Raw genomic sequence first — 280,935 nt, forward strand, 5'->3', positions numbered from 1 at the left:
GATGTAGCCCGTTTTAACGGGCTTAACGGCTTGTGTTTTCATAAAAGAAGATTAAATCCCCGCCATGCAATTTTTTAACCATTGGTCTCTCCAAAACTGCAAATGTAAAATTTGCAAAAGTGTGCGGGAAATTGAAACAGTGCTCTAGCAAAGGAGCCATCGTGTCTTTGATGAGAAATAGAACTCTGATGCTCAATGAGCTCTGAGTGATCTCTTCGTCTTACCAATATATATTTAATTACATACACACACCACAATGGGCCTGATTTTAAAAAGTATTTACTCGAGTAACAACAAGAAAATTGTCCCCCATTACTCTCAAATGTATCACGAGAATTAGAAACTTCAACATATTCAGAGTGGACTAGCTAATCTTGAATATGATGCCCCTGGAGTAAAGCAAAAATCACGGAATCCTGAAAAACATGATGAAATTATAAAATGTGCTAATATCTCCATGTGCTTTTTTGAACCTGAAAATTTGTGAGGAAAAAGGCAAAACACAGATGAGTCGAGACTGTACATCAGGTTTACGAGGCTGCAACAGCACCATGCTCACCATACTCTCTTCTAGAAGTAGAGTCCAGGTGGTTTAATTGTTTTTACTATTTTTTTCCCTCACTTTTTTCCAAGGGATGTAAATATCATAGATCTCCTTTTAGGACTGATTCCGCAGTGGGACCTTAATTTGCTCACAGAGCATTAGTGGGTTTTGCTGTATGAGCCTCTTGATAGTATTTTTCCCCTAAAGGAATTATTGTTGTAGTTGGCTTTTTTTTTCTAATGGCCATTTGTTCAATTACAACTATTTCTAAATTACAAGCCTGGTCTTGTTCTGTCTCCTCCTTTTCACCTAATCTGGTTTCTGTGTGCCACTTAAATCAGGCACTTTCTCTAATGGTGTTATTGAAAGGGGAGTGTCATAGAAAAGAGGAGGTCACTCCAGTCCAGTGTATGTCCATCAAATTTTTCTTAGGCTCTTAAAGTCACAATTCCTTTTTTCTTGGGAATGTGAGATTGCTTTTTTTTTTTGCAGAATCTCCTAGAGGCAATGAGGCTTCCAAAGCCTCTTTAGCTAGGTGAATCAAAAAAGCACTTGCTTCAGCCTCTGGAAGTTCTTCGGGCACATTCAGCCAAATTCTGTTGGTGGAGTCTTCTGCTCTTGTCCTGGAGAATATTGTTGTTTGCTCTTCCTTACAGTTTTTCACTAGACATTTCAGTCTGGGTATTTATGCAGGCCCATAAGCCTAGGTATTAGAAGCCAATAAATGCAAGGAGGGTGTGGCCTTTGGCTGCAGTTCTCAAGTCAGCCCAACTTTTTCCCTCCCATATTACATGGATTTGGGGTACTTCCCATGCATCAGGATTGGTGTAGCAGGATGAAAGGGAAGCACAAATGTAACTTACCAGCTAATTTCTTTTCTTTGAATCCTGCTACACCAGTCCATTACTCTTCCGGGATGTTGGACCTGTATATTCTTTGAAGCAGTATTTCTTGAGGTTCAGAGATTTTATGTTCTCCTTTAAAGGCCAACTGGAGGTTCACATGTTCTTCTCGCTTCATGTCTTGTTTTCCTATTTACCCTAAAAAATGTTAGAGGGGTAGTTTGAGGAAGACATCTTTATTCATGTTGTTAAAGAATTTGAGTCAGTTGCTATTTTTTCATACCTTCCATGACTTTGACGTAATATTGGCTTTTTGCTGAAACTGCCACCATGGTAACTACCAGTGATGATGTCACAGAAAAAGGTATGTCCTCTGTCTCCCTCTGCTGGTAGGAGGACAAAACCGATGCATTTGGACTGGTGTAGCAGGATTCAAGGAAATTAAGTTATAAGGTAAGTTACATTTCTCCATGAAGACTATAAGGTTCAAGTAACATAAATATGACTTTGCTGGAACACAAGGTACCTAAAGAAAAACCTGCAAAGGCACATGTGACAAGACCTCCAGATTGAGTATATATCTTTGAGTAAAGACTAGAGAAGTGGGGGAGCCCTAAGGTTGGCTCTGGAAAAGGTTAAAATGTTGTATGTGCAGTACCAGTTAATCGCCATCAGATGGCAAAATAGATGGTAACTGAATAGGTTTTATACTGAGTAATGGAATAAGGTTCTGGATAAAGATGTTAATAGTTTGGGATTCTCTGGGGGTAAGTAATCTGAGTGCAAGGTTTGGTGGGAGGAGATTCCAGGTTACCCCACCATAGAAATGGGAAGACGTGGCCAGTTAGGGCTGGTGGGCTCTGCAAGGGCTCTTCCTGTCAAGGGGAGAGGCCCGAGGCTGACGAGTGATCCTTTCCATGAAAGATTATCCCAGGGAACGGGAGAAGCAACCCAGCAGGAGGTGGCCCTGTTCCAGAAGAGGAGCTCATAAGGAGGAGTGTGCCAAAAACACCAGGGAAGCCCATGAGCACTGCTGGGGACAGAAGAGCTACCCCTAGGAAAGGGGGTATCAGATGGAGGTGACATGTGTAAAGAGAGGTGGTAAATCACCCTGTGGAAAGTAGGGTGAGCTATTGTTTATACGGTAGTAGGCAATCTGACAAAAATGTGAGGAACATATTTCTAAATGAGTTTGGAGAAGGGGGCGAGGTAAAGTGCTGGGAAGGAATTGGAAAACTTCTTTGAAATTTGTATAATCAAATTTGGTGAACATGTATCTTGGCTGTGAAGTCTGTGATTAATTCAGCTATAGTTTAATACTCGCTTTGAAATGTTTGTAAAGAGTTGCTGTGCTGGAGGCAGAGTAATAAACCTTTAAAGTTTTTTGGAAGAAGACCTTATGTGGTGTTTGATTAGGAGGGGGCCTCACCCCTTAACTGCCAGTAACCACCAACCAGGAGAGATATTGGGGTTAACAAAGGGGAGTCTGGGGTGAGAGGCCTCCCTCTCTAGCTCAAGGGAAAAACACATCCCTGTCTGCCTCCAGCCTAGGTCCACACAGTTGAGCCCTAAAGGCTGAGTGACTGGACCTAGGGCTGCTTCTGGGATTGGGGCCTCTCAATATTTGTGGGCAATTATAGCAAAATGGGGCACAGACCACCCAGCTAGATTGCACCAAATTCCTTCAGTGTACATCCAGACTAGTAATAGTTCATATATACTTGCTCTAATCCATGAGAGCTGTCTCCTAGGAAGAGGCGGGAGGGTCAAGAACCACGGTTGCAAGGGAAGTTGATATAGTGTTTCTGATCCCTTTCTAGTTTCATGGCAGAGCAACCCCAGGCAGTTAGGAGTAGGTTGGTGGCCTTTTTTCTCCTTCTGAATCTACACCTGCACTCTGTCTCTTACACCTGTGGTCAGGCTTTAATGGAACACCCCTCATACCTTTTGTAAAGCCATGGTGCATAGGTGGCTGTCCCAAATATCAGAAAAGGGTCGATTCCGGTTATAAGTTGCCATTCGGAGAAGACCCAAAGGCTGGCGCGATGCGTGGGGGTGAATTGAAACTACAATTTGCTAGTAGAGTAATAACGGTGACATCTAAAATAAGAAGATGAGTAAATAATGCCTGGAAGGAAGAGGATTGTGTATGCTACTAAAATAATATGAATCTTGAATGCACTGGGATAGTTTTTCACCAATTAGCACCGTCAGTTTCTATTAGGATGATGCAGTGGACTGTGAGTAATGGAATACATGCTAAGTTTTAGTTAGCAGTACATCTACTTATGTAATACAAGATATAGCAAGCATTACACATTTTCTTCCATTTCATGATGGCAAAACATCCCATCCGTCTCAGCAAATGACTCGGAACCATTCACTTGTGCAGATCCTGCCTTGTACAATTTATTTCCCAAAGATCTTTTCCTGTGCTTTGTCTAGACAGTCTATACCAAGGAAATAAGATGTATTGTACCTGTTAGACATGAAATTTAAAAAAAAACAAACACATAGCTGAGGTGCAATCACCATTAAGAGCAAAATAAATCAACATATTTTATAGCTGTAGCATTTTATTACAGGAATTTACATATGAATTTATACAATACAATAAGTTATATATACAGAATTAAACAGGTCTAATATTTAAAATTTGTTTTTGGGGGTGAGGTATGCAAAAATGTCTTGCTATAGCTATTCTTTTAGAATAAAGGACTAGTATAGCCCAGCTCAGTGTACATATTATTTATACGAGTTGGCGTGATGCCGTAATCTTTGACAGAGGCCTAATTTACTAAGGCTTCTCTCCCTTTCTGTGACTCTGGGAGAAATATGTAGTAAATGAGGCCCTAGATTATCTGTTCTCACCTAAAGAAGTAGCGCACTAGATCTGCTGGAAAAGATTAGTCCCATGGTTCAAACAAGATGACAACTCCAGATTTAGCTGATGGGCTTCTCATGCATGGAGACTGCACCCCCTTGGTAATAAACGACATTAAAGCAAAACCATGCGGTACCCACATCTGCTTCCAGATCATTTATTTTACTGGTGTCTGTCTGGAAAATAAACTGCATTACCTTAAAGGCCCCCCCCCTCATGTCTTGTGGCAGCACCCATTCTGTGCCAGCGGTAGCAGATCAGTGGGTGAGGTCAGCATGTGTAACCTCACTTTCCAGACTGTCCTGGCACCCAATGAGTGCTGCTACGTTAAGCCATTTCAGTACCCACTTGAGTCTTAGGCTCATGCCCAACCCAGATGGGCACTTTCACCGGGCTGGACAACTCGTGGCCTTGAATTTTGAGTAGGAAAGTTCTTCCTTGAAGCAAACTGAGCAGCTACAGTACACTAGTTTGTGACAATTAAGCAGCAACCACAGAGCAATATCCCAAAAGTTTAATTCCAGCAACGTGGCCCCTGTACTTACAAAGGGGTTATAATACCATCCCCTTTCATTGTGACCATTCCCCATAAACATTAGCATGGATTTTCTTCTATCACTGTAGGTAGCCCTAATCCTTTACATTTTCTTCATTGGACAATGTTTTAACACAACATTGGCAAAAGAAAATTGACTTCTTTTGACCTGCCTAATATGTTATAACCATTGTACATTAACAAGGATGGCACAAGTTGGATGCCAGATTTAAAAACAACTATTTGCTCATGCCTCCTTTCAGCTTGCTTCTCCTTAATGAGTGCCCAGTTATGCTCCTTACGAGGCAGGGATAAATAATAATTGCCTTTCAGCAATATGAGTATTCTTTACTAATTTTTTTTCCATAGACATGAAGAAGTTAACACGTTTGGGTGGTTAAGTTTTAAATAACCAAAAATGAAAAGCAGTCTATTAGCTACAGTCATTTGCTCTCCTGCCTTAGAAAAAACATTAGTTTTTGTGTATAACAGGCCATGGGCTGTACCCCTCCCTGTTATCATGCCAATGTACAGGCATTGAATTTCTTAATGCTACTAACTGCCTGCTGCATAAACCATGGGAACAAGCTGCTGCTTCAGTGAGGCCTTCAGTTCTATCAGAGCAAAGCTTGCATCCTACAGCTTTGTAATAAATAGATGTGGACAGTTTAATTTGCCCTGGTGGCGTCAGCCCTCCTAAAACTGAAAGCCATGGATTGCCTATCCTACTGCTTTGACGGCGATGTGTTTAAGAAAGCAGCTGACCTTGTCAGGTGACAAGTCTTCCGTTTAATATATTGTGTCAAATCCACTATTTCCTACTCAAAATATATTGACAATATTATCATATCAGTCTGTACGGACAGTGGGTTTTATCAATTCATGCTGTTACGTTTTGTCATCCATTGCAAATTTAAGGCAATGACCTAGCTCAAATCTACTTTTTCCTATAGCGATTGGCACTACACGTCCATAGATGCAAAGCCACAAAATCAGAAGTGGATCTGCCAGTGGAATTGACCTGCATCAGATGGCTGTCGTAAATGCCACAACATGGTACTGATACAGATGGAAAAACTGCAAAGAGAGATCTGCCCATGAAAACACATTTTACGGTTGCCATCCACCGTGTGTTATAGCAGAGAACAGGCTTACCTCTACCCTTTCTCTGCTATAACACACAGTGGGGTACAGCTGCAATAACAGCATTATAATGGTTTTGGAACTTATCAAGAAAGATACAGGGAGGACGGACCAAGCTGAAATAATGAGGGGTTCATGTCCAATCAGCTTTATACATCACGGTTTGGCAAGGGTTAGTGTGGTGACCCCCACAGCCAGTCTGGTTTTCAGGATATTCCTAATGAATATGCATGAGAAATCTGCATATGATGGTTAGCCAGCATATCAAGAGTGGCTAACTTTGGTCCTCAAGAGCCATAAACGGGCCTCGTTTTCAGGAATCCATAGTGAATATGCATGCTACATGTATAGAGATTTGCATTTAATGAAGGCAGTGCATTCAAATCTAACTCATGCATATTCATTGTAGATATCCTGAAAACCAGATCTGTTTGTGGTTCTTGAGGACCAGAGTAGGTCACTCCTGCAGAAAATCCTAAACTTATCTCAAGTATATGTACCACAGATATCCTGACCTGCTGTGAGAGGTTTGGGAAGCCCTGTTATATTCTCTGTTTGAACGTAGTTCTGTAAAAGATAACAGACAGATTTTCAGGAGAGGGAAGCAAAAGAAATCAGACAACATGTTTTCTGACCAGCATTTCAATATCTTCAAACATTTTAGTATGTTTCCACAACTGGACCCCATTTTTTGCCTTTAAAAGACAGTAGAGGAGAGCTAACACACTCGGAAAAGGCAATTTAAAAATGGTCTCGCTTGGCCCTGTGTAGTTAGTTGACCCCTGCAGCCCCCTGGTCATTAGAGGAAGCCCCACCCCCCTCATCCTTGTCTTGGCAAGGAGGCCTTCCTAGGCCCAAGTCATCATTGCTCCACTACTGGCGCTGAGGAAAAAGTAAGTCTTACTGTTAGGTAGAATTTTAGGAAATAATGAAAACAAGTTAAAATTAAGCAGCAAAAAGGGGATACTAATTAAAGCGGGAAAAAAAAGAGAGAACTATTCAAGATACTACCCATAGAAAACCATACAATTCCCTCTCGTATAGAATGTACAACAAAAGCAAAAATATCGAAGGTGATCCTCGTACATTCAGATGTAACGTGTCAATCGTAAAGTGTCAGAGAGCACTCAGGCGTGGACAAGGACCCTCATTTCATTTCAATCAGAGGTCACCCATGTTTTTTTTCACAATTGATGCACAGGCATACAATGGCTGCTTCAATTTCTGCATCGTACACACCATGCAGAACTCCAGGTTTTGAAACATAGGACCAGTGTTGGGTCAGCAGGTCTCGTTTTTGCTCCACAAGTTTAAGTTTTTTTATGTGCATTATATAAATTGTTGAAAAATTTGGGTGACCTATGATTGAAACGAACAGACGATGGTTGTCCATTACTGAATGGTCTTTTTTTTCCTTGTAATGTTATGGCATGTTATGTCTGAATGTATGAGGATCACCTTAGACATTTATTTGCTTTTGTTGTGCATTCTATATGCGAAGGAGTTGGTTTGTTTTCTATTAACTTCTCTCTCCCGTCTTTGGGTTCCTTTTCCCTATTCTAGAATGCAGAGTCACTGCAGCTAATGACAAACCAAACTATCCCTTCTTCCTACATCACCAACAGTACCACCAACACTAAGTAAAAGATAATTTTATTTCTACTTTGTTCAAGTCTGATTCTGGCTTTTAGCAAAGACTAGCAAAAATATGTTTTAATCATTGAGCTAAGCTATTACATGAGACACCAGATATCGTTAATATAGATGTCTCAAGTTTAACAAAATTACTTTTGTTAGTAAATAGACATAGGGAGAACAAATTTTCAGCGCCGTTTACGTGGGTAGATAGGTATTGATGAGGGTAGAATGGCTATAAAGATACGCATCCTTTTATCCACCTTCAGCAGAGATGCTCCTGGGGGTATGTTAGTGTTAGGGGAGTAAGCAGTGTAAATACATTTGCATTTTCAAGTTTAGATTCTCCATTTTATCCCCGATCCAGACCCCATGGAAGGAGCCCTTGCAAATGCACATTTCCACACCCATGTACTTGGCAGGCAATTTCCAAAGGCAAAATTAAGTAGGTGGTCCGAGTGTACATTGCAGTGCCATGGGCTACTCAAAATTGGCCCCTTTAAGTAACATGGCATAGTCTAAAACCTGCCTCAAACACTTTTGGGGCAGCCCTTCAAAAATGCAAGTGGTTATGGTGCCTCCTTTCCCCCACTTATGGATCCCCAATTCAGTTCCCAGTAAAATCACGAGACTCCTTAGCAGCGCCTTCAGAATTCACTTTGAGCTAGAAAGCCAAATTAACAGAAGGTCTAATTCTTGGCCCGGAGCATGGCAGAGCAGTGCTCCGCTTTGAAAACAGTTACCACAGCAGCAGAGTCCTAGCGCTAGGCTTCCTCAATCCCATATCCTTTGCACTATACGTTTTCCTGCCGTTACACAGGTGTGAGAGAGAGAGAACCAACTACTTTAGCTCTTACAAATAGTCAGTGTTGTGGTTGCATTTTAGTCCACGGGAATGCATCGAAATAAAGGTCAACAACTGAGCTGTAGATATCCTTTTACTTGACTAACTCAATACTGCTGTGACTAGCGTTTGAGGGGTGACGGCAGACTATTTAAGACGAAGTCGGCACCAAAGTATTATGACGCTCTCCTTCCATGAGAGAGCCAGCTTTATCCCCCCTATCCTATGGGGAGCATAGCAAACCAATCCCAGCCAGAGCCTAGCCTGGCCTAAAATGGATCCGTTTGAAGGGGGTAGGTAAGGAGATAAAGAGGGGAATGAAGGGAGCCTGAGCTCTCGAAAGCTAGTTATATACACAGTGAGTTAGTTCAATTGAAAGGTATCACCTATAACGTGTTTAACTCTCATTTCTAATAATAGTGAGATTTGCCTGAGGCAGGGATGATACTGAAACCCATAGCAGTGCTTGCGGAGAAAAAAATATTCCGAAGGTGGTCGCCTACAATGCCGAGACGTTCGGGGCAGCAAACTCTCCCGCCAGCACAAGGTGAAAGGGGCGTTGTAGCAGAGCCAATGCTGCCTTGGAGCCGCTGCCAGGGGTAGGAGGGAGCGCGATGCTGGAGCTGCTGAGGGGGGGGGGGCGGGGAATGAATGACTGAAGGGTGCCAAATAGGCATGCACCAGAAGCCCAAGTGAGGGAAGGTCTAGAAAAACAACCAAGATCTAACTCGGCAGCTGTATGCATGGCAAAACCGGTCTACACTAAACTGCACAACAACAAAAAAAAGAGATGGAAAACAAAAATTGTAAACTAGATTGCAGCATGTTGCGACAGTAGGACACTGATACCTATTACTCATAAAAGTCAAGTCCCAATTTAGTAATGATTCTTAAACCTTTTAGTAAACCGTCCTTGATGAAGTAAGTAATGCCAGACTCTGTGCCTGTGTCAGTCTAGGAAGAGAAAATGAGCAAATCATCATCACAGGCCACTTTGTCAACATTAAGGAAAACATATTTTTTTTCCAAAATCAGAGTCTAATAAAGGAATACAAGGTCTCTCATAAGTTACATAGACTAGGCATAAAAAAAAAACAGCAGCTGCAAACATCAACAAAATGGTGGTGCTCTGTAGAAAACATTTTCTGCCCCTAATTATAAATCTGTTGTATGTATGATGGTATTTTCCATATCTTGTCCAGTAAAACATTTGGTTTTCTACTTCAAAGAAATGGTAAATTTTTTTAAATTTAGCGCTGCTGTCTGAAATCCCGCTGTGCGGGGTACGGCTTCACACCAGGACAGTATTAAGCCCAAGCCAGCCGATGACATGGAAGCTCAGTACATGCACGCTTTAATACGCATAGGGCTAAATAACCTGGGCTGTCTACGAGTGTGGTTAATGTGAATTGTCCTCAGCTGGCTCTTCCTCTGCCAGTGGAGACCAGCTGCAATTTACCGAGTCTGAACTTCATTTCTGGAGCAGGTGGGCCTTGCAACGTGGCCACCTGGCATCATCAGAAGCAGCCACTCGGCCTTTGCTTTAGTACAATCCAAGTAAGCAAAAAAAAAAAAAACAACACAACAAACTTCATGTATTAAAAGGAATAAAAAAAAAAATCCCTTCAGAGTAACAAATCAATTATACATATAAATGCTACCGTAAAAGATCTGTTCTCATTCAAATACTTTGGTCGCTTTCACATACAGTACCAATAAACCCAGCAGAAATGAACCGGACCTGATTTTTACAGAGCTGTCGAGTCCTTTTGAACAAAAAGTCTTGGCAGACATTAAATGGACAGGCCTGCTAAACAGTCTCTCACCTGCACTGTTATAAGTGACTGGCGGGTCTGTTCATTATCCGTTATAGTGGAGCTCAAGCATTCCCTCGGCTGTCATTTTTTTAAAGAAATAGTTTTTGCTGGTTGATAGGAGTTTTCAATTTGTTTTCTTTAATATCCTTTTTTTTTTTTTTGCTTTAGCTTATTGCTGTCCATTTTGGCAGCACACGCTATTTCAGTCACAGTATGCCTTCCAACTTATCTGGACCTGGTGAGGGACACGCTGGCTCTTTTCCGTCTGCTACCTTCCATGTCTCCAGGATTCTCAGCTACTGTAAGGGGGGATCCACGCAGACCGGTTCGCTCTTCACTCAAAGGCAAAATAAAATGGGGAAAGATCAGAGTGTGCCCAAGGAGGTGTCGCCAATCACAAGTCTTCGCTGCTGGTCGGGGTTGCTGGGCTGGGCGTAGGCTGCGCCCACTCTAAAATATCTGCGCACAGGGACTCCACGGCGTCAAGCCGCTCTATCTGCACGAGTCTGGTGAGCAAGTCCGGGATGCTGTAGCCAGCCGTGCTTATACGGTCAAAGAGCTGCAACCCGTCCGTCATGCCACCTATTTCATCTCTCTTCAACCCAAAGCTCTCGGCAAGGTGGCGCCACGTCTTCACGATGGCTTTCTCGGTGTTGTACGTCGCACTGAGCATCCTGCTGGTCTTCTCCAAGCAGTCAAACGGCAGCTCTGTAGGACTGAGACCTGCAAGTATACATGTTAAAAGGTGAGACCCAAGAGATGTTCGAAGAACGTTTAACGGAAGGCCCCGTTAGCAAGAACGAGGCAGCACTGTGCTGCAGGGGGTGCTTTTTTTCTTTAACAGTGTGAATAGGATGGAATATCTTGTGTGCCTGAGCATTTGTTTTTCAATATCGTGTGGATGCAAAAACATATGCGTGTAACTTTCAGCTTAAGCCCTTAGCTTCGAGACTTAGGCTCCTACCGTTGAGCATTGGTCATGGACATAGGTTGAAAGTCAAGCTTGTAACTTTTCGGGGTGTGCATGGGTTTGTGTTTGATTTCTTTTCATTATCAGGGGCACCCCCCTAGCTGATGAAACGTGCTGCTATTTTAAAAATCCCAAGTCACCTGATTTTTTAAAAAGTCCCTCCCCCCTCCCCTAGTGGCACAGAGGCAGTGTGGAGGGAAGGAGATGAGGGCAGTTGGGAGGAAGAGGGAAGGATACCGTGACTGTGGGGGGAGAGGGAAAGGGAGGTGTTGATGCCAGAGGGAAGGAAGAGAAGGGAAACCAATGATGATAGGGATGAGGGGAGAGAATGAATGTTGGGGTGAGTAAAAGGGGCGGAAAGGTGATGGAGTGCTGAGTGTGCTGTGACATGAAAAAGATTGGAAGCCACGCATTTAAATCCTCCTGGACGACAAGGAACAAAAAGCATGGCATGAGCATTGCAGGTGAAAATTTGGTTCGCCATACAGAAAAGAAGGTAAAGACATTTGTAAATGCCGAAAAAAAATAAATACATCTATAAACCAGAGGTATAAAGCCCAGGAATGTAGTAGATCCATAATTAAACTCTGGTTTGGGCTAATATATTAATTTTCCTGCAATAAATCATTCTATTTGAGCCAAAGTTAATGGCATGTGCTGCAGTTTTGCTTGGTATGTTCCGTTGGCTCGGGTCCTTGCAAAGAGGAGGATTGGAGCCTATTGCCAGGGTCTGTTCATGTTTCGTGTATAACACAGCGCTATTGCTATTAATCAAGGCCTGGTTAGCATAGCTGTCCATGCCATCTTAGAAGTGATCTGGCCTGATGACCTGCTTCCCCCTGCGCTCACCTTCTGCCATGCCACACACATTAGCGTACAAATCGAGTATCTTTTTCCTTCGGCTTTGAATCTGAAAGGAACAAAAGAAACAGATGTTGTCTTCTATTTGAATAACAATTCGGTGTGCACTACAGTGCATTAATGCTATCGCAAGTATTAACGGGTTCAAAGCAGCGTTAGCACGTGCAAGCTCGGCTCGTGGGCTTTAACGGGGTAATTTTATGACTGCCGGCGTAAGGTTCAAGTGTGCGCATACATGCAGACTAGCCCGAGTTTTCAGAATGGACTTACATGCTAATCCAAGATCAGTGCGTGGCAGATATGCGTACACATTCAGACCTGCTAGGGAGTAGGCGTAGATGGGTGCGGGTACATTTCCGTGCCTTACTTTTGAAAATTGAAAGCATGCGGGTGAATGCTATCCCTGCTCCAGCTCCACCCCGCTGGAATACCCCTTTGTGGTGCAACTTAACAGTGTGCACGGAATCCCTTCTATCTGTACTTTTATATGCACAAAACCTCTGGACAATTTTTCAAAAGTCAATTTACGCACAGAAATCAGAGTTTCATCCACATAGATGCTGTTGAAAGTTCAGCTCTAAACGGCCCTTTTCACAAGTGTAACTTAGCTTGCAGTAGTTCTAATGTGAAATGTTTGCTAATGATTTGATGAGATGCAAAATCTATGCAAAATAGCTCATTATTTAAAAGCTCAATGAAAAAGTATGTGCGCAGATTGCTTCACAGAGGCATTTAACAACAACAAATGCAACTACATCTTCGGGATATGTAAAGATTTTCTGATATCATCCATAGGTAAAATACACACATACTTTACTGTCTGGCTCATTAGCACTTCATTAACCGTTCATTCGTACACACGTTGATCACTCCTTTTACCCTTGTTAATAGCTACTATTAGCATATTTTTGTACATCAGTCCCTCGAGCTAATAAATACATCCATTGCCTTCTCCGCCCTGCCTCTGCCTCTTATCCCCTTCCCTCCAATACAGAGCTCCCCACATTTCTACTTATACCTGACGATAAACAATAGAGCGTGATGAAGGATAAGTGACAAATAAACAGTAACAAGCGCATTTTAAAAGGTGCGCGCATGTATTGGACATGCGAGCCAAACTATGCTCAGTTTTATATTGTGCATGCAAATACACACATAGCATTTAAAATATCCCCACCTCACGTATGTGTTGGAGGCTTTACACGCATACTCACAAGTTACTGGCTGGGGGTTGGAGGGCCAATCTGACACTCTAGATATCTCCCGTTGTAAGGGGATCACTTTCAGCTCAGGGTGGGGGGAGGGGCGGTGTTACAAGAGTCTACAGTGGTTTATATATATGGCTGGATTTAAAAAACTTACACGCGTGGCCGGGCATTACGCACGCCGGGCCAATTTTCAAAAGAGCCTTGTGTAAGTCCCGGGGCTAGCAAAAGGGGCGGTCTTGGGGGGCAGGGCAGAACTAGAGGCGCCCGGCACAGCAGCCATTTGCCGCTGTGCCGGTGCACGCAACTTCAAAGGGGCGTGAGATAAATACTGTGGATCCATAAAGTCTAGAGGACGTGAATAAAGAGTGGGTGGCTCGCGGGAATGATGGCTAGTGCCTGGAGATAATACCCTTATTCAATAAACATACACATGGTTAATGCGACTCCAACATTGCTCTACGACGGCAAGAGGAAATATGGAAAAAAGGATTTGCATTCACAAAAAAGCAGGGAGTAGCTTGCTTGATACGGCGGTTACTACCCCAAACCAAATAAGCCTGATACTTCACTTTCAATGCATATCCAGCATAGCTCACTGCTTCAACGGCAGGGGAGAAAGACTGATACTGCATGCATATTCAGCATAGCTCTCTGCTTCAACGGCAGGGGAGAAAGTCTGATACTTCACTTTCAATGCATATCCAGCATAACTCTCTGCTTAAACGGCAAGGGGAATGAAGAAAAGTGGATCTATATACAGACAACAACCAACAAGGACTGAATTACATAGTCTGGGTAAACAAATAAGCATGGGTGTAGCTTGCTTATTGCGGCGGTTACTACCCCTAACTAATTAAGCTAGATATTTCACTTAGATGCAGTTTCAACACTGCTCTCTACATTAATGGTGAGGGTGGAAGGGAAATAGAACCAAAAGGTTACTAAGAGCCATGAGTAACAGATAAGTATGAGAAAAAAAAAAAAGTGCGAAACTTGCTGGGCAGACTGGATGGGCCGTTTGGTCTTCTTCTGCCATCATTTCTGTTTCTAAAATACTCCCTTTTGGACTCTCCTCTACCCAGAGAGTCTTCAAGAAATTTCTTGCTGTTGTTGTGGCACACTTGCACAAAAAGGGAATACAAATTTTTCTGTACCTAGATGATTGACTAATCGTCTCCTCGAACGCTCAAGCCCTCGTCTCATTTGGAGGAAATGATCCTCTGTCTAGAGAATCTCGGTTGGATCATAAATTACGAAAAGTCGTTACTTCATCCCTCTCAGGATCTTCAATTTATCAGAGCAAGAATTTAGACTCCCATTTCCAGAGGTTTTCTCCCACTAGACAAACTCTGAGATACCTATGTCTATCTCTCCACCGTCAAAGTTGTGCTACCGTACGCCAAGTAGTGGTTCTGTTAGGTCACATGGTCGCAGTCATTCATGTAGTCCAGAAAACACAATTACACATGAGGCATCTCCAGTGGGGTCTAAAGACCCAATGGAACCAAAGTCCCAAAGAATTCAGATTTCCAGGTCCATGAAAAGGGACATTCTCTGGTGGCTCGGTCCTTCAGCATTAACTGAAGGCTCACTAAGGCAGCCTCCTCATCAACTCATCATAATGATGGATGCATCAACAAAGGGATGAGGAGTCCATCTCTTCCACTTAGAAACACAAGGAGTATGGTCCCCAAACGAACAATGTCTTCAAATAAACCTGCTGGAACTCAGAGCAATAAAGAACTTACTACTTAAGTTCCAGTCATGGATATGGAACAAATCCGTGATGATTCACATGGACAACCAAGTAGCAATGTTCTACATAAACAAGCAAGGAGGATCAGGATCCTTGACTCTTTGCAAGGAAGCAATTCAGATATTAGATTGGATGGAGGACAATGGAGTTTTCCTTCAGGCTTCCTATCTTACAAGCCTTATGAACATGAAAGTGGACAAACTCAGCAAAATTTTCCAACCAAACGAATGGTCGCTAAAACAGTCAGAAGTGAACAAGATCTTCGCTCACTGGTGTATTCCAAAGATGGACTTTTTTGCATCAGAAAGCAACAGGAAAGTCAAGAAGTTTTGCTCACTTCTCCCCAGCATATACATGTCATCTCAGGATGCTTTCCTGATACCTTGGACAAATGGTCTCCTGTATGCTTTTCCACCAATCCCGTTAATCTCATGCACGATCCAGAACTGTATAACGGACACAGTGAATTTGATTCTCATTGCACCTGCTTGGCTGAGACAACCATAGTATGCTTATCTTCTTCATCTGCCAATCACAATGACCCCTTCCTACTTTCACAGAGTGAGGGGAATCTCATACATCCCATGCACTCATCTCTTCACTTGACAGCATGGAGATTGAATGGGAGATATTGAATGAATTAAATCTCCCTTCCAATATCACAGATATTTTGCTAGCAGCCAGAAAGCCTTCTACTAGAAGAAATTACACTTTCAAATGGAGGAGGTATTCTGCTTGGTGTAACCAACAAAGAGTAAACCCTTTGAATGCCATCCGCAAACACTAGTGTCTTACCTACATACCTTATCTCTCTTCAGTCTAGCAGTTACATCTATCTGTGTACACCTAAGTGTGATAGTGGCTTACCACTCAACGAGAAACAGATCATCCATTTCTTCTCACCCTCTGATCTCAAAATTCATGAAGGGTTTAAATCACATACATCCACCTATTCAGAAACCTCCAGTTCCCTGGGACGTAAATCTGGTCCTCGAAGCTCTGATGGAAGCTCCATTCGAACCCCTGTCATCCTCATCCTTAAAATATCTAACTTGGAAAATTCTCTTCTTGGTAGCCATCACCTCGGCAAGGCAAGTAAGTGAGCTCCAAGCATTGGTGTTCAACTTCCCTTATCTACAATTCCGCCATGACAAGGTCTTATTACGAACTCACCCTTCCTTCCTACTGAAAATAGTCTCGTCTTTTCACTTAAATGAATCAATCTCCTTACCAGTCTTTTTCCCCAAAACCACACTCTGATGACAGTCAGAAATCTCTTCATACACTAGACTTTAAGAGAGCTTTGGCTTATTACAAAAACAGGACTCAATCAGACATACATCTCAGTTATTTGTCTCTTAACCCAAATAACCCAGGTAAACCAGTTTCTAGGAGAACTCTTTTGAATTGGTTTACTGCTTGCATTCAGTTCTGTTACTCGCAAAGATCTATGTCTCTGTCAAATCCAATTAAAGCTCATCAGATAAGAGCCACAGCCACTTCCATAGTGCATATCCAGGGCGTATCCATTCAAGACATCTGTAAAGCAGCGACTTGGTCTTCCATACACACTTTCACTTCACATTACTGCCTAGACCAGCAATCTGCGGCAGACAGTGCGCTAGGATCGGCAATTCTACATAACTTCAAAAATTCCTAATGGCTGTCCACAATGCACAGGGTGCTATTCACCATATCAAGAACTTACACAGAAAGCAACCTATGTGCTTGGGATTCCCACACTGCATGGCTAAATGACCTGCTTATCGGCGGAAAAAAAGCAAACTTGCTTACCGTAAACGATGTTTTCCGTAGATAGCAGAGAATTTAGCCGTGCAATCCCCCCTCCCCCCAGCCATTTCTTTCAACGCCTAAACCCACAACTAGCTTCAAAACCAACTGAGGAGATGGCTCGAGGAGCGCGGGAATGCTGGCACAGGTGTACTGCAAAGCTCTTTGAGCTGAGAGAGTAAGCTCTGCCTCGTGACATCGCGGAGGACGTCACCCACACTGCTTGGCTAAATTCCCTACTATCTACGGAAAACACCGTTTACGGAAGGCAAACTTGCTTTTTCCCCCTGTGTGGGAACTCCGTGAGGTTATGGAGCCTTGCATGGTCCATAGCCCCCGTGTCCGAAATGGGTCAATGGATATGAATGTTTCTACAAAATGCACACTTCTCTTCTCAGGGTGTTTCTACAAAGATACAATGGAGACCTATAGACAAATAATGAATAGAGTGCCATATGGTTGCTTTGCTTTCACTGTACAGACACTTTGATTGGGGTCTTTTGATATAATTGCATACTGCTACAGCATGACATTTATTTTTATCATTTATTTCTTGCCTTTCTGAAAATTTTGCCCAAGGCAGAGTACAGCAAAATCAAAAGCACATAATAATAAAACGAAAAACAAGGAGGTCAGCCGCTGTGGCTAATTAGCTGGATAACCTTATCTCAGTACCTAGCAGTGTATGTTCAGTGGCAAGGTTGCACCGCTGAATACACCTGGCTATCTTAAAGAGAGCTGGATAGGTTTATCCAGAACAGAGTTTGCAGGATAAGTTACCTGGTTCTTGCTGAATATGCTGGTTTTGCCGTTTAGATGGATACCTGTACTGAACATAGCTCAATGCTAAAGGAATTGCTACAACTCATATAGAAAAACAATTTTTTTTTCTATTGCTCTGCATGTGTGTGTGTGTGTGTGTGTGTGTAAGGACAGTTATGGTGGTGATGGGAAAGTTCTAGAAGAGGAAATGAGTATTGTGATGAGTGTCGGATGGTGAAATTATTGCTTGATTATTCTGGAGTTGAGGGAGTTATTTGTCCCTATGATTTTAATATTAAATACATATCAACAAAATTATCAGAACGTACTGTACATCATGCAGCCCACAAAAATTTGAGGAGTTACCTCTCTCTTTTTATTTTTTTTTCTCCAATGAAGGAGAGTAGAGCTGTGTATCATTGGCTATGGGAGGTTGCTAAAGCAGCCACAATAATGTGGCGTACTGGGGGGCGAAAATGAAGGATGGGCTGGGAGAGTGAGAAAGGAAGAGCAGGCAAATGGCATGAGACTGGCAGCCTAGGAAACGTCTCCCTTTACTATAAGTCCCATATGTCTACTGTACAGCTGCAGCCAGCCAATCAAATAATGACATGAAATTCAGGCCCATCTTCCTTGAGCCAGATTACATGACCCGTGCAAAAATAGTTCCGATGTTAGAAGAGATGCTTTCATAAAGCTGATGCATGACTGAAGATGCAAGCTTATGGGACTGCAGGGCTCTCCTACCTCAGTTCCCCCTCCTCATCCTGCTTGATGAAAGAAGGTCTTATAATGACAATGTTGTATTCAGTTTGTACAGAAGGAACAGATTGTTCAAAGCACGGTATTTTGGAATTTCTTCTTTTAGCCATCATCTGCTGGAGACTCTCCATGCACGCTGCATGTGCAGACTGGAGTGGCTCGGTCAAATAAATACCTAACATTTTATTTTCATTTTCCCGGCATAAAACACCAAGAGGTGTCCAAATGGATGTTCTCAAGGTTTTCTTCATATCTGGGACTGCTTGCGATCCAGCAGGTATTTACAAAAAGACAATTGTTCTCAGGTAGTAGCTATTTCCTGCACTAACACCTGAGAATCGAAGCCCAGCTATTAAAAAGGCGAAATTTGGAAAGACAACTGTGCATCGAGGCTGCTGCTAGCCAAACAGAAGCAATGGCATCGTCAACAATGCAATAGCTAGTGGGGGTCCATTAAGTAACCAGCTGCTTCTAGAGCCAGCCAAAACCACAAAGAAGCAAAGAGAGGACAATTGGCAGTCTGCACACCAGTAGCTCCATTGCTAACAGCCCAACCACAAACTCCACCATGACTTTACGCCTCAGGTGCTCCATTCTACAGGATCACACAGGAGGAGCAGAACCGAGCCAAGTACGAATTCGCCCGAGGACACTCGGCTTTCTCTGTGCCTAGTCAACCCTCCCATGACAACTCTTCTCAACTGGATCCCCTGCATTTTCTCCTTTCCAGATGGGGCATAAATGTCTCAACAGATAGAACAGGTCTGAAATGCCACACTTATGGGAAAAATGTATGTATGAAAAAGTTATGGGTAGGAAAACCAGCTTTTTAAAAAAAAAAAAAAAAAAAAGGTGCATTTCTCCTATGTAATCTGTAAATGTTTGTTTGGATTCCTATAATTCTTCTGGGTACTCTTGAAGAATTACACTTTATCCAGAACACTAAATCTTTTTCTTTGCATAAAGTGCAGTGGATAATAAATATATATCCATCACCTAGCCAACATCACTGTTTTTTACTATCTATCTAATTAAAGTGCTTTCATTTTCACATTTTAGGCCAAGTAACTATAAACGCTGCAACATCATTGTGCCTTTAAGCACCAAGCTTTACTCTTAAAGTCTGAAGTACATATTGTAAGCACTCTAGAAATGCATAGTTTTATGAAAACCTTAAAACGTGAGGGGTAAAGGAAACAGAAAAAGGAGTAGAGGTGAAAAACAGTTAGCCTAGATTCCATGTTGTTGAGAGCATTGCAAACCTCAGTCAGAATTTACATACAGGTAGGTAGTGATTTGCACAAGAAGGGCCTAGCATTAAATGCAAACAGGTCATGGAACCTCTCACTCTAGAGGTTACCTAACCAATGCTCCCGCCAAGGAGTGACTAGGTGCGCGCACATTTCTTTTTCGTGTAAGCAACAATTTTTGGGCGCCAGTATTAGCGTTGCATTTCAGTATATAGCACAAGGAAACATTTATCACATAATTGATTCAGTGTATTGTATATTTAATGTTAAGAATCCAAAAGCAAAGCACAGCACAGGTCGGACTCTGCCTCAGACCGGAAGCGACAAATAAGCATGCGAGCTACCACGTAAAACCTGAGAGCGATGCTCCGAAACGCACGCGCGATCACTCTCGTGCTCAGCTTAGAGGGAACTCTGCACCTAACCGGTCAGATCTTCAGGATAACCATAATGAATATGCAGGATGTCGATTTGCATGCACTGGGGCTCGACGTATGCACATCTAGCTTGTGCATATTCATTGTGGCAATCCTGAACACCCGACTAGGTAGGTGGGCCTGAAGGAGAGGGTGCTCTAAGGCATGAGTAGCCAACTCCGGTCCTCAGGATCCACAGACAGCTCTGGCTTTCAGGCTATCCACAATGCGTATGCATAGAATATATTTGCAGACACTGGAGACAGTGCATGCAGATCTCTCTCATGCACATTGATTAGGGATATCCTGAAAACCAGAGCTGTCTGTGGATCCTGAGGACCGGAGTTGGCCACCCCTGCTCTTAAGGATCTGCTTGAACTTATGAAGTGGCCTCAAATTCCTTTTTTTTTTTTTTTTTTTTAGTTGTTTTTAAGTGACTTTTAGGAATAAAGTGACTGGGGTATGCTCATACAGTACACAGGGATATTTCACATGGCTCTCTGCCAAGGTTTAACCCAAAACCTCACATAGTGCATTCTGTCATGCTGTGGGGCCTCTTGCTGCCTAAAACAACAGGCAAAAAATGTAGTTATTCTTTCAGTGCAAGCAGCATATTTTACAGCCTGTGATTAACCAAGGAAACGTTCCTCTCATTTTGTGTCAGAGAGAAAAGGAACTGTGCACAATTTTTAGAGCAGTGGTTCTCAACCTTTTTTCTATCAGGACACACCTAAGACATGACACATGCGGGACTCACTGAACACATGACCATCATGGGCCTAAATATAAACACATACTCTGCATCCCCAGGAGTCCCCCCTGCTTCCTAACAATGGGTGCAGAGCAGAACTAAGACATTTCCCTGTACACAAAAGATATTCTGATTCCGGTGTCTTCTCAATAACAGCACCACAGACTCCCTCTGCTACCCGGTGCATTGTAAAATAAAACAAACCCCACTCTGCACGAGTCTATCAAACCTGCCACACCTGAGCAGCACTAACTCCAAGAACTGAAACAGCAATAGGCCTGCCCATGAAAAGACAGCAGCTCAGCCCCAGTGCAAGATCATATTGAAAAAATACAGCAAATAAGAGTGAATCTAATCCCTACACGCTAGTAAGGTACCTCATCTCAGTCACATACACGCAGAGCACAGACAGACAGACAGACCTGCCTTCACCTAATATGGAACAAAATACCGCAAACTACAAATGCAGAAACAAAACCTGGAATAGAAACCCCAAGAGCACCTTCTGCATGCAGTGCAAAACTGGAGAACTAGGAAGAGAAATATTCTTCCTCCTACACTAAGCAATGTTCAAAGAGAGAAGGAAATGCATATTCTCAAACCTGACATAGTATGGCCCTCGTACCCCGTCACTCCCCTCCATCACCCCTCACTTCTCCCAACTACTCAATCGTCCCTTCACCTGCTCATATCCCTGTCCAACATTTCCCACACCCCCCACTCCTGCATCCTCTTCCCTGTGCCGCCTCTCACCCCTGCTCAACCCTCCCTGCCTGTCCCTCTCCCTCTCCCCTTCCTCATCCAACATACCCCCAACCACCTCTTTCCCACCCCTTCCTGCTCAGCATCCCCTGACCGCCCCTCTCTCCCAACCCAGCAGGCCCCACACCTCCATCTCCCTCTCCACTTCCATCTCTCCTCCCTACCCAGCAACTCTATCCTCCTTTCCCCCATCTCTTCCTACCCAGCCTACTCCCTATCTCCCAAGGCCTTCCTGCCCAGCATCCCCTGACCTCCCCTCTGTACCAACCCAGCAGGCCCCATACCTCCATCTCCACTTCCATCTTTCCTCCCTGCCCAACAGCCCCAGCCCCCTCCTTCCTCCACCTCTCCCTACCCAGCAACCCCAACCTCCTTTCCCCCACCCTGTCCTACTCAGCAAACTCCCTATCTCCCATTTCCTTCCTGCCCAGCACATTTTCCCCTCCTCCTGACTCCCAGCCAGCATAAGCCTTCAGTCCAATCCAGAGTCTCCCTCCTGCTTTACCGGCAGCAGATGAGGGCAAGAAGCATTGAGGAGAGGAAGAAGATGAGGCAGCAGCAGTGGATCTATAGAGCAGGCACCTCTCCCCCTCATCTCCTGCTTTCACGTCCAGGCCCCATGGGGTGAAGAGAGCATCAGCAGCCTCACTGCCAGGCCAGGCAGAGGAAGATAAAGTTGGTGTCCTGTCAGGCCCATATGAACAGGAGCTGGAGAAATCTCGCTCTGATCTCAATGAAAGAGAAGGGAATAACCTCCCACTGGGCCAGGAAGCAAGAGCAGCTTCCTCTCATACCCAATAAAGGAGAAATCAGCCACCTCCTGTCCAGACGGATGAGGAGAGAGCAGCTCTGTGACCCACCCTCAGTCACCTCGCGACTCACTAGTGCGTCCCTACACACCACTGCTTTAGAGCATCAAGTTCTTGGCTCTATAAGGAACCTTACCCCGGTCAATTTGTTATTTGTAGAAGATTTATCCCTGGTCAAATGAACCAAAGATAAGAGACACAACTCCGTGGTCTCTTGCTTGTCGACAGCGGCTTCTTCATCACTGTCTATGCTGCGACTTAAAAGCCTCTCATTCTCCGAGGATGCATCATTTTCACTGCAAAAGAAAGGCAACATTTTTAATTTGTAGAAATAAACAAGAAGGACACGTTCCAGCTCATTCATCGGGTGCCAGTTACCATCCACCTACACGCTGAGTACGTGAAAATGAAACAAACGGTAAGGTCCTGATTTATAAAAGTGCAAAATGAGAGAAACCCTTTTATACCTCAAGCCCTTCTTTTGACAAGTTGACAAAATTGCTTCCTTACGATAGCTTGGAAATAGAAAGGGTGAGACCCACAATTTGTCTATGTACCCACAGACGTAGGCTTTTTCCTCCCTAGTAAAAGTGGAGCGGTCTTGGATCATGGTGCTAGACTATTAATGTACGTGTTGTGTTTGCTGATATGTTTTATATTTAAGGAATGCATAACTGTATTGTATTTATGTACTGAATTGTTATGATGTATCGTTTTGCTATCAGTTTGAGTACGAGTGTACCCTTAGAAAGCAAGGAACCAAATTTAGATTAGGTAAGACAATTAGCCAGATTTGATCCTTCTTTATAATCAAGAGCATTCATGGAAGTGGATATCCTAATTTAAAGTTAAACGGAAAGACACAGCTGAAAGCAGCGGAATTGTTTTAGTTTGAAATGCTCTGTTTCCTGAGGATGAAACGATATGTTTCCACCTCGGGACGCTATCCAGTTAGAACCCAATCCAGGCAAAAGTCCAGCTAAGTGCTTTTAACAAGTGGACGTCCAGATGTCTGAGTCTAGGTGCAGAACTTGTTTCTGGTTGTGCCATTCCCTTCGTTATGTACGTTTTGTTGCTGCTTGGAAGCCCCGTGCTGTGTTTTTTGCCCTCCCACGTTGCTTTATGTTGGCTTGATCCCTTCACAACCTCTTAGATAGCAGTGGAACGCCTGTGAAGTCAGCGGCGTCTGGGAAGATAAATCACAAACCGCGCTGAGGAATGAGTTCAATCTTTTGTAGATCAGCCATACATGTGGGCAAGGGTGAAAGGGAAGGGGAACCTCTCGCAAGACAGCTTTTAGATATGGTTATTCTTGACCAAGGCTTTAAGACTCAACTCCTGACAGCAGAGCAGTATCATCTTCCTTAGGCAAAATAATCACGTCTAAACTTTTAATGTTAAAGCAGGAGGGCTTTTCAAGTTACTTCGTGCATCAAAAAAACAATACTTGAAGGAACTGGGCATGTCTGTGGGGTAAGGGAAAATGCAGCGTCTGATTGGCATCAGTCTTCAAGTGAGTGATAAAAGCGAGGCTCTCAAGTCCTATGGTGATCCTGTAGAGCAGTGGTCCCCAACCCTGTCCTGGGGGCCCACCAGCCAGTCAGGGTTTTCAAGATATCCACAATGAATATGCATGAGAGAAAATGTGCATGCACTGCATGCAATTTGCAAATATGCAAATTTCCTCTCATGCATATTCATTGGATATCCAGAAAACCCAACTGGCTAGTGGGCCCCCAGGACAGGGTTGGGGACCACTGCTGTAGAGAATAGGATTTTTCGACACTTGTGGAAAAACCTTTATAGAACCAGAGACCATGATATGCAAAAGATGTTGGGACTAAATGAAGTCCTTACTTCAAAATGTGACATCTGAAGAAAAAAAAAAGGAATGCACCTATTTTATAACACATGCACGTCGATGCGCGCACGTTATAAAATCCGATACCCGCCGCACTTGCGCGCCTGATTTTATAGTGACGCGCTCAAGGGGGTTATTTTGTAATAAGTGCGCAGCGACGTGATCGGGCCATCCCCAGTTCCCTAACGCCCTACCTATCTCCTTCCTCCCTTTTCCCCCTCTGCTCCCCGACCCCCAGTCCCCACCTGAATTTTATTTGTTTCTGAACTCACCTGCTCTCCTGAGCGGGAGTAAGTTCCGCGTGCCGGCATCTGGCTGGCGTGCGCTTTCCCCGGGACAGCGCCCTGCCCAGAACCCAGCCCCCAGCCCACCTGGTAACTTCCTCCACAGCGGCAAACATGCGCGTGGCCGGGCTGCCTGGAAAAATGCGCGTGGGCCAGCTACACGCATACCTCCCGGGATTTGCACCCGCCGGGCTCTTAAAATCCCACCGATAATTTTTTAAAACACAATTCAGCGCACGACTGGATAATTCCTACGTGGGTCCAATAAAAGGAATCCCAGTCTGCAGGGAATGAAGTCAGAATGACGACAAGGTGCAAGAGCTCGATTCTTTTAAAATGTGTTCAGATTTGTTATCTAAAGTGTGTTTTATACACCAGCAGCACTAACTGTCTTAGAGACCATTTGTAAAATATAGAATCAAATCTCAACTTGTCGCCTTGCAGTTTACGAAGAACTGAGGCCACAGTGATAGTAAAATATACAGAGCTGATCTCGTCAGCTATCCCATCATGTTTTCTACTGCTGCTGTATTGAAACGCGAGCTTCCCACAGGGATTTTTTTTTTTTTTATTATTATTTCATCCATAATTACAGGCTAGTATACAAACGAACAGGCTAGTATATAAAAAACGAACAATAACACCCTTGCAAATTCCAAACAAATTGCACAGAACATTCCAGATAGTGAAACGCCTTGGATTCCAATGTTCCTCTTGGCTGGAGATGGAAAGAAGAGATAAACATAAGGTAACTGAGTTACAGTGAAAAAAAAACCACAGCTAAAACAGCCGCAGAAGCAGAGCAATAAAATAAGAATATGTTACCAGTGCTAAATACCTCAAAAAACAAAACAGAATGCGGAGCATGAATACTGTGTTAGCTCACCAAAAGTACGAGTTAAAAGAAAGTCAACAGGGGTGGCAAGGGATGTGTGCTGCCATGCAGAAGATTTAGGTTCAGTTTCCGGGCTCAGCTTCTGCTCTCCAGCCTGGGCACGATTCAGAGGGAGGCAGTGCAAGCTCTTGTACAATGGCAACACCTAGTGGCCAGACTTAGTGCTCACATTAAGAGGCTCCTAGCCAAGGACTGTCACTGCAGTGAACGAGCTAAGATTAGGAGAATAAACCGTGCATGGTTGCTAATTAAGGCTCATGGCACTGGTTCTAACTGAGTGGGAAGTCCAAAAGAGCCAAAAGAAACTGCCGGATCAAAAAAAATTTTGAAAGACCCCACACTTCCCCCCAAACTAACAAAGCAAGTAAAAGCTTTTTATTTTAAGCAGGCATTTAACATCAATATTTCTTACAGCCTATGATATAATATCAAATACTCATTGCTCAGCAATAATTAACCTCATTTGTATTTGCATTTTTAATTTAATTTTTTTAATTTTTAATTTAAATTTTAGTATATTATTGTTTAGTGTTTAGTCTGTTTTGTTGCTGTTTTATTTTATGTATGATTTTATATATTTACTGAAACCTGCCAAAATGTGGGATTGTGCAGGCCAGAAATTAGTTCAATAAATAAATAAAATGGTGGATAGACAATGATACTTTTTTTTGAGGCTAAAGGATGATGCAGAGTTTTTGGCCCCGCTAAGATGACTTTTTCTTGACTTTTTGATAGACAAAGATTGATTCTCTGTATTTGCTGGGGACTCCAGTGCTAAAGAAAGGAAGAGCTATTAAGCAGACCAGGATTCCCCCACCTCAACAACTTCCTTAAACCCTTTTGAACAAGACAAACCTGTGGAGGACATTTAAAGACGAAGGCTTTGGTGCGTGGATGGTAACGTGGCACTTCCATTATATAATGGAAGGCAATCTCTCTGCTAACATTGCACCGTATCAAAATCACGTTATTGGCTCTTTAGCTTCCTCTGTGCTGGAATGTGCACTCGTATCATTAAATGCATGCCTGTTGGACCCAAAGTGTGAAGGAAGATACGAGTTGACAAAAAGAAAAACAACCAAACGATACCTCAATTCATAATATCAGTCAAAATTGAAAAGGAAACGGAACCCTGTTACCCACCGTAGCCTAAAAATGGCCACAATTGACATCAGTGGCTTGGACTCATGAAAATATTTGCAGATTTGTGTTAACTTGAAGATTCTGCATAATTCTGAATACCTCACTATGTACAGGTAAATCTGTAAATACTCTCATCTGAACTCCATTTTGCAGTAAAGGCCCTTCCTGGTTTGGATACATGCATCATTTCCGAAAACCATATAATTTGATAACTAAGTAGATTATTAACTTTCACTTGCTGTAAATGTTTTTCGCTTCCACCACATAGGTGCATTAGGTTGATTATCAAGTTTTCCTACCCGCTGGAAGCCTGACGCTCACCTTTTTTCAGTATTAGCTGGAGGTACCGTCAGTTTTTCAAATTCCTCTTTCTCCGTAAAAATTACAACATTTTCTGTGAATACAAAATAAAGTAGGTCACATAGGCTAAAGGGTAGTATTAACCAGAGAGGTCCAAGACCCACATCATTGAGCACCAGTTCCATTTCTCACCAGAGACGAGAAGGCTCCCTTGGTAGAGCACTGCTTGGTTATGCATTTCAACATTGTAAGGGCCTAATTCATCAATGTCTTTTCCCATAGACAAAGAAAGATTTTTTTTTCTTTTCTTTGCCCTGGGCAAACAACAATGCTGAGTCATCGAATATGTTCCGTAAGATATAATTTTATAAGGGGCCACCTAAATTCTGCTCCAAATATGTGCATAAGTTACACCAATTTTCAGGGTGGACTTGGGCACTGAAAATTATCCCACCAGATTTACCTGACAACCAAGGATACATTGCTGCTGTGTGCGTGGAAAATCTTTTGAGGAAATGTACAGGCCTGCTTTGGAAAATACAAAGGCCTTTGTGCGCAAATCCAACCTGCGCTCTCCGTCGTTCTTCTTTGCTCAGTCTGGGTAACCTTACGTGCGAGCAGGCAGCAGGCGTGCAAATTTACCGGCGTATCGGGTGGGCGGTTCTGTAGAACAGGCCACTTCCGTTTACCCGTGGAAATGCCTTTGAAAATTGCCCTCTTACCGCATTAAAGGAATTTAAACTCTGCATTTCTACCAACCTGGTACTTCTTTTTTCTCTTCCTGATTATTAACCTGGGCTTCGACGGTCTTCACGGCGTGAGTCGGGCAGCATGCTAGAAGATGAACAAGACAAGGAACAGTAAAGGGTCCCCACTAGTGAGCAGGTCAAACGACTCGTTTTGGTGACCGGAACGTTCCCTGCGCTGCAGTTACCTTGTGCGGAGGGCTTTGTTTTCACGATGTAGAACATGATGATCAGGACAATAGCAATAGCCATGATAAATATAGTAGACATGGCTATGATCAGAGCGGTGGCCAGGTGCCCTTGTCCAGGAAGCTCTGCTGAGAAAAAGAAGAGAATACAAGCGGGAGACATTACTGAGAGCCGAGACGGCTGCCATGCTTTTGAAAGACATTTGTAAACCTTCTGCCCTAAGAATCAGAAGCCTTTGGATCCTAGAGGTCAGCGAAGACGGGGGTTCACAATCCCGAGCGGGCGTGGGGGCGTTCAGGAGAGCGGCGTGGCCATTGCTTAAGGGCGACACCTAGTGGCCGGATTCAGGGTCTGGGCTTGCAGGGTTCCGGGTGGAGCCTGGGTGCATGGTCCCCTGGGTCCAACGACTCTGGCTGCAAGAGCCAGAATATGCCTTTTAGACAGAAGCCAGGAAATTCAGCTGCCACTTGTTGGGTGGCAGAGGATTTCTGCTTGGCCTCCCTTTGACCTTTGCACCTTTCTGGCCCAGGCCGAGCCTGCTTCGGTCCACTCTGCACTATTTTTCACTGGGAGGAGGTGAACAGCTGAAGGGTGATGGGGCTTTTGTTCTTGCTTTTCTTTTTCTCACAGGTCCCATATCCCCGCCTCCTCTGCTTTTAAACATTTTTCATTTGATAAGACACAAAGCTTGACTAGGAGCTTCTTGTGTTCATTCCTTGCTTCATTTCCGTTTTATTGTTCGCTTTACGTTGAAGCAAGCCGCTTTGATGTGCCAGGAAAAACGGGGCATTAAGCAGCGCAGACTTCCTGCAGCTGACAGTACCTGGGGCGACTCTGCAGTGCCGGAGCTCAGGACGTGGCTGCCCGAGCTCAGGACGTGGCTGTATTGCCGCAGCTGCAGGACGTCAGCGCTGCCCACAACTCAGAGCTAATGTCAGGCAGATTTTGCGCCTTGCCGAAAAATCAGAAAATGTTTCTCCCCAAGTCTGATTAGTGAGGGGAGGACTAAGTTTTCAGCACATGATACATTTTGCAGGAATTTAAAGTAAAAGGCAATGATCTATTATTAAGTCTCTAATTCAGACAGGCCTGGAAATGCTAATAAACATACAAGGCTGCAGGGCCACAGATATCTGGGGGCAGCAAAGTTTTTTAAAGATTTATTGCCTCCCAGCTATGATGAAATTTACTCAGCAGAGAACAGCCCTCTGCTTCCTTCCCCAGCCCCTCCCCTCCCAGGCAGCATGCAGGGAACGAGATGGGAGGGGGTGAGACTGGAGGGGACAGATTAGAGCTGAGCAGAGCCTCTCTCCTCCTGCCCTATTTAGGGAATAGAAGAGGAGAATGGGAGGCTGGAGCAGACAGTACAGAGCCCTCTGCTTCCTTCCCCAGCCCCTCCCCTCCCAGGCAGCATGCAGGGAACGAGATGGGAGGGGATGAGACTGGAGGGGACAGATTAGAGCTGAGCAGAGCCTCTCTCCTCCTGCCCTATTTAGGGAATACAAGAGGAGAATGGGAGGCTGGAGCAGACAGTACAGAGCCCTCTGCTTCCTACCCCAGCCCCTCCCCTCCCAGGCAGCATGCAGGGAACGAGATGGGAGGGGGTGAGACTGGAGGGGACAGATTAGAGCTGAGCAGAGCCTCTCTCCTCCTGCCCTATTTAGGGAATACAAGAGGAGAATGGGAGGCTGGAGCAGACAGTACAGAGCCCTCTGCTTCCTACCCCAGCCCCTCCCCTCCCAGGCAGCATGCAGGGAATGAGATGGGAGGGGGTGAGACTGGAGGGGACAGATTAGAGCTGAGCAGAGCCTCTCTCCTCCTGCCCTATTTAGGGAATAGAAGAGGAGAATGGGAGGCTGGAGCAGACAGTACAGAGCCCTCTGCTTCCTTCCCCAGCCCCTCCCCTCCCAGGCAGCATGCAGGGAACGAGATGGGAGGGGATGAGACTGGAGGGGACAGATTAGAGCTGAGCAGAGCCTCTCTCCTCCTGCCCTATTTAGGGAATACAAGAGGAGAATGGGAGGCTGGAGCAGACAGTACAGAGCCCTCTGCTTCCTACCCCAGCCCCTCCCCTCCCAGGCAGCATGCAGGGAACGAGATGGGAGGGGGTGAGACTGGAGGGGACAGATTAGAGCTGAGCAGAGCCTCTCTCCTCCTGCCCTATTTAGGGAATACAAGAGGAGAATGGGAGGCTGGAGCAGACAGTACAGAGCCCTCTGCTTCCTACCCCCTCCCCTCCCCTCCCAGGCAGCATGCAGGGAACGAGATGGGAGGGGGTGAGACTGGAGGGGACAGATTAGAGCTGAGCAGAGCCTCTCTCCTCCTGCCCTATTTAGGGAATAGAAGAGGAGAATGGGAGGCTGGAGCAGACAGTACAGAGCCCTCTGCTTCCTACCCCAGCCCCTCCCCTCCCAGGCAGCATGCAGGGAACGAGATGGGAGGGGGTGAGACTGGAGGGGACAGATTAGAGCTGAGCAGAGCCTCTCTCCTCCTGCCCTATTTAGGGAATACAAGAGGAGAATGGGAGGCTGGAGCAGACAGTACAGAGCCCTCTGCTTCCTACCCCAGCCCCTCCCCTCCCAGGCAGCATGCAGGGAATGAGATGGGAGGAGGTGAGACTGGAGGGGACAGATTAGAGCTGAGCAGAGCCTCTCTCCTCCTGCCCTATTTAGGGAATAGAAGAGGAGAATGGGAGGCTGGAGCAGACAGTACAGAGCCCTCTGCTTCCTACCCCCTCCCCTCCCAGGCAGCATGCAGGGAACGAGATGGGAGGGGGTGAGACTGGAGGGGACAGATTAGAGCTGAGCAGAGCCTCTCTCCTCCTGCCCTATTTAGGGAATAGGAGAGGAGAATGGGAGGCTGGAGCAGACAGTACAGAGCCCTCTGCTCCCTAATCCAAGCACAGGAGAGAAAGGGTGAGCCTAGAACAGACAGAGCAAGGATGAGCTACTCTTTTTCCTAATCCAGGGTTGGAGGGGGACTGACTGGGCGGGGGGTGTCTGTGTGTGTGTCTGTGTGTGTGTCTGTCAGTCTGTGTGTCTGTCTGCCAGCCAGCCAGACTGGGTGGGAGGGTACAGAAGGCATAGAGATGTAAGAGGGAGCAGGAACAGAGCCTCCACCTCCCTCCTTTTATCTTGGATTCTCTTAGGGATCTGCTGTCATTTGTTTCCTTTTATTTCATTTTGTGCCCACAGATTTGTTTAGCTTGCCCTAAATGAAATAGGCATGTATGGGATCAATTGGGCTCATACGAAATGAAATGTACACGTAATCATCCATTTAGTATGCACTAAATAATTTAAAAAGTTTAGTGTGCACTCAAGCAAAGGGACATAAAATGAAACAAAAATCAAATGAAAACTTTTGGCTTCCCAGATCTCGAGATTCTATTCCCAATCCTGGATTGTCCCTTCCTACCTCTCCCCCTTCCCACCCCTGATGCCAGATCCTCCCTCCTCTGATTCCCCTCTTCCTCAGTCCCACATTTACTCTCTTCTCCATCCCAGATTCCTTGTATTCACCCCCCCCCCCCAATCCTACCCAGCCCTGATCCTCTCTCCCTCTTCCTAGACCTCTCACCTTCTCCTCACCACATTCGTGGTCCTCACTCCCTTCTTCCCATCCTTGGTCTTCTAGGATCCCTCTCTCCATCCCTGAGATCTGCTTCCTGTGCTGATACTTCGGATCCCTTTTCCTCACCAATAAGAGCAAAATAAATTGTGCAGACACAGTTGGACAATTGTTTTGCAATATAAACAATGGGAATGTTTGCCAGCAAGCTTCAGAATTTTCTATCCACAGAATCTACCACAGGAAACAATGGGGCTGTGTCTTAGATCTTCTACTCCCTGTTGTCCAAACCTCTGGGGAAAGGGATGGGGGAGAGAGCAGCAGCAGTGCCTAGGTGCATTAGAAACCTAAATCCATCACTGAATTCGGAGGTTCACAGCTGGTGCGTTGCACCACACACCAGTGTGCCACGGAGGAACCTCAGGCGTGCCACAAAATTTTGGTTTCCTGTAGAGGGAAAACAGGAGTGGATCACAGCCGCCTCCACTGCTACCAGCAGCAAGGTGATGAACCCGGAGAAGAAAAAAAGGGAAGTGATGATGCCAGAATGTGGCAAATCCGTCCATCTCTCTGTTTTTCCCCCATTCACTCATCAAATGGAAATTAATTGGAGTCAATAGCAGTGCAACAGGTCCTCCTGCTTTAAACGTATGAAATTGCTACAATGCCTGCTCAACCTCTAAAAGTTCCTAATTTGTTAGCTGGAGGGGAAGTGTGAACTCTTGATACAACAGTATCTTATTACCTTTTCCCAATAACTACGCAATGCATAGTAAGACCAACGCTATATGATGTCGCTAAACTACTGTCAGGGTATCATAGCATAGACCTTCCCATACAGGGAGTGAAAACATCCAATTCTCATGGTACGTGAGCTGGGAGAGGAAGGAAGAAGCTTCATAGCTTGAAAAATGGCTTTCCTGATGATCCGACAAAGTAATGAGCAGCTTGTCAAAACTCTGCGTTGGTTTTTTTGGTACTGAATCGCTGGGTGTGTAGAAGGGACTTGTGACACATGAAATGCAGCCGAATCGGTCTAGTAATTCTGACTGTAACTGTCTTATTGCATGTGGTACAAATGATGGGCAGAGAGAGAGAGAGAGGACAGGTGCCATAGATTGATACTGTAACTATGTACCGTAAATAAATAGCGCTGATTAAAGCCGTCAAGTAGCGTAGACAGATACTGCTAAATAAAGCGACGAGACGGATCCGTCAGATGGGCAAACAAATAATGCTCCATAGATTCAATCCATTCTGTCTGACTGATCTTACACACCATTGGGCCGATGAAATATCGTGCACGCAGCCGAACGCATGGCTTTATAGATGCTTGGACGCGCGTGTTGGACGTACGTTCAGAGCCCCTCGTGCAAGGAGGGGATTAGCGCATCCAAACAAGCGCGAAGCTAAAATGTTGATGAGGCTATTAGCTATTACCCCCCCCCCCCCCCCATGCAAAAAAAAAAAAAAAGTGCTCCAGATGCACACACTTTTACCCTCGAAAATTAGCACGTGCCCCCAGAGCTGGCGTTCATTCTTGTGGAGCCCCAAAAGTTTACAGAAGAGAAATTAATACTGTGACCATACTAAGTCTGAGGAACCGAAAAAAGGAGAACTGAATGAAAAAGGTGCCGTTGGAGGTCAGGTTAGGAAAATGGCCGCTCATAAAATCGAGCGTCCGCTTTCCTAACCCGCTGACGGTCCCCCCCCCCCCCCCCTTCTCCTGGGAGTCCGCTGCCATGGAGGCGCTGGAGATGCAAAATTTCCCCTAGCACCTCCTTTCTACTGTGGCAGCCGATTTAGATATTAAATAGGGCGCCTGGGAGGGGTGACTCAGCGCACGCTAAGAGTGTGGGGCTCAATCTCGAGCGTCCATTTAATGAGCGCCAGTACCGTACTTATAATCAGTTTGTAATCAATGCTGAGCCGCACTGGTGAAGTGCGGACTATCAAAGAGCCACCGTGAAATTGTAAGTGGATTTTATTGCCATGTACGCAAACGTATCTACTTTTATCACTAAAAAAAAAAACCTTAAAAATCTCTTACACTTCTCTTTTAACCTTAAAACACAGGTTTTTATGTCCATCCCAAGTCTTTTAAATTTGGCAGTACCCTGTGGAACTGAACGACCGCATGTAGTTCTCGGGTCCCAGGCTGAGTATCAGTGTTGTGCGTACTCAAGTTACCCGTTGATGGCCTTCAAACATTAACCTACTCTCTAAGGGTGGTTTTTAAGAAGGGGGTCTGTGAGTCATAAGATTTTAGAACTAAGGACCATGGATTTCTCAGTTTGATGTGTGTGTGTGTTCTTCAGCAAGCCTTTGTGTCTCATTGACAATTGGGAAACGATCATGTTCTGACTGCCAAGAGCTTATTTCATATAAGAAGCAACTCCGCAGATACTTGTTATTATAAAGGCTGAATCTCGTGCTTCTTGAAGGAGGTGGTTGGAATGCTAGCTGTAATGCACAGTAGTTCACCAGAACACCCAGAATATCACTAATTCTTTTTAACTTTCCAACTAGATAGGCAACCACAATAAATACACTATCTACACATAATGCTACCTTTTGTTCTTCCCTTCCCACCCATGCTCCTTTGATATTTTAATGAGGGTAAATAATAATGTTGGTTTCCCAACACTCAAAACATTTTCCAACAGAGGCAGATGCACAGATACAAATTAGCAATAAGCCCCAGAGCCTGAGGGCTCCCGGAATTTGTATCTGGCTGATGAAATCCTGTCTTTGAAGAGGCAACAAATTCTCTCTCTCTCTTTCTCCAACCCTGTTTTCTTGTGCCTCGATGGAACCACAGGAGAGCTCTACTTCTCATCCACCGACTTCCCTCCCCCTTCTGCCCCCAAGGTCGGTTCTCTCGTGCCACCTTGTGTGCACCAGCTTCCAATAAATGAAAACCTGAGTAGGGTTTTCTTCTGTCACCCATAAGCATTCTTACATTTCTAACCGCAAGGCAACAAAACACCCAGACAAGTTTGCCTTTTCTTGGGCAAACAGTACTAGACAGATTCCTTAGAATATCAACCTGCCTATTTCTTGGATCTGCTGCTGCCTCCTTTGGGTCTTATTCTTAGGTCTCTTTTTTTTTTTGTACTAAAGTGTTTTTTCTTTACAGTTTAACACACGTAGAGGATAATTTCCTAAATCTGTGCTTTACCCGTGGAATGGCTCGTTATAAAATTGTCCATCCAATATGCAGGTAAACTTAAGCATGTTACATCCTGTGTGTGCGTAAGTTTATCCAGACTGGGTGGGGACGTACCCAGGAGTGAAGGTGGAGAGGGGTTGGGACTTGCATGTCTACCTTTGGATTTTCAAAAGTATGCATGTACAATTTCCGGGTACTACTGATAAGGTGCAATTCTGTGCAGGTACTTTTGGTGGGATAGTTTTCATAGTGAACATACGGTGTGAAAGTTTGCTTTGAAAATTGGTGTAACTTGTGTGCATTTCTGCTGACTTTCTTAGGCAGGCTGTTACAAAATTACTCCCAATGGGGGGATAAAAAGGGTTCATTTATTATTCCACTTTCCAGCATAAGAAAAGTCCTTGCATGTGTGTTACTTTTCCTTCCCCTAAACTAAACATGCCTGCTGGAATGCCTTCATTAAGGGGTAGATTTCATAAATTTGCGCAAACGCATTCTTTTGTTCGCGCACCAGGCGTGAACAAGAGTATGCAGGATTTCAATAGATACGCGCGTATCCATTAAAATCCGGGGTCGGCGCGTGCACAGGCTGCCCAAAATCAGCAGCCTGTGCACGCCGAGCCGCACAGCCTGCCTCCGTTCCCTCCCTTCCCCTCCCTTCCCCATCCCCCCGGCCCTATCTAAACCCCCCCCACCTCTGTCGCGAAAGTTACGCCTGCCGCGTGCCATGGTCCGGTCCGGGGGCTGGTCCGGAGGCCGCGGCCACGCCCCCAGAACGCCCCCGGGCCGAAACCACACCCGCGGTGCCGCCCCCGGATGATGCGCCGGCTGCGTCACGCCCTCCCGACACGCCCCCCCCAGGAAAGCCCCGGGACTTACGCGCCTCACGGGGCTTTGCGCGCGCCGGAAGCCTATGCAGCATAGGCTTCCGGCGCGCGGAGGGGGTATCTTACGCGCGGACCCTTCGAAAAACTGGCCCTTAATACGGCAAAACGTGCACGCGCTACAGCAGCCGCGGGTACTTTTAGCTGAATTTTGAAGAGGGCGGTTTTCAAATCTGGCCATTTTACCCAGGCAAATATCTTAAAAATTGCCTTCCCCGTGTTCGGATTCCAAAGGGGAATCTTCTTCATGGCTGAATCTGGAATTAGTGTGCAGTATGAAACTGAACCATTAATACGTTGCACTAATGCAATATCTTTGTATTTATTACGTAAGCACAGTTTCACTGTACAAGTTCAGCATTTCTCAGCATTACGTACCTTGTCTCTAAATATAGCGCTGACTCTGAGTGCCGTGTTTTCCGTAGCGGTTATGTCTGTCTTTTTATTTTGGACACAGACCTTGTATGTAGAACTATCCTTCTCTCCAAATCACTCTTCAGGGGTTCATTCTTTCTTTATGCTTTCGACGTGTTAGTGTGATGCTTAGAGGGGCAGTGACCTAATTCACTAACTGGCTACAGTTCAAAAACGTTAGGTGTCTCGTCGCCTTAGAATAAAAATAAAAAGCATCCTAATCTTTTTTTTTTAATTGCCACATGAATTATCTAAAAAAAACGTCGGCAGTGCTGAAATTCTAAAACAAGTGGTTTCAAAGCAATCCTCCGGACCTGCCCAACTGGTTTGGTTTTCGGGATTTCTACAATGAACATGCATATTCACTATGGATACCCTATAAAGCGGAACAGCCAGAGGGTACCTACAGGACTGGGTTGAAAATTACTGCTCTAAGTGAAATAATTTCCACCCAAGCAGTCCCTGCAATCTGGGAGGTCTCAAGCAGGAAGGGACCTGGTGATACTGGAACAGCTGATGGGGGCAAGGGAGCATCTTCAGCCAGTGGGCAGCAAGAGGAGGAGAAATCAGCTGCATTCACAGGCCCTACAATGCTAGCCCCTCTTCTCCCACAGGGCTTCCTGTTGTAAGATTCCAGAGCAGAGTCATAAAGGTTTGGCGTTTGGAGCTGAACAGGCAAAAAAACCTATCTGCTGTCTTCAAGCAGCAGTGGGAAGCAGGTGGCCTCACAGGACTTCCTCTGGGGTGATATACCGGGAAGCCCAAACAGATCGAGATGATTTATTGTGGTGCGATTTGGAAGAGGTGAGGGAGTGGATTGTTCAGCTAGCCCAGCAGATACCCCAAAGGTATGAATCTGGTGTCAGAAATTGGAGTCGAGAAAAGCTACCCAAACAGGAGACGAGAAGAGCTAGCCGTCTGGTATTTGGCTGAGGAGAAAGGAGAATACAACCAAGATCAAGCACTGGAACCAAAGGCACAACAGAGTGTCCCAGGAAGAGGGAACCCACCTCTAATCCAAAAAAACAGACCTACCTTATCCAAGAGATCAACATATATGAGTATATAAGTCAAGGGCAGTTTTTGGCCCAAAAATTAAGAAATTTGCTATGATGGAGAAGTTGAGGCTATGCCCAGTCATTACTTCTTCCTCCCTTCCCCAAGGCTATTCACGTTTGTTCCCTCCTTCCCTCTCTCTCCCTCCCCTAAGGGTATTCAGTCCGTTCGCTCCTTTCCTCCTCCCCAACATGGCTACCCTCAGTCCATTCACCCGTGGGCTGAAGACATAACCGAAGCAGCTAGAAAGAGGCAGGTGGAAGTAGGACAGCTTCTCCCTTGCACCCCCTTCCGATCCCTAAACTAGCAAGACAACGATGGGCGTTGTGGTTACTTGGGTGTATCCTCCCTGCTCCCCTCTCGGGGTCCCAGTGTCGTGTTTGAACCACGTGGTTCTAAGCATGCCAATCAGGTCCTGGTAAGGGAGGAAGGAGGAGGACATGCCTGAGCAACTGCAATTCCCGACGTCATCCTGCTAGCAGCGGGCGAGTTAAAGGATCAGGAGGGGGCTGCAAGGGAGAAGCTGTCCGACTTCCACCTGCCTCTTTCTAGCTGCTTCGGTTATGTCTTCAGCCCACGGGTGAATGGACTGGGGATAGCCATGGAGGGGGGAAAGGGAAGAGTGAATGGGCCATTGACCTGTGGATAAGGCAACCCTGTTTTCCCAAGATGAATGTTGAGACTTACATACGAGTATATATGGGAATTTCCAGCAGGGAGGAGAGGAGACCTCAGGAGGGTGGCAGAATCAGAAACCCCAGGTTTGATTTTGATTGAATATTATGAATGTAACAAGGAGAAACTTTACCATGTGTCAGATTATTTGTATTGAAGAAGTTTTTCTGTAGAAGTTTGTTTAGGGACATCATAAATATGTAGAGACTCTTTTTTTTCAAGTTCAGAAAACCTATTTAGCACCTAGTGCCCTGAATGTGGATCTTTCCCCTCATCAGATAAACCCACTGTCACTGACAGAGGAGTCCTGACTCATGGTATTAAATTGCACCCCTAGTGCAGAGGATTAATGGGGGGGGGGGGGGGGGATGTTACATTCTAACCAATCAAACCCATGTGAGGGGCGGGGCTACCTCAGAGCTGTGCCCTGGCTCACAAGCTCTATGCTAATTTTTCCTCCTCATGCTGCTGTTCCCTAAGACCAGTCAAATACCCGAGCCAAGGGAAGGGAAGAGCTGCAGATAGTGGGGGGGAAGGACCTAGGAAAGGGGTGGGGGGAGAGTAAATAGGAAGAGGAGGAGTAAGATCCAGGAAGGTTAAATTGAATACAGATAAACTGTTCACTAATGTCTCTTTTGTTTTGCATTTATTGGTTTTAATTTCATTTGGGGTTTGTTTTTTTTTATCTCATTTTAGTTCATTTTATGACCATATTTTATTTTATGTGTTCATTTAATCAAATGCTGTTTTGTTAGTTATTATTTCATTATTTTATATATTTGTGCTGTTTTGTGTTGTCAGCTGATACATTGTTACTCTATACATTGCTTTGATTCATCAATATGAGAAAAGTAATTATGAAAAATAAAACTAAACATGTGGGGGGAGGGTAGAAGGGAGATGACCCAGAAAGGGGTCATGGTGGGACAGGAGAGGAAGACGAGGAGGAGGAGAAGGAACAGAGCCCACACAAAGGAGCCATGGGGGACAGAAGGGCATCGCCAAGCACTGGCGCACAAATTTCACTGTCCATGTACCAGCCTGGCAGCCCCTGTGCCTTTAAGTGGGTTGGATGGACTATGTCTGCTCTTAAAGGCATAGGGGCTTGCGGGCTGACTTTGAAGGTGGTAGGAGAAGAATTGGATCACCGGATAAGAACCCCCTGCAGGGATGACCTTAGGAGGTGCAGAGCCCAGGATGAATCAGCGGTCCTGGAAAGCTGATGACAGGAAATTATAGTGTTGGGGATAGGGCTACCACAGTGGTGCAGGCCTGACAGCAGTTGCCTCTGTTTACCCCCCCCCCCTCCAAGGACAGCCCTGCCCCCCTCCCCTGCTCTCGCTGCTTTAGAGGGAGACTCCCCTCATCTCTGCTCCAACATTGTTGTTTGGGGGTACCTGGAATTTGAACTTATGCCACTGACTGCTTTCTCACATACATAGTGCACTGATTATATGTTGCACACTATTACTCATTTGTACACTGAAATACTTTCTATTATATTCATTCCTCAGCAATTGCCTTACCTTTGTGTGCGTGCTGGAATGGAGAAGTTGTGCTTGAGCCAGAGTTACTTGTAAGGCCGGCTGAAACAACTGATGTAACTCCAATACCTAGAACACAAACAAAGCACAATAGTTTCACCAGGTGAAAATATGTTTCCACGAAGTTGTAGAAACAATGTAGAAAATAATTCCAGGAGAGACAAAATATCCCCTACCCAAATTTAAGGTCAGTAGAATAATAGATAATGTGAATCTATTATTTTAATTCAGGAGTTCTAGTTCTTGTCTATTTATTGCATAAGAACATAAGAAGTTGCCATACTGGGTCAGACCAAGGGTCCATCAAGCCCAGCATCCTGTTTCCAAGTCATAAGTACCCGGCAAGTACCCAAACACCAAGTAGATCCCATGCTACTAATGCCAACCTGAAACCAAAACAATTCCTCAAAAATCTATGAAAATTCAACCATCTTAAACTCAATAAAATAAAAAGCCTAAAAAGTGGAGACATCTTTATCCATTGAAAAAATACAAAACAAAAGAAATAGCAGATACCTAATGAAAAAACAAAAAAAATCAGAAGAAATTGTTGTTACACTTTGCATACAGTAATCTCACTGAAAACCTCGCATTCCTTATACTGATATTTCTACTAATAAATGTTCAGTCCCTAGCAAAACATATACCACTTATAAATGACATAATAGAAGATCTAAATCCCTCCATATTCTGCATAACATGGCTAAAAGACTCTGACAATGTTCTTCTAAACCAAATTGAATGTCCAAACCACGAAATGTTCCATTTTCCCAGGACCTAAAAGAAAAGGAGGGGGCCTCCTAATAATCTGGAAAAAAGAACTTAAACTCAAACCATACAAAATTGAGATAAATCCGCCACATGAAGTGGTAATACTTAAATCACAAAAAATAAATATTGGTCTAATATACAACCCACCAGGAACACTCCTAAAAGATTGTTCACCTTTAATTGAAATTTTCACAAAATCATTCCCAAACCCAGAAACAACCATAATTGTAGGAGACTTCAACCTACATATAGATAGCATACCTAAATCCAACTCATGTAAAATATTCGTAGACATAATGATAGCCATGGGATGGACCCAATTTGTAACTAAACCAACACACAAAGCAGGCCATATCCTTGACCTTATTTTTGCTAATCAAAATAACTGCCAAATCAATCTATCCCAAAAAATTGCTCCATGGTCAGACTATCAACTAATCAAAGCGAATATTACACTCCAAACCTCACAGAAAATAAAAACTAAATATAATTAAACTATCAAATATAGAAAAAAAATAGAACCTGAAATTCTAGAAGAACATATCAAACATAAATTTCTGGATTCAGATATAAACAATATTTCATGACCTTTTGATCTCTGGCAAAAAAAGACATCAACGAAATAGATGACAATCTATGTCCTGAACAAAAAAAAACCATCCACAAAAAAGAAAAATTATTCAAAACAAAAGAAACCATGATACAACGAAGACTTACAATGTACCAAACAAACCCTAAGAAAATATGAGAAGAAATGTAGAAAAAAAAACAATCAACAGGAAACCTTGCAAAATACAAATTACAACTATCTAAATATTGAAAACTAATAAATAAAACAAAAAAACAATACTATGCTAATCAAATTCATGGAGTAATCTTCAGCTCTAAACTTCTCTATGAAACAGTAAGAAACCTTATCAAAGATCCAACATCCTCTACTTCAAATAACTATGACTTTACAAAAACCTCATGCAATGACTATGCAAACTATCTTCTACCTAAAATAAATACCCTCGTCACAATTCTCCAACGACCATCAGGCAGATATCTCAGAAACTCACCCTACCAAACCAAAATGGACTTCTTTCAACACAGTATCAAAACTAGAAGTGAATCAGATAATCAATATAATGAAACCTGCGTCCCACCCACTAGATCCCTTAAAAAAGCATACACCGTAATCACACCAATAATCAACCACTCTCTATTACAAGGAATAGTCCCCAAGATGGCAAAACAAGCTATTGTGAAAGCAAGTTTCTAAAGTCCATGTACGTGCAATAAAGCCTTTTTGGAAATGATCTCCATAGGCCATATTGTGCGTACTAGGCTGGTTTCAGATGACATTAGTGCAAAAGAAAAGTCATACACACATGTAAGTGAAGGAATGCCAGATTCAAAGTAGACTTCAGCAAATGAGCAGAAATAACATGGTGTTCTCCTCTGCACCTGCTTAACATCCATAATCAGAGCAGGTAAGACATTTTGAGCCCAAACACACACACACACACACTATGGAAAAGGGCTTAGCTAGCAGAAAGCACTGGGGCTTACACATGGAGCCAATGTACAAAACATGACACTGTAAAAAGGTTTACCCAGAGTCTCATGAGCTACATAACATATCTTCCCAAACTTTGAAAAATAAACTTTGAAACTTTGAAAAATAAAACTGGAAAATTAGATGACTGGGACAACTATAGACCAATCTCAAACTTAACTTTCATCTCAAAAGCATTAGAAAAAGCAGTTTTATCTCAATTAGAAAATCACCTGGATGACAACAATATTCTATTCCCAAACCAATTTGGATTTAGAAAAAACGTTCAACTGAAACTCTATTCATATCCCTAAAAAACAACATACTAAAATGACGATCATAATGAATCATATTTACTAGTTCTTCTAGACTTAAAAGCAGCATTTGATACTGTAGACCATCATCTACTCTGCCAACAACTAAAAAAAAATTGGAATTGATGGAAACATTCACAAATTGTTCTCCTTCTTTTGTAAGAATAGAACTTTTCAAGTAAAATTAAATAACCAATTATTAGACACATTTACAATAGACACAGGAGTTCCACAAGGCTCATCACTCTCGACAACCCTATTCTACATCTACCTCCTACCAATATGCACGCTCTTAGGAAATCTGATCATGAAATTTTTCATATATGCCGATGATATTCAATTTTACTTTCCATTTGATAAAACCTTTGAAAAAAACTATAGCAACCTTAACAACATACATGAGATCAATCCAACAAGAACTTTCTCTTCTAAAACTTACACTTAACTCCAATAAAACTGAAATAATATGGCTAAGAAGAGACAACAAAAATCTCAAACAACCCACCTTGGAATAGCCAACATTACACCTTCAGTTGGTCTGTGATCTTGGAATACAGATAGATGAAAATATCAGCATGAAAAAACATAAGTAAAATAATGAAATCTGGGAATTCCAAACTCAGAATCTTACACCATCTAAAACCATTACTTACCTTCCAAGATTTCCGCACAGTCCTACAAACATTAATATTTTCGAACATGGACTATTGCAACTCACTTCTTTTGGGCCTTCCCGCAAGCACAATTAAACCACTACAACTTCTCCAAAATGCTTCAGCAAGACTCCTTATCATCATATTATCCCTTCTCTAATCAACCTTCACCGGCTTCCAATAAAGTTCAGAATCCATTAGAAATATTATCCCTCACTTTTAATTTTATAAACTATGATCCATCTCCTCCAGGAATAACAATAAAAAGCTATAGCCCGCAAAGAGATCTCGGATCTCAAAACAAAAATCTTCATACGAATGTTCACCATAGCAGAACCCAAACTATGGAAAAATCTACCCGGATCAATAAGACTGTTAACGGGGAAAAAAACCAATTCAAACAAGAACTTAAAACCTGGCTCTTCAGAAAAGCCTATGAACTAATGTAAAGAAATATCAAGCAAGCCACTTAACCTTTTAGGTACCAACATTCCACAAGTGGAACATTTTTTCATGTACTTTTAATTACTTGCAATTTTTTTTATACCATATTTATACCATATTTGGGTCTAGTTAACTAACATATGTAAAAACAGGCATCAGGAAATAATTCCTTCAATGAGCAGGATCTAAAAGGTTTAATGAACGTTATTTTTCCAGAAATATGACTTCTTCTCAGCACAGCAAATAGTTTGATTAAAATCTATTCAAAACTGAAACGGTAAATATCAATATTAGATTGTTAACTCTGAATGTTTTGATTATTCAATAGTATTAAAATAGATACAATTACTTTAAAATAAGAACCTGTTAATACAATATTATACAATTTAATCGAATGCAATTTATGTGAACGGTTGTGATCTTCTGTTGGAGCGACGGTATATAAAAAGCTTAAATAAAATAAATAATAAATAATAGCAGTGGCTATTCCCTAAGGGGTAGATTTTAATACACACGCGCGCACTTCCCGGCGCACACACATGGACGCGCCTCATACATTTGGCAGCGATTTCAACAATTCTATGGGGAGTTATATGACAATAACGCCTCCATTAGTGAAGAGCAAATTGAAGCCTATTTGCATAATTTAGCTTTACCCCAACTTACTGAGAAAGAACGTGAGTACCTAGAGCGGGAGATTTCACAGGATGAAATTGATGAGGCTATCAAAGGCCATAAGCCCAATAAAGCACCAGGACTCAACGGCTACACTTCAGTATTTTATAAAAAAAAAAAAACTAGCTCCGGTTCTAAGGGCACCGCTGCAGAATTATTTTAATTATTTGAGAGCAGGGAATCCTCTGGGAGTGGGAAACAATACGGCCGGTATCACCATCATAGGCAAACCGGGAAGGGATTTATCAAATTGTGGGTCCTAAAGACCAATCTCCCTCACTAATGTCGAGCTAAAGTTAATGGCTAAAATTCTGACGACGGGCCTTATTCATTATTATGGCTCGACTAGTACACACACAGGTCAAGCGGGCTTTATTCCTGGCAGGATGGCTGCCGACAACATTCGGAAGATCGTAGACTTGATTTGGTGGGCACGAGAGCGGGGCATCCCGATCAGGGTCTGTTTTGTGTATCTCTGTACAGTGCTGCATACACACAGGGCCAGCGGGACCCAATAAGGTGAACTAGGTGGGTGCTTGGGGCGCAAAGAGCAGTCACGTGGGGGCTTGCGGGCAGAGCCCCAACCCACTCACAGCCGAGAGGAGCAGAGACTCGGCGGGCCGTGAGCAGCGCCCATCCTCCTCGCGGCCGAGAGAAGCATAGTCTCGACGGGCCACCAGCCGTGCGTGTGCATGTGAGTGAGAGGGATTTTGTGTGTGTACAAGAGAGCAAAGGGGTCAGTGAGAGAGAGAGGGAAGGAGCCTGTGTAAGGGTGCGTGTTTGAATGAGACGAGGAACCTAAGTGTGTGTAAGAGAGGAGGCCTGTCTGAGTGAATGAGGTAGGGGGCCAGAGCTGGGGCCTGGACCGGGGATGGGCACAAAGCAGAAGGCTTGCCTACAGCGCCTAATACCTTTAAACTGGCCCTTTGCTTGCATCTATTAGTATTTTAAAATTAAGTAGCTGTTAATTTATTAAAAAAAAAAAAATAAAGGTATAAACCGTACCCATGTTGTTGGCTAGATACTTTTAATCTTAACCAGAACACAACTAGGCTACTCCTCCATGGAGTGGAGGAGTAGCCTAGTGGGTAGAGCAGCAGGCTATGAGCCACCAAAAACAGTGTTCAAATACCATTGTCATTTCTTGTGACGTTGGGAAAGTTACTTTATAATAGACTTAGTTTTTGGGTACTTGCCAGGTTCTTATGGCCTGGATTGGATACTGTTGGAAACAGGATGCTGGGCTTGATGGACCCTTGGTCTGACCCAGTATGGCATTTTCTTATGTTCTTATTATATAACGTTTGTAAAATGTTTATAGAGCCACCACTATAAAATACTTGAGCAGGTTCTATCTTAACATTTACGGACCTCTGCTTTAAAGCTTAGCGTGCGTAGCATATTATATTCTAGGGCCTCTCCTGAAGGCACACTTGCAGGCCTTCAGGGAATCCATAATGAATATGCATGAGATAGATCTGAATGCTTTGCAGAGCAAGAGTATGCAAATCTATTTCATTCATATTTATTGTGGCAATCCTGACTGGATAGGTGGTGGGAAACCGTGTATTAAAGGAGTGAATTCGGCAAGGAGTTACGCGTGTAAAAGCAGCATGTATTGTCTTAGCATATTTTCAAATCCCATTTATGTGCATAAAGTCTTTTGAAAATGCAGCCTTAAGGAATGAATTTTCAAAGGAGTTGTGCAAGTAAGAATAGCAAGTTTCTAAAGCCCATGTACGTGCAATAAAGCCTTTTTGGAAATGATCTCCATAGGCCATATTGTGCGTACTAGGCTGGTTTCAGATGACATTAGTGCAAAAGAAAAGTCATACACACCCATGTAAGTGAAGGAATGCCAGATTCAAAGTAGACTTCAGCAAATGAGCAGAAATAGCAGGGTGTGTTCTCCTCTGCACCTGCTTAACATCCATAATCAGAGCAGGTACGACATTTTGAGCCCAAACTCACACACATACAAACACTATTGAAAAGGGCTTAGCTAGCAGAAAGCACTGGGGCCTACACATGGAGCCGATGTACAAAACATGACACTGTAAAAAAAAGTTTACCCAGAGTCTCATGAGCTACATAACATATCTTCCCAAACTTCTATTTGAAAAAGAACAATAAAAACGCCCACACAAAACCCACATTTATTGAGACCATGAAAATGTCTTTGAAACCAATGGTTAAAATATGACAGCTAGTGTCCAAGCATTGTTATAATACGCGCCATATTATAACGTTGTAGAAGGAGCAAACTGTTCTATGTCTCTAATAAAGGGTCACCCCACATGAGAATGGCAGGATTGTAATGATTATTGTTATAGATGTGGTTATTAGTCGGCCAAAGATCACCGCAGGGATTCTGGAGCTTAACCCAGAAAAGCAAATCAGGGAAACTATATCCGAGCTGATGTCCCTAAACCTTCTGAAGGACTGGCCTAGACGGTTTCCATCCTATACTCCCCTTCATTCCCTCTGCTGACCTCCTTTCCCTCAGTCTCCAGATCACCCACACCGGGGCAGGCCTTGGCTCTAACAGTGCAGGATTCTTAAGGGCGGATTGTCAGATGCTATTAACATTTGCGTGACAATTTATTTGGGAATTTTGAAACTACAACAGGGTATGAATTTCACGTTTTTTTTCAACACTCCTTGAATATGCTGAAATATCACTTGAAAATTCCGTTTTCTATTTAATTTGTTTTTTTGTACACAGGATTTGCATACATTTGTAATGATTATGTTATTTGTTTTTTGTACTGTACTGTGTGTGTCAAATTTATTTAATTAAATTTTCTTTGTGTAATGTGAAGATTTGTATTTGAATGTTTCCACTTGTTTTTGACTTTTGTAGAATTTGTAGTATCATGACATTAGCCAATTTTTTTTGTCCATATTATACTTATATACCAACTCAAACAAAAGTTCAATCCAAATCAATTTGTTCAATGGCAACTTTAGCATGAGCATGAACAGCTGACTGGGCATATGTGGCTTCTTTCAGCTCACCTATTCTTTCCACTTTTTTCTTTTAAATGCAGAGCTTTTCTTATACCTTTAAGGCTCTCTCAGATTGAAGCATCATGGCATTGCTGTCCCAATACTTCAGAGTGCTAATAGAGGTAGGATGGTTGAATGACGTTTTTGAAGGAGTTAATAAACATGTGGATAAAGATGAACCGGTAGATGTAGTATACTTGGATTTTCAGAAGGCGTTTGACAAAGTTCCTCATGAGAGGCTTCTAGGAAAAGTAAAAAGTCATGGGATAGGTGGCGATGTCCTTTCGTGGATTGCAAACTGGCTAAAAGACAGGAAACAGAGAGTAGGATTAAATGGACAATTTTCTCAGTGGAAGAGAGTGGACAGTGGAGTGCCTCAGGGATCTGTATTGGGACCCTTACTTTTCAATATATTTATAAATGATCTGGAAAGAAATATGACGAGTGAGATAATAAAATTTGCAGATGACACAAAATTGTTCAGAGTAGTTAAATCACAAGGAGATTGTGATAAATTGCAGGAAGACCTTGTGAGACTGGAAAATTGGGCATCCAAATGGCAGATGAAATTTAATGTGGATAAGTGCAAGGTGATGCATATAGGGAAAAATAACCCATGCTATAATTACACAATGTTGGGTTCCACATTAGGTGCTACAACCCAAGAAAGAGATCTAGGCGTCATAGTGGATAACACATTGAAATCGTCGGCACAGGGTGCTGCGGCAGTCAAAAAAGCAAACAGAATGTTGGGAATTATTAGAAAGGGAATGGTGAATAAAACGGAAAATGTCATAATGCCTCTGTATCGCTCCATGGTGAGACCGCACCTTGAATACTGTGTACAATTCTGGTCGCCGCATCTCAAAAAAGATATAATTGCGATGGAGAAGGTACAGAGAAGGGCTACCAAAATGATAAGGGGAATGGAACAGCTCCCCTATGAGGAAAGACTAAAGAGTTTAGGACTTTTCAGCTTGGAGAAGAGACGGCTGAGGGGGGATATGATAGAGTTGTTTAAAATTATGAGAGGTCTAGAACGGGTAGATGTGAATCGGTTATTTACTCTTTCGGATAGTAGAAAGACTAGGGGGCACTCCATGAAGTTAGCCTGGGGCACATTTAAAACTAATCGAAGAAACTTCTTTTTTACTCAACGCACAATTAAACTCTGGAATTTGTTGCCAGAGAATGTGGTTAGTGCAGTTAGTGTAGCTGGGTTTAAAAAAGGATTGGATAAGTTCTTGGAGGAGAAGTCCATTACCTGCTATTAAGTTCACTTAGAGAATAGCCACTGCCATTAGTAATGGTAACATGGAATAGACTTAGTTTTTGGGTACTTGCCAGGTTCTTATGGCCTGGATTGGCCACTGTTGGAAACAGGATGCTGGGCTTGATGGACCCTTGGTCTGACCCAGTATGGCATTTTCTTATGTTCTTATGTTCTAATCTCCCAAGTCACGGCTGTCAGATTCTTTCCTGGCATCAAAGAGATTAATTTGCTGGAACTGGCCGAGGCATCATCTGAGGTCAAACACCCTTCTGGATGGAATTTGTATTACAGATCAGTTATCCATGGTATAGGAGGGCACAGCCTCCTGGGTAATGCCAGCACCAGGGCTGGAGGGTCCCAATAGGCGAACTAGGTGGTCGGCCAGGGCGCCAGCCATTAGGGGGCTGCAAAGAGCAGCCATGTGGGGTTGCAAGCAGAGCCCATTCCACTCATGGTCAAGAGGAGTAGAGACTCGGCAGGCCATGAGCGGCACCTCCTATTGTGTGTGTGTGTGTGTGTGTGTGTGTGTAAGTGAAAGGGATTGTATATGTACAAGAGAGCAATAGTGTTAGAGAGAGAGGGAGGGAGGGAGCCTGTGTGTGTGTGTGAATGAGACAAGGAACCTAAGTGTGTGTAAGAGAGGGTGCCTGTCTGAGTTAATGAGGTCAAGGCCAGTGCTGGGGCCTTGACCGGGGGGGGGGGGGGGGGGGGGTGTGTGAGGCATGGGCACCTAATACCCTTGCACCGGCTCTGGCCAGCACCTGCCTGCTCTGATTCCTGTCATTCCTCCACCAGCATGGATTTTGGTGAATCAGGAAGTTTGTGATGCTTTTAGTAAACCTGTTGGACCTGAACTAGATACAGAGATGAATGAATTGCATTATTGGAGCCCATGCATCCCTTTGTTTCCACCAGAGAAGTGAGGCTCATCTACAGTCAGGCATCTATCTACAGTGCAGCTCCCCCGTCCTGAAATCTGTTAGTGCCTTGTCAAGTCCTCAACCTTCCAAAAAGATCCAGCCCCAGGTTTCTCCCATTCCTTCCCAAATGATCCCATACCCCCCATATATCTGTAACCTCTTACAGGCTCGACAGGCAGATGAGTGCCTAGAAAACAACCCTGCAAAGGGAGATTCGTGGACCCTTGATGTTTGCTCCTAATTTGGGTTCATATCATGCGGGTAACTCACCTCAGACATAATGGAGATGCTATATCCATGAACTCTGGGAGTCCGGTAATGACATATGGACCCAACAGTTTCATAAGGTACCACTCCTGCGCTGTGAAGCAGAAGGGACAGACATGGCCGTCTCCTGTCTTCTTCTGATAGGCACAGATCTTGGCGCTCTTTTCTTGAATGCCCTATTTAATGTCCTGATAATGCTACTTAATTTGTTTTATTAACCTGGGAGCAACTCCAGGATTGCTGACCCTCCAACTGCTATTTGTTTCCAAATGCACTGCTTCGCTGCCAGGGATCTCCTTGTGGAGTCTCTAGGACCGGCGAAGGCAGGTGATTGTCAGTGAAGCTGTGGCCCTCCTGCTAGAGTGGGTGGTTCAGCCTCCATCTTCTCATTCTCTTGCATCTCCTCCTCCTCCTTCTCTGTGATGCCCTCCACCTCCGGGACCAACACAGGAGGCGAGTGCTTTAGGGAGTCCCTGCCTCTTTTACATCTCCTCCCTGGTCCCTCCTCCCATCCTTCCCCCCCCCCCCCCCGTGCTAATGCTGTCTTTTTCATCTGATGCCAAATGGATCTGACCTAAGCAATGCTGGGTCTCTCTCGTGCCCCTGTTGTCTGACTGCTTTGCCACTATCTCCTCTTCCCTCTATGCTGCTCCATTTTCCTCCTGACATGATCGCCCCTTCTCACGCTCCTGCCTACCTACACGTCTACCTTTCATACACGCTCCATGCCCACACGCAGTGACTCACCCCTCTCTTCCCAACCATTGCCTCTCACACCACTCTTTTGATAACCTATACTCACACAGAAGACTGACAAACAGAAACACAAACTCAACTCCTTCACCCCTCCCCTCACCCCCAGATTGGGAGCAATGGACAAAAGGAAGGCAAAAGACAAAGGAGTACAAGAGAGAACACAAGCAACAAATATGTCTATTTTGTCTTCTCCTCAAACCCGAATGCCTGTGGTTCAGTTCCTCTCTTGCTTCTCCCCACAGCACCGTCAGATGAGTGTTTCCCAACCTCTCCTGAAGGCGCACCTAACCAGTTGGGTTTTCAGGATATCCATAATGAATATGCATGAGATAGATTTGCATACGTTGGATACCTATCTCATGCATATTCATTATGGATATCCTGAAAACCCAATTGGTTAGGTGCACTTCCAGGAGAGGGTTGGGAAACACAGAGCCAGGTCAATTTGCTGGGCATTAGTTTGTACAGTTTTGGGGTTTTTTTTCAGCAAGGAAGTGGAGGCATAAGGAAGTGGAGGACTAAGCATGCTCTATTTAGCACGTGTGTGCTATTTAATGTGGTGCTGAAATGCCATTGGCACGTAGACGCTCTGCGTTTCTGAGTTAGCATGAATGCTAATAGCAGCATATGTGCACTATAGTGGTTATTTTTTGGCATGGTGTTTTCAATGTGCATGCTAACGTTTTTAACAAGTGTATCCAAAAAAACATTAGCACAGGTTTTAGAGCACAGGCCTCTATATCTAGCTAATCGTCTTTGAATTCTCAGTCTACACTGTTGGCTCTCATTTGCTTTTTTCTGTAGCTTTAAAAACTTGGCAATAGCTGTTATTTCATTTTTAATCATAGCTCTTGCATTTAAATCCTGGTGCGCTCAGTAGGTTTTCATATGTATTCTGTGACATCTTGACACGGTTCTTCTCATTATTTGCAGGCATATCTATTGTCTACTACCCCATACCTTTACAAACTCCTCATTCACGGTATGAATATTCTCATTATAATCTGTCTATCTGGGAGAATTTGAGAGCTAAGGATGGGTGAGAATGTTGACAAGATATGATCTTGGAATGGGCTTAGGCCTCCCATTTTACATTTCACTATAAATCTGACAAGCTTTGGCAAACCCTTCCACACAGTCAGATTAAAAATTACTCTGGTGCGAAAACAACCACTGCAGGCTGCAGCAAGTCGACAATAGCTTTTCCATGGCACGCTCTTAATTAACAGGCACAAACGAAGCGGCAATTTGCCTACCTCTAGACCAACCAACAAGCCATGGCTCGTTTCAGCTCTGTCGAAGCCATGCCATGCGTCTCTTTGGCGTTCATTTTTTTTCTTTCCATGTAATAATTAAACTGTTTCTGCTCTGCCTGTTTCATCTTCCCACCACTTTTGTAATAGTAGCACACCTCATTTGTTCATTGATCCGTGGGATCTGAACAATGATGTTTTTGACGCTGAGGAATGCCGGGGCTGAGTAGCCAGCACGTGCCAATTCCCTGTCACCCCCCTTCCCCCCCTCGTCCTTTTGAGATTCAGAGCACGACAAAAAGCTTTTTTTCTCTCAGACCGACAATAAGAAGCCCCGGCTGAGGAAAGCAGATGTTTTGTCTGAGTTAGACTGGAAAGATTGCTTTGTATATACGGAGGCAATCTGGGCTGCTCTCGTTTTTGGTTTTTTTTTCCTTTTAATAAATTCTTCCATGCATTTCTGTTTTGAATGATGCTATCGATCAATGGGCACTTTAGACTCACTTCGTTCATAATTCAGTGGAAGCAGTCTGTTGCTGCGAGGCGGTAAGGGAAAACTATTTCTTTGAGGACTGCTCGGTGGCTCGAGCTTGATGGATGTCCTCGGAGGCTCGAACACGTGCTATGAACCGGGCGTCATGAGGCCCCACCCGATGTCATTATCGGTGAACTCATGGTAACACTGAAGTGAAATCGCATGGTTTTGGTTAAAGAAGGAAGACAAACCTCAGGGGATCGGGGGAGGGAGATAAAATTTGTTAAAGGAAATATGAAATTAAGGTCGTGACGTACGAAATTAGGGAAACAGCCTTTTACATGTTTTGCTCACCAGCTCTTCTGTGCACCAGGGCAAATATTAAACTCGATGGATTGTTCCTTGAGTACCGTTGGCCGTGTGTAGACCACATTATAGCATCGCGCACCCGTCTCCCGGGCCGTCCTCCTGCCCAGTAACAGGTTTTCAAGTTTAAAATGCGTTCTGGCTTTTCACATAGCGGACGGACTTTAGAAAAGTCGATCAAAATCAGGAGACCGATCCTACTGTTATCTGACCTACTGGCCTTACGCCTTGTCTTTCCAGTCAAAGCGGACTGCCCAGCGCGGCTTACAATACGTCCAAAGAGTTTTCAACATGCACATTCAATGCATTCTTGCACATTATATTTGGTTAAGGTACTCGGCACGAATGTGAGCGCTTAATGAGCAGGGAATTCTAAGAATTCCTGCAGCTTTGGCTTCTGCCATCACTTACGTGCACGTTTATGGTTTCTGAAGGTAAGCGTCGATAAATGAGCTCCTTTCATGCTTAACCACAATCTCTGGAAATAGCAACAGGACTGGGGCGGGGGGAATTGCATTTTCTGTTGCTTGCTCTTTCCTTTTAAATAAATTAGATTTTTAAAATTTGCTGCCAATAATAATAATAAAGCTAAATTAGAACTTTTAGGAACTCATTCTGCACCAATGCGGGAAGCCACTCTCAAGTTGATATGTGTTTGGAATAAAAAAAGAGAGACAAACTAGTTATTTCAGGAGAGGTATCAGAGAACTGCTTTTCCATAGAGATACGGCCCGTGGCAGTAGATAAGGTCCATGGGACGAATGCAATAAAACCCATGCCAGAGGTGTTGCTAGAAAGATCCGGCACCTGGGTCCATAAGCCCCTCCCCCCGCCCCAATTCTGATAATTAACTCAACAAACACAGCAGCTTCCCCCACCAAGAGCAATCCTGGAAGTTGGCCAGCTCTCTTCACATGATCTCTGTCTTACATCCCCATGCAGGATGTGTGTGAATGTGTGTGTGTGTGTGTGTGTGTGCGTGTGTGTGCGCGCGCGCGTGTGTGTGTGGAGGGGAAGGAAACTGTTCTGTTAGCTTCCTCCCAGAGAGGTTGACATGGATTCCTCCACACCTGCCTCTCCCCGAGCTCTGTCCAGGCAGAGCGAACACCCCCTGTTCTGCTGCTGCTGCTGCAGTGCATCCCTTCTTTGTTATTTTAAAAATAATTTAAAAATAATAAAAATTTAAAAAAAATCAGGGTGAACTGCAGCAAATGTTTTTGCGTCGTTGTCAGTGGGTGCTGGGTGTGCAGGTCGGTGGTGCCTCTAGCCAGAAGGGCCTTCTCAGCAACTAAGAAATCCAGGCCAGTTTAAACCACCCGGGAGAACTATCGTTAAAATAATTCAGTAACCGGGCAGCCCGCCCCGTTTATCTTTGACGTGTGCACCGGTATATATGTGCGCGTACTTTGCTGCCTTTTAAAATACGCGTTACTCACGCACGACACACGTGGGTGGGTTATTTTTGCGCAAGGAATGCTTTTAAAATCAACCCGAATGTTTTTTATAACATGTATGTTTTATTGTAAACTGTTTTGGTCTGATACAGAAAGACGCTATATAAATAACATGTAAATAAGTAAAATAACTCTCTCATCTGTGTCACAGGCAGACCCTCACCAAACAAGTGATACAAATTAGAAGTGAACAGAGAAAACTTGAAATGGAGAAGCCCACACACTGCCAGACTCTGCATGCAATGATACACTGGAGAAGTAGAAATAAAAATATAAAGCTAACATATTCCAGTCCCTAAACTAAAAATAAAATGCTTTCCTATTCCTTCCTTGTCTGGACATTTTAATTCTCTGATCATGTTCGTCCCAGTTTTATTTCCTCTGTCTTCTTCCAACTCCTTTCCCAGTGTCTCCTGTCCATTTGTATTTTTCTCTCTCCTTTAATTTCTCTCTTGCATCTGGTCTGACACCGAGCTTTCCCGTTTGACCTCTTTTCTCGGTTTCTTTTTCTGCCTCGTTTGTCCACTTCTAATGAAATTTCACCCGTCCCCTTTCCTCCTCTCATTCATCAGTTTTCAATCTCCCTCTTTTCACCTCTCACCCCCTTCCCAGCTCATCTCCTGGGCTCATGAGGGGGAGAGGTGCCTGCTCTATAGATCCACTGCTGCTGCTGCCTCATCTTCTTCCTCTCCTCAGTGCTTCTTGTCCTCATCTGCTGCCGGTAAAGCGGGAGGGAGACTCTGGATTGGACTGAAGGCTTTTATGCTGGCTGGGAGTCAGGAGGAGCGTGAAATGTGCTGGGCAGGAAGGAAATGGGAGATAGGGAGTCAGGAGTCTGCTGGGTAGGGTGGGGGAAAGGAGGGGTGGAGGAAGGAGGGGCGGTCAGGGGATGCTGAGCAGGAAGGGGTGGGAAAGAGGTGGTTGGGGGTATGTTGGATGGGGACGGGGAAGGGGACAGGCAGGGAGGGTTGAGCAGGGGAGAGAGGCGGCACAGGGAAGAGGATGCAGGAGTGGGGGGTGTGGGAAATGTTGGACAGGGATATGAGCAGGTGAAGGGACGATTGAGTAGTTGGGAGAAGTGAGGGGTGATGGAGGGGAGTGACGGGGTCCGAGGGCCATACTATGTCAGGTTTGAGAATATGCATTTCCTTCTCTCTTTGAACGTTGCTTAGTCACCGGTAGCCCCTGTGGCATAGTGAGGGCAAAGGCTATCGGTGTCATTTTGAATACTGGCAGCCGACGGCCCGGGTGCAGGATATGGCTCCAGGAGGGTGGGGGGTGGGGTGTTGTAGTTAATTAAATTTAAAGGGTTAGGATGGGGGGGTTTTTTTGGGAAACGAATACATACATAACTAATGAACGGATCGGGGTCCCCCGAGAACAGATGCAACGGATTTGGCTCCCCCAGGAATACGAATAGTGAATGGGACGAATCCGTCCCTGCTGCACATCCCTAATATCAGTCATATTCTAAGGTGTGTGTATTTATTTATTTATTTATTTAGATACTTTCTTCTCAGAGGGCTTTTGGTGTAGACCCCACACCAATTTGATAGCTTTTCTTTGTACTGCCTCCGTCATGCAGGGGCGACTCAAGGTGATCTGCTGCCTGTCAGGGAGGTCGGAGAGGTCAGGGTTCTCAGGGAAGCGGCAGATAAGAGCGTCAGGGATAAAATTCCTAGGAAGCTGACCACCCCGTCGGACTCCGAGAAACCCAACCACCTGCCCCGGGGATGGGTGAATGGTGGGGGGAGGGTCTGTGGGCGGTGTTTTCTCTCTCAGGTCAGTGCAAGGGTATCAGGTGCCTAAGGCGCATATACTCTACAGTCTTCACCTCCACCCCCTGCCCACCCCCACACACAATTAAATATTATGCATTAAAATCTCATATCAACCACTTCCCTGACCCAGAAAGGGAGATGTTACGTGAAAAAAAAAGACACTCAAAATGTAGTCTTCTGAGTTAAAAACATCATTTACCACAACACATATATTATATTTACATGCCCTGCTGTGGTGCCAATCAGAAAACCCTGCAAAAAAGAAAAAGAGATCTGATCCGTATGATATCAGGCCTATTGTACAGCATAATAGATGTAGGCTTGGCCAGAAAGCCATGAGTAAAGTGAGTTATAATCTAGTGATCCTCCAATGCCAAAACAGCAGGAATTATCAGCACTCAAAACAGTAACAACCCTATCTGTTACAAGGCAACACTGCAAATATTACACCAGGCCCTAAAATATCAATACACGTCTTAGCAGGAAAACAGAACAAGCTAGGCTGCTATAGATCCCTACACAGAAACCTCAAGCCAACAGAATACCTCACCTCGGTCATATATGCAGAGCACACAGAGCCTCACCAAATACAGAATAAAGATACTGTAAAACAAGGGTGGCCAAATCCAGTCCTCAAGAGCCACAAACAGTCCTGGTTTTCAGGATATCCACAATGAATATGCATGAGGTACATTTGCATATAAGGGAGACAATGCATTCAAATGTACCTGATGCACATTCACTGTGGAAATCCTGAAAAACCAATCCTGTTTGTGACTCTTGGGGACTAGAGTTGGCCATAAAGTATAAATAGAAACATGCAGACAAAAGCTGAACTGGAAACCACAAACCAGACTCTGTATGCAGCAGAACAATGGAAAAACAAAAACATAAACATTCCTCATAAAACAAAATCAAGAAATATAAAACATCAATCATAATAGTAAACCATACTAATAAAAAGAATATTTCAAAACAGCTGACAAACAGAATAATATGCGATAATTAAATTAAAACATTTGTAAAAATGTCCCAAAAACCAATAAAATATTTCAAAACAGCAGACACATTAAGTAACACTCAATAATCAAATTAAGGATAACAAAAAAAATATTTCCTACTCTCAATACCTGGGAATTACCGATTTCCAGTCACTCTGAGCTTGTAATAGATTAGTGGGTGATGGAAGGGGAGCACAAACTTTCTTCTCTCTCGCACATACACACACATGCTCTCACATACATACAAACACTAATGCTCACACTCTCTCACACAGTACTCTTTCATTCAGACACCTACCTCTCCCCTTCATTTTTCACTTACTGCTTCCCTTTCCTTCTCTCCGTTCATACCCCTTCCTTTCCCTCTAAGACACTCATTCCCTTTGCTTCTCACTCACCTCCCCTTTCCTTTCCACTCATTCACTCTCCTTCTTTACCTCCTTACTCACCTCCCTTCAACCTCTCCCCTGGTAGGTCACAATTAGGAGCAGCCATGCAGTCTTCTTGCTGGCAGGGAGTGGGAACCCTGTCCCAGGGTCTTCTTGCTGGCAGGGAGTGGGAAGCCCGCCAGCGTCATTCCGTTGTGGGCTCTGCAGGCTGGCGGGAACTGGGACTTCCTCGCTGGCATTAGTGACTACAGGGGATTTTGTGGGGGTAAACCTTCTGCTGCTCCCAACATTTTTCCGCCTGAAGCAACTGCCTCACCCTGCCTCATTATAGAGCCATCTCTGACCATTTTTATATGCTTTCAGAAGTATGAACTTCTCCTCTGGACACTAGTGTTCAGTTCTGATCTCACCAGCAATCTGTAAGGAGGCATTATCAATTTTTTTTTATACTGGTTATCTCCTTCCTATGCACCCTAGCAACTCTTTGTCTCTGGCCACTGCCTTATCACACTGTTTCACTACCTTGTGGTCATCAGATGCAGTAACCTCAAAGTCTCTTTCCTAGTTCGTGAACATCAGTATCTCGCTTCCATTATGCATTAGTCCTTTGGATTTCTGAATTTTTTCTCATTGAGCTTTCTTAGATCACATCTCCTTCTACCGTAGGGGTGGGCAAACTTGGGCTAGGGCCTTATTTGGAACTAGCCCAGATCTCCAGGGCATTCCAGTAATCACCCTTCTTTCCTCAGAATGAATTCCATTTATCACCACCCTTAGGTGTCTATCACTCCGTTTCTAATCCAGTCCACCAACTTGGGGCCCCATCTCCGGGATGCTCAGTTTATTTACGAACTTCCTGGGCAGAACAGTATGAAAAACGTTGCTGAAATCCAAGTACCCCCACATTCAGTGCAACCTCTGATCCGAGTCTCTGGACACCCAATGAGATTTGTCTGATGCAATCTCCCTTTCCCACGTTGGTAAAGGGACCATGTGACATGTCAGATTCCCAATACTTCTCTAAGTCCTTTATTACAGTCTCTATTAATATACTCATCACCAGGGCCGGATTTAATATTTTGGCGCCCACTGGCAGAGGGCTACAATGGCTATGGCACAACACAAGAGTGGTCAAGGCTTTTCTCAGTGCTTTAAATCATCAATATTCACAGAGTAATTCATCAACATAACACATTGAACACATCTTACTTTGCAGGGGCTTCCTCCCCTCTCTACTCACGGTCATTATCTTCTTCTGGAGTTCCTGGGCCTCTTCTGAGCCTACGTTATATCGTGCTCTGAGAGCCACCTGGTACCCACAATGCCCTGTCTTAAGGTGGACTGGGTCCAGATAGCTGGGAGCAGTCCTTTACGAGGCTTTTGATTTTATGCTACTTCACAATGGCCCTATAGCAAGCAGAAGCAGATTCTTCTTTGGTCTAAATATTTGGCACCTTCCAAATTTGATGCCCTAGGCGGTTGCTTATGCCTAAATCCAGGCCTGCTCATCACCGAGGTGAGACTAATTGGCCTGCAATTTCCCAATTCCTCGCTATTACCTCTCTTATGAAGACAGACAATATATCCTCTTCTGCAGACCCATCTCCAGATATCACTTGAACAGATTCATCAGCAGACCGGCCAGAACTTCTCTGAGCTCCCTTAATAACATAGGGTACGTTTTCTGTGGCTCAGTGGCAATGCTGCCCTTTGTCCTATAGGGGGACGGGACGGGACCTGGATTTGATTCCCAGCTCAGTCTTCTTCTTCTAGGATAGGGCTGGGCATCCTGAGGAGGCAGCATTCACAATCCCCCTGGGGGAGGAGTCATAGTCATCGCACAACGGTGACACCTAGTGGCCTGTGTTTGCAGGTTTCCCCGAAGGCACCGTAGTGCATTGTCCCCATTCTCCCTCACCCACCCACCTCCCTCTCTACCACCCACATCTACCCAGAATTCATTCCCTTCTTTCTTGTGGGGCTGTGCCTTGATAGTAGGTAGGTGGCACCTGGAGGTTTTTGCTGTCCTCCCAAAATATTGCCCCCCCACCCCCCAGGCGACCATCTAGCTTGCCTAAAGGAAGTATCTGACCTTTGCGTGTCCCCTCTTGGCCCTAACTCTAATATTAAACCATTTCAGAAATAATATCAGGAGGATGGGACTGCCAAGTACTGCGTCACATCTAAGGTCGAGAACCGCATGCCCTAAAGCCTCGAATTCACTGACCCCACTCCCCTTCCCCTCGCATTTACTCATGAATACATTTTCAAAGGCAGAAAAATACCTATACGCGTGTAACTGGCATATATTCACACATATGCTAAATTTATAAAACATCAAACGTGCGTGCATATATTTGGTTTCATGCGCACGTTTTACTGGCACAAAAAAAAAAAAAAAAAGGTGGTCCAGGACATTTTGGAGTCGGATCAAGAAGTAGGCAATTTTACAGCTGCTCACTGACTCACGCAAGTGAAACCGGAATTTTCTGTTATTGGCAATTTTTGGGTGAGAGGCCTGGGTGAACTGGTGAAGGTTCCGTGTGAAGTGCTAGAGCGTTGAAGGTGAACTGAAGGCGGATTGGGTGAACCGGGGAAGATTTTGGTGATTTTAAGCACCCATGCAAATAAGTATTTTCAAAGTAGTATGCATGCATTCTTTATAAAATATTTGCCTCTCCATATAAATCAGAATTATTGCATGTCATTTTTTTGCATGCCTAAAATACAGGCATGCATGCATTTAAAATAGGTAGAAAGAGAGAGAGTAAGCGTCAATGGAAATATCCACATGTGCTGAAACATAGGTGCAAATCTTCACAGCAAAACTACACGGTATTTTATAAACTGTGCTGCTCCCACCACACAGCTCATACAATACTAGAATAAATCTCCGCATGTCCAACTAGCGCAGTACCGCAAAAAGGTTTGAAAGTTAGGCTCATAAGGGGGGTCAATAGTCAGGGGCATTTAGCAGGATAACTCACGTTAGCCAGCTAAATGCCAAAGTTTCAATATTCCCCCAACTTATCCAGCTAAAATGTAGCCAAATAACTCATTATCTGGCTATTTATTTATTTACTATTTTTTTTATACCGCCTATATGAACATAAAATTTAGCTGAATTATGTAGGGCCATTCCAGGGGCTTTCTGGAGCAAAGTTAAGACAAGACGACCGGGAGTAATTTATGGAATTGCCAACATGAGAGAAATATTACATATTACATTCTTCGATGTTAAGTAGTTGACTGTGGGTTCTTATTGAATTTGCAGAAGCCAGATTACGGGACACGGCAAGCGATATAGCATCTTAGCCTCTATCTTGTGTTTGAGAAGCAGATGGATATATGGGCTCCTGAAACACCGGCCGCTGTCGAGCCATTGTTTAAAGGATAGCTGTTGCTAGATGTTTTTTTGGGTTTTTTTTTTGCTAAAGTCGGAATTCAAGTAATTACTTTCTAACATCTTTAAAGTGAAACCGCCAATGATTGAGTAGTCCCGGAAGACCTTGTCGGGAGACGAGGTACTTCGTCTGGCCTGCTGATGCGGTCTCATTTATATGCATAGATAATTTGATTGGTAACAATTACAAAATATATAAAATAAAAATAGAAAATGATGATTAAAAATTAAAAAAAACAACACATTTTCTAGTGAGTGGTGGGAAAGAATAAATGTATTTTGATGTTCCCCTTTTTTGTTTCATTTAGTTGTATCTGGGGACTTTAGTGTGTTTTTTTGATTTGGTGAAGCCAGATAAGTTATCTGGATGACTTATCTAGCTAACTCTAGTTGTGCCATAGAGTAGTTCTAAAGACAGCTGGATAGACTTATCTATCTTTAAGCTAGCTGGCTATATTCAATAGTGCGGCTGCACCACTGCATATCCCTCCAAAGTTAGCTGGATAAGTTTATCTGCAATCCGTACAGTAACTGAATATTATCCTCATAGTGTACTGTAGCTGCTAAGGTTACTTTAATATTCTGGACTAGTAACCATGCATAATCTTAACATACACTTGTAATTCTAGGATTGGTTTGCTCTAATTCAAGGATTTGCTCATTAAAAACAAATTTTAAAAAATCCAAGTTTTGACCCTGGGATGCGGTTTTGCGGATCCTGCCAATTAATGCACCTGCACAATGAGGTTACCAGACAGAAGCTGGCTTCTGAAGATCTTTTGTTAAAAGCTCTGCATGCTTCAGGTGAAAAAAAAAAATATATATATATATAATTAAAAGGATACGAGAACAAACTCAAAAAGCATTGCTAAGTCTATTCCTGTCCTCTCAAACAATGGGTGCCTTCAACTTAAAAAAAAAACCCCAAAACAAAACAAAACTCCAGGTTACGCCTATGTGAATTCCAAACCACATGTCTTAACTAATTACTGCCTGAAAAAATTCTGTGGGTGCAGAACATGTTTTGCCGATGAGGATTTAGGAAGACTGAAGACAAATGAGAACATACTGTGCAGGGGAAATACTCCTTTTTTTTGTTTTTGGCCCCACAGAGAAAGAAAGAACGGCATTCAGTGCTCTGCATCCCAGACTGTTCAGCCTGCATTCCACAGCCTTCTGAGATCCTACTGAATGTCTGGACGCGCTGCGGTTTATTTTCACGTGTATGTGGCTCTCCCCTTATAACTTAGGGATGGCTAGGCCAGGCCTAGCTGTACAAAATGACCCATCTGACAAAGCTTTGACAGGTGTGAGTGCAAGAGTTGACTCGCGGGGGCGCAGGAGGAGGACAAAGGTGGCACTTTTGCCGTAGGAAACGCACGAGGGTCGATTCAAGGCTAGTTAGAATGTCACAGCTTCTACAGGTTTTATTTTTGCTCTTTGCCACAGACTGCGTATTGTGATATGAATATATCACAGCTACACTTTTTCTGGTTTTTTTTCACGTTGCCCCCATGTACCTTTTCTTCGGTATTGCTTGACTGTGTTGGTCAAGTTTAACAAAAAACAGGACAGACCTGCATAGGTGCTTCCATTATAATTAACAACTAGGTAGAAAAGCTTGTTCAAGGATGGCTGGAAGTTGCCTACGTTTCTGACTGAACAAGACTATACAATACGAGGTGGATTTTAAAAGCCTGGTGCACGCATTCATTAGGGGATGCACTAATAAGTCGGGCTTGTGCGTGCTGAGCAGATTTTGAAAGCCGCCGAGATATCCACGTTATCTCCTGCAGCACGCACATCTCGATATTTTTTTTTTTTTTTTTTTTTTAAAGGGGACGTGGCGTGGGCATGGTCTGGGTGGGGCATGGGCATTTCAGGGTGTGAACCTGAGATGTGCGTGTAAATACTTACGCAACTTGGCATGCGCAGAGGTCCCCTACCGTGTAAATTTACTTCTGCCATGGCGGGAGTGCTGGAGTCATTTTTTTTCTTACGTTTGCTGAGGATGTACATAGAGGTTAGGCCGTATGGATTCAGTTTTCACCCAGACACAAACTAGTTTGAAGGCCACAGGGCAATCTCTGAGTGAACTCCTGTTTATTGCCTTACACTGTGAAATGTTTATGAACAGGTAAGAGTCTGTTTATGAGAAAACTAGCAATTAAGTTATACTAAACCTGAGAGAGAGAATGAAGGCCACACAGCGGTGTCTGAAAAGAACTCAGAGGGAGGGAATGCCGTTGCTTTCATAAGCGTTTTGTAGTATATAAGGGGGCGACACTGAGAAAGAGAGGGGAGAGAGAGCCCTGGGCGTGATGGTAGGGCTGATCCTTTGGAAATGTAAGCTTTTTATATCTATGTAGCAATTGTTATTATCTATTACTTCTTCTATATGATCTGACTTTATTTGTTCTATCCTCCTATTGCTCAAATAAACTTATACCTGGAACCGAGATGTACTGAATCCAAAACTCTGTGTGGCTCTCTGAGTAAGGGATAAGCTCCTGGGTTCAAGCCCCCAAGTATAATCCCAGTAATTGCGTCTATATGTTATATGACATTAGCCCCCCAGGTCAGAGCCCCTGGGCAGGATACCAGTGTGCACGGTCTGAACCCATAACACAGAGGTGGAAATTCTAAAATACAGAAAACTAGGAAGACCTACAGAGTTTTAAGGGTTCGGGGGTTAACTGGGGAGAGTGAAGGATATTAAATTGGGGGGGGGGGGGGTGTTGGAGGACCTCTCTATTAACTGGGTGAACTGGGGAACGAGCTGGTAAAACTGGGAATGGCGTCGGTGCTCGCTCCTTTTAAAATCCCCTGACTTACGTGGTAGAAGCAGGATTTGCCCGCATATGTGTGTGTCCCCTTCAAATTTGGTGCACGCGCGCGCACAACCAGGCTATTTTGTAACATGCGCACGTATATTATAAAATGCCCGCATCCCTGGGCGTGGGCTGCCATATGTGCTGAAGCGCGCCGGATTTGAAAGTCATCATTCCTGTAGATACATTTTCAAAGGCTTAATCAGGATCTTCTACATGAGTAAAAACATGGGTTAGATTGAGAACGTTGGTTGAATCTTCCTAAAGGCATTTTAAGCCACCTAAAAGCGAATCAATAAATGTTTTATGTTAATCCAGTATAAAAGTATTTTTTTTTTTTGTGTTGACCTTTATATCCAGGCATTCACATGGACTAACATTTATTATTTATTTCCATCTTGATTTTATAAACTGCCAGTTCCATAAGTTGCTTGCAGCACTTGCATGATATAATTCTACAAATAAATATTATATATGGGCATAACATTGCAGTCACACTATTGTTTCTAAGGTTTCCATGCTGTTCTGCATCGAAGGCTCATAAATAAACTGAGTGGCCTGGAGACTTGGTGGACTGAATATGAAACTGGTTGAGTAATAGACAACAGATGATGGTGGTGTGTGGAAGTCACACTAAGGGAAAAATGAGCTGAGCAGCGGAGTGATCTCAGGGATGCATCCTGAGGCCAGTTCTGTTGAATATTTTAGCGAGTGATGTTATAAAGGGGTCAGTAGAAAAATAATTGCCCTTTTTTTGCTGATGACATTAAGATCTGCAATAGAGTGGACATCTCTGAGGAAGCAGCAGAACGATATGCGATATAAAAAAGCTTCAATAGTGGTCAGGTGATTGGCAATTAAAACACAATGCAAAAGCACACGCTTAGAGTGCAAAAAGTCCGAGTGAGCAATACATGATGGAGGAAGTGGGGGTGGGGATGAGAGTGAATCACTGACATGCACTAACCAAGAGAGAGACCTTGGATTGATCGCATCTGATGATCTAAAGGTAGCAAAATCTTTGTGAAACGACACTGGCCAGAGCCAGGGGAATGCTAGGTGCATAGCGAGAGAAAAAAAAAACAAAAACAGGAGGTGATAATGTCCCTGTACAGGTCATTGGTGAGACCACACCTACAATACTGTGTCCATGAAAGGAAGGAGAAGATCCGTAGAAAGGTGAGCAAACTGGTGCAAGGTCTATAGCAAAAGCCCTATGCAATGAGACATATATATATATATACACATACATATACCCTAGAAGAGAGGAGAGAGACAGGGAGGATATGAAAGAGATTTAAAATTCCTCACAAGTCTACATAAGGCACTAGATGCAAGCCTTTGTCGGAGGAAAAATACTCTAGAGGTCAGTCTATGAGGCTCAGGAGGGAGGGGGGGTTAGACTCAGGAGCAACATCAGGAAATATTTCTTGATAGAAAGGGTGGACGAGGCATGAAGATGGAGATGGTGGAGACAGCAGTGATGGAGTTCAGAAACGCACGGGATAAGCACAGAGGACTCCTAGTTGTGAAGAAGTGAAGGGAAAAGCAAAAGATCAACTGTGGTCTTTGGCGTTGCACCAGAAATGAAATTGGGCAGACTTGAGGGACCTAAGCGTCCGTATCTGCTGTCATATTCTCTGCTTCTACGTGAAAATTAGGCGCATGCGTCTATTTATTTATTTTGTTAAAACTATCTTACATACTGCACCCTACAGGAATATTGCCTGGGACGGTTTGCATAGTCACATTCATAGTAAAACAACCAAAAAACGTAAAACAAATCTAAGTTAAAGACGATAAAATAAAAATCAAAAACCTATACACAAAGTGTCCTTCTCTTATATAATACGTCCTGAATTGTATGACAAATAATCTCCATATTAAGGGCAGCATAAGTAGGACAAGAGGATTATTTTCTTGATATCCTGGTTAGATATTAAAAGGCTTTCTAAAAAAAAAAAAAAAGTTTTAAAATTTCTTCTAAATTCTTTTAAATCATTTGTCACTCTCAGTGATTCGGTTGGTGCATTCCATAACTTGGGACCAGCAAGCGAAAAAGCACGTCACCTAGTAATATTTAACCTAGCCCCTTTTAATCCAGGGACACCCAAAAGATTTTTGTCTGCACGTCGCAGCTGCCTCCAGTTTTATGTAATCCAAGTGAAGTGCATAGCCACACAGATGAATCATTATGAAGTAAACTGGAAATCATTACTAATACCTCATATTGAATTTAAAATGCTATTGTACCAGTGTAGTGAGGACAGGAAGGGGGGGGGGTTGTGTGTTTCTATAGAAAAGTATTTGTCAGAATACGAGCAGCTGCACATTTTGAATCAATTGCATTGGTTGAATTTCCTAGATATAAAGAACTGCAATAATCCAAGTTGTTTAATATCTGGGCCTGCAATACCGTCTGAAGGTCATTTGAATTGCATAAAGGTTTAAGATCTTTTAATAGGTGGATTGTGTAAAAAGAAGATTTTACAACAGAGATTGCATTGATAATACAGAGTCTAGCATTACCTCTAAATTACAGGCTTTGGGGTGGATTTTAAAAAGCCTACGCGCACCGGGCCTACTTTAGAAAGGCCCAGGACGCGCGTATGTCCCGGGGCTTCGAAAAAGGGGGTGGGGCGGACCAGGGGCGGGGGTCAGAGGCTCCCGGCACAGCGGCCATCTGCCGCTGTGCTGGGGGATCGCGGGCTGGCAGGCTGCCGGCGCGCGCAACAGGTAAAACAAAGGTCGGTTGGGTCTCGGTGAGGGCTAGGGGGCGGGAGGATTAGGGGGGATAGGTTAGAGGGAAATCAGAGCGGCCTGGGAGGGAATGGGGAAAGGCCGCGGGTGTTGGCGTGCGCAAGTTGCACCTCCTTGTGCGCGCCAACCCCCGATTTTATAACATGCGCGCACCGGCGTGCATGTTATAACATCGGGCATCCATGTGCGCGCTCCGGGTAGCGCGCGCAATCTTTTAAAACCTATCCCTGTATGTACAATGCAATTATAATGTCCATCAATAGTCAGAATACGTGGGGGACTTATGTACATAACGCAGTTTTAGCTGCGCTGCATTCTGGGGTGCGCGGGGAGTTGGTGCAAGAATATTAGGTTGTGTTTTGTTGTTGTACCTTACCGAAAATTTCCCCCCTCAGGTTTTTAAAAGTGTAAAAATGCTACAATACTTGCATTATGCAATAAGTCATAAAACATGGAACGTTTAGTTGGTTAAATGGTTCGACTGCAGTGTAGCATCTTGGAACATGACATGCTTGTGATATTTTCAGTGTTTGGCCTGGCAATTTCAATGTTATTGCAAAAAAAAGTCAGAGGAAAAATGATTTTGTTATAACACACAGGTGCAAGTCAGTTTTTGTTCTAGCATTGAAATTCCCAGTCAAAATAAAATAAAAGCTGCAAACAAAGGTCCCTAGATATCTTTTGATGATGCAGTACTTTGTCTCCATGTCGGAGCTGGAAATGCAGTAACCAGGTGGGACCAATAACTAGGGAAGGATTAATTTTTAAAGAAAGAAAAATCGGTTTTGCTTACAATTTGCGAACAGAGATGTGGAATAAAGTTTATTTTGTGACAATGATGCATGAACTACGGAAGCTCTACAAAACCAAACTTCCATTTTTTTCTCTCAGTCTGGCCTAGATATTGGGGAGGGGGAGAGGAGAGCAGAGGAAATAAAAAAGGAAGGATTAGTGGAGAGAGAGAGGGAAGAGATGCGTAAAGAGAACAAAAAGAAAGAATACACATTGGCGGGACGAATGCGGTGACGACACTGCTTCTGTTAGTGCCACTTTCAAAGTTAGTGGTGGGGATGGCAATAGTACTGGCAGCGCTGTGATGGCACAGGCAGCGCTGCTGCTGCCGATGGTGATGACAGATAGCTTTGCTGCTGGCATTGATAGTGGTAGTAGTACCGGCAGTGCTTCTGCCGATGGTGGTGGCACTGGTAGTGCTACTGGTGCCAGTGGGAGTGGGGCTGTGCTGCTGCTGTTAGTGGCACCGGCAGTGCCGCTCATCGTGATACTGATGCACCCGACGGCGCTGCTTGCTGTGATGACAGCGACGGCAGTGTTAGCCTAATTTTAAGATTTGGAAGCAAATTTCAAAGGTTGAACCCATGCAGAACAAACACACGATGAATCAATCCCCAATATTGTGAGATTTCCTTTGGCCCGGGTTGGGAGTTAGGACCCAGTTCAGTAAGGGGGAGAGGGGGGGTCCTGGGCAGAAGGCAAGACCAGCAGCCTGCGCTGGTGGTGGTGGAGATGATACCGGAGGACGCGAAGTCACTGCTATCTATGGACGGGAAGGTTTTTGTGGCTTTCAAGTTCAGATTTCTGATCCTACTTTCCTGAAATTGTTCAAACAGAGGAAAAACTGCTCAAAACTGCAAGAGTCAATACTGCTGGTAGGGAGTCAATTCTGCAGAGGTTCACCTTCCAGATTACGTGGGTTGGAAATTTCACCTCAATGGCTCCAGAACTGGCATTGGGAATGCTGTTATTATTATTGTGTGCAATTTTTGCATGAGGGAGGGGAATCTTGGTACCAGGCCAAGGAAAGATGGGCAGAATAAATAGGCCATAGGTGTATTTTTGCTGCCATCACGTTTCTATGTTTCTAAATCTGATACTACTCCTTTGCATAATCAGCTTTCTAAATACCACCAGTCTAATCATTACTGCCATCCAGATCCCACAGTGTCCACCCCATACAAACTCTGTAATAAATCAACTTTTCCATCTGAGTTAGGTCAATATTCACGCAGGGGTCGATTTTAAGACCTGTGCGGGCGCGCACATGGACGCGGCTATTTAATGACACCCGCGCGTGTGCTATAAAACATATCTGCTCAATTGCGGGCGGATGGCCTCCTCTGTGTGCGCGGCGAGGGGGGGGATTTTAAAAGGGCACGCGCAGCAACGGAAGGAGCGGACTGGGAGGGAACGTCCCTATACCCCTACCTAACCTTCCTACCCTTTTCCCCTCTGACCCCTAACCCCTTCCTAGCTACTTTTTTTTTTGTTAGATTACTTCTGCTCCCGAGGAGCAGTAAGTAATCTCCGCGTGCCGGCCCGCTGCCGGCGCGCACTTCCCCGGGACAGCATGGAATGGTGCTGTCCTGGCCCGCCCCCTGCCCCTCCCAGACCTCAGCCCCCCCCCCCCCCCCCCGCCGCCCCTTTTGAGAGGCCCAGCACTTCAGTGCTTAATGGGGCTTATGCATGTGGCTGGACCCCTTCCGAAAATGTGCGCAGCGCATGCATATAATCCCCCGTTTTTACGCGCACTGGCTTCTGAAAATTAGCCTGACGTCATGAGGTACAAATCTGTAATGTTTAGTTTACAGAGTCAGTTGCTCACCATTGATCATGTTTGCAATATGTATATGTGATTAGGTGTGCATCTGGAAGATTTCTGTTCAACCCAAATAAATTACTCCCCTTCCAGATCTAAATCCCTCCTAACCATGCTAAAACCCAAGCTGTTCTGATGGCCGTTACAATTTTTACAAAACTTATAGCCACTGCTATTATTGGCATCAGTAGCATGGGCTTTGTCTAATGTTTGGGTAATTGCCAGGTACTTATGGCCTGGATTGGCCACTGTTGGAAACAGGATGCTGGGCTTGATGGACCCTCGGTCTGACTCAGTATGGCACCTTCTTATGTAAGTGAAAAAGTTCATACAGAATCTTGACAAATTCATCTCTCTTCTATCCTGAACCAATGTTTTACTGATCAATGCTCAGCAGGCATCAGCAGTCCACTGGGAAATCAAAGACAATCTCCAAGCCAGTTGACAACCAACTTGCCCCTTGTTAATTGATAGCTTAGCTGAAATGCTTTGATATCGGAGCATTCATATGCAGCTGCAGCCCCTACCCATGCTGCTGCTGGGCTCTTTGCATCACTAGAAAGCTACTTTCCTTCTAGCCCTCTTTGGCGTTTCATACAAAATCTCATTATTTCCATTTCTTGTCAGTCCATCACACCATTTTCCCTAACCTTTCGACCATTTTCTTCTCAGCTTGCACAAAGCATTTCTGTCATATGAAAGTAAAAGAAACTCTGTGCTTCAATTACAAAAGAAATTAAAAAAAAAAACCAATTAGGAGCAGAGAGGAGGACCAAAGCTTATGGTCTGCTGTGCACCAGCCAGGAAGTGGAGCTAGTGGAGGTTAAGCTACCTTGCACCCCATGAAGAAAGATGGTGAACGTTGTAATTATCTGAAAAAAAAATGGCCATGTTTGCTCTCAAACAGTGCATGTCCTATCTTGTTGGCTTCAGATGTACGATTAGTATACTGTTGGTTGCTGAACAATGCCATCATTCTCTGGTATCCCACATATTGTCCTAGACAATTTGTCAGCATTAACTATCTAAACTATCAATGTATGATGCTATAATAGCTCGCTCTAGATTTTTATATTTGGTTTGGTTGGGATGGTGACCTGTATCAGTTCGGAGAGCAAGAATCACTCTTGAGTTTCCACCAATTCTTATCTAGTATCTTCAGGATTTTAAAAGCAGATACATATTCCTCTCCACCTCATTAATTCTCTCGGCCTTCAGACAAATGTAACTTTCCCTCAGTCATGGTCGAGAATTTGCTTTCCACTGTTAAGTTTCTAGGCCAGTCTGTACTCTGTACTTCCAAGTGGTTTGTTCTGGAGAGAGAGGAACTAATGGCCTGACAAGTTTTGGCTCCAAATTCATATAAGGACTTAATCGGTACAAAGATGAGATGAGGTGCCCGTAAAGAAATGTAACCTGATTCTCCCTAAACATTATTGGGGGCCCAAGTAGTACAGAAATCGGTCTTTGGGGAAAAAAAAAGAATGGAACCCATGGCTTTTAGGCCTGCTCTCCGTGAAGAGCACCACCGCCATTGTTTCTAACAGGCCGAAATTCCGACTGTCTCTGGAATGAGTATCTACGGGAGACATGAGACTGACCTTTTCCATTATGTGAGCTGGGAGCCAGCAAGGGAGTGCGTACCTAGGCACAGATGTGCAGAGATAGCAATTAAAATACAATTTTGAGTTTATGTCATCACTAGATGTAGGAGAAAGGTTGGGCAAAATACTAGGACTTCTGGTTAGCTCACATCCCACTTGATGGCACTGCCGTATAGTCTGGGTAAATCTGAGGCGACTGCACCAAATTCCAATCACTACCAGATTCACCAGATATGAGCTTGCTACCATGTATGGAAACTTAGAAGAATGGTGAGCAGATACTCGGTAAATGCGTGACATTTCTTCCTCTATAACGTGAAATACAGAAAAGATTTCAAAACTTTCTCCCTTTCTTGCTGTGCTCTTTGCAGTTTCAACTCTCTGTTCCCTGCAAATTAAGTCTGCACTAATTATGCTACGAAGAACCTCCCCTTGTAGTATCTGAGAAGAAAAGGGGGTCTGGCCGATGGACCATAGATTCTGGGGATTTACAATCTCCAATGCCCTAGCTAGAGCTGCTTTCCTTAAGAGAAAGAGAATGAGTGGGAGGGAGGGAGGGGGGGGGGAGGATCAGTGTGGCAGAGAGAGAGAGAGAGAGAGAGAGGTCTTTGTGAGAAGTTGACATTGGACCTTTTCATACTGAGAATAATGGATAGGATGAGATATGCACTGAGGCAGTGCATATCAGACTGGTGGCTCACGGCCTCCACAGCAGCTTGTAGTAGCCTAAACATTGCACGTTCTTATTGAATGTTCATGGGGCAAAGGAAGGAGAGAAATAGCTGTTGGCAAAGCAGTGGTGGTGACCGGTTGAGGCAGTTAGAGCGGCTTACATTCCAGGGAACGCCAAAGAGTGAGATCTAATAGAGGAGGTTTTTAGCTGTGGTTAGTTGAGGCAACTGAGTTGACTGTTGTTGATTCTGGCTGGTACAATTATGGAGAATATATTACACATTGTTTACCTGCACTGTAGCGGATGATCTAGCACAAAGCAGGAAATTCTTGAAAACCACAAAACTGTCCCAGTACTAAATTTGTCTCTTTTTTTTTTCTTCTCAATTTTGTATACATTTATCTTTTTTATTATTTTTTTGCTTTTCTTATGTAGATGAAGGTTCTTTTTGTGAAGTCGTTTCAGGAAAGGGTTTTATGACCCAGTCCAGTTCATGGATTTCATTGCGTGTTGGCGAGGACCTTGTTTCATAGAACAGAAGACAATTCTCTCCCCTCCAGTACTATTGTTTAGGACCCCAGGGAGAGGCTGGGAAAGCAGCGTGACAGGAGGGGACAGACAGAAGGAGAGGGGTGGGAAGAGGGGGGGGGGGGGGGGGAGAGGGCGAGACCCGAAAAGGGAAGACCCATGTCCCTTTCGGAACAATCTAGCATCAATCACTTTGACTTTGCATTGCTTTTGAGGCTGCTGGAAGAAGATAGCTGCTCACCCTGGGCCCTTTCAGTTAGCTGCTTTGCATGCAAGTTATGTTTTTAACGTAGGGGTTTCCAAGACAGGGCAGGGCCCAAAGCTGAATCTCAGCGGCTACCGCCGGTCGCTGCCTTTATTCCTGGGATTGGGACGCGGATAATGAAAATGCCACCCCTCCCTCCCCCCAGTAAGGGTAGGTCTTGACTGGGGGACGTTCGGACAGGGTTTATTTTCGGTGAGTTGCCTTTGGAGAAGTTCAGGGTAACTTTTTCTTTTGGGGGGTGAGGGGTTGCAGAGGGAGAAGTGAGAAGAAAAACAAAAACCAAGTACCAGGTGAAGAAGAAACAATACAATGTTTATTGTGTTATGAGGTGAGCAGGTTACACTGATTTTATTAAACACAAACTTTGTGATTTGTTTTAGTGATATTAGTTGTGACTGAGACATTCCAGACGTGTTAGTAATGTAAAGGTAAAAAGGTCATGGCGGAGGAAAAATGGCAAAGACACAGAGAGACTGCCAAGAGAAGGAAATGTCCAATGAGTGCTTAATTTGGAATTAACGCCATCCTGAGCTGCTGTCAAAAACATACATTTCTCTTTGGAGGCTTTCTCTTTCTTTTGGGACCTGAGAAGAAACAACAACAAAAAAAAAAGGTAGATGGTAGTGAGGTAGGGTGGAATGTGCTGGCCACATGGCTAACGGGCCTAGTCAACAGCTTTCGCTTAAGCCTCTGTAGTGCAACCATTCTTGTGCTTCGCAAGGAACCCAGGTTACCGGTGCCAGCAGGTTTGACGCCGCTGCTGCAAAGTCAAGGGCGGTTGCCTCTCAAGAGGCCTGGCTCTTCAGAGCAAGAGGCTTAACCGTTTTGCCGAAGGTGCCTTGAGTTTTCCCTGTTCTGTGCAGAGCAGTTCTTCGGCTTTCCGCTCTTTAATGGCTCAAACCTTTCTTTTTTTTTTTTTGTGCTCACTTTAAGATTCAGCAATTATTTACAGGTGCTGATTTGCACTATGTGGGTTGGAGGTGCAACGTAGGTTTTACCCCCGACTGCCTGTGGTTAGTTGGAATGCGTTCAATGCCTATTTTATCATGGGTGGTCGCAAGGCAGACAGCATTTTTTCCCCTCAGTAGTGATTTGTATTCATGGAAGAGGACGTCTTGCCTCTTTCTTTGTGGTTAATGGCAAAGCCATATGGTGAGTCAAGTGTTGCCACTTCTGGAGTGTTCTGCAATCTCAGTTGTTTTGTGCACTCCCGGGTTACCTGATGTTGTGAATGCCTATGCTTCAAGGATCTGAGCTCTTTCCACTTACTGCTTCTGCCTTGTGGTCCTGGAAGAGCTGGGGAGGGGGGGGGGGGGTGTCAGTTCTGAGCTCTGCGTTTGCCCTATGAAGTAAGTTGGGCTCATTTTGATAGTCAATGGCTAAGTCAAGAGATATTAAATTTAGAAAGGAGGAAGGCCAAGTATTTTCCCATGGTAAAGGGGACTGGCCACCTCATTTGTTTCACATCGCTTTCCCTTTTGTATGCTCCCTTTTAATTTTAATATGTTTTAAGGTGCTGCCTATTCTGGTGCAAATGGTACTTGACCTCTTTAGAGTGAGGTCTCATAGACTTGAAAATGGTTTTACTGATTTAAGGGGCCAGAGTCTTCTCTTTCAGGCTTTCATTTTAATCAGAACCAGCCTCTGCTTCATTCACAGAAACCTGGGTCTTGTTCCCCCAGTTTTAGCCTGCCTCCCATCAAGCCCAAACATCACAGCGACAGTCATGCGCTAGATTTGACCGGTAGGCGTCACTGTCGAGCAGCGACTGAGATTGCCTTCCCTCTAGGGGCTGTGAACGCTCCCCTCTGAAGCAGCCAGAGCCTTGGTTCACCTGAGAAACAGAAGATGGATTTAAGAACCAAATCTAGTCCCTTGGTACAGCACTGGGCTTAAAAAGGACACATTTGTGTAGACTTTTTTCAGGTTCTATAATTTTTAGATAGGAATATATATTTTGATGGTTCCTTTTAGAAAATTACTATACTTAGTTATATATTTAAACCAAAAGAATAACTAGAAAATGCTTCGATGAATGTACAAATACACACACACAGGAATTAATCTGAGTCAATCAAAGTTGCCCTACACTAAGTCATGTTTCCAAAGCATTTTTGCCATAGATATATTATAGGAGAAAATGGTTTAAAAGTAGATCTCCCAGAATCATTTGCACTCATGCATATTGCTCCAGTTTATCCTAGAAAACAAATTATTCTTGACCTGATGCCTACTCGAGAAACCATTAACTCCATTTAACCTCAAACGCTCCCTCCCATTGTCTGCCTTGAATTATTCTGAAAACAGAACCGTGGACCCTAGCTAATCTGCACGCTATGATTAAACTGAATTTTTACTCTAGGTTAATACAAATTCAAATAAAACGGGAATGTAGTTATAAACATAATGAAATACTGCAGATGTCACAAGTAGTATTCCCACATGAGCTTGACACAGTGATTTCACTACAGAATAATCAATCAATCATAAAACCACAGAACGATAAATAGATAATATATAAAGTGTGACTATGCTCCCATCCTTCCTAATGAGGTTAGCTAAGGGGAACAGTGGCTCTTTCATTAATAGTCTTCATTTGCTTTAAAGTTGGACGACTAGATATATTTTTTCAAGAATATAACTGAAATGCACAGTTTGCACTTACCATAATAATTTGTGGATTTTTAGCCAAAGTGTGCTCAGGGTGGCTTACAATATTATTAGAATTACAACAAGTTCTTGCCCCAAAGAGCTTAACAATCTACGAGTTAGCCTCATCAAAATGCTATGTTTATAGCAAAAAAAAAGGCGTCCGTGTTACAAAAAGGGGCGTGGCCAGGCAAATCTGCAGCCCGCCACACTGCATCAGAAAATTAAGTCAGGCGGCGTTGTGGCATCGCACATCGCGATTTCAGCCATGCTAATACCTCCCTCCCCCCCGCAGAGCCCAGAAAGAATTTCCCACGCTGGGCGCTACCAACCCCTCATACCCCTTAACCCCACCCAAGCTCCTCCCTCTTTACCAGAACATTAACATTTGCAAACGCAGTTTGCGATGCGCTGTTTATCACGCGCGATAACGCCGTAACGTGCGTGCCAACGGCCTGTCGCAAACTGACGAACGACCCTGTAAGTGGGAAGCTGAGTCAATGGGAAATAAAGTGACTTGCCCATAGTCGGAGGAGAGGATTATATCCTTGGTTTCGCTGGTTCTCAGATTACTGGTTTAACCACTAGGCCTTTCCTTCATCGCAAGCCAGGGGGTTGGAAACAGCATCTATTTGAAAATCAGTCTTCCTTGTCTGCAGTTTTTTGTTTTTTTTTTTAGTATAAGTCTGGCTTTTCATGCTACTGCATGACACCATTTTGTACAGCGACATCAGAGTCACAAAGAGGCATTTCATGGCTGCAGTAACAATAGGAGTGATTTTGAGAAAGAAACGCTGTTTCCAAAATCATAGTCCCCTCTGGTTAGAGATCATGGTAAAAAAAAATATATATATTATATATATATATATATGTTAACAAATCTGCAGTAGTCCTCTAACGGCTTCCGCAAAGACATCAGTGTGTTGGCTTTTCAAAGAGATGCCACCATGCGCGTCTTACAAACTCTCTCTGTAATGGCCTATCACTAGGCGTCAGGAGCATGCAACTTTTAAGTGAGGTGCTTCAAGAAACTACCACCCAAGAGAACACCAGCACTGCAAAATACAAAATCAGAGATAAGTTTGAAGGCACATTATTACACAACGCAAACAATTCTTGGAGATAAAACACTTAGCTGAATCGGATATTAATGACGGCACTGCAGAGTTGCTGCCTTTAATCCTTTTCTCGCCCGTGTATAAATGTGTCCCTATGTTATCACGTATTGAGGGTCATTTTCAAGAGCAATTTGCGTGTGAAAATAGTGTGGGAGTGGCTTGTCAGAAGCCTGGGTAAACGTACGCATGATTGTCCCATGCGGAGCGAAGGCGTTCCCGGGACACAGTTGGGAAGGGTTTGGACTTCCCCCATGAACTCTAGGATTTTCTAAAGGACGCACATAAAATTCCTCAAACATGTCCAGCGCACAAATTAGCAGGTGTAATCGTGTACAGATACTTTTGGTGGGATTCTCTTCAAAGCAAACAAATATGCGTTAAGTTTGCTTTGAAAATCGGTGCCATTTATGCATTTATTTTCCGACATTCTTATGCAGGCCATTACAAAATTACATCCGAAATGTAAACAGGAGGTAATGTTTAAAGCTACATCTGCCAATGCCTTATGCCATAAAGCTTATGAAATCACAAGGACTCAAAGATAGATTTTCACTCAATGCACAATTAAGCTCTGGAATGCCTTGCCAGAGGATGTGGTTGAAGAAGATAGTGAGGTTGGGTTTAAAAAAAGGTTTGGATAAGTTCCTGGAGGAGAAGTCTATTACCTGCTATTAATCAATAGGGAACAGTCACTTCTTGTTGCCGCCATTAGTAGCATGGGATTTATTTAAATTTTGGGTAACAGGTACTTGTGACTTGGATTGGTCACTGTTGGAGACAGGATACTGGGCTTGATGGACCCTTGGTGTGACCTAGTATGGCTCCCTCCCCCAGGATGGGGAATGGTATAGCACTAAAACACAGTACTATCTACCCTTAAAAGAAGAGAATAACATTTTCAAGATTCATGAATAACCAACCCTGGTATTTGATATCAAACAATGGGTCTGATTTTCAGAATAACCAAAAGATGCAAAATTAAGCAGAGCTGCACGTTTATACTTGCAATGTGATAAAACCAGGGCTGGCTCAGCCTGCTGGGTTGGAGAGTAAGATGGTGACACTACACACACACACACACATATATATATATATATATATATACATACATACACCTATACAAAGGTAAAAACAGACATTCATTCTGTGACTCCTGTACTGTTTAATAGCACTCCACCACCTTCCTCCAGACTGCAGAAGGATCCAGTTCCTGCTGTGGGGCAGATGCTCTTGGCGTGCTTCTAAATGTTCATGGACCATACTATATAGTGACATTTTGTCATTTACTGTCTTGTATCCTGAATATTGTAAAGAAAAGGAAACATGCTGTAGAGAAGAGAAAGCTCACTTACATTCCTTGATGTTCGGGGGAGCCAGGGAACACGAGTAACAAACCATTCCGTAGATATTTCGGGGTCGGTTTTCTAACATGTAGTAACTGAAACGAAGGGCAAAACAAGGCAGCTTGGGATACAACAGACTGTACTGGGGGGAAACATGCTTGGATGCATGCAATTATTGAAGAGGATACAAACACTGTTATTTGCACGCTTTCTGCTACTAAACTGCACCTTTTATCAACATTTCTGGATAACAAAAGCCCCCCATATTTTCAGAGTTTTTCCAGCACAATGGAACATAAGACGTCAACCGATCCTCAGATTATGGGAGAGTTCCCAGATAACAGAATATGGACTGAAGCCCCCGATTTTTCCAGACAATGGGACTTTTCAGATAAAAGCTCCTCCACTGCAGCTGAATGACACCATGGCTTGCGCTGTCATCCCCCCCCCCCCCCCCCCAAGCCTCCCTCCACGTAGAAAAGCATTTATTCAACAACAAATGTGACTAGGAGAGCATTATTCTGCCCGATGCACTCTTCTTGCATGTTTCAACATATCCAAAGATTGACTTTCAAAACACAGATATTTCCAATCTTTTAAACACAACTGTTTTCGGAGCTGGCCTGGTGGCTGGGGATACCAAGAAATGACAACAAAAAAAAAATATGAAAAAGGCAAAATTGCACACAAGCATGTAAACGCTTCAACTCTTCCTCAGCAGCAGGGGCTCACAGAGGAGAGCCGAGGGCCACGTTCTGACCCCTGCTCACAGAGGAGTGCCGAGGGCCACGTTCTGACCCCTGCTCACAGAGGAGTGCCAAGGGCCACGTTCTGACCCCTGCTCACAGAGGAGTGCCGAGGGCCACGTTCTGACCCCTGCTCACAGAGGAGTGCCGAGGGCCACGTTCTGACCCCTGCTCACAGAGGAGTGCCGAGGGCCACGTTCTGATCCCTGCTCACAAAGGAGAGCTGAGGGTCACGTTCTGACCCCTGCTCACAGAGGAGAGCTGAGGGTCACGTTCTGACCCATGCTCACAGAGGAGAGCTGAGGGCCACGTTCTGACCCATGCTCACAGAGGAGAGCTGAGGGCCATGTTCTGACCCCTGCTCACAGAGCTGAGGGCCACATTCTGACCCCTGCTCACAGAGGAGTGCCGAGGGCCACGTTCTGACCCCTGCTCACAGAGGAGTGCCGAGGGCCACGTTCTGACCCCTGCTCACAGAGGAGTGCCGAGGGCCACGTTCTGACCCCTGCTCACAGAGGAGTGCCGAGGGCCACGTTCTGACCCCTGCTCACAGAGGAGTGCCGAGGGCCACGTTCTGACCCCTGCTCACAGAGGAGTGCCGAGGGACACGTTCTGACCCCTGCTCACAGAGGAGTGCCGAGGGCCACGTTCTGACCCCTGCTCACAGAGGAGAGCTGAGGGCCACGTTCTGACCCCTGCTCACAGAGGAGAGCTGAGGGCCACGTTCTGACCCCTGCTCCTGAGTTTTTCTCCACATTGTGGGGAAGGAATAGTCTTTCTGTGCTCTTAGGGTTTCGTCTAGAGGTCTTCTGCACTAGTTGAGCATAAAACACATGGAAGCACCCTGGCTCTTGCTGAAAACAATACAATCCTTTTAATCACAATTTGATTGCAGGTGATAATCATAAGTGGTACACTTAGTGCATTTCAATATAGAAAAGAAAATAAGTCACAGTCATTATTACATCTGCTTACCTTGGCAGTAGCCACCCTTCCCTGAAGGACCCCCCCTCCCTGGGCATTTTCCCTAATTGTACCTGCAACCCTGGGATGCAGACTCCATCTGTAAAGGAACTGGCGTGCCTGCTGAGGTGCTTCCCTTTAGGCAGTAGCTGTAAGGGGCCTTCTCCCTGAAAGGCAAGGTCCTCCTCTGATTCCCCACCCTCTGAAGAAATCCCTCCCATGCAGGTGAGGAGTGGGAGACTTCCTAGGATCCTCAGGATATAACCCAGAAATCCACGCTTGGACCGGGTCCCTGAGACCCGGACACCCTGATCTTGGCTCCCCAGGACAAGAGGCAATTCTCTCCCTTGAGACACCCAACCCCCCCAAGAAACCTCTCCCTGAAAGACTCAGAGCCCAGTGGGCTCACGACTTTTGATAAACCGCTCGTGTTGGAAAGAAACTTCCATACTGAGGCACGTCAGCTACGCCACTACCACGTCTACTGGCTTACCTCATCACCCAGCGTCTTTTGAGACACTGAGGTCACTAGCAAGAGTCCACTTTGGTGACCCCTGACATAGGCAACATGTAAGCAACGTCTTACATGATGCAAACAGTTTTTATGCCAATGAATGTTCTTGCTGTCGAGTACTCCGGTCACATTATCTATGGCCTATTGGCGTGTTTACTGTATGTGCGTCTTTTGCCTGTGTTTTCTTTTCACTATTTTGTTAAACGTTTTTTTTTTAACCTAATTATGACATGATGCAGAATTTTGTCATACGTCATTCATTTATTTTTGTATTCATTATCAATTAGCAAGTGGCTGCCTTTTTTTTTTTTTTCCCCTGAGTGAGGCAAACATACAGGGAGTCCCAAGCTGTGGCACCGTGGAAGGATTTATATGCCCGACCCTCTCAGAATAAAGCTAGGCGCTTGAGAAGAAGACCATCTCCCTCCTGCCTCATGGGGTCAGAGGTCAACAAGTGCTTGGAAGAGCTGATTCTAAAGATGCATGAGGTACTCATCAAATCTGTACCTGACCTTCAGCTTCTGTCCCTTGCTCATTAGATGGCAGGAAACACCCCCCGATCATCATCAGTTTGACAAGTTTTCCATATCGAAGTGATATCCACCGTTCCTCCTTCCCTCCCCTGGCTCTGGGATAGTGGTAAGAGCTTATGACTAAATGATAATATATGAATTTCCTCTTGGCATTTCTTTGGTGTCTATCTTGCCTTAAATATAACACAACACTGTTTAGAAGTTCATAATTAAGAAAGACAATTTGTACCTCTCTGGATCTGACCTTGGTGTCCCCCTAATCTTTCTGGGAAACTTCTATGCAAAATTCAGGCACCAGTCTGCGGTTACTTTTCTCCCGCAAACTTGCCATAGATTTTTCAAAGGGAAAGTAGGCTGCTTACTTTTGCTTTGGAAATGCGCACAAACGTCCCTTGCACACAGTTACGCCTGCTCCTGGCAGAATGGAACGTGTGTGTGTGCAGATTTACCTGCATGCTTTTAAAAATCAGAAGTATGCACGTAAATCCAAACTCTGCCTAGCAATGCCTATTCTTTTTTTTTGCAGCGCAACCGTATGCATAAAATCGAGTCAAGGGTCTACTTTTGCGTGCAAAGTGTGGCAAACTTTCTAACGAGCCATCGATGCACATAAATCAGTCCGGTCTGTATATTTCGGAAGCACTTATCTTGTAAAGAGATTTTGGGGGCCGGTTTCAATTCAAGACGCTCTACAAATGCAAATTAGTAGTGTTACTGAACAGCTCCTTGCATTCAAAATTGAAAAGTAATAAACTACCCACGGCCTTTGCACTAGAGGGAATGCACGTAGATTCCTTCCCTTTGAAAACTGCTTTGGCAACAAGGTGTGTGTGCAGTCGATTGCGCCTTCTTTTCATCAGGGCAGTTTTCAAAAGCCCCTTTGCGCAGATTGCTTGGCATTTACCCAAATTGCCCATCTCCAGTCTAACTAAAAGTGTGCTTGGGCTTCCACAAGTCTACATCAATGCGGATTGCTGGAAAAAGTCCCCCCCGGGTGGGTAGATTTTAGTTGGCACATGGAGATATGAAAATGCCATCTGTGCCCAGACGTCTCCTCCCCCAACATGACGCTTCCTCCCAGTGCAGCTAAGGGTACGCGCACATGTGGCAGAAGAACGCGTGCGCTTTCAGCCGCATCAAGAGAGGGTAATTTTCACACGGCCGATGAACCGGGGGGGGGGGGGGGGGTCAAGCGCTTTTTCACCCGTGGAAATCAATTTCAAATTCGCACTCTTAGGGGTGCACTTTCAAACAAACCGTAGTGGTGTGGGGGCCAGTGGTCGCTTTTAGCCCGCTTGCTTATGAAGTGTGAAGTGTGCGAGCTCTGCCGCTGCTTTCCCGTGTGCTAGTTCTGCGTAGGAAGGAACATTGCATGCTTCTGAAAGTGTCAAGTAGATGGATTGCTTTCACTCCCCCCAACCTGAACGTGCCCTGAGGAAAGATCACGGGCTGTGGAGGCCAACGGTTCAAGGTGCAAAATTTCTGAGCCTTTTTTTCCCCCTGGGTAACTGCAGTTAGAGAGGTGCAACCCTTCCTATCACTCCCATTGACCGAGCTCCCACTTTGTGACTGGAATGAGCGTATTCTGTATCCCCTACGGGACGCACATATTCCTATAGCCCATTACTGCCAGAATGCTTTTTCTTGGCCCCTGAGAGGGCTCCCTTGCAATATCATGCGTTCCTGCCAGTCTCTTCGCTCACACAGCTGATATTAACCCGTTAATCATGCACTGATGCATTACTAATTCTGTCACAGAGGTAGTAAGATTTCATTGGAAAAAACAAACACACCCCACATTTGATTCAGGCTTGCACCAGCACACAGGGTCATGGCTGGTGCAAGCCTATTTGGTGCCCTAAGTAAACCTTTGGTTATCCCCCCTCCCCCCACCACTGAACATCTATTGGCGGGAGCTCCAACACAGCACCTCCCACTACTGGGAAGACTCAGCAGTGCCTCCAGGACTGCATTCCCTACTTTGGCAGTAGTGGCTCCGCTATGGCACAGCTCTGGACCCTCATACTGATGGGATGTCGCCACCTAACCCCCCCACAAACCTTGCCGCTCTAGGCAACCGCCCGGTTTGCCTTAACGGACACACCGGCCCTGCATGGGGGTGGGGTTTGCAGAGCCCAGTCCTCTTACCCAGGGAGACAAGGCCCACATTCTGCATCATTCTCTGCATCCCCCAGCGTGAGAACTGTGGCCCGAAAGAAACCTTCACAGTCTTTGTGGCGTCGGCATATCTGATAGCCTCCTTTGGAAAACTTGCCGGCAGGGCAAGGGACACAGCCGTAGTCTTCGTCTCTGGTGCCGTATCCGCAGGTCTGGAACGAGAAGGATGATTGCGATGGATTAACATAGTCCCTTTAGTAAAAAAAAACCCCCCAAAACCCAAAAAACTGTGACTTAGAGGAAAACAGAAAAGAGCTGAGAGTGGAAACGTCTTCGCTCTGCCTGAGCACAGGGGGGGGGGGGGGGGGGGGTTGATGAATTTTCTAACACTTCTTCAGGGCTCAGCTCTCTTTGCAGGAAAGGAAAGCGCGTTTAAGCTGCCTGTGCAGAGGGTCAGCAGCCGTTCCTGAGCGTTTCAGCCGCCACGTCCCGCGGTACCACCGCCTGGCCAGCAAGACTTGAAGGAACCGTACCGACGGGGGTCACAGAACAGAAGCAGCACAGGGAGCGCCCCCCCCCCCCTCTCTTCTCTGAACATTTCCCCACCCTCTCCCGTCCTAACATTTCCCTGACTGCCATGCATTTTAGGGGAACGAAGACGGGTCCCCCTTTTCTCTCGCCTATCAAATCTCTCCCCTTCTTATGAGCTTACAAAATATCGGCACATGCAACGTGCAAACACCGCACCATAAATCAATTGATGTAATTGTAATAAAGAAGAAAGATTTGGGATACACACTCGCAGGAGGGGGGGGTTAACAAATGGGACTATGACTAACGATTCAAAGATTGCATAAAGGGATAGAATAACCTAAACTAGTTAGCATAGCACTGACCCTACTTTGGCCCTTATCCACTCAATTTGACCTTCAGGAAGTCGCTTAACCTCCCTGTACGCAATCTTTTGGAGGCAAGAACACTGCAGCTGTGGGAATTATCTGGTGCAGGGTTGCCTACACTGATGAGGCTATACAAGTATTAATTATTATTATTATTAAGGTCTGCAAGCAAAGCTAAGCTCAAATCAGAAAAATCTCGCAGCAAAGGGGAAAAAAAAAAAAAAGATTGTTTCCTCAGCTCCAGAGTCATATTTTATCATGGGAATTGTTCTCCATTCTCAAGCTCAGCTCTAGCTCCGTGGGCCACCAGGAGCTGGGGATGCTGCACTATACACTTTCAACACGCCATGAATGTATTTAAAAAAAAACAACAAAACCAGCCCTAATAAAACAATGACCACGTGTATATTTTCAACACGCCACCTTTCCCTCCTAGCTGACTGAAAGGTAGGAGTATCGGTTGTACTTACCGATGCTTGCCAGAAGGAGGCAGGAAAAATACAGAGAAAGTGAAATGTATATATTTTTGCTATTATTTTATAAAATGTTTATTTAGCGAAAACGGTGTGGGCTTCCAAGATGCACGGTTGTTTATCGGTGCCTTTGCCGGCACCATCTAGTGGCCTGGTGGTGTAAACGCAGCTTCACTAGGCCCAATAAGGGAGAACTTTCAGCAGATCACGAGCGGAAATTTCTAGTGCAGTGATCTTCACTATTTTTCAAGCTTTGGCAAACCCCCCCCCCCCCCCCCCCAAAAAACAGCTTCAGTATGAGAGCCAAGATAGTTGACATATAAAGCAGCTAGGATCTTGTGCAAAGGAGGTTCCAATTGAATGACAGAGCCAGCCTGGGAAGGACCCCTCTCCGATGATGTGGTTGGGCCCTGCTGTCACACTCAGAGCGATCCATGTAACTTCCCCACTCTCTCTCTCCCACACCCATACACTCTCTTTCCCCAACCCTATCCATCCCAGTCAGTCTCAATTCCCCACCCATCTCTTTCCCACCAGTCGGCCTCCAGCATCCCGACCCCCCCCCCCCCCACTCTCGTCCTCTCCAAGCCGGCTCTCCCCTCAGTTTGTTCATCCCCATCTTCTCCAGAGACTTGCTGCCGCGGCTGCCTCTGTAACGGCCGCTCTGTTTCCTTCTGGCATGGTGCGGCTCTCAGTGAATTTGAGCTGCACGGTGCCCAGACTCCCGGTCTCTTCTCATGACGACCTGAAACTTCTCAGGCACCTGAAACTCAGCGAGAGCTGCACGGTGCAGGTGGGAAAGCAGCACGGCTGTCGCCTTCAGAGACGGCAGGGGGAGGACGCGTCTTGAGACAAAAGCCATTGGGAGCCACCATTGGATCCTGGGGCCTCAGAATGAAGGAGGCTGTTCTAGTGAGGTCTGCAAAGCATGAAATGAAAATCCCCTCTCTCTGCCCCATACTTACCATCATACAGCCAAACCAAATGTGTCAATGCTCCCGCCTGGGAACTTTTGAGTTCTGCCCACTCCGAGACATGCGTGTGAGTGTGTGGGTCTATGTGTGTGTGCGCATATGCGGGTCTGTGTGTGTCTGTGTGCGCATATGCGGGTCTACGTGTGTATGCGGGTCTATCCGTGTCTATGTGCGCGCGTATGCGGGTCTACGTGCGTCTGTGTGCGCGAGCGTATGCGGGTCTAAGACTGGAGGGTGGCCAATGTAACCCCAATATTTATAAAGGGCTCCAGGGGCGATCCAGGTAACTATAGACCAGTGAGCCTGACTTCAGGGCCGGGAAAAATAGTGGAAACTATTCTAAAGATCAAAATCGTAGAGCATATAGAAAGACATGGTTTAATGGGACACAGTCAACATGGATTTACCCAAGGGAAGTCTTGCCTCACAAATCTGCTTCATGTTTTTGAAGGGGTTAATAAACATGTGGATAAAGGTGAACCGGTAGATGTAGTGTATTTGGATTTTCAGAAGGCGTTTGACAAAGTCCCGCATGAGAGGCTTCTAAGAAAACGAAAACATCACGGGATAGGAGACGATGTCCTTTGGTGGATTACAAACTGGTTAAAAGAGGAAACAGAAAGTGGGATTAAATGATCAATTTTCTCAGTGAAAAAGGGTAAACAGGGGAGTGCCTCAGGGATCTGTACTTGGACCGGTGCTTTTCAATATATTTATAAATGATCTGGAAAGGAATACGACGAGCGAGGTTATCAAATTTGCAGATGATACAAAATTATTCAGAGTAATTAAATCACAAGCAGACTGTGATACATTATAGGAGGACCTTGTGAGACTGGAAGATTGGGCATCCAAATGGCAGATGAAATTTAATGTGGACAAGTGCAAGGTGTTGCATATAGGGAAAAATAACCCTTGCTGTAGTTACACAATATTGGGTTCCATATTAGGAGCTACCACCCAGGAAAAACATCTAGGCATCATAGTGGATAATCCTTTGAAATCATCAGCTCAGTGTGCTGCGGCAGTCAAACAAGCAAACAGAATGTTAGGAATTATTAGGAGGGGAATGGTTAATATAGAGGCATTATGACATTTTCCGTTCTAGCGCTCCATGGTGAGACTGCACCTTGAATACTGTGTACAATTCTGGTCGCCGCATCTCAAAAAAGATATAGTTGCGATGGAGAAGGGCAATCAAAATGATAAAGGGGATGGAACAGCTCCCCTATGAGGAAAGGCTGAAGAGGTTACGACTTTTCAGCTTGGCGAAGAGACAGCTGAGGAGGGATATGATACAGTTCTTTAAGATCATGAGAGGTCTTGAACGAGTAGATATGAATCGGTTATTTACACTTTCAGATAATAGAAGGACCAGGGGGCACATTTAAGACTAATCGGAGAAAATTCTTTTTCACTCAACGCACAATAAAGCTCTGGAATTTGTTGCCAGAGGATGTGGTTAGTGCAGTTAGTGTAACTGGGTTCAAAAAAGGTTTGGATAAGTTCTTGGAAGAGAAGTCCATTAACTGCTATTAATCAAGTTTACTTAGGGAATAGCCACTGCTATTAATTGCATCAGTAGCATGGGATCTTCTTAGTGTTTGGTTATTTGCCAGGTTCTTGTGGCCTGGTTTGGCCTCTGTTGGAAACAGGATGCTGGGCTTGATGGACCCTTGCTCTGACCCAGCAGGGCAATTTCTTATGTTCTTATGAGCCCAGGGAAATCCTGAAGTGCATCCAGACCTAGTGATCTGCCAATTACAGTCCAGAGCAGAATTTGCCAAATAAACTGCATCCTACTAGGTATGAAGTTCATAAATCCTGTTCTGGTCATTACTGCATTTAAATTGGTCCATCTGCGGAAGAAAGAATGTTCTTCCCAAGTGACAACCATGTTATTTAAAAAGAAAAGGTTTTGGAGAAAAATGAAGGAGGAGAGCATGATTAAAGAAATGTCCATGTTAATCAAAAATCTTGACTTCTGCTTGGGAAAGCCATTTAAAAGTGTGACAGCTACAAGACTGTGTGCCCACAAACAGGCCGATGCGATATCATGCACTGAGCCTAGTGCGCAGGTTAACGAGCGCTGGGACGCACGTCCAGAGCGCCTCATGCCAGAAGGGGCTAAGCGTGTCCCAAACGGGCGTCCAAACCAGCGCGTAGCTAATAGCGCTCATCACACGTAAATTCATGTTGATGAGGCTATTAGCTGTTACCCACTTATGGAAAAAATAAACGTGCGCCAGATGCGCACGTTTTTACTCTCAGAAATTAACGCCGGCCCCGGAGCAGGCATTACATCTTGAAGGAGCCCCCTAAAGTTTCCAGACAAGCGGAAAATACCGCATTTCTGTAGTTCCTCCGACTTAATATTGAGGCGATATTAAGTCGGAGGAACCGAAAAAAAAAAGAGAAAGGTAAAAAAAACCCATTAAAAAAAAAAAGTCTTGCCGGCGGTCAGGAGAGGAAAACGGACGCTCAATTAACGAGCGTCCGTTTTCCTAATTCGCGCACAGCCACTTCTCCCGGGCACCCGACGCCAGGGACGCACGATTTCCCCTAGCGCCTCCTTTGACTTCTGCAATGCGCGCCAGGGAGAGGTGAGTGGGTGAATGCTCGGAAAGCGGGTGCCCTGTTTGGACAATTGCTACAGATGTCCAAACACCACTGGAACTATCATTATGTTTGAACAGGAAAAGAGTGTGTGTGTGTGTGTGTGTGTGTGTGTGTGTGTGTGTGTGTGTGTGAGAGAGAGTGTGAGTGTGTGTGTGTGTGAGTGTGAGTGAGTGTGAAGTGTGTGAGTGTGTGTGTGTGAATGTGAGTGTGTGTGTGTGTGAATGTGAGTGTGTGTGTGTGTGAATGTGAGTGTGTGAGAGTGTGAGTGTGTGTGTGAGTGTGAGTGTGTGTGTGAATGTGAGTGTGTGTGAATGTGAGTGTGTAGAACTGCAATCATGGCCTGCATGGCCTCAGGACCTGCCAAAAAGGATGGTCAGCTAAAAAGCAAGGAGATCCCGCTCTTACCATGTACGGCTCTTCTCCTGCTTCGCACTCTGGGCAGACGTGGCATAGCCCTGTGGTGTGGTTGTAGTACTCGTTTTCACCGCAGTTCAAATACTCAGCAGCGGCTGAATACACCAGAGACACCTGTCACCAAAGAGAAGCAGCCAAGCGTTACCTCCCCTTTCCATCCTGCCCAATCAATGAGAATTAACAAAACAACCAAGTCTACAAGTTGCCCTGTGGTATTTCCCAATGTGGTTAGTACCAGAGGGACCAAAAGGGAGAACCGTAGATACTGAATACAGCACATGCCCGCATATATGATTCCCTGCAAATCATTCAAAAAAACGACATCCAATCAGATCATTGCTCTGACAGTTATTGGTTTCCCATTCAGAATTCCCAAACTTGTTGGGAGTGGTCAGGCATTATTGGGCAGTAACCAAACTGCTCGCCTTGATACGAAGCCTGTGGGGAAGTTTTTAATGTGTGGATTAAAAGCCAGTGTTTGGCTTGGAGTAGGATTGTAGGGAGGAGATAGCAGCAGTCATCTGCACCCACTTTCTCCTGTGGATACTTTTCCCATGCAAAGAAAGATGTATAAAGATGCAATCTAACGTGCATTCTTTCCCTCCTGGCTCCCTGACCTAAATGCCTCTTCCTACTGCAGCTAAGAGCATGTGTGCTGTTGATCCCCATGTGCCCTTTAAGATGGGCAAAAGCTGTGTAACGTTCAGACAGGCAGATAGATAGATAGATAGCATAGATAGATATCAATGAAATTTGTTCTATAGTGCTCTTGCTATCATACAATTTAAAAAACAAAATAATTGAATATTAAACTAAATGGATTACTGGTACATAGTTTACTGGATTAGATAATGGGAGAGACTGGAATGAGAAGGCAGAAAAGCTAAATAAAGAGTCGGAAACTGAGAAATCTGATGGCGGATAATAACCACAAACCCCACCCTTTTCTATCCATGCTTTCCACTCACTGCAATAATGGAGGTTCTACTTGATCTTCAGTGTTAAACTCTACCACTAAAGGCCCTCTGTGCTTATCCAATGCTTTTTTTTTTTTTTTTTTTTGCATTCGGTTATTGATTGAGGCTGCACCACCTTCATGAATCCACCATTCTGCCTCATCTCCTCCAGTAGATACATATTTAGAGCCTAGCTTGAGCAGATGTGTTTTTAAGACATAAGGAAATAGCATCAGCATTTTGAATGTCCTGGGGGGTAGGCAGTTTCACTGAAGAGCAGGTATGACGACGGAAGAAAAGCCTGAGTTGTCATCTATATGCCGACGATCTCTTCCCAGTCAAGGCCGTAAGTAAGCATTGCCAATACTCACCATGAGAAACGGGAATACATGCTTCCATTTATATTCGCCAAGCTGTGCCATGTTCTCTTGGTGAATTATCTAAAATCAAAGAAAAGTGATTATCAATGTCATACTTCCAGCTCTACACAAGAATAAAAGTTTGCTTCCACCTGCTGGCTTAGCTTGTTCATTAAAATGAAGATGGTTCACATAAAATATAAATCAACACTGACCTCAGCCAGCCCTCACAAACAGACAGAACACGCCCTTGCGGTGTGTGTCTATGACGAACTGAAAAAAAATATTGATACATTTCTGTCTTCTTTTGAAGTTTCCAAAAGGAAGCCGTGAACCAATAAGTTCACACAACGGCCAACAACCTTATACTCCCAAAGCATACAGCTATAGCAGCACATTACCACTAGAGGGAGCTCACTGCACAGTCCTCCCTCAGACTTGCACCTGCTCAAAACCCACTGCCATGGCAAACCAATCCCATGGGCAGTTCACTGCCTTTTCCATGCTCAAACCGATTGTCTTCTTGGTTTCTTTAAGGAGTAAAAGAGAATACACCACAGATTATATGCGTATACAAAGCCAACTGGAATAATGCTGGAAGCATCACAAATCCTGTCTGGAGAGTGGTCCATGTTACCACACAGCTCAGTTACACAAACAGACTTTCCCAGCATCAGGCAGGCACAATACTCTAATAAGAGAACTTCTCCTATAGGATAAGAGTGTCACATCCTCATTAATACGCTACTGAGAAGAAGTGGGTCTCAGTCAGGACAAGATCCACCGACCTGCAACTCCCAAAGCAAAACGTTTAGTGCTCGGGCTACAGGAGAACATGCTTGTTGCAAAGGCAGAAGTACAACACCAAAATCCTATTACAGTCCTCTCTGATTAAGACCACAGTCTATTTTGGATTCATTTGTTTTTACTCTATTGACTATTTTAAACTAAAATGTGGAATGAAGAAAGCTGACAGCTTCTGAAGCACAAAACTCTATACAAACATTTGACTTGTGCAGTTATTTTATATTTTTTTATTTAACGGCATTTTATTCAGAACTGCAACAAAACGTTTATAAAACATACGTTGTACCAAGCACCGTTTTATTGCAGTGCAAACGTCTGGCAGCCATATTGGTCCTGAAGAAAATGGAATTTAATGCAGGCTGTGATTTTTTTTTTTTTTTAGCCCAAATAAAAACCTGTAAAAGCTGATTAATTCAGATATAAAGAGGGGAGCTGCATGCGCAAGGAATCCGTGTGCTATTGGGTCTTCCATAGGAGAGGAAATATGTACAGTCTACTAGATAGTTATAAATGGTCCAAAAAAAAAAAAAAATCACAAGAAGACAAAATAGAATAGACATTACAGAAGTTACGTACACTCCTCTCCAAATGTACTTCATGACTTCCAGCCCTAAAGATATGAAAGATAGTCGATAAGTGGAAAATTAATTTTCTTTAGAAAACAGATTATGCTATCCAGCCATGAATAAACTGTTAGAAAAACTATATACCAACAATTTGTGTCCATGACCACAACTTAAATTATACTTCGCACTGACGAGAAAATCATGTGAAAAATGAAAAATCTAGCAGCTTCTCAAATAAAATTGTTGACAATATAACTTTGGTGTTGCAGGAATGCCATTTGCGCAAGTACGCAAACATAAGAAACGCTGAAACACTTATACAGCAATAATATAAATTTGAACCTCACGTTTTTAAGTTTCGGGTACCTTGGTACTGCCATTTGCTCAAACCTGTGAGCCGGACTATCAAACTGTGATAGTTGGATTTTAGGAACCGCTACAAAAACCGAAGAAAATCGTTTGCAAAGCTCCTTGCATACATTTGATTTTGTCAAAGTAATAAAAGAAACGCAAAGCATCGTGTTGCGTCGAAGACGTCCAAAACCCATTGAAAAGGTTTTAAGATTTGGTGAGGAAAGATAGAACTTCGTTCAAAACCACCGACGTGCTGAATGGCATTGGTGCACTTACTGGTGCTTATATATTACAGCTTCTTTCTTCCTTTAATTCTGTAATGATGATTCCTCCTAACCCGGAGATGGCAAAAGTTGAAGGCCGTTTTTAAATCGGAAACTCCCCAGAAGTTGGACGAGTTCTTAGGTCTACAATTCTAGGCGCGGTAGTTTAGAAACATTTTGACTCTCGATAGTACTGATAAGGAATGGCCCAGTTAAGTCAGGACCTGACGTGCACGTGAAAGGATGCCAGCACTCTTGAATCGCAGCCAAAATCTATGAAAACAGGGAAGGTTTTCGTTATTCTCATGTAAGGAACATACTTATATAATTCAACGGCTGTGGTGCCGGAATGAAAGGGACCCTTTTGAACATTATTACAACTGAAAAGAAAAAGGTCTTGCAGATAATACAAGAGCGCAATTTTCTTTTGACTTCTTGAAAAAAAAAAGAAAAGAATCCGAAAAGAGATTGTTAACCTACCAATAGCAAGATTAATGGGATTCTTTGGTATATCAAGCGAAAAGAATTCAGCAAAGCAGTTCCAGAACTTCTTTTCAGTACAATGAAATTGTTTTTAAAGAATGCCCAATTCTTTGCTCAGAATAATGACCTGAAAAAAGATCATCAGTTGCATAATTTTAAATTAAAATATCAGCCACTCTCTACCAATTAAACAATTATGGCTCAAAGTGTACAGATTTTCATAAACTCTCTCAGAGAATCACTGGAAAAGCATTTTCTCCTCTAATTTATGCATTCATTATACGAAACACAGTTCACCTCAAAGATAATACCGAACATGTGCTATTAATATATGTTTTTAGCAATTCTGTCTCCTTTTTGTTGTTACAACTGCAGATTATAATCTTTGAAAACATACAGAAATATACGGGGTAGATGCACAGTTTAAACCCTTAGCAGAATGCATGGGGGTAACCTGCATGGAGCGGCAGTTATTGCCATAAGCAAAGTGCTGGGCAAGCTGGATGGATCATTTGGTCTTTCTCTGCCATCAATAATATATGGCTCAAAGTGAGTGTTATAATAATCTTTGCATTCTAAGACACTGCTTCATAGACAGGTTGAACAATTATTCCTGCCCCAGTACAATTCAGGCCCATTTTATCCGGCCAGCAAGGACAGGCAGATTCGAGCGTGCCAGGATTTCTAGCTGGGATGCCCGGCTGCTGCTTTGGACAGCCTGAGCTGTCCCTCCAGAGTAAGCCTCTGTTTTAGATCTGCTACTAGCTGCTTGAGTGCACCATTTCATTTGTTTCAGAACGGAATTTGCTGCTATATCCTGTACCTCCTGCTCTCTCTCTCTCTAGAATTGCTATTCAAAATGAGAGCATTGCTTGGTCTCACCCCCCCTGAGTTAGAAAATAAGCAAGCACTAATTATTCCTTGTTTTGTAAAACTCCTAACCAGTCTACTGTTGATATGTGCGCATGGTGGTGGTGGGGTGGTGAGCTGTGTGTGTATGTGGTGGAGACGTCGGTTGCTTTGACCATACTTTTCTCTCTTACAGTTTGGACTCCAGCGTGAAGGAGATCTGCAACCTAGACCCCCACTTGGTTAAATCAAAGACCACCAAAGTCTGCAGATCCTTTAACGCCAAGCAGCATTAAGCTGCAGCTGTATCACTAGGTAATGAGCTCACAGCCGGGCTAGTTTAAACAAGTAACTGGGATACACACACACACACACACAGCCTGGGTTTTCTAGTTTTCCCATTTGTTCAGAAAATTATTCTTAAAATTACTGAAAACAGCCTGCTGCCACTGTCCAAGACCTTCCACCCCTTTTGCTCCCATTTCCACTTCATGAAAAATATACCTCTGGTCTTCTCTCTTTTTCCTCTACAAAGAATGCAATTCAGAATGTAAAAATATACATTACAAAGTCCCTTGACAGTGGCTGTAAGCTGTGCCTGAATTGGCCGAAGGTTCTACCTACCAGAGGCTGGTTACTTTGGATGGCTTCCAAGTGTAGGGTCTTAGCATATTCTTCATTAATTGAACCATAATGTGAATAAAGCAGAACACTTCACGGCATAAATAGCGAATTGCCGAAATGGCTCACCAGCCTTGTGACACCAAAAGCCTACAGCTTAAATCCTGTCAGTCAAGTCGTTTGGTCTCATTCCCTTAAGCAATTATCATTCCTTCTCAGCAAGTCTTGACTGAAAGTGGAAAGAGTATCCCACAACAAAAGTTCAGTGTTAGAGTAAAATAAGGGAAAAGAAATTAGCTTTGCTGACACCGTGCTGATCAAAGAAACCGAAAACGAAGAGGAAGGGAGATGAAAGAGAAGACTGATCTAGGCCGTCAACTCAGGTGCCCAGGGCGGGTTGTAGTGCTAGACTGCTTGCACCCCCAGTGATATTTCACTTCTTCCCAGCTGGCAGGAGAAAAGATGTCCAGCCTACCCGGCATCCATGTAAGAATAAAATACATTATCTATAGCAACCAAGAAAACCACTATCTTAATTCCTTGAAAATTCATCCAAGATGAGAGGAGGGAAAAAAAAACAACACAGTTTTCTTGGTTTGGTTTAAGAAAATCCATTCAAGGTAAGAATCAAATGGATTTTCAGGGTATTTTCTAATACTAGGTGGCTACAACATGTATATTCCAGGGGGAACATTCCGGAAGTGACACAAGATGGATGCCTAACTCTGCTCGTCTCCACCTTGACAACTTCCCAAAGTCTCACTTTAGACTTCAAATATGTCCGGGAAAGGAAAACCCGATTCAAACGGAAGTTAAAAGACAAACAAGATCCACCAACCCCTGAAAAAGAGAGAACGAAAAGCAAGCTGTAAATGGAGACTCTGTTCTAAAGAAACCACATGAAATAAAAGAACTGATGGAGCTATGCTTCCAAACAACCAGAGCTATTAAGTCCGATTTGGAAAAATTGGCTAATCAATTCACCACCCTACAAGTCGCAGTGGGTAAATGTGAGGTACAATTGGCTGAATTAGATGAAATACCAGATAAAGTCATGAAAAATATAAGTGAAATTAATCATCTCAAAAAAGAAATTGAAGAGCTCAGGAACTGGGGTCGTTACAGCAATATTCGTCTTCTTGGCATACCGGAAGGCATAGAGGGCACTCATTTACAATATGTGTCTTCCTAATCTCTTTACTAGGGATTTACACACGTCCGAGGGTTATGGTGCACTGTATATTTAGATTCATTGACTTCCAGATATCCGCAGTGCACGGCTATGTGTTGCTAAACTTATGGCAAAGCAAACCTTTAGTGTTCTGGTATTTTTTTTTGCGACTCTGAAGGATCATTCAAATACCACAGAGTGGCTTGATTGACTACCGTAGCTGTAGGATTCATTGAGCTGAGAGATAGCACTTACTGTCCATTCCATATCACAGGGCCATCCCGAGTGTTGGGGCCATTCCAAACTGTTGAATCCCCCCCCCCCCCCCACACAAATATAATTTACAGTTGATAAGTATAACTCAACCGGTTTACATATAACTCAACCGGTTTACATATAACTCAACCTTGAGTTATATGTAAACTGGTGCGATATGTCTTTTCATGAGCATCGGTATAGAAAAGTTTATAAATAATAATAAAATAATGTTTGGACTTCTTTATTTAAACATTTGGGGAAATTATTTTCCATGCCGTGTGCAGGTGAACAGTCTCAGGGGGCATACTACACAAACTAAATAGGTAAGGGATGTTAGTTAATCATAGTTGGCCATTCCTCCATATTTTATACATAATCCTTCTCTGACTCTTTTTGGTTAAAATCAAATGTAAATAATGCCTCATGATCTGAAGATGGTCTTTTCTTGGCCTTCTAAGAGGGTCATTCATCAAATCACGTTAGAGCCTTATCCCGGGCAATAGGGCCATAACACTTGTGATAAATAACGCATCACGAGATAGGTTTGCAAATTGAAAAAATGTGGTCAAAGGGGAGGGAGTTTGGGCAGAGTTTATGAAAGTGAGGGGTCCTTAGCATTGCATGCGATAGCGTAACACATGCTATCATGGGATTTAACGCTGGAAATAACTACACCTTATTTCTTGGCATCATGCTGCCGTTATGCCCAAATTGGATTTGCAATAAATATCGCAAATCTCGTGTGAGAGAGAGAGAGAGAGAGCGTGTCTGGGAAGAGGCACATATTGGGCAACTTTTTATACCACTGTAAGAGGGGCCATTCTGAACTCGGGCTGAGGTTTTGGTGGTGGGATAGGTTTTGGGGGGCAGTTTTACATGCACAGTCAGAGGTACGAACAACACAGTAGACATCAGTGAAGATTTTATGTGATTTGCAATGATAAAAGGTATAAAAAGATGACATCTGAACAATGGGCTCTCGACCTAGGTCATTACAAATCACATAAAATCTTCACTGATGTCTACTGTGCTGTTTGTATATCTGACTGTGCATGTAAAACTGCCCCCCAGCATGTAAAACAGCCCAAGTTACTAGTTGACCCTCCTACAATGGTATAGTTTACTTATATGAGAGCTTTATAAAGAGTCTTTCTCTCTCTCTGCCCCAAATTGCAATAAAGTAGTGATGTGATATCAGGAAAATTACCCTAACCACACCCCCTTTTTTGTTTTTTTTTTAATCACAGGCACTGTTTTTCACAATTTTATAGCAAAATGATGAATCTAGACCTAAGATAGGGAACCTGTACAGTATGGGGTTTAACGCCCTGCTACCTGGGGCACAAAATGCTTTTGACCCTGGTTACACTCGGTTAGTGTCTCTACACAGAAATATTAGGAGATGGGGGTAGTGCAAAAGGGGTCAAAAGAGGTATAGAGGAAAGCCAAAGCAACACTTCACTCCCACCCCCTATGGCACGGCCCCTGCCTTCTCTGGATACAGCATCGGTGTGTAGCATTCTGTACTACTCCCATGCATATTGCTAGGGCCATAAACAAGAATTATGGAATGCAAGACAAGCCGGCAGTTTGATGGTCCCCTTCATCATGCCTGTAACATTTAGGTTAATGGTAAATATCATGGAGACAGCAGCCTCAGGCAAACACATGGAGTATGAGGAGGATGTGGCCTCTAACATCTTAGAGGCCAGATCCAGCTAAATTCTAGAATTTAGCTGGATAAGTTAGGGGCATTCCAGGGCATACCTGGGAGAAGTCGAGTTAGCTGGCAGAGTTTGCCAGATATTTAAGTCTGGTTGCGTTAAAGAGCTGTCCTAAAGATAGCCGCCTATATTCAGTGCTGCGGCTGCACTATTGAATGTACCTCCAAAGTTGGGCGGATACGTTTATCTGGCTGACTTTGCTATTCGGCAGTGACTGAATACGAACCTCTCTTTTTCAGGCTAATTTTTAATACTTAAATCCTTCTTCTCTTCTCTTGATTTAACCATATCTTTGGTAAACAAAGTTTCTCTTACACACGTCTTCTGTGTGTGTTTCGAGTACATTATATGCTCCATTGACCAGGGACTGTCTCTTATGTGTGTCTGTACAGTGCCGCATACATCTTGTAGCACTATATATAAATGTTTAATGGTAGAAGTAGAAGAAAAAGTTCCAAAGGATTTTTAATGCAATAAAGAAATCTCCAACCAGTTCCAACCGCCCGTTAAATCTACGATTAAAGTAATTTGATCACATCATTCAACTATTCTTCTATATAGGAGTACAGTCTGGGGTCTAGACAAGACAGGACAGAAGCCCAATATAAACCTCGTACCTCTAATTATGTAAAAATACATTCTGCGTCCACAAACACTTCCCCATAAAAAGGGTACAGAGAAGAGCTCGGACATTTGGGGGGGGGGGGGGGGGTCGATATTCAAAGCTGGCCGTGAAGTAACTTAAGCTGGCTAAGTTACGATGCATATTCAACGTCACGGCAAAGTTGCTGAATATTACGCGTATATGTGTGCGCGCCTCACCAGATGAGTCTAGCCGGCTGTTTAGAACTGCTCTTTGGCGCATCCAGACAGACGTAAACTTATCTGGCTGACTCTGAATATTGATAATTAGCTGTATAAGCTGCTCCGCCCCCGATCCGCCCAGTTCATGCCCACTTTTACCGGTAAAGGGACTTTACAAGGGATGGCATCAGAACGTAGGCGCGTATTCGGCGGCCACTACTTAACTGCGTGAGTCCTGCTTATCCGGATAAAGAGCACTGAATGCGGTTTGAATATCTTACCCCTTGGCGTATAACTCTTTGACCTTACTTTATTTGTTATATGCTACTGTTTTCTCATGCTTTTTCAAACTTGTATGTCACACCGACTTTGTGTGTAAGTTGTAACCCACTGAGATTGGTGGATCGGGATGTTGTAAATTGCAATACACACACACACACACACACACACACACTTTCCCTTACGGCTCAGTAAGGGAGCACCTCAGTATCAACAACACAAACTTCTGATATTAACAGGCAGAGAAACCTGCCAAAAAAAAAAAAACACCACAGGGGGCTGATGCAATAAAGTGCGCCCGGGTTTACGTGCTCTAGACTAGCACCTGATGCAATAAGGAGATTGGCGCGTCCGAATAAATGCATAGCCGACAGCGCCAGACACATATAAATTCCACGTAGATGAGGCTATTAGCTATTACCCCCAAAGCCGAAAATCTCTGGGCGCCCGACGCGCACTTTTTTAACGCGGAAAATTTAACTCCAGCCTCGGAGGTGGCGTAAAGTCAATCCGCGACTCAAGGGCTCATGAGAAATTTAAAAAATACGGTCCTCTGTGGTTCCTCCTACTTAGTACCACTGCAGCGTTTAAATCTAATGGTTGTGGTGTTTAAAAATACAGGTTAAAAAAAAAAAGAAAATTCTAGACGCACACTTTGCACGTACAACAGCACGGGCCGAAATCGGCCTGAAGCGGGATGAAACGGACACATGGCCGTTACAATGGTGGGACCCCCGACGCATTTGTGCGCTAGCGTGTCCTTTTTTTTTTTTTTTTAAGACGTCCCTCATTTACATATCGCATCGGACACCCAGGGGATGCGGCTGCGCACGTGTTAGGAAAACGGGCGCCCGGATTGCATGGGCCTGCCAGACAGAGCCAGAAACCCCGCCTGTGGAAAGGCGGCACAGCGGCCCGAAGTACCTCCGGATTAGGAATACAGAACACGTCGGAGCGCGGCGGATTCCTCACCTGGGTCACACGCGCAGAACACAGACAGACAGACAGACCCTCAGCAAATAATATAAAGACAAAAAAAAACAAAAATAAGAGTGAAACAGACAAGCATGCTGTGCTGCACTGGAGAAAGAGAAACAGAAATGCATTTCCTCACGTGCTGAGCAAAATGGCAAAATGTAAGAGGTGCACACATTCCCCAAGCTGAAAAGTTCCATCCACTAAACTACCTTGCTGTCTGGACATCTTATTTTCCTAATCATGTTGGCCCAGGTCTCCTTTCTTTGTTTTCATCTTCTCTCTTTTTCCAGTCTCATTTCTATTTGCTGTTTTGTCTCTCTCCTATCATTTTCATTTCCTTTTGTTGATCTTTCCTGCTCATCTCCTCGTTCTCTAATTCTCTTTTCTATCCACTCAGAGCTTGATTTCACCCTTTCTTCACCCCCCATCCAGTTCTCCCCTCCTCACTGCCTGCCGTCAGTCCTCCCCGTCTCCCTTAATGGATTGCTCCATTCACCACCAGGGTCCAGCCGCCTAGATCCCTTCTCCTTCCCCCTCAACAACTCCTCCTTTTTGGCTTTCTCCCCCACCATCCCCAAGCTGGCTGCCTTGCTCCACCTGTCCTCTATTCTCCCAAACCCTGCCTTTCACTCTCACCCCTTCCCAATCATCCCCTCACACTCCCTCATTCTAACCCAGCACCCTTCTTCATCTCCCCATCCTCCCCATCTGTGATCTTACTCCTCCAAGGCGCCCGCATGCCACCTCGCTCTCTCTCTTTTACCCCCATTGACCTTCCTATTCCATCTCCCTCATCTCTATTGTCCTTCCCAATGCTCAATCCCGCTCTTTTCACCTCTCACCTACGTGCTAGTTTTCTATCTCCCAATTTCATCCCCTTCCCAGTCCATCTCCCACCCTTCCTGCCCCTTCCCCAGCCCTCCCATTCCTTCCTCTAGCTTTCCATGTCCTCCTTTTTCTTTTACCCATTCCCTGAATTACCATTTCCACCCTCTGTACTCCACCCCTCGTTTCACTGGCACCAGCATCTTCCCTATGGCTCGTCCCTTCCCCTTCCTCCAGCCCTTTCTTTCCATCTCTTACCCCCTGCCCAGGGTCCCCACTGCCACCTCTTCCCTGCGCCTCCGTTTTCACCCTTTCTCGCGCCTGTCGGCAGAGCCATCTGTTTCCTCTGCCACTCGGCTTCCCAGCCGTCTGCATCCTGTCTCTCACTTCCCAGCCAATCTCCCACACTCCAGCTCATACCCTCCCAAACGCTGAGTTCCCACCGTCCCCCAGCCCGATTCCCACAGACATAGAACACGGTGGCAGATAAGGACCATGAGGGCCATCTACTCGGCCCAATTTCTCTCCAGGCGCACAGCCATAGGCACCAGGCGATCTGGGCCTTGCCTTCACCTATTTCCATCTGTGCATCCTCTAGGCTTATTGCATGCTTTCTGAACCAATTTCCCATTTCTGTCTCTTCCATTTCCTTCTGGAGCCCATTCCATGCACCCACGAGATTTCCATGAAGAGACACTTTCTGATGTCGCTCCTTGCTCCACTCAATATCTAAGTTCCTGCAGTCCCCCGCTACCCGAGTCACTGCTCTCCACCCCAGTCCTTGACTTCATGCTCTCCTACTCAGTCCTCTCCAACTCAATTCCAGAGTCCCTCTTCTTTCATCAAATTCCCAAGTCACCACTCTTTGCTATAATCCCAGAGTCCATATTTTGAGTATCCACTCTCTTCACCCAGTCCCTGAGTCACCTCTCTCCCGTTTCTCCTGCCTCCTGGAGCTTCTCACCTCCCTTACCCAGGGCCTGGAACCAGCAGCCTCTCATTTCTGACTTGCTCCTCCCTGATGCCAAGGTCTCTCCCTCCTTCTTGGGTTAAACTAAAACAATCAGCATTTTGAACAGCATGGTGCTCTGTGGATCCACAATTCAAATGTATTTATGAACTGTGTAGGACATAGGGGTGCTGGCTGCAGGAGTAACAGCTCATAAATGCTGGGTTATTGGTACTGGGCCACAGAGGGGCAGTTGTAAGAAGCTGAGGCAGGGCAGGAATGCTCCAGAACCGGGAAGCCATTTTGTATATGGAGGGGGGAACTTGCCTCCCTTGGATCTCTGTGGTAATGCCTCTTGGATTAAATCTCCCTTTAAAAATACATGAATAATTTATTTTATAGGTACCACACGACGGCACCATATCAGCACTGGATACCAAGATGGTAGTTGGCCAAGGGCTGTCCCTCTTGCGGGTTCAAGCATGGGGTCTTTTCCAAGGGTCCCGGGTGGGGGGAATTGGAGCCAAATCAGAGGTCTTCTTATTCTGGAAGAGTAGGGAGGCTGCATCAGGGTTTTTATTTGGGGGTTGGGAACCAGGGATAAGGAGAGAGGGCCAATATTGAAGGTCGTTTTATTTTAGAGGGGTTCCAAGGAAGGTAGGGGCAGATTTAAGATATTATTTTGAGGCTTCTTATTTTGGGGAGAGATCCATAAGGATTGGAAGGCGGGCAAGGTCAGGGATCTGCTTATGTAGGGGAGGTCCGAATTGGGGGGGGGTTCGTCTTTTCAGGGCTGTGGGGTTGGAATTGGGAGTAGGTGGTCCTCTAGGTTAACTGGCCAGTTAACATGAGAGGATCAGTGTGCTATATGTAACACATGTACAAGTTTAGCATACTTTTCAAAATGCAAATGTGCTATGCATAGCAATACATTAAAAAAATTGGCAGAAAAGGAATAACTATCAAATATGCTCCATTTTATTTCAGCACACAAGCCTTATTGTGACCTAGAATTCAGATACATTTTAAGATCTCGAAATGAAAAAATACCATACATCCAAATCTGGATATAACCTCATATTTTTTAGAAGTCAAAATTATGACGACAGGATCACAAATTTAATAAAAAGATGAGCAGCATTTGGATACCAAATATTCCAGATCCAGCCTTCTGATTCTTGGGAGGCTTTTCCATCTATTTCAGAGGTAAAATATTGCCACGTGGAAACTGTCTAAAGCCTGAACGATGGCAATACCTGACCGTAGAAGTCATGAATGCTCGCATGTAATCGTATTCATTAGACTGCTAAAGATGCAATATCTTCCCAATGGCTAACATAGCACTGCTGTTCTCCAGTACTGGGACTACTAGACCAATAGCAGCAGAGCACGCCCAATCATCATCAGTCGAAACCATATTAAAACAGGTTCAAAATGGATGGGGCTTTGGAGGAAGCTTGTATAATAATAATGGTCAATGATAAATTGGAAGAAGGCCAAGGACGTATCTTTTAAATTACCTTTAGATTTAAAGACAGTCATCGTATTTCCTATCAGATAGGTGATAGGACTGGTCAAACATCAGCCATTATATATATATATATATATCTGGCTGCCTCCCAGGCCAGCGCCATCACCAGAACCACCAAGATCCTGCACGCTCATCTCGACTTCGCTTCGCCTTCAGATTTGCTGCATTTATTTATTTATTTAGATTTTTTAGAGTCTGCTTTTTGCACCTTTTTTTTTTCTTTTCTTTAAACCCTTCAAAGCAGATTACATTCAGGTACTGAAGGTTTTTCCCTGTCCCCAGAGAGCTTACACTCTTATCGCTATATTTATAGCAGAATGATGAGCCGCGCTAAAAAAAAAATAAAATTGTGTGTGTGTGAAATTGTGCAGCCGGCCGCATCGCGACGGTGCATTTTCTCCCGCTGCAGGTGCGGGCGGGCCGCACACTTATCGCTCCCATAGCGCCACGGGAAGAGGTGCAGTTATTTCCCGCGGTGCTGCCGGCGATCGCATGAAAAAAACATGATCGCCTGCAGCGCTGCCGGGCCATAACCCCGCCCACGCTCCCCCTCCCCCCGTTTAAATAAGACTGCATTGATGTGGCCATTATCCTGCGGGGTAGGGGCATTCCCGCATGTGATAAGGCCACTCTGCATTTTGATAAAATGACCCTAATTCAGTGTGTACCTGAGACATTGGAGGGTGAAGCAACTCACCCCAGGTCACAAGGTCTCCCCGGTTCACAGCCCGCTGCGTTAACCACCAGGCTACTCCTCCCCCCCCCGAGTGCCATTGCTCCGCACTAATAGGTGAATTTTAAAATCCCGATGCGTGCATTAATTAGGGGACGTAAAAAGAAGCTGGGCTTGTGGGCATTTTGGGGTGTAAAGCTAAAACGTGCCCCTAAATGCTGATGCGACCCGGCGCGCGCCAGGTCCCCTGTCACTATGGATGACGTGCAAGCTAAAATTTAGAGAAACCTAGGCAGATCCGCAGGGCTGTAAGGGTCAGGGGGGCTAACTGGGGAGAGCGAAGGCATTCAAGCCAGGAGGGTCTGGAGGGCCTCTCTCCTAACTGGGCGAACTGGGGATGAAATGATAACGTCGGCGCACACCCCTTTTAAAATCCCCCGATTTACGCCACGGAAGCTGGACTCGCGAGCGCACGCGGGCGCCCACTTAGAGTTCGGCACACGTGCGCACGGCCAGGCTGTTTTAGGGCACGCAAGCGCTTGCCCGTCTATGTTACAAAACGACCGCGTAACCGGGCTTGACGTGTGCGCGCGTCTGACCGCGCGCTGGTTTGAAAGTTGCCGTCCCCGGCTGCTGCTGATTTTAGGCCCCCCCCCACTCTGGACCCAGTCTCTTAATTCGGCTTCCGACACAGAGGCTCAGCGAGCGGGTGGGTGCCCGCGCCAGTCCCTCCGCCGGGCACCGACAATCGGCGTGACGAAGCCTGGTCCCTGCCGCTCGGCGTGCAGGGGGGATTTCCGGCGCTGTCAGCAGAACTGAGTCCTGTAGAGGGAGAAACATGAGGCTCTGTGTCAGGACCCCTAACCCCGGTCCCACAATTGGTCCGTCAGCGTTTGGCCAGCTGTGGAGGTGGTGGTGGTAAGACGCACTGAAGCGGGGTTGGAGAATTTGTTTGTGTTTTGGAGGTGCGTAAAATTTCAGTTCATGTTTTCTGGATGTGGGATCGGGGAAGGGGAAGGAGATGAATGCGGATGGCATAAGCTAAATACCCTGACTCACAAAATCCCCACAGAACTGATCCAGATGTATTTGCAGCTCTTGTAATAAATTCGGAGCAAAATCAGGGTCCTGAACCTTGGTGCTAGAAGCAATCCCCCTGTGGAAAAAAGGATTTTGACTTAAGATACGGTTTTCAGGAACCAACTGCGACTGAGGACTTCCTGTATATTATTTTACAAACTTCTCTTGTGTATTTTACATTTTTTTTTTGCTGTTGTTTTCATGTATATATTTGTCCAATCTATGCCATTGTTCAGTGTTTCTGGTTGTACAATAAGAACCTTTCATGGTCAGAGGCACCTGGCTTTCATCTCATGCCTCACAGTGCCCCCGAGGTACATAACTAGACACCTCTGCAACACTGCAGGTAGTGAAGGCAAACCCTGAAAAGCCTTCAGAACAATGCAGCTTGGTAAACGAGAGCTTCATTTAGAGATCCCCGTCAAACCGAATTTTACAGCTAGGAAAGTCTAGACGGGAAAGGAAGGGGGCAGAGAAACGTGTAGGATGTTGTGGAGAAGAAAGATTTATCTTCCCTTCCCGCCCCCGCATACATATCTGAAGGGCTTCTTTTAATGGTATATTTGTATAGGATGCACACCTGTGACCAACCCTGACGCCTCAAGGGATACCTCCCGTGCTTCAGAGCTTGGAGAGCAAAGAATTCCAGCGATAGCCTCACTCTGAAAAAGGAGAGCAATTCTTGGCCAGTCAAGTGCTCGACGAGGCTTCTCTAACAAACAGAGAGAAGGAAACGAAAAGAGAGCCGTGCCCGTCTGTGCCATCTACTGAAACAAGGCGGTTGTATATAAATCCGCAAGCAGCCAGACCTCTCTGGGCAGGGTCTCCAAAAACCGTTCTGCAGCGAGAACATGCATCTGACCAATAGTGGCCTTGATACATTCTGTTTAGGCCACTAATGTTGAAGATCAAGTAGGAAATCAAAAGTCACAGGATCTTTGTCACGCCATCATCCCCCCTGAGAAAGGAACTTCTCCAGCAGCTTATTCTGTGGCACCAGCGACCACAGATTGGTTTCCATGCAGGGAGGAGCAACCTTTAAAAAAAATAAATGAATAAAAAGAGCTCTCCTGAAACAAGCAGGCAGATTCCTGCTTGGTTTCTAGAAACTTGGTCACAGGGAAAAGGTGTGAGAACGTTGCAAGCGTGCTGCGTAGACCTGCATTGCGTGAATCCATCTACTTTTTGAGAAACAAAATCTCACGCCGGAGAATTTACTAAGAGGAGACCAATGGCCTTCATATTGTCTTAGGCTTTCAGCCATGATGAGTACAACCCTCTGCTCATCACTGCTGTCTCTGATGGGGGTAAATAACTATTTTCCTGATTTCCTGCTTCCTTCCGACCTAGCTCAATGAAGGAAAACTTATTAAACACCTTAGTTCAGCAAAATTCCCGAGCTGTGTGAATGCAGGTGCTACTTCACTTTGGGTGAATTTGTTTTTGTTTTTTTTTAAAGGCAGGTCTGGAAGAGTAAATAGATAAATGCTGTTGAAAATTAAATTCAGGCCAGCTGTGGGATATTCCGTTCTGGCCCATGGATAGTTTGAGTATAATTTTATGTATGTGCACCTCTGAATTTTGCAGAACATGATGAATGCACATCTTCCAGCCCAGTGAAGAAGAAAAAAAAAGTCACAGGAAAGGCTATTTGTATGCTTTCATCTGGTCATCTTTCTTAGACAAATTAAATAGAGACAAAAGAACCCACAGTAATCGTGAAGTCTAACAAAGTTAGCTAGAGAATGACGTCACTGGGGTTGTCAGGGAATATGAGTAGCCTCTATGCGCAGCCTGCGAATTTTCAAAGGGCGTAGAATTGCTGCCATGCACTGAGAAAGAGGGCGTTCCAGAGCGTGATTTGCAAGTACGTGCACATGTATGTATTTTTAATAAAAAAATGGGCTATGCACTTACGTTGTCGCGCTTTTACACCTGCCAAGTAAGTCACCGACATTACATCCGGCTTCGGCTCTGGAGCAAGTGGTGGAGAGTGCGGGTGAACTGGTGAGCTCTGGGACAACTGCTGGAGGTCTCAGAGAGCCGGTGCTTGGAAGTACAAGTAAAGCATTTTTTCCACAAGCGAAACACACACATACGGACGCCGACGCTGATAATCAGCCTATTGTTCCCACAATACTGAGCACACACACCTGATGCAAGTAAGAGATCGTGTCTCTTCCATAGCGGGTCGAACGCTTTAGAACTCTCTACCTGAGATGTTATGTCTGATACCAGATAGAAAGAGATTTAAATGTGAGTTAAAAACATGACTATTCAAAAAATGCTTAGAACCCAACTTAAAAACATCAGAATGGAGGCAGCTACAACAAGGAGCACACGAGATACTAATTGAAGCAGGAGGGAGAGAATGCAAGAATCGATAGAAAGTACTGAATAAAATATGAAATTTGTTATATTATTTTATCATATTGTCTGTATTCTTTGCCTATGATCCAGATCTTTAATGGATCATGTCATTTGATGGATGTTAATGCCTGTTTATGAATGCTACCTCTGTAACCCGCCCTTATTGTTGATTTGTAACGACGAATGTTACTTTTGTAAACCGTTGTGATCTATACACGGAACAACGGCGTATAAAATGTCTAAATAAGTAAAATAAATAAGTCAGCCAACTTTGTAAAAACGCCTGCCTCCGCACATAACGGAGGATTATTTATGCGCTCCTGTTGTAATTATTTAACAGCTGAAATATACGCGATGCTTTGATAAAATAGGCATGCAAACTATGCGGATCCCTGCATTACAAAATTTGCACCTACTGAAACCCAGGCACAAATTTTTTCAGCAGTGATATGTGGTATTTTATAAACTGTGCAACTCCTGCCGCACAGGTCATAAAACACAGGCCTAACTTTAGGCGCACCGCTTATGCAGATATATGTGCCGAGTTATGCGTGCTGTTGAAAATTATCCTCTCATCATCTCACTAACCCCATCTCCTTCCTCGCTGCTCATCCCCTCTCCTGCCTCCCACCCTTTTTCTCTGTCTCTGATCCTCTTCCCAGGCTCCCATTCTCTCTTTCACTTCAGCCCCCTAACACCTTAGAGATCCATTTGGAATCACACTAGCATGAAATCTAGGAAAGGGATTAACACTTGGCTTTTTACCCAGGCTTTTATCAAACAGATAAATTTAAAGTGTCGGAGTGACACAGATGTCCAGATTATTTTGCCTGGTTTTATGTTACATTTTATGAATTTATTTTTGTTAGATTTTTGTTAGAAAGGCGGTGTATTAAATTCATGAACTAAACTTAAATACACTAAACGCAGGACTGTACAGATAAACGAGAGAGATAGGCCCTGCTCCATGGAGCTTACAATTTAGTCAAGACAAAACATACATGACAAACACAATCTGGGGAAGTGTATTTATTGTAGAGAAACACTTAGGATTTAAAAAGCAGCTTGAAAAAGCTGAACCATATAGGGGTGAATTTTCAAAATGTTATGTGCACGTAACGTAGCCTCACATATTCGGTATTTTAGAAATGTTGAAAATACACCTGTATTTTCACTTTTGCGTGCACATACAAATGCCTACAAAAGAGAGGGCAGTCTTGGGGCATTTCAGGGCGGGGCCAACATTTGCACATAGATTTGTCAACTTACTCGTGTTATTTTACACCTGCTAATGCTCGGTGTAAATAATATTAAACGTGTGTGTTTTTTTTTTTTGTTTAGAGCTCTGAGTGCATTGAGGACAGCTAAAGGCCGAGGAACCAGGGGGCAGCAGCAGGAGGACTGGGCGAACTGGTGGACTAACTGGTAAAAATGATCGTTTCCTTGACGTGCACGTGTTTGAAAACTCGACGGCTTAACATGTGGAAATCCTGATTTCCATGTCCTACTTTATTTTTGCGCATATACTATATACACTTGTGTACATTTTTTAAAAAGGCGTAGGATAAATATGCACGTTCAATGCATTGCTATCCATTCTTTCAACGCATCGCATGTATTCGCGCATAGGCCTACATTGCGCTTACGTTGCGGGGTAGCGATACCAGTCTTTCATAAAACGTCTGCATATCGTACGTACGGGTTGTAAAAATACCAGCGGAGGTACGCGGGCACGTGAGCCGCCACACGCATTTGTTTGAAAGAACGCATTTCAGTTTGGTTTGAAGCTGCTTTCAAATGCATTTATGGGTGGAGGGAGGGATTTTTTTTTTTTTTTTTATAGTAGCTTCAAGGGGTTTGGAGAAAACTGGAATTTTTGGTAATGCAGGAGCCTTCCAGAGCACTCGGGTCCCTCCTTCAGTGAAACAGCGCACTCCTAAACTGGATTCCTCGCACCGTCATGGAAATCACGGAACGCCAGTCGATATTTAGGTTTTTCCTACGTTTGCAGGAACAGTTTGGGTTTTTTTTTAATGTTTGTCTCAGCCAACAATAATTATTCATTAGATAAAGAATCATCCATTGTTTCATATACACAATTGTCCAGGTTGTTACTGCAGGCAATGGAAGTGGATAGGGAGTGGGATGCAATGCCTAGGGACAAGTCTGTAACTGTCGTAGCCATAAATTTCCTCCCTGCTCTGGGGGTGTGCATCGTGCTTGCTGCAGTTTGCAACGTTGGGGTCTTAGTAGTCTGTTTTTAAATAGAAAGAATCGTACATTTTTACCAGAACCTTCGGCCTAGGTGAAATTGATTTATTTATTATTTGCACACTATCTTTTGTAATTGTTCCTGCAATTGACTTTTAAGTTGTATTTTACTTTTATGATGCTTTATAATATGTTTCATTTTTAATTCGGCATTTTCTGATACTGAGAGGTTGGGAGCCACTTTGAAATGACTTATTGCCAGGGCAAGTAGAAAGCAAGTCCTTCAGTTCAATTCATAAATATTTCCCTGCTTAAAAAATGCCCAAAGCAGTGTTAAAAACGGTATAAAAAAAAAAAGCAACATCAGCGGCACAGTGACACAAGTGTTCTCATGAGCCGACCCTAATCCGTCCACCAAGCTACATTTTAGAAGAGCACTGGAAAGTGGCTGAGTAAAATAAGAGCATCAGTGGAATGACGGAGGGTCAATGAACTACGCTGAAATACACAAGAAGCTTGTAACGGAGAAATAGCCTAATGGTTAGAGCAGCAGCCTATGGCCTCGGTGTAGCCAAGATTCACATCCCACTAATGCTTCTTGTGATCCTTAGCGATTCACTTCACCCTCCATTGCCTGAGCTGCAAACTTACAGGGTCATTCATCACACAGAGATGACATTTCTACTATGTTCTCTCACCCTAGCTTGATAGAGACTCTCTACCAGGGCACTATCAGGCTAGGGCGAGAGAACACAGGGAACAAACACCTACTGTATCCTGAGCCACCAGTGAAAGGATGTGAGACAACTAAAAATGCATAGAGGCCTATGCACTAACAAGGACATTTTAAAATCTATCCCATGCATACTCATTGTGGATATCCTGAAAACCAGGCCTGTTTGTAGCTCATGAGGACCAGAGTTGGCCATCCCTGCACTAAAGCTTCGGGAGTACGCTAAGGGCGCTACCACTGTTAGCAGGTGTGCAATAAAATTAGTATTAGCAACATAGTAATGATGGCAAAAAAAAGGACCAAATGGTCCACCCAGTCTGCACAGCAACTTTCTTGTGGTAGTATCTGCCAAGCTGTGTGGGCTACCCCGTGTTTCTCTTTGACTAGGTGCACCTGCATGCAAATTAGCTTATGTCACATGCAAACGAGGCTTCATCAGCCGCATGCGAAAATAGTGCGGCATGCACCGGTTGTTTCCAAACCTGTCCTGGAGGGGCTAGGTGTGGGCCCTGGTCTGTTTCAGGATAGCCCTGACCTTGATGAGGGGGCAGAGGGGATGGAGGGAATGAAAATGCCTTGCTGAATGGCCCTCACACAGACAGCTAGCAAGCGGGATTTTGATATCCACTAAGGGACGGCTTTTAAAAAGGTTATGCACGTAAATCCAGAGGATTTACGCGTGTAACCGGTCTTACGCGCGTCGCCGGGCCTATTTTAAAAAGGCCCGGCGACGCGCGCCAGCAGTCGGCCGGCGCGCGCAACTTACTTCAGCCCCAGGGCTGAAATTAAGTTGTGAAACAAAAAAAGGAAGAGAACAAAGGTAGGGGGGGAAAGGGTGGGGGGAGGTAGGGAACGAGGGAAGGCAGTGCGGCTCGGTGCGGCTCGGTTCGTGCAAGGTGCACAATTGTGCACCCCCCCCCCCTTGCATGCGCCCACCCCCGGTTTTATAACTTGCACACACGCCTGCGCACGCAAGTTATAAAATCGGGCGTACCCGTGTTCGCGCCGGGTAGCGCGCGCACCCTTTTAAAATCTACCCCTAAGTGCGTAAGTGCAGTTTTTACTTCAGCGGGGGTGTGGGCGTCCCACAGTAAGTGGCGCCTCAGCATTCGTGTTACGTGCATACTATCGTCTATCCCCAAACCTTTTCTCCAAGTCTTAGCGCCTCGTAACAGCATCAAAACGTTTATTGCTCCCCTGCTAATTTTCAACTACAGTGGCTGAAGGTACAAGAAACAAAAGCATTCAAATGTGACTTGTTTTTATGGAAAGGGTGACATGTGTTTGACGGTTTAGGTTACATAAAAAGGTGGCAAGGAGCTGGAAGAGGAAGGACAGTGTTAAGAAAGACTCAGTATGCACCAGGCCATTGCGCAGGATGTACGGACCAGCAGCCGGACCACGTTCAGATCCCCACAGTATCTAAACGCAATCCACTCTGAAGCGCCAGAAACCCAGAATATAAATCAGATAAATGACAGACAACGTGGAAGGATATTATTATTGTTTGAGAATGTGAGGCTGAATGGGTCTGCAATATGTAATCCAGGGATTTCAGACCGATACAGACACAGAAAGACCGTTCAACAGACGAGAAATCCCTAAATGCAATAAGTACATTTCTTTCCTTGAAACGGCGCCATGCATGTACCAATATATTACCCCCAGTCGCATGACTTTCCATTCAAAGTCTGCTAAGAAATGTTTTAATGTAAGCAGATCACGTGGACAAAAATCAAGGAAACCAAGTATATCTTGTAAATTCAGAGACATTCATATATGAAAGGGAGAAGCCACTAGAGCTCGTGCACTCATAAAATTCACCATCGCTTCTGCTATAATCAGAGCCTCGTATTAAATAGCAATCATTTTCCTTTTGGAAAGTGTCCAAAATAACAGCGTCCATCAGAGTCCAGTCAAACTCGAGATATTTGTGTCTTCCTAATCTTAAACAGTCAGCCGCGTCAGTAAACCAAAATGCTCCCAATGAAATGACAGCAAGTTATCTCGTGCTCAAGGCAATCGATCTGTTCAGATGAAGAACACTTAACATTTTAAACAATTATATGCAACCGAGCAACTAAACGATTAAACGAATCAATCAAACCATGGAAGGGCTAGCCTGGTGTTTCAGAGGGTTAACCTGTTATGCCCTCCCATGCAGCAGCTCCCTAGGTCAATCCCCACACACTGGGTTTTTGTTTTTTGGCGCCCTCGATCGGCCAGGACTGGGGATACTGCAGAGGCAGCCTTCATAGCGCGCCCCCCGGGGGAAGGGGGAGAGTCACAGTCAGCTAGAAGTGGCCCATGGTGGCAGCTTTCCAGAAGGATCCCTGACCCAGGACCGTCCCTGCACTGACTGGCCTCAACAGACGTCGAGGGAGATAAATGAAAAAAAAAAAAACCAAAAAACAAACAACCCAAAGACTATTACATAAAAGCAAATGTTTTAAAAAAAAAAGTTATATATGTAATTTCCTCACCAGGCCTAAATTAAAAATTATCGTTTTCTTCACACTATAGCACGAGAAAACGTCAGATTTTATTTCCAAAAGGATGCTGTGAAAGTAATAGGGATGTGTTGGGGGGTTTTTTCCCCAACTTGTTTTGTTGGCTTTTATTATCATCATTATTATTATTATTTTGTTTTAGCACATGCTAAAAAGGAAAGAACTCTCTTTTAAACAGTCAAGCATGCGATCTAACCCTCCCAAAACACCAGTGCTCTACGTTTTTCTATGTAAAAGAGTTACAGTTCCTTACCAAACAAGCAGAAGCAAAGCTTTGAATCAATACGGGAAGTCACAAATGTAACCCTATCCTTATAAACACACAAAGTCCTCTGTATTCTTTGCTATATTATTTGAGTTTGCTCAGTTCTTAATGTGTTATTATTACATATGAAGGTCTAGATTGCTATTATGGTAAGAGGCATTAGTGCCTGCTTGTTTCTAAATGTTGCAGATTGCTCCAAGCTTATTGCAGAAGCAATAAATAAATGTAAATAATAAATGCATAAAATTACCTTACTGCCAGAGCAGCGCCAGCTTTTTACCATGCAAGCAGACATGTCCTCCAAGCTGCCTATTTTTCCTTCCTAATTAAATCAGCCAGGATGCTACCATGCCTTAAAAGACTCAAATACCGTGCTCCTGCAGGAAACTTCACTTCTCTCCCAATGAACACTGCAAATTTCATAGGCACGGGTAAGGGCAAGTCTCAGGAGGCTGCCTACTAATCCTTCAACCTCTTCCTATCACCGCTTCAAAAGGCCCCTCTCAGCCTGAGGGAGCCTGGGTGGCTCCTGAGTGATTGTTACACGCTAGAAATGTAACCCCAGTAAACCCCTAGGGCCCTGATACGAATCTGCGTTGCTTGGTATCAAAATTCGCTTTCTGTGTGCTCGCTTCCCTCAGAACCTCTGCTGCGATTATCAGAAGGCGGATGGGAACGTGCGCCTCATTTACCAGTGGATTCAGGTTTTTCAGCTTCAGCACATCTGGAGAGGCTCTACCTTTATCTAAAGCAGCAATAAATTTGCCACAATTGACTCAGGTGTCACACAGACCCACTCCCCCTCCCCTCCCCTCCATCTAAGGTCATTTGAGCAACTACATTTGCTATTTTCTTTTGTGTCAGTTAGGCACCAGTAAATTTAATAAATGAAATAAATAAAAAAGAGTTAAACGCCCGCATTATCTATTGGAAGCTGTTAATATGTGCATGTAAACTCACTTGCGTGCTAATGCAACATCTATGCTAATGAGGCAGAGAGATGCGCAATTGCTCCTTACCTATTAGTGCAGCAAAAAAGGTCATTCATTAAAGGGATGAATTTTCAAAAAAGATTTAGAGGCATAAAATGCCACTTTTGTGCGCCTAAATTGGCCTTTCAAAATTGGCCGAGGAGTTGTACATGTAAAGGTACACGCAAAACCGATTCGTGCCTGCTTTTGGGCATATTAGACAGAGGCATTCCCAGGAATGGAAGTGGGGTGGGGATAATATTTACGTATGCACTTTTGATTTTCAAAAGCATCCACGTAAATGTACGTAACGTATACACATTTACACCTGCTCCCAAACAGGCATAAATGGATGCATATGCCATGCAGAGCTCTGTGCACATCAACTAAATTTTTATAGCAGCCTTATGTGCCCACGTCAGTTTTCAAAATTTGGCCGAAGTCTGCGTGCACTTTCTACTTTTGAACTTCAGCCTTAAGCAAGTTGCTATAGTTACCCTCTAAATGTGGAAAATGTAATATACATATATTAATGCTAAATATTTTTTTTATAATTATATCTTTATTAAATTTTCATTTAGTACAATAAAGTAATGAAATATAAGTTTGCAGAAAAGCAATAATAATTTTAAAAATAATCGTATATAGTAATTCCACTCTGCAACTCAGCAGACATATAATGAAGGGAGCAATTCAGGAAAATAACTATTAAAATGAAAAATAAACAAAGATGAATTGTACCCAATTACTTCTAAATAGCCTAACTAACCTCCCTTATAAACTAAACTTCCAACCCACGATCAACATTTGTGTTCAAAATAAAAGTTTCCAAATGCAAAGGATCTGTAAAAATAAACTTATTAGACTGAAAAAGTAATAAAACATCTACATGGAAACTTCAAAAAGAAAAATGCTCCAAGGGCAATCACTTTACTCTTCAACGAAAGGAAATGTCTCCCGACCTACTCAAGCTCATAGGAGACGTCAAGAAATACAGAAATCTCTTGCCCACAAAAAGAAATATCCTTATTTCTGAAGTATTTAAAGAAAACCGGATCTTTATCCTGTTCTGCACAAAATGAAGCAATTAAAATAGCCCTATTTGATATGAAATCTAGAATCTTCCAGAAATATTGTAATTACCTGGGCTATCTGGAGGAGAGGACTGTCTACCTTGATCATCTCTACCTGAACTTTTCTGCTTAGGTAAACAGAATATTTTAGAAAGAGATGGTAAGTTCCCCTCTTCATATGCTAAATTCTCCTTCAAATATTTTTTAAAGCTTTCATTTGCAGATATTATAAATTGGTATATGTAAAATTAATAAGACGCAAGTTTTTAATTCTAGATACATTTTCCAAAGCCTTGATTTTATTATGGAAAGCTAAGCTATCTTTGATATGGGCCGACTCTGCACTTAATAATAATGAAACCTACGAGTTTCAAAACAGTAGTAGCTTTTTTTTTCAAGTTTTTACAAGCTGTTCTGTAAATCAAAGGAGAATCAGACGTACATACGAAGTTCGGTATCTAAAAGCATTAAATAAATAAATAAAGCTGGAGTCAACTAAAAGGAGTTAAACTGTGAGATGGACTGAGACACGTGGTTTTCGAGTATAGCAATTATTAGTTCCCCCAAGTCTGATAATGTCACATTGGATGGTACGGGAATATCCTCACCCTTATCCAATATAACAAGTCCTGATGTTAAATGGACCTTTTCAGGATCGCATGAACTAGAAGCAGACAGTGCAGAAGACAAAAGTGGGATTAATTGCCTACTGGCCAAAATTCCCTAGATCTCCCCCTACTGCCTCTGTACTTCGTGAAGAAACCAGTCTCTCATCTCGGGATGAGGAAGCTACTGGCTGGGGAGGAGGTCAGCTGGAGCTGGCACCCAAAGAGGAGCCCCCACTGCAGGCACTGAGAGGCAACTCACCCATCCATTGCAGGTGGTTGTCCATAGGGCCTCGAAGCACAGCTGGAGCAGGAGACGAGGTATAAAACTTCGATTTTCTTTTCCTCCCCATCGGAACAGAGCCGCGTGCCTCTTTGGAGTGCGCGGCTTTGGCAGCGCGCCGATGGCTGCGTGCTGTAGGCCTCGGATTTTATCAGGCAGTCGGGCCCTTTCTGATGACATCGGCGTCCCCGAGTGGGGAGGGGTGTCGCCGTGGTTCACACAGACAGCTGGGAGATGATCAGAATTCACCCAAAAGATCTTCATGGGTATTCCTCATCTAGGACTCCCCATAATGCTAAAGATTTTAACGACACCTCCAGGAGCATAGTTAACTTTTGTGTTACTATCTGCATTAATACGCATACTTTTATGGGCTGCATTAATGTGTGTGGTAACGCATGTTCTGCTTTGTTCGATGTAAACCGAGTTGATTTGATCTGTATCAAGAAAGTCGGTATATAAAAGCCTTAAATAAATAAATAAATAAATAAATAAATAAAATGTCTCATTTGCATGTCGCTAACCTTTGCTGTTAATTCATGCAGACATGGATTTCCAATAGACATTAGGCCTGGGTCTAGGACAGCGCAGTTAGGGAGCCAGCAAAGTTCCTGCGCCCTTTCACCCTGTGAACCTCTAATCTTTCAGCCGATTTCCTCTTCCCCTATTCCCTCCCACTGCCCCTGCAGAGCTCAGGACTCTATTTCTGTTGTATCGGATATCAGTGAGTGCATGGCTGCGGACTAAGTCAGGGCAAGCCATGCACTTACAGTCCCAGCATGGAAACTCAGAGGAGAAGGGATCTTTCAGTGCATGACTTGACCTGCTCTTTGATGTCTGATAATGGTGGAGGTCAAGCCCTGAGCAGGATGCAAAGGATGCCAGGTCAAGGGAAGGGTGAGAACTGAGAAGAGGACCACAAAGAGGAGCAACAAAGGAATCAGGGGTTCATGGATTGAGAAACTGAGGTCTGTAGGAGGACTCAATGGGATGGGGGGCTAGCAGGCAGCTATTGATGAAATACTGGAATAGGATCCTGACTTTTTTCTGTCAATTAGCTTAACTCAAGGTACCACCATCTTTGCATGATGCATTCACTGCACTTATCACAATTCCTGAGGCACAAAAAGCCATCCAATTACTCCAGCTTGGAAAGAGCCAGGGCCCAGAAGGCTGACCATCTGAACTTTGACAATCATTTCTTTCTAAATCTGCTCTTATTCTCCTTGAACTTTTCAATTATCTTAAAAATCTCAGCTCTTCCTCTGGAACCCTAACACATGCCACAGTGAATTTAGTTCATAAAAACCATTCAGGTACTGCCGACCGCGGCTTGTACAGATCCATTTGCCTTATCACTGCAGGCCAAAATTCTGCAGCTGTAACGCATTTGGGTCAATTTTCAAAGGCCGGTGCACGTAAAAAGCACGGTTTATGCGTGTGGCTGGGCCTTGTGCGCATTTTAAAACAGGCCCAGCCACGTGCGTAAACCCTGGTACGCGGGCCGGGAAGCGGGGGTCTGGGTGGAGAGGGAGCGGGCCAGGACAGCGCCATTCTATGCTGTGCCGGGGAAGCGCGCGCCAGCAGCCAGACAGCGTGCGCAGATTACTTCTGCTCCAGAGGAGCAGTAAGTAATGGAAGATAAAAAACGTAAGTAGATAGGAAGAGGTTAGGGAAGTCCACTCCCAGTCCGCTTCTTAATTGGGAGTGGACTGGGAGGGAACTGGGGGAAGGCCCGATTGCTTCGCTGTGCGCATTAATCGAAAATTCGCCTCCCCTAGCGCGCGCCTACCGCACATGCGCGCGTGGATTTTAAAATACGTCGTGCATGTGCGCGCGGATATTGTATTTTATAACATGTGCGCGCCGATGAGTGCGTGCCATAACATAGCCGGGTCCATGTGCGCCGATGAGTGCGTGCCATAAGATAGCCGCATCCATGTGCGCGCCGACGAGTGTGTGCCATAAGATAGCCGCGTCCATGTGCGCGCCGACGAGTGCGTGCCCTAAGATAGCCGGGTCCATGTGTGCGCCGACGAGTGCGTGCTATAAGATAGCCAGGTCCATGTGCGAGCCGACGAGTGCGTGCTATAAGATAGCCGCGTCCATGTGCGCGCCGACGAGTGCGTGCTATAAGATAGCCGCGTCCATGTGCATGCACTTGCTCCTTTGAAAATCGACCCCATTCTACTCAGATCAAACTGGTTTAGTAAAGGGAATGTCCTCAGTTAACTCTACATGAGGCTTAAACGTTATACACCTAGGAAATAAACAATCATGGTGTACCTGGTGTTGTTTCATCCCTCAATGCCAGAGGCCTTCTTTTTTCAGTTTTATAAAAAAAGGTTTCTTCCTTGGATTAAAGTGCCGTGTAACCGCCCTGGTCCCAGGTCCTATCAAACGGCTTTCAGTCTGATTCTGTTCTCCATTCAAAGGGGCTCCAGGCAACGCTAGCCCATTCCCTCTAACTTTGCCTTGGAGCCCCTCACTCACCAAATCAGAGAGAGAGTCCTTACTCTACACTGGTTTCATCTTCTGAGATTCTTTTGATAAAATAATCCCTTCTAGGCAGGGGGACATTACCAATGCCCCAGGATTTACACCTCTCTTTTTCCCCTCAGAGTAGCCAGACCAAGGTACAAAGTTAATTGCTCCAAATCGGAGATATCAGGGATAATTTTATAACTGCTCACGTCGAGGGTAACTTTTAAACAGAAGGTGCGGGCGCACACGTGTGCCGCGTTCGTTGTCCCGCGCCCGGGGATGCGGCCATTTTGGAAGATACACGCGTATTTGGCTTACGTGCTGGGTCTCGTAAGAACGAAAGGGGAAGGTGACCAGGCCGGAGGTGACAGGAAGTTGGGGGGTGATGGAGGCCAGTGCTGCGACAGATTTTGGATGTGTTTGGGTCAGATGGTGGGTGAGAGCTGGGCTTGATCTGCGTACAGAAAAGTAGACGCTTATCTGGTCAGAATGGTAGAAACCCGGAGGAAGAATCTCAGCTGGGTAGACCGGATGGGCCAATCGGTCTTTATCTGCCATCATTTACTACGTTACTCGCCTATCCTGATTAAAACACATTGAAAGTCCAAAATGCAGAGTGACACACAGCCCAGCTGATCCCCTCTCTCTCTGCCCCTCCAGCCCTACTTCAGTCCCCCCTCTCTGTTTCTCAGGTCCTCCCCCACCCTGCCATGATCCTCCTTTTTATCACCCAGGCCTTTCTCCAGCACCTCCCTCCTATTCCTCCAGCAGCTTTTTATGCACAGCCTGCACCTCCCAAAGCTGCAATCTCTGTCTCCCCTCAGGACCACAGTCCCCCTGGGGCAGTGGGAGGCCCCCCCCCCCCCCATTCTGCCCCCAGATTCTCGGCATGTGCCTGCGCAAATATCCGGGCCTGGTTGCGACGCAAAAGTTATTAGCGTGCTGTAAAATGTTCTTTAAAGGCTCGGGGGGGGGGGGGGGGCAGTGGTAGCTCCGGCGGGCCCCGAGAGCAGTCCCCGATGGGTCCCAGTTCCACTGGGGGAAAAAAACAAAAAACAACACACACTTGGAACATGCTCCATCCACAACTGAAGGCCTCTCCACTCCCTGCACAGCTGGAGACAATGAGGAGAAGAACCCGGCCCCCTGCTCCCGCCCCGGCCTAGTCCGACTGTAGCAGAGAAGGGGATGATGCAGGCTGCGGCAGCAAAGAGCAGCGCCCCCGGCTGACTCTGAGCCCCACCGTGAGTCGCAGAGCTGCAGGAGAGGCAGAACGCCCAGACAAATGAACCCCACCCCCTGCCTCCCCTCCCAACCTGGCCCCAGAGCACTCCCAGAGCCAGAGGGGGAAGGGGCAGGAGCAGCAGGAAGAGCACCCCAGAGGCTGGCGTGGAGGAGGCCCCGAGCTGCAAGCTGACTGCACCTTTTCCAGTGCCTCGGCCATTAGCATGGGGAGCAAGAAAGAAGGAGCTGGAGGGGTAACGGGACAGGAACAGCACAGCACTACCAGTGTGAGCTACACACTAATACACACACAGACACACATGCAATACCTACACACACACACACACACACATGCAATAACTACACACTCATGCAATGCCTACGCACACACACACACGCAATACCTACACACTCACACACACACACATGCAATGCCTACACACTCTGGCCCTCCATAGAACAGGTACAGCAGCACGGCACTACCAGTGTGAGCTACACACACACACACACACACGCAATGCCTACACACACACACACACACACACACACATGCAGTACCTACACACTCTGGCCCCTCCATAGAACAGGTACAGCACGACACTACCAGTGTGAGCTACACACTCACACACACACACATGCAATACCTACACACACACACACACACACACACACGCAATACCTACACACACACACACACGCAATACCTACACACACACACACGCAATACCTACACACACACGCAATACCTACACACACATGCAATACCTACACGTACACACATGCAATACCTACACGTACACACACAAACATACAATACCTACACGCACACACATGCAATACCTACACACACATACATGCAATACCTACACGCACACATACACACACACATGCAATACCGACACACATACACACACACACACTCTGGCCCTCCATAGAACAGGTACAGCACGGCACTACCAGTGTGAGCTACACACTCACACACATGCAATACCTACACACTCACACACACATGCAATACCTACACACTCTGGCCCTCCATAGAACAGGTACAGCACGGCACTACCAGTGTGAGCTACACACACACGCAATGCCTACACACACACGTGCAATACCTACACACACACACTCACTGTGGTAAGGTTTTCTAAAATAAAGTGCACTTTCTTTTAGAAAATCTTGCCACAGTATGACTTTTTGGAAGAGTAGTGTCAGGTATATCATTATTGAACCAACTCACCTAACTTATTAAAAGAGAAATGGATACTTAGGAAGAGATCCGGAATAGGTTCTGGAATGAGAGTTAGACCTATTTTTTTCAGCTCATTTAACTAACTGTGACTGACTGGATGTTTATCTCATATCGAATAGCATAGCCATTTTGCTATAAATACTACCTTATCCTCGCCAATGAGAATGCTATGACTGTGGTTTTCTTTTAGGTGTGCCTTTAAATAAAGTTACAAAAAAAAAAAAAAGGAAAAATGAAATCTGTTTCCGCGCCCTAGAAGCAGTTAAATTCCTTCCCTACACACACGCATATCCCATAGATATTCCCTGCATCTGTCACCGTGTTAATCTATGAATCCATAGACTTGTAAGAGACATTGCCATTGGTTGTGAGGTCACATGATGAAATGCAGCTCTCAGCATGGCCCAGTGAGGGCCCCCTGCTGGCGAGGGGGCCACCTCACAGCCAGTGTTTTAATTCCCCAAACCCAAAAGTTGCATCTGGATCATCTCCTCTCCAGGTCCTCCACACCCGGTGAGACCTCCTCCAATTGCACTGGATGAGTCCTTTGGGTTATTTCCCCCATGAGAGGAAACATCTTCCAGGCTTGGGCCTTTCGCCTGGAGAAGCACCCCGGGCCCCTCCACTCTCCAGAGCGGGTTCCTTCCAACTTCTCCCGCCGAACCTTGAACTTAGCATTTTGTACTGTTGAACAGTCCCTCTGCAGGAGATGCATTGTGTAATTTTACCACGCATGATGCCACCTAGTGGTTACTCAAGATACCGCAGTTTCCACAACATCAACTGAGCAGTAACTGAGGGCCTCCTGCTCGTCCACAGTACCATCCACAGCCCTTTATTCCAGAAATTCGGCATTAGCACTGGAGTAGAAGTGAGGGAATCTCCCCCACCCAGAATCTTCTCAGTGACGAAAAGGGATCATGTTAGGGAGAACCATCACACGTATAAAGTCGTGTGCAAGCCGTGAAAGTTCATTTGGCTACATCAAAATAAGTTGTAGAGGTCGCTCTTTCCACTGGACTCACTTAATACATTTGTGACTGGCTTTTGAGAGTTGTTCTTTCACCAGGTCGGTGTTTAGCCCTCAAAAAGCCGATCACAAATATATTAAGCTAGGTCAATAAAAAAGGCACATCTACTCCTTTTTCCACGTTTATTTCTACTGTAACTGCTTTTAAATTACAGTGCTAAATACGCTAAAACTATATCGTTGTGAAACCATTTGCAACCTACTTTTAAAACTGAAAAGATATGAATGAGAAGAATATGGGGCCTATTTACTAACCAGAATTAAAGCTTGCATTAGCATTTGACGCAAGTTAACACCATTTGCGTCAACTGTAGTGTGTGTAATTTTTTGCCGTTAACGCAGATGGTCAAAATCTAATATGCAAAATTGTGCCATTCATTAATGCAAAAATGTAACTAAACCTTCCGTGTTAGTGCAGTATCAGCGGCAATTCACTATGGCGGTAATTTTCCAAAACTTACCTGTTAAACCAGCATGAATGTGTGTGAGTAGCATGTCCATGTTTATATGCTATTTTAGAAAACGTCATGAGTGTGCACAGACTTGGAGTGCTGGGCATAACTGTGAACAGGGAAAAAAAACGTGGCGGATTTAGGAGGGGCTTTCCAAGACTGGATTGGGAAGTACATGCACAAGTTGCTATTTTGTAAGCGGTACACACGCATGCGTTGCCGAACTCGCCATTACGCTTTTACACCTGCCGATTGACTCCTGCACGTGAAACTGGTCTTTGTTTTCTTTGTAATTTTTTGGGATGGGAGGTCAGGATGAACTGGTGAAGGTATCGGGGAAACTGCTGAGCCCAACTATGTGCACAAATAAGTATCTTTAGAAGCAGCATATGTGGATACTTTATATACAATATCTTCCTCCACATTTTATTTTGGGTTATTACGTGCAAATTCTCAGTTATTACATGGGTACGATATATTTATTTATTTATTTATTATTTTTATATACCGACATTCGATCTCAATCGAGATAACACAACGGTTTACATTCAGGTACTGCGGGTATAGCCCTATCCCCAGAGGGCTTACAATCTAAGTTTGTACCTGAGGCAATGGAGGGTAAAGTGACTTGCCCAAGGTCACAAGGAGTGACAGCAGGAACCGAACCCTGGTCCATAGTCTACTCTAACCACTAGACTATTCCTCCTCCCTATGAGTGTATGTATATATATATATATATATATATATATATATATATATATACTCAACTGAAATAGCCAATACAAGTTAACTATATCCACTGTTGTAGACGCATATAGTACTGTTTAAATTAGACTTATGCAATTTTGACCTTCATAATAGGCATCATCGTTATTGCTTTCGCGTGTATCAACTCTGCCTTATATTTAATCATGTGGTCAATTCAGTTCTTTCTGAGAAATGATGTGTTGCATTTTTTGAGACTTTTTTATGCATTTAAAATCAACTTCATAAAATGATCTTGTGCTAAAATTCAGCACTTATCTTATATCTTTCACTCGATCCGTATCTTTAGATATCTTGCTGTGATAGGCAAGAAACAGATGACCCAACACTGGACCGTGTTTCGGACTGCTGCCAGGTCACCATTGTGAGGCCATAGTAATATGGACTAAGAACCAAAAAATCTTCAACCCTTGAGAAAGGACTGAAAAATCGTGGCAGCAGTCCAAAACACGGTCCAGTGTTGGGTCATCTGTTTCTTGCCTATCACAGCAAGATATCTAAAGATACGGATCGAGTGAAAGATATAAGATAAGTGCTGAATTTTAGCACAAGATAATTTTATGAAGTTGATTTTAAATGCATAAAAAACGTCTCAAAAAATGCAACACATCATTTCTCAGAAAGAACTGAATTGACCACATGATTAAATATAAGGCAGAGTTGATACACGCGTAAGCAATAACGATGATGCCTATTATGAAGGTCAAAATTGCATAAGTCTAATTTAAACAGTACTATATGCGTCTACAACAGTGGATATAGTTAACTTGTATTGGCTATTTCAGTTGAGTTCAAGTTTCCCGATACAGTTTAAATTAATAATATACTTCTTACTCTGTATTTGGTTAAGTTATATATATATATATATATATATATATATATATATATACACACACACACACACACTCATATTTTTACACAATGGATAGAGAAAGTATGTGTGTTCCTGCATTACAAACACGCATGTTTACTTCTGGGGCAGAAATATGCAGTATTTTATAAACTGCGTGGCACTACATTGCACTAGGAGAAGCTAAAGTGGAGGCTGATATAGTGGCAGAAGGAGATGGATTGGGCTTTGGCACCACAGCAAGAATAACCAAAGCTGGTGCTTAATTCACAATGGAAGAGCCTTCACCAGAAGCTTCTGCCAGGCTGGCGAGGTGCATCGCAAAGCAGGTGACCCTCTAGCCCTTGGACCAACGAAGGTCTCCCAAGCTGCCTGTATATCCTGCTTGGTGAGAATAAAGGGTGGCAAAACCCGCTGAAGGGAAAAAGGCAAATAAATAAATAAATAAATAAATAAAATTCAATACATAAAATATACTTGAAAACAGAAATTATTACACATCTGCATGCATTTAATAGTATCAAAAAATTACATCCAGCAAAAGTAGAAGCAGCCGGAGAAGTGAAGGGATGAAAGCCTGCAGTTCTCCCTTATGGCCACTAGGTGCCAGCAGTAATACCGGCAGTGATCCAGAATGGGAGTCCTTTTGGTTTGAGATGCTGTATTCTTGCTTTGATATTCAGTTCCCTCTGCCAGTTAGGCTGACTGGCATCCCTTCCTGCTGGTGAGCACGTGATTGGATAAGAGAGCTAATCAACCTGCAGTAGGGCATATTGCTTCTGGCACAGCAGGGAAGAGGGAGCAACTGTTTTCCACACAATGCTGCCAGACAATTTAATTGGTTCCACAGTGGGGGGGTGACCAACTGGTACGTGTGTTTTGCGGCGGCGCGTCTGTTCTGCGGCGAGATGAAAATTATGAGGCCGGCGAGGCGGCTCCAGAATCTCAGGAGACTGGGGGCTACTAAGTATATCCCCTCATACACGACGGACCTCTTTTCTTGTAAACAAATGTAGTTATTTTCATACTTTTGATAAAAATGGAGCTCATGCCGCTCTCTGTAACCCTGGCACGAAAGGGTGACTGGGTGCGCCGAAGGCAGGGGTACCCCGTTCCCTGAGCGGTGATGACATCAGAGTACCTGAGAGGCTGGATGCAGTGGGATGCCTCAGAGGAGCTGAGAGATGCGTAGGAGGACGCAGAGGTGAAACATCTCTGAGGGCAGAGCTGCCGGCCTATTCACCTGGCCTGTGGCTGGCCTAACCGGCAGCTTGGACAGGTGCCCGGGGGGTGTTCTCTGGACGGCTGCGGGGAGGGAGGCCGTCAGATGACGCTGTCGGCTAGGGTCCCCTCTGATGGTCCGGCTGTACAACAGTGAATGCGGGAGATGTGGAGGTTGTGCTGCTGCTGCTGGAGTGTACTGGGAAACCCTGGGCAGCCACTGGTCACAGCCATCCCTGCCGACGGCCCTGCTTCTAGCTCTTCTCAGCCTACAAATAATGCGTCTAGCAAGAACCTGAGGGTGCTCTGTAAACATTCTCCACGATATGGGAGTTTTAGCATTACCTCTACCAAGGGCGACCGATAGTCTTACTAAACATCTTCTCCTATTTTGTGTCTATGGGAAAAATACTTAATAAATAGGGGGACCTTTGTTTGGAGAACGGGAGATGCTGCTGGAAATCCCAGGGGGAATAAGCTCATGGGGGTAAGAACCGCAGCCCACCGTGAGGCTAGGTCTGGATGCTTTTGCTTGAGAGTCTTCCACAGAGCTCTGCAAGGGAAAGAGACTTGCAGCTGCCGAGTTTCGTGCAACAGAAGAAACTAACTGAACAAATAAACCTGTGGAAACGAACTGTGCCAAACACTTCCCCTGCTGACAGGCTGAACCTCGGTACCCTCAGGGTTTGGGCTCACCAGCTTGCACGGCGTTACACAGACCCCGGGGTTAGTCTGTGAAGTAAAGGAGAGGCAATTCCTTCACAGAGCGGATCTAGTCGGCCCTTTCCCGAGGTAGCATTTCACCTTGGATACCCCCCACCATGCCACCCGTTCAACCAATGTCTAAGAACCATAACCGGTAATAGGAAGGGGGCATATCCCCCCACCCCTCCTCCCAAATTACTCGTGCAGCATTGTGGCATGCCTGGGTGGGAGTACAAAAGGCTCTGGGTGGGGGAGAACCTGGGTGTTATCCATGGGTTTGGCTTTGGGAAATGTTTAAAAAAAAAAAAAAAAGTGTGCATGCACTACTATTAGTTGACCACTAGATGGCAATTTTGGTATGTGAGCATTTATTCCCTGATATAATGTTTGGTCCACAGCCCCTGTCCCTTCCCACTGAAAAAGGGAAATCAGTTACATTATTTTTGACATTGCTTTACAGGTTTTTTAAAAAAATGGAGGAGAACACGTCATTAGCAAATGCCACAGGTTGTTTTTTTGTATATTCCGCTTTGCCCAGAAAGCAATCTCACTCTAGGAGCTCTCGCCGGGGCTTTACGACTGAATCCTGCTGTCGGATCACAAAAGGGAATCAGAATGAAAGAGCAGGAAAACCGCAAGCTGAGCTCCTTGCGCTTGCAGAGTTTTCCCGTGATTAAAAAAAAAAAAAAAAAAAAAAAAAAGATCTTTTGTGGAACCGGGAGGGCAATGCGGACGCTCCCAAGCGCCCGCTGCCTGGTAGTGGGGGTGGCGGCGAGCTCGGGGGGGTATAAGCGATGTTCGGACTGACTTACCGCTCGCTTTGTACATCGCGCGCGCTGCACTTCGCTCATTCTGCGGGAAGCCGGCGAAAGAGGGAGCGGCCTCACCCGAACTCCCTGTGCAAGCAGAATTCAAGCAACCGAGCGAAAGCCAGGAGGGTGCACCACTGTTTTTTCTAGAAATGCAAATGTTTTAATCATGCTGGATCTTTTTTTTTTTTTCTATACCCGGCAGCTGCTTCTTGCTGCCTTGAGCTTCCAGCTCCGTTGCAACTTGGGCTGGGATCTTCATTTTCAAACCAGCTGCTGATTTTTCCCCCGTTTCATATTTCTCTCCCCACCCCAGCTTCCAGCGACAGACCGGGGGTGGGGGCTGTGGAAACCCTGCAGGCTGGAGCCTTAAATCCGGCCACTAGGGGTCGCCAGTCTGCAGGGAAAGACTCCTTCCACACCCAAGGGGCAATGAGCGCCGGACTTGTCACGGTGGGAACAGCTCTTGCACTATTAGAGAGGCGAGCCTAATAGATTCAGAATAGCTGCTGCACCCCATCCTAGCCTCGTCACTTTCAGTCCTGTCACTGTGAAAAATAAACGTCCTAAAACCTCCCATGTACCTTGGCCAAACTGTAAGCTCCTGGGAGCAGGGACCGTCTCTTCTGTAAAGCTGTGAATGCAATTAGTGATGAAGAGTTAGGAGCAGAGCCTTAGCTGCCCGGCTACTGCTGAGCTGCTTTATTATGGGTGGAAGACAAACCATGGATGCAAGTTCCGATTCCCCCCTCGGGCGGGGGACAGTGTGCCCTGGGCACGCGGCAGAGCTGATGGGCCTGGGCTCCGGGGAGGGAAGGGAAGGTGACTGCCAAGCAGAGAGAAGCAGCACCGAGGCTTCATTCGGTCTCAGAGGTTCTCCTGGAAGAGTAGCCACACATTCGGGCCGGTACAGTTAAAGTCCGGCACGCGCACAGGCCACTCTCTCTCCCTGTGCGCGCGATTCACTATTCAAATTAGGCCCGGCGGTAAAAACAGGCAACAGGAGGCGCTAGGGACACTGGCGCGTCCCTCTGTTTTGTATCCTCTCCCAGATTCAGTCCAGGTTCGCGAGGTGTTGAGGTGTGGCTCCCTCATCTTCCGGGGGGGGGGGGGGGGGGGGGGGGGCTCTGTGCGCCTCTGCAGAACCCCCAGCCTTGTTGGATCCGGGGTCCGGGAATCTCGGGCCTGGCAGTGCACGTTGCTGCCCGTGAAGCACCAGGACATCCCCCTCCTCAGCTTATTCCTTCCAGCCCTAAAGCTTTATAATCTCTCCCCCAACAGCTGCTTCAAAGGTATCCCATGGGGGTAGTAGTTGGCAAAACCTGGCATGAATCATTAGGTGAAAAATATTGGCCACCCCACTCTACCCAATACAGAATCCTAGACTGTAAGTGAAATAGAAAACACCTAACACCCTCCCAGCTTCTTAAAGTTAAGGGTCAGATATTATAAAGCTGTAGTTCTTGGCTATTCTAGTACGTCCTGTATTTGATGAGGGACGGAGAGAAACGTATAATCTCTTAGCTGGAGGATGCAACAGCCTCCTTGCGTCTGAAAGCCTTCTCCCCACGCATTAGGAGTTTAATCGCTTTTAAAGATTGCAAGGATAACCTTCAAAAACGCTTTGCACTAGAACATACATGTGCTTAAAAGGAGGTGCAGAGACGTACCCTAGTACTTTATTTATTTATTTAGATTTATATTCCGCTTTTCGCACGTTTGTTTATCAGCGCTTCAAAGCAGATTACATTCAGGTACTGCAAGTATTTCCCTATCCCCAGAGGGCTTACAATCTTTGCACCTGAGGCAATGGAGGGTGCAACTGTGCGGTGGGTGCATAGTCCTGCTCTACAAGCCACGAGCAGCGCCCATCCTGCTCGGTGAGCCACAAATAGCGGACCACGAGCGGCACCTCTGTTTTTGTGCGCATGTCAGTGAGAGGGATTGTGTGTGTGTACAAGAGAGCCTTGGTGTTAGTGTGAGAGAGACAGACAGAGGGAGCCTGTGTAAGGGTGTGTGTGTGAAAAGGAACCTAAGTGTGTGTAAGAGAGGGGGGAATGTCTGAGTGAATGAGCTCGGGGCCAGTGCTGGGGCCTTGACCGGGGCGGGCACAAGGAAGAAGGTTTCCTTAGGGTGCCTACTACCCTTGCACCAGCCCTGCCTGGACGGGAGGGGCTGCAGTTGGAAGGCAGTAAATCTTCAGCCGGCCTGCTGCCCCCATAGGCACAGGTCTAGTGTGCCTCCTGACAAACGCAGGCCTGCACGCAAGTCTAGCCGTGCACCAAGATTTACAAAGTGAGGAAAGCGCGGACTTTGCCTATTTTATAAAATATACACGTGCATATTCTACGGGCGAAAAAAATTATAACATGCACGTGCAAACCCGATTTATACATGCGTTCTTGAAATCCAGTTCGAGACCTCCCACCCAGGAATGGCAGAGAACGGATGAGTCTGATATCAGTTAATTAGCAGGCGTACAAGCGCGTGAATAAGGCGGTCTAATGTATTCTCGTAAATCCCTTGTAAAATCGCTACTTTCGTGTGTTCCTCTGGGCCCCATCCCCAGAACGCCCCCTTTTTTTTACACAGGTAGGTGTGCAAGTCCAGCAATAAGCACATGCACTCTCCATGTTTACACAACAGCGTATACAGGAGTGGGTGCGTATGTACTAATTTTCTGGGCAGAACCCCTTTGAAAATGCATTCATGAGGGTCTCTTTCACAAAGGCTTTCCTCTTATTTGCGACTATAGGGAAAACAGTTGTGATTCAGGCCCTTAGTGGAGTGAATTTGTAAACGGATTTTGCTTGTATAAAACAGCTTCTAAGCATAACTGGCATGTACCCGTGTGCGTGCCATTTTATAAATCTCAACAGTAGGTGCAAATTTGCAGTCTGGCACATATGGGAAGGTGTTCTAGGGCAGGGTTCAGAGGCACGCATGCAAGCTGCCATTTTATAAGATGTAGAGGCTCATACATTACCCAACTGTCTGAACATTTTTACGCCTGCTAATGGACCAGTGCAATTAGAAATTGGATTTGTCTTCTGTCTGCAGTTTTTGGGTGGGAGGTCTCAACAAATCCGTATAAATTCCGCATGCAATGGAGGGCAGTGCCTGCAAACCTCTCTCATGCATATTCTCTGTGGATATCCTGAAAACCTGGCCTGTTTGTGGCCCTCGAGGACTGGAGTCTGCCATCCCCGCTGTAGGTCAACCGGTGGAGATATCAGTAAATTGGTGAGCTCAAGTATGTGTACAATTAAGTATTTTCAGAATGGTATACGCGCACTCTTTAAAAAAAAAAAACAAAAAACCTGCCTCTACCTCATGGTTATCAGGCGGACGCTATATATATATTGGGGTAGATTTTATAAATTTACGTGCGCGCATACTTTATAAGATACGTGCGTAGCCGCGCATATCTTATAAAATCCAGGGTCGGCGTGCGTAAGGGGGTGCACATTTGTGCAACCTGTGCACGCCGAACCCTGCGCGCGCTGCCTGTTCCCTCCGAGGCCGCTCCGAAATCGGAGCGGCCTCGGAGGGAACTTTCCTTCTACCCCCCCCCCCCTACCTAACCCACCCCACTGGCCCTATCTAAAACCCCCCCTACCTTTGTTGTGGAAGTTACGCCTGCCAGAGACAGGTGTAACTCTGCGCGTGCCCGCGGGCTGCTGGCACCCTGTCACCTGACCCAGGGGTTGGTCCAGAGGCCTCGACCACGCCCCCGGGCCAGCATCACGCCCCTGACATGCCTCCCACCCCGCCCTGACATTCACGCCGCCCACCCGACACGCCCCCTTTGCGAAGCCCTGGGTCTTAGGCTCGGCGCGCACAAGGAGGATTTTAAAAGGGTTACGCGCATAACTTATGCGCGTAACCCTTTTAAAATCCGGCCCTTTGTGTGCCTAAAATATATGTGTGTGGGCTTATAAAAAATAGATGAAGTAAGCGTTTTCTGGCATTGGAAATGCATGCATTTACTTTTGAAGCAGAAATACACAGTATTTTGTAAAGAACTACTTCCTAGATTGCACAAAATAATTAATTTATAAAGATCATCCTCTAAATAGTGGCTCGTGCACAGATTGGCGACCCGCCAGTACTGTTCAGCGGCGGAGAAGGGATAATCAGAATCATCTGACATCAATGGAATATGAAAAAAAGAGTCCAGAAATATGAATGTCCCAAAAGTGAATTAAACAAAACAATATATCCAGCAGACATTAAACCTTTGCAAGATCATCCACCCTAGGAATGTATTCACAGTTCATAAGACATTGCAAGCGACTTCTGCCATCACAAGAAGTTGTCTCAGGGACCCAATGCGGGCTGTGTTTTTGTTAACGAGACCGCACTTCAGCAGCAGTCCATTCATAAATATATGTAAATATATTTTTTTAACCAGAAGTATTTAAAACCAGTAAAATAATGTTTTTGTACATATATATATATATATATATATATATATATTTTTTTTTTTTTAGAATTCCCACAATATGACAGCAGCAGTTCCTTGGCCAGGGGCCAGAAACCGTGGCTCCCTGTCGGAATCTGGCACGCGTGCATTCTCAGTCTGGCCATTAGGTGTCCCCACTGCGCAATGACAGAGACGCCCTCCCCCCCAGAGGCTGTGAGCGCCATCTCTGCAGCATCCCCGGCCAGCCTAAGGAGAAGCGTGGAGAAGCCCTGTCGCATGGCAGCACTACCACCGAACCAGCAGAACATCCCTTTTTGCAAGAGCGCTTTCCAACGCAGATATCCCTCAGAAGAGCCTCCTCCACTTAATTACCTCCTCACTTAGCTGATCATGAAAGCCGCGTCTTAACCGTGGTAATTCCTTTAATTAAACCCAACGAAAAATCTTTCTTTTTTTCTTTTGCTTGGCTTTCTTTCATAATGCTTTCTTGGCTGCTTCTCAGCAGGTAGCGCGGTTTCCTGATCTTTTATCATGGTAGGGATTAAGGAAGGTAGCAAGGAGCAGACCTGGCACTATTCAAAAGCCTAAACTTCCATCACGAGCCTCAGGTTCCACTGGGTGGCAGTAAATTAGCAGCGTTTCTCCCCCTAACAGCGGATGTCGAAGCACTGCCTGCTTATCTGTAATGGAACCGAGATGAACTAATAACAGGCAGCGGACTGCTGTCCTAACCAATCCCCACATTCGTTTCTGCAACCTCATTAACTAAACTCAAGTTCTTGGAAAAATGGATATTGTTAGGAACATTAACAGGAAGCTTGAGCAAGCAAACCGCTGGTTGGCACCGGGATCAGTAGCTCCTAAATTAGTGGCAAAGTGACAGTGATTAATGAACTGTGCGAGTGTTTCTTTCCTTTTTTTTTTTTGCCCCCGAGGATCTCCTGGAAAGCTCGGCGCTCTTCAGCTTTTCGTAGCAATTCGGTGAACTGCCAAGATTGGGAGTCGGTTCTCTTCAACTTTTCGTAGCAATTCGGTGAACTGCCAACGTGGGCAGCTATTCCTAGAAGTCACTTAGGTCTCAATGCGGTGAAGGTGGTGGGTGGGTTTTTTTTTTCTTTTAAAAACCTATTAACTGCAGCCATAGGCGCCGACGCTGTGGGTGCTTGAGCGCCCCCCCCCCCCCTAGGTATTCTCTCCTGCAGATTGGGAGCTGAGAACCCTATGGCGCAGGGCAGGAAGGAAGTTGCTTCTGTCTCCTCCTGCTGTCCATTGGCTGGGAGGGGGACCAGAGAGCAGCAGCAGAGTAGGACAGACAGGCCCTCCGGAGGTGCAGCGGAGATGAAAGGCTAAGAGGGACAGGAGGATGAGAGAACTGCTGGAGGGGTGCTTGTAAAAGGGGATATCGGATGGTATCTGCCCGTTTTCTTGCAGCCCTGAAGTCGTAAGAGTGAATGAGGTACTTTTCCTGGAAATGAAGACTGGGGTGGCACGCGGTATCATAGGGTGAAAATCTCTCTTAAAAATCTGGCACTTCCCGTATGGAGTTGAGCTGCGGACAGGGCTTGCACTGAGATGAACGCTGTTCCCCCTCGTTAACAAAAATAAATTTAAAAAAACACCCCCCCCCCCCACCGTCATCGCCCGCACGAGACCAGCAGTTCATCTCTGCGGTTTCCAAACCGAGGGCAAGGAAGTTCCCCCCCCCCCTGCGACTGCTGAGCTTCTAGGGCTCAGGGCACGTGGGGGCTGGCTTTGGTCCTGGAGGGCCGGGAGAAGGGCTGCAGGGGGAGAGGAGGCAGGAGCAGCTCCAGGGAGGAGATGCAAGCGAGGGAGGTGATCTGAGGCTTCCAGCATGCAGATGAGGGGGTGGGAAACCCGGGAAGGGACGGCTGAACCAGACCTGCAGAGAAGGGCAGCTGCCTAAGGAGGACCCTGCTGGGGCGTGCAGGAACGAGAAGAGGAGCACCGGGAGGGAAACAAAAAAAATGACACCGATCTGCTGAGGCATGAGCTTTCCAGGGCAGGGTCCAAATGGTCAGAGGGGGGGAGGGGAACAGAGGAGGACGGGTCAGTGGAGCATTCTGCGGGGATGAAACTCCTTCACTTTGCTCCCACTCTTCTGTCACCTTTTCACAAATTTACTTTATGCCGCGCGCATGTTACAAAATCCAGGGTCAGGGCGCGCGGCAAGGGGGTGCGCACACGGGCACCTTGCGCGCGCCGAGCCCGAGGGGAGCCCCGATGGCTTTCCCCGTTTCCCTCCAAGGCCCCTCCGAAATCGGAGGGGCCTTGGAGGGAACTTTTTTATTTGGATCCCCTCCCTACCTTACTTGATGGAGTTACGCCTGCCGGCTGGCTGCCAGCACACCAGCCCCCGATCCGCCCATTTTCAAAAGCCCCGGGACATACGCGCGTCCCGGGGCTTGCGCGCTCCGCCGAGCCTATGCAAAATAGGCTCGGCGCACGCAGGGGCAGATTTTCTTGGGTTACGTGCGTAGCCTTTGAAAATCTGCCCCAAAACGTATAAGTATATATATATATATATATATATATATATTTCCTGTGCTGATATGTTTAGTTAAAGAAGAAGATTGTTATTTTACTTATAATATTGTATACGTTTATTCAGCTCAAGAATTTTCTTGATGTAAAATTAAAAATTCAATAAAGAGAAAATAAAAAACAAACAAACATGTTAATAATAGGGTTTATATAGTACATCAAGCTACATAATTTCTGTTTCAATAGTTTTTATGTATTAGTCAGGGAGTTGTTTCACTCATTCTTTATTGTTCATTCTTTTTATATTGACTGTTTTGTTGGTTTTTTTTTTATATTGTAGTTCTCTGCTTACTGATGTATTATGTTAGATTGTATGCATTTCTGAAGAGCCATGTTTTCAGCTCACGTTTGAACCTCTTTCTTTCTGTTAGCAGACGTAGCGACTCTGGTAGAGAGTTGCACAGGTTGGAGAACTGCTATGGAAAACATTCTGTCTCTTATTTGTGTTAGATGTGCATTTCACGTTGATGGTACAGTTTAATACTCCTTTATTTTGCGATCTTAGAGTTGGCTGCGATGTGTACGGTTGGAGATATAGACCTATTAAGCAGGTGTTTCTGTCGTCGATGATGTTAGAAGTTAGATTTGGTACTTGATACTGGATTTTGGCTTGTGCTGGGAGTCAGTGCAGCGCTGTCAGTGATGGGTGATGTGGTCGAATTTCTTTTCCCCTAATAGGAGTCTTGCAGAGGCATTTTGTAGTAATTGTAGTGGTTTTACAAGTCCTGAAGAGAGGCCTAGTAATAGGGAGTTGCAATAATCTATATTTGAGAAAATCAGTGTTTGTAACAGTGCGGAAATCCTGGAATGTTAGCAGTGGTTTCAACGGATGCAGTATTCTCAGTTTGGGGGATCCAGTTTTAAATTTGTTTATGTGCTTTTTCATTGTGATGTTCTCATCAGTCTGTACTCCCAAGTCTCAAACTTTGTTCAGAGAGTGAAATCTGAAAATTACCCAGGTCTAGGGGTGGCGGTATAACTGTGGAGGAGTTTCTCTTTAGCCGTACAATCTCAGTTTTATTTGTGCTTGATGTTAGTTTAAGCTGCGTCAGCTCTTGCTGTATTGCCTTCATGTATGTTGAGAGTGCTGCCGCTATATTTTCGATTGATTTGGCGAGAGGAATGTAGAACCTTATGTCATCTGCATATAAGAAGAAGCTGATTCCTAGATTTGCTAGTAGTGAACACAATGGAAGCATATACATGTTGAAAAGTGTTGCCAATAGGGCTGAACCTTGGGTTACACCGATATCGATAGGGAAGGTGTCAGACATGTGGCTGCTCAGTTTGACTTGGAATGTCCACTCAGCTAGGAAGGAAGAGAACCATTTGACAACCCTTCCGTCTATTTCAGTTTTTTCTCACCTAGTAATGGCAAAGCAGGGTGTGGTCCACTGTCGAAGGCTGCTTTTAGGTCTATTAGAAGCAGGAAATAAGATTCATTATTGTCCAATCCCTGTAGTATAGGGTCTGTTAAAAATATGAGTAGGGTTTCTGTTTAGTGATCTTTTCTGAATCCAAATTGGTTTGGGTATAGAATATCATTGTCTTCTAGGTGGTTTTCCAATTGAGTTAATACTGCTTTCTCTAGGACTTTTGTGATAAAAGATGTTTGATATTGGTCTACAATTTTCCCCAGTCGTCAATTCTGCCATTTTTATTTTTTAGGATTGGTTTGATCACAGCTTGTTTTGCTCTACAAGGGACCAGACCTTCTGAGAGTGAGTAGTTAACTATGGTTGCAATTGCTGGAGTGATTGCATTGTGTACTATTTTCAGGGAACTTGCTGGGATTGGATAGCTGGCAATTTTGGTGATGATTTGATTTATTTCAGTTTTAGGTATTATGACGAATGTGTTCCCTTTAGTCTGCCCAAGTTTTTCTTCAGGTTCTTCGTTTGGCGAGCAAGTGGAGAATTGGGATTTTAACGTATTTATTTTATCTAATAATGAGGTGGCATATTTGTTGCAGGTATTCTTTGTGAAGTTGTAGTTACTTGAGATGGGGGAGGATGGGTCTTTGATTACGTGTTTAACGGTTTCAAAGAGTAATTGTAATTAAATATTACCCCATTAATCTGTTCTTCATAGTACTCTTTTTTTGCTTTGTTGATTTGTTCGCAGTATTTTCCTAAGGATTCTGTAGATGGGCATGTTCACCATCGTTTCTCAGATTTTCTCAGTGTTTGCTTCCTCTTAACGCTTCGTTGTACCATGGTTTCTTTAGTTTAGAAGTATCCTGTTCATTTTGGACCATTTTTGTCTGTATTGGGCTTAGGTTATCTGCAATGCCATTGACAATTTTTTCTCAGGAGAAAGGCTGAGGATGTATTAGTTTTGAATTAAATCAGTTATCTTATTTTTTATTGATTCTTCAAGTACATCTGGTTTTATCTTCTCTCTGAATGTGAAGGTTTGGTTATTATTGGTTTCATTGCTTTGCATTGAGGAGTGTTGTGTTTGCTTTTATTAGTTGGTGATTAGACCAGGGTAATAATTTTGTGGGAGGTATTGATTAGACAATTGTTGTGGTTGGCAAATATTAGATCAAGTATCTGTCCTGCTTTATGAGTGGGGTTATTTGCAAACTGACCATCCCATTGCTTCCATTGTATCTAAAAAGATTTTGCATGCTGTGGCTTTTGGTGTTTTATCAACATGTAGGTAAAAGTCACCTACAATTATCATAGTGTCAGGTGATGGAAACGCTTTGGTGAATAAATTTCATTAAAGGTGACCAGTCCTTTTGAAGTATTCCAGGGGGCAATAGACCAATCCTATGTTTGGTTGTGGTGATTTTAGTATAGCCACCTCGTAGGGTGAATTCATCTGTACTTTGAGGGTCTAAGATCTCTTTTACAGATTATTAATAGGCCCCACCTTTACACTTATGTCTGGGGAAGTGAAAGCCATAATAGTTGGGTTGATCCATTTGATTTAAGAGTACATTATCTTTGTCATTCAACCAGTTTTCGGAAATGCAGAAGATAGTAGGATTTAATTCCTCTAACAGATCATTTATCAGTGGGATTTTTTTTTTTGATAATGAATGAACATTCATTAGTAGGAGTGTAACATTAGGCAGGATGAGATTACAGGAGAGTTGATATTCATCAGGGGGGAGGATATCCCTTGTATTTCTTATTTGCTTCTTTTTTTGTGTGCTTTCCTTCTTAGTTCACCATATATGCCCTGACCAAGTATGGTTTCAATAGTGTGTATTTGCTCTATTGTTAGGTTGGCCTCAGTGAACAGTGGGGAAACCACCATATTTCAGTTACTTAAGTGAATATTCAGCAGGGGAGCAGGAAGCTTGTGCCCATCTGAGGTTTGCCTCACAAATCTGCTTCACTTTTTTGAAGGAGTTAATAAACATGTGGATAAAGGTGAACCGGTAGATATAGTATACTTGGATTTTCAGAAGGCGTTTGACAAAGTTCCTCATGAGAGGCTTCTAGGAAAAGTAAAAAGTCATGGGATAGGTGGCGATGTCCTTTCGTGGATTGCAAACTGGCTAAAAGACAGGAAACAGTAGGATTAAATGGGCAATTTTCTCAGTGGAAGGGAGTGGACAGTGGAGTGCCTCAGGGATCTGTATTGGGACCCTTACTGTTCAATATATTTATAAATGATCTGGAAAGAAATACGACGAGTGAGATAATCAAATTTGCAGATGACACAAAATTGTTCAGAGTAGTTAAATCACAAGCAGATTGTGATAAATTGCAGGAAGACCTTGTGAGACTGGAAAATTGGGCATCCAAATGGCAGATGAAATTTAATGTGGATAAGTGCAAGGTGATGCATATAGGGAAAAATAACCCATGCTATAATTACACGATGTTGGGTTCCATATTAGGTGCTACAACCCAAGAAAGAGATCTAGGTGTCATAGTGGATAACACATTGAAATCGTCGGTTCAGTGTGCTGCGGCAGTCAAAAAAGCAAACAGAATGTTGGGAATTATTAGAAAAGGAATGATGAATAAAACGGAAAATGTCATAATGCCTCTGTATCGCTCCATGGTGAGACCGCACCTTGAATACTGTGTACAATTCTGGTCGCCGCATCTCAAAAAAGATATAATTGCGATGGAGAAGGTACAGAGAAGGGCTACCAAAATGATAAGGGGAATGGAACAACTCCCCTATGAGGAAAGACTAAAGAGGTTAGGACTTTTCAGCTTGGAGAAGAGACGACTGAGGGGGGATATGATAGAGGTGTTTAAAATCATGAGAGGTCTAGAACGGGTAGATGTGAATCGGTTATTTACTCTTTCGGATAGTAGAAAGACTAGGGGGCACTCCATGAAGTTAGCATGGGGCACATTTAAAACTAATCGGAGAAAGTTCTTTTTTACTCAACGCACAATTAAACTCTGGAATTTGTTGCCAGAGAATGTGGTTCATGCAGTTAGTATAGCTGTGTTTAAAAAAGGATTGGATAAGTTCTTGGAGGAGAAGTCCATTACCTGCTATTAAGTTCACTTAGAGAATAACCACTGCCATTAGCAATGGTTACATGGAATAGACTTAGTTTTTGGGTACTTGCCAGGTTCTTGTGGCCTGGATTGGCCACTGTTGGAAACAGGATGCTGGGCTTGATGGACCCTTGGTCTGACCCAGTATGGCATTTTCTTATGTTCTTATGTTCTTCTTCATCAGAGCTACCCGCATACAATTACACCTGCAGAAAACGTTCAGCTCATTTTACGGGCAATCTTTAGAAAATCCAGAACCACGTGCCTAAGTCCAAATCTCTCCCCACTGATGACCCCCCTTGAATGCGTCTGCTCAGTCCGGGTAAGCCTACGGGCAAAGAGGACATGCACGCGTACGTTTACCCGCAGAATCGAGCCGGCACGTTTAGAACGCGCCATCTCCAGGAGCAAAGCCCGGCTCTACCTGCACCATCGCTTTGGAAAGTTACTCTCCAAAAAAAAAAAGTGAAAATTGAAAACATTTCAAACTTACAAGCAAGTCTGAATGTTTTGGGGGGTTATTTTTCCAGATCTTGGGTCCAATCTCCCGAAATTAGCTTCATATCTTCAGACAATTCAGAGGTTTTCATTATATTTTTCAGAATCGCTTTGGTTTTTTTTTTTTATTTTTACAGATCGATTCTGGATTTTCCACAGATTTACGAGGGGAAAAAAAAAAAAATCGACCATTTTCCCCCGTATCTGGGGAAAATCGGATTTTTCCTGGCAAACTCACATGGCACAGCTCTGCCCCTGAATTATATCATTAGTATTCACCAGTTAAAAAACAGACCCATCAAGTACTGTAGGCTTTCTTAAAAAAAAAAAAATGGTTCAGCTCCGATGCCGTTCCTGAAAGCCCTGCTTCACGCCGCCAAAACTTTCTGAAAGTAGAAGGAAGCAAGAGGGCTAACCTGAATGGGGTTAGTTTTCAGACTGCCTGTCTTCCCTGCTGAGCGAAATTCAAACAAACCTCTGTCTGTCCGTCTGTACCTTCATTCATTAGGGAGTTATAGAAACCCAGATGGGGATGACACATCCCCATCTGGCGACCCGGAGAGCCGAGTGATTCTGATGAAAAAAAAAATAACCATGCACGGTACTGTGTTAAAGAAAGGCCTTTTCAGTAACACAGGCAGGTAGCCAGATATTAATTTTGTTCTCTTCTGACAAAACAGGATATCTAATCCTACTGCTGTGCAAGAGGCTGTTGTTTTTTCTTAAGTTATTTTTCCTTGGATTAACGTGAAAGCCTTGGGGAATACAAAGTTAGGCAACAGTCCTGCCCATTGCGTGACCTGACTGCCAGAGGTAGCGCTGCAGGTAAAGCCAAATCTACTGCCCACCAGTTGGGCATGGCTTGCATTCCCCAGGGAGTCTCATAAACAGAGCCAGATTTTCAAAAGCAGTGTTTTGATATATTTGCAGATACCACAAGCAATGTACACAGGACAGAATTTGCCAATAAGAACATGCCATACTGGGTCAGACCAAGGGGCCATCAAGCCCAGCATCCTGTTTCCAACAGTGGTCAATCCAGGCCATAAGAACCTGGCAAGTACCCAAAAACTAAGTCTATCCCATGTTACTGATAGAAAATAGCTACTGCTATTAATTGTAAGTCAACTTAATTAATAGCAGGTAATGGACTTCTCCTCCAAGAACTTATCCAATCCTTTTTTAAACACCGCTATACTAACTGCACTAACCACATTCTCTGGCAACAAATTCCAGAGTTTAATTGCGCGTTGAGTAAAAAGGAACTTTCTCCGATTAGTTTTAAATGTGCCCCATGCTAACTTCATGGAGTGCCCCCTAGTCTTTCTATTATCCGAAAGAGTAAATAACCGATTCACATCTACCCGTTCTAGACCTCTCATGATTTTAAACACCTCTATCATATCCCCCCTCAGTCGTCTCTTCTCCAAGCTGAAAAGTCCTAACCTCTTTAGTCTTTCCTCATAGGGGAGCTGTTCCATCCCCTTTATCATTTTGGTAGCCCTTCTCTGTTCCTTCTCCAGTGCAACTATATCTTTCTTGAGATGCGGCGACCAGAATTGTACACAGTATTCAAGGTGCGGTCTCACCATGGAGCGATACAGAGGCATTATGACATTTTCCGTTTTATTCACCATTCCCTTCCTAATAATTCCTAACATAGTTTGCTTTTTTTGACTGCCGCAGCACACTGTACCGACGATTTCAATGTGTTATCCACTATGATGCCTAGATCTCTTTCTTGGCTGGTAGCACCTAATATGGAACCCAACATTGTGTAACTATAGCATGGGTTATTTTTCTCTATATGCATCACCTTGCACTTATCCACATTAAATTTCATCTGCCATTTTGATGCCCAATTTTCCAGTTTCACAAGGTCTTCCTGCAATTTATCACAATCTGCTTGTGATTTAACTATGAACAATTTTGTATCACTCGTCATATTTCTTTCCAGATCATTTTAAAATATATTGAAAAGCACTGGTCCCAGTGCAGATCCCTGAGGCACTCCACTGCTCACCCCCCTCCACTGAGAAAATTGTCCATTTAATCCTACTCTTGACCCTTGACCCTTAGTTAACTCTAGATTCACAGACCTTCAGCCAGTTAATCTCTGGCCCCAAGAAAAAATCCTATTATTTAATTGTTTTTTTGACCCTGTTCCATGGCTCCAAGTTATTCTTTCCTTGTTAAATGTAAAAGCATTCTTACATGCTAGTTAATGTTATTCTGTAAACCGAAGTGATATGTAATTTTCTACATGAATTTCGGTATATAAAAGTGTTAAATAAATAAATACTGTCTTTTAGCCAGTTTGTAATCCACAAAACGACATCTCCACCTCTCCCATGACTTTCTACTTTTCCTAGAAGCTTCTCATGAGGTACACTAGGCCTGGCCCAAGGGTGGCGAAAATCTGGGGCCAACAGACTTGCTGAATATTTACTTCCTTCAGCTGTGCTTAATCTCACTCAGCTGGAAACAATCCTCTGCTTCCTGCACCAGCCACTCCCTTCCCCAGACAGCCTGCAGTCAGAGCAGAGCAAAAAAGAGTTACTCTGCTCTCTAATCCAGTCCCGTCCTGTGCAGGGAACAGAGGGAAGTTAGAAGCTGGAACATAGAGAAAAGAGGAGCCATTCAACCTTTTTTTCCAGGGCAGCATGCTTGGTACACATTAAGGACACAATCAGATCTTAGGCTCTGTGTATAACCCCATTTTTATAAGGGATTATACACACTTCAGGGACTCCAAACTGTGTCACAACTTGGTGCAGCTTGTGGAAAACCAGATCTGCTATGGGGGACAAGTTATTTATTTCAAACATTTGTTTGGCAAGGAATTCCACATAGATGGTCCAGCATCTATGTGGACCCTTTCTCGGTTTGATGCAAAGCGTGCACGATGAGTTGACGGTATATCTAATAGAATTTGTGAGGCAGAGCACAGAATTCTGGAAGGGGTATAGAGTTTAAGGTGGATCAAGTCCAGGGAGAGGTTACATTATTGAGTAGGATTCGCTGTTGAATTGGCAACCAAAGTAGTTTTTGCAAAACCGGGGCGAGACGATCACGGCATTGAGTACCAGACAGTAGCTGTGCAGTGGCGTTTTGAACCAGTTGTAGTGATTTAATTGAATATTGGGGGACGTCCTGAGTAAAGAGAGTTACAGTAGCCTAGGGTGGGATGAATTAGTGGCTGTAGGAGTAACCAAAAATCTGAGGATTCTAATAGTGGTTTCCGATGCCTGAAGAGTCGCCGTTTTGCAGATCAGGAATGAGTCACGGCTTTTATCCGATTATCCATGGTTAAGGCAGAGTCAAAGGAGGAGTGAGGCAGATGAAACGTAACCAATTGTTACCTGCTGATAGCGGTTATATAGGAAGGAACTGAAGCAGGAGTGCACCAAACCAGAAATTCCTATGTCAGAAAGACGAGAAAGAAGGATTGCGTAGTTGCGTGTATCAAATGCCTCCGTAACGTCAAGCAGAATTACCGTGATATATGAGACATCAGAATGAAATCCTCAGCACTGGAGAAGAGAACAGTCTCGGTGCTGTGAAACTGTCAAAAGCCAGATTGATACTGGTCTAAAACATGATCGCCTTCGAAGTATTGCGACAGTTGTCTTAAAACGGAAGCTTCTAAGACTTTAGCTGGGAACGTTAGTGAGGAAATGGGGCATCAGTTGGCGAAGCCCGAAGGGTCTGCATTTGGTTCCTATTTTAGGATGGGGTTTGCAGGTGAACCTGTAAAGCTCAGTCTTTCAGAAAAGAAAACAAAACCCCCGCCCACGCACCATGAGCCGAGTTCCCAAATGTAAAGTAGTTTCACTAAAAACAAATCAAAAGGCAGAAAACCTGTGAAGCCCAAGGGGTTCAAAATCCCGCTGCTGCTCCTTGTGAACTTGGGACAAGTCACTTCACCCGCCACTGCCTCAAGCACAAACTTACGGGCCTAGTTACTGAAGGTTTTCTCCCATTTTGCGTCTATCAGAAAAATGAGTACCGGAATATAATCCACTTTTGAAGCAGCTGACCAGTCACGCAAGGTGAAATATAAAATCAGAAACTAAATTAAAAGTCCAGCAATATAAAAATGTGAAAACGCCCACCCCCCCAAAAAAACCCAACCAAGTTTTCTCAATAGTAGCAGACCCAAAAATAAATCACAGTTCCCACTCAGTCCACAGATAGAAAATGCATCTCCTCATACACCTTGAGTGGCAAGAGATGTTTGACCTCCCTCGATTCCTAGAAAGTCTCATTTCTCACTCAGATACCCCCTCAGGAATCAAATATCCGCACTTCCAGACGAATCTCCTTCTCCTGTTAAACAGGAAAAAGACTCCCCATCCCGCCCAAGCCTTCTGCATGGAACTCTCCTGGCAGTTCTTCTCTTAACCAGATGAGAAAGCAAGACGTGGACGAAAGTCAAGGCACCTGCCCTCTCCTATCCAGGGGGCCGATGCCAAAACAGAACGTTGAAAGTGGGTGCTGGGTGTTTAGTGCTTGCTTTCCTCGCGCGCCCCCCCAGCACCCCTCCTGGGGGCGCCATGCAACATTTAAATAAGGGTCACGTTGTTAAGGAGGCGCTAGCGGCGGTTGCATGCCCCTAGCGCCTCCTTGACGGCGGAAGCCCATGAGCAGTTGGCTGTCGGCGGCCATCCACCAGTTAGGAAAACAGATCGGCACAGAGCCACAGGTTCAGGAAACAGATGCTTGCTAACCGAGCGTCTGTTTCCCGAACCTGTTTTCCTTCCTCCTTCTTAATATCGCACATGGACGCACACGCATGTCTTTAATTATTGCGTATGGGGATTAGGTAGCGCCTACACAACCCATGTCCAGCTGTGGGTTATACAGTGCCCTCGGCTGAGCGCGACGTCTTCCATCGGCCCCTAGGAGCACAGAGAGACGCAGCCTCCCGCTGCCTTTCCTCAGCATCGATTCTCCATAGGGGTCTAGGAGCACCCCCTTCTAACCTTCTTGTATCTCCGACCCACCCTTTAAGGGATGGGACCTTAACACTACTCAGAATATCCGCTACACCCCTTGAACTTCCCACTGCTGGAAAGTTCCTTGGTTTCTCTATGGGAAGACTTAGCCAGCCCTGCATATATTTTCCCAGGACTGTTCTTGGAGGAGGCCCTGAACATGACGAGCTCTGGGTCTTGTAGGTACCTGGCAATGCCCTCTATATGCTGGCACAGTCCTCTCACAATGTGGCTCGAGAAGGGGGGGGCCAAAAGCCTATGCCACTCCTCCCTCCCCACGTGAGCCACAGAGGGCCGAAGATCTTAGTCCCGCCAGTCACCCTGCCCAGTCCCCATTCCTCCCCAACAATACCTGTTGCCACTCCTGATGTGAGCCGGCAGCGGTGCCTTGGATGGCATCCTCCTCTTATTCCATGCTGCGCGGTATAAAGGGGCTGTTACCCCCTTTCTTCTGTGAGCCTGGATCAGGGGCAGTATCAAGAGATATGAGCTGGGGATCACAAGGTGCGGAGAAGAGGAAATGAAAAGGAAATATTATCATGGGGAGAACAGGGCTTGAGTGAGAGATGATTGGGGGAAAGGGCGAGTTGGAGGTCAGCTGGGGGCTGAGGAGGATCCAGGGGGGGACCGTCTGAATGTGTGCAAGAGGAAAGGCGTTTTGCCTATATACAGTGAAGGCAAGCAAGAGAAGGCTTCAAGCATTTCGGCCATTGCATGAAAAGTAAGTAGGGCTATTGCATTCAAAGTGGAGCCGTCAATTTAGAGTTTATTCTCGGAAATAGCATGTTGTTCTTGATAATATTTTGCAGAATCGGGACACCGTCTCTAACGAAGAAAGTCTTAGCAATATAATCAGCACGCTCAAGGTGTCAAGCCCTGATGAAGGAATTTATTTCCGAAACGCTGCAGTGTCGGCGCAGGACACCAGAGCTTTTTTTTGGCGTGCATTGGGAAGAGAAGGTTGCGGATAATTACAGCACCTCGAAGTTAAGTGACTGTTGATTAACAAAAATTAACAAAAAAGCAAAAATCATAAATACATTTCAAATAAGTGACCGATGATTATAAACCTTTAAGCCTCATTCCAGGTACGTTTATAGTCATGAATGATTGACAACCCGAGGTATATGATGGTCACTTTGAGATACTATATAAATATTCAGATAGTCTATTTTTGAATAGATATCTCTATAATATGAGCAAGATCATATGGTTTTGTATATATTCGTTTCTTGTATAGAAACGAATATATACAAAACGAGAAACGAGAGGAAAGGGATCAGCATGCTTGTGTCAGTGTATGCTAGATTAGGTGGAAAATTAGAGGGGATAGGTCTGGTGTACGTCGCTCTTAGTCTCCCACCCCGAGCCTCCCCCTCCCTTTATCTCAGACTATGTTTCTGGGATCTTGGAAACTCTGTTCCTTATGTCTCCCTTCTTCTCAGATCCTGGAATCTGCCTCCAGCCCCTGATCCCAGATCCTCCCCTCCTCCCTGCCTCTCCCTCCCTAACCCCTCTCTTCTCTCTCCCCCCCCCCCCTTCAATCCTATCTCCAATCCTTTTTCCTTCTCCGCACCCCATTTCTGATCCTCCTCCTCTCTCTCTCCTCATCCCGGAGATCTCTTCCCTAAAAAAAAGCAAAATCTGTCACTAAAACTGCAGCAGGGATTTCTGTCAGATATTCATATTGTTAAAGGATGAATGAATGAATGAATCTAGGTAAGGCGGCTGCTCTGGCTTTTGAACCAGGAAATTCTTGAAGTGAAATTGGAGGCGGGGGTGAGCATAAGTTCATTTGTGTTTCCTGCCGGGAAGCGCAGGCAGTCCCTGACCCACAAGCTGGCAGAAGGCTCTTAGTTATATTTGTAGACCTCAGTAAGAGGCGATGTATTACCTCCCCCCCACCTTCACAAGGCTGGGGGGGGGGGGGGGGGGAACACACTTCAGAGACTGCTGAGCACTATCAACTCGTCGCAGTGTCTGGAAACGCATGGATTAGTGCTCTGGGGGACAGCCTTAACCCGTACGACCCAGGGGGGGTCACAGAGTGAAAAACAAACAAAAAAACAAATGTCCTCACGCCAGGTGTTGTGTTCCAAAACTGAATAAAATTAAAGCAGTTCAGCCATACAAATGGCAGGAAGACTCGTGAAGCTACCCTTGAGGCAGGATTGTGGGATCTCTCCTACTTCTCCAGGAGGCCACCTTCTCCCTTTCAATTCCTTTTCACCCACATCAATGCATGGTAGGTGCTCTCACTTGGTTGGTGACCCAGTCCCTTGGGCAAACTCCTTGATCTCCGGGATAAGATATCCTTCCTTGCTCTAGATACAGGTGGCTCATTTAATGGATTCCCTCCAACCTTCTGCTAGGAGAAAAGAGGAAATTCCCCCTCTTCCCCCCAGAAACCCAGAGAAGGCACAGCCCATGGGCGTCTCTCACCAGTTCCCTGTCAGGTGAACTCCAGCAGTTCCCCCTTTCTGACCCACTGAGTCTCTTTTCATAACTTTGGACCACTGACCCATCCTTTAGGCAGTGATTCTCAACCGGGCGTGTCATGACACACACGTGTGTCGCATCTCCCGGTGTCCCACTGCCCCATTGTACTTCCCTTCTCCCTTTCTCCAGCCACCATGGGCCAATGGGAAGCCTCCTTTCTTCCTGCCCCCCACTGCCCAATGGGAAGCCTCCTTCATTTTTCCTGCCCCCACGCAGGCCAATCGGAAGCCTCCTCCCTTCTACCTGCCAGTGGAAGTAGGAAGAAGGGAGGAAGCCTCTGATTGGCCAGTGAGGCAGGAAGAAGGGGCATTGCATAGCCCGGGGGTGGGATGGGAGGAATGGCAGTGTCGAACCCCGATGAAGCAAGGCCGCCACGGGAGCTCATCCCCTTGGCAGCGAAAAAGAAGGCCCACTGGAGAAAAGCTGCGGTGGAACTGGAGCCCATCCCTGCAGCGAAGGAAGAAGAGGTTTGGCGGTGAGAGCTGGTGTGTGTGAGTGTGAATGGGTGCCTGGGTGCCTGGTGTCTGTTGTTATGACCAGTTACAGATGGCTGCGACCGATTCAACTCATGTCATGTGCCGCCCTGCTCTCCTCTCCGGGCCTGCTTGCGGCTGGGGTCAGCCGCTGCCGCCGCATTTCTCCATAGTCTCAGATGCCCCTCATGGCGGGTGGGATGCTGCCGCCACCCACACCGACTCCGGGCCTTCCTAGGCGCCCACGTCATCGGACCCCCAGGTTGGGATTCTTAAGCGCCGCCTTTGCCCCTTTCTAGCTGACTTGGCAATGAGTTCCTTTGCTACTGGTGCTTGTTCCTGTCTCCTCCTCGTGGAAGGGTGTACCCACTTTCGTTGACTGAGACCAAGGCTATGTCTGATTACATACAAGAGAACTTGGCTAAAGAGTTCATTCGACCTTCTAATTCTCCCGCTGGAGCGGGTTTCTTTTTCGTTGGGAATAAGGGCAGTTCCCTCTGACCGTCTATAGATTATCGCGCCTTAAACGAAATTACCCAGAAGGATCAATACCCCTTGCCGCTCATCTCCAAACTGTTTGACAGGCTCCAAAGGGCCAAAATCCTATCCAAATTGGATTTGAGAGGGGCTTACAATTTGGTCCAGATACGTCAGGGAGATGAATGGAAGACTGCCTTTAACACCTGTGACGGCCATTTCGAATACCTGGTAATGCCTTTTGGCCTTTGTAACGCTCCAGCAGTGTTCCAGAACATGATGAATGAGGTGTTCAGAGACATGCTCTATCAGTGCGTAGTAGTATAAAGGTGGATAAAGGTGAACCGGTAGATATAGTATACTTGGATTTTCAGAAGGCGTTTGACAAAGTTCCTCATGAGAGGCATCTAGGAAAAGTAAAAAGTCATGGGATAGGTGGCGATGTCCTTTCTTGGATTGCAAACTGGCTAAAAGACAGGAAACAGAGAGTAGGATTGAACGGGCAATTTTCTCAGTGGAAGGGAGTGGACAGTGGAGTGCCTCAGGGATCTGTATTGGGACCCTTACTGTTCAATATATTTATAAATGATCTGGAAAGAAATACGACGAGTGAGATAATCAAATTTGCAGATGACACAAAATTGTTCAGAGTAGTTAAATCACAAGCAGATTGTGATAAATTGCAGGAAGACCTTGTGAGACTGGAAAATTGGGCATCCAAATGGCAGATGAAATTTAATGTGGATAAGTGCAAGGTGATGCATATAGGGAAAAATAACCCATGCTATAATTACACAATGTTGGGTTCCATATTAGGTGCTACAACCCAAGAAAAAGATCTAGGTGTCATAGTGGATAACACATTGAAATCGTCGGTGCAGTGTGCTGCGGCAGTGAAAAAAGCAAACAGAATGTTGGGAATTATTAGAAAAGGAATGATGAATAAAACGGAAAATGTCATAATGCCTCTGTATCGCTCCATGGTGAGACCGCACCTTGAATACTGTGTACAATTCTGGTCGCCGCATCTCAAAAAAGATATAATTGCGATGGAGAAGGTACAGAGAAGGGCTACCAAAATGATAAGGGGAATGGAACAACTCCCCTATGAGGAAAGACTAAAGAGGTTAGGACTTTTCAGCTTGGAGAAGAGACGACTGAGGGGGGATATGATAGAGGTGTTTAAAATCATGAGAGGTCTAGAATGGGTAGATGTGAATTGGTTATTTACTCTTTCGGATAGTAGAAAGACTAGGGGGCACTCCATGAAGTTAGCATGGGGCACATTTAAAACTAATCGGAGAAAGTTCTTTTTTACTCAACGCACAAATAAACTCTGGAATTTGTTGCCAGAGAATGTGGTTCGTGCAGTTAGTATAGCTGTGTTTAAAAAAGGATTGGATAAGTTCTTGGAGGAGAAGTCCATTACCTGCTATTAAGTTCACTTAGAGAATAGCCACTGCCATTAGCAATAGTTACATGGAATAGACTTAGTTTTTGGGTACTTGCCAGGTTCTTATGGCCTGGATTGGCCACTGTTGGAAACAGGATGCTGGGCTTGATGGACCCTTGGTCTGACCCAGTATGGCATTTTCTTATGTTCTTATGTTCTTAGTATATCTGGATGACATCCTAGTATTCTCACAGAACCTCCAGAGTCATCGCTGAGACATTTGCAAGGTTCTCCAGCGCCTACGGGACAACTGTTTATATGCAAAGCTGGAGAAATGTTCCTTTGAACAAGAGATCGTTCCTTTTCTCGGTTATGTGGTCTCAAGTCAAGGTTTTCAAATGGACCCTCAGAAGACCAAGAGCATCCAGGATTGGCCCCAACCTACGGGCCTCAAGGCACTTTGTAGATTCTTGGGATTTACAAATTATTACCGGTCATTCATCCCACATTATTCTACTCTGACTGCCCCTCTCACCGCCATGACCCGCAAGGGAGCCAACCCCTCGCAATGGTCATCTGAGGCTATACAAGCCTATCAGGAACTTAAAGACGCATTCCTTAGAGAACCATGCTTACGCCATCCGGATCCCCGACGACCCTTCATCGTCAAGGTATATGCTTCCAATGTCGGCATTGGTGCAGTTCTGAGCCAGCATTCAGCCAGTCACACTCTACAACCCTGCTCATTCTTCTCTCGCTGCTTCTCCCCAGCAGAGCGCAATTATGGAATCAGGCACAAAGAATTATTTGCAATTAAGCTCGCCTTCGAAGAATGGGGCCCCTGGCTCGAGGGGCTCAGCACCAGGTCACGCTATATACTGACCACAAGAACCTTGAATACCTGCACCACACACAGCATCTTAACCACCAGCAGGCCTGCTGGTCTCTCTTTTTCACTCGGTTCAATTTCTTGCTAAAATACCAGCCAGCCGACAAGAATACCTGAGCCGACGCGCTTTCCCGGTCCTTCACCACTGAGGACATGCCGGATGTTCCGCATCACATCATCAGTCCAGACGAAGTTCTTCTCTTGGCCACCTTCACCGTTCCACCTGGGAAGACTGTGGTTCCCCGTCCTCTGCGTAAAAAGATTCTCCGATGGACACACGATTCCCTGTTGGCAGGCCATCCTGTCATCACTACAGAGATTCTACTGGTGGCCAACAATGAGGAAAGACGCTCAGACGTACGTAGAGTCATGCCCGCCGACGGGCCAACTCTGTGTTGTAAGTTTGACATGTTTGTGGACCCTTGGTTGCTGTACTGATGACTCCTCCCATGGGGAGGAGCCCCGTGGGGAAAATACAGCAATAGGCTGACTCTTCAGTAATGACCACAGAGAGAATAGAAGCTTTATTATACAGCAGTTGGCAATGCCCGAGGAGCGGGCTGCGTTCCTCAGCCAGTGGAGTAGGTCTCTGATGATTAAGTTCAGTCCAGGCACGGAGTTGTATCAAGTGCAGAGAAGGTCTCACCAGAAGCTGGGAGTGAAGGGTCTGGTAGTGGTCCGCGGAGCAGTGTAGGCCGAGAACCCAGTCACAGATGACGTAGTCAGCGATGGTAGATCCGGTAGTGGTCCGCTGAGCGGAGTATGCCAAGAATCTGTTCTGTAGTGAGACAAGGCAGAGAGACTGAAGAGAGAAGGTACTTATGAAGGCTGGTAGCTGTAGTAGAGATGGCCTCCGCAGATCGGAGGTAGAGATGATGCAAGGCCCGGAGCGCCGGAGCCAAGATATCCTCTGTAGATGCAGGTTAACCCAGGAGGAAGGCAGGCGGGTGCAAGGCCCCGGGAGCGGGTACCTAGGATCATGATGAGCTGGGAAACCAGGAAAGTAGCTAGGAGCGAAGCAAGACCACCAAGGAGCAAGTGCCTTGAGCGTCCTTGCTGGAACAGCGTAACCCTGGAGGGTAGGTAGGAGCGAATAAGGCCCCCGAGAAGCAGATACCTAGAACGCCCTGGTGTAGCCAGCGTAACCCCGGAGGGTTTGTCGGAGCGAGAACTCAGCGGGTGTCTCTGAAGGAAGTCAAAATTAGCTGGAGCGGATTCCTTGCTAACTCATAGCTGGATTGGAGATCGGAGGCTAAGTACCCGGAGGTAGTGACGTCATGCAGAGGGGATGCCCCTGAGGTTCCCGCCATGACATATTCAAAAGAAAGGGCGGCGCGCATGCCCTAAGTGACCTCAGTGTAAGAATGGCGAACGCAATCGCCCATGCCGGTCCGGGGACGCCGGAGAGGTCGGCAGAGAGAGGCGGAGGCAGCTATCTTGCCCAGAGGAGAAAAAAGAGAAAGAAAAGAGGTGAGACAGAGAGGGCACAGCCGACTGCGACTGACAGGCGCAACACCCTGGGGTCTGTTGCAACCACTGCCCACTCCCAGCGAACCATGGACACATATCGCCACTGATTTCATAGTGGATCTTCTCCTTTCCAATGGCAATAATACCATCTCGGTTACAGTGGACCAGTTTTCAAAAAATGGCTCACTTTGTGGCTTTACCTGGCCTCCCTTCTGCTCTGGAGCTGGCGAGATTGTTCATCCGCCACATATTCCAACTCCACGGACTCCCGAGGCACATCCTGTCCGATCGGGGAGTACAATTTACGGCCAGGTTTTGGAGAGCGTTATGCAAGAAGTTTGACATTGCATTGGATCTTACGTCTGCATATCACCCGCAGGTTAATGGACAGACAGAGCAAACAAATCGGACCTTGAAGCAGTTTCTCCAGGCCTATGTCAACTCATGACAAAATGATTGGTCCGAATTGTTGCCTTGGGCTGAATTTGCTCTCAACTCTCACCTCTCTGCATCCACGGGGTCTTCACCTTTCCAAGTGGTATATGGATGCCAGCCCCTGCCTCCACTTCCGTTGCCTCTGTCAGTGGCCTCTCCTGCAGCGCAAGCCACCGCTCAAGAGTTGCATAAACTCTGGAAAGACACTAAGCAACTCATACAACAAGCTGCCCAGAAGTCCAAGAAATGCTACGATATGCATCACCGGGCAGCACCACAATTCAATCCGGGAGATAAAGTGTGGCCGAGTACTCGATTCATTCATCTGAAATTACTTTCTGCCCGCTTTGCTCCTAGATATATTGGACCATTCCCCGTACTTCGCCAGCTAGGCCCAGTTACATACAGTCTATGCCTGCCTACCTACCTCACTCAAGATACATAACGACTTCCACGTCTCCTTACTTAAACCTCTTGTTCTCTCCGAGTTTTCCAAGAAATCACCCGAACTGCAACCTCTAGCTTCTGAGGAGGTTGTCAGTTATCAGGTACAAGACATCTTGGATATAAGGAAAAGAGGAAAATGATGGGAATACTTGTTATCTTGGGAGGGCTTTGGGTCAAAAGAAAACAGTTGGGAGCCAGCAGCGAACATTCTCGATAAAGAACTGATCAGTCAGTTTCACGTGTCTCATCCTGGAAAACCCAAACCCTCGGGGAGGGGCTCTAAGAAGGGGGGGGGGGTACTGTTACGCTCCGCGGCCACAGACGGCTCCGGCCGCCATTATTCACCTCTCTTTTCACATCTTTGGCTTCGCTGGGCAAACTTGCGGCTTCCGCCAGCTACCACCGGCCTTCTGGCCTCCATTCCTGGGCCTACCCGAGCAGCGAGGAAGCTCCCGACCGCCATCTTACCCTTGGGGTTCCTTAGGTGCGCACGTGCTTCCTGACCAGCTTTAACCACGTCATGGCGGGAACCTCGGGGGCGTCCCTATCAGATGACATCACTCTGCTCTAGCATTTAATCCGGCCTGACCAGACAGCCGGCGACTTGGCAACGAGTTCACTTGCTGTTCCAGCTTCTACACCGTTTGTTCCAGTTTCGCTTCCGAGGTGTGAAACTGCTGGGTACCCGCTCCTCGGAGGGCCTATCACCCAGTTTCCAGCCTGCCTTCTCCTAAGGCCTTCTACGGGACTTCTGCTCACTTCCTGTCGCTGTGAGTACCACTTCTGGATCACTGCTTGATTGCTACGAGGGAACCCTCGCCGGTGTACCCCGCTCTGCGAACCATTGCTGTGAGGACTTCCTTCCCGGTTCCCCTCTGCTCTGTGGATCCCTCCCACCAGGGAACCTCCTAGCATTCTCCACTACTGATTCAGTGTGTTGCAGTGACTGTATCTCCCGGCACCCCCGCTCCTCGGGTATTGCTGTTTCCTCCTTTTGACTCTTGTCGCTAGCAAGACGGACGTCAGCAGGTTGCTGCCGTTCCGTGGCCCACCTCCAGGGGTCACCCTCTACATCTCCACCTCTACGTCTGCTGTATCCCCTCATCCCGCAGCCGAGGCTCCGCCTCCCGATGATGAGGCCGCGTGGGGGCTCTTCCCCCTGGATGATTCCGCCTCACTCACTTACTAATCCCAACAGGCTACGTAGGAGGTATTTGGGGAGGAAATGTTATGTTTTTCTGGTGGAGGCTGAGAAGTAGAATAGTTGGGTATATTTTTTTTTTAGTGATATTGGGCAAGGACTATGTATTAGATTTGTGAGTTTTCTGGTACTGGTGCATGTTTGTTGGGCGGGGTCCCTGTATTTTATTGTGCATGACTGTGTTTTTATGATGTGATTGGATTGTGTCATATATTTACACTGTAAATTGCTCCGAGCTGTAGTAGAAGGCAAGAAATATATGTTAAATCAATGAAACGGGTATCTGAACGTGTCAGTCCTTTGGCTCTCCCCTCCTGAAAGGTGTGTGCCGGTCCTTCCATCCTCACGTTGTGAAGCTGCTCCCCCAGAAACAGGATATCGCAAGCCGCTTGGCTTCTCCAGTTACCGTGGATGCTACATGGAAGAGACCCTTCAACTTTAAAGTAACGATTATGTCTTTTGTGATGTGTTTGATCTTCATTAATTATAGCTCAAGATAGCTTACAAAGGCAACCTGTCTCTTTAATGTAAACAAGATTAATTGCACAGTTCCTGCATTAAATGAAGCACCAGCACCCAAGGAAGAAAAAAAAACACCTCTGTCTTTAAGCAGCCCGCGGCTTTAAGGGAAGAAAAAAAAAAGAAAGCGAGTACAGGAAATTAAAGAAGCTGCCAAATGATCGTATGCCTCAGAGGCTCAGCCACCCCCATCAGAAGAGCACACGAAGGCGCACGCCCCTGCACTTTCATCCTCTTCCAGGCCCGAGGGGAATGAGGGAGGGAAAAAAAAAACCCAAACCCCTTCAGACAAAGCAGCCTCTCTGAAGTCTGGAATGCACCCTGCCTGTTTGAAGGAGAAGCCTTCCCTCTGCCCTGGCTGTCCAGACTCGCCCCCCATTCCCTAAGCCCACCGCAGACTGCCTTCCCGCAGCAGGCACAGGGCATCAGGCCCCAGAGGCTGCACCAGCTCCCCTACCCTTGTACGGCCAAGCCCCCCTCTTCCCTGCCCAGGGTCCCTCTCTCTCTCATTCTCTTTCTCCTCCTCTTCTTCTCTCTCTTCCTCCACCCAGCAGCATCCTTCTCTCTCTCTTTCACCCCCCCCCCCCCTTCCACCAGCAGGCTGCAGACACCCCCCTCCCCTCCCCAAAATAAAACGCCTCCTTGCCCTCTCCCCGACGGCGGCCAGGGCCAGGGCCTGTCATTCTGGTGCTGCATCCCCAAGGGGTGTGGGTTGTACTGCAGGACCATGGCCTGGTGGTAACACTGGAAGTCCTGAATCTCCCTGGGCAGGTGCCCACTCTGCCTGCCAGCACGTCCGAGCCTCAGGGCATAGAACCCTAGGGTTTTTTGGAGACAAAAGATACCAGTCCCGCTCTAGGAAAAAAAATCCCACCCATGCTTTGGATGGCACGTCTGACTTCTCTAAAGAAGTATTTCTATACAGGCCGTTCTATCCCGATGAAATACGACCTTACCCGGTTATATGATATTTTTTTTTTTTAGCAATTTACTACCATCAAAGACATGGAAATAACTGCCTTCCTCCCCGAGCAGTGTTCTGACATCCCAGTGGGACTATCCAGCAGGCCGCACGTCTTGAGTTTCTTTCTATAAACATAGCATGGGACTGGGGGGCAGCCCAGCGCACCTAACCCTGAAGAAACTCCCCCGAGTAGGCGGCAAATAATGCTTGTGTGCTCCTGCATTTCTGAGTTTTTTCCCCCCCTCTGATCATTTTTACATCTTGCTGCCCAGGGTAGAGCTCTACCTCTTCCCTTCTTAATTGCTGTGTCCTTTGCATCCTAATATTTAGACTATGACGGCATTTTTTTTTTTTTTTTTTAAGTTTCACATCCAGCTTCTGAGAATCAAATATTATCTTGCATTTTTGCTGTTATTTTGTACAAAAAAAAATTGCAAATAATGGAACAGAAAAAGGGGCAGAGAAAAGAGATGAGGAGAAAAGGCTTTTATTTTGTTCCCTATCCGTTCATGGGCAGGTTAGGATGGTCCTCATCTGATTTAATGACACCGTCTGTATTTCCGAGTTTCCCTAGGTGTGCCCTTTCCATCTGTATCTCTTTGTGTCACAACAAAGTGGCAGAGAGCAGGAGGGCGCTGTCCCAGAATTCCATGTGCAAAAGCATTTAGCTGGCTAACTCGGATGTTAGCTGGCTCCATGAATATTTGGGCACCTGTCCGACTGATAAGCTAACCGGCTATAATTCAGCCGTCTGAATTAGGGGTGTTCCGGGGGTGTAATTGGGAGGAGTTGAGTTAGCCAGATGACTCAGGCCTGGATTTATGAAAATGCACTAAATATCGCATGCAATAGGAAACGGGGTGTGTTTTATGGTGATAGGAAAAGTACAATAACGAGAGAGAGAGAGAGAGAGAGCACTCTCTCTATGGGAGGCCCACCTAGTAACTCAAGGTGAGGTTTAGGTATTAGTGTAGGGGCCTGTTTGACATTCAACCTGAGACGTACGAACAGGACAGTGATCTCTTGTGAAGATTTGATGACCCTCGGAGTGAGGAAACTCACCCAAAGATGAGATTTCTGCAATGCTCTCTCAACCTAGCTTGATGTTACCCAGGTAGATTCGCATGCGTTAAAGGCATTTTTTGCATGCAAAAACGCCATACAGCACTTTGATAAATGACCCCTTTATCAGCCAACTCTGGTTGGGCCAAAGATCTGTCCTAAAGTTTGGTAGCTATAGTTAGCCAGCTAAACTTTAAGAGAGCCGCCTATATTCAATAGGGCGGTTTCACTATTGAATATACCTCCAAAGTTAGCCGGATAAGTTTATCCAGCTAAGGGGGTTATTTTCCAACTCGCATTATGGCCTTTTCACGAAAAGCACCATAACGCCTGGTGCGATGCTAATTTTTAAAAGGGGAAGAGTTGGGGGCGGGATTTTTAACGCTGAAAATAACGACACCGTTTTCATCGGCGTTAAGTTGTGCGATATGCCCATAACGCAAATTGCGATTTTTTTCGCAAATTGTGTTTTGGGCATTTTTAGGCTGGGAAGGGGCCCTGACATGGGGGGGTGGAGGATTGGGGAAGGGACCTGAGAAGTGAGGGGGAAGGGAAGGGGAGAGGAGAGAAAGAAGTTATTATCATAAAACAGGCCCCTCTTCCTATCGCACGCGATAGTTTGATGAATCTAGCCCAGTAACTTTGCTAGCCAGACTGTGTCTGAATACGGACCTCCCAATCAACCAGCACCGAATTAAGAGTGGTGGTCTGTATGGATGCTGCTTATGGTTCATGAAGAGCTTCCCGAGTGCAGAAGCAAATCACAGAGTGTGCACCAGTGCTGCAGGCATTATAGTGAGGTGGACGACTCAGGTGGCAAAATTTTGGGGCAGCAGAAAGTACCTCCCCCCAAAAAACACTCCTGTGGCGGCCGCCTCACTGTGGTAGGGTTCCCACACCCCAGCAACAGGATAGAAAAAGCCATGCGGTAGTGGTATACTTGGATGAAATGCGGGTGGGGTTCCCACACCCCACCAGCATGAAGATCGATGTGGGAGCAGTGCCTCATAATGATACGCTGGTGGGGTTCCCACACCCCAGCAACAGGATAGAAGAAAAGCCATGCGGTAGTGGTATACCTGATAAAATGCGGGTGGGGTTCCCACACCCCACCAGCATGAAGATCGATGTGGGAGCAGTGCCTCATAATGATACGCTGGTGGGGTTCCCACACCCCAGCAACAGGATAGAAGAAAAGCCATGCGGTAGTGGTATACCTGATGAAATGCGGGTGGGGTTCCCACACCCCACCAGCATGAAGATCGATGTGGGAGCAGTGCCTCATAATGATACGCTGGTGAGGTTCCCACACCCCAGCAACAGGATAGAAGAAAAGCCATGCGGTAGTGGTATACCTGATAAAATGCGGGTGGGGTTCCCACACCCCACCAGCATGAAGATCGATGTGGGAGCAGTGCCTCATAATGATACGCTGGTGGGGTTCCCACACCCCAGCAACAGGATAGAAGAAAAGCCATGCGGTAGTGGTATACCTGATGAAATGCGGGTGGGGTTCCCACACCCCACCAGCATGAAGATCGATGTGGGAGCAGTGCCTCATAATGATACGCTGGTGGGGTTCCCACACCCCAGCAACAGGATAGAAGAAAAGCCATGCGGTAGTGGTATACCTGATGAAATGCGGGTGGGGTTCCCACACCCCACCAGCATGAAGATAGATGTGGGAGCAGTGCCTCATAATGATACGCTGGTGGGGTTCCCACACCCCAGCAACAGGATAGAAGAAAAGCCATGCGGTAGTGGTATACCTGATGAAATGCGGGTGGGGTTCCCACACCCCACCAGCATGAAGATAGATGTGGGAGCAGTGCCTCATAATGATACGCTGGTGGGGTTCCCACACCCCAGCAACAGGATAGAAGAAAAGCCATGCGGTAGTGGTATACCTGATGAAATGCGGGTGGGGTTCCCACACCCCACCAGCATGAAGATAGATGTGGGAGCAGTGCCTCATAATGATACGCTGGTGGGGTTCCCACACCCCAGCAACAGGATAGCAGAAAAGCCATGCGGTAGTGGTATACCTGATGAAATGCGGGTGGGGTTCCCACACCCCACCAGCAGGAAGATAGATGTGGGAGCAGTGCCTCATAATGATACGCTGGTGGGGTTCCCACACCCCAGCAACAGGATAGCAGAAAAGCCATGCGGTAGTGGTATACCTGATGAAATGCGGGTGGGGTTCCCACACCCCACCAGCAGGAAGATAGATGTGGGAGCAGTGTCTCATAATGATACGCTGGTGGGGTTCCCACACCCCAGCAACAGGATAGAAGAAAAGACATGCGGTAGTGGTATACCTGATGAAATGCGGGTGGGGTTCCCACACCCCACCAGCAGGAAGATTGATGTGGGAGCAGTGCCTCATAATGATACGCTGGTGGGGTTCCCACACCCCAGCAACAGGATAGAAGAAAAGCCATGCGGTAGTGGTATACCTGATGAAATGCGGGTGGGGTTCCCACACCCCACCAGCAGGAAGATTGATGTGGGAGCAGTGCCTCATAATGATACACTGGTGGGGTTCCCACACCCCAGCAACAGGATAGAAGAAAAGCCATGCGGTAGTGGTATACTTGGATGAAATGCGGGTGGGGTTCCCACACCCCACCAGCAGGAAGATCGATGTGGGAGCAGTGCCTCATAATGATACGCTGGTAGGGTTCCCACACCCCAGCAACAGGACAGAAGAAAAGCCATGCGGTAGTGGTATACCTGATGAAATGCGGGTGGGGTTCCCACACCCCACCAGCATGAAGATCGATGTGGGAGCAGTGCCTCATAATGATACGCTGGTAGGGTTCCCACACCCCAGCAACAGGACAGAAGAAAAGCCATGCGGTAGTGGTATACCTGATGAAATGCGGGTGGGGTTCCCACACCCCACCAGCATGAAGATCGATGTGGGAGCAGTGCCTCATAATGATACGCTGGTGGGGTTCCCACACCCCAGCAACAGGACAGAAGAAAAGCCATGCGGTAGTGGTATACCTGATGAAATGCGGGTGGGGTTCCCACACCCCACCAGCAGGAAGATCGATGTGGGAGCAGTGCCTCATAATGATACGCTGGTGGGGTTCCCACACCCCAGCAACAGGATAGAAGAAAAGCCATGCGGTAGTGGTATACCTGATGAAATGCGGGTGGGGTTCCCACACCCCACCAGCAGGAGCAGTGCCTCATAATGATACGCTGGTAGGGTTCCCACTCCCTGCCAGTAAGAAGGCGGCCCTTGCGCAGTGGCTGAAAAGATGGTGCTGGCAGTCCCCACTCCTCTTCCGCAAGAAGAATGCCCCGCGTGACAGTGGCGGCTGGAAATGACACGCAGGCAGCTTTACTGCAATATTTTTAGTGAGCGCATTAAGAAAATATGCACTTTTTTTTTACTCCTTTATTATTACTTTGGGCCTTTAAGGGCCGATGCAATACAGTACGCTCAGCCCAGCGCACTGTATAACCCGCTGGTGGACGTGGGTTGTAAAGGCGCTGATTAATCCCCTTACGCAATAAGGGGTAGATTTTATAAAAGGTGCACGCACATGTACACCCGATTTTATATCTTGCGCGAGCAGGCGTGCGCAAGATATAAAATCAGGGGTCGGCGCACGCAAGGGGGTGCACAATTATACACCTTGTGCGCGCCGAGCCGCGCTGCCTTCTCCCAGGCCGCTTCCCCTTCCCCCTAACCTGACCTTCCCACCCCCTTCCCCCTAACCTTTCCCCCCTTAGCCCTACTCTAACCCCCCCCCCAAAAAATTTTTATTTTATCTTTTGCACCTGCCTCCGGGCAGGCGAAAGTTGCGCCTGCGGGCGCGCAATCCTTCAACGCAGCGGCAATGACCGCTGTTGGAGGCCTTTAGCCCCGCCCCCGTCCCGCCCCCTTGCAAGCCTCTGGGACTTAGCGTCTCGGGGCTTTAGGCCCGGCGTGCGTAAGAACGGTTACACGCGTAACCTTTTTAAAATCCGGCCCCCAAGGGGGATTAGCGCCTCTACATCGCATGTCCAAGCTGGAGTGAATCTAATAGCGCTAATCATATGCAAATGCATGTAAATGAGGCTATTAGCATTCACTCCTGATGCAAAAAAAAAAAATATATATACGTACGTCTAGGATGCTCGTTTAGCCATCAGCAATTAACGCCTGCCCGGAGCAGGCGTTAATTGCTGAGCGCTCCTTAAACTAGTACAGAAAAGCAGAAAAAAACTGCTTTTCTGTACTGCCTCCTACTTGTCATTGCGATATTAAGTAGGAGGAAAAAGTAAAAATTTTAACCTAAAAAAAAAACAAACCGCCAGCAGTCGGTGCAGGAAACGGTCGCTCAATTGAGAAGCCTGCGTTTCCTGAACCCCCTGGATGTGCAGTGTTTAGGAAACCCTATGCCGTTAAACTCGGCGTCGGTTTTCCTAACTGGTGCAGGGCCGACGCACTCGGGCTCTCCTTGTTAATGTGACCCACCCTAATTTAAATACTGCACGGCGCCCGCTTTCTGCGCCAAAGTATTACATCGGCCCCTTGGTTTGTAAACCGTTGCGATCTATTCATGGAACAACGGTATATAAAATATCTAAACAAATAAATAGATAAATAAATAGTTAATAAATGTACACGCCCTTGGGAACACAAAGCTGAGAGCGTGGAGTAGGTTTTGTTAATGGGGTTAAGAGTCCCACACAGGAGGCCCGGTTCAACATCTCCATGACAGTACCGGTAATTTGACAAAGTCCGTGCTCCTGTGTGCACGAGGAATACTGAACGCTGTCTGCATGAGCAGTGTTTGCATTCTGACAAACATCAAGCAAGGGCTTTAGCACTGAGCTAGCAGAGCCAGCATCTCAGCTGAGCATATCCCATTTCCATTCTAACCAACAGCCTCAACTCGTTGAAAACCTTTCAGGTCTTTGTAGGCTGCACAGCAAGAAATATTTCTGTCTCATAAATAGCAACTGTCATGCAAGGAGAGAGAGATCTGACACAGAGGAGGGATGTGCAACACAGCGAAATGTGCGTGATGAGGAGACGCCACAAAAACTCCATTTATAAACTTCATTTTGCCCAGAGACATGTCCACAAACGCCTACTCACTCAAATGTATACTACAGCCATGCACCTTTTATTTGGCTCCAGAAGCCTTCAGAGATTTACGACTTCTGCAGACTGACATAAATCTGTGCAAGAGCACTGCCACAGTCACGTCGCTGCCACTACTTCCTATCTGCCAGTTTTTAAATCTTTTTATTTTTATGTTTGCTGAAAATAAGGAAGTTAGGTGCAACAAACCCTCTTCTGTTTTTCATTCTTTCTTTATTACTAATATTTTATACCGCCTGCCTAACAGAAGCTCAAGGTGGTGAACAATATAAAATACAGAACACAAAACTATACAATAAACATAAAAATGTAAAAATAAACATTCAAAGCAATACAAAACAAACATCAACATAGCAATAAATATGGAACACAAAATCATAATACGTAAAAAGGTTACGTTTCAAATCTGTCACATATAAGTTACCAGAACCTCCCCTCCCCGCAAGCAATATCAAGTGCAAAAAGTAATACAAAAGGACCATGCTTTCTATTATTTCTGGAATATTCAAGTCAAACATTAATCTAAGCTCCTTAGGCATGCAATTCCAAATAACTAGAGTCAGCACTGGAAAGGATCTCTTCCGGGTCTCAATCAGTTTAATATCAGTAACATCTGGTGTTGTTACTGGTATTACATCATCACTAGACTAGAAAGATTTGAAGTGCTGAAAAGCAGAATATAAAAATCTAAAACAAAATAAATAAATATTGGTTTTTTTCTTTTGTGGAAAAACTGTTTTGAGAGTCAATGTGGAAACTTTTAACGTAATCGATACTGAACTGGGAGCCAAGGAAGCTGCTGAAGAATAGGAATGACATTGTCCCAACATTTACATAAGAACATAAGAAATTGCCATGCTGGGTCAGACCAAGGGTCCATTAAGCCCAGCATCCTGTTTCCAACAGAGGCCAAACCAGGCCACAAGAACCTGGCAATTACCCAAACACTAAGAAGATCCCATGCTACTAATGCAATTAATAGCAGTGGCTATTCCCTAAGTAAACTTGATTAATAGCCATTAATGGACTTCTCCTCCAAGAACTTATCCAAACCTTTTTTGAACCCAGCTACACTAACTGCACTAACCACATCCTCTGGCAACAAATTCCAGAGCTTTATTGTGCATTGAGTGAAAAAGAATTTTCTCTAATTAGTCTTAAATGTGCTACTTGCTAACTTCATGGAATGCCCCCTAGTCCTTCTATTATTCGAAAGTGTAAATAACAGATTCACATCTACCCATTCTAGACCTCTCATGATCTTAAAGACCTCTATCATATCCCCCCCTCAGCCATCTCTTCTCCAAGCTGATCAGCCCTAACCTCTTTAGCCTTTCCTCATAGGGGAGCTGTTCCATCCTCTTTAATCATTTTGGTAGCCCTTCTCTGTACCTTCTCCGTTGCAATTATATCTTTTTTGAGATGCAGCGACCAGAATTGTACACATAATTCAAGGTCCGGTCTCACCATGGAGCGATATAGAGGCATTATGACATTTTCCGTTTTATTAACCATTCCCTTCCTAATAATTCCTAACATTCTGTTTGCTTTTTTGACTGCCGCAGCACACTGAGCCGACGATTTCAATGTGTTATCCACTATGATGCCTAGATCTCTTTCCTGGATGGTAGCTCCTAATATGGATCCTAACATCGTGCAACTACAGCAAGGGTTATTTTTCCCTATATGCAACACCTTGCACTTGTCCACATTAAATTTCATCTGCCATTTAGATGCCCAATCTTCCAGTCTTGCAAGGTCCTCCTGTAATGTATCACAATCCACTTGTGATTTAACTACTCTGAATAATTTTGTATGATCCCCAAATTTAATAACCTCACTTGTCATATTCCTTTCCAGATCCCTTTGACATAGATCCCTGAGGCACTCCACTGTTTACACTTTTCCACTGAGAAAATTGACCATTTAATCCTACTCTCTGTTTCTTGTCTTTTAACCAGTTTGTAATCCACGAAAGGACATCGCCTCCTATCCCATGACTTTTTAGTTTTCTTAGAAGCCTCTCATGAGGGACTTTGTCAAACGTCTTCTGAAAATCCCCTGGTGCCTTTTTTAAATATTGGGGGTTACCTTAGCCACCCTCCAGACTTCAGGTACAATGGATGATTTTAATAATAGGTTACAAATTTTTACTAATAGGTCTGAAATTTCATTTTTGAGTTCCTTCAGTATCCTAGGATGCATGCCATCCGGTCCAGATGATTTTCCACTCTTTAGTTTGTCAATCTGACCTACTACATCTTCCAGGTTTACAGTGATTTTGTTCAGTTCTTCTGACTTCTGACTCATCACCCCTGAAACTCAGCTCAGGAACTGGTATCTCCCCAACATCCTCATTAGTAAACACGGAAGCAAAGTATTAATTTAGTCTTTCTGCAATGGCCTTATCTTCCCTAAGAGCCCCTTTAACCCCTCGATCATCTAATGGTCCAACTGACTCCCTCACAGATTTCTTGCTTCAGATATATTTTAAAAAGTTTTTATTATGAGTTTTTGCCTCTGTGGCCAACTTCATTTCAAATTCTCTCTTTGCCTGTCTTATCAATGTTTTACACTTAACTTGGCAATTCTTATGTTTTATCCTATTTTCTTCAAATGGATCCTTCTTCCAATTTTTGAAGGATTTTTTTGGCTAAAATAGTCTGTTTCACCTCACCTTTTAACCATGACGGTAATCGTTTTGCCTTCCTTCCACCTTTCTTAATGTGTGGAATACATATGGACTGCACGTCTAAGATTGTATTTTTAAACAATGTCCATGCCTGTTGAACACTTTTAACCTTTGCAGCTGCACCTTTCAGTTTTTTTCTATTTTCCTCATTTTATCAGTTTCCCTTTTGAAAATTTAGTGTTAGAGCTGCAGATTTACTTATTGTCCCCCTTCCAGTTATTAGTTTAAATTTGATCATGTTATGATCACTGTTGCCAAGTGGCCCCACCACCGTTACCTCTCTCACCAAATCCTGCGTTCCACTAAGAATTAAATCTAAAATAGCTCCCTCTCTTGGTTCCTGAACCAATTGCTCCATGAAGCAGTCATTTATTACATCCAGGAACTTTGTCTCTAGCAAGTCCTGATGTTACATTTACCCAGTCAATATTGGGGTAATTGAAATCTCCCATTATTACTGCACTGCCAAATTGGTTAGCTTCCCTGATTTCTCTTAGCATTTCATCATCTGTCTGACTATTTTGTCCAGGTGGACGGTAGTATACTCCTATCACTATACTCTTACCCAACACACATGGGATTTCTACCCATATAGATTCTACTGAGTATTTAGTCTCTTGTATGATCTTTATCCTGTTGGACTCTATACCCTCCCGGACATAAAGTACCACACCCCCACCAAGTTGATCCTCCCTATCATTGCGATATAATTTGTACCCTGATATAGCACTGTCCCATTGGTTATCCTCCTTCTACCAAGTCTCTGTGATGCCAATTATGTCAATCTCATCATTTGCTGCTATACACTCTAACTCTCCCATCTTACTTCTTAGACTTCTGGCATTGGCATACAGACATTTCAAAGTGTGGTTTTTGTTTGTATTAACAAGCTGCTTTTCAGTTGTTAGGGATAATTCGGAAATCATTAGCTTTGGTGATTTTTTACATATAGGCACATGGACTGTTTGCTTTTAATGGAACCTCTCTGTTGGGATGCCCTAACTCTCCTGTTTCATTAGTATCCTTCAAGGATACATTTCTGTGAACCATTCACTGCTGAGTGACTGTCTGCTTTCACCCTTGTTCTAGTTTAAAAGCTGCTATATCTCCTTTTTGAAAGTTAGTGCCAGTAGCTTGGTTTCACTCTGCTTAAGGTGGAGCCCATCCTTTCGGAAAAGTCTCCCCTTTCCCCAAGTTTCTTAGTTTAGCCCCCATTAACAGAGGAGCGGCATATTTTGCACCAATTGTAATCTAAATGCCCCCCTGCTTCACTGAGATATTACCCTAGTCTAATTGAGATGTCACTAATATATGCATAATACTAGCAAGATCATCTGATTTTAAAAAGGGGTATAAACTATGTATAAAATGTAATTGATAGTAAGACGTTTTGATAACCTAATTAACTAAAATAGGTTAGGAGTTTTCTTCTAGTTTTATACACTGGCTAAAATTTACAATAATGCAAAATAACATTTAAAGTGACACGGGCCGGAGAATCACAGGGCTCCTCTGCAAACATGGGCCTGGATTTATCAAAATGCACTAAATATCGCATGCGATAGGAAAAGGGGTGTGTTTTATGGTAATAGGCAGTTTATCGCAATTTGTGCTAATACCTATGCAAAGCATTATGGAGAGAGAGAGAGAGAGAGAGAGAGAGAGACTAGCCATAATGCCCTCACGCTAGATATGTATTTATATGTCTTTGGGAGGCCCACCTAGTAACTCGAGGTGAGGTTTAGGGGTATTAGTGTAGGGGTTAGGGGCCACTTTGACATTCAAAGTGAGACGTATGAACAGAACAGTGCTCTCCTGTGAAGATTTGATGACCTTCGGAGTGAGGAAACTCACTCAAAAGATGAGATTTCTGCAATGTTCTCTCAACCTAGCTTGATGTTACCCAGGTCTGTCTCTCTCTCTGAAAGACATCCTATATCACTTTGATAAATGACCCGCAAGGTTGGACTAAATTACTGATTACATTCTCATCTACATGAAGGAAAGAAGGACACAGTCCTCAGGTCAAAAGATACTGCCATCTTAAAACCCCTACTAAAAAAAACCAAATCTCTCTACAGACAACCCAGCAAACTTTCGCTCAATTGCTAATCTTCCAATCATTGCCAAAATCCTGGAAAGAACAGTAAACAAACAGCTCTCTGAATTCCTTGGCAATAACAATATCCTCTCCCCAACACAATTTGGATTTCGCAAATCTCGAAGTACCGAAACTCTTCTTTTATCTCTGTCAGACAACATTCTCAACAATCTAGAAAACAATCAGCCCTGTCTGCTCATTCTCCTTGACCTTTCAGCCGCCTTTGACACGGTCAACCATGATTATCTCATCGAAAGACTATCCGAGATCGGCATCAAAAACAAAGCTCTAATCTGGTTCAAATCTTTCCTTCAGAACAGAAACTACAAAGTGAAGATCAATAGCAAGGAGTCTCCACCGTTCAATTCCACTTTAGGGGTCCCTCAAGGCTCTTCGTTATCCCCTACGTTATTCAATATCTATCTTCTCCCGCTCTGTCATCTACTTTCCAATCTAAAGTTAACCCATTACTTATATGCAGATGACGTCGAAATCCTTATTCCTATCACCGAATCTCTACAAAAGACCTTACTTTTTTGGAACTCCTGCCTCCTTTCCATTAACAAACTCCTGTCAAGTCTCAACCTGATACTCAACACCGACAAGACAGAACTCCTACTGATCACTCAAGACAGTACCATTCCATTGAACTCTCACCTTACACCGCTCCCAGCTCTCTCCCCTCGGGTCAGAAACCTCGGGGTGATCATGGATAACCAATTGAACTACGCTGGGTTTATCAACACTACAGTCAAAGTGCTACTACAAACTCCAAGTGCTAAAAAGACTTCGACCCCTCCTCCATTTCCATGATTTTAGATCAGTGTTACAATCCATCATTTTCTCGAAAATAGATTGTAACTCTCTGCTACACGGTCTCCCAGTCCACACCCTAAAGCCTCTTCAACTGCTACAGAATGCAACAGCAAGGTGTCTCACGAAATCCAGCAAAAGAGACCATATAACACCAATTCTAAAACAACTCCACTGGCTCCCAGTCAAATTTCGAATCCTCTTCAAACTTTTATCAATCACCCACAAAGCCTTTTTCAACAACACTCCTCTGGACCTCAGAAGCCCGTTCAAACTTCATACGTCCTCCCGACCGCTAACATTAGCACAAAGAGGAACTCTACAAGCACCTACCTTGAAAGCATCTTTAAGTAAAAGAGCTCTATCCACAGCGGGCCCCAAACAGTGGAATTTGCTTCCCCCGGAACTAAGGCTGATACACTGCCCCAACACGTTCAAAAAAAGACTCAAGACATGGATGTTCGGTCAAGCATTCCCATAACTCACTAACAGCTCGATACAGTAACATTCAGTTGAAGTTTTCTCGTCTGTAACGAGCTCCCTGCGCACAATTCGGACACGTAAGGCAAATCAGCGATACAGTTTCCAGTTTCGCGTGTCCATAGCGCTTCTTAAAACAGACGCGTAACCCTTCCCGCACCCGGCATGTAAATGAACGAATTAGCTGTATAATGAAGGAATTAGCTATTCCCCTCCGATACCGTAACGCGCGCTCAAGTTATCTCATTAGTAACGCACTGTTTTGCCGCGGCCGTAACGTGTTAGTTTACCGCCTCCCCCTAGTAGGAGTTAGGACTGTGAGTCTAGTAACAAATCCATCGACACCGCTTAAGACACTCAAAAACAATAAAACACAATTAAAAAAAAAAGCGATACAGAGATGATCGAGAAAATGTAATGATGTGGGACACATAAAACCTGTCAGAAGAAAAAAAAAATTTTAAATACCTGTCTGAGGGCCCCGTCGGTCCAGGCGGCCGGCGTGGGTCCAGGCGGCCGGCAGGATCCGGGGGGCCGGTGGTCGCGTGTTAAATCTAGGCCGCGGGAGGGTGGGCGCCTGTTCCAGGCGGCGGCGGCAGCGGCGGCGGGGGGACACGCGTTAGTTCGAGACGGACGGCGGGCGGCAGGTGGTCACGTGTTAAATCTAGGCCGGGTCGCACAGATGCGCATTCATCCAGGTGGCGAAAGCCGCCGGCTCCTCCGCCTGGATGAATGAATGCGCGCCTGTGCGACCCCTGCGTTTCGGCGCTCAAGGCAGTCACATGCCGTGACGTCACGCCTTGAGCGCCGAAACGCAGGGGTCGCACAGGCGCGCATTCATTCATCCAGGCGGAGGAGCCGGTGGGGAAAGCAGCCGGCTCCTCCGCCTGGATGAATGAATTCATTCACTGCCGGTGGGGGTTGCCTCTCCGGCAGCCCCCACCGGCAGTGAATGAATGCGCGCCTGTGCGACCCCTGCGTTTCGGCGCTCAAGGCAGTCACATGCCGTGACGTCACGTCACGCCTTGAGCGCCGAAACGCAGGGGTCGCACAGGCGCGCATTCATTCATTCAGGCGGAGGAGCCGGTGGCGAAAGCAGCCGGCTCCTCCGCCTGGATGAATGAATTCATTCATTGCCGGTGGGGGTTGCCTCTCCGGCAGCCCCCACCGGCAATGAATGAATGTGCGCCTGTGCGGACCCGGCCTAGATTTAACACGCGACCGCCCGCCGGCCGTCTCGAACTAACGCGTGTCCCCCCGCCGCCGCTGCCGCCGCGCCCACCCGCCCGCGGCCTAGATTTAACACGCGACCACCGGCCCCCCGGATCCCGCCGGCCGCCTGGACCCACGCGGCCCTCCGACAGGTATTTACAAATTTTGATTTTTACACTTCCTGGTGCCTGTCATTTCAAATGTCATTTGAAATGACAGGTACCAGCGCACCCAGGTTACTGTATAGGCGCTGTATTAAGCGCCTATACAGTAAAATGGGTTACGCGGCCATAACCCTTCCCTACCGCTTTAAAGCCGCGGCATGCATTTGCATGCGATTAGAGGAGAGTATCGGGGAGTTAGTGAAGAGAACTGTGCGTGCGGGGAGGAAGGGTGCGCCTGACACTACCGCACTGTTTTTACCGCGGCCTTACTGGATCGAGCCGTAAGTCTACCACAGCTACCACAGACTGTTCTCAGCGTATCGACAACCACAGCCTAGGCTCAAGTCTTTTATCAGTAATAAATTTTCCCCTCCCCCAGTAGCTAAGCTCCCTCCCCAGAGGCTTGTTCGCTCTATTAGTTCTGTCCTGGTTCATAGTTATGTTATCCAAGTTGTTTCACATCCCCTGTTCATTGTAAGACATAAGTTTGTCATTGTTTATTATCTGTTGCAATGCAAACCGGAGTGATAGGTAACACTGTTACCTGAACTTTGGTATAGAAAAGTTAATAAATAAATAAATAAGAGAAAAAACCATTGCTCAGGAAAGTTCAGTATTGACACAAACAACGCTGAACCCGACACAAAAAGTTACAAGAGAGAAAAACAAAACAATCCTTGCTTAATGGTCAAGTCTGAGGAATTTTGCTGCCTGCAGTAGCTGCTGGTTTATCTGCCGGGGACCGAAAGTCGATCTATCTATGCACAGTGCTTGCCCCGTCTTGACTTCAAACAGAATTATCTGCAGAGATTGTTTCTTTCCCTGGGAGCTGGTGCGCGTGTTGTACTGCTGGGATCGGTTTTAGACTTGCGTCTGTGCACCTGGCAAGCTTGAAATGCAGAAATCTCTTCTGTTTTAATGATCTGCATCCAAAAAGAAAAACTGACAGCTTGCTTTCTAATCCTTTACAGGCCTCGCAGATTTACTCTGAAACGTACAGAGGCTACAGCAAAACAGCATTTCTGGTTGCAGTTCACCTAAGTTTACAAGCAAGCACTTAAATGGCTTTGTAAAGTGACTCTGGGCTAGGAGAGAAGTGAAAACCATAAATATGTCAGAAAACAGCACATGAACAGGGCAGGGTTCCCACATGCCGTTCAGAGCCCGGTAACTAGTAAATGGGATAAGGGGGCAGACGAAGTGATTGCTATTCTGGTTACCTCTATTATCATTTTCTGTTGAATTATATTTTATATATTTTAATTTTATTCTGCTGTCACTCTGCCCTGAGCGTGCTTTACGGAAAGATGGATTAGAAATAAAATGTTCGATTTGACCGATTGGTCAACTGTGCAAAATGTATTTATTTATTTATTTTTAGATTTTTATACACCGGTGTTCCTGTATGAAATACAGATCACATCGGTTTACATTGAAACAGAACATAAATTTCGCCTAGAGGCGGTACATAGGACAAGGTTACGGAACTTGGAACAGGATAAACTAGTTCAAAATTAACATTGTAAATTTAAGAACATAAAGAAAACATCTTGGCTAACAGGTCTCATTGAGCATCAAAATCATAAAAAGCCTAACTGTAAGTGTCACATGTGTCCTGCAGCAGGGATTAGATACAGAGTCAAGTAGTAGTATAGAACATGGGGTTTGCGATGGTGAGGAGCTCTTCCTGGCTGGAGGGGAAAAAGTGCTCATGGTCCTGGAAAAGCTTGGCTAAAAGAGCCAGGTTTTAAGTTTCTTTTTGAATGAAGAGTGGCAGAGCTCTAGACGGATGTCTGGCGGGAGCGCGTTCCATTGAACGGGGCCTGCTGTAGATATGGCACGTTTCTGAAGCGAGGATTTTGTTGAGGGTACATAGAGTGTGCCTTTATATGCTCCTCTGATGGGTCTAGATGAAGAGTGAAGACGTAGTTGGGTGCTTAGGTGGAGTGGGGATATATTGTGAATGGATTCATGAATTGCTATGTGCACTTTATAGAGAATCCTTTGCTTAATTGGCAGCCAGTGGAGGAGTTTGAGTATGGGGGTGATGTGATCTCTTTTATTCGTATTGGTAAGGATTCTGGCTGCAGAGTTTTGTACCATTTGGAGGGGTTTGATGGATGAGGTTGGGAGGCCAAAGAGGAGTGAATTGCTCCACCACAGTTTCTAAAATGCATAAGAACCTGCCATACTGGGTCAGACCAAGGGTCCATCAAGCCCACTATCCTGTTTCCAACAGTGGCCAATCCAGGCCACAAGAACCTGGCAATTACCCAAAAACTAAGTCTATTCCACATTACTGTTGCTAGTAATAGCAGTGGCTATTTTCTAAGTCAACTTAATTAATAGCAGGTAATGGACTTCTCCTCCAAGAACTTATCCAATCCTTTTTTAAACACAGCTACACTAACTGCATTAACCACATCCTCTGGCAACAAATTCCAGAGCTTTATTGTGCGTTGAGTGAAAAAGAACTTTCTCCGATTAGTTTTAAATGTGCTACTTGCTAACTTCATGGAATGCCCCCTAGTCCTTCTATTATCCAAAAGAGTAAATAAATACTTGCCTAAATCTGTGCACCCCCACTTATGGGTTGCAAATTAAGGTGAATTTTAAAAGCCTGGCACATGCCAAAACAGGGAGACAGGTGCACATTGGGCCGGTGCTTGCTGCGCGGGTTTTACAAGGCACTCGCGTACGCCCGTTCTTGCCGCTACGCAGAGAAATACATTTTCCCAAAAAAAGGGGCGTTCCTGGATTTCACAGTGAAACCAGCACGTACATATTTATGCGCACAAGCGCTCGCCGGGGTCCCCTACCTCGTAACTTTACTTCCGCTATGCTATGGATGACGTGTAACTCAAAGCAAAAAAATGTAAAGAGGTGAGTTTAATGTTAACAGGGTTAAAGGGAGGCTATTAAACTAGAGGGGTTTGGAAGTCCCATCTCTTGCCTGGGGGAACTGGGAAAACTGGTAATTGTGTCGATGCGGTAGAAGCAGCATTATGCACATCTGCACGCATACATTATGCACATCTGCACGCATACAGCCTGTTTTATAACATACTCGCATATACAGGCGTGTGTTATAACATGGCTGTGTCCCTGGGCATGAGCCAGCAAACGCGCTCACATTGCGCCCGCGTGGCTGTTACAGTTATAGCGTTATCACGGGCAGTTTTGAAAGTAGGGCTCTAAAGTGCATAAGTCAAGGTTTGTAAAAAAAAAAAAAAAAAAGGAAAAATGTCCCACCTTGCAAATAGTAGTTTAGCAATCTTTGACGATGTCCTTTTTGCAAAAATCTTGCGCCAGGGAATTTAATGCAAATTCTGCCCTGAAAAGCAGTCAAGGACCTGACAAAGTTGAACGTGAAATCAATTGGTCAGTTAGAATATGCTTCTCTGAAATTTGGGGGGGGGAACGGTTAAGAGGAGACGTATTTCGGATATGATTCGCTAGGGACAGTTTTTGCAAATTTTGGTTTGAAAATGTTTTCTACATAGCGTTGACCTGCATCAGTGGGTAATTCTACATTAACTTTAAAGCCATCATGCTACTTGTTGATTAATACTTGCTCCACATCCCTAGCTGGGGGGAATAATGCATTACTAGAGTAAGAGAGTAGGTACTGAGCTGCTTTGCCACTGCATCATGCATCTCTATGGTTCTCTCTTACATTCTCTCCTTCACCAATTCCACAGCAACAATATGATAGCGGATGGTTCTGCACTAGATACGATCATATGACCTGGGCAAGCTAACTGAGAAATGTTGAAAATCAGCTGGACTTCATCACAACAAGCCCCTTGAAGGGCCACGCTGGGTCAGACCAAGATCCACAGTCAGCCCAGCACCCTGTGTCCGACAATGGCCATTGCTGGGTCAGAAATACCCAGCAGATCCCCAACAGTTGATCTATTTCTTGTATCTCACTCCCAGGGATAAGCGCTGGCTTTCCCCAGGTCTACCTGGCTAATAACTCTTTATTACTCCTGGGGGAATTTTGCACAAAAATTTTTTTTTTTTAATTCTGCATACTTAATAAAAATAACAGAATATACATGACAGTCTAAGTAATTAACTTAAAATGCAATACAGAAAAAAATGATTACTTAAAGATGCAGCGTTTTCAATATTTTGAGCAGAATTTCCCTAGAAGTTCACTGTAAGAGCGTCTCTTCCACTCCCTCTCCCTACTCCCCCGTCCAGTCTCCTCTTTGCTCTCTCTCAGGCCCCAACTCCTCCATTGCCACTATCTCTCCCCTCCCCCTCTAGGCTCAATCCCTTCCACTCTTTCTCCACCCACAGTTTGACCCCTCTCTCAGTACTGCCCCTCACACGGGCTCCTTCTGTCCCTCTGAGAGAGGGCACACAGGCTCCCTCTTTCTAGAGCTTTCTGTCCCTCTCTCTCTCGCACACACACATCCCCTCATACAGGCTCCCTCTCTCTCACACACACACACACACACACACAGGCTCTCTTTCTCCCAAACAAGCACTCTCACAGGGTTAAAGGGAGGTTATTAAACTAGGACTAGTTTATGGACTTTTCTTTCAGGAACTTGTTCAACCCTCTTTTGAACCCCACTATCTCAGCAGCCGTGAATACATCCTCTTTAACATCTAACATCCCTTTACAGCAAATTGGATGAAAGTCACTAGAATTTTCTCTCCCCCCAATTATATCTTTTCAGCGTTTAGTCTCAGGCAGTGTTCTTGCTATAAAAGTATCATGAACTTTGCTTGGTTTTCATAGGGATTAGAAAAGAGAGCCTCCTGGCAAGTCATCAAGGAAAATTCTATGCTCTTTGGACCCAATAAATCCCTATAGGTTAACGGCCTGATTTTTAATCCCCTGCGCGCGGGGAGTTACGAGCGCATTCTAGAAGGGGCCCGGCCGCGCGAAACTCCCATTTCACGCCGAAGTGCCGGGCCGAAGGAAAGGGGCGGTCCAGGGGGCGGAGCTGGAGGCAGCCGGTACAGCAGGGAAGGGAATCCTGGCGCGCACAAGTTTGCTACTGCTCCATTGGAGGAGTAAGCAACAAAATAAGAAAAAAAAAAAAGGTAAGGGAAAGGGAGGGTTAGGATAGGGGGTAAGAGGTTCCCTCCCAGTCCGGTCCTTAATTGGAGCAGACCGGGAAGGAACTGGGGAAGGCCGTGATGCGTCGCCGTGCAAAAACGTGCATAATTCCCACCCCCTCCCTTGCGTGCGCAGATTACAAAATCCGGCGCGCATGTACGCACGGCCCAAGGATTTTATATAAAATCGGTACGTCCATGTGTGCGGGCCAGGAAGCATGCTTATGTATTAAAATAAACCCCTCATTGTTTCTGTATGTCATTGTGTTGATAATCTATTTTTAAATTACCCTATACAGCATATACAATCACCATTTTATAACCAAATAGCATAACAAGAACAGTCATTTTATTTTATTTTTATCTGATTTATATTCCACTTTTTTGGCACCTCAGAGGACAAAATCCTACAGCCTATATGTGATACTGGCTGCTGGAAAAAGATGACGTCCACTATGAAGCCCCATAGTAGCACCCAGCAAGCTCATGAAAATCAAATCTCTCATGTTTTTGTTTGGCACTAAAATACAGATGGTGCAGAGCGTGAATACTGATAGCAAGGTTACCATTCCTGTGCAGAGGGGATCTTCGGGCACTTTCTGTTGCCTTAGGCCCACAGTTCAGGTGTCATTTGAAAAAGTAAACAATAGTTTGCTGAAAATTCATGGGGTTTTTTTGGAAAAAAACTATAGCATTTACTCAAGAAAGAAAAAACAAAAAAAAAAGGGTCTTAGATGGCTGTTAAAGCTACTGCAGTAAATCTGGCCGCCATACTCAGCGGGCAGTGTCAACATCTTGTAACGGCTGGGGAGCAGTCCCAGTATTCATGGGTTGCCATTTGTACAGACACAAACTATTATATGTGTATGTATGTTAAATGCATAAAACAAGGCGCTGTCTGTATTCCAAGAAAACTGTCTGCAAAAGGTATGTATAGCAGTTTAATACATGAACAGAATTCATTAATTGTAATATGAGTGAAAATGTCAAAGGCAATTATAAAATATATAGGAGACAATTCATTGAGCATCTGTGTGAAAAGTCCTTAATGAATTAGGGCCACATTGGTAAAGGTTTGCCTCAGGCCATTGGTTAACCTGCACGGAACCGCATTTCAGTCCATAACAGCAGTGGTATGACTGCTTCGTGCTTCCAAGAATGCACAGAGGCAACCTGCATGGAGCGACAATTACCCTAAACAGCAAATATTGATGTAACCTGCATGGCACGTTGGTCGCGTGGTAACGATTGCATCAGGCCTCCAAGAGAGCACGGTGGTAAATCTACATGGAGTGGCGGTTATAACCATAAATAGCAGTGGTACAATGGTATCAAGTTTGAAAGAAGTTTGGCGTGACCTTCATGAAGGAATCATGGTTGAAACCCAAACTTCAATAAGCACGGGAAGGCTGGATCCTTTTATACAAACAGCATCACTAACTTCGGTGATTGTGGGGATTATTGCCAGGCTTGGTAATAAGAAAGGAAAGGGGCCTGAATGTTAGTTTGGATATTGGTTCTGCGGGAAGCAAAGTTGAAGATGGCAGGACCTTTAATGGTTGACTAGCAGAAGAGATGGAGGCCATGACTTTGGCAGATTTGGGATATTTAATTTTTTAGTTCTTTTAAGGGTGCTTTTATGTTGGTTCCTTTAAGGTGTTTTGGTGGTTGTATTGCAGCACACAGATCTTTTTGTTGTATTGTATTTTATATACCTTTGTCTGTTTTTAGTTTTATTTGTACCATAATTTATGTTTTATTGTATACTTTATTTTATGCCATTTTTAACTTTGGTTTATAACTATATGTTTGAATATATTATTATGAATGTGAAAGTTGTTATCTGCCGTGCGTGTTATCTACGTGCGGAATATAAGCTTTTTTAAATAAATAAATATGCTCTGGATTGATGTGGAAGGCAGTGGGGGAATGAGATTGAGAAAGAGGACAAGTAAAAGATTTTGGAGAGAATTGCATGGTATTTTTATAAAACAATCTTGCATAAAATCACCCCGGGTCTGCTTACATGCACAGATCATGTACCGCAAACAGACTGCAAATCCTCTGGGGACAGGGAAATATCTACTCTACCTGAATGAAACTCACCTTGAGTTACCAATGGAAAGGTGTGCTTTAAACATAAAAAAAATAAATAAAGGGATGAATCTCTACTGAGCACACTGGATGATGGACCATTTTGGTCTTTATCTGTCATCATGAACTACGGTATTATGTTGCAATCTACTGTACCATACTGTATATAATGCAATTACAGCAACATCTCCCTTAAAATATGCAGACTTCATGGGAAGTCATTGGCGATTGAAGCATTCCGAGTCATTAATGTGTAGCGTGGGCCCTCCATCCAGGCTCACTGCCTGATCTCACATACACAATGACTCCTTGATGACAAATACAGATCGTATTCCCAAAGATGAGATTTAAATGACATTTCATTAAAAATGTAAATTCCATAACATTCACTTTCTAGTGATTAGACAGGGCCACAACAAACGTGTTATTCTGTGATTAATCATAGCCTAGTCTATGAAAACATCAATTTGCTTGGGATCTTTTGTTCATATATTGGATCATAGGTTTCTTGAGCTTTAGCCAGGAAGAAATACTGAGAAAGAAACTCTTGTAATGCAGCACATCAGTTTTGGATTATTTTTTTTTTTTTTGCTTCTGTCATTGAAAGAAAGAAAATGTTGACTGTAATGTAAACAATGCCATTTATTATTCAATGCATTTAAGAGCTAGAAAGATCAACAAATGTGTGACTAAGTTTTGTCTGCTCTCAGGGCACTGCTTTATCGTTGGCAGTATAGTGCTGGTTATTTGTAACACTGATATCATTCAGTTTGCCTTTGGTGATGAAAGCCTGTTTAAAACCTAACACAGACAAAATGGGCACAGGAAAATGAGCACTTAATCCAAGATGTAAGCACAGTAAATTTGTGTCTTGCCAATTAAAAGACTGACAGAACACATTTTGCATTTATTCACAACTAAAATAAGGGAACTATGTTGTCACGAAGGCTCATGTGCAACACCTTTCATTAAGTCTTATATTGAAAGGAAGGTGTCGCAACTTGCAAAGAATTTAGTTTTCACCAGGACAATACAAAAACCTTTACACAAAATTAAAGAAAAAAGGAATATATATAATAAACATGCAATAACTAAAATAAAGTTATTGTAAAAGGATGGTCAAGGAGAATAGGAAAATAGCCCAATGGTAGGCCTTGTGCAATTATCCAGAAGACCTACGTTAAGGTTATTCTAGGAATCGGATTGTCTCTTTCCAAGAGTATGGGCATTAGTCAATATGCAGGTTCTTACAATCCTCCCAAAACTTGTCACTTACTATGTTTACCTCTGGTACTAGGTCTGTCGGTCAGCTGAAACAGATTCTGGAAAGCCGCCTGCATCTGGCCATGTCCCGAGTCTGATCTCCCATCTTTTTCAGCTAAGAGAATCTGGGAGCACTATGGATCCAGATTTGGAACTGCTGGAGCGACACAGAATGCCGGGGAGTGGTGACAGTGTCTGGCCAGCTAATGAGAAGCACTGGATGAGTTCTGCAGAAATCTGCATCTTACTTCCTTACTGCATGAGTTTCAGCTGGAAAGTGACAACCATATTATTTTCATTCAAGAAATTGGGAGGCAGGGGGGTACGGCTGGTAGATAAGAGACTGAAATGGAAATCTTAGAAAGTTGCAACAGCTCAATGGTATTAAGCCTAAAATATCTCCCCAGTATAACAGCTAACCAGCCATCTCCAGAGGAGCGGGTGCTGCACCAAACATGAATGGACCAAGGGAGACACTGACTAGAAGTCTGAAAACATATAGAGGGAAAAAAATGTAATCAGCAATAAAAAAAGAGGAAAATATGTAGTGAAATTTGTGGACTTCCAGTTATAAATCAAAGTACAACTAAACAGGAAAATTTGCAGATAACAACAATCAATCAATCCAGAAAACGTTTTTTTACTGGGCAAAGACTGGTGAAAAAATATGCATTTCAGAATACTCACATAAGAACATAAGAAAATGCCATACTGGGTCAGACCAAGGGTCCATCAAGCCCAGCATCCTGTTTCCAACAGTGGCCAATCCAGGCCATAAGAACCTGGCAAGTACCCAAAAACTAAGTCTATTCCATGTAACCATTGCTAATGGCAGTGGCTATTCTCTAAGGGGCGGATTTTAAAAGGAGCGCGAATAGCCTACTTTTGTTTGCGCTCCAGGCGCAAACAAAAGTACGCTGGATTTTAGCAGATACACGCGGAGCCGCGCGTATCTGCTAAAAACCTGGATCGGCGCGCGCAAGGCTATGGATTTTGTATAGCCGGCGTGCGCCGAGCCGTGCAGCCTACCCCCGTTCCCTCCAAGGCCACTCCGAAATCGGAGCGGCCTTGGAGGGAATCCTCTAACGCCCTCCCCTCACCTTCCCCTCCCTTCCCCTACCTAACCCACCCGCCCGGCCCTGTCTAAACCCTCCCCTTACCTTTGTTGGGGGATTTACGCCTCCCAGAGGGAGGCGTAAATCCCCGTGCGCCAGCGGGCCTCTTGCGCGCCGGGCCGCGACCTGGGGGCGGGTACGGAGGGCGCGGCCACGCCCCCGGACCGCCCCGGGCCGTAGCCACGCCCCCGTACCCGCCCCCAAAACGCTGCCGAAACGCCCCCGAAACGCCGCGACGACCGGGCCCGCCCCTGACACGCCCCCGACACGCCCCCCTCGGAGAACCCCGGGACTTACGCGAGTCCCGGGGCTCTGCGCGCGCCGGGAAGCCTATGTAAAATAGGCTTCCCGGCGAGCAGGGCTCTGAAAATCCGCCCCTAAGTGAACTTAATAGCAGGTAATGGACTTCTCCTCCAAGAACTTATCCAATCCTTTTTTAAACACAGCTACACTAACTGCACTAACCACATCCTCTGGCAACAAATTCCAGAGTTTAATTGTGCGTTGAGTAAAAAAGAACTTTCTCCGATTAGTTTTAAATGTGCCCCATGCTAACTTCATGGAGTGTCCCCTAGTCTTTCTACTATCCGAAAGAGTAAATAACCGACTCACATCTACCCGTTCTAGACCTCTCATGATTTTAAACATCTCTATCATATCCCCCCTCAGCCATCTCTTCTCCAAGCTGAAAAGTCCTAATCTCTTCAGCCTTTCCTCATAGGGGAGCTGTTCCATCCCCTTTATCATTTTGGTTGCCCTTCTCTGTACCTTCTCCATCGCAATTATATCTTTTTTGAGATGCGGCGACCAGAATTGTACACAGTATTCAAGGTGCGGTCTCACCATGGAGCGATACAGAGGCATTATGACATTTTCCGTTTTATTCACCATTTCCTTTCTAATAATTCCCAACATTCTGTTTGCTTTTTTGACTGCCGCAGCACACTGCACCGACGATTTCAGTGTGTTACCCACTATGACACCTAGATCTCTTTCTTGGGTTGTAGCACCTAATATGGAACCCAACATTGTGTAACTATAGCATGGGTTACTTTTCCCTATATGCATCACCTTGCACTTATCCACATTAAATTTCATCTGCCATTTGGATGCCCAATTTTCCAGTCTCACAAGGTCTTCCTGCAGTTTATCACAATCTGCTTGTGATTTAACTACTCTGAACAATTTTGTGTCATCTGCAAATTTGATTATCTCACTCGTCGTATTTCTTTCCAAATCATTTATAAATATATTGAACAGTAAGGGTCCCAATACAGATCCCTGAGGCACTCCACTGTCCACTCCCTTCCACTGAGAAAATTGCCCATTTAATCCTACTCTCTGTTTCCTGTCTTTTAGCCAGTTTGCAATCCACGATATCTGTAGAGAAAAGAACATGAATATTCACTAGCAAACTACTATGCTTGTCATCAAGACCACTGTCTCTACCTTCAGGTGAGCAAGCTGGGTAGGGACAGACCTAGGGACAATGACACTGGGCAATCTAATCCCACAGATCCCAGAAGACTCAATAGCAATCTGCATCTGACCCATGTTCAGAGTTTCACTTTTTATTTTTCCTGCATTTATAAAGCTATAAACAAAAAACAGCATCAGCGGCACATAGGAGAAAAGAAAATCAGTGCAAAAGGTTATAACATTGTTATAACAAAAGGTCCCTACCCGTATTGTATTGGATGGGATTCCCCATCAACAAAAGCAGGGTTATACATTATCCCAGTCTGTAGTCAGTTTCTTTCCCTCTTTTTCTCAGTGCAGTAATACACGCTTAAGATTTGTGGATCCTGCTGTAATAACTCAGCCCCTGAGTGGTTGAAGACCCGCGGCACAGACAGTGCATCAATTACAAACGGCAAGGTGCTCATAAACAGAAGGAAACAGAAAAAGAAACTGTTTACCCACGGACAGTGCATTGCTGCAAATTCCGCTCCACTGACTGACTACATTTGCAGGACTTCATGCAAAATCCAGCAGGAAAGAAACATTTAAAATTTGAAATGATGTAACGCGAGCTGGCATTCTCTGCAGTAATGTTTTGAAAGACACATTAAATGGAAGGAAAGAAAATGTAAGTGGCCCATAATGTAATCAGGACCTGTAAAAATTCTTATGAATCATCTGCAAACAGGCCGATGCACTATCGGGCACTAAGGTCAGCACGCCGCTGAATGCACAGCTGGACGCGCTAGACATATGCCCGATGCAGTACCGGGATTAGTGCAACCAAAATGCCTGTCCAATAGCGCTCATCATTGGTAAATGCAAGTTGATGAGGCCACTAGCTAGGACCCCCCGATGTAAAAAAAGTTACCGCACGCTGGCCACGCACGTTTCTACGCTCAAAAATTAATGCCAGCCCCGGAGCTGGTGTTAGGTTCTGAGGTGCCCCCCAAGCCATGCACGGAAAAGCAGAAAATACTGCTTTTCTGTGCTTTTTTCTGTGGTTCCTCTGACTTACTATTGTCAGGATACTAAGCAGGAGGAATCACAAAAGCAGCAAAAAAAAAAAAAAAAAGGTCTTTAAAGCAGTCAGGTTAGGAAAAGAAACGCTCAGTTTTCGAGATCCATTTTCCTAACCCGCACACAGCCACGTCTCCTGGGTGCGCTAGGGACACTCAGTTTATCCCTAGCACATCGGTTTTAAGGCAGCAGCTTATTTGCCTCTTGCATCGAGAGCCCAGGAGAGGAGATTGTGCGCACATTAAAAAAAATAAAAGTGCATCCAGTTTGGATGCACGATTTTAGTGCGGCGGGATTGCATCGTCCCGAAGGTCTGGAAAAAACACAAAGACTAGGGGGCACTCCATGAAGTTAGTATGGGGCACATTTAAAACTAATCGGAGAAAGTTCTTTTTTACTCAATGCACAATTAAACTCTGGAATTTGTTGCCAGAGGATGTGGTTAGTGCAGTTAGTATAGCTGTGTTTAAAAAAGGATTGGATAAGTTCTTGGAGGAAAAGTCCATTACCTGCTATTAAGTTCACTTAGAGAATAGCCACTGCCATTAGCAATGGTTACATGGAATAGGCTTAGTTTTTGGGTACTTGCCAGGTTCTTATGGCCTGGATTGGCCTCTGTTGGAAACAGGATGCTGGGCTTGATGGACCCTTGGTCTGACCCAGTATGGCATTTTCTTATGTTCTTATATGTGTGTAGGTTGCTTCAGGCAAATTTGCGACTAGTCCATGGCATTCAGTGGGACAGAACGACAGTTGCCCCATTCACACACACTCATCCCCATACCAACAGATAGCCAGCGGTAGGGACGTCATTCGATAATCCTCAGGAAGCTCCCGGATCAAGCTACATAAATTAGCAAAATCTCATCTCATCTGGGATAACCCAAACACTGCATGTAATTAATTATTCTTTACACATATCCTAGCAGACCTAGCCACTACTTAAGGTTATGGATTTGTAGCAGTCCTGCAACCCCCTCGCCAGAAACGGATGACTGAGTACAGAGGTATCCTTGGAGCCTTTACTGCCTCGGAGAAACCCGTCAGGCCAGGATATTCCGATGCAACGCCACTGCGCTGCTCTGCTCCTGTTTTTCCCCGTCCTAACGGACGCACAAGTCCTAGGCTTTGCTCTCTGCCTGTGCTGATGGAACCTGAGATTCTGGCGAGGCGGGGGTTCACCGGTACTGCGGTCCCGGGTCATTCAGGGCAGCACTAGTCCAGTCCTTTAAAAACACCAGGGCCTCAAGCAATGGAGCCAAATTCTACTGTTAGATCTGTGTTAACTAAAATGAAGTTAAGCCATTACCCCTCTGTACTTGCATTGTCAATCATCGCCTTTCCCTAGTTACTGGACGCCTTCTCCCCGACTTTAAAAAAAAAAAAAAAAAGGATATATTGGGTGGGCAGCTGACCCAGACCTTAATTTACAGGGGCTGTTTTCTTGTTAGATGCTACTGCCTCTCTCAGAATGGCTTCACCAGCCGGAGAGGAGAATTCGCCCTCCGCTAGCTGCAGCCTGAGCACTCATATTATCCTCCCTTCAGTCTTCAAGCCACTAAAGGAGTTCATTGCATTCCTCATCCATCAGTCAAACCTCCTCGTTTTCTAGCTAGGAGCTGTCTGTAATCCCTAGGACAAAATATTAGCACTTCCAGGAACCACAGTCGGTAAAAGCCAAGGGCAGGTTACACAATAATATCCTGTAACTTGCACTTTACGATTTTTGAGGTCAGCACAAGTCGGAAACAAAATAAAAAACAAATCTTGTTGCTCCTTATCCTTATGGCTGAAGTGATTATTTCCCCCAACTAGACTAGACCTTCTTGGCTCTAGAAAATGATTTGAATTAACCTGTAGAGTGTAAAGGCAGGGGAGAGGGCTCCTGATGACTCTGGCGAGCACTGCCGTCCAAAGCTTGCCCTTTTCGCTAGCCTGCTTTGGTTTTGCTATTGCCCCCTTTTTTTATGAGCTCTGTTAAAACAAGAAAACTAAATGCTCGGTTTGCACATTACCTGGGTTACCTGCACTGTCATTTTTTTTTTTTACATTTTCTCTCATTTGTATTTGCTAGCTGCCCTTATGATAATAAAAAAAGAACAAAGAATAACCGACATTCTCCATAATGATCACAGGTATCACAGGGACTGCCGTGAGTCTTTCAATTCACCAGCTCCCAATTTTTTGCCCCAGCACAAATAAATAAATAAAAAAACCATACAAACAGAGTCGTGTCTAGAATGCCTTTGGACAAAGAAATGGATAGTAAAATGGGCACAGAGCTAGTCTTCTGAGCTTATCATTTTTTAAAGAGATTAGAGTCATTAAAGTATCCAGCTCGGTCCTGACCCAAGCTTTCATTAGCCAGTCCAAGAAGGAAGTGGGGGCGACAGTACTTTCAATTGTTCAAAAACCACTGCACCACATCACGTGATAAGCACAGAGGATCTTCGGCCCGTGATCAACTGTGCTCTGTGGCGCTGGAAAAGAAAGCAAATTGAGAATACGAGATGGCCCTAACGGTCTTTAACTAGTATCATATTCCATTTGTTTTATGAATCGGTGTGACTCCCTCTTCTGCTCTTGTCCCACTCAGTCCCGGAGCTAAGTCCTCGTACGCGATCACAAACTCTATGCAACGCCAGAGCATGGATTCTCGGAAAGGAGGAAGGATAGGCCTCCGGGGGGGGGGGGGGAACTTCTCTGGGTGTACTTGCTGTTAAATATGTGTGTGGGTACAGACAATTTAGGTCTTCCACTGTGAGTGCTTGGCACCAGATTCTGGTTACCTCCGTATTCCAATACACAAAGAGGACAGCACAACAACTTTTTATATTGAGACGGTGTTACAATTTCTCTATAAGTAGTTGGTGCTTCTGCTACAAGAAATTATATTGATGACCGTCAGGACTTTATTCTTTTGGAGACTGTGAATTATTTAAAGAGAACTTATATTTTATTTGCTTTTGAGCTTTTAAAAGTTATCTGTATGTGCCATTCTACAATATAAGATCTTTATGGCAAGATATCCATGGGGGGGAGAATTTAAAAGCGAATGTCTGGGTCAATAGGCTGGAGGGCTGTATGACGAAGCGGATGAAAGAGTTCTGGTGCCCCCTGCCCAGGGAACGGTCGCGTATCCCACACACACACTGAGATGCTGGGACTGGGCTTATTGGGTCTATCCATTTTCTCAGGTCTTGTATGGACCTGTAATGCCTGCTTTTCATAGGGAAACCAGAACTACACACCCATGCATTCAATGGGGGGGGGATGAAACCAGGACTGGGTCAGCCTGCTTCCAAAAAAAAAAAAAAAAAAATGCAGTGACAGCCGTATCTACTACCCACCCCCTACAGGCCCATTCCTAGCATTTGTTTAGCTTGTTCTGAGGCTGCTATGCCCTCACTGGCAGGGATTGTTTTAGGATCCGAGAGGGGTGAGATGTTTGTATTGTCACCAAAGGGCTTGGTAGTTAGATCTAAGAACAGAAAGAAGTGTGTGGCCTGTGAAGCCATAAACTGTCGTAACTTAGTTTACAAGAAGGAACCGTAATAGATAAATAACCCAAAACGCCTATGCAAGAATCAAGACAAAAATTAAATCTTTGGCAACAAAGTCAGTTTAGACCAAAAAAAAAAACAAAACACAAAAAAACCCCAACCCTCCCAAAGTTGATTTTCCCGTCCTCTGCGCACAACATTTACAGATAACGAATGAACAGATTTGTCATGTTAACATATTCACTGGACATCCATATCACCAGTTACCTTCCGACTTGGTGTTAAAACGCCCCAGCTAAAGAGAACCACTAGCACGGCCAGAGGGAACCAAGAAGGCCGGCCTGTGTTTGTCTCAGTCTATCCCCGCGTCAAGTGGCGGAGCCTGCAAAACTCAAGCCAGGTCTCTGAAGACCTGCAAGGTTTCACTTTTATTTTGCACAGCAATTTACCAGAGTTTATTATAACAAGAACAAAAATCAGTGGAAAGAAATGACTAAATCACTTCTCGAGGTCACTATCAATTTTTGTAACAAACACCGATAGGTTCCCAGGAATAAAAAGTGAAGAACGAAGCTCCCTAGACATTTGCCATGAATCTTACAACGTCCCCAAGACAACGCGGGCAGGGTTTCGCAAACAAAATGTTCTGGCTCGCCGCATTGTAATTTGACTGCAACTCCCCCCCGTCTCTTCAGCCATAACTTAAGACAATGGTCCAAGGCTTATGATCCTCACCTCAGACCGAGAGGCGTTTTTTTTTTTTGGTTCCCCTCCAGAAGGCTTGAAACCTTCTCTACTGGCTGTGCCCAGGAACCCAACTGCAGGGCAGCAGTCGCTCCTGAAAGCCACCATAACCGCTCGCTGAAACGGTTTATCCAATAAACCTGCTTTTCTGGGGCTCGTTATTAACATCACAGATTTGGCAATTGTTGAAGATATTCTGTTCGTATACACTTTGCATTATAATAATGTAATGAGTCATATCAACTCTTCGATGTAAATGTCCCCAAAGCAATTTGGCTTCAGTGCGGAATGAAGTAAGATAACTTTCCCTTTAGAATTTTTTTTTTTAATCTGTTTTGTAATCATCATAAAAATCGGGGATGTGTACATCCGGCATTGTCAGCCCAACTCCTCTTATCAAATGTTCTTTGATCCACGGACACCGTACCACACACAGAGGCGGTTAAACATGCACGGAGAAGCATTCAAGACGGAGGGTTAGGGGGGAACGGTGAATACTCGGACCCCACGACCCGGGACAGAAGACACTAGCCCAGTATAACCCCAAAAGTCTGATCTAAAGCCATAGGGCCCAAATAGCGCCAGAGAAAACCAGCAGATAAAGCCGAGAAATAGCATTTATCGTTAATAAAAGGGCGTGAAAGCCACTTGCTAGGCCGGCATCGGTTTGTGCTCTTGTTTGCAGAGATGCTTATCAGCTAGCACGGCATGTTTTCTATAAAGTCTATAGCACTGCCCCATTAGTGCTATTTTCACTTTGGCGGGCTCATTTTCAAAGCCGCTTATGCACATACAACCTGGTTTTATGTGCATAAGTGACTCTTTGAAAGAAAAAAAAAGCCCTCAGGGGGTTCTGCACATGAGAAGGACGCGCGTAGCTCGATTCCGTGCGCGCGTTTTATGCGCACGCCGCGCGGGAATTCCGAGGGAGGAGCTGGGGGGGGGGGGAGCGGGCCCAGTCTGGGATTCACGCACGTACCTTCGGACCTCAAAAGTATTGCGCGTGAAGCCACGTGCACAAGCAAAGCTACACCTGCTTTCCAGCAAAACGAAACGGATGAAAGAGGGCAGTTCCGTGAATTTTGGAAGCCTGCGAACTGACAATTCCCAGGATGTGAGGCTTCCTTACGTTTTTGCAAAGAAAAGAAGGGCATTCCTCCTTTAAAATCATATGTATTCAGAGTGCCTTACAACCACAGGACTGCTAACAGACAAATGAAATACAGAGACTAGGAACAGTAACAATGCAAGCTCAGTATTTTATGTTGGAGGATGCCTTGTCTACAGGGGGAATGAGGAGATTGATACTGTTGTGAACTATTTTGGTTTTGCTTGGGGGAGGGCGGAGGTAGGAGATTTTTTTTTTTATGGTGTTTTGGCAAACAGGATTGGAAGACACAAAATTTTACATGGAGGCTTTTGAGCATTAAGGTACTCCTAGCAAGTTAACCCCGGGAAGACCGCACAGGGCCAAAACACGACCTTCCTTAATGCCTCGCAGGCCCCCCCCCCGTGAACCTCACGGGCGATGGCGCTGGAATCTCCCCTTGCAACAAAAACACACAGGCAAAAAATGAAAAAAAAAAAAACATATCCCGGGGAAACTCCCACAACGTTCAGGCGTCCCCGCTATATTTTCAGCCTGCGCGTCACTTTTCTTGCCTATAAGGCCCGGCCTGCGCTCTCTTCAGTAAGGGGCCCTAAGTTAGCCTCCCTCCAGTGTCGCTTTAAGGCTGTCCTAATGAATGAAAGGGATGGGAGCCTGGCGTCCCCGGGAGGCCCTCAGCTGGCCTGGCCACATCATCGTTCAGCTGCTCCTTCCACCCTGCTCCGCTCTCAGAGGGCGGATAAAGACCGCAGGGCCCTCTTCCATTAGGCAAACTAAGCAGTGTTGAGGGCCAAAGTTTTGGATGGGGAAAATCCCGCCAGCAGACGGGGGGGCGAGTGCTGGGCCAGATCCAATAACCGTCAGAGCACTCTGCTACCCCCTAGGAGGGAGCGAGGGGTGGGGGTGGTGCATGACCGAAGATTCGCCTCAGGGCGCCAGATGTACTCGCGCCGGCCCTGCCCCCCATCTGCCCAGCCAGGTCCCCTGCTCAGCTTCTTCTCCTCCCTCACGGATCCTCCCTGCTGGGCCCCATTTCCACCCCCTCCACATGGCGGCTGTTCTAGGGTCCGGTCCCCCCTTTCTGTAAAGAAATATTTGCCCCCTTTTCACCTCCATCCCCTGACCCCCTCCCCCCCCCTCCATTGAAATCGCCCTGACGTTTGTGCGTGCATCCCCTCTCGTCTCTCCCGTCCCCAGGGTGGCACCGCTCCCCCCCCCCCTGCGCTTATCATCAGCACCACAGACCATTATAGGATCTGCCCCCCTGGTTCATTACCCGTCTGAAAGCGCCGTCCCCGGAATTGTACCCCCCTTACTTCCAAACGAGGTCCCCACCTCCCTGGAGGCTTATGCAGCGTCGCTGTCACCTCCTTTTTCCCCTGCGGGCACCCAAACATCCTTCCGACTGTTCTGGTCACCTTCTCGTCAGACAGGACTGGCCCCAGGGGGCCAGAGTAGAAAATAAACAGCAGAACCTCACCTCCTGCACTGTGCTGCTCCCTTGGGGTTTTTTGCAGCGCAGATGAACGGCCCCCTCCTCAATTTCAGCAGTGAAATCTCAGCCGCCCACACTGCAGACCCTTCCTCGGGCTTCCCAGGACCCCCCCTCCGCACCTTCCCCGGGAGGCGACGCTCCTTGCAAACCTTCCCCCCGATGGTCCTTCCATGGTTTCGCCTGCCGTCGCGCTGCCTCTGCCGATGCCGCCTTGCCCCCGGCCTGCGGAAGGGAATTGCCCCCCTCCCGGGCTGGGCGGCTGCGGGGAGAAGAGCCGACGGGCACCGCAAAGCCAAGGAGGAGGTTTTCTGGCAAAAAAAACCCACCCAAAAAAACAAAAAACAGGGGAGAGGGAGGGGAGCAGCCAGGCGAGGGATGACACCTTCATTGTATTCGCCACAAAATGAGGGGCTGGGGGATGGTTGAGAGAGACAGAGCAGCACCAGGGGAGGGGGACCATTTATTTTGGGGGGGGGGGGGTTTGCAGCCAGGTCTTGGGATGTCATCATAAATCTCTTTGCCACCAAATACGTGTGTGTGTGGGAGGGAGGGGAGGGGGATCCTCTGAATCCGGCATCACGTGGAGCCTAGAAATGGCTGAAGCTGGTGCCGCCTCCTCTCTAGCTTAGCTGACAGGATTCAGGGAAGTTAAATTTCGCTGGCTGGTGCTGAAAATCAGCGCCGGGGCCTCCGGGGCGGCTCATTTTTCAGTGCAGTCACTTGGGGGGGGGGGGGGGATGGGGGAGGGCACCTTTCCCCCAGCTGGATCCAGCTGTCTGTCTCTCGGCCTACTTACAGGCCTAGATGCCTCTGAAAGCCAGGGCCTCAGCGCGGCTGAGAGCAGGGCCAGAAACCCAGCCTGCAAAGTTACAGGTGAACCCCCTCCGTCATCCCCTCTAAGCCTCAGGCTCCTTTTCATTTCTCCCCCGTTTTTACCAGGTTTCTCAGGAGCGGCTTTTCAGCGTAACCCGATGGCGAGTCGTACAGGAAGCGCGGCGCGCTTGTTATGATTTTGGCGGCATCAGTTCTGTATTTCAAGAAGGCACGTTTCTCCCCCTTCAGAGCAATTTTGAGATCCCGGCTCGGCGTTCCCGCTTCCCCAAATCAGTCTCTCAACCCTAAAAATCCGAGAAGCAAAAAAAAAAAAAGTGTCTCTCAGATTTTGGGGGGAATAGAAATGGACAAATTCTGTTCGGCTTTTTCCAAAAAGCTTCTGGAGATTTCCAGTGCCTTGGGAGAGAAGGCAGGAATTTAGATGACAGGATGTATAGCTGCGAAAATTGTGCCAAAGTCTAGCTCAGCAATACAGACAGACACACAAACACATACACACGCACACACACACATACACACACACAAACATGCACACACACATGCACACATTTTCATGGTAATCAGCAAAATGCATCCCTAATTTTAATACAAATTCTCTGTGCAGTTCCAAGCTCCTATGGGAAGCCTGGAGTTTGAGAGGCTGATTCCCATCAAACATCTTATCTGTCTCAGGTCCGTTATCTCATGGCTAAGGATCTTTTGAAGCAATCAGAATGTCATCTCTTTCCCCCCCCCCCCCCAGGATAGTCCCACCTTCCTCCTAAGATGGCAATGCCTGGATGGCTCTGGAGAAGGCCTGGAGGGGGGGGGCACCTGCTGCGAGGCGCGCCCTCGGTGCCACTCGGCGGCCGGCTGGCAGGGGGGTGCTACAGTAGTGGCCAGCATGCTCTTTCCCTTCCCGGGGCTGCGGCCAGAGCCTGGCAGATAGGGGCATGCAAGGCTGGATCGTGCTAAGGCCCGAGTCACAGGGTCGGGCCCCCATCAGCACAGGTTTACAGCAGCTACTAAATGAAGGTGAACAGGACTTACACTTTTCCTGCTGTTAGCATTTCCACTGGGCGTTTTGGCTAAAGTGGTCTGGTTGCCAAGTGAATAAAACGGAAATAAAGGTTAACGAAACTAAATGAACAACATCATAAGGCGATACCTTTCATTGAACTAACACTACCTTTCTTGACCAGCTTGCGGTACAAGAAATTGACTAAAAAGGTAAATGTAAAACAACCTAGGAACACTATTCGGCACTCCCTGGCATTCCCTCCGGGCTGCTTCTTTTCACCCGGCAAAGTTTTGGCCGGGTGATATCAGTATTTTACGCATTTGCTTGCATTTTTTTTTTTTTTTTGGCAACGTCATCTCTTACTCGTTCTCCTATAGACCTGAGGAAGGGAGAGTTAACGCCCAAAAGCCAGACAATATAATAAGTTAGTCCAATCACATGGTACCATCTCATTATTATTATATTTTTGTCTATTAACCTTTATTTCAGTGGACGGCTTAAAATAAGTAGGATAACTTTCAAGGTCAGTTATTTCTTGCCGTTGGTACCCTGATGAGTTAAGGGTCCTCGCCTTTGCTTCCTCTTGCCAGGTCATTAAATGCCAGGAAACGACTCCCTATCAGTCATTAACCATAAACTACGACCAAGAAATATATGAAGAATTATTAAGGTACCACAGAAAGTACGGAAAATGTGAAGCACTGATACTCTCCTCTTGCGCCAAACACCATGAAATGAAGTCACATGGTATTAGCAGGATGGGGGGTGTGAATAATGGCGTTATCCGCATCCTCTAAAGAACCATAGTGCTGTATAATTTAGGAGGACAGCAGGGGAGATGCACCCAGCAGTACAAGAGGCAGAGACCCGAATGCGCGTGACATTGGCCAACGGATGTTGATCTGTAGGGGGTTCAATACTAATATACAGGACGAATGCATATAACGGATATTAGCGTAGCCGCTGTTTGCCAATCAGGGTGGTTTTATAAGCCGTACTGCGATGTAATTAAGCTGCAGGGTGCACCACGAGTACATTCATATCCCTCTCGTGCTCAACCAGCAGAAAGTAAGAGTATAGCGATATTCACAAAGGGAGTGCTCAAATCCCCCCCCCCCCCCCCCCCCAATGTGCCAGTCGTGATTTTCAAAGACATCTGGGTGTCTAATCGTGGAGTTTGTTGTCTGGATCCCTGGGTGAAAAAGCTCGCCACTGGCAGAGTGGGCTGGGTTCTGCCTCTTTCCTGGGGGCACGTTTGCATGTATAATTGCATTTTCAGTTCTATGCACAGAGTCCCCCCTCGTCCCCTCTCACCGAATGCCAGATGCAACGAGCAACCATGCAGGGAATTGCACTTTGAAAATCTGCTAAGGATACGTAGGGTAACCTGCATGCTTTGCCACTAGGCAGCTTTGTGAAAACTGGCCCCCTATAGAATATACTTAAGCTGCTCTTCCCAAATTCCTCTAAGGGATAGAGAGTGAGAGTGAATATCACCAGAAGGGGGAATTGCTGAAACAAGAGGTTTCAGGGCATTTTGGAGCCGCTGATTATATATACATTAGTATATAGACTCCATTTAAGAATTCAGCTTAGCCTGTGGATGTTGGCTTCAGCTACTAGGCGGCAGCCAAGTGAATTTTGGCTAGCAGCACACTGCATCTGTTCACACCCGTGAAATAGAGCAGATTTGTCCTTTGTGGCTTGTCTGGCAGTTAAGCTTTAATGTATTTAGGATGCAAAAACCCAAGGAAGAGGTACAGAACAGGGGTGGAATTCTTTTACAGCACAAAAGAGGAGTGGGATCCAGAGGTGATGATATCTGACGGATACGGTGACGGCAAAAGCCAGAAAGATGCTTGGGCTGCACAGGGAGAGGCAAGGCCAGCAGAAAAAGGGAGGCGATAGTGCCCCTGCGTACGTCCCTGGTGAGACCTCACTAGGAAAACTGGGTACAGTTCTGGAGACCCCCACCTTCGAAAGGTTATAAACTGGTTCGGAGGGCGGCTACTAAAATGGTCAGTGGTCTTTGTTCTAAAGCATTCGGGGATAGACTTACAGATCTAAAAAAACATAGAGAAAAAGGCGAGATAGGGGAGATATGATAGAAATTTCAATATTTCCAAGGATTCCATGCACAGGAGGCATGGAATCCTTGGACAGGAGGCTCTAGAAGGAGGGATCATAGAGTAAGGGTAGGCTCGGAAGTAAGCTTAGGATATATTTCTTTATAGAGGATTTGGATGCTTGGAACAAGCCCGCAGTGGAGGTGGTAGAGACAATGAGAGATCCAAGTTCAAGAAAATATAGGATAAACACGGGGGGGATCTCTGAGTGATGGGATTTGTAAAGCTGAATTAGTTGGGTGGATGGGCAGACCAGATAGGCCGTCTGCCATCACGTTTCTGTGTTCCGATTACATGTGCAGGCCTTGAGCCTCCTGAATAAAAGTGCTATCATACCATCTGTTTCTTCTCACTCATGCCGGGCAGTGAGGACAACGGGGGGGGGGACGACAAGGGTGGAATTTATCCCTTCAGCCTGCATTTCAGTGGCAAGAAAAGCAAGAAGTAAATTGCAAGCAAAATCAAGCAGGCGAGTAACCTTGTGAAGGCAAGAGACATGCCACTGCAGAAGCATGCTAATGTTGCTAAGAATCATCCTGGGACTCGTATGGTTTCTATGCTGAACCGGTGGTCAAGCAGACACTGACTTCATGGGCTCATTCCAACTCACTGACTCCTTCTCTGAGAGGTTAGAAGTTGCCCTAGTCAGAATGACGTCTGCAAATCCAGCCATACCAGGTGATCTTGACTATTTGCCACATATGGTATTCTGGATATTATCATGCCAGATAATGGAGGAGTGTTCACGTCTGGAGAAACCAAACACGCTTGTAAGACAAAATCTGATTCATCGTGCAGTCATTGCAGCATTTCACCTTGCCTCAAATGGTCAATGAAGAAGGTCAACGAAGGAGATTGGCGCACCCAACTCATTTGTGTTTCCAACTGCACAAAGTATTTTGTCATCTGCCATAACAGAACAAAAGTTCAGCAAGATGCTTACGAATTGCCATCTGAAAGTTTGTTTAGATTACTTAAACCCAGGCTGGACTGTAGGTTTCAAAAGAGAAGCTTCTGTTGAGGTGCAAGTATCTAAGACACGATATCTCCAAATCAAAATGGGTACTATCTACCGTATTTGTGGCTACCCAATCTGTTTCATACACTGAAAAAGTGCCTGATGGGGTGATCTCGCATTGGCACAATGATTAGTTCCATCAGAGCTACTTGTGGTTTCTGTCTCTTCAGAGAGTCCTTCACCAAGCCTACATTCGCCACCATCACCTGTTCCAGAACTGCCAGGATTCATGGAACCATGATCGAACGGCGCACCCAAAGCTTTGGTCATTGTGCAGCCACCCAAACATGCTTAACCTGAGCATAATATCTGAATGACTACATCACGTAGGAGGAAACGCTAATATGTATTCAATGTAATATGGGTACGTTAGCTGCAGTTGCTTGCTACATATGTGGTAGCCAAGTACGTTATGACTGACAGGACACTGTTTCTGTTGTGTTCATACCTGCAGTGTCTCTCACTGACTCCGTTGTTCTTTATAAGTAACATTTGCAGGCCTTAAGCTCCTTACTACTGGGTTTCAAGAATTATTATTATTTTTTTTTTTTTTGCAATGAGTGGAGCCTAACAATGGTTTCTTGCAGCTGCCAGTAGCTGTAACAACGCAGTGGTTTCCATGCTTTACGGATTAAAATTTTTCCCCCAAAAAAACCACGTAAGCCCTTGTGCTGGTGCAGTTACCCATGATTTAAATTTAACTTAAAAAATGTATAGTTCACTTTTTCAGAAGGTCTTCTATATAGAGTAAGTTACAGGATAAAACACCTAACACTATAAAATTACAATAATTCATCCACTCTCCAGCATACCAAAATAAAGCAGCAAGTGCATATCAAACACGATATCTACCGTCGTATTTAAACGAGCCCAAAGCCCCGGATTCTTCCCATATTAGGCATTAAACAATGTATCAGCCCCCCTCATCCATCCCCCACCAGTTCACTGACGCAACATATGCAACTGGTAGAAAATCAGGCTCTCCTGCCCCCTCACCCCCCGTGATCCCACCTGGGTTCTCTAACCCCCTATGTAACTTAGAAGCCAGAGTAATTGTTAATTTCCAATGTGAGTAGTTGGCGTGGATGGGCAGACTGGATAGGCCATAATGGTCTTTTCTGCCATCGTGTTTCCCCGTTTCCATTGAAAGAGAACTCTAAAATCTTGGGGCCGCTGCTGAGAAAGTGTCCATTCCCTCGTTTTTAATCAGGCGCAGGCTTTTGGAGATGGGGGGGGTCCAAAGTTTTGTCTGAAACGGAGAAGCCTTTAAGGGTTGGGAAGGAAGACGTTTATCGGTAAGACAGGAAGGGATCCATCTGGCTGATGGCAGAGAAGATTAAGCGAAGACTTTTAAATTGCATACGTTGGGCTATAGGAAGCAATATCAGGAAATTGGCATGGGCTGACAGGCCCCCCCAGCTTGCCAAATAAAAAAAATCCCCCAATACTGATAATCCCAAGGTAACGGACTTCCTGCCTCTCGTTCTGGACCTCAACACAACACAACTGATCAATCAACAGAGGCCTCTCCAATGTTCCATCTTACACGGCTCAGTGGAACGCGTTTCCACTTTCCCTGAAGATGTGACTGTCTCATCTTTTGTAGCAACAGGAAAAAAAAAAAAAAGCCCTTCGTGTTCTGAATCGGTTCCCAGGTTCTTCAGATCCAATGCTGGGAGACTGCAAGGAGCGGTTAGAGCAAAGGGGCTGCAAACCAGGGCTCAAATCCCACTTCACACACCTGTCACTCTCTGTGACCTCTGAGCAAGGCATTTTCTCTCCTCTTGCCTCAAGTATTCAACTAAAATGGAAGCTCTTCAGGGCAGGGGGGCTTATTGAACATGTAAATTAAAATTCCAAAATTATTAATTATTATACACTACATTAACTTGTATCGCACAGGCCAGAAAAGGAGTAACAAGTTATTTCCCCCTCCACCCCCCAAGTATTAATTAATAGGTGGTGGACGCATGGAATGCCCTTCCAGAAGAGATGTGAAGACAAGTAATGTAAGGGGATTGAAAAAGGCACTGGATAAACATAGAGAATCTCAAAATGGCTAAAAGACAGAAATGAAGAATATGGGTAACCTGCGAGAAGGTTTTGGAGTAACATTTCAGCCTGGGGGGTAACCTGCACAGAGCGGCATGGGGGGTAATCCCTACACATCTGGCTGGGCACGCTGACTTTTTATTATCAGCCATCACTTAACTTTGCTGCTAGGCAATATATTGTAGATAGGTGATCATCGTGTTTAATGAATGCTCTCCCATTCATAAGAGAGGAATAGCTACACATAACTTGGAAACATGTTGGTGGTATAAGGGTAAGGGCTAGGAATACAGATCTCAGTCTTTCCTATCCTAGTTTTCCGGATCTTGACCCATTAACCCAAAAGGGGGTTTTCCAAGCCAAATGACACCGAAGGGGCATCACATGGTTAGGAGTTCGCACATGGGGACATTTATAATCACCCACAGGGGTGCATCCCTTCCCACTGAATCGTTTTCTTCCACTAAAGGGAGGCGGTCATACAATCCTGGGAACTGAGGGTTAATGGACAGAACACGATTCAGCTGCTCAGTCTGAGTTTTACTGACTGAGGCTCGTGTGGCAGCAGTGGGATTTAAGACCACCTCTGCTGAGGGGCTCAGAAACCTGAATTCACAGGCACTTAATTCCCTTGTATTATTCTGCCTGCGAGCTTCTATAATTCAGATCTCTCATTTTTATGGTTTTGTTTAAGGAGCCATCTCATCAAATTCAATTAAAAAAAACTGACATAAAAAAACAAAAACAGCGTTTCATGCTCGGATCAACCCCCACAGAAACCGAGACAACTTTAAGCCCAGTTATCTATAATCCCTTTGCTAAATTATCTTAAGCATTGCAGCATCAACTGTACATTCAGCACAACTTAAAAACACTGCTTTTTTTCTGCCAGAAAAGTGCATGCACTTTAAAACCTTTAGTACAACTGACAATTAGGTTTCAAACCCTCCGATCCAAAAAAAAAAATAGTAATACAACAAAAAAAGTGTGTGGCTCGTTACCTTGAACAGCGATATATTAAGTACAATGTCACCCAGATCTTACCTGCTCCAGGGTTGTAGTAGTTAAAAGTAAATCCAGTCACTGAGGCAGTAATGAAAGCAAATCCAGTGCCGACTGCTGAGGGGGATCTCACTCACTCCTCCCCAGATCCACTCCCGCATGCCCCCTGGTTTTTCCCCCCGAAGGATTGTGCAGCTGCATTTCCTTCCCTGCTATCACCCAGGCACACGTTTCCCCCCCAACCTCGGAGAGCAGCCCAGGGATCCTGAGGGGAGGGAGGAGCAGAGGGGTTCAGAAGCTCATTACCGCCACCTCGAGGCTGATCAGAGGAGAGAGAAAAAATCCTAATCAAACGGAGGTCAACAAACAATTTGTAGGAAATCCCTTTCTATTGGACCTAACTGCATGCATTGTGAGCGCTAGGCTGAGGCTCCCTTCCTCGGATCAGGGCAGAATAAGCTGTGATTGGTGTCGCCTGAACAGTAGTAAATTACAGGTTGCATTACAGGTGGTGTTTGTTTTCAAAGCTGTAAAAAGTCATAAAGGTGATGATGTGTTTGCAAAGGAGTGAGAGAAACAGCAGAACTGCTGCTACAAGAACGACCAAATAGGATGCTGAAGTTTACAAACAGGATTGCACACAACATCAGTGTTGTTATTGCACAAAAAAGTATTTTTGTCATGTGAGGTTTAGTCATTTGTGTGCAACACTGCTTTTTAGCATGCACTTATCGTTCGGTGCACACATTCAAGCCAATGCGTTATGCAATGTAAAATTATGCAAAGTACCACATTAGCTATGAAAGCACAGACAAATTGCATGCAGTGAATGCTCCACAGATGCAAGGTTGCAAAAAAAAAAAAAATAAATAAATAAATAAATTGTAAGTACACCCTAGGGATGTGTAGTTCAATTTTTGCAAACATCTCTGTAGAAAAATTGACCACGTAATTGGGGACCTTCATGTTTGGATTTTATTGTTCTTTATTTTTCCCAGGAATTATCAGGGTTTATTATGACAAGAACCAAAAACAGGAGAAAATCCATTCAATTCATTATTTTTCCGAGCAAATATGGTAGTTTATTTTGCTGGACAGAAACCAAGGCAATAAAACAATATGAAGTAGACTCTGCCACCCACCCACTCAGCGGTACCCCCATCTCTACCCCCCCCCTTCCTCTGCCTCCCACCCTCCCCACCCCCACAGCAGCAGCGGTGGTAGCTCCAGGCTTCTCCTCTCTGGGCAGCACGCTTACTGAGGCTCCTGCGCTCTGCGCGTCTGCTTTTGTGCAGGGCCAGGAAACCGGCTGGGAAGCGCTTCTGGTGGACAGGGCCTGCTTCAAATGCATTTGCGGCACCAGACAGCCAGACGTTTGGCTGCCTGTGGGGTGAGAAGGCAGGACTCGAAACCCCGGCATGGGCGGCGCTGGAGGGCCAGCACTTTCACTGGTGGGGGGGCAGGACTTGAAATGCTGCACAGCCTTGGCTGGAGGCCTTGAAACACCGATCTGCAGCTCAGGAGCAGCTTTTTATCATCCTAAAATTCGGGGGGGTGCATATCGGTTCAAACCAATTGCCACCTTTGGAAAATTCCAGGAATTTATGGGTGAAAAAATCGGTTTAAGTTGAAAATGAAAGAGCCTACACAATTTTACTTTCATGGGCTTATTTGCTTAGGCCAAGATTTCGTGCGCTAGACTCGAATTAGCATCTGTCGTGAGGTGAATTCCAGCACGTGGGCCTCCGGGTTCTGAATCTCTCAGGGGAGTGCCTCCAGATTGGGTTAGTTTTTTTTGTGCCTGGGGAGCGAACCTCACTCCTAAACCAGATCGTATTAAATAGAATCTCAATCTCTCAAGGTTCCCCCCCCCCCCCCCCAATGCTTTTCCCAGCGCTTGCATTGTGGCGAAAGAAGCCTCCTTCTGCGTTCACATACGATACGATACGATACGTACAGGCAAAATACCGAGATGCACCCGCAGAGTCAGGATCGGGTCTGGATCTTTCTTCCACATGATCTCCGTATCCTTTGGTGCTTGGGGATTTTCTCTCTCTCTGCATATGTTGTACGGAATAGCCGCTTTCTATTAGCGGTGCTTGGGGGTTTTTTTTTCTCCTTTACTGCAGTGTCCAGTTTTTTCGAGGGTTTTTATTTTTTTGCATTGAACTTTTTTATCAGTTGGGAGTGGGAATTGCGCCGGAAGATCACAACGCCCTCGTTCTCTGCACTTCTGTCGGGTGGTGAGCCCAGTTGTTTTTCTGGTAAAGCGATGTTACTGTTTTCACGTAAGGGTCGGGGGGGGGGGGGGGCTACGTGCAGAAACGTTATCAGCTCTTGGGCACGGGGGGGCAGAAGGGAGGTGTCACGGGCCGTGCGGTGCCCCACGACTTATTCCTGCGTGGGGGAGGGGGGGGCAGATTGAACTTTTCCTCGCTATGGGACTCTTCTGCTCTCCATCCCAATCACTTAAAAAAAAAAAAAAAAAAAATTCATCCAGCAGGACACTCAGAGTTGTTACTGGAAAAAAAAAAACCAAAAGTATTTACTGGCGAAAATGAGCAGGGAACAAAAAGTCCAAATCAGAGCAAAAAAAATAAAAATAAAATCAGTCTTTTTTTCAGAAAAGTTCAGCAAATCCCCAAATAGTTGGCTCACGTTATGAGGACCCTATTCTCCGGTACCTCTTTCTTCAAGCAAATTTCTCCTCTTTGCTGAGTTTCTAATTGTAGATTTCTCTTTGGGTCACCTCCACAGGGAAGCTTCTCCTCTTAGAATCTCTCTCCCTTCGCTCCTTCTCCCGACCTTTCCTCCCAGTCTCCTCTGGACCAGTACCCCCCACGCTGGGGCCCCCCAGCACCGTCTCTGGCCCCGGAGTGCAGATCGTCACGCTCCTCCTCCAGAACTCCTCGCCTGGCAGAAACTCCAGTCCGCGGAGGGACACAGGGCCCAGGGCAGGCACGCTGGACCCCCCCCCCCCCCCCAGGGTCTGCAGTCCTCACCCCCAAGACCCCCATGGCTTCGGAGGGTTCATCCCTTTTTGCTGAGCCACAGGCCCCCAGTGAAGAGTGTCACTCCTGCCTAACACGCTGACGCTACACCGACCTCACAACAGGGGCAGGGTCTGCTTGAGACCCCCTTACACGCTGGGGGGGGGGGGGCACTCAAACCAACTGAAGCCGCTGCTACCAGTTTTTATAAGGGACAGAACTACTATTTATTTATTTATTTATTTATTTATTTATTTATTTAGGATTTTTTTTTTTAAATATATTTTTTAAATATTTTAAATATTTTTTAATATTTTTTTTTTTTTATATTTCTATAGTGCCACCGCGCTGCTTGTAAAAGGCAGAACTGGGCTTCCCCGTCACATGTACGACAATGAGCAATGTTCTTCTTAAGTACTTTTGTATTTGTCTCAAAGTGTTTAACCATCCTAAACTCAGATGTCACAGGTTCTTAACCAGTTTTTAATATTCCGGTTGTAAGTTCATGAACGCCGTGGTCTAGCTGGGGGGAAAAATGTTCACCACCAGGCCATGCCGCCTTGCCCTTCTGTGCAATGCGATGCTGAAAGGGCATTCACTTCCGCTCCGTTTCATGCACCAAAAACTATTCCTCCTCACGTTTTCCGCGTTGGATAGAGCTGAACCGCGTTAACGGGGGGGGGGGGGGGAGCGTGAATGAGGGTGATCCCCCCCTTCTTTTGCTGACTGTCATTCCCACGTGGATCGTCCTGCGGCCTAATGCAGCAGCCCACGCCTCCTCGTCAGGGCCTGATTCATCAAGGTATTTTCCCCGTAGACCTCAGGAGTGAGAGGAAAGTGAATCAGGCAGCAAATAATAAACGTGTGCCCTACACTGCATCTCTAAGGTCTTTCCGTGTAATCGTAGCCTAGAGAGGTGTGAACAAATGTTTGGCAATAGTTCGATGGGATTTTCCAGTAGATGATCCTGTGTCTTCTTCTTCAAACACTATCTGCTTTTTCAACACAATGTACGCAGACAGAACATGTAGGAGGGGGAGGAAAGAGAGAGATTTTATTTATTTATATATATATATTTTCAAATTATTTTCATGAATTATATTAAGGAGACTTTCATTGTAAATTGTTTTGGTTATTACTTTCTTGTTCCCCTATCCTTCCTACTGCCCAGTTACATTCCCCTGTTGCAATGTATTTTCCAATCTTTCAGTTACTATGTGAACCGGTATGATGTCCCCACAAATACCGGTATATAAAAGTTTCTAAATAAATGAATTGGAGACGAGTGCGTGGCTGGTGAGGGACAAGACCGAGGAGACGCTTTGCTGAGTCATATTTAAAATGCAAACTTTGATCCTCTGCCGCCGGCATGGCACATTTTGTGCCTACGCTGCAGTTTCGGTTCTGGAAGTTAAGAGTTAAACGGACTGTGTTTGCACAACCAGCATTTCCAGTGGCAGCTTTCTGCAACGGGGCGCTGAGCACGGTGATTCACAACCACAGCACGCGTTCTTGTTCTGTCCTATTTTTTTTTTTGTTTTTTTCAGACGAGGCAGTGAATTAGTTGGTGGTCATTCAGGGTCATTTTTATAACTCTGCACACACACACACACACACACACAAACAACACAAATAAACAGGCGCGCTTGAAGTTACACCTGCGTGTAATAAGCCATGCAAAGGGAGCCACTCAGTTTAAAAAAATGTTGTGTTTCCCCGCCTCAGAAGCGCACACCTGGGTTTCACCTGGCGCACCTTTCTTTTAATGCAGGGATCAAACGCTTTATACACCCAATTTTATAAACATATGCACTTTTCTTTTTTTATCTCACTCACTTCCCCCTCGACATTACAGGCAGCAGCCCCCGAGGCCAAGGAAACCACTTCCAGCCACGGGGGCCGAGCCAGCTCTGGCATTGGACTACTTCTGGTAGGGCAGGGTGTGCTCCTCCTCTTCCTCCTCTGAAGCAGTGCGGCCCTGCCGAAATTGCCCATGTGGTAAGCGTGGCCTTAGTAAGTGGAAAAGCAGCGCCGCCCCCGCCAGAATCCGCAGTGTTTGCCAGCGGGGGTCGCGCTGCTTTCCCACTTACTAAGGCCACGCCCACCATGCCGTCAACGGGGGCCTCGCTGCTTTCCCACTTACTAAGGCCACGCCCACCATGCCGTCAACGGGGGTCGTGCTGCTTTCCCACTTACTAAGGCCACGCCCACCATGCCGTCAACGGGGGTCGTGCTGCTTTCCCACTTACTAAGGCCACGCCCACCATGCCGTCAGCGGGGGTCGCGCTGCTTTCCCACTTACTAAGGCCACACCCACCATGCCGTCAGCGGGGGCCTCGCTGCTTTCCCACTTACTAAGGCCATGCCCACCATGCCATCAACGGGGCCTTGCTGCTTTCCCAGTTACTAAGGCCACGCCCACCATGCCGCCAGCGGGGACCTCGCTGCTTTCCCACGTACTAAGGCCACGCCCACCATGCCGTCAACGGGGGCCTCGCTGCTTTCCCACTTACTAAGGCCACGCCCACCATGCCGTCAGCGGGGGGCGCGTTGCTTTCCCACTTACTAAGGCCACGCCCACCATGCCGTCAGCGGGGGCCTCGCTGCTTTCCCACTTACTAAGGCCACGCCCACCATGCCGTCAGCGGGGACCTCGCTGCTTTCCCACGTACTAAGGCCACGCCCACCATGCCGTCAACGGGGGCCTCGCTGCTTTCCCACTTACTAAGGCCACGCCCACCATGCCGTCAGCGGGGACCTCGCTGCTTTCCCACTTACTAAGGCCACGCCCACCATGCCGTCAGCGGGGGGCGCGTTGCTTTCCCACTTACTAAGGCCACGCCCACCATGCCGTCAGCGGGGGCCTCGCTGCTTTCCCACTTACTAAGGCCACGCCCACCATGCCGTCAGCGGGGGCCTCGCTGCTTTCCCACTTACTAAGGCCACGCCCACCATGCCGTCAACGGGGGCCACGCTGCTTTTTCTCTTGCCGAGGAACCCGCCGGCCGCCCTGCTGTCGTTGGTACATGGCGGTGCTATGGCGCCTTTTAGTGGCAGCGCCTGTGGCCTTGGCCATATCGGCCGTGGGCTCGCCATGGCTCTGGTTACAAGTGCGCAAAATAACCCTGACGTGTGCGTGCATCTCACTTATGAAAATGCACACCCGTGTCTGTGCCTCCGAGCAGCGGTGCTGCGCCAAGACCCTCTGATCAGTTCACCCAGGCCCTCCCCCACCATCCGAAAACTCCAGACAAAAGAGCTTATCCGATTTAATATCCGCAACCTGATTATCAAGTGTGACAGAATGCAGGCATCTCTCGTGAGGTTTGCCCATACAGTAAAATACGCGAGTGCGGGCATACGGTCTGACCACAACCCGGGCACACCGCCGAAGCGCATGGCATCTTAGTTCACGCATCCTTCTCCACGTGGCACCAACAGTGCACGCACACTCCTGCCCCCTTCCCTCCTGAGAATTTGCTTATGCTTTTCTGCATATATGCTAATTATATTAGGTCGACATGCTAATTTTATACACTCAAGCCCCCGCGAAAGCCTTTGAAAATTCGTGTTCCGGAAGGGCAATTTTCAAAGTTATTTACTCAGGTAGATAACTTGCTGGCTCGCTCAAAATTACCCTCTGCATGTGCTTTTAGCCGGATAGAGAGGAGGGGCTCCGAGGGGGATGTGTTTTGGGTGGGAAGGGAATCTAACATGCATCGATTTATATTCAGATCTATGCGCATTATTTTCTGTATAACCTGTGCCTGCAGAGAAAGCGGGTGAGAAGCCCTGTGGGTACTTTTAACCCATGTTCAAATGCAACGCACCACGCGTGTACCTTGTTCTCTGAGAATAAGGTAGAGGGTAAAGACGTCGTATCAAAGGGCAGGGTTTGAAAACTGTCCCCTTACAGCAGTAGTCCTTCCACAGTATTATTAGCCTCTTGTTCTTCTTATTCTGTAGCTCCTCCTTTCCTTCTTATTTTTATTTTCTAATATTCTTATACAGCTTTGTAACAAAGCTGTGTGCTTTTTTCTTTGTACACCGTATTCCTCCTTTTTCCTGCAAATGTCAGCTCCCAGTCTTCCTCTCAGCGACCCCCCCCTGCTATCTTTTATGTTTTCCATGTCACGGGGCACGGCTGCCTACGATTCTCGTGAGGGGTAACATAGAAACAGAGAAACGTGGAGGCACAAAAAGTCCATCCACGCCAGCTGCTCAACTCTACAGCATTTACTCCCCTTCCGAGATCCCCTGGGCTTATCCCATGAATTCAGATCCTGGCTTTGTCTCCACCACCTCCACGGGGAGGCCGTTCCATGCACCCGCCACCCTCTCCGTAAAAAAAATATTTCCTCAGGTTACTCCTGAGTCTGCCCCCTTTCACCCTCGTCCCATGACCCCTCATTCTAGAGCCTCCTTTCCGTTGAAAGAGCCATCCCTCCTGCGCATTGATAGATGGGAGGTGCAATCGTATCTCCTACCTCGCATTTCCTCTAGGGTATCAATGTTTGTCCCCGTACACTTTGCAAGGAAGACCAGTGATCATTTCAGTAGCCACTCGCCACTCTCTGGACCATCTCCGTCCAGTTTCTGTCCTTATGAAGGTGCGGTCTTTGGAACTGGAATGAGATCTCACCAGGGACCTATACAGGGGTAATGAATGATATCACCTCCCTTTTTTTTTTCTGCTGAGCATTCCTCTCTCCCTGTGCTTTGGCCATCGCCTTATCACCTGTTTGGCCACCTTAAGATCGTCAGACATAAATCCCCCTCTAGATCCCGCTCTCCTGTCATGCATAGCATTGCCGTCTCTGCACTGCACTGTGATACCCTGATTTACCTGGGTGTACAGCACCGGGGGGTGGTTAAGTAGAAAGTGCTTTTAAAGCATTCACATGTTAATATCTGACCAAGAATGAAATAAAGATAAAAATGTTAAAAAAAAAGGGGGGTTCCTTAATAATTTTCTTTTAAATACAGGCCGGGTCAGCTAAGCACTATTTGTGGAGGTGCTGCAGCTTTAAAGGATCCCATGGCCGTTTCTTGTGGGGTCAGGGGTTAAATTCTGACCCGGGCCACGCTCTACAGTCCGACCTGTTGAAACCTTTCCTGTAGAGGAAGCCCACGCTTTTCTTGCATTCATGAAATGCGCAGTGCTGAGTGACATTAACAGTAACAGGCATTAGCTTTTTTCTTTTTTTTTATCAAAGCTTCATGAATGCAGGGCATTTCTCTAATGGTTTTAGGAAGCAGATGTTGCACGCAAGGACGTGCACGTGACAGCGTCTGAGAGAAACCTCTGGTTTCTACGGCGCGTACGTGCGCGCCTCAGGGTAAAACCCCCCCAAGAGCTCTGCGTCCCTCAGCCCGACCGAATCCCCCTCAGCGCGGATAACCGAGCGGAAAGCTTGATTTGAGGGCTTTAGTTCAGCGTTGCTGACACAGGTGGCAGGTGCGAGAGGCGTGCGGGGGCTCGCCCTTCCCAAAATAAAACTCGCCAGAGTGCAAAGCCCCAAAGCAAAAAAAAAAATAAAATAAAAAAATGGACAGGATTGCGAGGCGGGCCAGCAAAAGCCCACCCTGCAGGCTGCCAGGGCGACTGGCAGACCCCCACCCTGTCGACCGCGCTCAGACATTTCTTGTCGTGCATTGCCAGATTAACAGGGCCAGCCTGTGTGGGACCTGGGAGGCGAGCGCTGCGCTTCTCCTGCCTCCCACTCCCTATTTGGGTTTCCTGTTTAGGCAAGCTCTGCCCCTGCCCTTGCATTGCTGGATCCCGGCCCCCTTTGGGCTGCTGCGGAAGTGAGAGCGGCGCCTGAGCCCGGCGGGGAGAGGAGAGGAAGGCCTGGCCGGCAGCAGGAGCCAGCGTTTCTCTCCCCCCCCCCCCCCCCCTCCACTGCAAACCCCCCCCAGCGCCGGGCGACCGGCGGCACTTTAACCGCCGAGGGCCTCGACTCGCTCCGGCTGGGACGCCCTGCTGAATCTGGAGGTTAATTTTGTGCCGGTGCTAAGTGTAGCCAGCAGGGCCCTGGGGGCCCAGCATCTGCCGAGCAGGCCATGGCATCCTGGCGGATTGGCATTGGTGCTCCTTCTCACCGACCGCCATCACTTACTGAACTGCCGACTCGGCCCACCCTGGGCAGCTTGTGGGCGGGCGGGTTGTGAGCTCGCTGGGTCAAATCTCTCCAGAACTAAAGATCTGGCTGCGTCGCCGTGGCTCTCCCGTGGCCTCTACCGCAGTTTGGATTTAGCACCGTGCACGTGCAACAGAGGCAGGGACCCCCCTTAGATTTATTTATTTATTTAAAATCTTTTCTATACCGTTGCTAAGTTAAATACCGTCGCAGCGGTTTACATGTAGGCACATATTTAATGGGGGTAAAAGCGCACTATAGCACATTCTAACAGGTGCCGTCAAAGGTTCGGTCACAATAAATCATTAGACGTAGTCATTTAGCGAAGTAGTTCATGACCAATGGTACCGAGGTACTTACTTACACGGGTGGTTTTATCACACATAGTATTATAGTTATGCTTATTGTAATGTAGAGTTCATAGACTAAATCTACTGTAAATTCCCAAGAGCAACCCCCCTCTCTGCGAGTGCCGTAGTGGGATGGACAGAAAACCACATGCGCCTATGCTGGTAACGGTCACCAAAAAAAAACGGGGTGACATTAGCACAAGGTTGAAGCTGATGAGCAGGACCCGCCAATTAATCTATTGCTAGTTGTATCTGCTGTAAATAGTCCCTTCTGTAAATAAGTTCCTCCTATTTCTTATTTTTGACGGTTGTTCCTTACTCTCTTTCACGCTACCTATCTTTCTCTCTCTTCTCCTGTCTCCCTTACCCCCCTCCTTTTTTCTGGCCTGCTCCCATCCCCTGCCCCCTGTTCATTGTAATTTCCTCCTTTAATTGAGTTACTTGTAAACCGGCGTGATGTGCCATACGAACGTCGGTATATTAAAAGTTGTTAAATAAAATAAATAAATAAATAAATAAATAAATAAATAAGCGTCAAGGCTCCAACCCTGGCCACTGTCCATTTGGGCAACTTTAGAGACAGATTAATTTTTTTTAAACGATTGAATCATGAATGGACCCTGAAAGATGCAGGAATGGACAGTAGCCAGGGCTGAAGCCTTGACGCTTGGCTCTACTGCTCACCAGTTTCAACCAGGGTGTTAATTCATCTCCCCTTTTCGTGTTTACGGTGGAATGCGTCTGTGAAGGGGATAAATAGAGCCCTAGCGTTCTAATCTAGATAGTTCAGTCTTGCTGTAGTTGAAGCAGAAATAGGAGCAGCTGCAGACTCAGAGACAGGAGTGACAAAGCAAAGCAAAGCAGAAGCTTTTCCAATTAGGGTTGCCAACTGGCTCCAGATTTTCAGGTCAGTTTGATCCAGTCCTGGTTTTACTCCTCTGCATGCAGGCACTTAAGAGTCTTGATTTTCTTAGGGAATGCAATCAAGAAGTCAGAATAAGTCCCGGCATGCAATTGGGGGTAAAACCTGGTGTGGATCAACCTATCCTGAAAATCTGGGGCCAGTTGGCAACCCCACGTTCCAACCCACACTACTTCCTGGTACCCTAAGGTCGAGATCAAATAGGAGTGAGAGTTTCACGAGAAGTGGAAAAGCTTTTACGATAGTGGCGCTCTGGGAGGGACGGGATCCTGTCCTGGAAGAGAGTAAAGTTCCAGTCGGGTTGTTCAGAAGACATCTGGGACCGACTCAGCCCTCTGATGTAAATCTAAGGAGAGAAAAAGGGCATATACTTGTCCACAGCGTAACAAGGTGCCCACGTGGAGGAGAGCAACTGTACCAAGAAGTTAACTTAAAGGGAGGAGAGAAGTCTGTTCTGCAGCGATGCAGTCTAACAGTATTTTCAGGTTGCAAGGGGTGTCCTATGACCAGGTCCTTCATTTCAACCATAAGTTTCACTAATAAATTCCCAGATTTTTCCAAAGGTGCGGCCACAGCGTTCCAGCAGCTTCCGGAAGCCAGCGCAGGCAGGGGAGCCCGCTGTGCTCAAGCACAAGCACCCCAGGTAGCCCAAATACACCCCGGGCCTTCTCCCGCCAGCAGCCTCAGGAGGAACCGTGCAAGCTCGGTTCTGTGCGACCTCATCTCCCTGCGACGGGGGACGCCGCCGCTCAGCTCAAAGCTCCGCGCCCGGCTCGGGCGCGCAACCTTGACCTCAGCGGTCTCTTCCTTTGCGCGCAGAGATGGGAAGTCAGGCAGCTCTGAGCCTGGGTGGTGTCTCGCAGCTGCTGTAGGAGAGCGCATGGCGGTCGTCGGGGAGAGGGGGGGGGGGCAGGCCACTGATTTTACCATTGGGAAGAGGGCTCTGCGGTTTTGTGCACCCACCCGGCAGATGGAAATGCTGGGGAGAGAGGGAAAAGAGATCAAGGTGACCTGAAGAATCACTGGAGGGGAGGTCGTATAGGTAGGTTGGGAGGGAACAGGACAATGGGAGGTTGACGTCCACCCAAATAAGTTCTGATATTCTCCCATTTTTGTCCTGATCATAACAAAACCCTGATAGATTCCTGGGAAAAAAAAAACTAACCGCCCGCCCTCCCGAAAATGAAAGTTCCCTACCTATAATGCATAGGAGTTCCCTTAAAGGCAGTAGGAGCACCTGCCACAGAGAGAGAGAGCCACGAGTCTCCGGGCAATTGAGGGAAGGGAGGCCACGTGAACGTGGCCTCCCTTCGTTTTCCGTTGAAGAAGTTGTAATAAGATAAAAAAAACGACGAAGCATCGCTCCAAGCGTGAGGAAGTGGCTCCCGTGGATCTGAATCGCGGTAGCGGAAAGGCACTGAAGTGAAGGTCCCTTCGTAGCGAGGACGCGAGAGAGGGATTACAGAGTTAAAAATCCTCGTGCTTCCTTATCAACTCGCACCGTATGCTATCGAGGTCCAGCAGTTTCCCCCAAAGTAGTAATTTAGCTGTAGTGACAGACGGCGGGGAAGTAATTTAATTTGCGTCAGTCCCAGAAGGCCCCGGCCTCCAGCTTGCTTTCCGTCTCTGTGCTGCTTATTCCCAGACGGTATTCCCCTCTTTTTGTTTTCAGAAGAATGTCACCTTTTGAAGCTGCAGAGTCCGTAATTCAGCCTAAAAAGAACCGAGGAAGCTGGCAGACCCTATAGAAACAGAGAAAGGAGGGCAGAAAAGGGACCATCCAGTCTGCCCAGCAAGCTGCTGTGCCATGCAAGTCATCCCCTGTTCTCGGGGGCTGGCGGAAGCGCGAGGAGAACTGGGCAGCGGCCTAGGGTGTCAGGGGCAGCAGTCGCGGCAGCGACGACCAACCAGCGACCCGTCCGTACTCACCTGGCCCAGCGCTTCTCTCTCTCCCCGCCAGCCATGTGGTAACCTGGTCCCCACCTCACCTGCGGCGGCTCCCTCTGGCCGGACCCTGGCTCGTGCCACCTCCCGCCATTCGTTAATGGTCCCAGGGGCTCTTGCGTTACCCGTGTTCCTGTGAAAGATCCTGCTCACACCAGGGACACGTTTACTACTCCAAACTGTTAGGCCCGCAGCTGCCCTAAAGCGACTGTTCTCACTTAGGTGAATTCAAGTGCAAAAGATGACAAAAAACATTTTAAGGAATCTTTTCTACTGAATCCTAATAATATCCAGTGTCTAAATAATACAAACAGCGAGAGAGAAAAACATTTGTAATCTTATGCACAGTTTCTCTATTGTTCGCCTGCTGCTCCTTAATTTCCATAGTTTGTACTCGAGCAATCTGACAGTCAGGATCACAACTGCAGTAAAAAACAAAACAAAAAGCAAACGCTTTAATGAGACACCAGACACGGGAGCATCAGATGCAGCAGGAACGCCTGCAGTGCTTGTGGCAAACTCGAAATGAAGTGGCGGGCTGCTGACCTCGAACCTGCAAACATTGAGCTGACCCAGAGTAAACAAGTCATCCTGAACGCTTTCAGAAGAGCTGCTGAGGATTTACAACAAGCCTTCCAAGATGTTTCTTCTTTTGTTTTAGCAACTGATTTTAAGTGACTAAAGCAACTTGGGGTTTTTTTGTTTGTTTGTTTTTTTAAGATGCACTCAATTCCCAAACCTTCACCCGGTTTTGAAGACATTTTGATGGACGTATGGGAACTCTAGGGGGAGAACACATTGGCAGTTGTGGTACAACCAGATACCTCCATTATGTCACCGCGGGTTTACTTACAAGTTCACTGTTTTTTTGAAACGGAAAGAGTCCATGCACAGAAAGGTCCTCAGACTTAAGACCCGATTGGTTCCTGAAAAAAACACATCTTAAGTCAAAACTTTGAAAGTTTAAACCAATTGTCCCATAAAAACCAATGCTATTTTTTTACCAAAATAACATGGAATTTAGTGCTGTATGTTGTTGTGAAAAGCCCAGGCACACGTTAAAGCATTAAGTGAACAGTGCCAGGGCATAGGCCTGCAAGAGATTGCCCTGACATTGCTCCACTCTTCCTGCCCAGGTCACCTTGCACGCCAGCTGAGAGACAGGCAGGCATGTTAAACCCGAAACAACTGCAAGAGGGGATAGCTCAACGTTCATTTAGAAATGTAACTTCAAATCTTTGCAACTCAAAACCCCTTAAATTCAGGACTACTTGCATTGCAGTTTGAAATTAGTGATAATGATAGAATCACAAGTTATACACCAAAGGGATGAAATTCAGAGGCATCATTTCTTCTGACCCTTTTATTGTGCGGGTAAACAATGTTTGAGGGCAGGGTGTTTTTTTTTCCTAGTAAAAACAAAAATTTAAAACATTTCTTATGTAAATGTAGTCTACTGCTGGGAGCTGCAAGAAGGCATCCAATTGGCTTCACATAGATCACACAATAATACTTTTCACACTGATGACTTTTGGTCATTTCCAGCTAATTCCAAATATTCACAGACAAAAATCAACAGCTATAGGATATTGCTAAACCACGGCCTATTCTAGTCATTGCTTAACCCATCAGTTCAAAATTTTCCTAAGGGAAAAACAATTATTATACAAAGCATTTTTTTTTCACTATGAATTGAAATGAATAACGTTTTTTTCTATTTAAATCCTTAGTTCCACAACAAAACTGTTTTTTGTAGTTTTTGTCCTGTAAAGACACTCAGAACGAAGCCTGACGTCCAACTAATTTGTATGAAATCATTTCACAGAAAATAAACTCTTTTCCCCGTAGGTTAACATTTATTTTATTTATTTATTATTTTTATTATACCGAGTTTCATGATAGGAATCACATCAACCCGGTTTACAATTAACAATGTGAGTAAAGGCAGAGAGTAACATAGTAAAACATTTCCCAATTCAACGTCACATATAGAATGAAACTTAACAAATATAATAACAATATTTAAAATGTTCATATCTCACTATGCCACCCATGGCCGAGGAGATCCTGTCGAGGAAACACCTGCTTCAGGGGGAGGATACTGGATCACGATGAGGGACAGTCATGCGCCCAGACTGTAGTTATATTGTAACTTTCCTCCTTTGAGTTTTTTGTAAACCGGCATGATGTGTTTCACGAATGTCGGTAAATAAAAGTTAATAAATAAATAAATAAATAAATAGTGCATTTCTAGCAGCTGAGCTGGACCCGGAGAATGATGTGATAACCTTTTCATTGGCCCTTTTAAAGGTGCCACAGTTATGTACTTGTACATCTCATACACGCTCGAGGTCAATTCATTTATTTCAGCATATTGTTGTCTCTTTGTGTAACGTGCTCTGGTGTCCAAAGCTGCTACCTTGGCCCCCTAATTAACATCTTTCTGGAGCTTTGACCCCCCCTAAATTCAGCCACAGAGAGACCACACCATCCCTGATAGATCAGACTGTAAAACCGATTGCGGTTTAGCATTATCAGCCCAAGTCAGATTTGGATCATCAACCCGGCGTTGGAAAGTTCCCTCTTCCTGCGTCAGTTCCATAAGTCATCCGGCTCCTCCCAGGTGTACAGTAAGTTTACTGAGCCATGAATGTCACGCAGAATGTATGTACGGACGTGGCACAGCATTCCGCAAGACGCGTCTTTAAAGTTAGACCTTCAGTTATGGTATGAGGACGAGTCCATGCTTGTGTTTGCAGTCTCTCGACTGTAAAAAGATTCGGCTTCATGGCCTCCCAAAGCATCCTACCACGCCAGTAAATCATTCATCCTTTGTCATTTCCCCCCTCACTGGAGGAAAAGGGGAGCCCCCCCCCCCCCGACCCTGTGGAAATCTGTGAAGTCAGCACGCATGGAGGACACGTTTTAAAGGGTGAGGTGCGTGTGCTGCATGCTCGGATTCCTGTAGGGTTACAAGAAAATGAGAGGGGTCTGTCAAAACTTTACTTCCGTACTAACATTGTTCCGGTTTCACCCTGGCATTATTCCCTGGGATGTTTTCATTGAGAAATCCGTGCACCGCAACAAACGTTTGAGTGCCCCTTGCGTTCATTTATAATTGCTAAATGTAGCCCCAACTGGAATTAATAGCAACTGTACCTGACCAATAAAGTCCTGAGAAATGAATTTACTTATGATAAGAGCAACCTCATCTGAGTTTGAAAATTATCGTCAGAAAAAAAAAATTATATTTGTTTCTCATTTTCCAGAGTCGCCGCTTCACGGTTAGTTTTGCTTCCTGCACCTTACCAGCCCAATATGCTCATTTCAATGAAAAACAAGTGGCGAAGACGTCACTATTGTGCCCGTTCCATGCCAGATCTGGCAGACTCTAAAAACTGCACAGCCCTCTGGAGGGAAAGGTGCGTGGTGCGGGTGTACGGAGCATACAATTTCTGGAACAATCCGCATTGTCATGGACGACCTCCTGTCTTGAAGGTAAAAATATGGGCTGCCGTGTGGAAGGACCCCGAATTGGATCTTATGTTCCCTGGGTCAGCTGATGCTGGGGATGCTGTCCTGGTGGGGGGGAGGGGGGGAGAGGGAATTGCAGCCATCACTCAGGGGTGACACCCAGTGACCGGATTCAGGGCGCATGACTGCAGGACTCCAGGCACCGCAATGACCGGACTAACTACCTTGGCAGCAGGGGGAGAGATATAGTGTAGGGGGAAGAAAATATCACTAGGGCTGAAGAGTCATTGGCCCCCCCAGAATCCCAGCCCTGGTTCCGACAGAACCGGAAGTACAAAAGAGCAGGAGAAAACTGCCAAGACAAAAAAAACAAAGTCACGTTTAAACACCTGGAGGTGAAAGAGAGGCTGAAAAATCATGCACACAGAGCCTGGGCAGGCGTGAACAGGATTGGCTCCTGCCACTGCTCTGGGTCCCTGCAGGAGGATGACGCGGTGCTTCCTGGCTTACTCCTTGGCTTTGAAACGGTGCCTCAGGGGAAGGGTTTCAGCCATTGCATAGGCTGTCTTGGCAGAAGGCCTCAACCATGTACCAGCCTCTCTCTCTCTCTCTGTGGACCCACTGATCCACAAATGCCTTCCTCTCTGTTCAGTCTCTCTTCCGAGACGGTGGAATATTTTTCCTTCTCTGGTTTTGTCCTCACACAGAGTCCCCATGGCTAAATCCTCCTTCTTGATCATGTCTGTTTTTTTCTAGTCTCTTCTTTTTCTACTCCTAGGGGGAGGGGCTTGGCAGGAGCCAAATCCCTCCCTGTCTCTCCCGTGCTCCTTCTGCAAGGTCCTATTTTTTTTTCTCTTTTCCTCTATTCTTTCTTTTAGAGGTAATTTTGTTTTTCCGTTTCTGTACGGATCCATTGCTGGATTCTCCTCCGGCCTGCAGGTGGCACTGTGAGCTGTTTTGGACTATCTATCCAGTACTCCCAACCCAGTGCTCCTTGCATACCCGTGGCAGCCATCGTTTTTCCTATATAGATTTGTAGTTTTATCAGTCGCTTCTGATTTTCTTAGTCAAATCAATGGGAAATCCGAACTAAAATTACATGCATGCGGTTAAGCAATTACTAGGACTGGCTCAACAAGTCTCTAATAACCCGGAGCCATCAGATAATCCTAACTTGATCTTTCCTTATATAAATCCAAATAATAAAAATTATTATTGCTAACCTGGAGAAAGATGGAAATGTAATTTATAGTAAGGGGCATTTTACATGTCACACGTACAATTGTAACAGTTATTTATAAATATCTCTACACTTACTACAACCATCTATTTCTATAGTTATATTAGTGTTACTATTCAGTCGGTTTTCATTTAGCAGCAGAAAGCAGAAGAATCATCCAAGACCTTGCAAAGCGGGTGGATGGCGGTGACTAAAACAGTAACGGAGGTGAGGAGAATATGGAATAAGCACAGAGGGGCCCTTAGTTGCTAAAACTGAAGAGAGTAGAAAAGCACAACCTAGCAACACACGTGTGAGCGTTCATAGCGCTGTACTTGCCCGGTTGGAGCTGCACGAATGAATGGCAAAGAGATCGATATGAAATGTCAGAAGTCCTAGGGTTAACGTGGGCATCCATATGGCCAGGGTGGACCTGCCATGGCAGAAGTGACTAGCAGTTTGGTCACACAGGCAAACAGCGTGTTTTATAATAACTACGAGTCTCAGCTGGAGCCGAGTCTGTGGGGGGGGGACATAGGGTGCCAGATGTTTGGGCAGTGACCAGACTAATATTGCTGGCCATTTAGTTCATTACGGAAGCTTTGTGGTTAGGCACAGTAAAGGTGGGTACTGGAGGGCACTAGATGGAGATCTTGTATGCTCTTCTATCGTACAGAGGAGGAAGAGAAAACCAGACTGCCCTGCATAAGGTGAAATCTTGCAGGCAGCTGGGCTGTATCCTTAGCAGTGCGGACAGGATAGGTGGGCAGGCTGGATGGGTTGGTTGGTTGGTTTTTTTTTGTTGTCATCGTTTACTATGTTGCTAAAGTACGCCTGGGAGTTAAAGTCTATGTAATTAGTACTTATTAGTTAATGATAGTGAACTCTAATGTATATACGAGCATTCCCTTGCGCGGCCCCAACCTGAGGAATAATCTATTAGCACCATGACCTAGATAAAAAAAAAAGCTCAGCTTCAATTCTCCAGAGCCACAAACGGGCCTGGTTTACAGAGAAAGCAAAATAGGCAAATTAACCCAGTTCTTAGGCCAAACTGCATGCGGATATCGCTGACCAACGTTCATTGTGGACACCCTGAAAACCAGATCTGTTTGCGGCCCTCCCAGCTGAGGTTCCCACCTCATCTTTTCTTAATAAACAGAGAAGGAATAAACATTGGTATTTTCATGGCTGCTCTTTCCTTAGCACTGCGGCGGAGCAGCAAAGAGATACGGACTGCGGATCCACAGAAAGCAGCTGGGCAGGATGGGGCAGTGCATTTGGCTTTATCTGTGCCCCCGTTGTAAATCATCTTGCTGGTGTCTCTGTGAGCCCCAAGCCCTCTCTTCACACATCCTATCCGCTCCCGTTACCTTGCAGGGAGGATGGGAGGTGAGAAGCAGGATGTGGCTGCTTCGTTTGCTGGCAGTAATTCAGTTGCTGGCAGGCAAGGGAACCCAGGAGTCAGCGGGATAGTCTGAACAGGAATAGTTGGCTCCCAGCCTTGGAAATACCAATCCCCAACGGAAATAGAAACACAGGTGGTAAATGCTAATTTCCATGAGTTGGGACTCAAAGGCCGGAGGACATCATGGAGGCTGTGCAGATCCGAGTTAAGGGCGCTCAGGATACCAGGGCTTTTGTGGTTTGGAGGATTTAGTGGTAGGCGGGAGAGAAGCAGGCGTGGGTGGGACTTTTTGGGACGGGGTTTAAGATAGTGACACAGTAAATGACAGCAGATGAAAAAAACCAAAAAAAGATCCACCCAGTCTGCCCAGGTGAGAGTCGTCCGCGTTGCTTTATTTCCCATAGTGCATACGACTGTATATTATCATTGATTTCCCCCACCCCCACTGTATTTGTTTTACGTTTATAATTTGCTTTGCTTGATGTTACCACGTTTTGACTGCCCTGTGGCGGAGAGATGTGTAACAAGAATCTATTTATTATTATTACTGGGCCAACACCCAGTAAAATTCACCGGAAGGTGCGTTTACCCCCCCTTGCCCCTGATAATCACCGCCCCCCCCCCCCCCTCAGCCCGACCCTATCACTGCGGTCCCGTACTAAGCCCATGAGGCTCCCCACAGCTGCAGCCTCCCTACTTCAGGCCTCTGCCTCCTTACTGCCGCCAGGCCCCCGCTCCTAACCCCCACTAGCATGCGTGTGACGTCCCGCAGCCCCCCCCCCCCCCTTGTGTCCAGAGCAGTCCCTGACAGATGCCACCTCAGTCATGGTTGCGTATTATATATATAGAGAGAGGGAGATGATTATTGTTAGAGACAGCTGTTCAGGAGTAACCTGGAAAAAAAACGGGGCCAGCAAGTCTGCGTTGTCCTTGCTCTTCAGTTCTCATGGTCAGTTCTTCGGTTCTGTATTCCACGTCTCCTCATCAGCCCACCGGTTCTGCTCCTCGCCTTCCATGCCCTACCTATCCACCCCACCTTCCCTCGGACACATTACTGCTCTTGACCTCTGCCTGTCCCCCGGACATCCCTGCACGCCACAGCCTGCCATTGCCCATAGCCTGCCTCGGCCTTCGTTTGTTCATTCCAGATCTTCTGACCATCAGCAGAGGGCCCCCACCTAAGATAAGACCTGCCAGCCCCCAGCACCCAAAGGCTCAGCCCAAGCTGAACAAGGGCTGAATAGGCGAAGCTCCGGCTGGGCTCCTGCCTCATCCGACTCTGCCAGCAGGACCTGCGGGGCTCCACTCTGCAGATTGTGCCAACTCCCATCTCGGTCCCAAGTGTCCAAATCCACCAGAGTGAAATGAAGATTTGGGAACTTATCCTGCTAAATTCTAGCTGGCTAAAAAGTCAGTGGAGTCAGGGGGCGTAACTGGGAAGAGTTGAATATCAGAGTTGGCCGGATAACTTAAGCTGGCTAGGTCTGTCCTAAATTCAGGCAGATAAAGTTAGCCGGCTATATCCAGCGGCCTGACTGCACTACTGAATGTACCTCCAGAGTCAGCCAGAAAGGTTGATCCGGCTCACTTTGCTATCCAAACAGTGATGGAATATGGACCTCCTGATGTTTTATTGCTGGGCCAAACTTTAGAATCCCTACCTCCTGGGCAGGACGTGTCGGGTCCTAAGCAGAAAGCCGTTTCTGCGGCTTTGAATCCAGAAAATGTATACAGATGTTGTGCAGAGTCTTCCCCCAGTACAAATAAGGATTTGCAAGCTTAGTTTCAGTCTGAGCTTGGTGGTAGCAGTTAGACAGGCTTCCCCCCCCCCCTTTCTATAAATACCTCTGAATAAAGTGAAACTCCTAGGGAACACAATCATTTGTGCTACCGAAATCTGTGAAACAATAAAAGTATGCGGCCGAATTTTAAATCTCCCCCCCCCCCTGTGCGCGTAAAATCCGACCTTTACGCGCGCCGAGCCCATGTTCAGAAAGGCCCGGCCGTGCGCATAAAGTCCGGGTCGTGCGTACGCGCCGGCCTTCTTGCGAGGGGCGGCAGCCGGGACAGCAGCACCGATCACTCTCCCGGCTGCCGGCGCGCGCAACTTAACTTCGTTCAGGTCGGACCCTTAAGTAAGTTGGGAAACAAAAGAAAAAAGGTAGGAATTGGGGATTGGGGAGGAGAGGGGAAGGGGAGTGGACTTAATCGGAGTGGACTGGGAGGGAACTGGGGAAGGCTGGGATGCGTCGCCCACGCGAGATTTGCCGAACTGTAACCCCCCTTGCGCGTGCTGCGCGCATGGATCGCAAAATCCGGCGCGCGTAAGCGCGCGGCCCGATTATTTTATAACACGCGCATGTTATAAAATCAGCGTGTCCATGTGCGCCCGCCTTTCAAACTCTACCCGATACTGCTCCCCACATCAGAGGGCTTTAAAGGTTATTCTGCTGGCTACGAGGATCCAGCATTACGTACAGATTACACTTCAAAGCAGGACTGCATGTCCTTGCACGCACCCAGGTAAAATCAGCCAGGTGTTCAGTATAACCCTCATGAATATGCAGGAGAGAGAGATCTGCAGGCACACTGCCTCAACTGTAGGCAAATCTATTTCCTGCATATTTAAGAGGTTTTCCTGAAAATCTAATCCGTTTCTGGCCTGGGAGGACTAGAGTTGCTCACTCTTGATCTAGACTGATTTTTCTTCGAACTGGAATCCAAACTATAGTAGACTGATCCATTTCCCATCCCCCCCACCCACCCAAATACTAGCTTAAAGATTGCTCAGGTATGAACTGTGAGTCCACACATTCATCTTTTTCAAAATAAGAGGTGAGAAAAAGATGAATGCACATTCTGGAGGTGAGAAAAAGATGAATGCACATTCTGGCATGCATTATTTTCCATTCACTTTGCACTATTGCCTTTACATCTTTGCATAAACCTCTTTCATAACATGGGCTTTTGAATTCACAACCTATTGCTAAAGAATCATGAAAACATTTTAAAAAGGTCTTCTCTGTTTAAAATTTGCAAGAATGGCCATTTCTTTCTATATTTTAGAGAAGTGGGTTTCTCATAGGTTAGGCCTAGCTGGTTTAGACCCAGTATCCCGGGAATTTCCCGACCAGAGGCTAAACTATTTTGCTAACTGTTGGTGGATGTTTCTCCAGCATTATCTTGGTCCCTACATGGATCCAGCTCTATTGTCATCTTATTAGACTGGCAAGAGAGAGCAATGATTGGCTAGACTACTTTCCAGTTCAACTATGACATCTTGCTGGTTTGACAACTTGGATCTGAGTACCCCGTCTTGTTGACCAGCTGAGTTCTTGCTTGTTCCAATATTCCCTACTTGGTTTGACTGCCTGCTGGTTCCTATGTTGCCTTCCCACATTTGTTTGGTCTTCTCCGATGGATTAAATAGTTTGGACCCTGGCTTGGACCTTGACTATGGGGCAGATTTTTAAAAAAGTACGCCCGCGCGTACTTTTGTTCGCGCGACCGGCGCAAAACAAGAGTACGCCGGATTTTAATAGATACCCGCGTAGCCGCGCATATCTTTTAAAATCTGGGGTCGGCGCGCACAAGGCTGCGCAAAATTGGCAGCCTGCGCGTACCGAGCTGCTCAGCCTGCCTCCGTTCCCACTGAGGCCGCTCCGAAATCGGAGCGGCCTCCTTTCCATAGTTCAACTCTGCCTAAAAATTCACCTTTCTGAGGCTGCTTTTAACCCCGGTTCTTTCTGATCGCGCTCTTCTTGATTGAACCAGTTCTGTGATTAAACAAAGCTTCTCTTAGGCGTCTTGTCCGTACGTCTTGACCAGACTGTAAGCTCCACGTAGCAGGGACCGTCTCATGGTTGTGTCTGTACAGTGCCGCCTACATCCCGGAGCGCACTATATTAATCATCACTAGCAGTAGTCTTAAAACAAGTCATCACTTCTGCGAAGGAGAAGCTGGAAATGTTTTATTAGAAAACCTGGAGTTCAGAATGAGGTACTGGCAGCAGTTAATCCCAGAATGTTATAAATCAAATGAATACACACAGTCATTAAATTACCTTTTTTTTTTTTTTTTTTTTGCTTCCCTGCACAAATTCCTTATTCCTAGAGGGGGTTTTTCTTGCTCTCAGACTAGTTCAACCCTGTTTTGTTTTTTTTTTTGCAAAGCTTCACTGATGAGCAGCAACTCCCAGACAGGTGGCGGTGGTGGTCTTCAGTGATTCACCTCCAGCCTGAGACTCACAACTCCAGCGCGCAGGCTGATTTGTGCAGTTCCTTGTAATTGTAGGGGCTGTAGGGACAGCTTTAAGTTCCCGGCAGGTTTTTGCCAGGGAAAGGCTCTTTCGGCTCATGTGTTCAGGAAAAAAAAAACCCAACCGATTCGGTCTGTTCCACCTGACCTCTGAGGCTGGGCCGCTCCCCCAGGGCTCTCGCGTGGCGGACGCGCGGGTCACGTTTAATCGCGGGTGGGGGGCGTTCGTTATGGTAAATCTCGGTGCCTTAAATCCTGCATTGAGGCTGAATCTCCTGCTTGTGGCCTCCACCGCAGCAAGCTTGGGGGGGGGGGGGGTCGTCATTTACTAAGCATTTTTTCCCCCCCATAGACACAGAATGGGGGAACCCCTTTAGTACATCAGGCCACTTTGGATTTGCTGCTGAGATGACAACGTTCCGTTCCCGGCGCGACCCAAGCTGTCATCTGACGTCTCCTCCCCCGCCGGGATGGAAGCAGCTCGCGCCCGCTCGCACGAAAGATTCTCCGGCACGCGAGGGTGTGTGTGTGTGGCGCTGGAGGGCGAGAGTCCGAATCCAACTAATACAGCAGCAACCCCCTAATTAAAAGGAGAAATGAATAACAGGCGGGCGCGCTCGGGAACAGCTGCGCGCGCAGTCCCAGAAACTCTGCAAAATGAAATCGAAATGCCGCAGACTGAGACCCTGCACGGGGTGCATTATTCATTTACGCCCCAGGGAAGATACATAAAACACGCCGCCACCCCCCGTCTCCCAGATGATTTGCCTCGGTGCCGGAGCCCAGCTTTCCCTCTGCACATGGCTTGCAGCTGTCCTAACCCAATTTTCACTGATACTGTTGTACAAATTATCGAAGGTTATTGAATTCCACATCCCCCCCCCCCAGCCTCCAGGCGGTGCCTCTGCTGGCAGATAAAGCTCAGGAAAGGAATAAATGAATAAATGCATCGTATTAGAGCCAGAAAAAGGAAAAGATTCTCCTCCGGCCCTTGATCAGGAGGACTTGGCATGTCGTGTCAGAAAACCAAAAAATTCCTCATGAATAAGATATATATAAAAAAAAAGAAACCATCACATGGAATATTCGAGCGTTTAAAACCTGATTCAGCCTATGTCTGTGTGGCAGAATTCTAGTTATCATACTGAGCCGGGACAGAACTGGATTCTTTGTTGGTTGTGATACCTTTTATTGGGAATAATCTAAAGACGTTGTCTACAAGCTTTCAGTTCCACAGAAAATCCCCTTTCTTCAGATCTGCGTCCTGAAAAAGTTGATTTCCAACAACGTTTTTAGATTATTTTTGCTTTGGGTCAATACAAGGCATCACAACACACAAAGAATTCACCCTATATCTCTAGTATGGAGCTCTCCTATGCTAATAGATAATGAGATGTTCTCAAATGGGTCCCACCTTGCTAGTGAAGTTTTCCGGATATCCACAATGAATATGCATGAGCTAGATATGCATGCGATGGAGGTGGCGCATGCAAATCTCTCTCTCTCTCATGCATTCATTGTGGATATCCGGAAAACTTGACTGGCCAAGTATGTCCCAAGAATTGGGTTGCAAACCACTGACCTGATCAAGATTTCAGAGTAGTGCTGCAGCTAGTCTATTGCAATGCTCTGTATTTAGAGTTGCCAAAAGATCGAATTAATATATTGGAACTGGTGCAAAATGAAACTCACCAGATAGAGGGGCTTATTCTGAGAATTGTTAAATTGTGGAATATTGACTCCTCATTGGAAAAAATTACATTGGTTGCCAATAAATGCAAGAATTTGTTTTAAGGTTCTGACCATGGCACATAAATCAATGTTTCTGAGAGAGTATTGTCTTATGGGGAGGTTAAGTTGGTATGCACCATTGCATACTTTAACCTCATCAGGGCAATATTTACTTGCTCTCCCAGCTACTGCTTCTATTCATTTAAAATCAGCTGTTCAAATAGCTTTTTCTTTGGCAATTCCTGAATTATGGAATTCATTGCCTGCAGTAGTATGGTAGGAAGGAAACTAAACGTCCAGAAAATAAGTGAGGCATTGCTTTATGCTAGTGAATGCACAGAGTCTATGGAGTTTTAAAGTGGATTCTACAAGTGCGATATATTTTTGTTTTAAGTGTATATTGATATGTAAATGGTTTTTTTTATTGTTTTAATCTCATGTATAATGCATCGTGAATGTGAAAGATATAATCTGCCTTGAACGTGTGGAATGAATAAATAAATTCAATGTGCCAGCCAATATGAAATGCTTCCAGAGCTCATAGAATGAACCTATAGCCCTATATACATCCTCCAAAGCAGGCAATACATTTCACATTTAAAACTACTTTCTCAACAAATACTTTCTTATCGTGCACTTAGAGGGCCTGTGCGCAATACCTGATGTGCTTCTCTGGTCATGGGTTCTGCAGATGTGCAGCCAGATGTGCCGTACTTGACAACAAATCCAGAATCTTGAGGATGAGTCCTTTTACCTTATAATTTATTTTCTGCTCTCAAGAAAATCCAGTATTATGTTTTGCACATTTGGGGAAGGCAGAGTGTTTTCCAGTTTCCTGGTATGTTTTTGTAAATTGGAAAATGCACACGTGTGAGTCAGAACATGACATTTTCAAAAGGTACAAAGCATATCAAGGTCAGCTTTCACCACAAGCCCAAAATAAACCACAAGATAGTGAGGATTCTGCTGTTGATGCTGTATCGTCCATTGAAGGGAACAGGCAACACAACCGGGCAGACCAAATTAGATGTGCCCCGTTCATTACATATGATTTCAAAGGCTGCCTGGATGCAGCCGCTTTAAGATTTCTACATCCTGTCTGTTCAAAATCATCTTTTGCCAACTCAGCTAACTGCACCAGAGCAATATGTTGTGGAAGGTTCAGGATGAGTTCTCTCTGATACGCAGACAGTGATCCTCTACCATGTGGCTGTGGGAATCACAAGCCACTCTTCTGACCCATTTGTAGCTCCCCTTGCCTGCTGTAAAGCCTTCGTCTAGTCCAACCAAACGGGCGCCGTTAAAGTTTTGGCTTCAGCACATGCAATGTTTTGGCGTGCGCCTCTTCCTCTGAATTCCAGCACTGCTTTGTCCAGTCTTCAACAGACATTTGCTACCTAGAGAAATCAGTAAATGGCTGAGTGCGCAGTCTTTGAGAGATAACATTCATGAACTTGATGTTGACTTTTCCACGTCAAACGATACAGTATATTCAGAGACTTTGTTTTATGGTTTTATTTTTATGTCTGCTTTTATGTTTTATGGTTTTATTTTTATGTCTGCTTTTATTTTATCTTGTCTAATTTTTATATAAAAAAATCTCCTGCTGTGGGTGCTTTCCCAAACCATGGATATGTTGGGATACTTTGGTTTGGGATGGCTTCAAGTCTAGTTTTGTTGTGTAGTCGTGTGCTTCATGAAGGTGCTCTTTGTGGACTTCTAGTTTGTAAGCTTGACGCGTAGCCCGTACATCTCTTCTCTTTTTTTATTTTATCTCACAGTTTTTGTGCTGTTTCCTATTACTTATTTCTCCTCCCCCTGCACACCACTCTTTTTGCTTTGCTTTACCCCCAGAACCAGACTGCTTTGTGGCTCTCAAGGACTGGAGTTGCACATAGCTTTTGGGGTGCGTTTGCTTCTTGGATTCTGAATCATGACATATCCTGAAACTGTCTCCCTGTTTCAGTCAAACATTCAGTTTAGGAAACAGAACAGGACAGCACAAAACCCTACGATCACTGCTCACTCGCCATCCCATCCCATCTGGGAACGGATTAGAACAAGAGACAGCACATGCAGATTAGGGGAAAGAAAATGAAGCTCACCAGATAGAGGGGTTTATTCTGAGAATTGTTAAATTGTGGAATATGCTGCCAGGTTGTAACAGGACCACCCACTGTCAATGCACATTTTTTAAATTCGACGGCCAACGTACCAAACTGAAGGACTTCGCAAACTGATCATGCATAGAAAAATGGCAGCGTGCACATAATCGCATTTGCAAATTGCTACCCACGCTATTTGGCTTTTTTCCCCCCATGTAAATTTTGTATTTGCGAAGACATTCACAAATATGCAAAATTGCTAATGAGCTGAAGAATTATGTAAATCAGCTTATTAGTCATTTGGGCTTAGCAAATAAATCCACATGGAACATAAGACAAAGTGACAATTTTCAGCAAACCTTAACTACATCTCAGAGAGTTATAGTTATGTTTGTTAACAAACTTTACCACAAAAAAAACAAACCAAAAACCCACAAAATGAATTGCATATTATACAAACAAACAGTTATCACAAACAGAGCATACAATGTTCTCTGTGCATAACACTTGTTTTCTGTGCAGAAAACATGGTTTATACACATAATTGCATCTTCTGCACATGCATTCTGAATATGGGACCTCCAGCACCATGAATGCCAGCTTCAGCCTTAAAGACTAACACTAACCCTGAAAATTTTACTTCTCTGAGCAGGTATTAAATTTCCAGCTTTTAAGAGAACACAAAACTCACCAATGCCTCTCTGTTTTGGCGAGTTATAGCTAATGCCTTGATTAACATGAAATTTGCAAAGAGGCACACTAATGTGTCACACATATTAGCAAGTGGCTGTGCACACTTTTCTGCACAAAATTCCTTCTTATTTTGGGAGCACAGTTTGCACACAAAATATGTGCACATAACCAATCTCTAACATGCACACAGCACACTGCACCTTATTACATTGGCCTATCAGTTTGGATTTCCCAAGAGAAATGCTGAGCAATAAGGGCTTCTTTAATAAAAGATTGTTTTTCCACACTCACAGAATGGGAGAAACCCTTCATAAATTAGACCCTAATCACTAAGATATAGAATCATACATCATTGTTGAATTACTGTAGTGCTCTCTAGAACTTTTAAAATCTTAAATGAGTTCAGGCCTGCATGTTTGATCTATTACTAAATTTCCCACTGCAATAGTATGTTTACTCAAGGGAAGTCTTGCCTAACAAATCTGCTTCATTTTTTTGAAGGGGTTAATAAACATGTGGATAAAGGTGAACCGGTAGATGTAGTGTATTTGGATTTTCAGAAGACGTTTGACAAACTCCCTCATGAGAGGCTTCTACGAAAACTAAAAAGTCATGGGATAGGAGGCGATGTCCTTTCGTGGATTACAAACTGGTTAAAAGACAGGAAACAGAGAGTAGGATTAAATGGTCAATTTTCTCAGTGGAAAAGGGTAAACAGTGGAGTGCCTCAGGGATCTGTACTTGGACCGGTGCTTTTCAATATATTTATAAATGATCTGGAAAGGAATACAACGAGCGAGTTTATCAAATTTGCGGATGATACAAAATTATTCAGTTAAATCACAAGCAGATTGTGATACATTGCAGGAGGACCTTGCAAGACTGGAAGATTGGGCATCCAAATGGCAGATGAAATTTAATGTGGATAAGTGCAAGGTGATGCATATAGGGAAAAATAACCCTTGCTGTAGTTTCACAATGTTAGGTTCCATATTAGGAGCTATCCACCCAGGAAAAAGATCTAGGCATCATAGTAGATAATACTTTAAAATCGTCGGCTCAGTGTGCTGCAGCAGTCAAAAAAGCAAATAGAATGTTAGGAATTATTAGGAAGGGAATGGTTAATAGAACGGAAAATGTCATAATGCCTCTGTATCGCTCCATGGTGAGACCGCACCTTGAATACTGTGTACATTTCTGGTTGCCGCATCTCAAAAAAGATATAGTTGCGATGGAGAAGGTACAGAGAAGGGCAACCAAAATGATAAAGGAGATGGAACAGCTCCCCTGTGAGGAAAGACTGAAGAGGTTAGGGCTGTTCAGCTTGGAGAAGAGACAGCTGAGGAGGGATATAATAGAGATCTTTAAGATCATGAGAGATCTTGAACAAGTAAATGTGAATCAGTTATTTACACTTTTGGATAATAGAAGGACTAGGTTGCACTCCATGAAGTTAGCAAGTAGTACATTTAAGGCTAATCAGATAAAATTCTTTTTCACTCAACGCACAATTAAACCCTTGGTCTGACCCAGCAGGGCAATTTCTTATGTTCTGATGTTCTGCTTAGCAGTGTTGCCTGTCCCCATTTAAGAACATAAGAACATCAGAACCAAAGAAATTGCCCTGCTGAGTCAGACCAAGGGTCCATCAAGCCAAGCATCCTGTTTCCAATAGAGGCCCAACCAGGCCACAAGAAACTGGCAATTACCCAAACAATGAGAAGATCCCATGCTACTGATGCAACCAATAGCAGTGGCTACTCCCTAGGTAAACTTGATTAATAGTAGTTAATGGACTTCTCCAAGAACTTATCCAAACCTTTTTTGAACCCAGCTACACTAACTGCACTAACCACATCCTCTGGCAACAAACTCCAGAGCTTTATTGTGCGTTGAGTGAAAAAGAATTTTCTCCGATTAGTCTTAAATGTGCTACTTGCTAACTTCATGGAGTGCCCCCTAGTCCTTCTATTATCCGAAAGTGTAAATAACTGATTCACATCTACTCATTCAAGACCTCTCATGATCTTAAAGACCTCTATCATATCCCCCCTCAGCCGTCTCTTCTCCAAGCTGAACAGCCCTAACCTCTTCAGCCTTTCCTTAGCTCCTAGATGAAATGCTCACTCGCCATGCCAGACAGACAGGGCTTAAACATTCCTGTGTCCTGACCCTGTATGTGATAGGGTAAGACTGCAGATAGGATGTAACCTATACTAACGAGTCTCAGTCTCTATCTTGCTGGGCACACCAGCACAATCCTTTTGTACAGAACCATGGAAAGATGTATATAAATGTTTATTGTTTTTCTATCTAGCCCAGTTTCCCAAATATAGTACCTTTGCTTGCTGCCATGAGTGCCAAATCATTTCTGCTTCAGAGTAAGTGTTTGCCCTGGAGGCATGGGGGTCCCTCACTGACCCTGTGCAACTAGATTGGGCCAGACTGGTATCAGAAAGAAGAACATTCTACAGGTTCTGGGCCCAGGGAAGGCTGCAGATCCAGAGAAAAGGTTCCGACTTCAAGTAGCATTGATCCAAAAAACACTGAAAGAAGCACGTGGCAGAGAAGCAGGCTCCCTGCTGTTTTAAGGTGACCACCAAGAAACTGAATACTGTCTAACAGTAAAAGGAAAACTATAAATTCAGAGATCATGATTTCCAGCATAAATTTCAGAGCAACTGTAACCAAGTTAAATACAAGCAATTATCATATCTGAAAGTTGAAAATGGAAATGCTGCTGTTAAATATAAATTATGGAATTTGATATGCAAGGCCAGACCTACTGAAAATGCAGAGGTCTGGGATGATAGAAATAAGCATGCAAAATGTATAATTTCTCTTCTTGTTGAGGATAATTAATTAATACACATCTGTGGGAAGTCCTGAAGAGATTGCATGGGAGGTATAATTTGAACAGCAAACTGTTTCTGCATTACAAATTATACAGTCTAAGGCTGAGAGAGTCCCAGGAAATGTTGGAGCATATTAATTCTGTGTTAGAAATCACAGAGTTACTGAAATGCGCGGGGGGAGGTTTTGAGAGATGATTATATATCTGCAGAGTTGCCTGGTTTCCATGATACCCTATTAAACACACTGAAAACCAGATCAGAATGTGAAGTAACATTGAAGCATGTGAAAAGGAGACTCAAATGAACACGTTTTTAGGAACGAGGGACTAGAGGAGACAAAGAATGAAGTCTACTAATCAGTGAATCTCCTGACGAGCAAGGACCATATGCGTGATTAAGAAAGAGAGGGCCACATAGTGGCGCAAGGGACTGTAGGTAATAATTTATACAGAATCACCTGTACAGGTGAAGATGCCAAAGCACCTGCCCACCCCCACACCAGAACTGCATACACACACGGCACAGGTGCCTGAAAACACAAATGCCCAGATGCAATAAATGACTTGCCAGACAAACTGATGAAGGTGGTTTTAAAAGATATCCCCTTGCACACAGGCAGCGACATGCATGTGTTGTCTGAAAGGCACATCGACACATGCACTGCTGCAAGAGGCAAGCCACAGCAGGGCAAGCTACGGTAATCTGTGTGGACCTATGACAGCGACCCCCTTCTGGAAACAGATCTTCACTGACGATCACTCTAGGTACATAAGGATCCTACCCTCCTGAGAATCAAAAGTGGAACATTGGAGATATTCAAGGAGCACATGGCAGTGACAAGCAACGAGTTCCATTACCTGCTATTAAGTTCACTTAGAGAATAGCCACTGCCATTAGCAATGGTTACATGGAATAGACTTAGTTTTTGGGTACTTGCCAGGTTCTTATGGCCTGGATTGGCCACTGTTGGAAACAGGATGCTGGGCTTGATGGACCCTTGGTCTGACCCAGTATGGCATTTTCTTATGTTCTTATGTTCTTATGTTCCAGCACAAAACCTGGAGCCATCTGTACGGACAATGAAGGAGCGCATGTGGACAGAACTACTCCAGCATACCTCAAACAAGGGACCGAGCATCCAAACAGAAAGTTGTAGCAGAGAGGAAGAACCAATAAGTGGTGGTGAATTTATTTTATTTATTTATTTAACTTCTTTTACTATACCGATACTCAAGACCAGGTCTTATCGTACCGGTTTACAATGGAACAGGGGGAAACCAATTAACATCTAGGTAGAAATGAAAAGTTACATTAAAACAGGGAGCGTAAAACTTGGAAGATGGAAGATAGGGCAGAATTAAACTATAACAATAAGGAGTGATAAATATAATCAACAAAAACAATAAATTAGTAATACATAAACAGAGATTTATCCTCAGCGGTTATTAACATGGTGTGTCCGGTGGGAGGAGTGGGGGGGAGGTGAGTAGGGGGGAGGGAAGAGGGAGAGGTTGAAGGGTGAGAGACAGTGTTGGTCGAAAGGGGTTCCTTCAACGGTAGGCTTGTGCGAACAGCCAGGTTTTAAGTTTTTTTCTGAATGTTAGATGGCATTGTTCCTGGCGTAAGTCTTGAGGAAGCGAATTCCAATGTAGCGGACCTGCTGTCGAAAGTGCTCGCTTGTGAATAGAGTTGTGGACTGATGATTTGTTGGGAGGGGCCTTGAGCGAACTTTTGTAGGCAGTTCTTATTGGCCTTGCGGAAGTATGAAGTTCAAGAGGGAAGGTGAGTTGGAGAGTGGATTGTTGGTAGACAGATTTGTGGATGGTAGTGAGAGCTTTGAAAAGTATTCTATATTGAATGGGAAGCCAGTGTAAGATTTTTAGGATTGGAGTGATATGGTCCTTGCGCCGTGTGTTTGTAAGGATCCTGGCCGCTGCGTTTTGCAGCATCTGTAGAGGTTTGGTCGAAGAAGCGGGGAGACCGAGTAGTAGAGCGTTACAATAGTCGATCTTTGAAAACAGTATTGCTTGAAGCACAGAACGGAAATCCTGGAAGTGTAAGAGCGGTCTTAGTTGCTTCAGGACCTGTAGCTTGAAGAAGCATTCTTTGGTTGTAGCGTTAATGAATTTTTTAAAATTCATTCTAGAGTCAAGGGTGGCCCCAAGGTCTCTGACATGGCTTGCTAGTGGGATTATTGCATTATTGGTGAAGGGGTAGTTATCACTAGGGGAGATAACCAGGAGTTCCATTTTGGATGTATTTAGGACCAGGTTGAGACTCGAGAGAAGCAGGTTGATGGCGTGTTTAGAGTAGAGGAGATGGGGTCCGAGATGGGGATTATGATTTGCACATCGTCTGCGTATATAAAATGGGTGAGGTTGAGGCTATTGAGTAGCTGGCATAAAGGGAGTAGATATATATTGAACAGGGTAGGGGAAAGTGACGAACCTCGTGGTACTCCTTGTTTTGACGGAATGGGGTGGGATTCTTTGTCGTTTATTTTAACTTTGTAGTGCCTGTTGAATGAGGCCCAGCAGAAAACCTTGTAAGAGTCACCTGAGAGAATATTCAGCTGCAGGGCCTACGTGTATGTCACAAATAGATAGCGCCTCCAAGATGGTGGTCAGAACTCCAGAGGGCATAGAATGAATGAGGCTGATGATATAGAATCTGTGGTTTTTTGCCCCTTTAGTAACCAATATTCAGGACACAAGGTAAGCAATAGGGATAAGCTTTATTGATACGCCTTGTTCAGAGCATAGCCAGGCTTCTCAGAAGGCTAGGGTAAACCTAATTTTTACCTCCTTCCCCATATGATTGTCACAACTAAACTTTGTGCTCACTGACCATTTTTAGCCCTTCTTGTAGATTTCCAGTAACCGTTAATTTCCAGTTACCCTACTACTCCCTCCGACTACCAGCATAGTATCGTGTACGTGCCTGTTCTGTACCGATAACGTTCACCACATGCGCTCCAATCTCCTTGTTATCAAGCTAACAGAGGTCCTCTTTAGACAAGGCTGTCTCTTTCCATTGCCCACACACAAGTTTCCACAGCTGGAGACAAGATCAAGTTCGCACAGGTCACACAGCCTGGTCTGGCCCTCTGTCTCTGTTGCCAGGCAGACCTTACCAATCCTACTCCCCAGGGCAGACCAGCAACAGTGACCTGGCGTGTCCATGTCGAGCATCCTCACAGAACATCATCTGTCCAGATGTTTCCCACAAGAATCACCACTGACCTGAGTTCAAAGTGAGCCATGGAAAAGTCAGGTATCACAGCTGGTGCAAATTCGGGAGGAGCTGCAGAACAACCGAATGTCCTTGCAGATAAAAATCCAGGTGAGACTGTAGAGCAAACAGTCCAAATGTAACACAGTTGCCCACAGGGATGTCCTGGAGAGGACAGGTCTTGAGGGTTGACTGTTCAGCCATCGAGAAGAAGGAGTGTTGGAAGACCGATAGCAAGAGGTCATCCTCAAGACCAGACAGCCTGGGATTAGCACTCCCTGGCTGTGTTACCTGACCCTGTATCTGAAGGGGTGGGACTATAAGGTTAGATAGGATGTAAACCCTACCGGTGAGTCTCAGTCTCCATCTACCTCCCTGCTGATTGTTCCAGTCACCGCAGCACAATTTCTTTGTACAGAGCCAATCAACTGCGTATATGACTGTGCATAGTTTTACCATAGTATTTTATACCCCATGCGTATTATACAATACACATATATTTACCCTGCAATATACACACGTATGCATACTTATGCACAAATAGATGCAATACATTGAAAATTAGTACAGTGAGCCCTTGGGTTTCGAACTCAATTGGTTCCAGAGGGCTGGTTGTAACCCAAGCTGGTTGTAAGTCAAGACTATTTTTTCCATAGGAAATAATGGGAAAACCAATAATGCATTCCAAACCTCCCAAAAGCACCCCTTACCTAACCATTTCTATAATAAAAAATGGTTGTATAAGGTCATTAATTACCAGAAACACTGATACTTCCCTAGTGTACTCACCAAAAGGTTATAAAATGTGCTTAGCATACCAGAAACTACAATTCAAGTTTATGTTTCTATTTATTTATTTAAAAGTTAACAACTTTGGTTTGCAGGAAGGGAGGAGGGGAGAGGATGAAATGCAGGTGGTTATTGTTTGGAAGGAGAGTCCCATTCCATTAGAACATCTGGAATCTGGCTGGTGTCCTTTCTTTCCTTGGGGGAGTCTGTAGCCCACTAGGACCTGCTTCTGGCTCACTTGGTCTCAACCTTTTCGCAACTAAAAACGGGTCTAAGGTTGTCTGTTTCTGTCTTTTCTTCAACACTGTTCTGTAGCATGACATGACATTATCATTAAGCAAGTGAATGCAATGATTGGCTTTTCCTCTGTCTGGGTGGGTCTTCTCTACAAATGTTTGTAGCTCTGTCCATTTTTTTTAGGATTCCCTTGATTCCAGAAGAGGAAATTTGCTGCACTGATTGTTGCTCCTCCTCTTCAGAAAGCTCCTCGGCTGCCATTCTCTGTTGCTCAGCCAGAAGTGGCTGAAGTTCCTCTGTAGACAATTCCTCTGAGTGTTCCTCAACATCAACACTGTCTACCTGCAAGCCTATGGACTCGGCTATAGTGACAACGTCATTGACCACAGGGTCAGTTGCAGGCTCAGGCTCCTCTCCTTCGAAGTCTCGCTCTTCTATAATTTTAGGCCACACTGTCTTCCAGGCAGATCTCAATGTCCTTTGAGAGACATTGGCCCAGGATTTCTCTATTAACCCCACACATGAAAGGATGCTGCAGTGTTCTTTCCAATCTCTGTTGAAATCCCGCCTTCCAAGGCCAAAAAAATGTGATAGGCAGTAACAACGGGCGAATTACAACACAACCGCGAAAAAAAAAATTGCACGCATGTGGCACGGGTCGTAACGCGAATTTTGGTCGTTACTCAAAACCGAAAATTGTGGTCGTAACTCAAAATTTGTTCGTAACCCGAAACCTTGAATGTTGGTCGTAACCCGAGGGTCCACTGTATTTCAGTGACTGAATGTGTGTACTTTTCCTACTTATTTTTAAAATATATATATATATTCATATATTTTATGTGTAAAAATAGTGAGACATACTTGCGTAAATCAGGATTTACATAAGTTGGGAATCAGATGCCCGCGGATCTTTCTCGGTGGGACTATTCATGCCTTCCGAGCACTTTCCAGGACGTCCTTTCTCCAGCATAATGCTTTCATGGTTTTGATTCTTACTGTACAATATTTCCATAAACGTTCTGGTCTTCTGGAAAGTCGGGATGAAATCTACATTGTCATTTTTGCCATTTCGTGCAAACCCAGTTTCTTTTTGTCTGCTACCCAGTCATCAGTTACCTAATATGCTGGAATCAAGAAAAGCAGTCTTCACGCCTTTAAATATTTACTTGAAATGTTGGACAGCCGTGGTCCCAGCTGGTACTTATATCCATTCTGAACAGCCATCTTCCTTTATAAACCTTGATTTGCTCGTCGAGGGTAATCTTCAAAGAGGGAATTCTTCAGGGGGGGGGGGGGAAACGGGGCTTCACCCGCAGAAATGGCACTTTTGAAAACTGCCCGGCCGATGTGCGCCGGAAATTCCGTGCAGACACCGCCTGCGCGTGGAATTTTATGCGCAAGCGGGGAGAGGCGTTCCGGGGGCAGAGTCTGGGAGGGGTCTGCATTTTCGTGCATACTTTCCCGCCTCGCAAAGTGCGTGCACAAATTTCCCCGAAGACTCCCCCCCCCCCCCCCAAAAAAACCCCATCAGCTTGGTTGTGGGGATTTTTCACGGTATAATTTTCAAAGAGAACTTACACATGAAAGTTTGCTTGGACAACTGGAGTGAGTTAGGCATAAAACAGCATGCAAATTGACGTGGCCTCATATAAAAATGACCCCCTAAGTGGCTCGTTAATAACTCACTGTCTCCATTTCGCATCCATTCCATAAACGATCCCCATGTTGAAATGCGGATGGCTCCCATTGATCCATGTTTTCTTGTAGTCGTAGGTTCTTTGAAAGAAGTCTTGAAATAATTTCAGGAAAAAACAACTAGATTTTGACATAAGGGAGAGTTGGAGGTTCAGTCAAGAAATCAAAGGTATGGATTAGCTTTAGTGGACAGGAAAAATGTGAAATCCATTCAGTAACAGCTTAATAGTATTAACTTGTCTTCCATTACTAGACTTGATTAATTGTTTTCTCCCATCTTCTTAACTGTGGCAATCTAGAAACCTACAGCACCCCCGCAGGAACTCTAGTATACTGTTATTTCGTTATAAAGCCGTCTTCTTTAAAACTTTGCTACTGAACTGGGAACATCTACAGGAAATTATGTTTAAATGTCAGCTCCATGTACAACTGAGCTCTTATTCACCTGCGCAGAATACAAATGTTGGTTTCTGATGCGGTAGTAATTTGAGAAGGTTTCCTTCCCGACCCGTTTAAGATAAATCTCGAGTGATTTCCATAAATCTAGCAGTTCTTTCATCAGGAGGTTAATGAGCTTATTAACTCCCCCCACAGAATCTTGTGAATTGAGTTTCTATAATTCGAACGATGGCTGCTGTCACCTTGAGAGGTAGGGGGTAGCAGGCCTGACATTCACGGCACTTGAGTTCTACTAAATAATCATTAGATATGTGAAAGAAGCAATACTTTTCCGGAAACTGGAGGATGAGACTTTCTTTGGATTCGGCAAGGCTCACTTTCATATATGTAAAAGTATTATCATCAAATGAACTGCAAACACATAATAATAAGGAAGCTGTTAAAGTCACTTCTACAAGAATCTGTTCACAACCTTAGTAGTGTATGTTTTAATAAACAGTATATGGGTCCTGTGGGATTCTCTTTTGCTACAATGTGTAAAATAAGCTTCTTCATTAAAAATTAGTTTTGAATAAAAAAAAATCATGGCTTATGATTATCACAATCAGGGATCAATATCTGATAACTCCCATTCGGAAGAAAATTCCTGGATTGGAGATGGGATTTTGGACCATAAGATCATAAGGACATGCTGTAAGTGCCATACTGGTTCATCAAGCCCAGTATCCTGTTTCCAACAGTGGCCAATCCAGGTCAAAAGTACCTGGCAGGATTTCCAAAAGTTGATAGATTCCATGCTGCTTATCCCAAGAATAAGCAGTGGATTTCTGCAACTCTACCTTAATAATGGTTTATGGACTTTTCCTCCAGGAACTTGTCCAAACCTTTTTTAAACACAGCTGCACTAACAGTTTACATAAGAACATGCCATACTGGGTCAGACCAAGGGTCCATCAAGCCCAGTATCCTGCTTCCAACAGAGGCCAATCCAAGTCTCAAGATCCTGGCAAGTACCTATGCTACTAATGCTGGGAATAAGCAGTGGCTATTCCCTATTCATTAACAACAGTGTCGCGGTCGGCTTCAAAGGCCCGCATTGTTTAGTGTGCCCTTGGGCCTCAGCCCGACCCCAGGGTTGACGGCGTATTCCAGCGTGGCAGGCGGCTGACCCTCTGCCAGGCCTGCAAGCTCCCAAGGCCAACATCCGAGGATGTTGGAAGTTGAATGGTCCTCTGACCATTCCGAGCCCTTTCGGACCTGCTGCGAACAGCATGGAGCAGCAGGCCTGGCCTGAGGTAGAGGGCAGTCGAGGACCTTGACACGAAGACAGGACAATGGTAGATATATACGGTAACAGGGTTCAGGTACTGGAACCAGACAGGAGCTGCAGCAAGACTCAGGTACAGGAACTGCAGCAGGACTCGGGAATGAAGACATCAGGAACTGTAGCAAGACTCGGGTACAAAGACATCACAGAAGACACTTGGGCAGAAGGACAGTTGCACAGTCTCTCAGGTCGCCCTACTCAGCCCACCCGCGGGACTGAGTCGCGGACCACCCTGTCCCACTACGCGCCCTACACAGCCCGAAGGCTGGTCACAGACCACGAGGAGAGCGGGACCTGCGCAGGGAAGATCCAGGCGAAGAGGAACTCTGATGACAGGAACAGTGACATCCGAAGCTCCGACGGCTGGTGGGAACAGAAGCTCCAAGCGCAGGGACGAATCCCACCTATTGGCCACTCCTAGGCCCAACAGGTCAGAAGGCCAGGAGCCCAAACATAGAAGCAGGGAAGAACATCCGGGAAGACAGGACATCTGGACGTAGAAGATCATGGCAGGGCTTCCTGTGCCTGGCCCCTTAAATCAGGCAGAGAGGCGCGCGCCGGCGCCTAAGGAGCAAGCAGAATCTGTGCAGGACCGCGGACAGCGGCCTGCACCGGCGTAGCCCAGAGAGAAGCAGGAAACAGGCAGGCAGGCTTCGGGGCAGTCTCCAGGCTGTCCCACGAGGACCCCCTTGATGACGTCACGGCTCCCCGCCCCGAGGCTGGTCATGGCGTCCAGTGGCGGCTCCCAGCCCGTAGGTGCGGAGAGGTTCCAGGAAGGCCTCCGGGCCGCGTGACCAAAGGACAGGCCGTGGCTCCAGCCGCGTGGGAGGCCCGACGACGGCGTCCTGCCGCGTCGGATGAAAAAAGGCAGAGTCGCGGTAAGTCTGCTCACGGGAGGGGGCCCGCGGGCAGCGGGTCACAACAGTTTATGGATTTCTCCTCCAGGAACTTACCCAAATCTTTTTTTAAACCCAGATATACTAGTTGCCTTAACCACATCCTCTAGCAACGAATTCCAGAGCTTGATTGTGCATTGAGTGAAAAAGAACTTTCTCCAATTTGTTTAAAATGTGCTAATTGCTAACTTCATGGAGTGCCCCCTAGTCCTTCTATTATCCGAAAGAGTAAATAACCGATTCACATCTACTCATTCAAGTCCTTTCATGATTTTGTAGACCTCTATTATATCCCCCCTCAGCTGCCTCTTCTCCAAGCTAAACAGCCCTAACCTTTTCAGCCTTTCCTCATAGGGGAGCTGTTCCATCCCCTTTATCATTTTGGTTGCCCTTTTCTGTACCTTCTCCATCGCAATTATATCTTTTTTGAGATGCGGCGACCAGAATTGTACACAGTATTCAAGGTGCGGTCTCACCATGGAGCGATACAGAGGCATTATGATATTTTCCGTTTTATTAACCATTCCCTTCCTAATAATTCCTAACATTCTGTTTGCTTTTTTGACTGCTGCAGCACACTGAGCCGACGATTTCAATGTGTTATCCACTATGATGCCTAGATCTTTTTCCTGCGTGGTAGCTCCTAATATGGAACCTAACATCGTGTAACTACAGCAACGGTTATTTTTCCCTATATGCAACACCTTGCAGATTGTCCACATTAAATTTCATCTGCCATTTGGATGCCCAATCTTCCAGTCTTGCAAGGTCCTCCTGTAATGTATCATAATCCGCTTGTGATTTAACTACTCTGAATAATTTTGTATGATCCCCAAATTTGATAACCTCACTTGTTGTATTCCTTTCCAGATCATTTATATATATATTAAAAAGCACCGGTCCAAGTACAGATCCCTGAGGCACTCCACTGTTTACCCTTTTCCACTGAGAAAATTGAGAATTTAATCCTACTCTCTGTTTCCTGTCTTTTAACCAGTTTGTAATCCACGAAAGGACATCGCCTCCTATACCATGACTTTTTAGTTTTCCTAGAAGCCTCTCTTGAGGGATTTTGTCAAATGCCTTCTGAAAATCCAAATACACTACATCTACCGGTTCAGCTTTATCCACGTTTATTAACCCCTTCAAAAAAATGAAGCAGATTTGTTAGGCAAGACTTCCCTTGGATAAATCCTTGCTGACTGTGTTCCATTAAACCATTTCTTTCTATATGCTCTGTGATTTTGATGAGAATTGTTTCCAATATTTTTCCCAGCACTGAAGTCAGGCTCACTGGTCTATAGTTACCTGGATCGCCCCTGGAGCCTTTAACTATTGGGGTTACATTGACCACCCTCTAGTCTTCAGGTACAATCGATGAATTTAATGATAGGTTACAAATTTTAACTAATAGATCAGAGGCATTATGACATTTTCCATTTTATTCACCATTCCCTTTCTACTAATTCCTAACATTGTTTGCTTTTTTGACTGCCGCAGCACACTGAACTGACAATTTCAATGTGTTATCCACTATGATGCCTAGATCTCTTTCTTGGGCAGTAGCTCCTGATATGGAACCTAACATTGTGTAATTATAGCATGGGTTATTTTTCCCTATATGTAGCACCTTGCACTTATCCACATTAAATTTCGTCTGCCATTTGGATGCCCAATTTTCCAGACTCGCAAGGTTCTCCTGCAATTTATCACAACCTACTTGTGATTTGATTTAACTACTCTGGCATCGAATTACAGAATTTAATTATGCATTGAGTAAAAAAATATTTTCTCTTATTAGTTTTGAATGCATTACCTACTAGTAACTTAATTGTATGTTTGCTGGTCTTTGTACTCTTTGGGTTAAGGTTGTCTCTCTGTTTTCATGACTTTGCTCCCAGTTGTTGTGCCTGTCGGCCGCAGACGGCTGCAACCTTTGCTGCTCACCTCATTTTGCCCTGTAGCTCCGATTCTGGCTAAGATGGCCACCACTGCCTCTGCACACTGACCTCCCTGGCATTCCTGGGACGGTGTGGGCAATCTCGGTCGCCATCTTGAATCTGGTGTAACTTAGGGCACGAGCGCACATGCACACCTGCCTCCGTCTTATTCACGTCATGGCAGGAATCTCGGGGGCGTCCTCTCTGCATGACGTCACTGCCTACATGTACTTAAGCCTACCGGTGTTACGATTACTCTCGTAGCTATGCCACGAGAGGCCTCTCACCTTTTCTCTGGAGGCCGCACCAAAGCCGGGGCCTTGCCTGGATAGTCTATCCCGGTTTTGCTCCATGGCCTGGAAAGCCACCGTTGCCATCTGGGCCTACCTGAGGCCTGCTCTGCTTCCTCCTTGACTTTCTGGTTTGGGCTCTGCCCATTCTTCCTAAGGGGTCGGCCCGCAGCTCTTCTCTTTAGTTATAGGGCCAGCCGGGTGTGGCCCATCTTAACACATCCCAGGGAGTTGCCTGCTTCCTACTCTATAAAAGGACTTCTCTTTCAGTTCTGCTTTGCCTTGCATTGGAGTTACTTGCTCCTGGATGTCTCGCCTTCCAGCGCTCCGTCAGGCCTTCGTTCTTTGTTGGAGCTCCATGTCTCGTCTTGATATGTTTCCATATTCCTGTTGTCTGATGTCCTTGGTTCTTGATGTTGTTTCCTGATGCCTTGTCTTCACCTCTGCTTCCAGAACCCCTGGTTCCTCAATGCCACCCTTTCCTGGCATCCGCAGCTCAAGTCTCCAGAGGGTCATCCTTGCCCGAAGCCAAGTCCCGTCTTGGTCCTGTTTCCTGTTTGAAGCCAAGTTACGTCTTGGTCCTCCATCCTGACTCTCGTTCCGGCCCTTGGATGTGCTTGGGGCTGCTCCGTCCATGCCTAAGACTCTGACTGAACCTGTGCCATTCCAGCGTGGTCCGTGTAGGGCGTGCCTTGGTACAGGCTTCTACCAAATCTTTACCATGTTCCAGCTTCATCTATTCCACACCTCGTCTAGAGCCTGCTTCGCATTCTGGCGTGGTCCGTGACCAGCACATTGGGTCCGCCCGTTTACGGTGGGCTGTGTAGAGCGCGCTGCGGGGCAGCCTCAACCCAGTACTTGACTTTATTTATTTATTTATTTATTTATTTATTTAAGGTTTTTATATACCGGCATTCATGATAAAATCACATCATGCTGGTTTACATTAAAACAGTGGTGCATAGAAAGAAAAAACAAACTGGAACTGTAGTGCGGAAGAAAGCAGTTACAAAAAACAGGGATGCTTAAACTGGGAGAGGAAGGAAAATGAAAAGGTTAATAGCATTTTAAATATTTACAACGAACAGTTAAATGAGCTGGTTGTATTATAGAACTTGAAATTGAAGGACATTAGTTGGAGTCCGGGAAAGCTTGTTTGAAGCTTTGTTCCTGAACCTTGATCCTGAGTCTTCGAAGTTCCTTGCCTATGTCCAGAGTTTTCCAAGTTCCTTCTCTACGTCTAGAGTATGTTTCAGAGCCTTCGTCTGCCCTCATCCGTGGTCCAGCCTGATGCTTCTTGTCATTCCTTGTGGCAGGTCCGAAAGGGCTGGGAACGGTCGGAGGACTGTTCAATAACCAATACTATGTGTTGGCTCCAGAAGCATGCAGGTCCGGCAGAGGGTCCGACCGTCCGTCTCCACCCATACTGGGACATGCCTCGTCAACCCTCGGTGCTGCCTTGGAGTTCTCTGGGGTCATGCTGAGGCCCAAGGGCACACAATTCCCTCAAGATGGGATCGCTCTCCCAGCGCCCCCCTTCTGTAACAACCGGACCTTCCTACCAACAGGTTAGCAAGGATTCCATTTCTCTGAGATGCTTCGCCTTGCTGTTCCTGCATTCCAGACTGTGACTCAGGTACCCGCTCCTCGGGGGCCTTGCTTCACTCAGGGCTATCCGCTCCTCGGAGAGCCTTCCCTGCGAGTCTCACCACCAGCTTAGTGAGTACCTCCTGCTACTTCTACGGACGACCCGTCAGTGTCCCTACTCTGGGTCTCCGCTGCTGCTACAATGATATCTCTTCTGCAACACCATGGAGTGAGTACTAGACCTGATCTTCAACTCTGCTTCTCTCTTGCTGTGCGGATCCTCGGGTTACCCCACTCTGCGGACCACTACCGGATCCACGCTGTCTTGTGCCTGCTGCCAACATCTATCTCCAGCCTGCCCCGCGCTGTGGACCACTACCGGAGCTACCACGCACAAGAACTACCAAGAAGCAAGTATTTCCCGGGTTACCCCGCTCTGCAGACCACTACCGGAGAATCCATCTCAGGTCTTCCTACTCAAGGACTGAGTTTACAAACCCGCTCCTCGGGTTTCTCATAAGAACATAAGAACATAAGAAAATGCCATACTGGGTCAGACCAAGGGTCCATCAAGCCCAGCATCCTGTTTCCAACAGTGGCCAATCCAGGCCATAAGAACCTGGCAAGTACCCAAAAACTAAGTCTATTCCATGTAACCATTGCTAATGGCAGTGGCTATTCTCTAAGTGAACTTAATAGCAGGTAATGGACTTCTCCTCCAAGAACTTATCCAATCCTTTTTTAAACACAGCTATACTAACTGCACGAACCACATTCTCTGGCAACAAATTCCAGAGTTTAATTGTGCGTTGAGTAAAAAAGAACTTTCTCCGATTAGTTTTAAATGTGCCCCATGCTAACTTCATGGAGTGTCCCCTAGTCCTTCTACTATCCGAAAGAGTAAATAACCGATTCACATCTACCCGTTCTAGACCTCTCATGATTTTAAACACCTCTATCATATCCCCCCTCAGTCGTCTCTTCTCCAAGCTGAAAAGTCCTAACCTCTTTAGTCTTTCCTCATAGGGGAGTTGTTCCATTCCCCTTATCATTTTGGTAGCCCTTCTCTGTACCTTCTCCATCGCAATTATATCTTTTTTGAGATGCGGCGACCAGAATTGTACACAGTATTCAAGGTGCGGTCTCACCATGGAGCGATACAGAGGCATTATGACATTTTCCGTTTTATTCACCATTCCCTTTCTAATAATTCCCAACATTCTGTTTGCTTTTTTGACTGCCGCAGCACACTGAACCGACGATTTCAATGTGTTATCCACTATGACACCTAGATCTCTTTCTTGGGTTGTAGCACCTAATATGGAACCCAACATTGTGTAATTATAGCATGGGTTATTTTTCCCTATATGCATCACCTTGCACTTATCCACATTAAATTTCATCTGCCATTTGGATGCCCAATTTTCCAGTCTCACAAGGTCTTCCTGCAATTTATCACAATCTGCTTGTGATTTAACTACTCTGCACAATTTTGTGTCATCTGCAAATTTGATTATCTCACTCGTCGTATTTCTTTCCAGATCATTTATAAATATATTGAACAGTAAGGGTCCCAATACAGATCCCTGAGGCACTCCACTGTCCACTCCCTTCCACTGAGAAAATTGTCCATTTAATCCTACTCTCTGTTTCCTGTCTTTTAGCCAGTTTGTAATCCACGAAAGGACATCGCCACCTATCCCATGACTTTTTACTTTTCCTAGAAGCCTCTCATGAGGAACTTTGTCAAACGCCTTCTGAAAATCCAAGTATACTATATCTACCGGTTCACCTTTATCCACATGTTTATTAACCCCTTCAAAAAAGTGAAGCAGATTTGTGAGGCAAGACTTGCCCTGGGTAAAGCCATGCTGACTTTGTTCCATTAAACCATGTCTTTCTATATGTTCTGTGATTTTGATGTTTATAACACTCGTTGCTGTATAATAAATATATCTCTGACGCCTGTGTCCATCACTGCTGAGACCCCACCTGTCGAGGAGAGTCCCCACAGGGCTCCTCCCTATGGGTGGAGTCAGCTCTCTCCACGACCCAAGGGCCCACAAACCAAGTTCAATATCACAGCTTTCTTGGTTCCTGCTGCTTTCTCCTTTCCAAGGTCCGGGAGGGTCCCTCTCGTGCCCTACTGTCACCCTTCTCATGACTCTTATCACACCCAGGGCTTATGATCTAAGAAAGCTCACCCATGGGGAAAATCTCTAAGGTTTTAGGTGGGATTTTATTTATTAAAGTCCATGATCATGAATTTTTTTGGCTCACCTCTATTAAAATTTTTTCTTCCTTTTAAATGTTACATTTCCTCTCAATTTTATATGGGATGACTACATGAAATTATACATTATAATAAGAACAATTATGCAGTAGCTTGAAATGTATTAGGATCTGTTTATAAAAATAGGAGTACAAAGGGCATCCTTCAATGGCAGTATGATTTTCCCAGCCAACTTGCTATAACTATACAGAATCTGATAAATATCTGGACCCGCACACCTGCACAGAAGCTTAGCTGTTTATGAATTATTTAAACATTAATCTAACCAGTGTTGTTGGAGACTTGTCATTAAAATTTAAGTATACCTCCCATATTGTACTGTACTTACCAGAAGCAATTAATAGCATCCAATTATGGTTTCTGAAAGTCGCAGAGATTGTGAATCTATACAATAACCAAATAATTGTGTCATTATCATATTTAAAGCAATTTAAAACCACAAGGTGATAACTGGCTACTGCTGACAGAAAATCAATTAATTCAGCCAGTTTTTTTCAATACAAAAATGTTAGATTCATTTTGCATTTGTCGGGTTAGTGGCCCCTGCAGCACACTCACACAGGGGATTGTGTCTCATAACTTGCTTATTTAACAGCAGTGGCAAAATAGCATTTCTTGGCTTATGCAATGCAGGCAGACTTAACAGGTAACTCGTGGCTTGGGGTAAGTTTAAATCCAGTCCATTCATACAATCTGGATCCATTCACTCTGCAGTAGATTTTCTTCATAGACATTTGTAAGTAGAAGTCAAGACTTCCTCTTACAAATGTAGCATGAGGCTTCCAGACTTAATATCACAGTGATAACATTAATGCACATCAGGACTGGCGCTCAGGGAGCTTCCTCTGGGATTCCGAATCTTACTTTGACCTCCTAGCTATCTAAATGTTGGGGACACCTTGCAGGTATTCCTGCCTTCTTTTTTAATACCCCCAAGGATCAATCCAGATCTTCAGAGGCAGGATCTACCCCAGGTTTTTCCGAACTTTGAACCTGGCTTTCTGTGAGCCCCAAACCAAGCTGACCCTAGTTCAAGGCCATCCTCCATCATCCTTTTTACCGTGACATCACACCAGCCACCAGGAAGCATCATTTCCAGTGGACAGGATTCATTTAGGGGCAGAAGAGAAGTTTCTGGAAAAGATACATATTGGTCAATAAAAAGGTACAAATAACATCGTGCCTTCTTCAGGCACAGGGTCCTGCGTATCAGGAGCGTTGGCTAGAGTACCCCCCCTCAGGCACAGGGTCCGGCGTGGATGACACCTAGCCAGTATGACTCCAGAACCGGCCTCAGCAGGGGCAGAGGTACCCATCGTGTGCAAAAGAGCCTGGACCTTCTGCATAGTCCACTTTATTTGTTAATAGCAAACAAAGCCTGTCTTGGCATGGCTTCAGCACTGGCTGGCAGGTCACATGGAATAGGCAGAAAATCTAGACCTGCAGCAGCGTAAAAGCCCAGAGTGAGGATGAGGTTGGCAAGTTAATGCAGAGTCAGGTGCTGGATTAAGGTGCTCAGAAGCCGGATTCTAGGCAGGCTGTGCTGTCTGGCTGACCCGAATTGAGGGGGATCAAACATATAGCTACGGTTACTTTTTCTGGGCTCCCATACTTCCTGAGTAGGGCAGTGGAAAACCTCTTGAAATTCGGTAGAGCTGGGCAGTCTTTTAGTGGCCAACACTAGTTTAGGGCTTCCCCTCAAGGCATAGCACTGGTTAAGGTATTTTTGGAGTGGCTCTCCAGTGCCTTATAGATATGGTGGTTTTGTCTTAACAAAGGCAACGGTGCTTACCGTAGGTATCACTTCTACAGCTTTAGGCAACAGTACCTGTTGGCTCCCTGTAGGCAAAAAGTAGAGAGAAAGCTAATAGCAGTGCTTGGAGCACTTCTGGCAGGCAACAGCTTCTCTGTAGGGGCTGGTTTTGATAAGGTTTCGGGTTCCCAGACCTCTGTCCTAGGGCATCCAAGAAAGCCATAGGATCTCTAAGGGTGTGGTGCACAACCACTCACAAGTCCACTTCTGCACCCTTCCACCCAGCAACCTACTAATGAAGCACCAGTTGTCTGCATTACTGTTATGACAGGCATAGGGGTTCTCAACAAACATCTAAAAATAGAAATGACGGCAGAAAAGGACCGATGGTCCATCCAGTCTGCCCAGCAAGCTTCCCATGGATGTATCTGCCACGCCGTGCAGGCTACCCCCACGTATCAGTCAGTGCTGTTTGATGTGCTTTCTTTATGGATTTGGCCATAGAAGCAGTCCTGTGTTTTTTCCTTAATGTCTGAGCATCAGAGCCGTAGACTGTAAAAAATTAATGGCTCGTGTTGGTTGTCCCTGAATCCAAATTTCTCTTCCCTTTCAGACCCCACCACCCTCTTTCGAAGCAGAGAGCGATGTTGCAGCTGCAATTTATTTATTTATTTATTTATTTATTTATTTATTGGTTTTTATATACCGCCGCTCATCAGAGATATCACGTCGGTGTACATAGAACAAAATCCGCAATTGCGTTTTACATAAAACAGTAAGAAAATCAACTGAGAAAACTTTACATTAAAAACTGTTAAATGTAACAAAAACAAAACAATTTATAAAATATAAGTAGATATATAATGATAATATTATATAAAGTAGTTATAACATTACAATTTATAACAGAGTCAGGGGAGAATAAGGGGGGGCAAGGGAAGGAGAGGATAAAAATTTGGGTAGGGGAGGAAAAGAGAAAGGTGTGAGGGGAAGGGATTATATACAAGTGGGGCTGCAAATGAGCAAATTCTTCAGTTTTATAAATGGAAAGGAAGGAGCTAGGGTGAAAAAGGTAGGAAAGAGCCTAAAAGCATCAAGGATTATTGGTTAAGAGTAGTAATCCCATGCTCCTATTAAGGGCAGTAACTGCTGCACTGTGCAAGTTACCCCCATGCTCATCAGTTCCACAGACCATAAAAGTCAGGGTCCCTTATTGGTTGCTTCTAAATCCAGTTCCCCTTTTCCCCTGCCATTGAAGCAGAGAGCATTTTTGGAGTTGCATCAAGAGTATCAAGGCTTATTGATTAAGGGTAGTAATTGCCACACCAGCGAGTTGCCTCCATACCTGCTTTCTTTGTTTCCTTTTGGATTTGGCCATAGAAACAGTCCTGTCCTTTTTCCCTTATGTCCACGTAACAGTATGTCAGATCATGGAAGTCGTGGCTCTCGGTTGCGTCTGAATCACAAGCAGATTGTGATAAATTGCAGGAAGACCTTGTGAGACTGGAAGATTGGGCATCCAAATGGCAGATGAAATTTAATGTGGATAAGTGCAAGGTGTTGCATATAGGGAAAAATAACCCATGCTATAATTACACAATGTTGGGTTCCATATTAGGTGCTACAACCCAAGAAAGAGATCTAGGTGTCATAGTGGATAACACATTGAAATCGTCGGCACAGGGTGCTGCGGCAGTCAAAAAGCAAACAGAATGTTGGGAATTATTAGAAAGGGAATGGTGAATAAAACGGAAAATGTCAAAATGCCTCTGTATTGCTCCATGGTGAGACCGCACCTTGAATACTGTGTACAATTCTGGTCGCCGCATCTCAAAAAAGATATAATTGCGATGGAGAAGGTACAGAGAAGGGCGACCAAAATGAGAAAGGAGATGGAACAGCTCCCCTATGAGGAAAGACTAAAGAGGTTAGGACTTTTCAGCTTGGAGAAGAGACGGCCGAGGGGGGATATGATAGAGGTGTTTAAAATCATGAGAGGTCTAGAACGGGTAGATGTGAATCGGTTATTTACTCTTTTGGATAGTAGAAAGACTAGGGGGCACTCCATGAGGTTAGCATGGGGCACATTTAAAACTAATCGGAGAAAGTTCTTTTTTACTCAACGCACATTTAAACTCTGGAATTTCTTGCCAGAAGATGTGGTTAATGCAGTTAGTATAGCCGTGTTTAAAAAAGGATTGGATAAGTTCTTGGAGGAGAAGTCCATTACCTGCTATTAATTAAGTTGACTTAGATAATAACCACCGCTATTACTAGCAACTGTAACATGGAATAGACTTAGTTTTTGGGGTACTTTCCAGGTGGGAATGCTGGGAAAAAATATTACCAAGAAAAATCTAATATTACAGTTTATTGCTCAAACTTAGTAAAGTAAAAAAAAAATAGCATATTGCATTGTGAGTTATTTAATTTTAAGATACGTAGCTGATTGGGGTGGTGTCTGTACAGAGCCGGTTCTGTTAAATGCTGTTTACTTACACTGAAAAGGTTATTCTTTTGCCAGCCAGTGAAACATCACAGTGGTTTTAAATTATTTTTTTTTTTACTTTGTCTCTGACTGTAACCTGTGATCATATTTTGATTTTCATCTAAATTATTACTGCCATGACTCTTGTCTTCCCTCTCTACCACTGCGAGACAGTCTGGGTGGGTTCTGTCCCTAGTTTCTCATTGAGAAGACCCAGCCGGAAAATGAACATTATTATTTCTCCCCTCTCAGTTGGGACTTTGGTAATATCTGACCTCCATACTGACATCCGAAACCCCAGTAGTTGCAGTTTTCATCACAGCCACCGAAGCGGGAGAGTCGCCACCACAAAGTGTCTGATTGGTGAGCTTGGGATATATCATTTCTTGCCAAGGCCTACGTATAGACCCAGACAAGTTGAAGGGCATACTGAAGTGTCCCCAGCCCATGGGCCTTAAGGTGCTGCAATGATTTCTAGAGTTTGCAAAGTATTATAGGCAATTTATTCACGATTACTCCACCTTGGCGGCCCCCGCTCACAGCCCTTATCAAGAAGGGTTTGGACATCAAAAACTAGACCACAGATGCTATCCAAGCCTTTGAACATCTCAAAGAGGAGTTCACCTTTGATCTATATCCACATCACCCAGACCCATCCAAGCCATTCATTCTGAGGTACATGCATCCACTCTCAGGGTAGGTGCTGTCCTCATGCATCATAACCATAAGAGTAGCCTCGTTATCTGCTCCTATTTCTCAAAAAAGTTCTTTCTTGCCTAAAAAAGAACTATACCATTGGAGATCCTGAGCTGCTAGCGGTCAAGCACAGAGATTGAACCTTCAACAAGCCCGTTGGTCATTGTTTTTCAATTAGTTTAACTTTAAGTTGTGGTACCGCCTCGCAGAGAAGAAACTTCGAGTTGATGCTCTCTCACACTCTTTCAATACTGAAGGCTCTCTCGAGTCCCCACAACATATTATCTTCCCGGCGAAGATTGTGGATTTTGTCAGATTCACAGTTCCCCCTGGGAAGACTGTTGTTCCCCAATATCTATGCCAGAAGGTTCTTCAGTGGACCCATGACTCCCAATTGATGGGTCACTCAGATATCACCTGATCCTTGAGTTAATCTTCCAACGCTACTGGTAATCCTAGATGAAGACCAACGTGAAGCACTACATAGAGTCCTGCCCCACATATGCCATGAATAAGAGTGTATGAGCTTGATCTTGGGGGATGTTATAGCTACTGCCAGCCCCAAAGGAAACCTGAGCTCACTTGGTTATTGACTTTGTCACTGACCTTACACTCTCTAGTGGCAACACCACCATATGGGTAGTAGTGGATCAGTTTTCTAAGATGGCGCATTTCACACCTCACTCGGGACTCCCTTCGGTGTCTGAACTGGCTAAACTATTTGTTCAACGGATCTTCCGTCTGCATAGGCTTCCCCGTCACATCTCTCCGACAAGGGAGTACAGTTCACGGCCCGCTTCTGGAAAAGCTTGTGCAGAAAGTTTGGAATTACCTTGGATTTCACTTTGATACCCCCAAAGCAATGGGCAAACTGAGCGAGTAAATCAGGATCTTGAGGCTTTTCTACAAGCCTATGTGAACCAGCAGCTGGATAACTGGGCATCCTTCCATGGGCTGAGTTCTGCCACAATAACCTCGTGAACCACTGGGTCCTCGCCCTTTTATATAGTATTTGGGCATCGTCCTCAGACACCTAAGCCAGTCCCAGTGAATGTCTCTTGCCCTGCAGCCAACTTAATGGGAACCAAACTCCAGGATCTCTGGCAGAAGATGCACTGCTTCTTGGAGCAAGCGGTGGAACGGTTAAAGAAACAGTCAGACAGGAAACGTCACCCAGCACCCCAGCTACAATGAGGTGACTTGGTATGGCTCAGCACAAAGAACCTACGCTTAAGGATGCCTTCACTGAAGTTTGTACCCAGGTTCATGGGCCCATTCCCTACCCTACAGCAGCTGGAACTGGTGGCTTAGAAAAAGAACTGGTGGCTTAGAAACTAAAGTTACTCTTGACCCTACGGATCCATGCCATCTTTCACATGTCCTACTGAAACCCGCGACTCTATCATGGTCAGGGAAACTGCCCCTCCAGCCCAGGGGTGTAGGGTGACTGCTGAAATTGATGGTTTCCAAAAACATTTGCTGCTGCAGGTTGCCCTAGAACACAGTCCATCCTTCCACATTACCTTGTGACCACAAATTTTCTTTGCAAAAAACCTAGCAATCTTATGCTCACAGCAACCCAGTCCTTAGAAGGAATATTAGCTAAATCCATCCCTTAAAATAATCGCCTAATCTACTAGCAGCAGTTACAATAAAATATGTGAATGAAAAAATATTTTCTGCGAGAACATTCAAAACCATTATTTTGCATGCAAATGAAATTAATAAAGAGCAAACTTCTGTTTAAAATAGAAATGAGAAAGAGAGGACCATAATGCCATAAAAGCCAGTGATGATAAGTGCCATCATTTTCACAGCAAGAATTCAAGTTAAACAAGAACTGAACCGTTTAAAATACAGGCAAACCCTCACCAAATACAAAATAGTATTGGAACCCATGACTGTATTATGCAGTGCAACAATGGAAAAACAGTAACTTCATTATTCCTCGTAAAATATCACGCAATAAAATCAAGAGATATAAAACATCATTCATAATATTAACATCATGCTAATAAAAAGAATAAATGTCAAAACAGCCAATGAACATCCAATAATTTAAAAAAACTTGCATGAATTTGTTCTAATATTTACCTAACACCAATAAAATATTTCAAAACATCTGATGAATAAGAAATCCAATATTATTTTAAAAATGTTCTCATATTTCCCCCCCAAAAACAATAAAATATTTCAAAACGATAGAAACATCAAATTATACCCAATAATTAAAACTAATAAGGATTTAAAAAATCTCCCGCTCTCCATACCTGGGATCTTTAAATTTCCACTCACCTTGAGATCATAGTTTGTGTGGCCCTACCTCCCCCAATCTATCTCCTCTCTCTCTCATTCACACACACACACACACACACACACACACACACTCTAACACATTCATTCTTTCACACACTCCCTTTCTCATATACATGCCAATGTTCTCACATACAGGTTCTCTCTCTCCCTCACACACACATTGTGTGTGTGTGTGTGTGTGTGTGTGTGTGTGTGCATGCATACACGTACTTGGGAGAGCCTCAGGCCCTAGAACAGTAATACACCACCAACTGGGCAAACAGAACAAACTGGACTGATACAAATCCCTACAGAGAAACTGCATGCTAGTCAAAATACTGCACCTCTGTCACACATGCACATCACAGACAGACCTTTACTTAATACAGAATAAGAGACTACAAATTAGAAACAGAAACGTAAACAAAACTCTGTGAACTCTGGATTACTGAAGAGAAAGCCAAATATAAATATATAATAAATGCATATTCCAATCGCTGAAAGGCAAAATAATTTTTTTACCTTTTTTGTCTGATCTTATTTTTTCTAATCGGTTGGTCCCGGTCTCTTATTTTCCCCTTATCTGTCATTTCCTTATTCCTTTTTCAGGGTCTTTTTTTATTCTATTTCTTCTCTCTCCTCCTGTCTTCCTTCCTTCCTCCTTCATACACACACACACACACACACACAGAGGCTCTCTCTCACATGCACACTCTCACACACAAACTTTCTCTCACACAGGCTTCCACTCTCATATGCTCTCTCTCTCACATGCAGCCTCTCACTTTCACATACTCTTATACACAGGCTTTAGTTCTCACAAACACACACACACACACACACACACAGGCTCTTGTTGTTACATGCTCTCTCTCTCTCAAACACACAGGCTTTCACATACTTCCTCTCACATGCAGGTTCCCACATACATATGTATACACTTGCTTTCATTCTCACGTGCTCTCACATGCAGGCTGCCACTTCTTACACACATACACAAGCTCTCAATCTCACATGCTGTCTCTCACATGCAGGCTCCCATTCCACCCCACAGACACAAACAGGCTTTCATTTTTACATGCTCTCTCACACAGCTTCATATTCCCACAAAACACATAGGCTATCACATGCTCTCTCTCACATGCAGATTCCCACTTCCATACATATGTACACACACACATTCAAGTTCTCATTCTTACAAGCAGGCTGAACTGTCTCACACACAAATACACACATAAGAACATGCAATACTGGGTCAGACCAAGGATCCATCAAGCCCAGCATCATATCCAACAGTGGCCAATCCAGGCCATAAGAACCTGGCAAGTTCCCAAAAACTAAGTCTATCCCATGAATGCTATGCCCATGCCCACAAATATACCAGGCTCCCACTCTCACATGCTATCTCTCACATGCAAGCTCCCATTCCCACATGCTTACTCTCTCACACACACTCTCACATCCACATGCTCTTTCTCACTCACACACACACACCTAGGCAGGCTCTCATTCACACCTCCCCTCCAAGTAGGGCCCCATTCACACCTCCCCAGGCAGGCTCCCATATACACACACACACACACACACACACACATATATACACTCATACCCAGGCAGACTCCCATTCACTCACACACACAAAGATAAAACACAGGCAGGCTCCCCCCATCAGGAGCAGAAGGGAGAGCCGGTTCTGCTACTGCTGCTGCTTCTCAATTGCCTGCCCCATGCTATTCAAAACTCATGGGGCTAGCATGTCCTCACGATGTGTGAGATCAGCATAGAGCACCTTTTGGCTGCATGTGGTTTGAATGCCAGATGGCAGACACACTTAGAGAAGCAGGAGTATGGGCGTCTTCCTCTTCTCGGCCATTGGCGTCCTCCTGAGCTTGCTCCTCTTCTTGGCCGCTAGCAGGATGGGGGCCCACTGATGGCATCCCAGTTCTGCTCCTCTTCTCTGTCACTGTGTTAGGGCCCCTTTTCTTCGGCCACCATGCAGCTGGTAGTGCATGGCACACCCCGTTTTAAAGCTGGTGGTGCCCATGTGAGTGCACTGTGCACTATGGATGCTATGCCCGTGCTCCAGCCTACTGACATCTCTGCAGAAGAAGATACCCAATATGAAGTCCAGGAGATCTTGTATTCCCAGATTCAATATCTAATTTCCTGGAAAAACTATGGACCCGAAGAAAATTCATGGGAGCCAGCCTCCAACCTGCAAGCCCCCAGTTAGTACATGACTTCCACAAGATTTCCCCAGGAAACCCAAGCCCAGAAGATGGGGGTAGGGGGGATGTTGCATTTGCCGGTTGCGGCAAGCTGCTGCGACTGGCAACACTAACTCTGACGCTGTTGCAGGCCCAGAAACACTGCGGCAGGATGCCGCCATCGCGGCATGCTCCAGACCCTGCTGATGTCCTCTGGCCGCTGCCTTCCCTTAAGCACACACCCGTACATATGCACACATTATATAGTCCCCCACAGTGGGGAAACGCTGAGCGGCGACTTTCAATGAAGTCACGCCAACCTGCCTATTTAAGCGAGGGCCTTGCAGCATTATCTCGCCTCAGCAGTGGGTCTCTGGTATCAGCAGTGCGTGTTGCTCCAGTGTCTTGGTTCCCGATACCTGCCTGTGTTCCTGCTTCCCGGTCCCTGTCTCGCCGCATCCAGCCCGGTCTCATCCTGACTCCCAGAGCTTGACCTCTTGCCTGGACCTGTCCACAATGGCCTGCCGCCTGGACCCAGCCTCCTGCTTGCACCTGACCACATCTGTCTGCCGCCTGCCCCGATCTTGGCCTGCCTTCGATTCCTCAGGTCTGTCTGCTGCCTGCCCTGACCCTGGCAGTGCCCTCGGACTCTTGTTTACTGACCGCCCTGGGGACCCACCTCAGCTCTGCCCGTGGGAGAGGCGGCTGTTATAGGTGAAGCTCCAGCCTGTCCCGCTTTAGGACGCATTTGCCAGCAGTCGGGGGTAGGCCTCATAGGTTTGCCTACAGGGCTGCATTAACTACGCCACGGCACTCGCACTCCACCTAGCACAGCCATGTTGGAGTCACCAGACCTCTCCGTGGACTGAAGTTATTTGATCCTAGGGTTTGGGTTCATGGTCCAGAGTCTGCCCAGGAAGGCTCGAAGAGAATGACAAGACTTTCACCTAGGAGTCCAGTCTGAAGTCGCAGAGGGGAAATAACGTCTGTTTTACTGTTTCTCCATCCAACATTAAGGCTTCATACCCTCCTCTGAGTCCAATCCAATGCATCAACCCATTAAATTTGAACCTGCAGACCAGGTGCCAGAAGAAGAGCCCTCGGTGCCGAGGCATTTATTTTATAAACCCCCTCAGGGGGGGTTGTATATCTCATAATACAAGATCTAGGGGGCACCCCATAAAATTATCAGGTGATAGGTTTAAAACAAAAAAAAAGGAGCTTGAATTTCCCACTAGAAGTTTGGACTCTGGTGATTATTTTGTGATATTAATTTGGAGCTGTCCAAGAAACAACGTTCAGTGCAGAATAAAGATTTAGAGCACACAGGGGGCAGATTCACTAAATACACTCCATTAACTCCCTCTGCTCTAGCCTTGGACCTATGTGCCTTTTTCACCTCCTGGAGCTGCCCCGGAACTTGAATGCTACTTCCTGCTCCCTGCTGGTGTTAAATGAGGAAGAACATAAGAACATAAGAAAATGCCATACTGGGTCAGACCAAGGGTCCATCAAGCCCAGCATCCTGTTTCCAACAGTGGCCAATCCAGGCCATAAGAACCTGGCAAGTACCCAAAAACTAAGTCTATTCCATGTAACCATTGCCAATGGCAGTGGCTATTCTCTAAGTGAACTTAATAGCAGGTAATGGACTTCTCCTCCAAGAACTTATCCAATCCTTTTTTAAACACAGCTACACCAACTGCACTAACCACATCCTCTGGCAACAAATTCCAGAGTTTAATTGTGCGTTGAGTAAAAAAGAACTTTCTCCGATTAGTTTTAAATGTGCCCCAGGCTAACTTCATGGAGTGTCCCCTAGTCTTTCTACTATCCGAAAGAGTAAATAACCGATTCACATCTACCCGTTCTAGACCTCTCATGATTTTAAACACCTCTATCAAGGTCCCTGGCCACAACCACACAGCTCCTAATGTAGTCAGTGGGAGTAAATTAGTATCAGCTTTAATCCTCACTGCCAGGACTGTCTTACAGCAGACAAAAGGGTCTTGATTTTTTACACTTCTTCAGAAATGCTATGAAACGTCTGCGTCTTAAAACAACACCCCCAGGCACGTTTTGATCTTTCTTGCTATCTTGCTGTCATTACATCAGCTTCTCCTTCCTATAGGGGTGATCAGGGGTTTTTTTTTTCACCAATTTATTTTTCTTTTGAGTTTTCGTTTTGTTTCATTTTTTCATTTTTTGCTTCATTTCGGGGGTTTTTTTTTTTTACTTTAGTGCATTCTAAATGCTTTTAATGTGCACTAAATCCATGCTAAAATCGTTTGGTGGATATTAACTGCTTTCATGCAGGCTAATGGTTTTAATGCACATTAAACCCATCTAGCACATACTAAAATGAAATAAAACTTTTTTTGTTATATCTTTCAGTTTGTTTTGAAAATGCTTTATGTATTATATATATATATATTTTTTTTTTATTCTGACTTTTTGTGCTGTTTGCAAGCAGATTTATGTATTTATTTACCGTATTGTGCTTTTGAGGCACTTCAAGGTGGATTATATTCAGCTACTGTAGGTGTTTCCCTCTCCTCGGAGGGCTTGCGATGTTGCTGTGCGTTTTCCCCTGGGCGCAGAATGAGGAGAAAAGCCTTCGTAAATCAGGCCCTAAATTTGTGCGGGCGGTAGCGGGAGGGCGAGGGGACGTGCCCCGGCTCACAGGCAGTATTAGCGGGGGATTTGAACCGCGGCTTCCCTGATTTCCAGCCCTGCCGCCGCCGCTCCTGCCTTCCTGCGTCACAAACCCAGCGGCGCGCCGCGGACGTCGCGGTTAATATGGGGCCACAGATCTGGAGAACGCCACGAGAAACCCTCCCACAGAATTTCGCTTGTGGTCTCAACAGCGCCACCGAATTGCCACTCTGTTCTGACAAATGAGGGGAAAAAGGGTTGGGGGGTTTTTTTGGGGGGGGGGGTTCCCCTTTTTAATTCTCCTCTCAACATTTGTACTTCTCCTATGACCTGCCAACCACGGGCAGGGGAAACATTTCCATTACCTTCCCCTCATCCTGTCCGCTTCACGCACCCCTTCTTCAGATAATTCTGTGGAACAGCTACCCTGCGAGGAGTTACTGGAACAGACGCGGTCCAATTTCTTACTTTTTTTTTTTCAATCTGCTTCTGGGCGCAGGTGGTTGCTGGAGACCTTCCAGCTCTGTCAGGCTTTGTGAAAGACTCGCTCTGCTTTTCAATTTCCCTTTAATCTCACTAGTTATGCAGCAAAAGTGTCTCCCCCCTCCCATGGTGTATGTGCTTGCTGCCACCTTGTCTAATATATTATATATTATATATATATAATGTTTCTTTTTGCAATTTGTAGAACTGGCCTGCTATGAACTCTTTAAATTTCAGGTAAGCTCCGTGCTTCCTTGGAGCAGTTAAAGAGCTAATCATCAGATTAAAAAAAATGACTGGATCAATTTTAGGGCGATGCTAGGTATACCTGCTTGCACTTGTACAAAATGGGAAAATACCAACTAAATTTGCCAGCTCCTTACTTAGGCCAGCTTAGTTGGCATCAGAACAAACTGCTTTTACTTGTCTTACAGGCAGAAAACTTCATTTTAATAATCCAATTAAAACAAATCTAAACAAGTTTGTGTTCCTGAAAAGAGATATTACCATTCTAGCACTACAGAAAGATGCATAAAAGGTGTAGGGATCACACCAGCAGAATTCCTCACCCCAATCACACATGCAGAACACATACAAACCCTCGCCAAATATAAAATAAAGAGACCATAAAGAATAATTAGAAATAGAAACATGCAGACAATGAAAATTGTAAACCCCAATAAGCCAATGTCTATATGCAGTGCAACAATGGAAAAAGAGAAACATGACCATCCCACATACAACAATAAAAGCATGACCTATAAATCAGACATAATAATAAGAAACATCGTTGCAAATACATTTAGAGATTAGAAGATACAGAGAGTACTTCTTAGTTACATTAAACAAGGACAATCATACCACCCCACGGATACCGAAACAAATTGTCTTTCAGTGTTTTCACCGCTAAAGGTGTGTATGTATGAGAGAGACACATGTGAGAGTGAGAGCCTGTGTGTGTGTGAGAGACAGCATGTGAGAAAAAGAGCTTGAGTGTGTAATGGAGAGACAGCATGTGAGAGTAAGAGCTGTGTGTATGTGTGAGAGAGAGAGACTGTGTGTGAGAATGAGAGCCCAAGTGTGTATGTAAAAGAGTGATAGCATGTGAGAATAAGAGCCTGAGTGGTGTGGGAGGGAGAGACAGCATGTAAGAATAAGAGCCTGAGCGTGTGTAAGTGAGAGAGGCAGCGTGTGAGAATGAGAATCTGAATGTGTGTTGAAGGAAGAAAGGAAGAAAGGAAGAAGACAGGTGGAGAGAGAAGAAACAGAAAGAAACAGAAAGAAACAGAAAGAGACCCTGTAAATGGAAATGACTGGAAAATGCCGGTGGCTGAAAATGCCAGGGCAGTGGCCTTGACGTATACTGGCAAGGCGCGGCCCCCTTTGGTCCTGCTGCAACTGCTAGCATAGGTACAGTATGGTTTCCTTATCAAACCTGACCCTGTGTATGATTTGCTCCTCTGACAGATCCAGAAACTGTGCCCTAGTCCTGTATACTCTCTGTAAGGGATACCTCCTCCTCCTCTACTCATCTCTCTCCCTCCTCAGCCATTGTGAGATGAGTATCCACAAGGCCATTAAAGTCATATTGAAAAGTGAAGCGCCACCACTAACTCCCACAGTATGTAAGAACATAAGAACATAAGAAATGCCATACTGGGTCAGAGCAAGGGTCCATCAAGCCCAGCATCCTGTTTCCAACAGTGGCCAATCCAGGCTACAAGAACCTGGCAAGTACCTGTCAAGAACCTGGCAAGTACCCAAAAAACCCTGGTAACATGCACTCCCACCACCCTGTATAGCCCTGTATGTCCCAGTTTTCCCCCAGTCTTTTTCAGTAACCCCCAATATATAAACCAGTATGTCCCAGTTACCACCCAGTATGGCCCAATCTATCCCAGGTACTCCCACACCCCCCTGTATGACCCAGTCCATCCCAGTGACTCTCCTGTACGACCCAGGCCCCAGCAAGTCCCAGATTATCCCAGGTATTCTCCTTCTCATCCCCTAGCCTGCTCCTGGAGAAGCCAACCCGCCAAACGCCAAGTCAAAAATCAAAAAGAAAGTTTGCGCTTGTGTGCGTAAACAAGCAGCAGTAAATGAACAAGCATGAATTGGATGATGTTCACACATGCATCGCTTTTCAAATACCTCATTACACGCGTATGTACTAATCCCACCCACCCCTAAAACATCCCTTTTATATGTGCGTACTTTTGCTTGCATAGGCTCATATACACACACACGTGGACCTTTTTTAAAATACACTTTGCACGCGATCAGGCCACGTCCACATGTATATGGCTTTTTTTTTTTTAACACAAGTAAGCCTTTAAAAATGTGCGATTTTATTCTTAGATCTTCTTCCTTTGTCCTCAAATAAGTCAAATATCTGTACACATTTTACTTAGGATGAGAGGGTGCTCCTATTTTTTTTTTAATTTTAAAGCTTTTTTCATATAATTACAACATACCAATTTCTGTTGTAATATTAGAGATAACAATGACATTTTGAAATTTTCAATAATAACATAAAGGCAATAATTTTCCTTATCTGTAATCTTTTAAGGAAAGTGGGAGAGCGAGAGCAATTGAGCAGAAATATAGGCAATACAAACATTTCTCAATGTAAGGTTGAGCTATCAGAATGCATTCTTCTCTTTCCCCCCGAGCTCTCTAAATAGGATTATCTTGGGAGTGTGTATCCAAGAACAAATGCAATTGCTGTGGATCAAGAAAAAAATACTTAAAATTTAAATAATTCAAAACGCGTTTGCAAGGGTATTTCAGAAGAAAAGTGGTTCTCCCCAACCAGAGCCTCCGGTCGCATACTTAGGAATTTCTTCCCATGTCTAAGTCCAGCCAGCCACGGCACTAAAAGGCTCAACCTGCGGGGAACGTGGGCTGGTATTGATGAAGCTCCTGTTGGGCCTCTGCTCCAGCCAGCTCCGCCTACTGACGGTGAGGACCTGCAGGGCTCCTCCCTACGGGTAGTGCTAACCTCACCGCTGCCCAAGGGTCCACACTTGCAACAGAAATTGGACCCTTAAGATTTTTATTTGTAACAAAGATGTATTGTTTTACGATGCCAAGTTGAGGATACAGCTGGACTTCAGTAGACCTACCCAAGAGAAGTGGAAATCTTTTTGTTCTTTCAACAATGTTTAAGTGAAATGGGTGCTAGTTTTTTGAAGTTTCCAGTGCATAGTCCCTGGCCCAGGAACATAACTGGACTAAATACAAGTTGGGAGGGATGGGATATAAAACAGGGAGGAAACATCCCTGGGTAGCTATGAATGAAGGCTCATGGTGCCGGATCCCAGCCCTGGTTCTGATTCAGCTGGAAGTACAGAGGAGTAGGAGGAAATGGCTGGGCCAAACAAATGGCCATGCTTCCGTGATTTTTCTTAAATTAGAAGATATCCTGTGTCAGCCTAACTCTCTGCAGGCAAGGTGTTCTACAACAGAGGCAGATCATAAGAAAAAGGCACCGGGCGCACACAAAACGGGGCAGGCGTCAAAGCTGAAACTGCCAGGAGGAGCAGTGTAGGAGGTCATAGAAGAGAGACAAGCATAGCAAAAACAAAATTGAGCAAAATGCAATTATTTCAATGAGTAGAATGTATGACATCAAAAAATCAATTGTCAAAATGGATCTCTCCTTTATTAGTGGTTATTCATAGAGTGCCTCAGGACAAACGCAGCTCTGTAGAGCAACACAAGAGGCAGGCTCTGCGCCACGGAGCTTACACTCTAGTCAGGCAAGACAGAGAGTATCCGGGATATAGCCAACGAGGCCATGAAGCCGCCCGTAGAGGTGGGTCCATAGGGCATAATCTACAAATTGCTAACCAGGACCTTTACTAAATGCTTAGATACTTCTTGAAAATGGAACATGAAAAGTTTGATTACATAATTGTATTGCCACTGCCTTCCCCAACCCGCATGATGACAGATTAAGCTCCCTGGTGGTTCTCCTTTGGCCGGTCTTCAAATTGTTTCATCCAGCGCGTAGTGCGGTAACTTGAGCAGCACACGAGGCAGCAGACGGAAAAGGCCCTGCACGGTATCTAAGCTTTCCAGTCTCCAGCACATGCTCTTCCAGAACAGGACTGTAAGTCATAGCCATCACAATGGGCTTCTGTCCTTTTCTCTGAAACAATAACAGATACTAGAATAACACTGGTGTTTATTCTCCCATGCCCTGCATGCTTGATCAGTCTGGCAAGAATGCAAACAATCCCAGTTTGCTGGAAAGCCAGTTAAGAGTGACAACTCGTATGTTGTCTTTGGATAACCCTTCGTTCCTCAGTGATTTATGCAATAAAGCTTAACGTGCACATCAAGGGCCTTTGGTGCATGCTAAAAAAAAAAAAAAGCTTGTTATGCGGCAAGGCCTTAACATATATGTTAAGACAGTTTCTCGAGGCGTTTATAAGGTCGAACTAAAATTAGCGCGCCCTCGCGTCTGCAGGAGAAAGCGTCACGTGCAAATGAGGCTTTGACTGGCCCACAGGAAATGGTATGGTTGGTATGCGCTCCCCTTAGCTCAGAGAAGCCTGAAAAATTGAACACCTGCCTAGGAGCAGATGTTACATTTTCACCAAAGTCACTACGGCCTGAAATTTCCCGAGCTAACCCGTTGGGCCATTTCATTTGAGGGATTCCTTCTCCCCACCAAGCCCTGGCGGGGGGAGGGGAAAGCTCCCTTGCCAGCTTCTAAGCCTGAGTGCATTGAAATGCCTCAAGTCTTTCAGGTTCTGAACCTAACATTATTTAAACACTGGGATAACAACACAAACATGCTTTCGTTAATCGGGACGGGGGAATTTAGGTTTCTTTACTCACCTTTCTAAATGTGAGCTCAAGGTGAGTTACATTTCAGGGCTTACAATCAGAGAGCCTAACCTTCGAACCCTATCTGCGGTACAGCATATGGAGATTTATGCACCTCCAGGGTGGCCCATGGAAAAGCAGCCCGCCTCCAAATTGGGGGCCACCCTGAGGTATTTTGTAAATTGTGCGGCAGGAGCTGCATAGTTTGTAAAATACTGCGTAGTTCTGCTCTGAAAGTATGTACATGTGAACATTTCCAATATTTTTCCTATCTATTTTATAAACAGGCAAGCACATGGAATTAATGGAGCCTAGGCTATTTTGCTTGATTTTGTCTACGAGGCATTGAATGCAGACTCATCAGTTTTGCTACAGTATGTATTTGTTGTCTTTCAGTTGTTTTTTGACAGCGATAATTTTTAATGTTATTTTATGATTATTATGGCTTTTATTTATTACATATTTATTTATTAAGTATTTATTTATTTATCGAGTTTTATATACCGTCGTTCGGTTTCGCCATCACAACAGTTTTCAGAAATCCACGTGCTTGTTAACATTGTTATTGTAGTCGTTATAAGCATAGTTCAGTTGTTGAACTGTACAGGTTAAATTACGTGCATTGGATTGGTTCTGTGTGTTTATATGAGCCGGTAGGGATGGAAGTTGTAGCGTAGAGTCATTGGGTGTTTTGGTAGGCTTTGGTGAACATCTAAGTTATGTATTTTTTGTAACCTGCTAAGTACATTGGATTGAATGGGCTAGAAATGTTTTAAATAAATAAATAAATAAATAAATTAAATAAAACAAAATAAACAAATACGTGCATATATTCTAACTACGTAAAAAAATATAACAGTGGAGTGTATATCAAAACCTCCTTAAAAGATCGGGAATAGACATTTAGCCTGATCCACCTTAAGGCACAGCTCAGAAGGGAATTCTGGTCCCAGCAGGGGATTAAAAGAACAGGCCAGGGAGGGAACAGGGAGACTCTGGGGGTAGAGGAAGGCAGATATCCTGTTATCCTGCCGAGACTGTGAATGTTGGAAATCTTAATTTATACTGCTGAGGTAAGCAGGCTGTTTCTGTTATTGCTCTGCTTCACTGTGAATAAAGCATTTTCTGTGGAGAAAGGCTGGAGTACAACTGTTCTGTCCCCTCCGGACCCCTTCCAAAGCCTCCCAAACCAGAGCTCTGCATCCCCAATCACTCCAAAAGTCCAATATGGACCTCTGGGTCACATACCTCCCCACCCAACGCAAACTAAAAATATATCCGTTCTTTCCACCTACCTCAAATCTAGATCCCTGAGCAGTGCATGGTTCAGAGGGAGGTATCTTCAAAGAATAGCAAAATAAGAGAGGAATAAGAGCATTCCAATAGAGAGATTCCAATGAAAGCAAGCGTTTCCCATGTTAAAATATTCCAAACTATCTCTATTAACTGCAAGGAAAGTTATGTTTGAATAAAAAACGTACCTTGAAATGTCTGTAGGCTAATGCCAGAAGTCTAAGAAGTTAAATGAGAGAATGTAAAGCACTGCATGAAGAGGTAGGCTTAATTGGCATCTCAGAGACCTGGTGAAGAGAGGATAATCGATGGGACAGTGCTATACCAGGGTACAAATTATTATAGCACTATGAAAGGGTGGATCAGCTTGGTGAGAGGTGGCGCTTTATGTTAGGGATAGCACAGAGTCCAACAGGATAAAGATCCTGCAGAAGACTTAAGTGCACAGTAGAATCTGTATGGGTGGAAATTCCATGTGTGAGGGGGCCGAGTATAGCGGTAGGTATATCCCACCGTCCACCTGGCCAAAATGAGCAGATGGACAACGAAATGCTAACAAAAATTAGGGAAGCTAACAAATTTGGCAGCAGGATAAATAATGGGAGATTTCGATTACCCCAATATTGGCTGGCTAAATGTCACATCAGGACATGCTAAGAAGGTAGACTTCCTAAATGAACTAAATGACTGCTTCATGAAGCAGTTGATCTGGGAACCAATGAGAGGGGAAGCCATTTTAGATCTAATTCATAGGAGAAGGCAGGATCTGGGGTGAGAGGCAACATTAGTTAGGCCACTAAGCAGCAATGATCATAATGTTATCAAATTTGAGTTAATGACTGGAGGGAGGACATTAAGTACATTTACTGCTCTAGTATTTAACTTTCAAAGGGGAGACTGATTAAATGAGGAAACTAGAAAATAAAACTGAAAGGCATGAACATTGTTTAAAAATACCATCTTGGAAGCCCAGACCAGATATGCTTTCCAGGGACAAGCTAAAGAGGGTAGCGGGGTGGAGGGTTGTTAGTGTTCTATAAGCAGTCTTTGCTTAGTTGTATTCATGTTTTATTTTTAGGAGAAAGTGGAGGCTTTTTTAGTGAAAGTACGGGATGTAGAAATTGGTTTGATACATGCTCCACTTTGTTAGCATGTCTGCAGGTGAAATCAGGCACTTGCGGGGAGAGATACGGGTCCTGCACAGAAAAGTAGACTGGAAGAACAGGATCTTGCAGCAAACTATGGCTGCCAGTGCCCAAAATGCTAATACTATTGTTGCAGCCATCAGCAACCTCACCAATGTGCTGCCACAAATCCTTCAGAGCAGGCCGGAGCAGCCCTCAGATTCCTCAACTGCATCCCTTGCATTGACACCCCACAGCAGTCCTGGAGATTCAAAATGCAGCAGGGGTAGGCCCTCCCCCAAGTGGGAAGCCATGGCATGGCAAGAGGCCTTGAAATAATGGATAAAAAGAGCCAAGAAGGAAATCTTTCAAAGAAGACTGGGACAGCCTATTCACAGAGTTGCTGTGCTGTCTAGATGGAATAAAAATGGCTCAGCTTGTCCTCACTACAGAGTTGCTGTGCCGTCTAGATGTAAAAAACCAGCTCAGCTTGTCCTCATTACAGAGTTGCTGTGCTACCATGCACAATGGATGATGTTCTGTGAAGCATTTTCAAGCAGTACACTTACTAAGAAGCAATCCTTGAGCGTCTGGGCCTATTATGACTTACTTTAAGTAGCCTACAATCACTTTGCACCTGCTGTCTCTTGTCAGGCTGTCCCATCTCCTGCTCCATGCTGTGGGGTGTCATCTCTTCTCATCTCCTGCAAGTTCTGGCTCCATGCTGCGGGGTGTCTCCTCCTTGGCCTGCTGCCTCCATGCTGCAGGGTGTCTCCTCCTGGGCCTCCTGTCTCCATACTGCTGGGTCTTGTGCTGCTCCTGCTGTGGTGATGTAGCACTCTGCAGTCCTGCTCCTGCTGCCTACATGCTGAACTGTGGTGCTATGGCCCTTAGTCTGTCCCCTTTGAGTGCACTCTTTCAACATGGACTGTCTGGGGAATTTGTGTTGTCAGCATATAATAGTGCTGACAACCTAACTAACCTTCCTCCCTCTTCCCCTCTCCTCTCCTCTCCTTCCTGCCCCATCCCTATCCTATCTAACCCCCAAATTTTTATTTTATTCTTTTCTCCACTTCCGGAGCAGTAGTAACTTGCGTGCGCTGGCAGGCTGCTGATGCACGCTTCCCCAGCACAGCGGCCAATGGTCGCTGTACTGGCTGCCTCCAGCCTCCGCCCCTCCCCACCCCTGACTGCCCCTTTCTCTGGGGCCCGGCCCTTCTCCGCGTAACGGGGTTATGCGCGTGGCCGGGCCCCTTTGAATATGCATGCGGTGCGTTCGAGGCCCAGCCACTCGCATAACCCCCATTTTTTTATGCACGTGGCCATCTTAAAATTCAACCGATAATACTGTACCAGAGTGATTTTGCAACAGCCCACAAAAATTAGACAGCAAATAGGCGGCAGAAGTTCCATCAGTTTTCAAAGCGAAAGCACACGCATACATGTGCACGAATGCATGTAGTTTCTCTGATAAAAATTATCCCACCAAAACTACCTGCACTCAATTACACTTACTCAGCTGTGTGCAGGATGTTTTAGGGAATTTTATGCACACACTTTTGAAAATGCAAAAAGTATGCAAATAAGCGCAAACCCTTCCCCAATCCTACCATTAAGTCCAGGTAAACTTATGCGCAAACTTGACATAGAGGCAAACGTCGACCCGCATATTGGGTGGACAATTTTGTAAAAAGCCTTTTCTGCACATAAAACACTGTTTTATCTACAGAAGTGACTTTGAAAATTACCCTCTCCATTGTTTGTATAAAAAAAATCAAGTCTGAGTTGAACTGGGTGAGCTCCATCTCCGATTATCTGAGTAAAGCGGAGTCAAACATTCAGATTCAAAAGTGGATTTGAGTCAGATTGAAGAAGGTTCAAACCCTTAATTTAGATCATTAATGATTACTTCAGAAAGTAACCCAAGGAATTTCATTCTCTTTGCACCATTTTCCAGTACTTCTATTTTATCCTCTAGGCCAGGGGTAGGCAGCTCTGCTCCTGGAGTGCCACAAACCAGTCTGCTTGTCAGGATATGCACAATGAATATGCATGAGATATATTTGCATACAGTGGAGGCAGTGCATGCAAATCATCCTCACGCATATTCATGGTAGATGTCTTGAAAACCAGATCTGGTTTGTGGTACTTCAGAACCAACGTTGCCCACCCCCTGTTCTAGGCTGTCCCCTCTCCTCCTCACTAATAGGAGGAACACCCACTCTAAGGGACCTGCTTATACTCATATTGAACAATAAGAGAGAGCATTTTTGAAACATACTGGTGGTCAATCAGCAAGAAAAAGCTCAAGATAAAATGAAATGGCTAACAGTCTATCCCTGACATTGTGCAGATGTCCAGAGAGTTGAATTTGTAAAGCTCAGTGCCTGCATTGAACAATCACAGTCTAGCCTCCAATCTAGTTGACCTGATTCAGAGAGGTGAGGGAATAATCTAGCAAACTGCCTGAAAGCATCCTCTAAATGAACAATCAAAAGACACCATCCCTATCCAACAGCTCTCAGTGCGGCACTGGCAAATGCGTTATTATTATTACAGCAGAAATGCCTGACACAAGTCTTCCTATATCTCATTTATGATTCATGACTACTTCTCTAGCACACCTAAGGAAGAGAGTTCTGCATTGGCAGCAGGAAATGTAAGACTGCATAGATGCTGGAGAAACAAAAAAAAGACATTTGTTATCTACAGAGAACGCTGAAGATATCTGATAGAAGCAACACTGCCCAGCAGTTAACTAGCTAGAGCAAAGCACAGTCTAAGCAAAAAAAAAAAAAAAAAGCCGTGAGAAAGGGTTCCTTGTCAGTAATGATGACATTTCTCTCTGTAAGGTAATGTTATTTTTATAGCAGTGCACAGAAAATCAATGCATGAAACCTGATCTTTGGTATAAATTGATCCAAATTATCACGACTCTTTTTGCCAAGCAGACATATCATAATGTTTCAGAGAATGAATCAAGAGCCATATTTGTGTTTAAGACTGCACAATAGTTTTGACCACAAGACACCCAGTACTGTAGAACAAATAAAGAAAGGACATGCAAGCATGCTCTGAAATTATCTATATGAAAGTTAGCCTACTGAGACTTTGCATATATTACCATCTCCTGATGTTTATTTTCTGCTATTGGGAGTGTATCGAGCACGTGAGTCTGTTTTGTATCTCATCAAACCAACTCAAGCTCGGAAGTATGACTAAGGGGTCCCTTCGTAACTCTAGGATAATGATCCATCATTCTATTATAATCAACAATAATTTCCCTCTCTCATTACACAGGGGCTGAAGTGGCAAAAGGTTGAGGTACTGTCTCCTTTCTTTTCTGCCTTCCAAACTCTCCCACCTGTCTCTCGGGTGTACTTCACCTTCCAGGCTATCACGCCCTCCTTCTCATGACTTATCTCGTTCCCTATCTCTGTGACCTTCCCCCCCCTTTCTGTAGTGCTCTATTTCCCTGCAATTTCCCTGCTGCTGGTATAACTCAGCCTTCCGGCAGCCGGGCGAGGGGAGCCAGCACTGCATCCTGAGCTGACATTTCGATGGCGGAACCAGTGCCAGCTCAGAGTAGCGGTGCATATTGCCCGATCTGTTGTTACATTAAAAATAATAACTCTTTGTCATTTGGTCTATGTCTGGCATAGAGAAATAAAAAAAAAAGGCTTCCAAATTTGTGAATTTATCTGTTCGCTACAGCATCGGATAACAAGGGCAGCGAAAGATGACTTGCAAATCTCAGAGTCCGACGGACAACAACGGAACCCTCTTCCTGTAAATGTCCCTGGTTTGTATGGCCTGAGGACGAAGAGTGGGCTCATCCGATGTTTAACTGAAAGCTTCAGATTCATAATAATGATATCTGGGTGCACCTTGATTACTTCAAGGGAGGAGCAGGCGAGCTTTCCTGGCCCCATAGCAAATTTTATAACCAGGCCCATAGAGCAACTCTCCACCCCCCCCCCCCCCCCCCCAAGTCCAGTCTCCCTGGGCTATTTACACAGAGAGTCTGACTCTGATCCATAGAGATGAGATAACAAGGTCAAAACGATGGAGTGGTGTTGAGGAAGTTCAAATAGACCCTGCACCAACAGCATTGACTGTGCCATGCCAAGACAACACAGATAGCGTTGAGTAGAGTGTACAGCAATGCTACTTGTCAATTGTTAAGCATTCTTTTTTTTTTTAGTGCATGCAATACATCATTCCAAAACTTTTCAAAAGTCACACAATCCAGTGCCCAAATTGATCATGGATTTATCACTTTTCTTCCTCATTTTACTGTCCATGGTCTTTCTTCTATTTTTGTCGACTTCTAATTTCTTTTTCTCATTCTTTCCATTTTATTTTTCCTTTTTTACACATCTCTCTTCTTTTCTGCATCTTCCTTTCTCCCACTGCTTGTCTTTCAGCCATCAATATTTCCCTTTCATATCATAATAATAGTTACATTTATTAATCACTCCCTATACATACTTGCAGCAATATACATCTCAACATATATACAAATAAATTATAATCAATAAAATATATAATCAATCACAAACATAAACTATTCACCACATACATTAAAATCACAAAAAAAAATAAACTTCATTTGGTCTATGTCTGGCATAGAGAAAAAAAAAAGTCTTCCAAATTTGTGAATTTATCTGTTCGCTACAGCATTGGATAACAAGGGCAGCAAAAGATGACTTGCAAATCTTCAACCCTATCATCAAACACAGCTACTTTCTCCTTCTCGTCCATGCTCTCACTCTCAGCCCTCTCTGGCATCATAGCCTGTGTCTACTCCTCTCTCTCTCAGCATGATCAAAAAGATACTAATTCATTTGTTAAGCTGCTTAAAATAGCCACGTTTTCACTGCCTTCCAAAAAAATGGAGATAATCCTGCTGACTTCGACTGTCTGGGAAGTGAGTTCCCAAGAGAGGGAGCTGCAACTGAAAAACGCTCTGCTTCTCATCCTTTGCAGTTGTGCTTCTTTAACTGAAGGAATCACTAACAACTCTTTCTGTGAAGAGGATAATGAGCATACTGGAATATAAACGATCGATAACGAATGAAAATATTCTGGGCCCAACTCAGGTATAAATCAATCCCAAAGGTTGAAACCTAATTCAAAATTCTAATGAAAACCAATGCAGTTTAATCAGTAATGGTGTAACGTGGTCCCCTATGGCCCAAACGTTCTAGACCTGGCTAGGAGTTAGGATTTAGGCAGAGGAGGAAGGGGTGTACCGTTTCTGGAACAGTACCTCCGACGAGGCTGCTGGAGTGGTCAGCCTTCCTATCTGTATAAAAGCAGGCTGAGCCATAGATGGGCGGCACGGTAGATTTTGTTGGATTGGTGTCAAAGGAGGAGCTTTCTATAGTTTGTGATTTTACCTACTCCAAGGAACAGGCCTCATGGTTTGTGATCCAGTACACCACCAGTCTAGTACTGGGTACACAATGCTGGATTGGTTCCAATATTTGATGACTTTTGGAGTTTCTTGTGAAAGCCCTGGTTCTTGGCCTCTTTTCCGGGGTGGCCAGAGTAGGGATGACTTTGCCCATTCCCTCTCACAATATCTGGGTGGTGGCCAGTGGAGACGTGCTGCAGGAGAGTTTCAGTTTATGGACAATTGAGTAAAGATTTTGTTTTGAGGATCTGGGTGGAAGATTTGTGCCACCACTCTTCCTGCCCTAGAGTGGGAAAGATTGGAAGAGCTGCTTGTTCTCTGCTGCCTGGCCCTTTCATCCAAAAGATCCTGTTGGTCATCTTAAAAGGAGAACCGTAAGACTTTCTGGTTAAATCTGGAGACCCTTAGCCAGAGTCTTTACGCTAGGGAGATGAATTACAAGCGGGAACTATACAGTGTTTGACAGCCTCTTGACCTCCCGTATATTTGAAGGTGATTGCTGCCCTTAACTAGGTCATCCGGGTCGGCTTACTTTTCCACGCCCTGGAGGATGAGTTTTGTTTCCCTCATCTACTGAGAGACACTTGCACAGATAAAGGAGAACTGGTGAAGTGAGATAACAACTGATTGTATGAAGAGCTGGTGGATTTAGTGCCACAAACATGCTTTGAAGACATTTTGCAGTAAAATTGTGTTTGGTCTCTTATCCTGATAGTATTTATTTGGCACTCACATCTCTTCTATACATGTTGGAAAAAGAATTTCCCAGGATAGAGTGTGTCATCTCCACACTTTGGGTCTTGGAGCAGTATTTCTTCCACCATCAGAAGAATCTGACCCTCAGGGTTGTGGGCTTGAGAGACGTTTCAACCCTGGGATCCTGTGTGACCCTTGTCTTCCTGGCTAAATACCAGAATCACTTGCTGACTGTGCTGGCAACCCCCATCCACAGCATCACAGTAATCCGGGCGTGATATAATGAAAGCCTGGATCACTATAGCCAAGTTCCTAGGTGCAACAAAAGATCTCAGTTGATGTATCATAAGCAACTGTCCAAATTGTTCATTAACACAGAGAAATAAATCTTAAATGACAAAACTGGAATCTAACCATACTCCAAGGTTTCAGGCTGACTGAGAAAAAGTCAACAACTGATTATCAACCATTACTGGGGGACCTACAGGTACCTCACCCTTCTCAAACCATAATACCTTGATTTTCTTCAAATTAAGTTTCAGTCTATATGTTTTAACTAAAGCGCCACTGTTTCCAACTCCTTATCTAACTTCCCCAGATCAGCCTCTGACTATCACCTGGACAAGAATGGAACCCTGGGCCCAGTATTGCTAGAGGGATGTTACTTTTTCTATCGCCTTACCTAAAAAAAGTAAATTTGATATTGGTCACTAATTTTCCAAATTATTGGGATCCAAAGTTCAGAGAATCTGGGCTCAGTCCCTCTGCCAGAGATGCATTAACTAGTAATCATAGGCGCCAACTCTGTGGGTGCTGTGGATACTTGACCACCCCCAATATTGCCTCTTGCATTCCTGTAGATTGGGAGCTGAGAGCTCCATCCCGCAGGCATAGCTCACCTGTGGGGGAAGGCAATAAGGAAGTGCTTGTCTCCTTGCCATTGCTCCCACCTCCCCCTGCAGCCCATTGGCTGGCTGTAGAATGTCTTAACCAATGGGCTGCATGGGGAAGGCAGTAAAGAAATAGAAACAGAGAAACCTGATGGCAGAAAAAGACTGTATGGCCTATCTAGTCTGCCCAGCCACCTAAGTAATTTAGCTTTACAATTCCCATCTCTCTCTCTGAGATCCCCTGTATTTATCCCATGTTTTCTTGAATTCGGATATTGTTTTTATCTCCACTGGAGACTGTTCCATGCAATAGAAAAAATGCCCCTTTTTCTCTTCTGATGTTGCTCCCGCCTCCCTCTGCAGCCTATAGGCTGGCTGAGGAATGTCTGACAAATGAGCTACAGGGAAGGGCAGGCACTGCACTGTCTCCCAGTTACTCTGTTCTTGTCTTTCCCTGCAGCCTATTGGCTGGCTGTAGAATGTCTGACCAATGAGGGACCAGACAGCAGCAGTAGTGTAGGACAGACAGGCTTCCCAAGGTGCAGTGGAGATGGGAGGGGCTGCTGATAGATGGACTAGGAAAGAGAAAGAGGGACAGAGAAGCTATAAGGAGCGTGTGAGAGAACTGCTGGGAGATGTTTTAAAAGAGGATACTTGTTAGGAGAGAGGATACTGCTGTTAGGTCTGGGAGAGGAAATGAAAGAAGGAATTCTGGCTGGGAGAGGAGGAGGCGAGGAGCTGTAAGGGGAAGAGGGACTGGGAGAGGAGCTGTGGGAGAAAGAGAGAGGAGTAGACACAGGCTGTGATGCCAGAGAGGGCTGAGAGTGAGAGCATGGACGAGAAGGAGAAAGTAGCTGAGAGAACGGAAAAGGGGATAAAAGTTAGGAAAGAGAATATGGGCTGCGGTAAGAAAAAGAGCCGTGGGGAGTGGTTAAGTGAAGGGAACTTAAGATGAAGAGAAAGGTGAAGAGGACTGGGAGCTGTGTGGACAGAGAGGAAGGGGGAGCTGATAGGGGAGGTAAACTAAGAGAAGGGTTGTGAGAAAAGAGGGGACCATGGTGGAAAGGAAAAGTAAGAAGTAGTGGGAATTATGACAAAAGGTGCTGGAGGGATGTAAAAAGGGAGTTTAGAGAAGACGTTTCTGATACATTTATTTGGGGTGGGTTGGAAGGAAAGAGCTGATGAGTTAGACTTAGTTTTTGGGTACTTGCCAGGTTCTTATGGCCTGGATTGGCCACTGTTGGAAACAGGATGCTGGGCTTGATGGACCCTTGGTCTGACCCAGCAAGGCATTTTCTTATGTTCTTATGAGTTCTTTAGAAAGGTTCATATTGAATTTGTCCATGTAGTAGCAAGAAATGATTTTGGAAGATTAAGTTAGATTATAGGCATTTTGAAATAACCATGTTTTGAGGTCTCATCTGAATTTCTTTGTTTGGGTGGTCAGACATAGGGTCTCAGAAAGAGAGTTCCAAAGTGTAGGGCCAGCTATGGAGAACATATGGTCTCTTATTTTTGTTAGGTGTGTGTTCTGTAATGATGGCACAGCTAGTAATCCTTTATTATTGGATCTTAGTGATCTCTGCAGCTTATATAGTTGTAGTGCCACCCCCAACTAGGCCAGTGTTGTCAGAATGAAGGGAACAATGTATTAATGTTAGGACTTTGTAGTGGATTCGTGATTGTATCGGAAGCCAGTGCAGAGCTAACAGTGATTGCAAGATGTGATCGAATTTCCTGGATCCTGTTAGGATTCTTGCTTCCCAATCCTCAAACCAATACATTGACACTTACAAAATGACCATCATAATGGGCATCATTGTGTATTGCTATACAGCTTTGTTACCACTCTGCCTTACATTTAATCATCGGTCAGTCCCAAATTGCAAACAAAATTATTTTTTTTATATTTTTTTGTGTGCTCCGTGCAATTAAAATAATTGTCAATTTCCCTTTTCATTTCATTTGATGAATAATAGTAACTTATCTGCAAAGTTATCTGTGTATTCTTCCACAGGAAAATTATCCGTATCTTGTTTCACATAAAGCTGTCAGCCACTTATGGTTTCCATGCCCAAATTTTTCATGCTGTTAGCCGGTTATGGTCTCTCTGCCTGACATGGTACTGTGTTTCAGACTCTACACACGTCCTTTATCAAGGGCTCTTTCTGCGTCCAAAAAACAAAATTTCAATCTATTATTTTAAATCTCTGATTACCAACCTTGTTACTCAGATTGCTCCAAACAGCCCTTACTATAACAACGGCATGGCGAATCTCGGCCTTTTTTTGCGGTTCCTTTCCGGTTCCCTCCGGATGTTACATATACCCGATATAGTTGCTTACGTCACAAGCACATCACACTTCTCACCCCAGCTTATTTTAAATGAGGGAATTCCATTCTATAACACTACTCATACTTGCCCAATCACATTTCCTCACACACACATGCCCACTCACACACACAGTCACACATGCCCACTCACAGACTCATACTCACTCACATGTATGAATGAGTGGATACGTGTGTGTGAATGAGGGAGGGAAACGAGAGTGAGATAACGTGTATGAGAGACAGTGTGAATATGTGGGAGAATGAGAGGAATGAGAATGTATGAGAGAATGAGAGGAGAGTGAGTGCGTGTGTGAGAAAGTGTCAGAGTTAACATATGAGGATACTAGAGTGTGTAGGAGAGAGGAGAAAGTTTGTGTTCCTGCTGTTCCCTACCCCAACCCCTGCTAACGCACAAATTTCTCAGTGCAACTGGAAATCAAATATTCCCAGGCATGCCCAGAAGGACTGGCAGCTCTCCACCCGGCGACCCAGCAGCTCCTCCCTTTGGCACCCTGGGTCTGGTCCCCCTTAGGTATTCAGAGCTGCAATAATGCCGGGGGGGGGGGGGGGGGGTGCCATGTCCCAAAGTCTGCCACCGCTGCAGGACCGAAAAGGATGCAACTAAAAAAAAAGTTGCTGGCAGGATTAAAGGAGGACCCAAGGCTTTTCAGAGTAGTTTAACATTGGCTGCACTGCGGGTATCTCTTACGAGATCTCCCCACCATCTAGGCTGCCGGCTTCATTTTAACCCTGCCCTCCCATGGCCTTAGTCCAGGCGCCAGGCAAGTCCAAACGCCGTTGTTCTGACAGAGGGCCCGGGCAGGCCGGAAGCAAAGATAAGATAGCGTCGCGCAAATATTTCTTTTACATCCCAAAGGAAAGGAAAAAAAAAAAGGCGCATAATATCAACTTGCATCTCTGAAAGGATAAGTAGTGCTGCTCTCTTACAGGCTTTGTTCACAAGGATCTCGTCAGTGTTATGCCTTTAGGGAAATAGTCTTGCTGAATATAACCCCTCACAGTCAAACAGTAGCCAGCTAAGCCGCTTATTAGATATTTATGTTAACAGCTGAGATTTCCTGCTGTAACAATTACACAGCAAAACCGTCAGTCTGCTACCCAACACCTATAATTCTCTCAGCTCTTAGAGAAGACCTTTTTTTCTTTTTTTTTTTGCTCTAGGATTTTGTTACTTGGATAAAACTTCTCTTGGGGGAAGAGTTCTTAAGTCATTTTTTTTCCCCACCTTGGCTCAGATAAACACTGTCGGTACGGGGAAGGGGGGTGGATTTTTCAATCTGTCCGCAACGGGACGAAATATCACGCAAATACCCACGAAATACCGCGCAAATACCCACAGAAAGCCAGGAATAAACTGAACTACAATTCCAATATAGGAAGCCTTCCATATCATAACTGCCAGCACTCAACCTGTGAAAAAGCCGTACTGCAAATATTACATCAGGCCCTAAACACCAATATATACCCCTCCTATTAGGAAAACAGATTAAAGCCAGGTTGTTGTAAATCCCTACACAGAAACCACATGATGGCAGAATACCTAAAGCCTCAGTCACTCAAGCAGAACACAGATACAGAATAAAGAGATCATAAAATATAAATGGAAACGTGCAAACAAAAACTGAACTGGAAATCACAAGAAGCCAAACACTGTGGGGTAGATTTTAAAAAGCATTTACTCGAGCAAAACTGGTTTTTGCTCGAGTAAATACACTTTACTCAAGTAAGTGGGCTTTTCAAAATTGCTACAATATATGCCATTGAATTGTCCATAGGATTTACTCAAGTAAGTGCACTTTACTCGAGTAAATAGCTTTTGAAAATTGCTACGATAGCATGTCACATTTACATGCGTAACTCCTTTGAAAATGACCCCCTGTAAGTAATGCAAACAAAATCAAGAAATATAAAACATTAAACATACCAATAAAAAGGATGTCAAATCTGCGGATAAATTCAGCCAATTAAAAATATGTACAAAAATGTTTAAAATATTACCTAATAAAATATTTCAAACAGCAGGTACATCACATCCAATAATTAATTAAAACTAACAAGGATTAAAAAAAAAAAATCTCCCACTACCCAAAGCTGGGAACTTTAGATTTCCAGTCCTCCTGAGATTGTCGTAGATTGGAGGAGGGTGCATACACACATATATACAGGTACTCTCACACACATGCACACATGTGCACAGGCTCGCTCCCTCATAGACACACACACACACACACACAAACTTTCTCATATATACACATACACACACCCCCCGTCTCATATATACAACCCCCCACTAACCTCTCAAACACACGCACCCCCCGCCCTCCCTCTCACACACACACACACACCCCACCACCCTCTCATACACACACACCACCCCACAACCCTCTCATAAACATACACACACCCTCTCACAGACACTCCCACCCTCCCTCATACACACTCCCACCCTTTCATATATATACACACACACACACACGCATACAAACCCCCCACCCTCTCATAGGCATACACACATGCTCTCATACACACAAAGTCTCTCTCACACACAGGCACTCACTCTTGCAGGGCAAGTCTCTTTCACACATACATTTTGGACATTTTCTCTGGCTGCACAGTAAGGCCTCTTCTGCCACCGGCTGCGGGCACCTCAGACCCTTTCCTGCTGCTGGCTACGGGGAAAACACTGGCAGCACTGTAGGCCCTTTCCTGCTGCTGGTCATGGGGAAAACGCTGGCGGCTTAGCAGTGACTCTTCTTTGGCCACTGGATCGTCCTCTTGCTGGCAGGGAGTGGGAATCCCACCAGCACATATTACAGTTCTGCACCGCTGAGGCCTTCCTTTACTGGCAGAGAGTGGGAACCCTGCCAGCATGTAACAATTCTGCACCGCCAGAGAGTGGGAACCCCGCTGCGCCGGCAGAGAGTGGGAACCCCGCCAGCACGTCGCTGCTCCACGCGGCCACCACGGCAGGTTTTCCTGCCACCAGAGTTTGCCTGAATGAAGGGTGAGGCGGATGTGGCAGGAAGGTTTCCGGGGGCAATTTTGATGCCTCAAAATCTTGCCGCCTCTCCCTGCCTCATTATAGAACCACCCCTGTGTACCTGTTCCTGTGAAGAAGGACAAGAGACATTCAAGGGGGTTCAGAGGGTAAATTTGCTGTGCCTTGTTCCATCAATGAAAAAAACAGGGAAGAAAGCACCTGAAGCAGAAAAGCCACCTGACGCAGGCGGTTAAAATGGAGAACAGGAGCATCATGGAAAAGATAAAATGGAAGCCACTCCTGCTTCATTTATAAATAATCCTGGAAGGGCCTTACACTGATTAGAAACAGAAAGAGAAAGCAGGAAGGAAATAGCTTACTAAATGTAATGTACAAATAGTGTGAGCACAGTCTAGAAAAGACGCATCTGTAAAAGGAACTAGTGGAAAAGGTTCATCAAAAATGAGAGGCTGAGATCCCACTCCCCCCACCCAGACCGTGTCCCTCCTACTGCTGCCCTCGCTCTGGCTGTCCTCCGGCCTGTACGGACCACTTTATCCTCACAGTGGGCATGTTTCTACGGCGGCCCGCGCGGACCGCTGCTGAGCGCACTGGCGGGGAGGCACCGCGCGAGATCTGCGGGCCTGATCCCCACCTCCCCCCCCCCCCCCCCCCCCGGCACGGCTGGACGGCACCATCCGCCACATTAAAACAGACAAGACCCAAAGAAGCCCACTGCCTTTGAGGGGTAATTGGATGGATTAGAAGCGGAACAGTGCTTTATGGATTATTTATCATCTTTAATTCCATTGTGTCTTTCGATACCAATTCTTACTAAGAGCTCGCCAAACTATATGTATGTGGAGAGATGCCAGCGGTGAGCCGGCTCACCAGCTTGCATATCATGGAAGGAGTGAAGTGAACACAGGCCTCCTTATCATACCCCATACAAAACTTGCTCACCTGACCTCCACCAGACAACGCACCTTCTCTGTAGCTGGTCCCACCCTCTGGAACCAGCTACCTTCCCAACTCAGACAAGAACCCTCCCCCCAATCATTCAAAAAGCGATAGAAAATATGGCTATTCCGGAAAGCCTATCTAACTCCACCACCCCCTCCCTCCCCCCTCCCCCCAACCCCTAGCTCCCTCCCCTTTTACCTTTTCCTCCCAGCTAAATCAGATACATGTCCCACTGTACATACTCTATCTTTTGTTTCTACCTTGCTTTTGCATATTCTGATTCCGCCTTTCAGATACCCCAGCCCAGTCTATAACTTAAAACTACAACAACCATCCTTTAATACCTATCATTATCATTGTTTAAACTGTTCTATCACCAAGGTTTATTGCCATATGTTTAATGTTTTCCCTCTAAAGTTGAAGTTAATGTTACAACTTATAACATTCTATTTCACGGTTACAATGTGAATGTTTCAATGTATAAATGTTACAACATATAACATTCTATTTCACAGTTACAATGTGAATGTTTCAATGTATAAATGTTACAACTTATAACAATCTATTTCACAGTTACAATGTGAATATTTCAATGTATAAATGTTACAACTTATAACATTCTATTTCACGGTTACAATGTGTATGTTTCAATGTATAAATGTTACAACTTATAACATTCTATTTCACGGTTACAATGTGAATATTTCAATGTATAAATGTTACAACTTATAACATTCTATTTCACGGTTACAATGTGAATGTTTCAATGTATAAATGTTACAACTTATAACATTCTATTTCACAGTTACAATGTGACTATTTCAATGTATAAATGTTACAACTTATAACATTCTATTTCACGGTTACAATGTGAATGTTTCAATGTATAAATGTTACAACTTATAACATTCTATTTCACGGTTACAATGTGAATGTTTCAATGTGTAAATGTTACAACTTATAACATTCTATTTCACAGTTACAATGTGAATATTTCAATGTATAAATGTTACAACTTATAACATTCTATTTCACGGTTACAATGTGAATGTTTCAATGTATAAATGTTACAACATATAACATTCTATTTCACAGTTACAATGTGAATGTTTCAATGTATAAATGTTACAACTTATAACATTCTATTTCACAGTTACAATGTGAATGTTTCAATGTATAAATGTTACAACTTATAACATTCTATTTCACGGTTACAATGTGTATGTTTCAATGTATAAATGTTACAACTTATAACAATCTATTTCACAATTACAATGTGAATGTTTCAATGTGTAAATGTTACAACTTATAACATTCTATTTCACAGTTACAATGTGAATGTTTCAATGTGTAAATGTTACAACTTATAACAATCTATTTCACAATTACAATGTGAATGTTTCAATGTATAAATGTTACAACTTATAACATTCTATTTCACAGTTACAATGTGAATGTTTCAATGTGTAAATGTTACAACTTATAACAATCTATTTCACAGTTACAATGTGAATGTTTCAATGTATAAATGTTACAACTTATAACAATCTATTTCACAGTTACAATGTGAATGTTTCAATGTGTAAATGTTACAACTTATAACAATCTATTTCACAGTTACAATGTGAATGTTTCAATGTATAAATGTTACAATGTATAAATTAATGTTACAATGTATAAATAGTACGACCCCCAGTCATACTATTACTCTGTTATAATGTGAACCGATGTGATGTACACCAACGAATGTCGGTATAAAAAAGGAAATAAATAAATAAATGTCACCCACTGGCTATCAAACCTCAACAAACAACTGTACATAATCTGTACCTTTTCTGCCATTGCTTGCCTTAGGCACACGAAAGAAGACGTGATAATGCTTAATTACACGTTCTCTTTCATTCAGCCCTTCGCAGTGTATTGGATATTTCTCTAGGATACACCCGGCGCCCTGGTATTTTTGCTCTGTTGAATTGTGCAGCATCTTTTTTTTTTTTCTATATTGGAGCATGGACCCGAATGTTAAACATGCACATTCAACAAGATATCATCTGTCTATCCGGGGAGACAATTTCCTCAACACTTAGCGCGGAACTTACTTCTGTCTGGTTAATTAAGAGTGATAATAGCTTTCTTAATTAATATCCTTCCTGCATTAAGGCTCATCAACACCACTTACCGTACGGGATCTAATCACAGCACAAATATGGCACACAGACCAGCTTAAAATGCAACCTGTTCCAACACAAAGGAAAGAAGGAAAAACCAAGTTCCCTCACTTGTTTAGAGTCATCCGAAATAAAAACGAGACCTATTTCCTTATTTTGTTTTAGAATATCTATTACTCGTCGCCCTTCCTGTGTTCAGGACGAGGTACAACATGCATACATAATAAAACGAAAGCCAACATGGCATTAAGTCAATCACAATCATATGAGTTCATTAAAACAAAACTACATCCAGAAACGAGATATCGTCTACGATGATAACAGTAGAGGACTTAAAGGACTATGTTGTGGTGTGATTTGTTGTTAATTGGGAGTTTTTGCTCTAATAAAGGTACAGCAAACTCTCTAAGGGCTAGGTGAGCCAGACTATGAAAAATGTATTAGTTTTCAGCTGTATCTCAGAGGCTGAGGGAAATAACTTGTTCTGGATCACACAGAGTTTGTGGTAAAGGGGAATCTTGAGCTAATATCCTACAATTTTGCCTGAATTACAGTCCTACAGCTGTAACCCTGGGACCACTCCTCCTGGGAAGGCACGAATCGCGTTAGAGACGCGTGGATGCTCTGTCGCTGCTTTCCCCAGTTATTGAGAGGTCGGGTAGCTTCGAGGCGGCGATGGTGTCAGAGGAGCTGCGACGGCGTCGGGAGAGATGGAGGGTGCCATGCCAGAGGAGCGCCGTGGCGATTCGGGAGCGGAGGCAGTCGGCCCGGCGGTGAGTCCTGGGGGGGAGCACGGTTAGGGGGTGGGGGTTGCTCGTTCCAGGGCGGGGGGGGGGGGGCACAGGCTGCAGTGGCTGGAAAAAAAAAGGGGGGGGGGGCTCTCGCAATGCCTCTATGCTGGCTCAGCCTCGGTCGGGTCCCTCCCCTTCTCCTTCCCCTCGCGATAACTCTCAGCAGCCGGCAGCTCCGGTGCTCGTGCACACGGAGCCGTCCGGTGCTGTGACGGGCAGAGCTGCAGCGGCCGAGGCTGTGCTGCCTTCTACGGCACCTGGGCTCAGCACTGGGCCTGTTACCGGGGTGGAACTAGCCGGGGACATTTCTGTTAGGGAGGAGGGGTGGAGCTAGTGGTCGGGCCCCCCCTTGTGGGGCCCCCTGGATGGACTTCCTTAGGTTTCCCCGGGGTGGGTGCTTCTGGGGCTCAGGGGATGAATCCAGCAGCCGATCCAGCTGCTGAATGATGGAATGCTGGCAGGGGTGCAGGACTGGGCTGGAGCCCAGGGGACAGCTGGGGTCTATTTTCCTGGATGGTCAGAGGGCCCCTCACCATATTGGTTCCCCGCTCCTTCGATCCCTCCCTGGGGTGTCAGGTCGGGTCCTTGGAGGGGTGCCAGGCCCCGTCCCCTTTCGGTGGGGGGGGCCAGGGGGTTGGCCTTACATTTTTGAGGGGTCTCGGGCGAGTCCGTATGGTTTCGGGTCTGCTGCGCCTGTGGCGGCTGCTGCTTCTTTGTCTCCACAGGTTCCTCAGGCTGACGGTCCAGGACCTTCATGCCGGGAGGAGTGGCGCAATGATCCGATCGCTGCGGCTACCAACATCCCCGGACCCGCGGGTCCATCGTCTTGCGCGAGTGGTCCAGTCAGTGGGCAAAGTGTATCCGGTTCCATGGTTCCAGCTCCTGTTGCATCCGGCAGCACCAGTCGTTCGAGTGGTGAGTTAGCGGTGGCAGGCGGGGGTGGTAGTGAGTCAGTTGTCAGTGCAAGTGGGGCGCCTACTGCTTCACCGGATGTGGTTCTGGAGCCCACGGTTGCCAGTTCGGAGGCTCCTAAGAAGCGTGCTAAGTCGCGGCGCAAGAAGAAGCGTTCCCGTTCCAGCTCTTCCGCTTATTCCTCTTCTTCCTCGTCTGGGGCTTCGAAGAGGGGCGAGGGTCCGCAGGGAGGATCGGCAGTAAGCCTCTTGAAAGGGGGGCTCCTGCGCTCGTTAGTCTATCAGAAATGTGGATGTTCCGAAATCCCTCCGTCGTAAGATCAGGCAGCGGAAGTACATAGATATCTTCACGCTGCTTGAGGGCCGTTGGGGGAAGAGGAGAGAGAAGAAAAGTTGGCATGGGGGAGATAGGCCGCAAAGTGAGGATCGTTGGGTGGCGCGCAATCTGCTTAATTAGATACACTCGTTCCTTCGGCTGGCCAGTGTGGTGGGTCATCGTGACCCTACGCAGTATGTGCCGTTACTACCGTATGCTGATGCCATTTTGGATGCCAGTCGGGTGTACGAGGGGTGGTCATGGCTCAATTATGATGAGCGCTTCCGCGACTTAATGGAGGAGAAAAAGTACATGACTTGGGGAACTCGAGATGTTGGCCTGTGGTTGACCCAGATGGGTTCTAAATCGGGGTCTAATGCATCCTCTGAAGCAGGGAGGGCCTCCAGTGCATCTGGAGTGCGGTCCTTTTGGTTTGGGGTGGGCTCTGTGGGTGGCGGTCGAGCGGGGGTCGCATTCCCTGATGTATGTTGGAAGTTCAATTGCACAGCATGCAATTTTCCCGATTGCAAGTTCAAGCACGCATGTGCCAGTTGCGGACAGGGCCACCTCTCCTCTAAGTGTCCAAAGCGAGTGGGCAGTGGGACCAGTGGCGGGGTCGTCTCTAAGAACCCCCCTAAGTGAAAATTTGAGGGTAGCTCCTACCCCTGTCTGTTTGGATGCTATGCTGTCGTGGTTGGGTAGGTACCTAAAAGTGGGGGTCGCTAATCTTTTGCGGGATGGTTTTGCACGTACTTTTCGTATCCCTTTTGAGGGACCGGTGGGGGTCAAAATTGTCCGTTGGTTCATAAGTTGGCTCACGTGGTCAGGAACAAATTGCAAAGTGAGATTGCGTTGGGACGAATTGGGGGCCTGTCCCAGATCCTCCGATGGCTGATATGGTTTTCTCCCCTTTAGCGGTGATACCCAAGAAGGATCCGGGCAAGTTCCGGCTGATTCACAACCTTTCCTTCCCAGAGGGTAAATCAGTAAATGATTACATTCCGGAAGGCCTCTGCACAGTGTGATATGTGTCCTTCGAGACGGCGGTAGCGATGGTTCGTCGTTGTGGTGTGGGGGCCTTGATGGTTAAGGTGGACATAGAGTCTGCCTTCAGGCTTCTCCCGATCCACCCCAACTGTTTTCTGCTGCGAGGTTTTCGCTTTCAGAAGGATTTTTACTTCGATAGGTGCCTGCCTATGGAATGTTCCATCGCGTGTGCCTATTTTGAAGCCTTTAGCTCTTTTGTCCATTGGGTGGTGGTTGAAAAAGCAGGAATTACTAGCTTGGTTCATTACCTGGATGACTTCCTGTTTGTGGGGAAAGGCATCTTCGGCGACATGTGTGCAGTTATTGCAGTTTCCAGAGTACGGCAGCTGAGTTCGGGATCCCCTTAGCTGCTGGCAAGACGGAGGGCCCCTGTACTTGTTTGGCCTTCCTGGACATCGAGTTGGACTCTGTTGAGATAACCTCACAGTTGCCTGCTGCCAAGGTAGCGGCATTACGGGATCTTGTATCCCAGGCTGTGAGGGCTAAGAAGATGACACTGCGTCAGATGCAGTCGTCGGTGGGGCGTCTTAACTTTGCGTGTCGCGTGATCCCTATGGCTAGGGTATTTATCTGTATGTCCAGATTGCGGAAAAGTGGACATCGGATTCGCATTACTCAGCAGCTATGTGAGGACCTGTTGATCTGGGACCGTTTTCTGGCTGAGTTCAATGGCTGCTCGTTGTGGCAAAGTGAGGCAGTATCTAATCACGACGTTGAGCTCTATACCGATGCGGCTGGTTCGGTGGGTTTTGGTGCTTATTTTCGGGGCTCATGGTGTGCCGCTGTCTGGCCTAAGGATTGGCAGGAGTCGGGTGTTACCAGGAACATTACCTTCTTGGAACTGTTCCCGATTGTGGTCTCCGTTGTCCTTTGGGGGTTCGCGATTGCGGGACAGAAAGGTTGCCTTTTGGTGTGATAATCTGGGGGTGGTAGAGGTAATCAACAAACGGCTGCTAAGTGTATCCAGGTTTCAGATTTGCTACGCGAGTTTGTGCTGCGTTGCATGGGGTTGAACATAACTGTATGGGCCAGGCATGTCCCAGGTGTGGTTAACTCTATTGCTGATTCTCTTTCTCGTTGCAAGTGGACCTTGTTTCGGGAGCTCGCACCAGAAGCGGATCCTCAGGGAGCGTTGGTGCCGTCTTTCCTCTGGAGCTTCGGCACCCGGAAGCATGGCTGCTGCTCCGGGCATCGCTAGCTCCGTCCACATGGAACTGCTATGTGAAGTCCGCACACAAGGTGGTGTCCTTCTTGGCAAGTCAGGGTTGGCATTGGGATCCGGTCTCTGATGAGTTACTGGTGAGGTTTGTAGAACAGGCAAGAGGGTCGGGTGATTCCAGGTCAGCAGTGTACAGGCAGTTAGCGGGATTTTCCTTTTTTATGAGGACCCTTGGTTGGGGTTTCCCGATGGGGAGGTTTCTAATCCGGCGGTTGATGGCAGGTTGGGCTCGCAGTTCTCCCCCGGTGGGGGATAAACGCCTGCCTATTACTCAGGATATCCCATGTCAATTGTGGGATGTGTTGACCGGGATTTGTGATAAAGAGTTTGAGTGTTGTTTGTTTCGGCTGGCCTTTGTCTGGGCTTTTTTCGGTGCGTTTCGCGTGAGCGAGTTGGTGGCGCGGGCGACCACAGGGTCTGATGCGTCCAGGCTTTTATTTAAGCATGTTCAAATTCGCGTGGAGTCAGTTGTTCTGTTTATTCATAAATCCAAGACGGATCAGCTGGGTAGAGGGGCTTCAGTGGTGCTTCATCCCGTACCGGGTTTGCTCACTTGCCCTGTAGCGAACGGCGTTGCCTAAGGACATATTCCTCCTGTGGGGGGGTGTTCATTTCCTGGTGCACCGGGATTTGAAGCCGCTGACTAAGTATCAGTTCGAGGCGGTATTGCAGGCTTGTTTGGCCGTGATGGGGTTGGACTCTACAAGATTCGGGACTCACTCATTTCGGATTGGGGCTGCCACCTCTGCGGCACTCTCCGGTCTCTCAGGCGGCGTGATCCAGCGCATCGGTAGCTGGAAGTCGGATGCTTTCACCAGGTACCTGCGCAAGGGGTCTCCGTAATAGCACAGGAGATTAACATTTCTCTCCTTGTAGGTGCAGTTCCCCGCGAGCTAATCGTATGGATTGTGGGACACTCCTACGTGGCCTGGGCCTTTGCACATGGCTCAAGAACATCCTTACGGGACAAATCTGGACTTTGGGGGGGCGTGGAGTTTCCTTTTGTTGGTTGGGGCGGCGGGGGATGTCTTGGGGGGGGGAACTGTTGTGGTGTTTGCGACGGGGGTTGGATTGTCTCAGTCCTCCTGATATTTTGATTATTCACCTCGGGGGGGAATGATTGGGGAAAGATGTCTTGGCGACGGTTCGTTGGTATGGTGCAGAGAGATCTGACGTGGGTTTCTCTTCTTCTGCCAATCACAGTCCTCTGTTGGTCTGACATTATCCTGCATCCTGCAGCGATCAAGCAAAAGATTTGGCATCGTTGTCGCGCTAAGGCCAATCAACAGATCGGTTCTTGGCTGACTTTGATTGGGGGGGGGGGGCGGATGGCGTCCATCTTTCTTTTATTGGGATGGATTTGTTCTTGAATTCCCTACAGGAGGCTGTGGAATGTATTCTCCACGGGAGACCTGGCCGCATTTTTGGGGATCGCAGGTAATTGTTACCTGCGCCTGTGGCGGGTAGCCCGAGCTGCTTGGTGTGTGTGTGTGTGTGGGGGGGGGGGGGGTTTGTGCTGTGTTAACTGGTGGCTGACCTGGCAGGGGGCAGGCCAGTGGCCCCTAGCCAAATAACTGGGTGCAGTTGTGGCTGGTTATGGCTCCTTGCTGGACGGTGGCGGGGGGGGGGGGGGGGGGGTGGTGTCGATTTATTCGACTCCTTGCTGGACGGTGGCGAGAGTCAATTTATTCGGCTCCTTGCTTAATGGCGGCGGGAGTCGCGGGGACGTGATAAAGGTGGGCGCTTTGTGCAGGCTGGGTTAGCCTGGGTTTATACAAATTTGCAGGCTGGGTTAGCCCGGGTTGCCCCATCTTGCTGGCCTGCGGCGGACGGGTGTAAGTGGGGGGAAATTCAAGGTTATGTGTGTGCATGGCTCGGGCCCCGGGGGTGTTTAATAAAGCTGCGGCCTGTTGACTCCCAAATCTGTGTTTGCGCGTATTATGTGGTTGTTAAAGGGGTGGTCTCGGGCAGAAGCGTCAGTCCTGGCTGCCCATGTTATAGCAGCGTAGCAGCGCCAGTCAGCAGTAACCGATCTCCTACGTTTCGTCTGTGTTTTACCCACGTGATTCCGTTTCAGTGCAGGCAGCGGTAAGGTTTGCCTTGCCTTTCTGTTCCCCTACGTTCTTTTGAGAAAGCAGAAACTGCGGGGGGGGGACGGGGACTGTGGCGTGTGACATTACTTAGGGGGGGCAGGCAGGCCTCCCACATACTGGTGTGCCGCTAGCCAGCCACTCTTTTCTGCCCCTCGTTTGTCCCTCGCTGCTATCAGAATGAATCATTCCAGGAAATTCTGTGTTGGTGCCGTTTTGAAATAAGTGCCCGGCGGCCCACTCGATCCTGAGTTGACAATTGCGTACTGCAGAAATGTGCCTGTAACAGCCATTTTCCTGGTGGTTTAGAGTGCAGGCAGGCAAAGATCAATTTTATTCTTTTCAAGAGAATTATAAAAATCGGCGATGTTCCAGCCGTGCCATTCGTGATCACACGGTGCAAAAATCTTTAAAAGTGCGCAGAAGGCAGCCAGAGCTTTCATTTACGTGCAGAAGCATCGACAGCGTGTTTCAGGCCTTTGATTGCGAAGCCATCCCATTTTCATGGTTTTTCAACATACAGAATGTTGGAAAGAATTATGCGGAAGGAATCGATCTGTGGGCACAGTAACTCTCCAAAAAAAGGGGTGGAAATTCAGCAGATTTTGGAATGCAGGAAGAAAAGGTGAATACCTCAAATGGATTTCAAAAAAAACCCCAGAAAGCTGGGATCAGTACTTTCAGAGATCCCAGCCTCCAAACAAAGCTCCTCGTTGCTTTCTAGGGGGAACTGTTGCAAGCTCTTTGACCCTTTAGAATGCTGACCAGCGCTCCATTCCAAATGCCCCCCCCCCCCAGCCTATCATCACTTTGCCACAGAGCAACACAGGCAGAGAGAGACAATGCAACCGGCACATGTACACACAGCTCTATGCTCATTCACACCACGCCCCATGCCTAGCACACACAAACATACCCACATACACACCCTCCCACACAAACATACTCCCATACACACCCTCCCACACAAACATACTCCCATACACACCCTCCCACACAAACATACTCCCATACACACCCTCCCACACAAACACTCCCCACAAATTCTTACACCTCCACATTTCCCCTCCAACACACACCTGCTCCCAGCACACCTACGTATATACCCCCCCCCCTTACAGAAACAGATACAATAAGTGGCACAGCTTCTCAAGTCACTCACTGACGTACCATTGTACAAAAACATACTCCCATATGCACGCTTGCCCCCAACAATATCCCCCAGAAGCAGCACAGGCAGAGAGAGAGAGACAGATGGAAAATAGCCAAAAGGCACTTCTATACACACCCTACTCCCCCACATCACCCTCACACCACCCCCGAACATACACACGGTACCACACACAAACACCCACCATATGCACAAACATGCCCCCACCATCACACACACACCCCACACAATCCTACACACAGCCTCCAGCACATCCATACCTACAGCCCCCTACAGAGAGAGAGAATAAATGACACAACTTCACAATTCACCCCCCTCACAGACCCCTGTACACTCCCACTACATGCACACTTGCCCCCCAACCATATCCTCACAATCCCAGCCTACACACATACACAACCATACCTTATTAAACACCCAGCTCCCCTTTCACATAGAGCCCTGCCACACACTGCCCTCAGTAGAACCCTCACGGGCACACAAACCTGCCCAAATATATCCATCCACCCCCTACACTCTCACATCCACACACACCAACTCACACCCTTCCATTATATACACCCATGCACCCAACCCCTGCACACACATGCATCTTAAACACAACTGTCCCATATAGAAACCCCACCCACCCACTCACACTCTCTCACAGCCATATCCTGAAAAACCCCAACACTCCACAATCCCCATACACACACAACCCCTCACACAACCTCCTACCCATCCAAAAACACCCCCCCCCCGCCCCACACACACACCTCCATTCTCCAAGATGCTCTGCCCACACATACCCATGGCCCTATATCCCCCACATACGTCCCCATCCCCAAACATACCTCTCCAGCACCCACCCACCCATGCACACACAGAGACATCTTCTATACACAATCCTACCTATCCCCACCCCAACACCCCCCTCATGCACCTATACTCTCCATTCCCCCCCAACACATTCTATCCTACCTATCCCCATCCCAACACCCCCCTCATGCACCTATACTCTCCATTCCCCCCCAACACATTCTATCCCACCTATCCCCACCCCAACACCCCCCTCATGCACCTATACTCCATTCCCCCCCAACACATTCTATCCTACCTATCCCCACCCCAACACCCCCCTCATGCACCTATACTCTCCATTCCCCCCCAACACATTCTATCCTACCTATCCCCACCCCAACACCCCCCTCATGCACCTATACTCTCCATTCCCCCCCAACACATTCTATCCTACCTATCC

The 280,935-nt window shown here is 45.4% G+C and overlaps 1 protein-coding gene across 5 annotated transcripts; it reads right to left on the minus strand.

Moving 5' to 3' along the window:
• Positions 1 to 10,320: 10,320 nt before the first annotated feature.
• Positions 10,321 to 192,420, minus strand: EDAR (ectodysplasin A receptor). Of its 5 annotated transcripts, XM_029604594.1 has the most exons (14): positions 192,119 to 192,420; positions 90,243 to 90,372; positions 89,776 to 90,035; positions 87,785 to 87,853; positions 86,449 to 86,571; positions 81,109 to 81,290; positions 76,214 to 76,299; positions 39,058 to 39,144; positions 27,760 to 27,888; positions 27,585 to 27,659; positions 26,847 to 26,919; positions 22,479 to 22,638; positions 12,064 to 12,124; positions 10,321 to 10,967 (listed from the first exon to the last, which is right to left on the minus strand). In XM_029604594.1, the coding sequence occupies exons 4-14, from the start codon at positions 87,833 to 87,835 to the stop codon at positions 10,639 to 10,641; spliced, it is 1,356 nt and encodes a 451-aa protein (XP_029460454.1). In that variant the 5' UTR covers positions 87,836 to 87,853; positions 89,776 to 90,035; positions 90,243 to 90,372; positions 192,119 to 192,420; the 3' UTR covers positions 10,321 to 10,638. The 5 variants fall into 5 exon arrangements, with proteins under 5 accessions (XP_029460454.1, XP_029460456.1, XP_029460455.1 ...); XM_029604596.1 differs by lacking the exons at positions 90,243 to 90,372; positions 192,119 to 192,420 and adding an exon at positions 91,719 to 91,906; XM_029604595.1 differs by lacking the exons at positions 89,776 to 90,035; positions 90,243 to 90,372.
• Positions 192,421 to 280,935: the final 88,515 nt, after the last annotated feature.

The sequence above is a fragment of the Rhinatrema bivittatum genome, chromosome 5 (genome assembly GCF_901001135.1).
Source record: "Rhinatrema bivittatum chromosome 5, aRhiBiv1.1, whole genome shotgun sequence".
Lineage (NCBI taxonomy): Eukaryota > Metazoa > Chordata > Amphibia > Gymnophiona > Rhinatrematidae > Rhinatrema > Rhinatrema bivittatum.

Coding starts and splice junctions, on each gene's coding strand:
- EDAR (XM_029604593.1), bottom strand. CDS start 123,839: ATGAGCGAAGTGCAGCGCGCGCGATGTACAAAGCGAGCG. Junction 81,291..86,448: donor CAGGAGAAGAGCCGTACATG/GTAAGAGCGGGA, acceptor TTCTCGTTCCAG/ACCTGCGGATACGGCACCAG. Junction 22,639..26,846: donor CCAGCTAATACTGAAAAAAG/GTGAGCGTCAGG, acceptor TTTCTTTTGCAG/TGAAAATGATGCATCCTCGG.